Source organism: Somniosus microcephalus, chromosome 11 (genome assembly GCF_052327205.1).
Source record: "Somniosus microcephalus isolate GS21.2 chromosome 11, FLI_Smic_1.0, whole genome shotgun sequence".
Classification (NCBI taxonomy): domain Eukaryota; kingdom Metazoa; phylum Chordata; class Chondrichthyes; order Squaliformes; family Somniosidae; genus Somniosus; species Somniosus microcephalus.
In genome coordinates, this window is record NC_140997.1 from 79,647,131 (window position 1) to 79,935,488 (window position 288,358).

The following is a 288,358-nucleotide window of genomic DNA, read 5'->3' on the forward strand; positions in this document are numbered from 1 at the left end:
TCCCAATCTCTCTCTCTCTCACACTCCCAATCTCACTCTCTCTCACACTCCCAATCTCTCTCTCTCTCACACTCCCAATCTCTCGCTCTCTCACACTCCCAATCTCTCTCTCTCTCACACTCCCAATCTCTCTCTCTCTCTCACTCCCAGTCTCTCTCTCTCACACACCAATCTCTATCTCACACACTCCCAATCTCTCGCTCTCTCTCTCACTCCCAATCTCTCTCTCTCACACGCTCCCAATCTCTCTCTCTCTCAAACACTCCCAATCTCTCTCACTCTCTCACTCCCAATCTATCTCTCTCTCACACTCCCAATCTTTCTCTCTATCACACTCCCAATCTCTCTCTCTCACACACCAATCTCTATCTCACACACTCCCAATCTCTCGCTCTCTCTCACACTCCCAGTCTCTCTCTCTCTCACGCTCCCAGTCTCTCTCTCTCGCACTCCCAATCTCTCTCTCTCACACTCCCAATCTCTCTCTCCCTCACACTCCCAAGCTCTCTCTCTCTCACTCCCAATCTCTCTCTCTCTCACACTCCCAATCTCTCTCTCTCTTACACTCCCAGTCCCTCTCTCTCTCTCATACTCCCAATCTCTCTCTCACACTCCCAATCTCTCTCTCTCTCACTCCCAGTCTCTCTCTCTCACACTCCCAATCTCTCTCTCTCTCTCACACTCCCAATCTCACTCTCCCTCACATTCCCAATCTCTCTCTCTCACACTGCCAATCTCTCTCTCTCTCACACTCCCAATCTCTATCTGTCTCACTCCCAATCTCTCTCTCTCTCACACTTCCAATCTCACTCTCTCTCACATTCCCAATCTCTCTCTCTCACACTCCCAATCTCTCTCTCTCTCACTCCCAGGCTCTCTCTCTCACACTCCCAGTCTCTCTCCCTCTCCCTCCCAGTCTCTCTCTCTCACACTCCCAATCTCTCTCTCTCACACTCCCAATCTCTCTCTCTCTCTCACACTCCCAATCTCTCTCTCTCTCACACTCCCAATCTCTCTCTCTCTCACTCCCAATCTCTCTCTCTCTCACACTTCCAATCTCACTCTCGCTCACATTCCCAATCTCTCTCTCTCACACTCCCAATCTCTCTCTCTCTCACTCCCAGTCTCTCTCTCTCACACTCCCAATCTCTCTCTCTCACACTCCCAGTCTCTCTCTCTCACACTCCCAGTCTCTCTCTCTCTCTCATACTCCCAATCTCTCTCTCTCTCACACTCCCAGTCTCTCTCTCTCTCTCACACTCCCAGTCTCTCTCTCTCTCACACTCACAATCTCTCTCTCACACTCACAATCTCTCTCTCTCTCACACTCCCAATCTCTCTCTCTCTCACTCCCAGTCTCTCTCTCTCTCATACTCCCAATCTCTCTCTCACACTCCCAATCTCTCTCTCTCTCACTCCCAGTCTCTCTCTCTCTCACACTCCCAATCTCTCTCTCTCACACTCCCAATCTCTCTCTCTCTCTCACACTCCCAATCTCACTCTCTCTCACATTCCCAATCTCTCTCTCTCACACTCCCAATCTCTCTCTTTCTCACACTCCCAATCTCTATCTCTCTCACTCCCAATCTCTCTCTCTCTCACACTTCTAATCTCACTCTCTCTCACATTCCCAATCTCTCTCTCTCACACTCCCAATCTCTCTCTCTCTCACTCCCAGTCTCTCTCTCTCACACTCCCAATCTCTCTCTCTCACACTCCCAGTCTCTCTCTCTCACACTCCCAGTCTCTCTCTCTCTCACTCCCAGTCTCTCTCTCTCTCTGACACTCCCAATCTCTCTCTCTCTCTCACACTCCCAATATCTCTCTCTCTGACACTCCAGTCTCTCTCTCTCTCTCTGACATTCCCAATCTCCCTCTCTCTCTGACACTCCCAATCTCTCTCTCTCTCACTCCCAGTCTCTCTCTCTCACACACTCCCAGTCTCTCTCTCTCTCTCACACTCCCAGTCTCTCTCTCTCTCACACTCCCAATCGCTCTCTCTCATACTCTCAATCTCTCTCTCTCTCACTCCCAATCTCTCTCTCTCTCACTCCCAGTCTCTCTCTCTCACACTCCCAGTCTCTCTCTCTCTCACACTCCCAATCTCTCTCTCTCACACTCCCAATCTCTCTCTCTCTCTCTCTCACACTACCAGTCTCTCTCTCTCTCACTCCAATCTCTCTCTCTCACACTCCCAGTCTCTCTCTCTCTCACGCTCCCAGTCTCTCTCTCTCGCACTCCCAATCTCTCTCTCTCACACTCCCAATCTCTCTCTCCCTCACACTCCCAAGCTCTCTCTCTCTCACTCCCAATCTCTCTCTCTCTCACACTCCCAATCTCTCTCTCTCTTACACTCCCAGTCCCTCTCTCTCTCTCATACTCCCAATCTCTCTCTCACACTCCAATCTCTCTCTCTCTCACTCCCAGTCTCTCTCTCTCACACTCCCAATCTCTCTCTCTCTCTCACACTCCCAATCTCACTCTCCCTCACATTCCCAATCTCTCTCTCTCACACTGCCAATCTCTCTCTCTCTCACACTCCCAATCTCTATCTGTCTCACTCCAATCTCTCTCTCTCTCACACTTCCAATCTCACTCTCTCTCACATTCCCAATCTCTCTCTCTCACACTCCCAATCTCTCTCTCTCTCACTCCCAGGCTCTCTCTCTCACACTCCAGTCTCTCTCCCTCTCCCTCCCAGTCTCTCTCTCTCACACTCCAATCTCTCTCTCTCACACTCCCAATCTCTCTCTCTCTCTCACACTCCCAATCTCTCTCTCTCTCACACTCCCAATCTCTCTCTCTCTCACTCCCAATCTCTCTCTCTCTCACACTTCCAATCTCACTCTCTCTCACATTCCCAATCTCTCTCTCTCACACTCCCAATCTCTCTCTCTCTCACTCCCAGTCTCTCTCTCTCACACTCCCAATCTCTCTCTCTCACACTCCAGTCTCTCTCTCTCACACTCCCAGTCTCTCTCTCTCTCTCATACTCCCAATCTCTCTCTCTCTCACACTCCCAGTCTCTCTCTCTCTCTCACACTCCCAGTCTCTCTCTCTCTCACACTCACAATCTCTCTCTCACACTCACAATCTCTCTCTCTCTCACACTCCCAATCTCTCTCTCTCTCACTCCCAGTCTCTCTCTCTCTCATACTCCCAATCTCTCTCTCACACTCCCAATCTCTCTCTCTCTCACTCCAGTCTCTCTCTCTCTCACACTCCCAATCTCTCTCTCTCACACTCCCAATCTCTCTCTCTCTCTCACACTCCCAATCTCACTCTCTCTCACATTCCCAATCTCTCTCTCTCACACTCCCAATCTCTCTCTTTCTCACACTCCCAATCTCTATCTCTCTCACTCCCAATCTCTCTCTCTCTCACACTTCTAATCTCACTCTCTCTCACATTCCCAATCTCTCTCTCTCACACTCCCAATCTCTCTCTCTCTCACTCCAGTCTCTCTCTCTCACACTCCCAATCTCTCTCTCTCACACTCCCAGTCTCTCTCTCTCACACTCCCAGTCTCTCTCTCTCTCTCATACTCCCAATCTCTCTCTCTCTCACACTCCCAGTCTCTCTCTCTCTCTCACACTCCCAGTCTCTCTCTCTCTCACACTCACAATCTCTCTCTCACACTCACAATCTCTCTCTCTCTCACACTCCCAATCTCTCTCTCTCACACTCCAGTCTCTCTCTCTCACACTCCCAGTCTCTCTCTCTCTCTCTGACATTCCCAATCTCCCTCTCTCTCTGACACTCCAATCTCTCTCTCTCTCACTCCCAGTCTCTCTCTCTCACACACTCCCAGTCTCTCTCTCTCTCTCACACTCCCAGTCTCTCTCTCTCTCACACTCCAATCGCTCTCTCTCATACTCTCAATCTCTCTCTCTCTCACTCCCAATCTCTCTCTCTCTCACTCCCAGTCTCTCTCTCTCACACTCCCAGTCTCTCTCTCTCTCACACTCCCAATCTCTCTCTCTCACACTCCCAATCTCTCTCTCTCTCTCTCTCACACTACCAGTCTCTCTCTCTCTCACTCCCAATCTCTCTCTCTCACACTCCCAGTCTCTCTCTCTCTCACGCTCCCAGTCTCTCTCTCTCGCACTCCCAATCTCTCTCTCTCACACTCCCAATCTCTCTCTCCCTCACACTCCCAAGCTCTCTCTCTCTCACTCCCAATCTCTCTCTCTCTCACACTCCCAATCTCTCTCTCTCTTACACTCCCAGTCCCTCTCTCTCTCTCATACTCCCAATCTCTCTCTCACACTCCCAATCTCTCTCTCTCTCACTCCCAGTCTCTCTCTCTCACACTCCCAATCTCTCTCTCTCTCTCACACTCCAATCTCACTCTCCCTCACATTCCCAATCTCTCTCTCTCACACTGCCAATCTCTCTCTCTCTCACACTCCAATCTCTATCTGTCTCACTCCCAATCTCTCTCTCTCTCACACTTCCAATCTCACTCTCTCTCACATTCCAATCTCTCTCTCTCACACTCCCAATCTCTCTCTCTCTCACTCCCAGGCTCTCTCTCTCACACTCCCAGTCTCTCTCCCTCTCCCTCCAGTCTCTCTCTCTCACACTCCCAATCTCTCTCTCTCACACTCCCAATCTCTCTCTCTCTCTCACACTCCCAATCTCTCTCTCTCTCACACTCCCAATCTCTCTCTCTCTCACTCCCAATCTCTCTCTCTCTCACACTTCCAATCTCACTCTCTCTCACATTCCCAATCTCTCTCTCTCACACTCCCAATCTCTCTCTCTCTCACTCCCAGTCTCTCTCTCTCACACTCCCAATCTCTCTCTCTCACACTCCCAGTCTCTCTCTCTCACACTCCCAGTCTCTCTCTCTCTCTCATACTCCAATCTCTCTCTCTCTCACACTCCCAGTCTCTCTCTCTCTCTCACACTCCCAGTCTCTCTCTCTCTCACACTCACAATCTCTCTCTCACACTCACAATCTCTCTCTCTCTCACACTCCCAATCTCTCTCTCTCTCACTCCCAGTCTCTCTCTCTCTCATACTCCCAATCTCTCTCTCACACTCCCAATCTCTCTCTCTCTCACTCCCAGTCTCTCTCTCTCTCACACTCCCAATCTCTCTCTCTCACACTCCCAATCTCTCTCTCTCTCTCACACTCCCAATCTCACTCTCTCTCACATTCCCAATCTCTCTCTCTCACACTCCCAATCTCTCTCTTTCTCACACTCCCAATCTCTATCTCTCTCACTCCCAATCTCTCTCTCTCTCACACTTCTAATCTCACTCTCTCTCACATTCCCAATCTCTCTCTCTCACACTCCCAATCTCTCTCTCTCTCACTCCCAGTCTCTCTCTCTCACACTCCCAATCTCTCTCTCTCACACTCCCAGTCTCTCTCTCTCACACTCCCAGTCTCTCTCTCTCTCCCTCCCAGTCTCTCTCTCTCACACTCCCAATCTCTCTCTCTCAAACTCCCAATCTCTCTCTCTCACACTCCCAATCTCTCTCTCTCTCACACTCCCAATCTCTCTCTCTCTCACACTCCCAATCTCTTTCTCTCTCACACTCCCAATCTCTCTCTCTCTCACACTCCCAATCTCTCTCTCTCTCACACTCCCAATCTCTCACTCTGTCACTCTCCCAATCTCTCTCTCTCTCACACTCCCAATCTCTCTCTCTCTCTCACTCCCAGTCTCTCTCTCTCACATACCAATCTCTCTCTCACACACTCCCAGTCTCTCTCTCACACTCCCAATCTCTCTCTCTCCCACACTCCCAACCTCTCTCTCTCTCACACTCCCAATCTCTCTCTCTCTCACACTCCCAATCTCTCTCTCTCTCACACTCCAATCTCACTCTCTCTCACACTCCCAATCTCTCTCTCTCTCACACTCCCAATCTCTCGCTCTCTCACACTCCCAATCTCTCTCTCTCTCACACTCCCAATCTCTCTCTCTCTCTCACTCCCAGTCTCTCTCTCTCACACACCAATCTCTATCTCACACACTCCCAATCTCTCGCTCTCTCTCTCACTCCCAATCTCTCTCTCTCACACGCTCCCAATCTCTCTCTCTCTCAAACACTCCCAATCTCTCTCACTCTCTCACTCCCAATCTATCTCTCTCTCACACTCCCAATCTTTCTCTCTATCACACTCCAATCTCTCTCTCTCAAACTCCCAATCTCTCTCTCTCACTCCCAGTCTCTCTCTCTCACATACCAATCTCTCTCTCACACACTCCCAGTCTCTCTCTCTCACACTCCCAATCTCTCTCTCTCCCACACTCCCAATCTCTCTCTCTCACACTCCCAATCTCTCTCTCTCACACACCCAATCTCTCTCTCTCTCACACTCCCAATCTCTCTCTCTCTCACACTCCCAATCTCTCTCTCTCACACTCCCAATCTCTCTCTCTCTCACACTCCCAATCTCTCTCTCTCTCACACTCCCAGTCTCTCTCTCTCACACTCCCAGTCTCTCTGTCTCACACTCCCAAACTCTCTCTCTCTCACACTCCCAGTCTTTCTCTCTCTCACACTCCCAGTCTCTCTCTCTCTCACTCCAGTCTCTCTCTCTCTCTGACACTCCCAATCTCTCTCTCTCTCTCACACTCCCAATATCTCTCTCTCTGACACTCCCAGTCTCTCTCTCTCTCTCTGACATTCCCAATCTCCCTCTCTCTCTGACACTCCCAATCTCTCTCTCTCTCACTCCCAGTCTCTCTCTCTCACACACTCCAGTCTCTCTCTCTCTCTCACACTCCCAGTCTCTCTCTCTCTCACACTCCCAATCGCTCTCTCTCATACTCTCAATCTCTCTCTCTCTCACTCCCAATCTCTCTCTCTCTCACTCCCAGTCTCTCTCTCTCACACTCCCAGTCTCTCTCTCTCTCACACTCCCAATCTCTCTCTCTCACACTCCCAATCTCTCTCTCTCTCTCTCTCACACTACCAGTCTCTCTCTCTCTCACTCCCAATCTCTCTCTCTCACACTCCCAGTCTCTCTCTCTCTCACGCTCCCAGTCTCTCTCTCTCGCACTCCCAATCTCTCTCTCTCACACTCCCAATCTCTCTCTCCCTCACACTCCCAAGCTCTCTCTCTCTCACTCCCAATCTCTCTCTCTCTCACACTCCCAATCTCTCTCTCTCTTACACTCCCAGTCCCTCTCTCTCTCTCTCATGCTCCCAATCTCTCTCTCTCACACTCCCAATCTCTCTCTCTCTCACACTCCCAATCTCTCTCTCTCTCACACTCCCAATCTCTATCTCTCTCACACTCCCAATCTCTCTCTCTCTCACACTCCCAATCTCTCTCTCTCTCACACTCCCAATCTCTCTCTCTCTCTCACTCCCAGTCTCTCTCTCTCACACTCCCAATCTCTCTCCCACACACTCCCAGTCTCTCTCTCTCACACTCCCAATCTCTCTCTCTCTCACACTCCCAACCTCTCTCTCTCACACTCCCAATCTCTCTCTCTCACACTCCCAATCTCTCTCTCTCTCACACTCCCAATCTCTCTCTCTCTCACACTCCCAATCTCTCTCTCTCACACTCCCAAACTCTCTCTCTCTCACACTCCCAATCTTTCTCTCTCTCACACTCCCAGTCTCTCTCTCTCACTCCCAGTCTCTCTCTCTCTGACACTCCCAATTTCTCTCTCTCTCTCACACTCCCAATCTCTCTCTCTCTCACTCACAGTCTCTCCCTCTCACACTCCCAATCTCTCTCTCACACTCACAATCTCTCTCTCTCTCACACTCCCAATCTCTCTCTCTCTCACTCCCAGTCTCTCTCTCTCTCACACTCCCAATCTCTCTCTCTCACACTCCCAATCTCTCTCTCTCTCTCACACTCCCAATCTCACTCTCTCTCACATTCCCAATCTCTCTCTCTCACACTCCCAATCTCTCTCTCTCTCACACTCCCAATCTCTATCTCTCTCACTCCCAATCTCTCTCTCTCACACTTCCAATCTCACTCTCTCTCACATTCCCAATCTCTCTTTCTCACACTCCCAATCTCTCGCTCTCTCACTCCCAGTCTCTCTCTCTCACACTCCCAATCTCTCTCTCTCACACTCCCAGTCTCTCTCTCTCACACTCCCAGTCTCTCTCTCTCTCCCTCCCAGTCTCTCTCTCTCACACTCCCAATCTCTCTCTCTCACGCTCCCAATCAATTTTTTTTTTTTTTTTTTTTTTTACCAATTAAAATGCTTTATTGGCATGAAAGTTTACAGAGAACCATATTGCCAAAGCTTACATAGCAAAAAGGTACAGTTTTCCAACATTCTGTAGGTGTCAATCGATTTGACATTTGTTGGGTACATACAATATTACTTTTAAACAATATTAATTTTAAACAGTCTTTGTACTTCATTTGGTACGTTCAATATTAATTTTAAACAGTCTTAATTTTAAACAGTCCTCAGGTTGTGACATGTTGTTACATATTTGGCCCCAAGGTATGGTCTGTCTCCTTCTCCTAGGACTAATCTCAATTTTGACAGATCATCCAATTCCTTGAAATCTGGTGTTGTTTGGCTTAGCTTGTTGAATAATATGTTTCTTGATGTGTTGAATTTTTCGCATTTTAGGAGGAAATGCATTTCTGTTTCAACCTCGCCAGCCAGACATTGATCGCATATTCTATTCTCTCTAGGCTGCCAGGATTTCTTGTATCTGCCTTTTTCAATTTCCAGTTGGTGGTCGCTTAGTCTGTACCTGGTGAGGGTCTGTCTCTGTTTTGTGTCTCTGATGGTCGTGAGGTAGTCTGCCAGTTTATATTCTCTTTTTAGGGCCCGGTAACATTCTAATCTGCTTTGGCTTTCGGTTATTTTGTTCCAATGTTCCAGGTAGGTTTCTTTGCATTTTTTAATGATTTGGTTCACTCGGATTGGTGTTTGGGCGGCTGTGTTGGTCTGGGGCTGGTCAGGGTCCGGCTGAGTACTTAGTTTCCGTAGCAGCTGACTCAGGGGACTCTTTTCTGGGTTTAGCTCTTGGGTCTGAAAGGCTTTGAAATGAAGGGTGTCTGGGGAGCTAGATTTGAGGTGATTTAGGAAGTTTAGTGCTCGTTTTTGGATGTTTATTATCAGTGGGTATCTGCCTAGTTCGGCTCTGCATGCATTTGTTGGCGTTTTCCTTTGGGTGCGAAGGATGCTTCGGCAGAATTCTGCATGTAGGGCTTCTATTGTATGTTTTTCCCATTTAGTGTAGCTTTGGTGATTTAGCGGGCCCCATACTTCACTACCGTACAGTGCAATGGGCAGGATTATGCTGTCAAATATTTTGAGCCAGATTTTGATTGGGATTTGGATGTTGTAGAATTTTCTTTTTATTGCATATAGGGCTCTTCGGGCTTTTTCTTTTAGTGCATTCACTGCTATGCTGAAGCTCCCTGATGCTGTAATAGTTAGACCAAGGTAGGTGTAGCTCATAGTGTGTCCTATAGTGATATCACTGAGGGTAAACTGGTATTTGTTTTCCTGACATCTGGGCCTTTTTTGAAAAATCATGATGTTGGTTTTCTTTAGATTTACTGTTAGAGCCCAATTTTGGCAGTATTTGTCGAGTAGGTCTAGTTGTTGCTGTAATCCCTGTTCTGTGGGAGACAGCAGAACCAGGTCGTCCGCATAGAACAGGGATTTCACTTCTCCATCTAGGAGACGGAGACCGGGTGACTCGCTTTGCTCCAGCATGTCTGCTAATTCATTTATGTATATGTTGAACAGGGTCGGGCTCAAATTGCAGCCCTGCCGGACGCCTCTTCTCTGGGTGAAGAAATCGGTGCGTTTGTCTCCAATTTTGACCCCGCATTTGTTTTTCAGATACATTGATTTAATAAGGTCATAGACTTTGCCCCCTATTCCACATTGAAGAAGTTTATAATAGAGCCCTTCGTGCCATATAGAGTCAAAGGCTTTCTTGAAGTCGATGAAACAGGCGAATATTTTCCCATTTTTCCAATCTCTCTCTCTCTCTCACACTCCCAAACTCTCTCACTCTCACACTCCCAATCTCTCTCTCTCTCACTCCCAATCTCTCTCTCTCTCACACTTCCAATCTCACTCTCTCTCACATTCCCAATCTCTCTCTCTCACACTCCCAATCTCTCTCTCTCTCACTCCCAGTCTCTCTCTCTCTCACACTCCCAATCTCTCTCTCTCACACTCCCAGTCTCTCTCTCTCACACCCCCAGTCTCTCTCTCTCTCACACTCCCAATCTCTCTCTCTCTCACACTCCCAGTCTCTCTCTCTCTCTCACACTCCCAGTCTCTCTCTCTCTCACACACCCAATCTCTCTCTCAAACTCACAATCTCTCTCTCTCTCACACTCCCAATCTCTCTCTCTCTCACTCCCAGTCTCTCTCTCTCTCATACTCCCAATCTCTCTCTCACACACCCAATCGCTCTCTCTCTCACTCCCAATCTCTCTCTCTCTCACACCCCAATCTCTCTCTCTCACACTCCCAATCTCTCTCTCTCTCTCACACTCCCAATCTCACTCTCCCTCACATTCCCAATCTCTCTCTCTCACACTCCCAATCTCTCTCTATCTCACACTCCCAATCTCTATCTCTCTCACTCCCAATCTCTCTCTCTCTCACACTTCCAATCTCACTCTCTCTCACATTCCCAATCTCTCTCTCTCACACTCCAATCTCTCTCTCTCTCACTCCCAGTCTCTCTCTCTCACACTCCCAATCTCTCTCTCTCACACTCCCAGTCTCTCTCTCTCACACTCCCAGTCTCTCTCACTCTCCCTCCCAGTCTCTCTCTCTCACACTCCCAATTTCTCTCTCTCACACTCCCAATCTCTCTCTCTCTCTCACACTCCCAATCTCTCTCTCTCACACTCCCCATCTCTCTCTCTCTCACACTCCCAGTCTCTCTCTCTCACACTCCCAATCTCTCTCTCTCTCACACTCCCAATCTATCTTTCTCTCACACTCCCAATCACTCTCTCTCTCACACTCCCAATCTCTCTCTCTCTCACACTCCCAATCTCTCTCTTCTCACACTCCCAATCTCTCTCTCTCTCACACTCCCAATCTCTCTCTCTCTCACACTCCCAATCTCTCTCTCTCACACTCTCCCAATCTCTATCTCACACACTCCCAATCTCTCTCTCTCTCTCTCACTCCCAATCTCTCTCTCTCACACACTCCCAATCTCTCTCTCTCTCAAACACTCCCAATCTCTCTCTCTCTCTCACTCCCAATCTCTCTCTCTCACACTCCCAATCTTTCTCTCTCTCACACTCCCAATCTCTCTCTCTCACACTCCCAGTCTCTCTCTCTCTCACGCTCCCTCTCTCTCTCTCTCTCTCTCACGCCCTCCCAGTCTCTCTCTCTCTCTCTCTCTCTCTCACTCTCACACTCCCAGTCTCTCTCTCTCACACACTCTCTCTCTCTCACTCCCAGTCTCTCTCTCACTCCCAGTCTCTCTCTCTCTCTCTCACACTCCCACTCTCTCTCTCTCTCTCACACCCCCACTTTCTCTCTCACACGCTCACAGTCTCTCTCTCTCTCACTCCCAGTCTCTCTCTCTCACACTCCCAGGCTCTCTCTCTCACACTCCCAGTCTCTCTCTCTCTCACACACTCCCTCTCTCTCTCTCTCTCTCTCTCACTCACACACACTCCCACTCTCTCTCTCTCTCTCTCACACACACTCCCACCCTCTCTCTCTCTCTCTCACACTCCCAGTCTCTCTCTCTCTCACACACTCCCAGTCTCTCTCTCTCTCTCACACACTCCACTCTCTCTCTCTCTCTCACACACTCCCACTCTCTCTCTCTCTCTCTCTCTCTCTCTCTCTCTCACTCTCTCTCTCTCCTCTCTCCTCACCTCACTCTCTCTCTCTCTCTCTCTCACAGTCCCACTCTCTCATTCCCACTCTCTCTCTCTCTCTCTCCCACACTCCCACTCTCTCTCTCTCTCTCCACTCTCTCTCTCACACACACTTCCAGTCTCTCTCTCTCTCTCTCACACACATGTCCAGTCTCTCTCTCTCTCTCTCACTCCCAATCTCTCTCTCTCTCTCTCTTACTCCCAGTCTCTCTCTCTCACTGCCAGGTCTCTCTCTCTCTCGCACACTCGCAGTCTCTATCTCTCTCTCTCTCTCTCACCACTTCCCAGTCTCTCCTCTCTCTCTCTCTCTCTTTCTCTCACACACTCCCTCTCTCTCTCTCTCACACACACACTCCCACTTTCACTCTCTCACACACTCGCACTCTCTCTCTCTCTCTCTCTCTCACACTCCCACTCTCTCATTCCCACTCTCTCTCTCTCTCTCTCCCACACTCCCAATCTCTCTCTCTCTCTCCCACTCTCTCTCTCACACACACTTCCAGTCTCTCTCTCTCACTTCTCACACATTTCCAGTCTCTCTCTCTCTCTTTCACTCCCAATCTCTCTCTCTCTCTCTCTTACTCCCAGTCTCTCTCTCTCACTCCCAGTCTCTCTCTCTCTTCTCGCACACTCGCAGTCTCTATCTCTCTCTCTCTCTCTCACACTCCCAGTCTCTCTCTCTCTCTCTCTCACACATTTCCAGTCTCTCTCTCTCTCTCTCACTCCCAATCTCTCTCTCTCTCTCTCTTACTCCCAGTCTCTCTCTCTCACTCCCAGTCTCTCTCTCTCTCTCGCACACTCGCAGTCTCTATCTCTCTCTCTCTCTCTCACACTCCCAGTCTCTCTCTCTCTCTCTCTCTTTCTCTCACACACTCCCTCTCTCTCTCTCTCACACACACACTCCCACTTTCACTCTCTCACACACTCGCACTCTCTCTCTCTCTCTCTCACTCCCAGTCTCTCTCTCTCTCTCTCTCTCTCACTCCCAGTCTCTCTCTCTTCCCCCCAATCTCTCTCTCTTTCTCTTCTCCCCCAATTGCTCTCTCTCTCTTCTCCCCCAGTCTCTCTCTCTCTCTCCCCCAGTCTCTCTCTCTCTCCTTCCCTCTCTCTCTCCATCTCCTTCCCCCTCTCTCTCTCCTTCCCCCTCTCTCTCCTTCCCTCTCTCTCTTTCCCTCTCTCTCTCCTTTCCTCTCTCTCTCTCTCCTTCCATCTCTCTCTCTCTCCTTCCCTCTCTCTCTCTCTCCTTCCCTCTCTCTCTCTCTCTCTCTCCTTCCATCTCTCTCTCTCGCCTTCCCTCTCTCTCTCTCTCCTTCCCTCTCTCTCTCTCCTTCCATCTCTCTCTCTCTCCTTCCCTCTCTCTCTCTCTCCTTCCCTCTCTCTCTCTCCTTCCTTCTCTCTCTCTCTCTCATTCCCTCTCTCTCCTTCCCTCTCTCTCTCTCATTCCCTCTCTCTCTTCCCCCCAGTTGCTCCCTCTCTCTCTTCCAACAACAACATGCCCTCAAAAAAGCCTCGGCACCGCCGGGCACCCCTAGCTAGTATGTTTATAAAAGACTTTAATGTTCCCTTTTATGTTAGCTGCTAATCTTTTCTCATACATTCTCTTTGCCCCTCTTATTTCCTTTCTCAGTTCTCCTCTGCACTGTCTGTATTCTGCTTGATTCACGACCGTATTATGAATCAGACATTTAGCAATAACCCTTCTTTTTCTGTTCCATTTTAATCTCAAGGACCATGAATTCACGGTCGGCGCCATAGCTAAGGAGTATGCCGCCGACATCCGATCGAAACCCGCACTTGCCCCGTGCCAACTCCCCTTCAAGAAGTTGCTGTCAAACGCTGCAGGGTTGTGCGCAGCGTAGTGGCCCACGGATCCCGGGGCGCACCGTTGTGCGTTTGCGAACCTGGGATCACGTGGGGCGGTGCTCCTTTCACTTCCTGACTCTCAGCCAATCAGGAAACAGGAGATTGCTGATTTGCTCACAACTCATTTTAAATAATTTAGCAGCCAAAAATGCTATTTTATTAATAAATTACGATCATTGCAATAGTATTTCATACACAAACCAAGATTTCAACGTTAGTAGAATTTGATCAAACACTGAAAAGTCTTGAGATACTTTTTACTGAAGGTGTTCTTTAATCCATAAAACTCGATTAGGATGCTTTTTATACAAATCCCAAACTCTCAGGTAATTTCAAAGGCAATGTGATGGCATACTCTGTGAGTATACCTTTCATCCAGGGAGCTCTATCTTTGGTTGCTCTTTCTTTTCCCCTCATAGCAATGTGTCTAGTCTGTTTCTGAACTCTCTGTACTTTGAAGGCCTCCCATTGTTCATACCTGTAAGATTCGCAAAATTTGTGCATTTCCCCGAAGGTTATTATCGATAAAAGGGACCCTGCGTGGACATTTCTTTTGAAATTAAAAAGGGTAGCCAAGATGGCGTCCGTGCCTCGTGGCAGAAAGCCTGCAGGTCTCCAAAATGGATTCTGCAGCCCAAGCAGTTTGAGGGAAATCAAAACGAATGCTGCAGGTTTCCTGTGAAAAGAACTTTGTGATGTGGGACCCAGACAAACTGTGAATTATGTATTAGGCCAAATTAGAGGCAGATCTGAATTCAATGAGGCCTACAGTTAAAGCCATCAAACAGTCTGCATACATAATCGGAAACAGATTAAACACATCCATCGAGGCTGGACAAGCCCATCAAGGACTTTCAGGACAATATGAGTCAATTATCGGGCCGGTAGATGCAATTACCGGCCATCTAAAAACCCGTCAGTATAGATTGCTACCATTATTTTAACTAGCCCGCCAAAAATAAAACAAAGAACTAACCTGATTTGGCGGCAGATAAGGTTTTTCGAGGAAGGTATAATTGAAGGCCTCCAGGTAGCAAGGGAGGAAAGAGTTGTTGGAAGAAGAAGAAGACTGCTGCTTGGCTGCTGTCGGTATTGCCGCTCCCCGGTCCTTCAGCCCCTCGTGGCTGCCGTTCTTTCCACCGTACCACGCTTACCCCCTGGCCTTTGCCCGTGCCCCCTCCAACTCCATCTGGACTCGCCCCGACAACGGGTCGGGCGAACACGGGCAATTCAGACCAGGCGAAGCGAGACGCGATGAGGGGAGGAGGAAGGCCACCCGGGGAAGGCCAACTGAGGGTAGGCTTCGAATTATCGGGCCTTCAGCCTCAGCCGACCTGCGAGTATCTTCATGCAAACTCAAGCTGTCGGTGAAGAATCATCCCTGCAAGGTAAAGTACCCAAGCAGAGACTGTAACTTTGGGGTACTCGAACCTGGACAACGCCCTTGCAGCACCTGGAGCACACGTGATGACGGCAGGCTCCAGTGAGCACCAAGAGCGAACCCCGAACCCAACCGCTGTTTTGAGTCTAACAAACCCTTTTGATTGGTGATCATGAATTCTGACCCCTCATAGATTAACCTAGTTAGGTATAGGGGTGGGATAAGGATAAGGGGATTGTTAAGATAGTTGTTTTCCCTCGGTGTGCCGCGTGTTCCCCATTCCCTGTATATAAGTATATAATAGTATTTGTAGTGGCGCTTCGTAATTTCCAAACATGCAGCCACTGAGCTTTGAGGCATTAGCAACGAGTAGACGCGTGTCGAAATAAAACGTTCCAAACCATAACTTTATCTTTAAACTGTTTACTGTAACACCTTACAAATAGAATTACAAAGCAAAACACGTTTAAACGCACACGGTCAAAAATTGTATTGCTCCAGCCCTCAAAGCTTCTGCCTTCTCCAGCCTCGTGGTGCTTGAGCTGTAAAGTGGTTGGATACCATGTGACAAGCTTAAGGACTGTACCATTGTAGCAAAAATAAAGGGGGTCACTCAGCCTATACTATTGTAACAAGAAAAGAGGGGGTTTCTCAATACAATAAGTCAGTCAGGTAAATTAACTGTATTATACTATTTAACCAATATTTTAAAGTATTTTCTTTCTTAAACTTTCATGATTCTTACATTCCGGCCCCTAATTGACTAGGCACATGAAGCATATCAATTACTCAAACATTCTTAAGAGTCATAAACTAATGAGTTCAACATATTTACAATATAAATGTCCACTTTTTTTTGTTCAGGAACCTTTCACGCTGCTTCTTGTAGCAGGCAAAGCTTTGTGATCGGTCTTTCCAGGGTACTGGTCTTGGTTTGCAAACAAACGCGACGAACAACGCCTCTGGAGTCTGGCATGGTCTTAATTATTTTTCCCATCAACCAAGAATTTCTAGGGGCTGAATCATCCACGATTAAGACGATGTCTCCGACAATGAAGTTCCTCTTTACTTTGGACCATTTTTGACGCTCCTGTAGCAGAGGTAAGTATTCTCTTGTCCATCTGGTCCAGAAAAGGTCTGACATATACTAAACTTGCCTCCACTTCCGACGTGCATACAGATCTTCTTTTTTGAAGACTCCCAGGGGCATGACTGGCTGTGTTTTCAACAACAACAGGTGGTTTGGGGTCAGGGCTTCGAGGTCATTGGGATCATCTGATGTCTTAGTTATCGGTTGGTCATTAATGATGGCTTCAACCTCACACAGAACGGTTTGAAGTCCCTCGTCGTCAAGCACTTGCAGCTTCAGTACAGAACTGAGTAGTTTTCTTACAGTGCGTATCTGTCTTTCCCAGACACCTCCATGGTGGGATGCAGCCGGTGGATTGAAGATCCACTTAATTCCTGTTTGCATCATGGCTTCCTGTATTTTAAGCTGATTCCAACCTTCAATAGCTTCCCGTAGTTCTCTCTCTGCTCCAACAAAATTAGTGCCATTATCAGAACGCATAATGGACACCTGTCCTCTTCTACAGACAAAGCGCCGCAGGGCATTAATAAAGGAATCAGTGTCAAACATGTGTGCCACCTCAATATGAACTGCTCTGATGGTCAAACAAGTGAAAAGCACACCATATCTCTTGACAAGGCTCCGTCCTCGCTTTACCTCGAAAGGCCCGAAATAGTCCACCCCTACGTTTGTAAATGGGGGCTTGTCTGGTAACAAATGGTCTTCAGGCAGCTGTGCCATTTTCTGCTCCCCAGCTCTAGCGTGTAACCGTTTGCAAACAATGCATTCAGAGAGTATTTTTCTTATTACAGAATTAGCTCCTGGAATCCAGTATCTTTGTCTTAGCTTCGCAAGCACGTGGTTCCTCCCACTGTGTCCAATAATCTGGTGTATATGCTGAAGAATGAGAGTAGCAACCCGGAGGTCCTTAGAAAGGATAGCAGGATGCTTGGCCTCCTCTGGCATAGCAGATTTGTTTAGTCGCCCTCCCACCCTCAGTACTCCATCTTGCAGTGTAGGGTCCAGCTTGTAGGTATGACTACCTTTCTTGATTGGAGTATTTCACTGTAAAGCTTCGATTTCTTCTGGATATCTTTGTCTTTGACTGAACCAAACTATCTCCATCTCAGCCTTGGCCAAATCCTCCACGGTCAATGAATTCTTACCCAATGTGGTCTTGTGCTGGTGCATATATTGCTGTAGAAAGAAGCATTCTCTGCTTATCAGGGTTAATTTCAGACTGATGGATAGTGGCTCGATAATCTTTTCTCTTACCGCTCAGGTGTAGCAGCAACTCTTTCAACCTTAGAAACCATGCAACTGCTTTCCTCAACTGGTGCCATCCTGAGAAATGGTTAACAAGCTTGTTCACTGTGTCAAAGTTCTCTTTTGTAGTTATGAGATTTGCTGTGACCGGTCTCTTGACTTCGACGTCGTCATCAGCAATCTGACTTGGCATATCTGGTCTTTCTGGCCATGATCTCTCTGTTTCCAGCAGATAACTTGGGCCTTGTATCCAAGTTTCACTCCTCATGAAGTTTTCAGCCTTCAATTCCCGTGAGGCTAGATCTGCTGGGTTTAATGTGGTGTTTACATACCTCCATTGAGATGGTTGTGTAGCTTCTCTAATGGATGAGATTCTGTTTGCTACGAAGGTCTTGAAGCGTGTCTTCTCATTCTCTATATACTTCAGCACCGTCGTGCTATCCGTCCAGAAGACAGATTCTTCTAGTGGGAGCTGTAACTCTTTCCGCATCGCCTTGTCAACTTTAACTGCAACAACCGCTGCCGTCAACTCCAGTCTCGGGATGGTGGCCTGCTTCAGCGGAGCCACCCTGGATTTCCCCATGAGGAAGGAACAATGTTTCCAGCCCTTTTGATTTGTCAGCAAGAGGTAAGTAGCCGTGCCATAGCCGTCCTCACTGGCGTCCGAGAAATGATGTAGTTGAGCCGTCTTTGTAACTCCAAAACTCACAGGCCTGATGTATCTGCTGACATTGAAGCTAGAAAGTTGTTGCAAATCTGTCAACCATCCGAGCCATCTCTGAGCTTGACCTTCTGGGATATCTTCATCCCAACCTCTCTGCTCTCTACACAGCTCTCGTAGGATCAGCTTCACCGGCAGAATGAGTGGTGCCAGGAATCCAAGAGGGTCATAGATGGAACTGACCACGTAGAGAATCCCTCGTCTTGTGGATGGTCTTTCGTTCACCATTATTCTGAAGTTGAACATGTCTGACTCAATGCACCATTGTACACCAAGAGCTCTCTCAATAGGAAGGACATCGTGGCTCAGGTCCAGATCTTTGACTTCAGTGGCTCTTTCCTTTTCTGGGATAGAAGCTAGAACTGCTCTGCTGTTGCTTATCCACTTAGTCAGATGAAATCCTCCATTCAAACACAGAGTTCTAAGGTCTCTTGACAGTGCAATGGCATCGTCTTCTGTTGACACGGACTTCAGACAGTCATCGACATAAAAGTTTCTGAAGATTGTCTCCACAGCCTCTGATGGCGCTTTGCCTTTGCCATCTTCTGCAGTTTTTCTGAGAGCGTAGCTTGCACAGCTGGGAGATGGTGTGGCTCCGAACAAGTGTACAGCCATTCTACATTCCACCATAGCTTGACTAACGTCGCCATCTGGCCACCAATGGAAACGCAGAAGATCAGCATCTTCATCAGGGATTCTGACTTGGTAGAACATTGATTCTATATCTGCCATCATGGCAACGAGCTCTTGTCTAAACCTCGTCAAGACGCCAATGAGGGTATTAGTAAGATCAGGACCTTGAAGCAGCTGGTCATTCAGTGAAGTTCCTCTGAATGAGGTGGTGCAGTCAAACACTACACGGATCTTTTTCTTCTTTGGGTGATACACACCGTGATGAGGAATGTATCAGACCCTTCCATCATCTCTGTTTAACTGTTCCTCGGGCACTTTTACAGCATAGCCTTTCGCTATGATGTTTCTCATGAAGCCTTTGTAGTCTTCGTGAAAGTCGGGGTTCTTGTTCAGCTTTCTCTTTAGACTGATGGCGCGCTGCTCTGCTATGCAGCGATTGTTCGGCATCTTCGCGGTCTGTCTTCTCAGTGGCAAACCAATGTGATAGTGGCCATCAATGAACTGTGTAGACCTTGTCATCAAATCCATGAACTGATGGTCTTCTTGTGACATCTCTGTCTTTTCCTCACAGTTGCGTTCTGAAAAGTCTGCGTTGAACTGCTTTATCAACAGCTCTTCAATGCTTGCGATAGAGATACGATTAACTGTTACATTTTGTCGTTGCTCCTTGTTCGACTTGTTACCATCATCTCTGCTTACCGATCCATTGACTACCCATCCAAGGGCTGTCCTGACTGCGTAGGGTCCGTCATCCTTGCTGTTTATCACCTGCCATGGCTCCATAGTTTTGTAGGCATTGGTTCCAATTAATAGGCCAATTTCTGCTTCAATATATGGGAGACGCACCTTTTCCAGTTAAGGCCATCTCTCCACATCCTTCTGCAGGGCTAAGTTCCCTATTTTAACAGGAATCTCCCTCTGTGTGAAAACATTAGGCAGGTCTATGAAGTCCTTCATTTCAAGTCCACACACTTCTAAGTCTGACAGGATATAACTTTGCATTGACTTCTCATGACCCATGGTGCGTAATAGGATTTCTGTTCTTCTACCTCTAACTTTCAGCTGTTGCATGAGTGATTCTGTGCAGAACGTTGCTGAATTGCCTGGATCCATGAAGGCGTAAGTCTCCACAAACTTCTCACTCCTCTTAGACTTGATCTTTACAGGTACGATGGCAAGAATACAATCACTGTCACCGGCCCCAGTGAATCCACAAGTCTCTGGTTCTAGTGACACCAGAGCACTTGAAACAACCTTCTTGTTGGTATTCTTCACTCTTCTTAGAGACTTGTTCTTCTTTGTGGATATGCAGCACTCTCTGCATGTTGTTCTTTGCTTACAGTTTCTACTCAGGTGCCCCTGAGAGAGACATCCAAAACGTAGGCCATTGTACTTCAGAAATTCGATTCTGTCTTTATGTGGCTGTACTTTGATGTCACTGCAGAAATCCAATGTATGGTTCTTCTGGCAGAATAAATATGGCTTCTGAAAGGCATTAGCAGGCGTCACTGTGCTGCTCTTTTTGGGAGGTGAGTTCTGAGACTTTTCTTCCCCAGCCTGAGTGACGATAGTTGCAAACCTGCTTCCCCTGGAACCACCTTTCCTAAGAGTCTTTGATTCAGCAGGCTTGGCTTTCACTCTTCCATCAGTAGTTGGGCTGACATCCTGGATGTTTCCAAACAATGGGTCCCTAGCAATTTTAGCCTGTTTGTCTATGAAATTCACTAAGTCTGCAAACCTGGCTCTACTTTTCCGTCTCTCCATTATCTCAAAGGCTGTTCTTCTCCATTGTTCTCTCATCCTGTAAGGAAGCTTACAGATGATGATTCTCATAGTCATAGGATTGTCCATCTCTTCCATGAATTCAACATCCTCCATGGTGTTGCGACATCCTATGAGAAAAAGAACATATGTGTTCAATGCCTCCCCGTCCTCCGATCTGATCTGTGGCCACTTGATAGCCTTTTCAATATATGCAGTAGCTATCTTCAGCTCGTTACCATAGTGCTCCTGCAGCAACTTCCTGGCTTCTATGTATCCCCGGTCCGGTCTCATGTGTTCACAGCTTCTGACCAGGTCTTGTGGTTTACCACTGGTGTACTGTCCCAGGTAATACAACTTATCACTGCTGCTCTCTGTTTTGGAGTCAATGGCTTGTTCGAAGGATCTGATGAAGGGCTTATACTTGAGTGGGTCACCTTGGAACACTGGTATGTCTCTTTGAGGGAGTCGAAACAGATTCTGTTGTTTTACAAGCATCTCTGTAATTTCGTTCTGACGTTTCATCACTCGGTATAGGCTTCTCTCTGTGTCTTCAGGCCTCTGGTGGTCATCAGCAGGGTCTAGTCTAAACCGTCTGACGTCTGGGGTAGCATCACGTGCTTCTGTTAGTGGAGAGGCCTCTCTTCCACGCTGTAATGTCAGGAGATGGCCTTCAGGCTCTCTTTTAACTCTTGAAGGTGCCCTGGATCCAACTCTGTGTGACAACATTGACTGGCAGTATTCGTTCATGCCATCCTGTGAGCCTTCATAATCTTCATACACACTCAACTTGGCATCTGAGACCGCAATAGCTGTTTATAGCTCCAGCTGTTCTTTCTTTGGCTGCAGTTGGGCCTGTTGGGCCTGCAGTTGGGCCTGCAGTTGGGCCTCTTCCCGTTCAAGAGCTTGCTTCTCCACTAAAGATGCTGCGCGCGCCATCAACGCTGCCCATTCAACCTCCTCTCTCATGCGTCGCGACAAGCATGTGGTAGAAGCGACTGACCTGTGTCCAGAAACAGAGCTACCTTCTTTTTGATTTTTGCTCAGTCTGGCTGAAGTCTCTGAAATGCTATCATCTGGTCCGACTTCATCGTCATCTTTCTCTTTCTCTGCTGTATCAGCATCTTGACGAATCTTTAACATCCACTGTTCTGTGGCCTTGACATAGTCCTTAATGCTGGATGATTTAAGATCAAACCAGTTGTGCTGATCAGCGTTTCCCTCTTCTTCAGATAGAAGTGCTAATACATCTTCATTGAGTACATTAAATTCTTCATGCGACTTGGAGAAATCATAATGCATTATGTCTTCAACTTTCTTAATATTAGCATTATCTTCCTTGAGACAATCAATTATCTTCATTTTTCCAGTTATCTGAGCTAATTTAGCCCTTCTTGCACCTATGCTTCTATGTAACTTCTCTTCCATTGCCTTTGGGGTGAGCTTTACTTCCCTCTTTTGGCCAACAATCCTTCTGGCTGGGGGAAGCTCCTCACGGCTCCATAAGGCCTCGGCCATTTTACCCGCAGCTCTTATTTAGCTTCTCAATAGAATGAACAAGTCAAGTAACAGTCACTGTACCTTTGCTTTCTTATATTGTCGTCTGGCTCCGTGACCATTGATGTATATACGTTCGCCGACAATTCCGTCCTTTCCTTCTTAGGGAGCTAGTTTTTGACTAATGTAGTGGCGCTTCATAATTTCCAAACATGCAGCCACTGAGCTTTGAGGCTTTAGCAATGAGTAGACGCATGTCGAAATAAAACGTTCCAAACCATAACTTTATCTTTAAACTGTTTACTATAACACCTTACAAACAGAATTACAAAGCAAAACACGTTTAAACACACACGGTCAAAAACTGTATTGCTCCAGCCCTCAAAGCTTCTGCCTTCTCCAGCCTCGTGGTGCTTTTGCTGTAAAATGGCTGGATACCATGTGACAAGCTTAAGGACTGTACCATTGTAGCAAGAATAAAGGGGGTCACTCAGCCTATACTATTGTAACAAGAAAAGAGGGGGTTTCTCAATACAATAAGTCAGTCAGGTAAATTAACTGTATTATACTATTTAACCAATATTTTAAAGTATCTTCTTTCTTAAACTTTCATGACTCTTACAGTATTATTATGACTCTCTTGTAATTTTTGCCTGTAGAAGTGTTTTTCCTCTTCAATAAAATCTTGGTTTTGTTTGCATCCAACCACCTGTCTACTCGAGTTTTCTCTGTATCGTTGCCTGTATCGAAGTCCGGTGTCCAGAACCCAGGGGGCGAGTGATTCAAACCGCTCAAGGAAGGTAGTCAGAGGCAAAGCTGACTGACCCAAACACGCCAGTGCACAAACCCCCTACAGAAAATGGCGACCGCGACAACAAGGTTGCGATACTGTAGACAGCGGTTCGGATGAGCGAACTGTGATGGAGGAAAGGATTTCTGTTTTTGTGTTTAGCAAGGTGAATATCACTAAGAAGTGGATCACCACTCTGTTAACGGCTGGGCATCCGGTACATGCAGCAGCCAAGTGGACAGAGGGAAAGGAACACAAGAAGTCCTCAGAGAAAGCAGTTTGGCTGATGTGCTTTAAAAAGCAGATCCAGCTTCTGGACGGGCTCGTTGCCGCGCAGGCAATCGAGTTAAGGGAGTCAGTCCTGGAGATCCAGGATAAGGATCTCGCGGGGGAAAAGTTGTTAGTAGCCCTGTAGGCTTTGAACTAAGAAAGAGTACATCTAGTAAGGGAACACAAGGCCCAGTTGGAATACCTACAGTGTCAAGTCACCGAGGCCAAGGGAAATGAGTCAAGGTTGCAGGAGAAAAACACCCGCATGGCAAGGCAGGTTAGGGAACAGGAAGAGAAAGTACAGGAGGTAAAAGCCGCTTACAAGCTAACTAATGAACAGGGGTTCGAGGAGGCAGACCACCGCCCCTGCCAAGAGAAGATAGAAAATCTGAGCCGGGCCCTCTGGAAGGCAAAAGGCATGGTATGCCTCATAAGCCCAAAGGCAGGTCAGGCAGATTTTATGGGGAACGAGGGGAAAACAGTTCCAGTGTCACCGGTGGTGTCTAGGGATGACCCGGTTGAGAGAGAGGAGACCTTACGACCACCACCCATAGGGCCAAGTTTCAGTGAGGTTTGGCAGCAAGGGGGGGTGGAGCCCAGGGTGGAGCCAGAGGTGGAGGTGGAGGTAGAGCAACCCCCGCCTGAAAAGTCGGAACCGGAGCCGATGTGCCCAGCACGGCATCGGAGGTTTGGCCCACCCGCCAATGGCGAAGATGAGGGACCCCTCCAAAACCAGTTTGTATTACCCTTTAACACCCAACAGCTTAGGGTTATGGTCAACCATATCGCAAAGCTTTCCGCCAAGGGAGACCCCTCGATCCACTTCAGGGAAATAGAGCAGGCCGCCAGCGTCAACGACTGCGATGACGCTGAAAAGGCCAAGCTGCTACTATTCTCCCTGGAGAGTAATCTCCTCCAATCCCTCTCTGAAGAGTGTAAGAGGGGACAGAGTGGGTACGAGAAGCTTAGAGACGCGGTTCTGGAGACCATGGGGATGGATGAGGGAAGTCCTTTCTCCCGTGTGGAGAAGACGGTACAGCTCTCAGGGGAGACCCCCACAGACTTTTGCGGACCGGTTGTGGCCGGTATACTGGAAAGCCTGCCCGGGGACGTGGGACCGGGGATTCCTGAACGGGGATTCTCTGAAGCATTGGCTCCATTGTCTAGTGGCGAACAGCTTGCCACAGATCCGGGCCAAGGCAGATGCCTGGTTCGACCCCAAAGATCCCCAGACCACGGAGATCACGGTAATTAAACAGCTCACTCTGGCCTATAAAAACGGTAGGGGAGCCGATGCACACCCACCTAAGGGTAAGCTGCATGAGGTAAAACCCGGACCGGGTAGGAAAGAATGGCACCAGGAAGTGAGTAACCCCCCCAACACAAAGACCAATTGTTACGGGTGTGGGAAGGATAGTCACTGACGGAAGGAGTGTAAGAGCCCTTGGAAGGATAACAAGGGAAAGCATCCCACAGCACCAGCCCAAAAGGCAGGGTTAGGGGCCCCTTCCGCAGAGGTCGAGTCGCTTTTGGACGCCATGAGGTCCTTACTGACTGGCCAGGGGAGAGTAGCAGCCTCCACCGGTACTCTCACCCCGTCAGCCCCATCCAACCCACAACCGTGACTAGAGCCGGCGCAGCCTGTTTATCTGTGCTCGCTCCGATATGATGAGTGGAGGAGACTGTAGGGGGCTTTTTCCTGCTCTCTTGCCCGTTCTGGCCCCCTGCCAGGCTTCGTGCAAGAATTACCATTGAGTGGTTCGACCCACCCCCCCTACGGTTCTAGACCTTGGACTTAGATGCAGAGAACAGTAGTGCAGAGAAGAGGACTCAATAGACCAGGCTGAATAGCACGAAATGGATGCTTTTATTTTTGAACAGTTTGAAGCATTACAAAATACATGTCATAGGCACAGATTAAAGTAACTACAATCATGCACAAATTTATGAACTTGACTCTATGGAAATGGGGAACACACGGCACATCGTAAAAGGGGAAACACATTACGATTTCCCTTAACTCCCTCCCCTATACCTAAACTAAGTTTCGACCTGGGGAACTTGGGATCATGCTCACCACTCTCGAAATCGCGAAAAGGGGTTCGCAGCCTTTTTGGCACCGCTTCCCGTCGTCACGTGGATTGGAAGCTTCTGGCGCAGTCGATATTCTCTCCTCCCTCGAGGCGGTGGGGTAGACCCAGCCTCGATGAGCGCTCGTCAAGGTTGAGACCCACTAGGCCTGTCGTGGATTTTTGTTCGTGGAGTAGACCTAGATGCAGGTTATGCACATGGGAGAATCCTGTGGCATCGATCGCCGGTTCTCCAGAGGGTTTCTTCTCCGTCGGCCTGGGTCGTCGATGATCTCCCGACCCCAGTACCCGGGCCACCCTTGTCGTCTTCTCGTCGTGGCCGAGCCTTGTTTGACTGAACACCGGCCACGTTGTCCTTTTTCCGAAACCGTCCGTCTTTAAAAAGACGAAAACGTTTTCATCGATCTGCCGAAGTGGAAGAGGCGCCGATCCGGGCACCGTCCGCCCTTCGTTCGTTCCTCGTAGAAGAAAGTTCTTGAAGAAATGGAAGCCTGAAGTCGCCCAACAAGAAGCCGTAGCAGTGAAGAAGTAACTTAGATGGACTTTCAATCCATAGTTATACTCTTTTGGGACAGTCTTATCTCCCGCCAAATCATAGTCCTGTCTTTGTATTAATTTTGGCGGGCAGAGATCTCTGCAGGGGCGCTTTGTCTTGTAACGGAGCCGGTGATAACTTGAACTGGCCTTCCTGGCCGATAATGTCTGTTAATGTCCTTTGCATTGTCACCGCGGCTCGGTTCGCATATTGATCGGTCCGGACATTTTCCTTGATGGCTGCTAAACGGTTTTTCCTTTGTACAATAAATGGGTATAAGTGTTTTTACATTGTCCGCCCATATCTTGATGGGCCCCATCCTGTACTTATAATCCATTGAATATGTATGCTGTTGCTCTGAGTTTCGGTTCCCAGATACTGGCTTTCGCGGGTTTACTGTCTTCAATCCACAAGCCTGTCTAGCTTGCAGTAACAGAAATAAACTGGTTCAGAAACTGATCACGGGGCCTGGCGGCCATTTTGTATGCCCTTTTATCAAAGGTTTTTCTGTGCAAGCTTACTTTGGTCAATAAACAGTCTTATTTTATCCAGTTTTCTTGCGTGATTTTTGCTGAAAATTTTCGAATCTTACAAGACCCATGATGGAGATGGAGGTGGAAAAGGTAGTGGGGACCTATCTGTTGGACACGGGGGCATCATGCACCGTGATCTACTCAGCTAACCCCACCACCTCACCCCTCTCTAGCGGGGTCCCATACTCGGGGTTCACGGGCAAGGAACAGGCTGGCTCGGATTCCATCCCGCTCGCCATTCGGATAGGACCGCTCCGCTCCACGTGGACGTGCGTCCTGATGAATCGGGAAGTGGAGGGTGGAAGGGGGCTCCTGGGGGCCAATTTTATCGTTGGTCACGGGATCCTGGTGGATTTAAGGAATCACTGCCCCTGGGGGGCAGGAAAGGTAAAGAACGGTGAGATCGTAGTTATCCCGGGTAAGGAAGGGAAGGGGACCCTCTGCACCATGAAGCCCAAAGAGGATTATAACCTCGGGCTCATGGTCAGCAACACCCCACCAGAGTTCCAGGCATTTGTGCAGGCCCACCTGGCCGCATTTGCCACGTACAAACACGGCTGCGGGAGGGTCACAGGGTTTGAGGTCAGAGTAGACGGGGACCCCATGGCCCGACCACAGAAACAGTATAACTTCCCCAGGGAGGCAGAGCCGGACATGGAAGCAGCCATGTCCTCGTTAGTACGGCAGGGAGTTCTGAGGCTGATAGCCACCCATGTGAACTCTCCGTTGTGGCCGGTTAGAAAACCGGACAATTCCTGGAGGGCCACGGTGGACTATCGGGTGCTCAATAATAACATCCCAGTCCGTGCACCCACAGTGGCAGCAGTTGCCGACCTGATCGGGAGTATTCCAGCATCCGCGACCACTTTCACGGTGCTGGATATTTCCAATGGGTTTTGGTCCATCCCCGTAAGGAGGGAAGATCAGTACAAGTTTGCCTTTACGTTTAAAGGGCAACAGTACACGTGGAACTGCTTGCCTCAGGGCTTCCATAATAGCCCCAGCATCTTCCATCAGTGTTTGGCAGACAGTTTGAAGGACTTTAGCCAGCCTGGACAGTTGGTACAATATGTGGATGACCTGCTCCTGTTCACTGATTCGAAAGAGGAGCATGGCCCACTATTGGCCGAACTGCTGGAGCTGTTAGAACAGAAGGGGTTCAAAGTGAATCCCAAGAATGCGCAGATCGGCCAGCAGGAGGTGAAATTCCTCAGTCTGACTGTACGCGCTGGAGAAAGGGCCATAGATAGGGCTGGGGAAGGAGAATCCCGGGACCCCTATTGGGCAGGCCCAGAAACCGCAGTCCGGGACAAGGAAGGTACACGGGGGGTAGTTTTGGCCCCGGACCCGAAGCGGGTCCGGATCCAAGATCCCGTCTGCAAGACCGTCCCGGTGAAAAAGGAGAAAAGACATCCCCTAGAGGGTTCGCTCAAGGCAGCGAGTGAACCCTCAACACAGGTTCTAAAACAGGCCGCTGGTTACATCAACCAGTGCAAACTGTTTCAGCCTGAAAGGAGAAAACAGCCAGTCGGGGTAAGGTCTGAGGATAAAGATCCTAAGCCTGCAGCACGAGCGAGTTCACAGACCACACAGGCAGGCGCTGTGGCTTGCTTGAAGGGAGGGGCCATCCAGCCCATCGATTGGGACACGCCCCCACACTTCTGGGATCCAGACGAGAAGGAGGGACTTGAGGGCGAAAACCCCGCCCCTAACCCAGGTGTATAGAGGGAGGGACCTGAGTTCGAAAACCCCGCCCCGGACCCAGCCATGGGACCTGGGGGCGGAGACTCTCAGCTCGCAGCAGCAGGCTGCAAAAAGTTACCTACCCCCAGCCCAGGTTCGGGAGGGGTCAAGCCTGGAGGAGCAGCGGTTCGGGTAAAAGGCCCAGCGGCCAAGAAAGCCCCACCCGCCAAAGCCCCCAGAAAGTCCCCGCGGACGCCCCAGCCGAGAAAGCCATGGTCACCAGCCCTCCAGTTCCCAAGGGCTGCCCCTCGAGCCAGGGAGAGGTCCAAGGACAGAGGTCCTCAGCCAGCAGCCTCGGGCTGTGAGGGACCAACCGTGAAGGACGGTGCGGTCACGCCGGGGGTAGTGGCGAGCCGCAGTCCGACCAGGGATTAGCCTGGCCGCCCGGAAACGGGCGGCGGATGTATATAGTATAGTGTAAGTTTAAGTTTAAGTAGGTGTAATTATTAAACTTAAGTTTGGGTGTTTAGCTTAGGTGATGGGTAGTTTGAATAAGAAATCTGCCGAGAGTGTGTATATTTGGGTCGAGGTTGCGGGACCCGACCATGCCTCACCAAGCCAGAGAATCTCTTTGAGACCTGGCTGCATGTTTTTACATCTTTTTGCAGAAAGATGTTCAGGATGGACTGGATCGTGGTCCTATTCGCCCTGATCGGGATGAGCGAGGAGAGGAGGGGAGATGTCCAAGACTCCCACATCTATGGGTGTTCGGGAGACAAGGCGGCCCTGGCAATCGATGGGAGTGGCGAACGGGATGTGGAGGAGACCGCTGTCTACTTCCACGAGGGAAGGTGGCCAGGATGGTTGGGGTCCTATTCGTCTCAGTACTCCAGCCAAACCAGATTCACGTATGGGGAAGCCTCCCTCCTGTGCCCCCGAGTGCGAGCCGTTTCCACGAGGGTCAGTGTCACAGTTGGAAAGCGAATATGTTTAACATGCAAAGGACACATTCCACTGGACCGATGGTGGCGGCTCCAAAAGTTGAGCAAGGACATGAGGAATCCCGAAGTCGAAAGGGAACGCCTGGGGTATCACACCCATCGGACAATTACCGGGACTCATGGAGGACTGAGTGTGTGTTGGGACAAGTGGTGGGAACCAGACCAAGGGATTTACATCTGTATGTGGGGGTCAGAGACGGTCTGCCCCGCAGGCATATCCATTATGTTCCACCGGCAGTGGCACGACACCGGGAAGGGGAAAGGTGGGATGCCAGCCGGAAGGTGTGTGCGGTCCCATATTCCCAGATCCCAGTCAATGCCACTGAGCTGGTAACCCGCCCCCGTAAGCCCCCGCCCACGGCGCAGGCAGCGAGGTTATCCAGGGAAGATTGCCCCACCACCACCAAGGGACCAGGGAATGGATTGGTACTAGTCCCCACCGATCAGATGCTGTACCAGGGGATACACTACGTGGTAGCCTCCGTGATTTTAAATCTCACGGAGGTACATTTACCGGAGTGGTGCCCCAAAGAAACAGAGCAGCTATACCAGGCCCTATTAAAAGACATGTTCCGAAAGTTTTACAAGTTCGATTTTGCCCACGTGGACAAGACCGAACTCTACACCACACGCCGGGAATTTTTGGGTAACCCAGGGAGACAAAGAAGGGGTGTATGGAATTATGTTTTTACTGCGTTTAACACTGGGTCCTCTGTCATCAACAGCTTGGATGACAAAGAGCTGCAGATCCAGATAAACGGTTTAAAAACACAGTTATAAAGGATATTACTGGATGAGAACAAAGTAGTGGGCTCGGATTTGCATGAGGACCAGGCCATGACGGTCCATTTAAAAGAGATTATAGCCAAGTTGGAAAAGCACGCAAAGACGGTAAATGCTCTCATAAGGGAGGACAGAAATGCTTCTGACCAAGCTGCACAGAATGAGGTGTGCGTGTTATACGGGCCGTGGTTGTTGGGCGAGGGCCGCAGTTACCTGGAGGATTTAAAACAAGGTTTGGTCCCCTCCTGGATTAGCAACAAGCACCTCACGGCCCTCCACCCTTTTGAGAACACATTGAGCCTGTGCCAACTCCGGCTAGCCTCCGAAGCCTATCCATACCTCGTGGATTGTGGGCGGTCCAACCACACAATCATGGGAGTAGTAGTTAGGATGCCAGTCATGGGTAGGACAGCCCGACCCACCCCGGTATACAGGGTAGAGAACATTGGAGTCATTCAGGGGGGTGCACACATTCGGTTCACAGCGGTCCCGCCTTACGTCATTAAGTGGGAGCATGCTATGACAGGTACTGACCTCTCAGGGTGCCGGAGCCAGGGAGCACACATAATCCTGTGCCCCCAGCACTAGAATGCCTTCTCAAGACCACAGTGTGGGTTCAGAGCTGCTGACGCGAAGCCTATAAATTGCACCATGGAGGCAATGGCACAAGGCCATGTTCCCCCGCAGGTAGCATATATAGGGGGTGGGACATACTGTGTCACCACCGGCGCGTCCCACTACCAGCACGGACAGCACAGCTGGTGCCCGGTTAGTGACAGCAGTTTCTGTTTTAAACCCAAGGCAGATGTTCGAGTGGCCCAGGAGCAAATTGTCCCCATCCCTGAACCCTCCACTGTTCACCTCCCTGTGAAGGAGAATTTTACGAACTTGCAGAAGTATGTAGCGCACTTTGGCTATGAAATTCCCCCTCGCCCTGAACATTTGACCAAAATTCTAAAAGCCGTTATAGTTTCACAGAAACATTTCTACACTCTCGAGCAGAAAACAGTAGAGATAGGGACTAAGATATTGGATATTGTGACTCCACCCCGGTGGAACCTTTTCAATAATATAGTGGTCCCTTCGTGGGTCAGATTGGCTTCTCCCATCCTCGTGGTTTGCCAGTTAGGAATAGTGCTGTATTTAGTTTGCATCCAGTGTAAGGGAAAAGGTCGGTGGTCAGAATTCCGAAACCAGAGCTTTTGGAAAGAACATTATGTAAAGGTGGAGGAAGATACGCTGGTTTAAGTTTTCCCATATTTCAATTGAAGAATTGTTGTTTCTTTGTGTTTGTTTTTTTTAATTAAATGTTTTTCTTTTGTTGTTTTCTTTTGCGACGCGGTTTAATAAAGATATGTGTACCAAGTGGTGCAAGGGTGTAGGACCCCTCCATGCTTGGATGAGTGTGTAAAGCCTGTAATTTTACTCTTTGTATGCTGATGTACGCTACATTTTCACGGAATGGGAAGTACATGTGCCGTGGGTATATTAGATAGATAATTACAGGGGAAGGCTGACTATGGAGGGTCAGAAAAATTTTGCTCACTTTGGAAAAGTATGATACTTCAAGCAAGTATTAGTATCACAGGGGGGAATGTAAGATTTGCAAAATTTGTGCATTTCCCCGAAGGTTATTATCGATAAAAGGGACCCTGTGTGGACATTTCTTTTGAAATTAAAAAGGGTAGCCAAGATGGCGTCCGTGCCTCGTGGCAGAAAGCCTGCGGGTCTCCAAAATGGATTCTGCAGCCCAAGCAGTTTGAGGGAAATCGAAACTAATGCTGCTCTTTCCTGTGAAAAGAACTTTGTGATGTGGGACCCAGACAAACTGTGAATTATGTATTTGGCCGAATTAGAGGCAGATCTGAATTCAATGAGGCCTACAGTTAAAGCCATCAAACAGTCTGCATACATAATCGGAAACAGATTAAACACATCCATCGAGGCTGGACAAGCCCATCAAGGACTTTCAGGACAATATGAGTCAATTATCGGGCTGGTAGATGCAATTACCGGCCATCTAAAAACCCATCAGTATAGATTGCTACCATTATTTTAACTAGCCCGCCAAAAATAAAACAAAGAACTAACCTGATTTAGTGGGCAGATAAGGTTTTTCGACAAAGGTATAATTGAAGGCCCCCAGGTATCAAGGGAGGAAAGAGTCGTTGGAAGAAGAAGAAGAAGACTGCTGCTCAGCTGCTGTCGGTATTGCCGCTCCCCGGTCCTTCGGCCCCTCGCCCTCATGGCTGCCGCACTATCCCTCGTCCTGCGCTTACCCCCTGGCCTTTGCCCGTGCCCCCTACAACTTCATCTGCACCTTTGGAAGTGGTTTAGTGAGTTGCAGTGAATGGTGAGACATAACGGTACCCCCCGCAATGGCAGTGAGTGTGAAAGTAATGGCTTTGGCATTGTAGGGATACTTTATGGTGTTGGTGAGGAGTGGTGCCAACCTGGCGCATCATGTGTCAACCAGGGTGTACAGCGTCAAGTGAAATAAATCTGGCCATGGCGAGGCCATCCCTGGAGTTCTGGTCAGCAATGTGTCCTGTACAGCACCAGTTGATTGTGGAGAAGGTTAGTGTTGTTGTTGGTGCTGCTGGGGTGCCTGGTGCTGCTGGTGTTGGGGCTGATCGTGGTGGGATTCTGAGGACCAAGGTGAGATATTTTCAAGGACACCGATGCTGATGGAATAGATGGCAGGTGAGGTTGAGATGACAGAAGTGATTTGTCAATGTTGAGAGAGGTTGCTCCAATGAGATGACACTGGATAGAGAGTTTGCTCTGAACACTTGCAAACTGCATAAAGCTCAATCTGTCTTCCAAATGCAATAAGCAACAACTTATCACCTTGGAAAGTGAACATCTAGGGAATGGGAGCTTTTATAGACCATTTACAGCTGACAAGTTAAGAAATCATCCCATGCTGACGCAACACCCAATTTCCTTACCTGAAGTGATCCCTGAGCAGTCTTAAAATCTAAAGGTGAGCTTAAAATAGTTTTTAAGTGCCTGTTACCAAGCTCTTAATAAGCTAAATTGCCTCCCCCGCTGCTTGGTGTCGGGTCTGTTCAGCGATGACAGACCTGGCATCTGGGAGACTAGTGTGGAGGTGGTATGACAGCAGGTTCCTTACCTTACAATGCTTTCTCAATGTGTACATTTCATGACATCGTCTACAGGTAAGGGACAATCTTTAGTAAATTATCTGATGTCTTTATTTTACAAATGCTATACAATCTGTGAACAGATGGTTGAGCTCCTGGGACACAGTGCTGCAGGTACAGTCAGGATAGATGATGGAACACGACAGGACCATATTCAATATGTCCAGTCGTGTTACACAGGGCCATTTGGAAAACCTTCATGCTGGCATATTCCCTTTTATTTAACTCCTGCAGGCTCCTCTGAGCCGGAATCTTTACCTTGGAGTTGGGTTGCATGCGTGTGGGCTAGGCAGTGGGTCGGGAACCCAAAGATTTGAACAGCACGTTCTGCACTACGCCTTTATCTCAAAGGCCCCAATTAAAACAGTCTTGTGCATTTTCCAGCCCATTTAAATGGAATGGGTTTGATGACATCACCGATGACTCGTTTGCAGCGCAGTTATTTAAATCAGCCTTGCACACATCTCATTTGAAGGTTGATGTAGGAGCGCAGAAGGTGGTTTCCAGAGGTCTCAATAACGGAATAAAACTGACAAAACTGTGAGTCATGGAAACAAGACAGAGGGCAGCACCAAAATTCAACGATGCCTCCCTGGAAGTTCTGGCGCAGGCAGTAAGAGCACGCAGGGATGTCCTTTTCCATGGCAATCAATGAAATTGACCACCCAAAGACACAAAGAGGGCATGGCTAGGGATTGCAGAGGAGGTCAGCAGCAGGGACGTGGTTAGTAGGACATGGATCCAGTGCAGGAAAAGATTCAATGATCTCATGAGGTCAGGAAAAGTGAATGCAATGCCACACTCACCTACATCCCGATATGCCTGTCAACACATCACCATCACTTTGCCTTCCCAAATTTACTCCTACGCATCATTCCTCACACCAATCTTGCAGGTCCACCCATCCCTCTCTGTGTATGTACCTACTCATAGCCCCACCCGACTAACCACCACTGACACTCACCCTCACCCTAATGCAATCATAGCAAGTAACACCACAGAAGGAGGCCATTTGCCAATGTCATGCCATTCCCTCATAGTCACCCTCTACAGTTGTAGCCCATCCATTCCTTACACTCATTCCATCACTCTCACTCAAAGTTCTCTTCTTTCCCTCCTTGCAGGAGAAGAGAGTGCACAACAACAGGGAGAGACAAAGAACCGGAGGTAGCCCTCCAGTCTTCCGTAATTTGACTCCAGCAGAGGAGGAAGCCCTGGAGATCTTTGGAGCTCCAGAATTGTTGCCGATGTTCTGTTCCATGGAAAGGATGGCTACCTGCATGGAGCAGCAAATGCACCAGTCCAATGAGAACATGCTTGCTGTTGACAACAGATGGCAAAGGCTCATTGACCTCATCTCAAAGAGGGATATAAATGTAGACTTAGGCCTTCATCGCCCTACTGATGTGCAGCAAGGTGTTCTCCAGTTCCTTGCTAGCAAGGACGTGTGGGTAGTCCATGAGAGGGGTGATGTTGAGAGGTTACATGGAAATGGGGGCACTTCTCAAAGCACTCACACTTCTCCCCCATTGCCTCCCCCAAGTCAGAGCCCCATATGCTTCCTCAGATCCCGATGGCTGAGTCTGCCCCTGTACAGTTGCTGGAGGAGCAGTCTTTGGCGGGTCCATCACAGGCTCCAAAACCCAGAGGACATCTGCCAAAAGTTTCTAAGCAGTTGCAGCAGGGAAATGAGCAGCCCGCCTCTACCTCTGCTGAAGCCACAGGGGTTGCATCTCGTAGAAGCACGCGCAAAAGAAAAAAGACACAATCCTAGATGCACAAGAGTATGCACATGGCTGTATGAAAAATTGTTAGTGATACGTTTCAGTTATATTTATAACGCATATAAATGTATTTATTTGCACAACTTTCCGGTCTTGTCCATTTTTGCCTACTACTTTGGAAGTGGCTTTGTCACTTGGAGTGAATGGTGAGACATTACTTAACCTCGAGCAATGGGGGTTTGGGTGATAGGAATGGCTTGGTCATTGTAGGGATGCTTGATGGTGTTGTTGGGGGCGGGGGGGATCTCAGTATAGCATGTGGCAGCCATATGGGTGCATTGGAGCAAGTTAAGTAAACCTGGCCATTGTGAGGTCATCCCGAGCCTCCCAGGCAGCAACATGAGTTGCTGCTGGTGCCATCTCCACCTCAGGTTCCTCCTCCTCCTCATCTTCCACCTGTTCTTCCTCCTCCTCCTCTGAAGAGGCTGTGTGCTCTGCGCTTTGCTCTTGCCGCAGCTCCAATCCTCGCTGCTGCCCTATGTTGTGTAGCGCGCAGCAAACAACGATGATTCTGGAGACCCTGGCTGGTGCGCACTGAAGGGCTCCTCCAGATCTGTCAAGGTATCTGAAGCGCATCTTCAGCATGCCGATTGCTTACTCTATGACACATCTGGTGGACATGTGGCTGTCATTATAGCGCTCCTTGGCATCAGTGGCCTCTTCAAGGGTGTTATCAGCCATGTCTTCAGTGGGTAGCCCTTGTCTTCCAGCAGCAAGCCGATAAGTCTGTTTGGAGGAGTGAAGAGCTGAAGGAGGGTGGACTGGTGCAGCATGAAAGAGTCACGTCAGCTGCCAAGGAATCTGGTGCACACATGCTTGATGATCTTTTTATAGTTGCAGATGAGCTGCACATTGAGGGAGTGGAGGCACTTGCAGTTCACAAAAACACTCCTGGGTATTGTGGGGGTGCCTTGATGGCCACATGTGTGCGGTCAATGATGTCCTGCACCTGTGGGAAGCCAGTCAGAGCCACAATGCCGAGCGCCGGCTCAGTAACACTGGCTTCATCAGTGGCAAAGTTGATATAATTGGCTGATTTGTGAAACATGGCATCGGTCACCTGGGTGATGCATCTGTGGCGGCCCACTGCGAGATCCTGCAAATGTCTGCTCCAGATCCCTGGAAGGAGCCTGAGGTGAAGAAGTTGAGGGTGGTGATGACTTTGACAGCCACTGGTAAGGAGTGTCCACCAGCTCCTCTGGGCAGCAGGTCTTGTTCCAGTGAGCTACGAATGTCTGCGACGACCTGGCGCAATAGCCTGAGCCTCCTTTGGCACTGCTGCTCAGTCATGTCCAGGAAGCTCATCCTCTGCCTGTATTCCCTGTGTTGGGGGCATCGCCTCTGGCGCGCTGCAGCCCTGCGCTGTGCAGTAATTTTAACTTTTCTTGGTAGTGTAAAATGGGCGATATCAGATCATCCGCCCATTATACACTACTCCTGATTTTCAGTTCCACGTCTAGCCGATCCAATATCGTCTTGTTTACACTATTGTTCAAAGTTAAAATTACCCCGGCGTTTTTAAAATATGATAATGGAGAGCAATAGATAGCAATAGCTAGCAAAACTGGCCAACAAATACAGGGTAAAAACCAAAAGTAATGAAGGACCAAAACAGAATTAATTGAATCATAACAGCTTAAACTAAGTAGAAGAGAAAGATGAGTAATGCAATTAATTTGTTCTAACACAAAATAATTTTGCTGGTACACTGCAATTTTCACCCATCTTAAAAAAAATTGCATTGCTTTAGTTGTCCTGATAACTAATCCAGTCTGTTCCAGTCTACTGGTTTCTATTGATTTCCAAATCTTGTGCCTGTGTTTGTCTTCTGTGAAAGCGTAAGTATTCTGGTGGGACTGATTTTATCGACAACACATGAATGTGTGAAAAAGGTTGTATTTTTTTAAAGCACATTTTTAACCCGTGAAGAGCCATTTACATTTGATCTATTGGGAATATCATGTTTCATTTGAGGTCAAAATGGTCAAACTGTTGTAAATTTAAGTATCTAAATCCGACAGTTAGGGATGGATTTTGCCAGCCCTGGGGAGGCGGGTTTGGAGGTGGGACTGCCAAGAAAATGGCAGAATCTGGGGGCGGGTACCCATCCAAACCCCAACCCGCCTCCGTGCCATCTTCCCAGGAGGGGGGTAGCCGACCTGTGCCGGGTCCTATCTCCTGGAGGCGGGAAGGGGATTACAGCCACTTAACTGCCTGTTAACAGGTAATTAACAGGCAGTTAAGATGATTATCCCCATTTTACCACCAGAGGCACGGGCTTCCCAACGTCAGGTCACCCTGCCAGGGTCACCGCGGCGAGCAGTGGGTCTGCGGGAGTCGGAGAGGTGCAAAAGTGCACTGTGGAGGTAAGTGATGGGTGCAAGTGTGGAGAGGTAAGTGTGTGAGGTGAGTGAAAAGTGATAGAAAATGTTTACTTACCTTTGTTTCTTCCTGCAGGCTTCAACAGTTGGGGATGTGGAGACTCTTGCATTTCACCGGCAGAGATGGCAGATGGCTGCTGCATTCTCCAATCTGAGAATCAGCCATCTAATTTCTGCTCTCAAAAGAGGTTTGATGAGTCTTGAATACAAGGACTCATCAAACAACAGAGAATGTCAGTGTTTGACAGCTTCACAGAGCTGTCAAACGATGACAATTCATCTGTCAAAAAAAATTTGACAGATGGAACATCATACACTGACGTTCTCTGTAACTGGCTTCCCCTTAATTGGCCTGTTAAGGTCAATCAAGCGAAAATAGTGTGGGTTGGCCACAAGTCGATGGAGGCGGGACAACGACCCGGCAAGCTGCAGTCCCGCCTCCAACGCGTCCCCATTGGCAAAATCACCCCCTATGTTTATAGAACAGTGGTTTTGAAGCTAATTTCTTCTTTTCGAAACCCACAGTCCAGTAAGATGCATATACCTTTCAGTAATCTGATCAGGATAAGAACTTTCAGTGGATCTATTTGCTGTGCAGATTATAAACAGTAGACTTTTAGATTAATATTGCATTGTATCGATTTTATTTACACACTTGGGCGCTTGGAACCACACATCTTCCTCATGGGGCAAAAGCTCCGACAACGCTCTGGCTTATTCTGTATCTTTCTGTAGTTTAAGGTTAGGGTTGAGCAGAGTCTTTCATTTTTTGAATATGAAAGAGTTCAAAGAAATATTTTTGGAGGTTTTTGTTTAAAGCTACAATATATCTCCATTGTAGATTAATTTGTTGCAACATCTGAAGGTCTCTAGAAATTGCACTTCATCATCAACTAATTTACACTGATTAACCTTGATCTTTAAACACATAAAATTCTTCACTTTGTTATTAAACCCTCATAAAGCATTCATTATTATTTAAATTGCTTTAATGTCCTACAGCACACAGCAACAATTCTACAGCAAGTAAATATGAACCCACAGCAGGAGGTGATCTATGTTGCCTGTGAGGGGACTTTGGCATGATCACAGCTGCTACTTGAACGGAATCTTTACAACTGTGAGTTTCAGCTAGGTTGAGGGCATCATGGGTCAATTGTTCACTGTGTTAGCCTGACAATCACCCACCTCTGTCTTAGAATGGCGCTCATCCTTCCAATGTTACTCCATCTACGAGGTGACGACTGCAATTAGCATGCTCACAATCCTGGGCCTCTTCGAGGTGGGACTGCAAAATTAGTTGCCAAATTTGGAATGGTTTGTGCTGTTGGTTATACGCTGACAATGGTTGCTGTTGCTTTCAGATGTATAGTGGTATTTAGTTCCAAGGGTTTTTAAGAAGTCCGATAAGGCACAAATGGTATTCAATCATTACACTTCAGTACCATGTGCATAGCTGAGGCTACTTGACGGTACTTGCAAATTCCTTTGTATACACTAGACGTTCCGTGCGTAGAAAGCGCAAAGCAATATTCAATACTTTATGTGTGTTAACTGAATGAAATTGACCAGAAATGGAAGGCCTACATTGCAGAACATCTTAACCTTGAAATGAAAACCATTTGAAATTTGAATAACGATTTATCTATTGTATTGAAAATTGCTATAATGTGACAGGTAATTACAACTGTGCATTGGAAACAACTGATTTCTAAAAAGTATATTGTAAAACTTTGTTCATTTAACTGCAAAAGTATTTTAAATATATAAAAAGACAATTTGGAATGCAAAGTGAAAGTCACTTGCAACTTTGGATCTATCAGAAAGGTAAGCATTGAAACACGGCTTCCCTCTGTGTTTTTCATTCTTGTGCTGATCCAGAAAGCATACCAAGCTTCCTTACTAATCAGATGGCAGGTCTTGTATCCCAAGAGATCTGTTTTTTGGGTCTTTGTTGTCAGTATTGGCTTCTTCATTCCATTTCAGCTATCACAGTGTAGACAGTGATCGGGTAAACAATACTGTAATGTCACGTTTCTGTTTCCCATGTTTGACAGCAACAGATTTAACATTCAGATTACTCCAGAGGTGACCCATCTAATGCTATTGAAGCTATACACTTTCTGGAATTTTTATAACCACTTTGGATCAGCAAAACAGCATATTTCTTTCCAAATGACCATGATTCCATTTCTCTGGATAGGTATCAAATCCAAAATTGCAGAGGGAAGGAATAAAATATCATGGGGGTTAAACTGGGTAGAGTAGTGCCCACATTTTAGGTGCTACACGGCCACCTAAGGTATAAAATGATGATGGGAAGTGCGGAGGACACCATCTTGGTAAAGGGGTTTGTGTGTGCGCACCTACCGACCTACTGACCACCATCAACGCTCTTATCTCGCTCAGCAGAACATGATGTTAAATGGCATGAAGGACCACCTGCTATTTAATGGAATCAGGCAGTACTTACAGATTATTTCTTCTGGCTACTGGTCGACTTGTAGGAGTTTTTGGAGGATTTCTAGTGTTGTTCAAGCTTTCAGTAATCTAGAGGGAGTGGTCTGGCTGCTCTTGCTTGGTGCCTCTTGGAAAATACAGCACAAAGACATTGGCTCCACATATGGGTGGCATGGCAAGGTTTCCTCTCGGCGCAGAACATGGTTAGAAAAATGAAAAGAGGCCACACAGAGAAGGACAAGCTGCTAGAAGAGAGAGGGGTGGGGGCAGGGTAGGGCACTCAGCAGGAGGCCATATCCATGGAGGATCTTCAGAGAGCAATTCTCTTACATCAACTTCAGTGAGGAGCAGTGCATGAGGTGCCTTTACTTCACCAAGGAGGTAGTCACTGAAATAGGTCAGCTGCTGCAGCCACAACTGCAGCCTCAAAGCAGGGTAATTACAGCCCTGCCCATGGCTGTTAAGGTCACCATTGCTCTAAATTTTTAAGCTACTGGCTCATTTCACTGGCAAGTAGAGATATAAGTAGCATCTCATAGTCTGTAGTGCATTGCTGTATAAGGGAGGTCACTGAGGTGCTCTATACCATGAGGAATGCTTACATTTCATTCCCACTTGCCAGAGACAAGCAGAAGGAGAGAGCACCAGATTTTACAGGGTGCCATTGACTGCATGCACAATGCCTCTGTGTTCCTCATGTCAACTCTGCAATATTCATCAACAGAAAGGTATTCCACTCCATTAATGTTCAGCTGGTTTGTGACCACCGGCTGTGCATCATGCAGATGAATGACTGCTGCCTTGGCAGCAGTTTTGACTCTTTCATTCTGCCGCAGTCCTCTGTCCCACCTGTATTCCAACCAGCATGGCAAGTCAAAGACTCATACTAGGAGACAAGGGTTATCCCCTCAAATCATGGCTCATGACTCTGGTCAGGAACACGCGCACATGTGCACAGCAGGAGCACAATGAGAGCCATGCTGCCACCAGGAACATCATAGAGTAGACCATCGGCTTCATCAAACAACGCTTCCGCAGCCAGCTCCACTCTGGAGGAGCCCTCAGTACTCAGGTGAGCAGGTATCCAGATTTGTGGTCCTCTGCTGTATACTGCACAACTTGGTCAGGGCTCTATGTGATCAGCTGATTGAAGAGCAATTCCACTAGCCTCAACTGCACCTTGCCATTTACCAGCAGTCCCACACTCCTTACTTTTCCTCTCTCAATAAAAATTACACCATCCTCTTTCTGTGAACACTTATTGACTTATTGGCTCCTTCTTCAGTAGATCGCAGACATAAAAGCCAACACCAAATGAGAAATCAAACCAAAATTTATCAACTGATTCATTAAATAATACATATAAAATGAAACAAAACATCCTTATGCATTCTCTTAGTGCCTATCTTCTGTATGCCTTTGTCTATCCTTGTGCTCCTATGAGGTGCTTCCCCAGTGGTTGGAACTTGGGAGGTGGAAGGCTGCTGACCTTCAGTTGAGGAGAATGCCGATGGTCTTGGAGGATGACTTCGAGCAGCTCTGGGCTGAGAGGGCCTGGTTTCCAACTGCCCCATCTCAGCCTGGGCTGCAGCCGTCTGGGCCAGCTGGCTGACAGGCAAGGGCACTGACGAAGTGACATGGGTGTGACCAGGTGTACTGGCCTCCTGAGAGAGGACAACAGGTTCCTGTTCCATGGAGCCACTGCCAATCACTTGAGGTAGTGCCTAAGCAATCCTAGAGATCTGATGGAGAGCAGATTGCTGGACTACTGTGACACCTTGAAAGCCCCTTTCAACAGTGGCACCCAGAGCCACTATGGCAGCAGTCTGAGCTTCCATGGAAACACTTTGTGCTGTGATGGAGCTGTGACCTTGGTCATCAGATGCTGCATGATAGTGAGTTCCAGAGGTGTGCTGATGGGAGTGACCACCCACTTCATGTTGGAAAGGATGGACTCCAAGCGCTGTGCAAAGCCCTGTGCCAAGTTGGTGGTGGACTCCTCCATGCTCCTTGACATTGTGCGCAAGCTTTCGGGCAGGCTTCCCAGCGCACCAATCATTTGGTCATGTGTGCCTATGAGTCTTCTTCCATTGCCTGGCCCACTGAAGTCATCATCCGAATCCTTTGCAGCAGAACTAGTGTGCAACCTCACCCTCCAATGAACTAGCATCTGTAGTGTCCTTTCCCCCCACCATGTGCAGATCTCTCCTCTATCCTATCCTCTAATGTACACACAGTGTCACCCTCTGAGCTGGGAGCTGTGGGTGTATCATTGAGTGTATCTTCATCATCACTGTCTTCTTCTTTCTCCCCTGGCTGAGACATTTGCAGTTCTTGAGGAATGGACAAGCGTGGGTTGTGATGAGGGGAAAGGAGAGAGTAAGAAATGTGTGTTTACATCATCTACAGCTTGTGAGTAAGAAGAGATTGTGGGATGAGTGAGAAGGGAGAATTGGGAAGTGAAAAGGAGGATTAGGTATACCGAGACCCCTCCAGCACCGCCAGTGGTCACAGCCTCTGTGATACCTCTTCCCATGATTGCCAGGGTTGTCTTCTCCATATTGGTAAAATGTGGAGGGGCTTCTCCTCCTCTAGTTGCTTGGTACTGCCTCCTGTTATGCACCACCTTCTCCTGCAAGAAAGAGGGAAGTGTGTTAATGAGTGTGCTGCACTATATCTGGGTGATGTGGCTGTCATGGTTGAATGAGTGTGTGTGAGCTGTAAGTTTTTTGTGTGTGGCTTACAACAGTGCTGAGTGTGTGAGGGTGAGGCAAACCATATGAATTGAAGTGTTGAGCACTGATTGATAGAGATTGCAGGCAGCCGGGGGATGGGGGTGCTGTGAATTGAGAAGTTGATGAGGCTGGTCGTGCCAATGTTAGGATATGCCATTTGAAGATTGCTCTTACCTCGACTGCTCTTATCAGATCATTAAACTCCTTCTTGCACTGCATCCATATTCATGGATCTATATACTTGGCATTGATCTTGTCGGCTATTTCCTCCCACTGCCTCCTCATCATATGTCTTGAGGGTCTCCTGCCACCTGCAGATAGAGGATGTCCATCCTCCTCTCCACCTCCTGAGCCAAGATTTCCAGTGCATTATTGGAAAAACCTTGGTGCACGCTCTCCCCCAGGCTCAGCCATTCTTCAAAGTATTAGTGCACAGGTTCAGTTCACAAAGGACTCCCGCCACTTCTTGCAGCCACAATGCACCTCCCCTTTAAGAGGAGCAGGCTGTCTTTAAGTAGTGCTAGCCAGTCGTGATTTCAGGTCCCCCTATGGTTTTGTGCTGCCGATGAACAGCGTGGAGTAGTGCTGGCTGCATGCAGCAATCATTTAAATCAGCAGGCAGCACAAATTTATTGTCCTGCCTGTAACATTATGAATGGGCGCAAGTTAATTACACACCGCAATCCCCACACTCATTTTAAGGGTTATCCAACTTAAAAGAAGAAAGAAAGACATGCATTTATAGAGCGCCTTTGACAACCTCAGGACGGCAGCTAATTAAATACTTTTTGCAGTGTAGCCACTGTTGTCATGTAGGAAATGTGGCAGCCAATTTGCGCACAGCAAGGTCCCACAAACAGCAATGTGATAATGACCAGATAGTTTGTTTTAATGATGTTGATTGAGGGATAAATATTGGCCAGGACACTGGGGAGAACTCCCCTGCTTAACCCCCAATATTCCATATTCTAACACACGCATTGAGCTGATTCATTACTTTTATAAATGTATTGAATAATAGAGAATGGCAAGAATGAGTGAAGCAGTTTATATGATTAAAAATTAAGATTAGATTTCACACACTTAACCAACTCATTTATATCAACTTAATATTGAAATGATTAAGTAATCTTTGTGGTCTGACAGTAACAAATGAGAGTGGTGTAGGTTTAAAGTTGGTGATCATTCATTGGCTAAAGTATGAATTGGATTTAGCCTGGAGAGAGAATAAATCACACACGCTTGTAGAACCATTGATTGTGATTTTTCTTAAAAGACGTTGCAGATACCTCAGTAACATCTACATGACTTAATGGTCTCAGAAAGTGTTTATGGGGCATTACAAGTATTTAAATCTTAATTTATTAAAATACTTCAGTGGCTTTAAGGTATTAGGGGAAGAATTATATAGGGATTAGTCTCTTTATTTTTGTCAATCTGCCAGTCTGGCATTTAGCTCAAGAACTGCTGATTTGCCTCATCATAAAACCTATAAATAGAACTTCATAATTTTAAGGTAGAAAAATAAAATACTTATATAAAGATTGGTTGTATCTGTGAACAGGGCTTTCACAATTACTGGGATTGATACTCACTTTTTGACTATTTACAATAGCAAATCTATTTAGATGCCATAAGATCAACATATTCAAACTGTCCAGAGTGCATTTCCCATTTATCAAGTGATGAATGCTTTACTGAAGGAGTTATTTTTCTGTAATGAAGCTCCAGGTTAAAAATGTTTATGCAAGAACATAGAAATATCATCCGCTTGCTGAGTGTACAGGTGTTCGGCGGAAGGGGAATCTGCACCGTGGCAACAATTGCTGGGAAGTGTATCAGTGAGTGCCCTGCAATGTGTTTGGGTGATGTGGCTCACATGGTTGAATAGCTGGCAGTGTGTGCAAGGTGTGAGATGTGGGTGTGAGGCTTGCAGCCGTGCTAACTGTGTGAGGATGAGGGGAAGCTATGACTGTGAGGTCTGAGTGGTGATTGCTAGAGATTGTTGGTAGGTGAGTGATGGCGGTGTGGCGCATTGAGCAGTGAGTAAGGCTGGTGGTGCAGTTGGTGGGAGATGGCACCTGAAGATGCATTCACTCACCTTGACCACTCGTGTGAGGTCATTTAACTTCTTTCGGCACTGCACCCAGGTCATCGGGGCAACACAGCTGGCATTGACTACGTTGGCTATCTGCTCCCTTTGCCTTCGCAGTGTGTGTCTGGAGGGCCTCCTGGCCTCCTGAAAACAGAGGATGTGCCCCCTCTTTTCCACCTCCTGCACTAAAGCCTCTAGTGCTGTGTCCAAGAACCTTGGAGCTCTTTCTCTGGCCTCTAGAGCCATTATTCACTCTTCTTTTTTCTAACACTTGCCTCCATAAATAGGTTCAGCAGCTGCTGCAGGCAGAATGCACCTCCTCTGTAAGAGGTGCAGACTGCCTTCAAGAAGTGCAGGCCAGCTTTAATTGGTGCTGGCCTCATGCGAACTTGGACCCCCCCGGCTGAGCGTTCAGCCACTCAGCAGTGTGTTCAGTGCTGGGCTGAACACTACAACCATTATAATTAGCAGGCAGCAGGAAGGTCGGGTGCTGCCTGCATTCCCTTCAACGGGCGCAGGGTGAGCCCGCATCACAATTCCCGTGCCTGTTTTAGGGGCTAATCCAATTTTTAGCCCATAATCTGCCCTTATGGCCACTTCATTACCAAGTGAACACCTTACTTTTTCCTTTGTTTCCAATTTTTCCCTCAGAAGTTTGGGGATTTTTAGATTAGTTCCTTGGAGATTCTATTATTGGCTTTACTCTTTACTTTAGTTCCTCTCGGAATCTTTCCTAAGGTTTACCATCCTTTCCTAGAATAATTATATTATTTAGAACACCTCCTTCCGAGAGGTTTTTATTAGTCTTTTTAATTTCTTCACTCCGTTCTTGGGATGTACAATGCAATCCTTCCAGGATTCCTGGAGTGTTAATTAGGAATTTTGCTTTTTCTTGGGGTGAAGGTTTAGTCCTTTCTGCCATAGACCTACCTTGGTTACTCTTAACGAATTTTGAGCGCTCTCTTATCCCCTAGGTGGGTCTACTACTTTACTTGGGATAAGTCATTTTTTCTATTCCTCAAGTATTATAATTTTAACATTGTCTAATGGTTTAAATTTTGCTGAAGCTTCACGTTGGGCACCTCAAGACATGACGGGTTGGGTCAGCACCTGAGAACCTCTATCTCACGTGCCTCCCCACTGACAACTTTCTCTGGTGGACCAGACTGCAGTTCACCAGCCAGGGAGATAGGAGTCGTGCCTTTGGGTCGAGCACGGTAAACCACATCAATAAATAAAAACAGAAAATGCTGGGAATACTCAGCAGGTCGGGCAGCATCTGTGGAGTGAGAAACAAAGTTAACGTTTCAGGTTGATGACCTTTCGTCAGCACTGGAAAAAGTTGGAAATGTAACAGATTTTTAAGCAAGTGTAGGGGCAGGGAGTGGGGAGGGGAGGAAAGAACAAAAGGTTCTGTGATAGGATGGAAGGCAGGAGAGATTTAATGACAAAAGGGATGATGGGGCGAGGCAAAAGGAGATGGTAATGGGACAAGTAAAGAAACAAAAGATAAGTCTAGAGGAGCTGTAAATGGGAATAGTCACCAACAGCTGCAGTCCGAAAAAATGGGGGCAGAAGTTATGATCTGAAATTGTTGAACTCAGTGTTGAGTCCAGAAGGTTGTAAAGTGCCTAATCGAAAGATGAGGTGCTGTTCCACGAGCTTACATTGAGCTTCATGGAACAGTGTAGGAGGCCGAGGGTGGAGAGGTCAGAGTGGTAGTGGATCGGAGATTTAAAATGACAGGTTGTGGCGGAGCCACCAAAGCACTCAGATTGTTTGTACATAATTCCTTTAACAACATGTTAGCTACAGTCTGAGTCTGTATCTTTATTTATGCTGTTTAACTGTACAGAGTGTGGTTGCTTTAACAGCGCGGCTAAAACGTGATGACGTCACGCCGTTCATCACGTGATCCCCCACTGGCGGGAAAACGTGATGACGTCATGACGTCAGCCATAGGACTGCAGGGGCAGTCCTCGTGGAGCCTCCAAAGAGAGCAGACCTACATTCGATGTTATCCTGCAGTTTCTTGTTAAAGCCTGTTTGTTTCATTAAAGTTCATTTTGTTTGATCGCCTGAGTAGAACTCAGTCTTTTAGTTAGGAACCCACATTCCTACAAGGTGACCGAAAGCTCGGGGTCACACTTGCGGACTGAACGGTGGTGTACCGAAAAGCAGTCACCCAATCTGCGTTTGGTCTCCCCAATGTAGAGGAGACCACATTGTGAGCAGCGAATACAGTATACTAAATTGAAAGAAGTACAAGGAAATCGCTGTTTCACCTGGAAGGAGTGTTTGGGGCCCTGGACGGTGGGAAGGGAGGAAGTAAAAGGGCAGGTGTTGCATCTCCTGCGCTTGCACGGGAGGGTGCAGTGGGGAGGGGAGGGGTGTTGGGGGTGATTGAGGAGTGGACCAGGCTGTCGCAGTGGGAACTGTCCCTATGGAATGATGAAAGAGGAGGGGAGGGGAAGATGTGTTTGGTGGTGGGATCACGTTAGAGGTGGCAGAAATGGTGGAGGATGATCCATTGAGTGTGGAGGCTGGTGGGGTGAAAGGTGAGGACAAGGAGAACCCTATCATGGTTCTAGGAGGGAGGGGAAGGGGTGAGAACAGAAGTGCGGGAAGTGGAACGGACACGGTCGAGGGCCATGTCAACCATGGTAGATGGGAATCCTCGGTTGAGGAAAAAGGAAGACATATTGGAAGCACTAGTATGGAAGTTGGCATCGTCAGAACAGATATGACGGAGATGGAGAAACTGGGAAAATGGAATAGAGTCCTTATAGGAAGCGGGGTTAGAGGAAGTGTAGTCATGGTAGTGGTGGAAGTTAGTGGGCTAATAACGGATATTAGTCGATAACCTATCCCCAGAAATGGAGACAGAGAAGTCGAGAAAGGCAAGGGAAAAGTTGGAGATGGACCATGTGAAGGTGAATGAAGGGTGGAAATTGGAAGCGAAGCTGATGAAATTTTCCAGTTCGGGGCGAGAGCAGGAAACAGCAGTGATACAGTCATCAATGTACCAGAAAACCACTATGCAGCACGGTGGCATAGTGGTTAGCACTGTTGCCTCACAGCGCCAGGGACCCGGGTTCGAATCTGGCCTCGGGCGACTGTCTGTGTGGAGTTTGCACATTCTCCCCGTGTTTGCGTGGGTTTACTCCGGGTGCTCCGGTTTCCTCCCACAGTCCAAAGATGTGCAGGTTAGGTTGATTGGCTATGATAAATTGACCCTTAGTGTTAGGGGGATTAAATACAGGGGGTTACGGGGATGGGGTGGGATATGTGTTGGTGTAGGGGTTACGGGGATCGGGTGGGATATGTGTCGGTGCAGGCTCGATGGGCCGAAATGGCCTCTATCTGCACTGTGGGGTTTCTGTGATTCTGTGAAAAAGAGGTTGCCTGTCATTTTAATTCTCCACCCCACTCCCACTCTGACCTCTTTGTCCTCAGCCTCCTACACTGAAAGAAAAGAAAGACTTGCATTTCTATAGCGCCTTTCACAACCTCAGGTCATCCCAAAGTTCTTTACAGCCAATGAAGTACTTTTGAAGTGTCGTCACTGTTGTAATGTAGGAAAGGCGGCAGCCAATTTGTGCACAGCAAGCTCCCACAAATAGCACTGTGATAATGACTAGATAATCTGTTTTTTCTTTAGTGATGTTGATTGGGGGATAAATATTGTCCGGGACACTGGGGTTAACTCCCCAGCTTTTCTTTGAACTAGTGCCATAGGATCTTTTACGTCCACCTGAGAGAGCAGACGGGACCTCAGTTTAACTTCTCATCCGAAAGACGGCTGTTGAAATTATTTGGGAAACTGGCTGGGGATTGTAATTAAGGCTGACAGCATGAAGGAACTGAAATATCAAACAATTGAAGTTGAAACACCCTGGTTAGTAGTTGCATGGTGTTTTTTCAGCCTCTTCATACTGTTAATGCAACTTTTAAACAAAATGTCCTTGAAATTCCTGGGATCGATGACCTTAATCTAGGTAAGGGTTGGAGCTTTACAGATGGCCTCAAAGGGACTCACGTCAGTTCTGATCTGGCATGAGTTCCATTGGGACCTTTTAAATATCTACAACTTTCTCTACCGGGAAATGGCTGCACTGAAAAACAGGGTGGAATCCTGGCAAAATGGATCCACTCTGTCCACAGGCGTCCGATGACCTACTCTGTGCCCTTCATCGGGGCCAGAATTTGGAGCCAATTACTTTTTTTTCTCACTTTAAGCTCACAAATGCACTGCATCTTGTACATGCTCGCTCGCGCACATCACCGTTCCAAGCTGTAGAGGAAGCAAGCTTGTCCAAAATGGCCTATGTAACCATATTGTTCAATTTATAAATACCTGTCAAAGCATTGTCTGTCAAACTGAATGATCTGCCAATGCTGGGAGAAAAGTGTTAATGGCAGCTTCAGTACTGGCAAAGTCATCTTGATGTACATTGTATTCTGAGGGACTGTTTTGGCTACAAGTGTTCGGGTCGACGAGGCACTGTGGTAGATTTTCTTCTTTAATACCTGGCAATAAAGCAGTGCTTGGGCAGAGAGCAGAGGAAAATGAGGTGAGGAGTATCACACCCAGAAAAAGAGTCTGCCTGATTTTCCTTCCATTTAATTTAATTGCAAGGCAAATTAAGCAGGCTCTGTGATGAGCGTGCAATCCTCCTCGCCAATGTTCCTCTTTATACTCCATCCAGGTGATGCTATATGACCAGAATGTAATGATGAAACTCCATGCCACAGTGTTACTCTACCAAGACTGGGCAGTCTTGATGGAGTCAATGGAGGTAATTTTGACTTTGGACGATAAAAAGGATGATGTTGAATCAGCCGCCCTTTATACAGCTCTCCCGATTTTTATTTCCGTTTCTGCTGCTTTCCCACCGACTGCCATTTTAACTGTGCACTATTTATAGGTGGCCAAGGCACCTTTCAGAGACTGGTGGAACCCTCATGAACACATGCGTATCAGGGTCCCATGATGTCATGAGAAGCCTGGCACAATTTTAAGGCAAGATCACTGAAGTCCTGCCCAGGACCCTACCCGCTAATGAAACCTAGCAGGATGGGCTTCTCTTAGCCACTAAAAGTGCTATTTAAAGGGGCACTCAGCTGCAGGTAATACATCAGAGGGATATGTGTGCCATTCTGCCGTTTCAGTGTAGTTTCTAGCTTCCAGATTGCTTCTTTCCAAGATTTTTTTTTAGATCACTTCCCCTCATTAAGCTCTCAAAGCTTATCATTGGTGCCATTATTGTCAATTTGATTTGGATGGAGAAAAAGTTAGAGCAAGACAAGCAGAAACCTATGGGCCAGATTTTCCTGTCAAAATAACAGTGAGGCTAATAACCATTCTTTATGTGAAAATGATACAGCAACTTCAGGCAAGGAGCAGATGCGTGGTTAAACTCAAATATCTAAAATTTGCTGTCCATGTAGTGCCGCTCCGCCATTAGCTTGACAAAAACGGCATCTCGCTGCCTGCCTCACCGTTGAAATGCATTGAATGGTGTGAAGTTGCTGTATTTGTGCGGTAGATACAGACTATACTCACCGCAGAAAGTTAAGTTTTATCCATTCCAGTCTAAGTACCCTTTTAACTACATGATACGTGTTAATTACTATCAAACAACCTCCAGGTACTGAAAATGAACAATTACAAGTGTGGAGTCTCATTCCTTCAGGTTTTTATTATTGTTTTCAAAATGTAACATTTTAAATTATAACTTTTTTTAACTTTTTGTTTCTGTCTTTTTTTCTCTCTCTTAACCCAATCTTTCTTTTCCTCTTGTACTGTTAATTTAACAATGCTTCACTCGGATTGTTTAAGCAGATACAGAGTTGCTTTCCGAGTTCTCTCAGGTCCCAGATGCCCAGTTTCCCTCGCTGCGCCATTATCAGCTTGCACTTGCCACGCAAAATATTAAAAAACCGAAACTCGGAGGAGCAAGTCTAACTAATGGCAGGCACATTTCGATTCTTTCCTACAGCAACATCTGGCCCGCTATCTTTAAACTTGCATCTCAAGAGCGGAGGAGCGTAGTTGGTGTTATTGACAGGCCTGTTGACAAGTCAGATTGAGCAAGGAGTCAGATGCATAGCTTTTCCACTGACTGGAAACAAGGAAAAAAGGACAAAGGGACACATGGGAAAAGTCAGCCAGGAAGGCATGGGGAGGAAGCTTGTCCTAGTGAGGGGAAACGTGTTCATCTCAAGATGAATTTAACAGAACCAGGCAGAATTAAAAGGCTGACCAAGAAGTTAAATGAGCCGACTAATAGGATTGGTTGCATATTTTTATTATTTGTCTTGATCTCAAGGAGAGTTCTGTAATTAATTGAATCAAGGTGCGATTTGATTATATCTATTACTCTGCAGATTCTCTTGCTGTTGGTAAAATAAAGCAGCTTAAAGATTCGCATCTGGCTTTATCTCAATAATTGTTTCTCATTCTACCCTTGAAAAGATTAGAGAAGCGAACGCGCGAAAGGCATAGGCCTAGAAATGGCCCGTTCATTTTTCAGGGCTGAAATGGGCACCTAAGGGTCCAATATGTTGGGAGGCGCACAGGTGCCCGTCCTGCATTACAAGCGCACCGCCTGCCATATTGCATCGGGCACCCTGTAGGCGTCCAGGCCACGCCGGATGTATTCCAAAACCTAAGTGTAATATCAAAATAAGCGTCCTTTGCAGGTTGTAGCACTCTTTTATGAAATTGTTACGCCCTAGCACCTGACTCTTCACGTAATAAATTCACCCAGCACATCACGGTGTTAACAGTGAGCAAGGGCCTTACAGGAGCGTTAGTTAAAGGACTCATTTTCTCCGTACAGGTTATTTTCTGGTTCCTGCTTTTAATCTGCCGGCCAACATCTGGGCATTCTTTTGTCCGTTTTCTGCATTCTCCTGCTGGCTCATGAGTTCTGAGAACAATGTTTTACTGGTGCTGAACTTCTTGTTTGCCTGATTATAATCACTCAACAATTAGTGGCCATGCCTTCTGTTGCCTAGGCCGTAAGCTCTGGAATTCCGTCCCTAAACCTCTCTACCTCTCTTTCCTCCTTTAAGACGCTCCTTAAAACCTACCTCTTTGACCAAACTTTTGGTCATCTGCCCTAATTTCTCCTTATGTGGCTCGGTGTCAAATTTTTTGTCTTATAATACTCCTGTGAGGGCACTATATAAATACAAGTTGTTGTTGTTGCAACTATTTTATTTCAATCATGGGTGGTCTGGTATGTCTGCTTCGCAGGCTGGTGGTGGAGGGGAAGCAGCAAAGAAGACAGGAGCAAGCAGGTGTGGCTGGGAGAAGAGTGGGGGAGGAGAGCACTGCGTATCATAGAATCATAGAAACTTACAGCACAGAAATAGGCCATTCGGCCCATTGTGCCTGTGCTAGCTCTTTGAAAGAGCAGTCATGCTTAGTCACACACCCCCGCTTTCTGTCCGTAACCCTATAAGTTCCTCATCCTCAAGTATCTGTCCAACTCCCTTTTAAAATTATTTATGGAATCAGCTTCCACCACCTTTTCAGGTCGAGCGTTTCATATCCCGACAGCTCGCTGAGTGAAAAAAAATTTCCTCATCTCCCATCTAGATCTTTTGCCAATGGCCCAGAAATTTGGGTCGGGGGCTTCCCGCAGGTGCAAGCCCCCGATCTGCACTTACCTAGCGCGCCGGTCGTTGAGCTGTGGGCCCCCGTGGAATTCTGATCCGGGGCCTGGTCCAGCTGCCGGCACGCAGTGCTTGCGTATCCCAGGGGTGCAGTTAGTTCGATGGGATCACGTGGGCCATGGGGAGCCAATCGGAGCAGGGAATGCTCCATTCATAAGTCTGACAGGAAGTGCTGTCAAGACTTATAAATACTACGGCCCCAAAACAGCACTAAATCTTCAAATAAATTTTAAAAAACATCACATTTTTTAAATAAACTATAAATTACATGAAATAACTATTTTAAACAATAATTTAAATTTTTGAAAAAAATAATTTTATTTTCTAATGGGGCTAAAAATAAACTTACCTTGCATTAAATTATTTAAAAACAATAAACCTGTGGAAAAAATGTTTTAATTTTAATTAATTCACCACTTACCTTGTAAAAAGCAGGCCTTACGCCTGCTTTTTACATTTCTAACTTCTGGAGACTTACCCTCCCGAAAAACCTGTAAAAAAAAACAAAGTTCGATGCACACGCGCAGCCTCTCCTGCACACGCGTTCGACCTCTGAACCCCTTCGTTCAGAGGAATGAAAGTGCCGGTTTCCCGCGCATGCGCAGTGCATGCAGGAAACTGGCACTTCCTTTGGGCCTACGGGCGAGTACCCCGTGCGTACTCACCCGTGGTGACCCGAATTTCTGGGCCAATGATTTTGAATCTATGACCTCTGGTTATTGACCCACTCGCCAGAGGGAATAGTTTTTCTCTATTTACTCTATCAAAACCTCTCATCATCTTGAAAACTTCTATTAGGTCACCTCTTAACTTTCTCTGTTCCAAGTAGAACAGTCCTAACTTTTCCAACCTCTCCTCATCACTGAAATCCCTCATCCCTGGTAACATCCTGGTAAACCTCCTCTGTACCCTTTCTAAGGCCTTTACACCTTTCCTAAAGTGTGGTTCCCACAATACTCCAGCTGAGATCTAACCAGTGATTTATAAAGTTCTAGCAGGATCTCTTTGCTTTTATATTTATTTATAAACCCAAGTAACCCATATGCACTTGTTTAACCACCTTATCAACTTGTCCTGCCACCTTTAAGGATTTGTGTAAATGGACACCAAGATCTCTCGGCTCATCTACACTTTTCAAAATTGTGCCATTTATAGTATATTGTCTTTCTATATTAGTCCTCTCAAAGTACATCACTTCACATTTCTCTATATTGAACTCCATCTGCCATGCTTCTGTCCATTTCACCATCCTGTCCATGTCATCCTGAAGCCTATAACTATCCTCATCACTATCTATTACTTCGCCAAGTTTTATATCATCTGAAAACTTTATAATGCTGCTCCCTACACCCGAGTCTAGGTCGTTTATATAAAAATTGAAACAAATAATGGACACAGAACTGACCCTTGGGGAACACCACTGCAAACCACCTCCCAGTCTGAAAAACATCCATCCACCACCACCCTCCGCTTCCTGTCACTGAGCCAATTCCATATTCATACTGCTGGTTTTCACTTAATTCCATGGGCGTCCATCTTTTTAACAAGCCTCCTATGTGGCACTTTGTTATGGTGGGGACCTCAGGAGGAGGCCGAGATGGATCATCCGCTTGGAATTTCTGGCTGAAGATGGTTATGAAAGCTTCAGTCTTGTCTTGTGCAATCATGTGCTGGGCTCCACCATCATTGAGGATGGGGATATTCATGGAGCCTCCTCCTCCTGTTAGTTGTTTAATTGTCCACCACCATTCACAACTGGATGTGGCAGGACTGCAAAGCTTTGATCTGATCTGTTGGTTGTGGAATCGCTTAGCTTTGTTTATAGCATGCTGCTTCCGCTGTTTAGCATGCATGTAGTCCTGTGTTGTAGCTTCACCAGGTTGGCACCTCATTTTTAGGTATGACTGGTGCTGCTCCTGGCATGCTCTTCTACACACCTCATTGATCCAGGGTTGATCCCCAGCTTGATGGTAATAGTGAGGGATATGCCAGGCCATGAGGTTACAGATTGTGGTGGAATACAATTCTGTTGCTGCTGATGGCCCACAGTGCCTCATCAATGCCCAGTTTTGAGCTGCTAGATCTGTTCTGAATCTATCCCATTTAGCACGGTGGTAGTGCCGCACAACACGATGGAGGGTGTCCTCAGTGTGAAGGCGGGACTTTGTCTCCACAAGGACTGTGCGGTGGTCATTTCTCCAGTCACGCATTTACCTCCACTACCTTCCTGTTCTATATTCACTAGCATGTGGTACTGGAAGAAATCCTGAGATTACTACCTTCGAGGTCCCATTTTAAAATCTTTTTCCTAGTTCCTAAAACTCTGCCTTGAATGACCTCAACACGTTCTCTACCTATGTCATCGGCTCCAACATAAACCACAGCTTTTGGCTGTTCCCCTCCCCTTGTAGAATGTTTGAGGTTTCAGTAATGCCTGTCTATGCCCCTAACTATCGAATCCCCTATGACTGCTGCATTTCTAATCTTACCTTTTCCCCTGTGTGCAGTCAAATCTGCCGTGGTGCCGGGGGTTTGATTCTTACTGCATTCCTCCAAGGTTGTCACACTCCCCAGATGTCTACCTCAACAGAAAGGGATACCACTCCCTCAACATTGAGCACATTTGCAACCACAAGCAGCCATTATGCAGGTCTGTGCCTGGTTTCCTGGCAGCAGCCATGTTTCATTCATCCCACGTCCCTCCTCTATGCTGACTTTATTTCAACCAGGACATCTGGTCGCAGACTGGCTTCTTGACGACAAGGAATATATCCTCCAGACATGGCTCATGACTCCTGTCAGGACACAGACATGGTGCATTCCTACAATGAGAGCCATGCTGTCACCAGAAATATGAACATAGCAGGAGCAGCATTGTCCACTAGTGACATTAGCCGCCAGAGTTCTCAGAGATCAACTGAGAGAAGAACCATCCCTCCCCTCCCCAATACACCAACAGTTCTGCCATCCTTATAACCATTGTCCTCACGACCACCATTTGATTGCCTTCCTGAAGTCCACCCTTACAGGTGTTGCCCTCACTTCATTACAAATATTAACACCAACAGCAAGCACAGAAAGAAAAGCTTACTGCAAGCACTTACTTCATAGTCAACTTGCAGAAATAGGAATCACTCTTGTGCAACCCCTTAGTGTCTGTAAACTTGAGTTCATCTGAAACTCTGTTTGTACTTGATGGACTTCTTTAAAGGGAAATTTACAGCTGTCAGGTTGGTGATGATCTCCAATCCCGTTCACCCATCACCCCTGTAGGGGTCGCAAAATCACCTCAGCCTCCGAAGATCAGGAAATATTAATCCACATCGTGGACGAAGACTTGTGTGATTTAAATTGTCTCTGGGTTGGACAATGTTTTAAAAATACCCAGAACCGCAAAAGGCTGCGTTAAAAAGCTCGTAAGCTAGGCAGCACTTGGACACTGGAATCAAAGAACTTTGTGAAAATTGCACACTTTAAGATTGTACATTTTATTAAAAGATGTACTCTTGAGTTTTGGACTGTTTAAATTGCCCTGGGCATAAAAATGGCTGAACAGACCTCATGGAAACAGAATTTTAAAAGGCAGCAGAAAAGGACAGACAGGCTGTTAGTATATGAAAAGCTCAGCGCTGCCCTGTAGTAAGTTTGAATGGAGCCCGAGCTGTCAGTCACCCTGTGGTATTGGGCGGGTCCAGTAACCTACAAGCTGCGTGTTTACACTGGGGAGTAGCCCGTTTGAATCAGCCAATCATCGGACAGCATGCACAATGGGTTGTTTACACAAATCCATTCACTGAAATTGACTCTACTACATGATGTCTCCATGTATGAATGGAGGAAGTTAAAAGCCCTTCTCTTGTGTATTCAGACTTTTTGGTGTGAAATTGTGCATGGACCTTTTCAGTGCGAAAACAGCAGGGACTCCCGGGGTATAAAGATTAAGCCCAGGAAGTCCTCGGAGCTTTTTGTCTCTTTTACTCTTTGGACTGCAGGTGAGCAAGGCTTCTGACCCACTAGCAAGACAATCTAGTGAGAAGTAAAGGGGTGGTAATATAAGGGAAATGTTGCTAAGATTGTAAGATTAACATTGTCGCCATTTATCCCTCGTGTTTGCCGTCTGCCTTCCCCTGTTAAGCAATTTTACCGTGATTACTTTGATCGTGTGGTGTAGTTTCTTTAGTTTTAATAAAATTTGACTTTCTTGCATCCAGACCATTTGGCCGTTTTTAATGTATCATTAATTATAAGTTCCTCCAGTCAGAACTGGAGGGGGGGTTTAGCGATTCGAAACCGCTGATTGGAATTGGTCACAGTGCAGTGGCAAAGGCTGCCTGACCAGGTAAATTACCGTAAACCAGGTAAAGGATGCCCCCCTACAAATTGGCGACCGCGGCAGGACTGGAGGCATTTTTTGATATAATAAGTGGTCTGGATCTGGAGAAAGCATCAGCTCTTGCTTTTCTTGCTTTCAGTCTGAGGGTAGCCCTGCAGAAGTTAGCGGCAGTGTGTAAGCTGACCTATTATAGTATAGGTGGCTGGGTTAAGAAGGGTGAGATGAGGGTGCGGGAGGAGGTTACAGAGGCCAAGAATCGGGAGTCAGAGTTTGAAAAATGCCAGGCAGAGGTAGAACGCCTCATAAGAGAGGTGAATGAGGCCAGAGATAGTGGGATGAGGGTGTGGGAAGAAAATGCACGCCTCACACTAGAGGTCACAAAATGCCAGGCAGAGACAGAGCACCTTGTGCAGGAAGTCACAGAGGCTAGGGACAGTGAGATGAGGCTACAGGAGGAAAACGCACACCTCACCCAAGAAGCTAGCGAGGGCAAAAGCCACGCGAGGCACAAGATAGAGTTCCTAAAGTGCCAAATTACAGAAGCAAAGTGTAACGAGATGAGACTGTGGGAAGAGAATGCCCGCCTCACCTCAGAAGTAACAGAGCAGGAGGAAAAGGTTAGGGAGGTAAAGGCAGCTTATAAGCTGGCCTGCGACCAAAGGTTTAGTGGAGCAGATCATACCCCATGTAACAGAAAGATAGACAGTTTGGGTATGGAGTTACTAAGGACTAAAGGGATGGTATGTCTCATAAGTCGGAAGCGAAGTCCATCGGACAGTACCAGCAGCCCAAATCAAACCGCCCCACAGGCAGCACCCAGAACAGAGCTGGCTAGGGAATTAGAGATCCCAAGACCGCAGCCCACAGCTCCGAGTTTTGAGGAGCTCTGGCAGCAAGAAGGGTTGGACAATGGGATGGTTGGAGAACACCAGCAGGTCCCGCTAGGCCGGCGGGGACCAGGAGCAGTGTACACCCTCCGATAACGGAGGTACTGTCCGCCCATGAACGAAAATTACCCAGGGGCTGTTCAGCCTACCTATCTGGTAACCTATGATACCTAACAGCTCAGAGACCTGGTGAAACATATTCCCCTGCTCTCCGAAAAGGGAGACCCCTCAATGCACTTCCAAGAGATAGAACAGGCAGCCTGTGTTAACGGCTGTGATGATGAAGAGAAAGCCAAAATGTTGCTTTTCTCTGTAGGTAGTAAGCTCTATCAGACCCTTTCAGATGAGGCTAAGAGAGGGCAGAAGGGTTTTGAGGACCTAAAGGAGGAAATACTGGAAGCCATGGGTGCGAACAACGGCAGTCCGTTCGATCGCATAGGGAAAACACTGCAGAAGGAAGGGGAGACCCCACAGGCATTTGCAGACAGGCTGTGGCCAGTCTACAACAGCATGTGTACAACAGCAAGATAGGGCACACCTGAACCAGCAGCAGCAGACCCAATGGTTTCGTTGCCTGGTGTCCAATTGCCTGCCCCAGATAAAAGCAAAGGCTGATACTTGGTTTGACCACCGAGACCCGCTAGCAACCGAAGAGACTGTAATCCAGCAGCTCACAGTTGCATATAGGAACGGCAGGAATAGTGGGAACCCCCAGCAAAAGGGTAAGGTCCACGAGGTTAAACCTGGGGCTCAATACAGGAAAGAGTGGCGCTAGGAGGGGAGCCGTCCCTCCCAGAACAAGGCCACTTGTTACAGGTGCGGGGAGGATGGCCACTGGTGCAGGGATTGTGAAAAGCCTGGGAGAGACGATAAAGCCAGGATCCCCGCAGCCCCAACTCAGAAGGCAGAGACAGAAACTCCTCCTGATACAGTTGAGTCCGTCATGGAGTCAACAAAATCTTTCCTCAGGGCCAATCAGGGAAAGGTAGCAGCAATCAGTGGTGCTGCAGCCCTCTCGCCGACCTCTGCCTCCCCACAATGAATGGAGCCCACGCAGTCTGTCCATCTGTGTAATCTCCGGTACGATGAATGGAAGAGACCGCTCGTACAGATGGAGGTAGAGAAGGTTACAGGGACTTATCTATTGGATACGGGGGCATCATGCACCGTGATCCATACGGATAATCCCACCACCTCACCTCTGTCTAACGGGGTTCCATACATACTATCGGGATTCACCGGTCAGGAGCAGGCGGGGGTATACTCCAGACCCCTCTCAGTCCATCTGGGCACGCTCCAAACTAAGTGGACGTGCATCCTGGCAAAGTGGAATAAGGAGGAAGGAAAGTGAATCATAGGGGCCTACTTCATGGTGAGCCATGGGTTCCTCATGGATCTCCGCAACCATTGCCTTTGGGGGGCTAGCACAGACAGGGAAGAAGGTGTAGTGGTCATCCCGGGCAAGGAGGGTGGAGGGACCATGGCAGTCGATCCAGATCGACTATATAGGGCCCTTGCCCACCACCCAGGGAGGCTACAAATACTGCCTCGTCCTGGTGGATGTGTTTTCCAAGTGGGTGGAAGCCTTCCCCTGCAGGACGGCCACAGCAATGGGGACTGCAAAGATCTTGGTGAAGGAGGTGTTCTCGCGGTGGGGACTGTCCCAGTTCGTGGAGTCCGACCAGGGAAGCCACTTCACTGGCCAAGTCATGCAGAACACTCTCATGCTGCTCGGTGTCAAAGGGAAGTGGCACATAGCCTACAACCCGCGGTCCTCAGGGATTGTGGAGCGTATGAACCGTACCCTTAAAGAAAGATTGAGGAAAGAGGCCATGGGGTCGCCCCAAAAATGGGCAGAGACCCTACCTCTGATCCTCATGGGGATCCGAGCCAGCCATTCCAAGAGTACAGGGCATTCACCACATGAGCTCATGACCGGCAGAGTTATGAGGACCCCCACTCATGTCCTTGCCACAGTCCTCACTGAAGGACAACTGCAGGAAATAAACCGGGATAAATTCACCCGAACCCTCCTAGAACACCTCAAACAAATTTATGGGCAGGCAGCAGACAGCATGGGGAAGCAGCATCGGAATAATCGGCTGCTGCTCGAGCCTAGCAAGAGCCACCAGTGGGAGATAGGAGACTTAGTTATGGTAAGAAACTATGCCCAGGTGGAAAGTTTAGAGCCACTCTACATGGACCCTATAGTATAGTTGATAGGGCCAGCCCTATGGTGTATGCAGTAAAACTACCCTGGTGCACAAAGTGGTTCCACGCCAACCAATGTAAATTGTATAAATTTGACCATACAAGTTCAAGTTCACAGGCTGTAAAGACAGGCGCTGTGGCTTGTTTCAAGGGAAAAGTTGTCCGGCCCATCAATTGGGACACCTCCCCGCCCCAGTGGGACCTAAGTTTTGGCCATAGTTTAAATTTGAACCAGTTATTTAGTTCAGAAACAGAGAAACCGCAGCCTGAGAGTAGAAATCTGCAGGCTGCTGTGAGTTCATTCACAGAAAATCGCTTGGGGGGCTCCAGGGAGGAGCCGCCTTTTAAAGAGACTGCCCGCACATGCGTAGTCGCTGGTCTGGAGACAGGAATTCCCCAGTCTTTTGAACGGCCTGTTCGCGCAGGTGCAGTTCCCCAGCCCGTGACCACAACGGCTCCTCTTCAGTTTCCCTGCGCAGGCGCAGTCGCGCGCCTGAGGGGAGAGGTTTCCCAACACTGGGTTCGCGCAGGCACAGCCACCTGTTTGAATACAAAGGTTTCACAGCCTCTGCCGTGGGACTCCGGGGAGGAGGTTCACGCAGGCGCAGTCACCTGTTTAAAGGGACAAGCTTCCCAGCCCGCTTCTAGAGTGGTTCCCCCTATGGTGTGGGACTCTGGGGAGGAAGGGATAGCAATTCCTCTTGCAGGGGCCATATGGAAGGAGCTGGTACCAGGCTTTGGACCTGGAGAGGAAGATTTTCAGCCACCATCAGCGGGTGGTGAGGGGATACCTGCCCCCAGTACAGGAGTGGGTAGGGAAAAGGAGACACACCTGGATTACTGGCAGGCTGCCAGGTATATTAAACAGTGCAGGCTGTTTGCATCAGGGGGAGAAGGTTCCCAGCCAGCTAGGGCTGTGACCCAGGCTCAGGGTCCGTCAGCCAAAGTTTCCCCCACAGAGGCGCCCCTCAGAATGTCTCAGTGGGTCCGCAAGCCCAAGATAAGATGGTCACCAGAGTACCAGCCACAAAGAGCAATCTCCCGAGCCCGGGAGGAAACAGATCACAGACGTCCCCAACTAGCAGCCATAAGCTGCCAGGGACCGGAAGCAGGATGCAGTCCAGCTTCGCTGCAGGCAGCAGTTAACTGCGACAGTGACACCAGAGATTAGCCTGGCTATCCGGAGACGGGTGGCATTTGTATTATAGCTTTGTGTTAAGTCACCAATGTTTAAAGCTTGCTTTTAAGGTGTTTAAATTTTAAGCTTAGAATGTAACTAGTAGTTTTGAGTTTAATTTAAAGTTTAAGTTTGTAAGTGTGCCAAATGCTTGTATTTTGGTCTGAGGTCGAGGGACCCGACCATGTCTCCACCTAAGGCAGCAGGTCAGTGAGAGACCTGGCTGCATGTCCTTTTAAGTTCTTTTGAAGGAGAGTGGACAAAGGAGCAGCCCTGTTTGCCCAGCCTGAGCTGGGCATCGAATGAAGATATGGTTATACAGAATGTTGGGGATCACCTCGCCACTGGACAAATCCAGGAGGAGACCCTGCAGCGAACTTCGGGAGAAACCCGACAGGGTCCGGAGGAACCTGCCTACTCATCCTATGTGGAAGAGATGGCCCCAGCTGGGCCCCAACCCAGCACTATCCTGACTGAATTTCACTTGCGGGAGACCTTGCTATTGAGGAGTCATGGTGGGGAAGCACGGGCGCCTTGTCAGATAGGGATGCTTTCCCCGGGAGTGGGTGGTGATTGCCCGGGAAAGATTGTAAAGGGGAGGGGGAGACCCAAGAGTCGCGTGGGTGCGTTTGGTGAAGGGAGGAACTCACCCGGGGCCCACGGGCAAAGTTAGAGTGTAAGTGTGGCTGGGAAGGATGAGTGGGTGGCCGGATCTGGGATCCAAGTTTGAGTGTGGGGACAGTGAGAGCCGCCACACAGGCACCCTTCATTTTCTGCAGCCAGTCGAGGGAAGATGGGAGGGGGAGGGACTGGGAGTCACAATCCCATACTCCCCGGTCTCGGTCTGTGAAACATGAGGGGTACCCTGCCTCCACAAAGGGACAAGGGAATGGCTTGGGGCTGGCGGATCAGACTGTTCTGTAAAATCCATTCTGTATATTTTAAAAGTTTAAGACCATTAAAGGGGGGGGTGGAAGGAACATTCACTGCCAGGGTGGGAGGAGCAATACCCACTCGAATTTCGTGACCCATCATTGGCACGTGATGGTCGGGGTTTATTTCAGCATTTTGTTTCAAATGTTTAATGAAGATTTTTGTATTTTGTTTTACAGTTCCAAGTGGTGCAGAGGTGTAGGACCCTCTCCGTGCTTGGGATCATTTTGATTACATTGTATAACCAAGATTGCAACATTTTGTAATATGTTATAATGTAACAAGTGGTGCAGGGGTATGAGGCCCCCTTTTGTAACATTTTGTAATTGATGTATCTGTAGATGCCTACCGTACCATGGTTTTTCTCGGATTTGAGGGGAATAGACGGGTTGGGGAATCAGTGATAGGTAGCTATAGGTAAATACAGGGGATGATTGTTTGTGGGGGGTCAGAAAATTTTGCTCACTTCTTCAAGAGGATACTACAAGCAAGTTGGAAGTATCAAAGGGAGAAATGTAGGGGTCGCAAAATCCCCTCAGCCCCCGAAGATCGGGAAATATTAATCCACATCATGGACGAAGACTTGTGTGATTTAAATTATCTCTGGGTTGGACAATGTTTTAAAACATACCCAGAACCGCAAAAGGCTGTGTTAAAAAGCACATAAGCTAGGCAGCACTTGGACACTGGAATCAAAGAACTTTGTGAAAATTGCACACTTTAAGATTGTACATTTTATTAAAAGATGTACTCTTGAGTTTTGGACTGTTTAAATTGCCCTGGGCATAAAAATGGCTGAACAGACCTCATGGAAACAGAATTTTAAAAGGCAGCAGAAAAGGACAGACAGGCTGTTAGCATATGAAAAGCTCAGCGCTGCCCTGTAGTAAGTTTGAATGGAGCCTGAGCTGTCAGTCACCCTGTGGTATTGGGTGGGTCCGGTAACCTACAAGCTGCTTGTTTACACTGGGGAGTAGCCCGTTTGAATCAGCCAATCATCGGACAGCAAGCACAATGGGTTGTTTACAAACACCCATTCACTGAAATTGACTCTACTACGTGATGTCTCCATGTATGAATGGAGGAAGTTAAAAGCCCTTCTCTTGTGTATTTGGACTTTTCGGCGCGAAATTGCACACGGACCTTTTCAGCGCGAAAACAGCAGGGACTCCCAGGGTATAAAGATTAAGCCCAGGAAGTCCTCTGGGGCTTTTTGTCTCTTTTACTCTTTGGACTGCAGGTGAGCAAGGCTTCTGACCCACTAGCAAGACAATCTAGTGAGAAGTAAAGGGGTGGTAATTTAAGGGAAATGTTGCTAAGATTGTAAGATTAACATTGTAGCCATTTATCCCTCATGTTTGCCGTCTGCCTTTCCCTGTTAAGCAATTTTACCGTGATTACTTTGATCGTGTGGTGTAGTTTCTTTAGTTTAAATAAAATTTGACTTTCTTGCATCCAGACCATTTGGCCGTTTTAAATATATCATTAATTATAAGTTCCTCCAGTCAGAACTGGAGGGGGGGCAGTTTAACGATTCAAAACCGCTGATTGGAATTGGTCACAGTGCAGTGGCAAAGGCTGCCTGACCAGGTAAATTACCGTAAACCAGGTAAAGGATGCCCCTCTACACCCCTGTACTCGCTGACCTACATTGGCTTATAGTCCAGCAACGCCGTGATTAAAAAATTTTCAACCTTTTTTCAAATCCCTCCATGGCCTCGCCCCTCCTTATCTATGTAACCACCTCCAGCCCTACAGCGCTCCCAGATCTCTGTGCTCATCCAATTCTTGCCTCTTGAGCATCTGCGATTTTCATCATTCCACCATTGGTGGCCGTGCCTTCAGCTGCTGAGGCCTTAAGCTCTGGAATTCCCTCCTCAAACCTCTCCACCTCTCGACCTCTCTTTCCTCCTTTAGGATGATCCTTAACACCATCTCTTTGAACAAGCTTTTAGTCACCTGTCCCAATATCTCCTTATGTGGTTCGGTGTAAAAAAATGTTGATAACACGCCTGTGAAGCACCTGTGGATGTTTTACTATGTTGAAGGCGCTATATAAATGCAAATTGCTGTTATTGCCTTGTGTGCTCGTTTACCTATCCCAGTGCTCCTACCAAATATTTTCCTGTGGCTACAGCTTGGGTAGTGGAAGGCTGCTGAGCTTCCATTGAGGACATAGATGGCCGTGGGGTGCAACCTCAAGTAGCTCTGGGCCTTCAGGACCCAGCTGCAGACGGTAGCATCTCGCTGTGGGCCCACAGTCTGGCCCAGCTGGTTGTGTGGCACTGACAGAGGCACTGGCAGAGCGGGTAGCAGAGGGAGCTTGCATGCCGTAATCTTAGGAGAGCTTTTTATAAAAATCCTGAGAAATCCCCATTTCAAATTATCACTAACTAACATGGACTAAATGAAATAAGCATTATTAGCAATGGGTATCTGTTAGTCAATGCGCAGTGATTCTTGAATAATCCTGCTTTTAAACTAGTGTAATATGCCTTGGGTAGACCCAGTTAGATTTTAAAATGGAGGAAACGATGCTTTGGACAAGCTTGACCAAATTAAAAATGCAGACCTCAAAAAGTTTTGTTAGCGAAGCGACAGTCAGCCTGTGAGAAAAGCTGAAAGAATTAATGGAATTTCGGAGACTGAGATAAGAGGCAGGGACTGTAAGATTGTTCTGAATTATATTTTAGTTTTTTTTAATACTTGTTTTGATGTCTTAGAACCATTAATATCTTACAATCTTCAGTAATAGATCTATAATCGTGTGTAAGGATTAAATGTAGAAGGTTGTAATCATCAACTGCATGCAGGGATAACCTGAATTATGTGTAACATGTAACCCTTTCTCTTACGCTTAAAAGTCTGTGAGTAGGCTATAACCGGAGAACCTGGGGTGAGAAAGTGATCACCATGGTCGAATAGACGGCAGCTAGCCTGCAACAAACTTGTCAATAAATTTTCAAATGAGTGTCCAGTTTCTAAAATGTAACACCCACAAAGTTGAAAGCTGAAAAATGATGAATTTGAATGAAGCGTACGTATCAGCCCAGAGAGCAGGCCACTGAACTCATTATCGCTCATGTTCAAGCCAAACGCAAGCTCAAGTTAATTTTTTCATTTTTGTGGCTGAAATCGTGAAATATTGCTCACAAAATTAACGATTTGTTGTGATTTCACGCCATTTTAGATCAAACATTGAGTTAAAGGTGATTTTCTAATCAGAATAATTGCCTTTAAGGACAAGATTTAGTTGGTAAATTTTATTTAGTCTTAAGGTTGTGCTGATCTCCTTTGTGTTTGCACCTCGCCAGATAAGTTTCAGGAGTACAGTACCTGGATTTGTTAAAACAAAGTATTACCATAAGAGTGAAGAATGAATAAAAAATGAGCCAGAGCTCGATTCTGGAGTCTTCCAAGAAGTGTGTTTTCATATTTTAAATGGTCCTTCAGTGGAAATATATTTGAACTCCAGAATGACAGCCTGGGGAATAAGGAAAAGGTTTGTACTAGATGAGCTTCTTTAAAGAGCAATTTACAGCTGGCAGGTTTGTGATGATCTCCAGTTATCCAGAGATAGCACGGGTTTATTTATGTAACCAAAATAACACAACTCGACACTTGACAGTGTTTGTGCAGCTTTTTATTTGTTTCTTTAAAATATCATGAAACAAGGTTTGTGAAAAGCCTGCTGAGACATACTATTCGCTAACAAAGGCACGGCATCTGGGAATGTAGAAATCAGAAAAATATAGCAAATAAGGTTGGGTCATCAAACAGTTCTGAATCGGCTATTTAGTAGAATCTTATTCTAAATGTATCATTATAGCAGGAATATCCCACTGATGAGAACATACTGCTTACTGTAAAATTGCTGTGAACTTGATCAGTTTAGTTCTATATTTACCATTTCAAACAAGCTGCCCTACAAGTATCTCTATTTGTCAACAGTAGTTCTTGCTACAAGTAAGGATTGCCAGATGAGATGGAGCATTAAAGTGACCTGTCAAATTGATAACTTTTCTCTTGAAATAGCCAACACTGTTGAGTTACGTCCAGTTCATATAGCTGTATTGTTGTCCAAATGTCTCACAAGACAAGGGGTTAGAAATTCCTTCGCCTTCCGGCCATTTTTAGCATGCATATTCGGCACTGGACGTACAAATTCGGCAGTGGATGTACAAATTCGGCACTGGACGTACAAATTCGGCAGTGGACGTACAAATTCGGCACTGGACGTACAAATTCAGCACTGGATGTACAAATTCAGCACTGGACGTACAAATTCAGCACTGGATGTACAAATTCAGCACTGGACATAAAATTCGGCACTGGATGTACAAATTCGGCACTGGACGTACAAATTCGGCAGTGGATGTACAAATTCGGCACTGGATGTACAAATTCGGCACTGGATGTACAAATTCGGCACTGGATGTACAAATTCGGCAGTGGATGTACAAATTCGGCACTGGACGTACAAATTCGGCAGTGGACGTACAAATTCGGCACTGGACGTACAAATTCAGCACTGGATGTACAAATTCAGCACTGGACGTACAAATTCAGCACTGGATGTACAAATTCAGCACTGGACATAAAATTCGGCACTGGATGTACAAATTCGGCACTGGACGTACAAATTCGGCAGTGGATGTACAAATTCGGCACTGGATGTACAAATTCGGCACTGGATGTACAAATTTGGCAGTGGATGTACAAATTCGGCACTGGATGTACAAATTCGGCACTGGACGTACAAATTCGGCAGTGGATGTACAAATTCGGCAGTGGATGTACAAATTCGGCACTGGATGTACAAATTCGGCACTGGATGTACAAATTCGGCACTGGACACCCTGCGCAGAAGTCCGCACACAAAGTGGCCGTTGCCATATTGGCGGAGCATTAGGTGTCCCTGGAAGTCGCCTGAAACGAACACTGGCCTCATTAAAATATGTTAATAGAGGTCCAGCATTTGATTTAGGAAATTGGTGTCTGGAGGCCTTTCATTCGTGCTTTCTTGTTCCCACCCAGAAAAACATGGTGCCAGCACTTGGGAAGTTGCTAAAGCAGCATGATTTAAAGGGATCCCTGCGTCTATCAAGATAAGGCACTGGAAAGTCCTTGTTGGCTACTGGGGAGTTTTGGAGCCTTTTTTTGGGGCTATTTTGCATGAGTTTTGGTGCTATATCAATGTAAGTTTTGCTCTTTCTCTTTCTTTAACAGTGGCTCTCAACTTCAATGTCAAGACCCCATTCCAGGCTGCAACAGGTGACATCAGTAACTCCAGTCAGTTTGTTGTCCATACAGCCATCGAGCAAGTGACGGATGCCCTCTTTGCAGGCAGAGACCAATAAATCACCTTCCCCACAGAGGCTGCTGATCAGGAGCAGAGAAGTCCCAGATCTGCCCGTATCGCTGGATTTCCTCAGGCGCAGGGAATAATTGACCGCGCGCACATTGCCTTGTGTTCTCCCCATCACGAACCAGCTGTGTTTTATAACGGGAAGGGGTTCCACTCCCTGAACATGCTGCTGGCTTGTGACCACAGGCAGCTAGTAATGCAGGCCTGTGCCCCGTATCCTGGCAGTAGTCATGACACCTTTACATAGGATTACATAGGATATACAGCACAGAAACAGGCCATTCGGCCCAACCAGTCCATGCCGGCATTTACGCTCCACTCGAGCCTCCTCCTGTCTTTCCTCATCTAAATCTATCAGCTTAACTCTCTATTCCATTCTCCCTCATATGCTTGTCCAGCCTCCTCTTAAATCATCTATAATATTCGCTTCAATCACTCCCTGTGGTAGTGAGTTCCACAATCTCACCACTCTTTGGGTAAAGAAGTTTCTTCTGAATTCCCTATTGGATTTCTCGGTGACTATCTTATATTGATGGCCTCTAGTTATGCTCTTCCTCACAAGTGGAAACATTCTCTCTGTATCCACTCTATCAAAACCTTTCATAATTTTAAAGACCTCTATTAGGTCACCCCTCAGCCTTCTATTTTCAAGAGAAAAGAGACCCAGCCTGCTCATCCTTTCCTGATAGGTATACCCTCGCATTTCTGGTATCGTCCTTGTAAATCTTCTCTGCACCCTCTCCAGTGCCTCTATACCCTTTTTATAATATGGCGACTAGAACTGTACACAGTACTCTAAGTACGTTCTAACCAAGGTTCGATGCAGGTTTAGTATAACTTCCCTACTTTTCAATTCTATCCCTCTAGAAATAAACCCTAGTGCTTTGTTTGCTATTTTTTTTCATACTGCATCAGTCCTCTATCCTCCTGTCTTTGACCCAGACTAGCGTTAGGCTGGCTCCTTGGAGACAGATGGTATTCTCTCTGCACCCAGCTCATGCATCTTGTCAGACACGGAGCACCGAGACAATGAGAACCACACAAGAATAAGAGTTCTCATTGAGCAAACCATAGGCGTCCTCAAACAAATGTACCAGTGCCCAGACCGATCCGGTGGAGTCCTGTAGTATAGTCCCGAGCGAGTCAGTAGTGGTTTGTTGTATACTACACAACTATGCTATTCAGAGGGCCAAGACTTGCTGCTGCCACTGGAGGAAAATGTGCAGGTGCAAGATGAAGAAGGAGAGGAGGAAGAAGAAGATGATGAAGAAGATGCAGGCCGAGCATTGTTGTAAGGCAACAAATTATTGAAAGTAAACGCTCCCCCAGCACACCGACACTCCTAGTATTTGACCCACTCCTTCCAACTGCCTTCTGAATACCCCCCAACATCTTTGATCTTCCTCCTACATAACTATGATTATGAAGACTAACAGCAAAGCCAAGCAAATAAAAACTGTTTCCTCACATTATGTTCATTGTGTATTTTATAACTTTTCCCTCCTCTTCATATTGAGATTAAATCACCCGAGTGCAATCCCTTTGTGCCTGGTCTCTGTGCTCATTGGCCTATTCATAGAATGATACAGCACAGAAGGAGGCCATTCGGCCCATGGTGCCTGTGCCGGCTCTTTGAAAGAGCAGTCCAATTAGTCCCACTCCCCTGCGCTTCCCCCATAGCCCTGTAAATTTCTCCTTTACAAGTATATATCCAGTTCCATTTTGAAGGTTAGTATTGAATCTGCTTCCACCACCCTTTCAGGCAATGCATTCTCGTGCTTCAGCAAAGTGTTTTCCCTGTCACAGGAACCTGGGAGGTAGGAGACTGCTGACTATCCACTGTGGGCAATTGAGAGGACCGTGATGGGTAACCTCAAGCAGCTCTGGGCTTTGAGAACCCGGTTGCAGATTGCTGTGTCTCGGGTTGGCTGGGGCAGTCTGGGCCAGCTGGCTGCGTGGGTCCATTGTGTCAGAGGATGGCAGGGGAGCAGGCATGCTCTCATCCTGAGAGAGAGCATGAGCCTCTCCCATGGAGCCAATGCCACCATCATGGGCTGTGCTTCTACATTCACGCTGCTCTGTGTGAGAACAGGGTGAAGGAATGTAGTGATGCAATGGAAGCCCCTATCCATGATCTTCACATTCCTATCACAGAGTTGAGCACCTTTTCCATGATTGACTGCTTGACCTGAATGCCTTGCTGAACTCCTGCATGCTCTGTGCCATTGCGCGCAAGCTCTCTGGCAGGCTCCCCAGTGCACTTAAAAGGTCCTGGTGTACAGGAATCAGTCTGTGAATGCAGGCTGCACCTATGAGATCTTCATCTCTATCCTCTGCAGCACGGCTAGGATGCAAGGTATCCCTCCGGGTAGCTATTTCCTGGACTGTCCCACCCTCCCTGCCAATGTTCCTGTGCAGTAGTGCTCGGTGAGTCCCAGGCCAGACCCTACAGCACTTTTCTTTCCTCATTCTCTGTAGGCCATATACCTGCAATCAGATGGACGGGTAACTCTGTCTGAGACTTACGTCTGTAGGATTCGCAAAATTTCCACATTCTCCCAAGGTTATTAATAAAAGGGACCATATGGACAATTTAAAAAGGGTACCCAAAAGATGGCGTCCGCACCTCGTGACCAAAAGCCTGTACGATTTTAAAAGCCTGAACTCTGCAGCTCAGAACAAGCAGCTTTGGGAAATCGAAACTTAAAATGCATTTCTGTGAGAAGGACTTTTGTGTTTGGAGGGCCAGACAGCCAAGCAAACATTTGAATATGCATTCTCGCCAAATAGGAACAGATCAACCCAGTTAGGCCTAAACAGGAGGCCATAAGTTTGTCCACATAAATAATCAGAAACAGCTTAAGGAAGCCATCAAGGCTGGACAGGCCGATTAAAATGCATTAATGACAATACAGCCCGGACATCGGAGCCATTAGGTGCGAGAAACGGCCATCTAAAAACATTTATTTTAGATTGGTGCAATCATTTAAAACAGCCCACCAAAATTGAAACAATGGACTAAACTGATTTGGCGCGCAGATAAGGGGCCATCGAAAAGAGTATAAAACTGTAGGCCCTTAGTACCAATCGCTGTTGTGTCTTGTCTCTCGACTCTCGATGGGCCTTGGGCTACCACCGCTCGCACTCGAGCCCTGGCCTCGTGGCGGGTTCTCTTCTCGCTCCCCGCATTAAGTTGCAACCAAGGACATCCATACCAATAGCAGGGGAGGGGAATGAGACCCGAGTCCAAAGTCACCCAGGACACCCGGGCCACGAGAGAGGGCAGAGGAACCGAGGCGAGATGAACCGAGACGAAGAGTAAGGTAGACCCGACAAGAGCAGAGAAGGGCAGCAGAAGACGTATTAATTAAAAAACCCGAGCGCCGAGTTATAAGCTGACGCTCGGGGAAGAAAGTATCTGAGGACAGTGGGACTGAGTTGGTTGGGCGAACCCCGCAATTAAGCGGGCAAGCCCCTTGTTGAACACTGTAACGCAGGTGTCCATGCCACAACAAATATACTGGCGTTTGACGCTTGGGTAGTAAAATCTAAACAGTGAAGGCTGTTAATCGTCTCATTGACACAACGTTACCACCAACGACCGCCCGAGGGAGAAGAAGAAGAGAACCCATCATGACGAGACGATTATGGCAGTTGAGGAGAAGAAAGGTGTGTCACAGCAGCAGCTCCAGCACCGCGCCCTGAGACCACGTGACGACGGAGCACCCCAAAAGACAGCAGCCCAAAATCGCGATTGCTAAAACAACAATTTTGCTTTGGATTGGTGAGCATGAATTCCTGGCCCCTCATAGCTTAATCTAGTTAGGTATAGGGGTGGGATAAGGATAAGGGGATTGTTAAAATAATTGTTTTTTTTATCCCTCAATGTGCCGTGTGTTCCCCATTCCCTGTATAAGTATATAGTTGTAGTGTTATATGCCTGTAATTGTGTTCTCTACCAGTAATTTTCTCATAAGACTGTGTTTTCATTTCTGTTTTAATAAAATCTTGGTTTTCTTACACCGAACCACCTGTCTACTCGAGTCTTTCTGTATCGCTGTCTGTACCTAAGTCCGGTGCCTAGAACCCAGGGGCGTGGGAGTGATTCGAACCGCTCACCAACAGTCAGGGGCATAACTGACTGGGCGCACGCGCCACCTGCCACCCCCTACACTCAATGCAGCTCTGAACCACATAAACTAAATCAGAAACAGCATATGATTCTTCCCCCTTCCTCCTCTCCCCTGGAATCTGGCATGAGCAAAATCAGAATCCCAATGTAGTTTCAAATTGAACCATCACCCACCAGCACATGAAGACACATGTGGAACATCGAGAATCATAAGTCACACAATTGTGAATCCCAAGCTCATAAGTCATTTCTATGCTGAGGATTCTACTTTGGTGAATTTGGGCATCTATTACTTTATTGTACTTACATGCACATTCTTTACTTCAACATATCACAGTTGGATTTGGAAAATAACTTAGGTAAATGATTGACTATTGCATACTTATGTTGTTAGGTATGCATCAGTTATTTCAAAAACCAATACCCAGATTCAGCATTAGAATAAATATACCCATAGATTAACCTCAAAATGTAGGGCTTTCAGCAAATACTATAGGCAAGTCCTGATAAGAATAGCTGTGCTTTTACAAAGGGAAAGTTGATATAAACAGTCATGTGATCTTAGAAAAGTGAACCTTCTTGTGAACTTTGCTATGTAGCATCGTATCTTATGTACAAGCAAAATACATGTGCACTTTGGAACGGTGAAGCTCATCATTCCTCAAGGTATTCAGTTCTTTTGCTAGACGTTGTAATGCATTATCACAAGGTTTGTCACATGGTTTAGTATGAGCATGCTCAGTTCACTCTGGCCTAGTAAAACAAGCACATGGACTAGCAACTCACCATGTCTCCGTCCTTCATTTGTTCTACCCAAGTATGTAACATTTTGGTGACGAGGATGGGATCCCAAAGCCATTTTTAGGGATCATGGAAGGACACAGTGTTCAAACTTCGAGTGCACAAGTTTAAGGTGAATTTGTGACACAAAAACTGAATTTTTTACAATGTTTTACCGTTAATGCTCATGCAGAATCCTCTATACTTTGCCTTCGCATGTATGTATGCACAGCAACAGCAGCATTGATTCTCACAGGTACACAGGTAGTGTGCTGAGTCACTGTTCAACGGGATCGGGACAATCATGGCCGCGCCTACGGGATTCTTCGGAAGCCTCAGCATGTATGACCGAGTTCTTGCATTGAGCGGATGGAGATGTTTTTTAGGGCAAATACATTATTGAGACAGAAAGTACAGATGAAAATGTTCAAGCTCAAAATAAAGTAATTCGTGAACATAAATAAACAACTTTTCTACCGGAGATCAGGCCAGATGACTATGGAATGTTGACAAACCTACTCGCACCAGGGAAAGTGAAGGATGTGTCGTTTGAAGACATTTTCGAGAAACTCGAGGACAATTTCAACCCAAAGTCATTAGAAATACCAGAGAACTATAAATTTGGCACTAGAAACCAAAAACAAAGTGGAATCATCAGTGAGTACATTGTAGCTCTTAAGAATCTGTCTTTGCATTGTAACTTCGGCACATTTTTGGATTGTGCGTTACGAGATAAGTTAGTGTGTGGGCTGGTGTCTGAGCGCACACAGTCCAAGTTACTGAACACTCTGAACCTAACATTTGACATAGCATGCAAAATTGCCCTATCTATGGAGGTGGTGTCTAAAAATGCTAGGGTGCTCCGTCCAACTCAAGTAACAAGTGCAGCTGAGGTCTACAGTCACAAAGCCTCTGCCAAACCTAAAGTTGTAAGACCAAGTCAAAAGCATGTCGCTGAGAGCAGCTCAGTGAATTGTTATCACTGCAGTGGAAATCACTCACCACAGACCTGCCAATACAGAAATGCGAAGTCTTTTCACTGCCAGAAGCAAGGCCATATTTCAACAGCTTGCAGAGCTATATCAAAAGTAGGAAGTAAGAACCATTCTAGCGGCAATGCAAAGCAGTGACAACAGAAGAGAAGAGTTCACAATATTGAAGTGAAAACACCTGATGTTGAAGAACTAGGCATCTACAGTATCTATGACACTAACGGCAACACAAGCAATCGTGCGAAAGACTTCTGTACAAAAATTTTAATCAATGAGCAATATATTTATATTTGTATCGACATAGCGACGGATTGCCCTATCATGAGTAAGGACACATATGAGAGCAAGTTTAATCAAATACCACTTACAAAGAGTACCGTAGAGTTAAAAACCCACTCCGGGGAAATCCTAGAGACATGTGGACGAATGGAATGTACAGTTCAACACAATGGCCAGTCAGTAAAGCTGCCTATTATTGTAGTGAGCTACAACAACAGGCCAACCCTCATGGGCAGAGACTGGTTGAGAAAGTTAAAACTAGACGGGAAAAACATCTTCAGTGTAGATGCTTAAACGAAGTGACTCGACACAACGCTGAACAAGTATGAAAGCATGTTCATAGACAGTTATGAGGGCATCACTGGGTATGACGCGCATATCCACATCAAGTCCAACGTGAAGCCTGTCTATTGTAAGGCAAGGCCGGTCCCTTATGCATTGAAAATTCAGGTGGAGGAAGAGCTAGTGAAGCGGAGAGAGAACGGAGTGCTAGTAAAAACGGACAAAAGTGAATGGGCTACCCCGATTGTGGTAATGCCCAAAGCAGACAAAACTGTACACTTGTGTGGTGACTACAAAGTTACTATCAACCAAGCAGTTGACGATGAGCAGTACCCGTTACCTACATCACAAGATTTGTATGGAGCACTCTCTGGGTCAAAGGTGTTCTCCAAGCTTGACCAGTCGCACGTTTACGCTCAGCTGAATGTTGACAAAGAGAGTCAACAGTATCTCACCATCAACACACACAAGGGACTGTACTCATACACCAAGCTGCCGTATGGTGTAAAATCCTCCCCAAAAATCTTCCAGGCTACGATGGATAAGATTTTGCAAGGAGTTCCAAATTGCTTATGCAATCAAGATGATGTGCTAATCGCAACAAGCAATGAGGAAGAAAATCTAGAAGTGTTAGATTTAGTGCTTCAAAGGTTGAATTCCCACAATGTAAAATTGAAAAGGAGCAAATGTGCTTTTGTGCAGCCCGAGATTGTGTGCCTTGGTTTGAAAGTTGATGCAAATGGCTTGCAACCAGTGAAGGAAAAGGTTGATGCTGTCATCAATGCTCCAAAGCCACAGAATGTGTCTGAGTTAAGATCTTTCCTTGGAATGGTCCAGTGCAACACACACTTCTTCCCTGAGTTAGCGACCATGTTAGCTCCATTGCACGAGCTCCTCAAGAAGGATGGCCAGTGGAAGTGGACGAAAGCGCAACAGGAAGCTTACGATGTTTGTAAGAGAAGTCTCTCTAGCAATTCTCTACTTGTGCACTACGACACAGATTGTGAGCTTAAGTTATTGTGTGATGCTTCCAGTTATGGCGTGGGAGCTGTCATAAGCCACGTAATGGATGATGGCCAAGAGAAACCAATTGCTTTTCCATCGCGAACCCTCAGAAAGAGCGAAAGAAACTATGCACAAATTGAAAAGGAAGCACTCGCCATAATGTTTGGAATCAAGAAATTTCAACAGTTCCTGATCCGCAGAAAGTATCCCCTGATAACCTATCACAAGCCACTCTTAGCAATATTGGGGCCCAAATCTGCCATCCCTGCAACAGCCACATCAAGAATGCAACGTTGGGCATTGTTGATGTTGAAGGGATAATTACTAGTCCTAGCCCTTATCGGACTACCCCAGATCAGGTGTATTCCCCAGACGTTCACCTTCAACTAAAGTTAGAGATAGCCGAATTCTATAAGATGATTAATTGAGTCTAAAGATTCAGACTATCTCTCCTTAAAGAATAGGAACGACCTGAAGATATTACCGTCCTCCAGATAGCAGTTTTAATAAGTTTAACTAGACTGTAACCTTTTGGATATTATGAGGGTCCGGAAACCCCCCCCAGAATTCTGCAACTCCTCATAAAAGAGTGTACAGAAATTAAGTTCGCAAGTTTGATACAGAAATACTATTTGAGACAATTCTAAAAATATATAGATTTATTAAAGAACCGACTTGCAGTTAACAGCTGGTGAGTCAATCGCAACTTTAACAGCTCAAAATACAATTACCTTACATTTCTTATTCTCAGAGATCCTTATTCTCAAATCTTAACTTCATTACATTTTTACATTTCTTATTATTCATAATCCAGGATATCCACCAAAATCAAATAAGAATACCTCTTGATCCCCGAGACTCAAAGAGTTAAAAACTTACAGAGCCTGCCTCTGAAGTTGAGAATCACTTGCCCCTTCCAGCGACTTCTGACTTTCTATCTGAAAGCTCTATTTTTATACTCTTTTTTAGTGGTTTATCCTTTGAAGTTTTCTGCTGATGTAAGCTAATTATCTCTAGAGTCATCTTCTATTGAATTCTTTTCTATTCTTACTGTCAATTCAGCTGTTAACTTTCAGAATCCTGTCTGCTGTATAGGTGTTCAAAAACTTATCATAAAAAATGGTTATTACAGATTTATCTCTTTGATGCCATTGTTACGAAGTCTTCAATTCAATTCTTAATATCACCTTAATCGGTTATAATCAGACATTGTGTCTCCTAACTGTTCCATTTTCAATACAAAAACCATGTGATTGCTTGGTGTATCTATTGATATCATATTTTCAAAGTGTTCTGTTGGTATCTTTTACAACATCTAAATTAAAAACACTTCAACTAGGGTGTCTAAGCATTTCTTAGCTACTTCAATTGGTTGTATTACAGACTTCTGGACTCCTTGTTTCATTTGATGTTACTTTTACAAAGGCACATGGGCCTAGAAATTCAGTATAGCCACTTTTGGGGTGGAAAAGTCGGGCGGCCGCTAAAGTTTGCGCCCGGCACAAAGTCAAGGCAACTTCGCCGATATTCAGTAGCTTCGCCCTAAGAGTTTGCTCGAGCGCTAAAACTGACGTTACACAACTATCTTTAGGCGCAAAGCCGGCGGTGCTGAGCTAAACCGCCAAGGCCGGGCGCAGCGCAGGTGCGGTCATTTCTTGATTGACAGCAGACACCCTGGCGCCGGCCAGCTCTTAAAGGGGGAAGGGTCGAGTTCATCTGCTGCCACGCCCTGGACACTGCAGCCCTCCAGCTAGGCCTAAACACTGCTGCTGAAGAGAAATAGCGCCGGGAAAGATGCAGAAGGCCCGTGAACGAGCGCAGCGCTTCAGTGGCCATGATTTGAGGGTGCTGGTTAGGGCTTTGGAGAGGAGACGCAAACTCTTGTTCCCGGACAGTGGCAAGAAGCCTGCCACCAGCGTCTACAGGAAAGCCTGGAGGGAGGTCGCCCACAGGGTCACATCCAACAGCGAGGTCCCCAGGACCGGTGTCCAATGCCGGAAAAAGTTCAATGACCTCACAAGGATTGTCAGGGTGAGTCCCCTTTCCAGTGTCCTCCTCATCCTTGCATGTGCACCTCACATTATGGGCAAAGGGACCGAAAAGCCCTAATGGCCAGCCCTCATCCAGCAGCTATGGGACTGGCATGAACATCAATTGCACATTCTGCACTTTACACACTGGCCAAGCTATTCGACCATGGGAGGCAGTGCACACAAGATCTGGGCACCACACTGGCCAAGCTATTCTACCATGGAAGGCAGTGCACACAAGATCAGGGCACCACACTGGCCAAGCTATTCGACCATGGGAGGCAGTGCACACAAGATCAGGGCACCACACTGTACTTAGATGCCGTCCTTTCTCTTGCAGGCCAAGCTGGCACACAATCAGAAGAGCCGGACTGTGACCGGGGGAGGCCGTCCCCAGATCCAGCAGCTCAGTGACCTTGAAGAGCACGTGGGTAGCCTCATGGGTGCCCGGGTGATTGGCCCCGTTGCATCTGGAGATGCCGACCCTGTTCTGGGCACCAATGGTAAGGACATCACCTTTTGGACCTCTCTCGTCCCACTTGCGCTTCAGATCTACATCCTTTGCCACTGTCCGACCAATGCGCTGAATGCCACCACTCATGCCTCCCTCGCTGACGCCCTCTCCTCACTCTAAAGCTATTCTTGTGCCTTCCTGCTTTCAGATGGTGAGGAGGAGGTCCCTGAAGCTGCCAGTGACAGCCCCTCGGAAGAGGAGGAGGAGGAGGAGGAAGAGGAAGAGGAAGGCGGCCCATCAGGGGAACCCTCAGCCACGCCAGGGGATGCCAATGGAGGGGACACGTCTTCCCTGGAGGAGAGCCAGGGGGAAGTGTCGGAGGGGAGTGTAGCTCCTGTGCCCAGTGGCGTGCAGCAACGCGGGAAGGGTCGGGAAGCTCGGCGGCCTTCTTCCCAGAGGGGGGAAGGGTCGCAGGGGAGTGTAGTTGCTGGGCCCAGTGGCATCCAGCAACGCGGGAAGGGTCGGGCAGCTCGGCGGCCTTCTCCCCAGAGGGAGAGTCTGGCCTCCAGTCCGGAGACGGTCCTCGCCAAGGAGGTGCGCCTCCTTGATCAAATGTCCGTGGACTCGGATCGCCGGCACACCGAGTTCATGGGGGTTGTGGCATGGTTGCCTGAGGCCATCGAGTCCCTGGCTCATAGTGTGGCCGATTTCGGCGCCTCACAGGCCAGGAGTTTCGAGCAATTCGAAGCAGCACACGCCGCGAGTCGGTCCGAATTCGGGGCAGCACAGGCCGCGAGTCGGGCCGAATTCGGGGCAGAACAGACCACGAGTCGGGCCGAATTCGGGGCAGCACAGGCAGCGAGTTGGGCGGAATTCGGGGCAGCTCACGCAGCGAGTGGCCAGGTGATCAGTGGTGCCGTGCAGTCACTGGCTGGTCTGATGCGGGCACAGACCAGGGCAGTACAGGCACTCACTGCTGCCACACTCGCTGTGTCAGCCAGGCATCGCCAGGGCACCCGCCACGCTGCAGCAGCACAGCGGTCTGTCCTTCAGCAGATTGCTGCGCATGCTGCAGTGCTGGCCCGGGCGAGTGCCAGTGTCTCAGGCGAGCAGCGAGCGCCTGCCATCAGCCAGCTTGCCCCCATTCCTGCAGTCGCCACTGCCACTCCCCCAGTGGAGCTGCGACGAGCTGCTGGAGAGACTGCTGCTGCCCAGCCACAGCTGCAGCAGTCACCAGCCGGCCCCTCGAGGGCCAGAGTTCGTCTAGGCTGACCCCCAAGGGCATCTGCCGTCACGCCATGTGCCCCTCAGGAGCCTTCCCCCAGCCTTGCAGCAGCCACTGGGCACACTTTGAGGAGGAGCAGCAGGGCGGCCAGGGGCCGCAAAAGGCTGGTCAAGGAATCGCCCTCGCGGGCCACAAAGTGGAGGGTGTGGGCAAATGTGTTTTTATATGGGGATGGTTGTTTTTATATGGGGATGGTTGTTTTGTTTATGGGGATGGTTGTTTTTGTAAGGCCGAGGATGAAGGCCATTTTTGTGGAAATGTTTTGTTATTCCTCCCCAGGTTGTGGGAGTGAGTCATGTGTGTGACTGTTTTTTGGAGGTGTTGTCTGTTTTTGGGTTTCATGTGGGAAGGGCCCTGAGTTTGTTCAGTAAAGCATTTTATTTATTCAGCTTGTCCATGTTTGATGTTTGAAGTGGTTGTTGCCTTAACCGGCTGAGGGCTTGCGGAGCGGCTGCATTCAGGTCCCTTCATTGGCACAAGCCATTCCCTGACAGGGGGCCTAGAAGTGACATTCAATAAGCCGCCGACGGGCGGCCCTTGGACCTTGTGCCTCCCTCCTGGGCTGGTACTCCTCCTCCTCCTCCTCCTCCTCCTCATGCTCCTCCTGCTCCTCCTCCTGAGGTGGTGCTCCAGCATGAGGTGGCAGTGCCTGAGTCCTGCGGATAGCCAGGTTGTGCAGCATGCAGCAAACGACCACGACCTGGGAGACTCTCTCCGGCGAATACTGCAGAGATCCACCGGAACGATCCAGGCAGCGGAACCGTTGCTTGAGGACGCCAATCATTTGTTCTATGATGTCCTAGTGGCTTGATGGCTTTCGTTGTATGCCTCCTCAGCAGGGGTCCTGGGCGCGCGGAGCGGGGTCATGAGCCAGGTACACAAAGGATAGCCTTTGTCCCCGATAAGCCATCCTCTTGGGGGAGGCTGTGCCTGGAACATGTCAGCCACAGTAGTCTGTCGCAGGATAAATGCATCGTGGCTGCTGCCTGGAAAGCGGGCATTGACAGCTAGGATGCGCTGCCTGTGGTCACACACCAGCTGTACATTGAGGGAATGGTAGCCCTTCCGGTTGCGGTAATCCTCGGCATTGTCGATAGGTGCCCGCAAAGCCACATGCGTGCAGTCAATGGCGCCCTGCACTATGGGGAAGCCTGCTATTCTTGCAAATCCCACTGCACGCTGCTGCTGCTTCTCCAGGGTCATGGGGAAGAAGGTGAATTGGTGTCTCCTTCTGAAAAGGGCATTGGTCACCTGGCGGATGCAGCAATGTACGGCGAATTGGGATATGTTAGCAATGTCCCCAGCAGCGGCTTGTAAGGAGCCGCTTGCATAAAAGTTCAGAGCCACCGTGACCTTCACTTCCACCGACAGAGACGTCCTGCACCTCAGCTGTGGATGCAGATCTCTGTGAAGCAGCTGGCAGATCTCTGCAACCACCTCCCTTCTGAAGCGCAGCCTCCTAACACACTGAGCGGCAGGCATGGTGAGATAGGACACCTGCTGGCGGTATTTCCTGAGTGGGTAAGGCCTACGTTGCTGACGCCTGTTGCCCCCTCTGCGTCTAGCCAGGGCTGCCCCTCTCACACAGCGTCTGCGAGCCCTTCGCACATAATGCTGAAACTGAGGGTTGGCACCCCATGCAGCCCCCATAATATACTGGCAAACAATGACCTCACAATGAAGGCGAATTGCCAAGCTCTGGCCTGAAGCCAAAAATACCTCTCCTATGTTGGGCCAAAGCAGTAAGCTCTCTTCCTTGGTCTCTGTCCATAAATCCGTTGCACAAGAGTGATTGCTGCAAAATGGCTGGCCTTTATAGTTCAGGGTAAGTGCCCTTTAATTTGCGCTCCCCGCGGCCCGCATGGCCTCTGCTGCGTTCCACTTCACAGTTCTTAGGACCGCCACGCCCACATTGGGTGGGCGCGACTGAAGTTCTGGATTGGGGCGCACAAAGGGCGTTGCACGAGGAAATGACATCATAATCTGCGCGTGCAGCTGAGCGCGCGCAAACACTTTGCGCCGGCGCTAAATGTCTACTGAAGTTGGGCATAGGCGCAGATCGCGCTGCGCCCGGCCGCTAAGTGCCTAGTGCTCGAGATCTACTCCTCCTAAGGTGCTAACGGCTGGCGCACGCAACTGAATTTCTCGGCCCTGGTTTTTTAATGTTCTGTGTTTCTGTTCAAAGTGTCAGTTTTTAACACTTTAAACTGGGTATAGCTATTGTGTTGCTTCCAATGTTCAGACATAGAGGAATCTCCAACCCTTTGCTTCAATAGAGCCATTGTCTTAGTATTTACAACCAATACCCATTTCAAAAGCTTGTGTGGTGTTTACAATGTTTGTGTCAACACTTCATCTTATTTCAGAAGCCTGTATTCACAGCTTGTGTCATTGAGGCTTTTTAGATTTTAAACCCAGTATGTCATGTTTTAATAAAATCAGAAATCTGTTCATAGGAGGGTGTATCTTTCTGAAATATGGTTTTTCCTTTACATTGTCACAATATGACTACACGATTGAATATCGCACTTCAAAGCAAAACACAATCGCAGATGCCTTGACCAGGTTGCCACATGAAGACTCGTGTGTTAGGAGTGAAGGTGAGATTTTCACGCTAGATGCAGCTGACAAAGACTTTCCCGTGAATGCAACTGAGATTGCAAATGAGATTCAAAAGGACTCAGTACTGAAAAGAGTATATGAAAACACCTTGAATGGATGGACTGATCAGTGTCTGGACACAGAGTTGAAACCATTCCATAACATTGTACTAAATTGTCTTGTAAGCAAGTGGGGAAACAGAGTGGTGGTACCTATTTGTTGAGAGATAGACTTCTGGCCGAACTTCATAATGAACATCCAGGGATCGTCAGTATGAAATCAATTGCAAGAAGCTTTGTTTCCTGGCCTGGATTGGAGAGTGATTTTGAATCACTTGTCAGCAAATGCAGCATTTGCCAAAATTGCAGAAACAAACCACCCAAAACTCCACTACGACCCTGGTCATGGTCAAGGAGACCTTTTCAGAGAGTACATGTAGATGTCTGTAAGAAAGCAATTAGTTATTTCCTGGTACTTGTAGATAGTCACTCAAAGTGGATTGAAGTGAAACACATGGGTTCAAATACTACAACTGAATGTACCATAGATGAGTTGAGATTTATCTTCACATGTCATGGCTTACCTGAAGAGCTTGTTTCTGACAATGGCCCTCAGTTCCATTCTGCTCTATTCCAAGAGTTCATGAAACAGAACGGTATCAAACACACTCTCGTTCCACCATAACATCCAGCTTCAAACGGAACAGCCAAAAGGTCAATCAGAATAACAAAAGAAGCTCTTGTAGGAATCTCTAGTTCCTATCCAAAGACTGAGGTCCACTCAGGCGCTTAAACAAAATGAAGTTTAATGGAAACTAACAGGTTTAAACAAGTAACTGCAGGAGAACATCGAGTGTAGGTCTATTCAGTTTGGAGGCTCCACGAGGACTGCTCGCTGGTCCCATGGTTGATGTCATGACGTCATGACATCATGACGTTCTTCCCGCCAGTGGGGATCACGTGATGTACGGCGTGACGTCATCGCGTTTACCCGCGCTGTTAATGTAATCACGCTCTATACAAGTAAACAGTATAAATGAAGATACAGACTCAGGCTGTAGCTAACCTGTTGTTAAAGGGAATTATATACAAATGGTCTGAGTCCTTTAGTGGCTCCGCCACATGCGCCCCCCCAGAATTGTCTTTAACAGCAAAAGTGAGACGGCGAGGAGGCCTGACAAGCCTGTCTGAGCGACTTCTGTAACCCTGAAGTGGAAGCTGATGGCCGGTGGTCGAGCTGTTGGGCGGTTGTGGTGGAGCTGGCACAGCGACAGCGGGCAGTCGGCCCCGTTTTGGCGGTTGAGCGATTTCGACTGGGCTGTCCAGGTCTAGGTGCGCCGGCTTCAGCCGGTCAACCGATATATGGTCCGGTTTACCTCCGATATCGACCGAAAAGGACTTGTCTCCCGGCTCTATGACATGGAAGGGACCAGTGTAAGGATGCTTGAGCGGGTCCTGGTGAGTGTCGTGGCGGATAAACACGTACTTGTTAAGTCTGTGTGTTATAATGAGAATTACTACACAGGCCACAAGAGTAACTTTTAACAGGTCTTTACTAGTCGAAGGTCAGGGCGGAACTGCCCAATAAATCATTACACAGCACTTATATACCGGTGTGGTCACCGCCGGTATTACAGTATACAGCAGCCAAGATAAAGTAGTGCAACTCTTAAAATAGTTCTCTTAAAGGTGGACGGTTACTAAAATAGTTCTCTTAAAGGTGGAATGGTTACATACACTACAATCCTCCCTTTTTAGCTTAACAGTATATATATTCCCCATTAAACATAACATCATAACATATAGACACAACTTCATGTAAAAACAGTTCACAGATTCAGTCTCTGCGGAGGCGCCTCCTGCGCTTCCTGACTCGGTCCGGATAACGCCTCGGTGGTGTAGTAGTTCTCGGTGGTGTAGTAGGTTCTCGTTGCTGGGGTGACTCATCTAATAGTCCTTCACTGGACTTAACAGCTTGAACTTTCGTAACTTCAGAACCAGCATTGCTGACTTCTAAAGGCTCGAGTACCTTGGGAAGTTTTTCTACTTCCAGACTGATTTGGCTCAGTTCAGAGGGACCACGTGCGTGACCTGGTAGGGGTGATAATGGTTCAGATGAGTCATCATCTTCTGCTTCTTCTCTATTGTCTTCTGGTAGGGGTGATAATGGTTCAGATGACTCATCATCTTCTGCTTCTTCTCTATTGTCTTCTATTTACTCCATCACTTCAGCTTTTGCCTCTGCCACCAATCCCCTGAGTGACTTATTACTGCTGACACTGCTCACAAAAGGGTGCTCTTTCTTCTTAGCTTTCAATTGATCGATGAATTTGACATATTCCCTTTCTTGCTCAGCTTTGATTCGTTTGGCCTCATCGCGCAGACGGTTTGTGTGTTCCTGTTCCATTTTCTCAATCAGCTGCTTCTGCTGTCTTTCCAGAATCTCCCACTCTGTGTCAAAGAACTTTTTCATTGCATTCATCTCTTGCTCAAAACGGCGAATCATTTGATCTAATTGCTGTTGTAGTTTGAGATTTAGTTGAGTTCGAGCCCAGTGTTCCTCAGAAATGTGCATGTCTGTAGACTGGACAGACTCAGAATTCTCTATTAAACTATGTTGTTGTTGTTCAGTGGAATTCTGTTCTGATACTTTGTTCTCTTCTGCAGCATTTATGCACTCCTTCGTTTTTCCATCATTAGTCTGCAAGTCCATTTTAGGCTTGTCTTTTGCACATGGGCTGGTCTTGCCATCATCAGTTCCAGAGTCTGAGCTGATTGTCTTCACTGAGTTCTCACTCTCTGCTTTGTCACTGTCACTGCTGCATATGCCCTCATCCAATATTCTGGACAATCGTTCAGGTTTGACATCTTTCTTTTTCTTTCCGGAATCTACCGTTATTGCTTTTAGGGAGTGCCAGTCCATATTTATTTTCCTGATCCACTCCCTTCCCAGAAGTGGTGGACCTCCCTCAGGTAGTACATAGATGTCCATTCCTTGGTGTGCTTTGCCCTTGTGTACAACCTTGACTTTTATCTTTCCGATGGGGTATACTCTTTGCCCCGTGTATGTCTGCAATACTAGCTCCGTACCCCGTAGGGGAATATGTGTGAATAACTTTTTGCAATCTTGCTTATTCATGACCGTCAACGCCGATCCGGTGTCCAAATCCATCTTCACATGGACTCCTGCTATCTGCAGTGTGACCCAGATAGTTTGTCGGTCAGCTTCCTTACTCACATTGTGAATGCTCAGACTACCCAGTTCCTTGCTGTTGGAGTCTGAATCCGAATTCTGTTCATCCGAGCTCTTCTCAGCCACCTTATGTACCTTTCTGTACTTTTCCTGTGGTGACTTTTTGTTGCTGGTCTTCTTTCCTGACCGGCATACTTTAGCTATGTGACCAAGCTTGCCACATTTTCTACATTCCTGGTTTTTAAACCAGCATTGGTTCTGATCGTGTGTTGTCTGTCCACAATGATAACATTTCGTTGTACCCAAAGCCATTTGATCTACGCTGAGTACCGCTGCCTTCAGCTGCATTTCCGCAGTGCCTCTCGCTGCGGCTTCGTGCGATGCTGCAATAGTGACAGCCTTATCAAGTGTAAGATCATTCTCTTCAAGCAACCGCTTTTGTGTTCCTTCTTTCGACAATCCACACACGAATTTGTCTCTCAGTGCCTCTGTCAGTCTTTCCCCAAACTGACAGTATTTCGCTAGCTTACGCAGTTCAATTAAGTACTCCGTGTTGCTTTCCTCTTTCAGTTGCGTTCTCGCATAAAATTTAAACCGTTCCGCTAACATCAGCGGTGTGGGGTTCAAATGATTCTTCAGGACAGCAACAATATTAACAAAAGTCTGATCCGTCGGTTTAGCTGGTGATAGAAGATGCTTCAATAGCCCATATGTCTTCGCACCCATTGAGTTTAGTAAGGTTAGTGCTTTATCTTCATTTGATATTTTATTTGCCTTACAATATATCTCTATGCGTTCTACATACGTGGCCCAATCTTCAACATCAGGATCGAAATCGTTGATGTTACCACGCTTAGGCATCCTCGCAATCTTCTTGAGAGACAAAAAGAAATTTTTCTTTTCTTTTTTTTTCAAAATGGCGGTTTCCCGCGCTCGTCTTCTTCCCCCGCCTATGAAAATGGCGGCTTCCCACGCTCGTCTTCTTCCCCCGCCTATGAAAATGGCGGCTTCCCACATTTGCCTTTCTCCCCCGCTGGCTGTAATGGCGATTGCCGTATTGCTGCGTTCGCCCTCTCCAGCGGTTTTCAAATCGTGCCTCCCAGCCCCTCTTGCAGTCCGGTCCTTTCCCCACCGGCTGCGGCTGAGTTCTCCGTGGTTTTTTAAAATTTTCTCCCGCGCTTACGCTGTCCCGGTCGCTGCGCCTCGCGGCCTCGGTAGCTGCCCGGCCTTTTTCACCGGTCGTGGTCGAGCTCTCTCTCGACGCTGTTGTGTCTCCCAGCCCGCTATTTTCTCCCGTGCCTTACGCTGTCCCGGTCGCTGCGCCTCACGGCCTCGGTAGCTGCCCGGCCTTTTTCACCGGTCGCGGTCGAGCTCTCTCTCGACGCTGTTGCGTCTCCCAGCCCGCTTGTAGCCCGGTCTCTCACACCGGCTGCGTTCCCGCTTGTAGCCCGGTCTCTCACACCGGCTGCGTTTGCATTCACCGCGGCTTCCGTGCCTTACGCTGCCCCAGTCTCAGCGCCTCTGGCCCCGACTTCTGTCCGGCTCTTTTCCCCGGCCGTGGTCGAGTTCTCCGCCCTTATATCCTCCGTGTTTCCCTCCCCTACTTCACGGCCGACTTGCTGCTCGTCGCTGATCGGCTTACCCACCACCGTGATAGAAGGGATGATCACTGCCTGTTGTTGATGGAAGGCTTCGTGTCAGAATTCTTCCTTTGCTCTGCAGACCCGAGTCTTTTCTCAGCAGAATGATGAGGGCGGATGCCTCTTCTCGACGCCCGTTAAACTGCCTTGGATGTATCTCTGCCGCAGGGTAAGATCGTACTCGTCGCCACTGTTAAGTCTGTGTGTTATAATGAGAATTACTACACAGACCACAAGAGTAACTTTTAACAGGTCTTTACTAGTCGAAGGTCAGGGCGGAACTGCCCAATAAATCATTACACAGCACTTATATACCGGTGTGGTCACCGCCGGTATTACTGTATATAGCAGCCAAGATAAAGTAGTGCCACTCTTAAAATAGTTCTCTTAAAGGTGGACGGTTACTAAAATCGTTCTCTTAAAGGTGGAACGGTTACATACACTACAGTACTCGGCGCTTTTCAGCTCAGTTGGGATGTGGGAGCTCTGTAAGCCGTGATGCGATGTAGGCACTGGAGCGAAACATCTGGCCGCTTCCTGGTGGCTGACGAGTTGCTGGGATGCGGACCAGGGCTCTGTTGGAGGCGGGAGGAAATCCCCTGGTACTCGTAGTGGTTGGCCATATACGAGTTCCACCGAGGAGGATTGTAAATCTTCTTTGGGCATCGTATGAAGACCCAAAAGGACCCGGGGAAGTCTGTCCACCCATCCCGCGCCTTGAAGACTGGCCCGCAGAGCGGCTTTGAGCGACCTGTGGAATCGCTCGCACAGGCCGTTCACCTGTGGATGATAGGCGGTGGTGCGGTGTAGTTTGGTGCTGAGCCTCTGAGCCACAGCGTTCCAGAGCTCAGAGGAAAACTGCGGTCCACGATCGGAAGAGATGTCTGCCGGTACGCCGAAACGAGCAACCCAAGAAGAGATGAAAGCTCTGGCCACGTCTGCCGAGGTGGTGGAAACCAAAGGAACTGCCTCTGGCCATCTAGTGGTGCGGCCTACCATTGTGAGGATGTGTGTAAAACCTTGAGAAGGTGGAAGCGGCCCCACAAGGTCCACATTTACGTGGTTGAATCAACACTCCGGAACAGCGAAGGTGGCCAATGGAGCTTTTACATGACGCTGTACCTTGGCCTTTTGGCAGACCACGCAGGTGTTGGCCCAGTCTTGGACATCCAGGTGCATACCCCTCCAGACGAATTTTGATGACATCAGCCTTTGCGAGGCCCTCATGCCAGGGTGTGACAAACCGTGTATGGCGTCGAACACTTTTCAGCGCCAGGCAACTGGAACTATAGGGCAGGGAACTCCCATGGAGACGTCGCAAAGTAGCGTGGTGCCTACGGCACGGAATTTGACGTTGGCCGCTTGGAAGCTAGAGGGGCTGGTCCTGTATGCTTGGACCTCCGGGTCCGAGGCTTGATCTGCAGCCATGAGGGCATAATCGATTCCGAGTTGGACTGCGTGCACAGTCGCGCGGGAGAGACAATCCGCCACCAGGTTGTCTTTGCCGGACACATGCTGAATATCCGTGGTGAATTCTGAAATGAATGTCAGGTGACGTTGTTGCTGAGCTGACCACGGTTCGGCGGTCTTGGCCATAGCATACGTTAGTGGCTTGTGGTCCACATAAGCCGTGAATGGACGTCCCTCTAGTAAGAACCGGAAATGGCGGATGGCTAGAAAAAGGGCCAGCAACTCCCGGTCGAAAGTGCTGTACTTTCTTTTGTTTCGTCGTAGTTGACGGCTGAAAAACACAAGCAGTTGCCATGTCCCATTCACCCACTGCTCCTGCACTGCGCCGATTGCGTATTGCGTAGTCCGACGCGTTGGTGGTAAGGGCAATGGTGGCACCTGGAAGCGGGTGCGCCAGCATGGTTGCGTTGGCCAAGGTGCCTTTGGTGTCGACGAACGCCCGGTCCATCTCGGCCGTCCAGCTGATCGGATCCTTACCGGACTTGGCCTTGAGGGCCTCGTGCAAGGGCTGCATAAGCAGAGCCATCTTAGGGACGAACCGGTGATGAAAATTTACCATCCTGAGGAACTCCTGTAGGGCCTTGATGGTCTGCGGATGCGGGAAAGATGCAACCGTCTTGACCTTCGTCTGTAAGGGAATTGCGCCGTCTGAGGTAATGCGATGGCCCAAGAAATCAGTCCGCTGCAGGCCGAACTGGCACTTGGCCAGGTTGATAATCAAATCGTGTTGACTGAGGCATGTGAAGAGGGTACGTAAATGGCAGAAGTGTTCCTCTTTGCTAGGGCTGGTGATGAGGATGTCGTCGAGGTAGACGAAGAGGAATTTTAGGTCCCGAAGCACGGAGTCCATTAAGCGCTGGAAAGCCTGTGCAGTGTTCTTTAAGCCAAACGGCATTCACAGGAATTCTAACAGGCCGAATGGGGTGATGACTGCGGTTTTCGGGACGTCTTGCAGGTGCACAGGGACCTGGTGGTAGCCGCGGGCGAGGTTGACTTTCGAAAAAAAGGTATTTCCCGCCAAATGGGCCGAAAAATCTTGGATATGCAGGATCGGGTACCGATCAGGAGTAGTGGCGTCATTCAGGCGTCGGTAGTCGCCGCATGGCCGCCATCCGCCACTGGGTTTCGGAACAATGTGGAGAGGTGAAGACCAGGGACTATTCGACCGGCGAATAATCCCCAGCCGCTCCACCGTGTTGAACTCCGCTTTCGCAGCCGCAAGCTTGCCGGGTTCGAGTCGTCAGGCCCGTGCCTAAACCGGGGGGCCGGTGGTGGTGATGTGATGTACCACACCATGTTTAGTAGCCGAGGAGGAGAAAGTGGGCCTGGTCAGATCTGGGAACTCTCCGAGGAGCCGAGTGAAGTCGCCTGGAGGTGGGAACGCAGAGAAGACAGTGTGCGGCCCGGCGTTACCGCGGTGGCATGGGATGGAGTGGAACGTGGCTGCATTGATCAACCGGCAGTGCCTGACATCGACCAGGAGGCCGTTGGCGTGCAAAAAATCCGCCCCAAGGATGGCCTGCGTGACTTTGGCCGTGATGAATTCCCAGTGGAAACGCTAGCCACCGAAACACACCTGGACCCGTCGCCTTCCGAAGGTCCGAACGGCCGCGCCATTAACCGCCGCGAGGGCAGGGCCCTGGCCCCCAGCTAGTACATCGAGATTTGATGCAGGTAGGATGCTACACTGCGCCCCGGTGTCGCAAAGGAAACGTCGACCAGATAGTGAGTCGGTAATGAAGAGAAGCTTCCCTGAGTCTCCGATGGCCATCGCAGCCGCGGGGCACTCGTTAGACCCGGTCCTCTTTTGCCAGGGTGTCTGTAGATGTTCTTTTTTTTTGTGCGAAAAACTGCAGGGAGGGCGGCAGCATCTTGCTTTTGCGCCAAAACAGGCGTGGTAAAAGCACAACCCCGCTGATTGAGGAGCTGGAGCAGCGTCTGTGGGGGATGGGCGCCTCATGGCCACACAGTGCTGTTGTGTCACCGTGAAGCTCTGGTCCGCTTCGGCAGCAAGCTCCGCGCAGCCTGTGACTTCGGACCTGGCTAGGGCAGCCTGAATTTGCTCCAGGAGTAGGCTGAGGAATAGCTCCCTGAAAAGGAAGCATTCCAGCTCGGACCTGAGGAGCGAGAACATCTGGCTCATGAGCTCGGACGGCTTGGAGTCCCCGAGGCCGGGCATAGCGAGCAACCGGCGGGCGCGCTCTGACTTCGTGAGCCCGAAGACCTGCAGCAACCGCGCCTTTAAGGTGTCATACTTGCGATCAGTAGGCGGACTACCAAGTAGGCTGATGATCCGTGAGGCTGTGGCGCTGTCGAGGGCAGAGACCACGTAATAATAATGGGTCTGATCCGCAACGATGTCCCTGATGGCGAACTGGGCTTCAGCCTGGATGAATCACGTGGCTGGTTGTTGCTCCCAGAACTGCGGTAGCTTCAAGGTAACGGCGTTCGTTTCCATGTTGATTATCTTCTGCAAAAACCGTTCGCAACTCTGAAATCCACCATGGAGCGTGTGGCGAGCTCTATGGAAAGTGCAGCAGGTCACTCACGTGAGTCAATGCTTGCAGCCATTGGTCCAGCATGCCAATACCTCTCAACCTATACCCAACATTGTGCCTCCACTCCAGCTGAGCCAGACGAAAACCCCAAGGTTGTTGGCCACGAACAACTCATCGCACTGAGATAGGCGAACAGCAGCCTCCCACCATCTCTGCTGAAGCCACAGGGGCAGCATTAGGTAGAAGTGGCAGGCATAGAAATAGAAAGATCAAAGTGAGTTAACACATGGGTGTCACATGTTTTTTGTCTTGAACCATTGATTTGTTCACCACATTCAACATTTGTCACTCACACCATTCCCGTGTGTCCCACAATAGAATGCAGACTTCACAGTCAGGTTCTCATTTAATGGGTGTGGAAGGTGGAGAAATATTTTGAGCCTCATAAGCTGGGGAGTGTTGGACCAGGCATTGAGGGCCACATGACTGCTGGTGCAAGTGGGTATGGTTGGTAAGTCGACAATGGTGCAGTTGACAATGGTCTAACTAAATCTACGTGCAATGAAAGCATCTCTTGCATCATGGACAGCTATATTTTCCAGTGGCCGTATGTCTGAGCCCCCCAAGTTCTCCATTATCATAGTTCTCCTCATCTGGTGAAGTGTCAAGAGTGCCCTCTTCGTCCTGCAGTTCCAGATCTCTTTGTTGTGGTATGTTGTCTAGGACCCATCATGCCACAATGATCCATGACACTCTGGCTGGTGAATACTGTAGAGAACATTCAAACCTGTCCAGGCATTGAACTTTAACTTCAGTATTACTATAGCTTGCTCGATAACACATTCCATGGTGATGTGGCTAGTGTTGTACCTCTCCTGCTGTTGAGTAGAAGAATTCCTCAACGGTGTCATGAGCCATGGTTGAAAGGGAGTATCCCTTGTCCCCAAGCAGCCATCTTGTCAGGTATGTCCCAGGTAGAAACATTGAGGAGATATTCAATTGCCGCAGTATGAAGGCATCATGGCAGCTCCCAGCGAATCATGCACAGACCTGCATGAACCTCTTTTTATGATTGTTAGGTGTGCTGAACATTGATAGAGTGGAAGCCCTGGTGGCTGGGGGCTGCTCTGATTGGCCCGTGCATGCAATCTATGGTGCCCTGCACCTGTGGGAAGCTTGTCAGAGATGTGAACCCTAATGCTTGCTCCGTCTGGTTGTCTTCATCACACGGAAACATTATACATCTGCTGGCTCTGGAAAATAGTCCATCCATGAAAGCCTGATACATTTATGAGCTGCCGACTGCGACACCCTTGATATGTCTTCTGTCGCAGCATGGAAGGAGGTGGAAGCAAAGAAATTCAGGACGGTTGTTACTTTAACTACCACTGACATGGCATGGCTGCCTGGTCCAGCTGGCATAGGTCTTCCTCTAGGAGGCTGTGGAGGTCGGCGACCACCTGCCGTGTCACCTAGAGCCTCCTCAAGCCATGGTCCTCCGAGAGGTCAAGGAAATTGAGTCTTTGCCTGTACACCCTGTTGAGTGGGTATGGCCTTGTGTAAGCATGGGCTCTATGTTGCTGCCATCTCTGCTGTCCACCGGCAGCTCCCTCCTCAGCTCACTCTTGCTGTTTTTGCTCCTCTTCCTCCTCCTCTTCAGAGGTCCAAACACTGCAACAATGGCAGTACTCATAACGGACTTCTCCCTTGCCAACTCTAGAGTCTGGAGGAGTGCAGCTCCAACAACACTCAAGATGCTCGACACCATCCACGACAAAGCAGCCCGCTTGATTGGCACCCCATCCACCACCTTAAACTGGCACACCGTGGCTGCAGTGTGTACCATCTACAAGATGCACTGCAGCAACTCGCCGAGGCTTCTTCGACAGCATCTCCCAAACCCACGGCCTCTTTCACCTAGAAGGATAATGGCAGCAGGCGCATGGGAACACCACCACTTGCAAGTTCCCCTCCAAGTCACAAACCATCCTGACTTAGAAGTATATCGCCGATCTTTCACCACACAGACTGCAGTGGTTCAAGAAGGTAGCTCACTACAGGAAACTTTGTGCTATCCAGCACCGAAGGGACCGAGCTGTTGCCATCCCATCAAAACTGCCGGACAAACCAGCGCTAATGTTGAAACATACGGAGATTTTGAGCTCCGTATCTGGCAACAAACCCTGTTGCTTAGCAACAGCTTCTAAACAGTCAGCCGTACTTTGCAAGCATCTCTGTAGCTTAGCAACAGCTTCAGCGAGACCTTGCAGAGCCTGACTGGTGAAAAAAAAGCAACAAAAAGAAAAAAAACCTAACGAAACGGCTCCTGATTTTTGCCGGAGGCTCGAGCATTCCAGACAGTTAACCTCCGGATAAACCAAAGTTTCCTGTACCACCTTCTCAAGGGCAATTAGGAATGGGCAATAAATGCTGGCCTTGCCAGCGATGCCCACATCTCATAAACAAATAAAAAAACCTCACTTTCTGAAGCCATGCAATGTAACAAAGCCCAAGACCTGAGGAAGCCCCTGCAAGTGCAGAATCATTCACATGGGAACTCATAATTAAGCACCTAAATACTGTAAACATGTTGCCAACTCTCGGAAAACCCATGCTCCAGTAGTTAAAGTCAATTCAGGGTCATTGATTTAAATATGTCTCTGCATAGCGGGACACTCATCTGACCCGCTGATAGCCACAGAGTTAACATTTAAGGTCTGTGACCCTTCATCAGAGACCTGAAACGTTAACTCTGTTTCTCTCTCTACGGATGCTGCCTGGCCTGCTGACTGTTTCCATCATTTTCTGCTGTTATTTCAGATTTCCAGTGTCTGCAGTATTTTGCTATTGTGCTATATAAATTGTGGTGACCACGTTGGCATCGGGCTGGGGGAGGGTTGGATGATTTTCACATTTTAACCACCTGACCAACCCTCTCCCTCCTGTCAGAGTGATGGTGGGGGGTGTTAAGTCTGCGCGTTGTTTAGTTAATTAACACACAGACTAATGAGTAACAACAAAACAGGTCTTTACTGGTTGGAGGTAGGGACTATGCTGAATACAAGATTACTGCACAGTGCTTATATACCGGTGTGTTCACCCCCGGTATTACGTCTACAGCAGCCTGAGAAAGTAGTACATCTCTTAAGGTGGAACAGGCTTAAGCTCTCTTAAGGTGGAACAGGTTACATACACAACAGGGGGAGACGTGAATATAGACGCCATTATCTCTGACTGTCTCTCCACCAGTCACACTGGCACAAAAAACCTCTCCTCCCTCTGCTCCTATTCTTCCCTTTGATATTGTTTATAGGCTATCACTTAATACGCGGAAAGGAAATTATGTGAAACGAATTAGGCACAGACAATTCCTGACCGAGGGTCACAAAACAGAGATGGAAATTTTGTATTACTGAACTGGATCAAGGTCAAAAAGAAACAGCAATGGAGAAATATGGAATTCAGTGGGTTAATTGCAGACTGACAGAGTAATTTTACTGCAGATGATAACTCAACAATGTGCCGTATTGTGTACAAAAAACCCAATTTTATCTCAACTGATTTGAAAAGTATACATGACAAGTAATGGTTCAAGCTTTTTAAACGAAGAGACATTGGATGACTCCCTTCACTTACCAGGGAAAAGCTTAATTCTTGCTACAGCAAGCATTTCTGAGAACCTTTTTTCTTAATGCAGTCAATTATAGATGATGACACCAGGACAACGATAGGGGAAGGTTATTGTTCAGACTTCATTTTACTTTTGTAATTTGATATTCTCAAACTACGAACAGACAGCAGATTGCAGTAGTTTAACAGACTCAGGCGCTGACAGTCTGGTTAGATAGGGTATGTTACTAGGTTTGGAAGGAAGAAAATACCATTCCATATTATTAATTAGCCTGCCTGACATTAAAAGCCGCAAGGGTAAACTCTTTCATCGAAACTGTCTCTTATGGAAGGATGAAAGTAATGACACAGAAGTAAATTTCTACGGCCACATGGGTAAACTGCTGTAGAAGGTGCGTCTCTCCGAGAGGGATGGCGATAATGATACAGAAGAAAATTCATTTGTAAGTTCTTTTGTGAAGATTAATCATTTTTCAACACAAACAAATCAGCTTGAAAGGAAAAGATTTGCACCAGTTTTTTTAAATGGTCAGTGGCAAATATAGATAGACATCTGGGAGCACTGGGAAACTCACATCACAAAATTCAACCCACATTCACAGCAGTAAACACATATGCATATTTTTTCAAAACCTGAGAGCTCTGCAGATGCCGATGCCTTGCAGAAGCTTTCTTTGGGGCATCTACTAATCCCACCAGTATGCTTTTTAAATCATGCAAGCTGACCTCCTGTTCTCTCTTTAAGCCTTTGTGGATAGGCAGATTTTTCTCGATGAACAGTCTGCAGCAGTGCTTTTCATCTTTTTGCTAACTGTTAGCAAAGCTCCTCATAGACATCCAATAATTTTTAAAGAACAGATGGCATTATTCTGCAGCATGTGCAGCACCTGATGGAAAAAAAGTAATAAAAGAAAGAGCCAAATGATGAGATACTGCGATGATCTGCATAATTTGCACCAAGTCGGATTAATTTTATGACGTGCATTAAAGGGGACTATGTTATCAGGAATTTAATTATTTGCAATCCAGAAAATCTTGCATAATGAACACTGATAACTTGCTCATCATCAAGGAGGACAGCAATGTTCTGGACAATGCCAAGGACAATGCGGGGAGGTGGGGTTTAACTCTCCGCGCTGGGCAGGAATGGAGCAGGGGAGCAGCTGAAGTGAAGTGGCTCCATTTCCTGACCCCCTCCTCGATTTTGGCAGCGGATGAGTGAGTAACGCAGCAAGCTCACGCATAGATACTAATTGGGGTCCTATGACATCAGTAGGACCCCCGATCGCATTTTAACTGGGGCCTGAGCAGCGGGGCTAGTGCAACTACCCTGCCAGGCAGAAGCAGGTGGGCAGCTGGTGGGAAGGTTGAAGCGGCTCTCCGGGTAAGTGGAAAAGTTTCCGCTGTGGAGCCTCCCCCTGCCCCGTACTTACCATTTCACTCTGGTGAGATCCCACTGCCCGCAACTTACTTGCAAGCTGGAGGGAGGCCATCAGCCGCCCGATCTTGCACTGCCTATAATTGCTCTGTGGTTTCTTCCTGCCCGGAATGGGCCGAAAGTTGACCAGTGGCATTTAAGTTAAGCCCAGAAGTTTAAATACGCCAGGCCTGAAACTTAGGCCAGCCATCGCATTTCACACTTGCCCCCCGCCCCACCGCCAGCCTGAAACATGCTCAAGATAAAAATCAAGCCCATGACTGTATAAAAAGTAAAACAGTAGCTTTCAACTCATTCAAATATATTACAATTAAAGTTAATATTCATTCATAAGGACATAAGAAGTAGGAGCAGGAGTAGGCCATATGGCCCCTCGGGCCTGCTCCGCCATTCAATAGGATCATGGCTGATCCGAACTTAGTCTCACATCCACTTCCCTGCCCTCTCCCTGTAACCCCTTATTCCCTTATCAGCTAGGAAACTGTCTATCTCCGTTTTAAATTTATTTAATGTCGCAGCTTCCATAGCTCTCTGAGGTAGCAAATTCCATAGATTTACTACCCTCTGAGTGAAGAAGTTTCTCCTCATCTCAGTTTTGAAAGGGCAGCCCCTTATTCTAAGATTATGCCCCCTAGTTCTAGTCTCACCCATCAGTGGAAACATCCTCACCGCATCCACCCGATCAAGCCCCCTCACAATCTTATATGTTTCGATAAGATCACCTCTCATTCTTCTGAATTCCAATGAGTAGAGGCCCAACCTACTCAACCTTTCCTCATACGTCAACCCCCTCATCTCCGGAATCAACCGAGTGAACCTTCTCTGAACCGCCTCGAGAGCAAGTATATCTTTTCTTAAATATGGAAACCAAAACTGCACGCAGTATTCCAGGTGTGGCCTCACCAGTACCCTGTATAACTGCAGCAAGACTTCCCTGCTTTTATACTCCGTCCCTCTTGCAATAAAAGCCAAGATTCCATTGGCCTTCCTGATCACCTGCTGTACCTGCATACGAACCTTCTGTGTTTCATGCACCAGGACCCCCAGATCCCTTTGTACTGTAGCACTTTGCAGTTTCTCTCCATTTAGATAATAACTTGCTCTTTGATTTTTTCTGCCAAAGTGCATAACCTCACACTTTCCAACATTATATTCCATCTGCCAAATTTTTGCCTACTCACTTAGCCTGTCCATGTCCTTATGCAGGTTTTTTATGTCCTCCTCACTCACTGCTTTCCCTCCCAACTTTGTATCGTCGGCAAACTTGGATACCTTGCACTCGGTCCCTTCCTCCAAATCGTTAATATAGATTGTAAACAGTTGGGGTCCCAGCACTGACCCTTGCGGATCACCACTAGTTACTGATTGCCAACCCGAGAATGAACTATTTATCCCATGTAATGAAATCTGTTTGTCTTGATCCTGTATTCGTCTTGCACTCATGTATATTACCCTCCCCCACTGTGTATAGTTTCACTTCCTCTTTCCCGACTAACCTGGGAGGTTCCAGGTCTTGGCTCTTGGCTCCGCCCCTGACTTCTCTTACATAAAGATCCCAGGATCTGTATGACTCATTCCTGTGAACTAGTCGGCGTGTTGAGATGTTAGCTCTGATCTTAGTGATTAAAAGCCAACTTGTTTAATCTATAACTTCTAGTTTTGTGGTTATTGAAGGCCCATCAATTTTAATCACTAAAGAATACTAGGATGGATCGACTCCTAAAACCAGAGCATCTGGACTTGGATCCACATTCTGCTGAAGCATCAAATCAATTTGGACACTGGCTCAAATGCTTCGAACTCTTCGCGGGGGCCTCATCCGCTAGCGAGGTAGATAAACTGAGTCTACTGACTACTCACGTAAGTCATCGGATTTATTCGTTCATCCGGGACGCCACCTCTTACACGGAGGCCATCACTATCCTGAAGGCCCAATACCAGAGGCCGGTAATCGAAGTGTACGCCAGACATCTGCTGGCTACACGCAGGCAGCGACCAGAGGAATCAATGGACGATTTCTTACAGGGCCTAAAGGATATGGTCCGGGACTGTAACTGCAAGGCCGTGACGGCCAACGCGTACTCTGATGAATTGGTCCGTGATTCCTTCATCACGGGCCTCAAATCGAATTATATCCGGCAGAGACTGCTGGAGAAGGAGGTCCTGGTCTTACAAAAGGCAGTGGCCACTGCGCGATCGCTGGACGTGGCCCAGAGAAACTCTGACTCTTATTCTTTCGGCCATGCGGCCCTCACCGCCTCGTGCGCGCCGAGGGGGCCGCCATCTTGGAATCAGCCATCTTCCCCATCTAGGTCTCAGACCAGCTCTACGCCGCCGGAGTCCCCACACACAAGTTCACCCAGGAGTCCTACTACAGCGACAATGTCTTGAGGCCCGAAATGCTACTTCTGCGGCCAGGCCAAGCACCCCAGACAACGATGCCCAGCAAAGGACGCTACATGCTTCAAATGTAAGAAAAAAGGGCATTTTAGCAAAGTCTGCAGGGGGAATCAGATTTCCAACTCCGTCACCGCCTCGTGCGTGCTGTGCGGGCCGCCATCTTGGGATCCGCCATCTTTTCCTGACTCAATGGCCGCCCAGGGCCCAACAGTGGCTTCGATCACGGTGGATCAATCCAGGCCACACCCATTGACAAAATCCATGATGGACATATAGGTAAACGGGAATTTAACGAAATGTTTAATTGACTGTGGGAGTACCGAGAGTTTTATCCACCCTAGCCTGGTACGGCGGCACTCATTAACGGTAACCCCTACATGGAGCAGAATTGCTATGGCTGCTAAGCCCCACACTTCGGACATTTTGGGCTACTGTGTGGTAACACTGACTGTAAAAGGTACGGACTACAAGGATTTTAAACTCCTCGTGATGCCAGGACTCTGTGTTAATGTAATCTTGGGCCTGGACTTCCAGTGCCACCACGAAAGTGTCACGCTAGCATATGGCGGGTCCCAGCCGCCACTTAAAGTCTGTGGCCCATCAACCTTAAAAATCAGCCCGCCCTCTTTATTCGCTAATCTCACTCCGAACTGTAGGCCCATAGCGACCAAAAGTAGACGGTACAGTCTGGAAGACAGACACTTTATCAAGGCGGAAGTGGACAGACTCCTCCGGGAAGGCATTATTGAATGCAGTACCAGCCCGTGGTGTGCCCAAGTAGTCATAGTTAAAAATAACGAAAAGAAATGGATGGTAATTGACTACAGCCAGACTGTTAATATTTATACCCAGCTGGACGCCTACCCTTTACCCCGCATATCAGAAATGGTCAACCAGATTGCGCAATACCGAGTCTTCTCGACTATCGACCTGAAATCCGCGTATCACCAGCTCCCTATTAGAACAGAGGACCGCCCATACACCGCCTTCGAGGCGAACGAGCGCCTCTACCATTTTCTCAGAGTGCCCTTCGGGTTAACAAATGGGGTCTCGGTCTTCCAACGTGAGATGGACCACATGGTTGATGAGAATAAACTACAAGCTACCTACCCCTATCTGGACAATGTCACTATCTGCGGGCACCACCAGCAAGACCACGATCTAAATCTTGCGAGATTTTTAAAAACTGCCCTAAAGCTGAATCTAATCTACAACGAAGACAAATGTGTCTTCAACACAACCTCGGCTGTGTGGTGGAAGATGGGGTAATTGGACCGGACCCTGACCGATTACACCCCCTAAAGGAACTGCCCCTGCCACACAATCCCAAAGCTTTAAAAAGGTGCCTGGGATTTTTTTCGTATTATGCCCAATGGGTGCCCAATTACTCTGATAAGGCCCGACCCCTCATTAAATCGACGTCCTTCCCACTATCAGCTGAAGCTCGGGAGGCTTTCACCAGTATTAAACAGGACATTGAAAGGGCTGCAGTGTGTGCAGTGGATGAATGCATTCCCTTTCAAGTCGAAAGCGATGCGTCAGACTTTGCCTTAGCTGCGACCCTCAATCAGGTTGGGAGACCTGTGGCCTTCTTCTCCCGAACCCTTCAGGGACCTGAAATCAGGCACGCTTCTGTCGAGAAGGAGGCACAGGCTATAGTGGAGGCAGTGCGGCACTGGAGACACTACCTAGCCGGCAAACGTTTCACCCTGCTCATCGACCAGCGGTCGGTGGCTTTCATGTTTAATAACAAACAAAGGGGGAAAATCAAGAATGACAAAATACTCAGGTGGAGGATCGAACTATCCACATTCGACTATGATATTATGTACAGGCCGGGAGCCCTTAATGAACCCCCAGACGCCCTATCGCGGGGAATGTGTGCCAGCATTCATACGGACAAATTACAGGGTCTCCACAACGACCTCTGTCGCCCAGGGGTCACCCGACTATACCATTTTATAAAGTCCCGCAATCTGCCCCACTCCATCGAGGAGGTCAGGGCAATGACCAGAGCCTGCCGCATCTGTGCGGAATGCAAGCCTCGTTTCTACAGGCCCGACCGTGCACACCTTATCAAAGCCACACGGCCATTCGAGCGCCTAAGTCTGGACTTCAAGGGACCCCTTCCCTCTGCCGACCGTAACGTATACTTCCTCAATATCATTGATGATTATTCCCGCTTCCCCTTCGCCATTCCCTGCCCAGACATGACCAGTGCCACGGTCATCAAGTGTCTCTGTAATCTATTCTGCATGTTTGGCATGCCAAACTACATACACAGCGATAGGGGGACGTCATTCATGAGTGACGAGCTGCGCCAGTTCTTGCTCTCGAAGGGGATAGCCACTAGCAGAACCACTAGCTACAACCCCCGGGGTAATGGGCAAGTGGAAAGGGAGAATGCTACTGTTTGGAAGGCTGTCACGTTAGCCTTAAAGTCAAAAGGCCTTCCGACCTCCCCCTGGCAGGAAGTCCTCCCAGACGTGCTCCACTCCATAAGGTCTCTGTTATGTACTGCCACTAACGCTACCCCTCACGAAAAGATGTTCGTTTTCCCCCGGAAATCCACCTTGGGCATATCTCAACCCGCGTGGCTGATGTCTCCGGGGACAGTATTATTGCGGAAGCACGTGAGAGGCCATAAAATGGACCCCCTTGTGGAAAAGATACAGCTCCTCCATGCAAACCCTCAGTACGCCTATATCGAATACTCTGACGGGCGAGAGGACACTGTTTCCAAAAAAGACCTCGCTCCCTCGGGGAGCGGTGAGAACGATGGGAGACTACCCGATGAAGACCTACACTACAAAGAGACAGGACGCCCAGAGGTATCAATACCCAACTTTAACCTGGAGGACACTGCAGATAACCTGGAAGACACTGCGGAGGCCCGGACAGCGGAGGAACCAGAATCCACTCCCCTAGAGGCACCCCAACCGGCTTTGCGACGATCACTGAGAACTGCAAAACCTCCTGACAGACTCACTTATACCAACTTTTAAGAAACATCACCCCGATGGACTGAATCTATAGAAGGGGTGAATGTAATGAAATCTGTTTGTCTTGATCCTGTATTCGTTTTGCACTCATGTATATTACCCTCCCCCACTGTGTATAGTTTCACTTCCTCTTTCCCGACTAACCTGGGAGGTTCCAGGTTTTGGCTCTTGGCTCCGCCCCTGACTTCTCTTACATAAAGATCCCAGGATCTATATGACTCATTCCTGTGAACCAGTCAGCGTGTTGAGATGTTAGCTCTGATCTTCGTGATTAAAAGCCAACTTGTTTAAGTCTATAACTTCTAGTTTTGTGTTATTGAAGCCCATCATCCCAACTCTCTGTTTTCTGTTAGATAGCCAATCTTCCACCAATGGCAGTATATTGTCCCCAATCCTGTGATTTTTTATCTTGTGCAGTAATCTTTTGTGTGGCACCTTGTCAAATGCCTTTTGGAACTCCAAATACACCACATCCACTAGTTCCCCCTTATCCACCCTGTTTGTTACGTCCTCAAAGAATTCGAGCAAATTTGTCAAACATGACTTCCCCTTCGTAAAACCATGCTTACTCTGTCTGATTAAATTATGCTTATCCAAATGTCCTGTTCCTGCTTCCTTAATAATGGAATCCAACATTTTACCAACCACAGACGTTAGGCTAACTGGTCTATAGTTTCCAGCCTTTTGTCTGCCTCCCTTTTTAAATAAGGGCGTTACATTAGCAGTTTTCAAATCTGCTGTGACCTTTCCTGAATCCAGGGAGTTTTGGAAAATTACCAGCAATGCATCCACAATCCCTACCGTTACTTCTCTCAAGACCCTAGGATGTAAGCCATCAGGTCAAGGGGATTTATCCGCCTTTAGTCCCATTATCTTACCGAGTACCACCTCCTTAGTGATTTTAATCATGTTTAGCTCCTCCCCCCCTATAGCCCCCTGTTTGTCCAGTGTTGGGATATTTTTAGTATCCTCTACTGTAAAGACTGATACAAAATATTTGTTCACCGTTTTTGCCATCTCCATGTTCCCCACCACTAATTTCCCGGTCCCATCCTCTAAGAGACCAACATTCACTTTAGCCACCCTTTTTCTTTTTATATAACTGTAGAAACTCTTGCTATCTGTTTTTATATGTTTTGCTAGTTTACTTTCATAATCTATCTTCCCTTTCTTAATTAATCTTTTAGTTATTCTTTGCTGGCTTTTAAATGCTTCCCAATCTTCTATCCTCCCACTAGATTTGGCTGCTTTATATGCCCTTGTTTTCAGTTGGATGCTATCCTTTATTACTTTACTTAGCCACGGATGGCTGTCTTTTCTTTTACGCCCCTTTTTCCTCACTGGAATATAGTTTTCTTGAAAGTTGTGAAATATCTCCTTGAATGTACACCACTGCTCATGTACCGTCTGTAAGGTTTCGCAAGAATTATGACAATTTCTACAGCTCCAAAGGTTATTTTTTTGATTAAAGAAAACCTGGGTGGAATATACCTTAAAAATCCAGGGCATCAAAAAATGGCTGTCAGACCTCGTGGCAGGAGACAAAAGATAGCCTGCTTGTGTATCTGCAAAGGATTTGAAAAAAACCACCAGCCTGTGCGAAATGCATGAAATACTTTAAACTGTAAATCAACTGCAGTTTAGGAAGTTTCAAACCGCAGGACAAAGGGGTTGTTTGTTTACAGAACTCTCGACAATGTTGACACAAAGGCTTAAGTATTTAAAGCTGTCAATCAATTGCAGTTGGACTGACCACAGGACAATAGGTTTGTTTACAAACCATTTGAGTGCTGTTGACTGAAATTCAGTAAGACATTTAAACTGAGCGAATACCAGTCAAATGAATGGGGTAATACATTCAAACCCATTGCAGTCAATGGGGACAGTTCGACCCCTTTTGTATAGCCCAGATACATCCGGATTTGGGCGCGAAGATTATGGCTCCCAATGGGTATAAAATAACCTCTCGGGAAGCCATCGCTCTCTCTCTGCCGCCTCACCTCCGTGCTCTGCCTGCAAGAAGAACAACTCAATAGCCCGCCCAAAGAAGTGGAATACCAGCAGTTACTTTTAAATACTGGGGTAGCTCTACTTCGGGGCAGTGAAGAATAAGACCGCAGGAGCATGGAGCAGGTGTTCACTGCTAAGCATAGATTTTCTGGCCCATTACAAGGCAACCTAGATCGGTATGAGGGGTGGAAATTAAGGGGAATTTTTGTTAAATTGTAATTTTAGTCAATTTTCCCTTAATGTGTCCGTTTTCTCCTTCCCTATTAAGCAAAGGTGTGCTATATTAAGTAAAAGTGCTGTATTAAGTAAGAGTGCGGTACTAAGCAAAGGAGTGCTGTATTAAGCATGGGTGTGCTGTATTCATTATTTTCAATTTATTTCTTTTTATTTCAATAAATACTGGTCTTCTTTGCACCCAACCATGAGTCTCGTTTTGTCTACATCGCTACTGAATAAGTCCGGCGGTCAGAACCAGAAAAGGAGAGCGATTCGAAACCGCACGGGGCTCTGGAGCAGCTCAGATACTTCTGACTGGCCAGAGACAATAACCCCAAACCCCCCCATTCTACAAAATGGCAACCGCGGAAGGACTGTTGGCAATGGTATGTGATGTAGCAGATGGTTGTTTGCGTCTGGAGAGAGCAGCAGTTATTAGGTTTCTTTTTATCCCATTGGTCTGTTTGTGGTTAGGTGCCCGCATGCTTGGCGAAGTTACCCGCAGGCTTAGGGAATCTAGAGCAGAGAGTTGGGATAGGGAAAGGGAGGTTGAAGAATACCAGGCCAAGATAGAGCACCTGGTGGTCCAGTTCAGTGAGGGCAAAAGCCACATGAGGCACGAGTCAGAGAACCTGAAGTGCTTAGTTGCAGAGGCCAAGAGCAATGAGATGAGGGTGCGGGAGGAGAACGCCCGCCTCATGCAAGAAGTAAAAGAGCAGGAGGAAAAGGTTAGGGAGGTAAAGGCAGCATATAAGCTGGCTTGCGAGCAAAGGTTTGAGGAAGCAGATCATGGTCCCTGTAGGGAAGAGATAGAAAGCTTGAATATGGCTTTAAAGAGGGCAAAGGTGATGATATGTCTGATCAGCCTGAAAACAGGTCAGTCGGATTTTACCGGCAACCCAAATAAAACCGTCCCACAGGCAACACCCAGGAAAAGGTTGGTCAGGGAATCAGAGGTCCCACGACCACCACCCACAGCTCCGAGCTTTCAGGAGCTCTGGAAGCAAAGGTGGGTGGAGGATGAAATGGTAGAGGAAGCACAGCAGGCCCCGTTGGATAGGCCAGGACCAGTACCAGTGTACCCCCTCCGACAACGGAGGTACGGTCCGCCCATTGATGAAGATGACCCAGGGGCCACCCAGAATCAGTTTGTGGTGCCGTATGGCACCCACCAGCTCAGGGACATGGTTAGCCACATCCCCAAGCTCATTAAAAGGGAGACCCCTCTCTGCACTTCAGGGAGGTAGAGCAGGCAGCTTGTGTAAATGACTGCGATGATGCAGAACAAGCAAAAATGCTGCTGTTTTCCCTGGCAGGTGATCTCCCCCAGGCCCTATCTGGCGAGTGCAAAAGGGGGCAGAGGGATTATGAGGGTCTCAAGAATGAGATATTGGAGGCCATGGGACTCAATGATGGTAGTCCGTTCGCCCGGGTAGAAAGAACGGTGCAGCTCCCAGGGGAGTCCCCGCAGGCATTCGCAGACAGGCTGTGGCCAGTCTACCGGAGCGCATGCCCGGGAATGCCAGGGCGGGCAGCACTGGACCCAGTCCAATTGACCCACTGGCTCTGTTGTCTTATGACAAACAGCCTACCCCAGATCCAAGCCCAGGTCACGGCTTGGTTTGACCCCTGAAACCCCCAGACCACCGAAGAAGCAGTGATCCGCCGGCTCACAGTAGCCTTTAGAAACCTAAGGTGTATCGAGATGCCCCAACACAAGGGAATGGTCCATGAGGTTAAACCTGGGAACCAGAGTAAGAAAGAGTGGCACCAGGAGGGGAACCGTCCCTCCCAGGCTAAGTTAAATTGTTATGGGTGCAGGAAAGACGGTCACTGGAGGAAAGACTGTAAGAATCCCTGGAAGGATAACAAGGGAAAGGTTCCCACAGCCCCAGCCCAAAAGGCAGGGCCAGATATCTCTCCCGCAGTGATTGAGTCATTTTTACAGTCCCTACGATCTCTCCTCCTGGCCAGCCAGGGAAAAATAGCTGCCACCACCGGTGCTGTAGTTCCCTCGGCCCCCTCTGCCGCCCCACTATGACTAGAGCCTGCGCAGCCTGTCTAACTGTGTGACCTCCGGTATGACGGATGGAAGAGACCGCTTGTACAGATGGAGGTAGAGAGGGTTAAAGGGACCTATCTACTGGATATGGGAGCATCATGCACCATGATCCACGCGGCTAATCCCACCACCTCATCTCTGTCTAGCGGGGTTCCATACGCCTTATCGGGGTTCACCAGTATGGAACAGACGGGAGTATTTTCCAAACCGCTCTCAATCCGCCTGGGCACGATCCGGACCAAATGGACGTGCATCCTGGCAAGGTGGGAGGCGGAGAGAGGGAAGGGGATCCTAGGAGCCGACTTCCTGGTGGGCCACGGGATCCTCGTGGATCTCCGAAATCATTGCCTGTGGGGAGCCAACACGGGGGAAGAGGGAGGTGTAGTAATCATCCCAAGCAAGGAAGGGAAGGGGACCCTGTGTACTGTGAAGCCGAAAGAAGGTTACGACCTTGGGCTCATGGTCGATGGCGTCCCAGGGGAACTTCAGGCAGTCGTGCAGGCTAATCTAGCTGCGTTTGCCACCCATAAACACGACTGCGGGAGGGTCACAGGGTTTGAGGTCAGAGTGGACGGGGACCCCATGGCCCGGCCCCAGAAGCAGTATAATTTCCCCAAAGAAGCAGAACCTGACATGGAGGCAGCCATGTCCTCTTTAGTGCAGCAAGGAGCGTTGAGGCCCATAACCACCCATGTTAACTCTCCGCTTTGGCCGGTCAGAAAACCGGACAATACATGGAGAGCCACGGTGGACTATCGGGTGCTTAACAGCAATATCCCAGGCTGCGCACCCACAGTGGCAGCAGTTGCCGACCTGATAGGAAGTATTCCAGCATCCACGACCACTTTCACGTTGCTGGATATTTCTAATGGGTTTTGGTCCATCCCTTTAAGGAGGGAGGATCAGTACAAGTTTGCTTTTACCTTTAAGGGGCAACAGTACACGTGGAACTGCTTGCCACAAGGTTTTCATAACAGCCCCAGCATCTTCCACCAGTGTATGGCAGATAGTTTAAAAGATTTCAGCCAGCCCACACAGTTGGGGCAATACGTGGATGACCTGCTCCTGTTCACTGATTCAGGAGAGGAGCACGGCCCACTATTAGCCGAACTGCTGGAGCTGCTCGGGAAAAGGGGTTTCAAGGTAAACCCAAAGAAAGCGCAGATCGGCCAGCAGGAGGTCAAATTCCTGGGTCTGACCGTCCGCGCTGGAGGGAGGGCCATAGATAAGGCTAGGAGGGAAGCGGTACAAGAGTTACCAGTCCCTAACACAGTCAGGGGTGTGAGGTCATTTCTAGGGCTAACGGGGTACTGCAGAGACTTCATTGAGGACTATGCAGCCACAGCAGCCCCTCTGCTCTGACTCCTACATAAGGGAGTGGAGTAGCTTTGGGATGAGGGTTGCCAGGCAGCGTTTGTTACACTCAAGGGAGACTTGCAGACCGCACCAGCTCTAGGGGCCATAGATGGAGGGAAAGAGTTTTTCCTGGAGGTAGCGGCTAGCGGGGACAGCCTAAGTGCGGTGCTGCTCCAAGAGCGGCACGGCAGGCTGAGGCCGGTAGTCTACTCTTCCAGGGTACTCACGGATGTGGCGAGGAGCTACTCCAACTGTGAGCGGCACCTTTTGGCCACACATTGGGCTGTGAAAAGATCTTTGATTTTCACAGGCACCTCTCTCATCACCCTCCTCACACACCACACACCCACCCAGATGCTTCTGGATGGGAGGCACCCAGATGCTTCTGGATGGGAGGATTAAAGATGGGACAGTGAGCAGTGCCCGCATTGCATGCTGGACCCACCTCCTCTCGCAGATGGATCTAAGGGTGAGGGGCCTTTGTGAGCCAAAGCTCGCGGCCAATATGGTATATCCTGGAATAGCCCATCGGTGTTCCATAGAAGGGGTATGGGAGGTGAACATAGGTTTACGGGCCGGGATACATCCCTCAGGCCACGAGATCTATGTAGACGGTTCCAGCTGGCAAACGACTCACGGGTTGTGGAGTCTATGATCCAACGGCAAACATTGCCTTGGCAATCAAGCTCCCCAACACCATGAGCGCCCAACAGGCTGAACTGTCTGCGGTGATGCACGTGGTTACCCACCCCGAAATCTTACCCACCCAGTACACGATTTGCTCTGACAGCATGTTCACTTGCAACTCGTGTATGGAATACCTGGCCATCTGGTCCCATCGCGGGTATACCTCCGCCGACGGGAGGCCTTTAACAGTAAAGCCTTTGCTGGATAAAATCCTGGCAGCCGTGGGGGAGGAAGGTGAGGTCTTCATCCACAAAGTGAAGGCCCATTCCTCCACAGAACCCCGCAGCCAGGGTAACCAGCAAGCCAACATGCTGGCCAAGGAGGGTGCACACACAGGCACTTTCTGGGACCCATTTGAGCCCGGGCCCATGGCGGCAGTTAGAGGCAGGGATGGGACACAAGGGAGCTTAGGGGTAGTGTTAACCCCGGACCTTAAGACGGTCCAAGCCCAGGACCCAGTCCTGAAAGTCATCATGAGTGCAGTAATGGAGGGCAGGTAGTTAGAAGGCCCTTACGGCACAGCCCCCCTCTCCATAAGGGAAGGCATGCTGTTCAGAGAGAAACAGTGGGTAGTGCCCCAGCAACACCGGAGGGAGTTCCTTCAACTGGCCCATGAGGGTCCAGGAGCGGGACACCTCGGGCCTGAGACCACCTGGCAACGGGTGGAACAGGCGGGATGGTGGCCAGGACTCCGGGAGGATGTCCACGAGTTCTGTGCTAGCTGTCTCGTGTGTGCTGCAAATAACCCCGACCCCCACAGAAGGAAGGTACCCATGGGACACATTTGGAGGGTAGAGGGACCATGGCAGTCGATCCAGATCGATTGCATCGGGCCCCTGCCCACCACCCAGGGAGGCTACAAATACTGCCTCGTCTTGGTTGATGTGTTTTCCAAATGGGTGGAAGCCTTCCCCTGTAAAACAGCCACAGCATTGGGGACTGCAAGGATCTTGGTACAGGAGGTGTTCTCATGGTGGGGACACCCCCAGTTTGTGGAGTCCGACCAGGGAAGCCACTTCACCGGCCAGGTCATGCAGGACACCCTCACGCTGCTTGGTATTAAGGGGAAGTGGCACGTAGCCCACAACCTGCAGTCCTCAGGAATTGTGGAGCGCATGAACCGCACCATTAAGGAAAGGTTGAGGAAGGAGACAGTGGGGTCACCCCAAAAATGGGCAGAAGCCCTGCCTCTAGTCCTCATGGGGATCCGGGCCAGCCAGTCCAAGAGTACAGGGTATTCCCCGCACGAACTCATGACAAGTAGGGTTATGAGGACCCCCACCCATGTCCTAGCCCCAGTCCTTACTGAAGGGCAGCTTCGAGAAATAAATCGGGATAAATTCGCCCGAGAACTCCTCGAGCGCCTAAAACAAATTTATGGGCAGGCAGCAGGTAGAATGGGGAAGCAGCATCGGAATAATCAGTTGCTGCTCGAGCCTAACAAGAGCCATCAGTGGGAGATAGGGGACCAGATCATGTTTAGGAACTACGCCCGGGTGGAGAGTTTAGAGCCACTGTACATGGGACCCTATAGTATAGTCGATAAAGCCAGCCCCATGGTCTATGCAATAAAACTGCCCCGGCGCACAAAATGGTTCCATGTGAATCAATGCAAGTTATTTAAGCCAAAGGCAGGGAAACAGGCATCTGGGAATGAACCTGAGGTCAGAAATCCTCAGCCTGCAGCGGGTACAAGCTCACAGTCTGCACAGGAAGCGCTGTGGCTTGTGTTAGGGGAGGAGCCATTCATGACCAGTGTAAGTTGTTTAAGCAGGGAGACAGGGAAGGATAGTTCTGGGACCAAAAGCAGGTCCAAGACCAAGATGCCATCTTTAAGGCCGCCCTGGTAACGGAAAAGTATTGAGAACAGGATTACTGGCAGGCTGCCAGTTATATTAAACAATGCAGGTTGTTTAAGCCAGAGGCAGGGAAACGGGCAGCTGGGATTGAACCTGAGAACAGAAATCATCAGCCTGCAGCGCGTACACTCACACAGACTGCACACGCAGGCGCAGTCGCGTGCGTGAGATGAATAGTTCCCCAGCACTTGGCCCGAGTGATTCCCCCTCTCTTGTGGGACTCTGGAGAGGAGCCTGAACCAGGTTTCAGACCTGAAGGGGAAGGCTCTCAGCCACTGGCAGCCAGTGGCAAGGGATTGCCTGTCCCCAGCCCAGGTTTGGGAAGGGAGGGACCCGAGGGAGAAGGTCCCCTGCCAGCAAGGAGTGTGACCCGAGCTAAGGGTTGGCTCGCCAGGGTAGCCCCACCAGCGACACTCCCTAGGAGGTCTCTTCGGGTACCCCAGCCTAAGAAGGTATGGTCACCAGCTTTCCAGTGGAATAGGGTGGACTCCCGAGTCAGGGAGAAGCCAAAAGACAGAAGTCCCCAACCAGCAGCCATAAGCTGTGAAGGACAAGAAGTTGGAATCAGTCCAGCCACACCGCAGGGAGCAGCCTGTGGCAGCCCAAACAGGGATTAGGCTGGCCGCCTGGAGCTGGGCGGCGCTTGTATATAGCTTTGTTCAAGTAATGTGTACAAAGGGTTAAGTTAGAACGTGTTAATTTTAAATTTTATATATTTCAATTCGGTAGTTTTAATTATTAGAGTATAAGTTCCAGAGTTGTATTATGTGAGTCGAGGTCGCGGGACCTGATCACACTCCCCCGAGCCAGGGGACCTGACTAGATGTTTTTTTAAGTCTTTTTCAGAGTTCCGGAAGGTACAGAGGACCATCGTGTCTTTGGCTGCTCGAGGAAGGAAGTACCCCTAGCCCACGAAGGATGGTGCCATTTATTGAAGTGTCAGGCAATTGCATTTTTAAAAAAGGGAAGCTCATTTTCTTCCATTTGTATTTTTAACAGATATGTTTTGGCTTGGTGGTACTCCCATTGAAGATGTTGTATCGTGTTAAAACTATGTCACAAGTGGTGCAGGGGCATTGGACCCCTCCATGCTTGAATTATTGTAAGTACTCAGTGGTGCAGGGGCATTGGTCCCCCTCCATGTTTGAATTATTGTACTAATCATGTTTTTCTGTCGATAGATGCCTACCGTGTACTGCGATGCTCTCTGGGTAGTGGTGATGGAGGTGTCGGGGATCAAAGATAGATATAGATAAGTATAAGGGAAGGGTGTTTGTGGAGGGTCAGAAATTATTGCTCACTTTTGGACAGGATACTGCAAGCAAGTTTTAGTATCTGATGGGGGACTGTAAGGTTTCACAAGAATTTTGAAAATTTCTACAGCTCCGAAGATTATTTTTTTGATTAAAGAAAACCTGGGTGGAATATACCTTAAAAATCCAGGGCATCAAAAAATGGCTGTCAGACCTCGTGGCAGGAGACAAAAGACAGCCTGCTTGTGTATCTGCAAAGAATTTGAAAAAAACCACCAGCCTGTGCGAAATGCATGAAGTACTTGAAACTGTCAATCAACTGCAGTTTAGGAAGTTTCAAACCGCAGGACAAAGGGGTTGTTTGTTTACAGAACTCTCGACAATGTTGACACAAAGGCTTAAGTACTTAAAGCTGTCAATCAATTGCGGTTGGACTGACCACAGGACAATGGGTTTATTTACAAACCGTTTGAGTGCTGTTGACTGAAATTCAGTAAGAGATTTAAACTGAGTGAATACCAGTCAAATGAATGGGGTAATACATTCAAACCCATTGCAGTCAATGGGGACAGTTCGACACCTTTTGTATAGCCCAGATACATGCAGATTTGGGCGCGAAGATTTGGCTCCCAATGGGTATAAAATAGCCTCTCGGGAAGCCATCGCTCTCTCTCTGCCGCCTCGCCTCCGTGCTCTGCCTGCAAGAAGAACAACTCAATAGCCCGCCCAAAGAAGTGGAATACCAGCAGTTACTTTTAAATACTGGGGTATCTCTACTTCGGGGCTGTGAAGAATAAGACCGCAGGAGCACGGAGTAGGCGTTCACTGCTGAGCATAGATTTTCTGGCCCATTACAAGGCAACCTAGATAGGTATAAGGGGTGGGAATTAAGGGGAATTTTTGTTAAATTGTAATTTTAGTCAATTTTCCCTTAATGTGTCCCTTTTCTCCTACCCTATTAAGCAAAGGTGTGCTGTATTAAGTAAAAGTGCTGTATTAAGTAAGAGTGCGGTACTAAGCAAAGGAGTGCTGTATTAAGCATAGGTGTGCTGTATTCATTGTTTTCAATTTATTTCTTTTTATTTCAATAAATACTGGTCTTCTTTGCACCCAACCACGAGTCTCGTTTTGTCTACATCGCTAGTGAATAAGTCTGGCGGTCAGAACCAGAAAAGGGGAGTGATTCGAAACCACATGGGGCTCTGGAGCAGCTCAGATACTTCTGACTGGCCAGAGACAATAACCCCAATCCCCCCCCCCTTAATTTCTACACGTCTTACACTTTAATCTGCTTTCCCAGTCCACTTTAGTCAACTCTGCTCTCATACCTTCATAGTCTCCTTTATTTAAGCTTAGTACGCTGGTTTGAGATCCAACTCTCTCACCCTCCAACTGAATTCGGAATTCAACCATGTTATGATCACTCTTTCCAAGGGGATCCTTTACTAGGACATTTTTTATTAATCCTGTCTCATTACACAGGACCAGATATAAGATTGACTGCCCCCTGGTTGGTTCAGTTACATACTGCTCAAGGAACCCATCCCTAATACACTCTATGAACTCTTCCTCAAGGCTGCCATGCCCAATTTGATTAGTCCAGTCAATATGAAAGTTAAAATCCCCCATGATTATAGCTGTTCCCTTATTACAAGCCCCAACTATTTCCTGATTTATACTCCGATCAACAGAGTTGCAACTGTTAGGCCTATAGACTATGCCCACTAGTGACTTTTTCCCCTTATTATTCCTTATCTCCACCCAAACTTTTTCACTATCCTGATCGTTTGACCCAATATCATTTCTCAATATTGCAGTGATTCCATCGTTTATTAACATAGCCACCCCACCTCCCTTTCCTTACTGTCTGTCCTTCCTAATTGTCAAATACCCCTGGATGTTTAGTTCCCAGTCATGGTCACCTTGCAGCCATGTTTCTGTAATGGCCACCAGATCATACTCATGTGTAGTTATTTGTACCGTCAACTCGTCTATTTTGTTACGAATGCTGCGTGCATTCAGAAAAAGAACTTTTAAATATGTTTTGTGGCAATTTATTCCTGCTTTTACCCCCTTTACTACTCTACCTTTATCTTTATACATTCTGTCCCTTCCTGACACTCTCTGGTTTTTAATTCCCCCACTGCTACCTTGCTCTATTGCCTTCTCCGCTGACATTTTTATTTTTCACTCTCTTGAAACCTCCCCCCCACTAATTAGTTTCATATTCCTTTCCAGCTATTTATAAAAAGATTTTTTTCTGGCTGGCAGTCCAGAGCTTCCTAATAGCCTCCAACATTCAGTGTTATTAACTTTATTGGAAGAGAGTAAGTTAAACCAAAATCCAAAGCTGGCCTGTCACTGAACAGCTCCATCTTCCACTCCCTCGCCTTTAATCAGCATTACCCAGCTGGCGTTCGCTTTCTGCAAATGCCATTTTTGCAAGAATATATGGTCGGGATTTCCCAGTCCCGAGCGTGGGGGTTTGGGGGCGGGTCAGCAATAATAATCGTCGAAATTGCCAGTGCGTTGGGAACACGACGTCATCCCGCCGACCTTGCATTTAAATCAGGCGCGTTTCCCAGCGCACCACTGACCCGCTTGGGAGAGGCAGGTGACCTCATTGAAGTACTTAAATGCTTGTTGCGAGACCCTGGAGAGGCTTTTTAATAGCAGCTTTTGGCTTTAACACCTTGAGCACAGATGAAGCCAGTGTTACTGAGCGGGCGCTCGGTGTTGCGGCTCCGGCTGACTTCTCACAGGTGCAGGGCATCATCGACCGCACACATGTGGCCATCAAGGCACCCCATCATCACCCAGGAGTGTTTGTGAACCACAAGGGCTCCCACTCCCTCAATGTGCAGCTCGTCTGCAACCGTTAAAAGATCATCATGCATGTGTGCGCCAGCTTCCCTGGCAGCTGTCATGACACTTTCATGCTGCACCAGTCCATCCTCCCTCAGCTCTTTGCACCTCCAAACAGACTTACCAGCTGGCTGCTTGAAGACAAGGGCTATCCACTGAAGATGTGGCTGATAACACCCTTGAGGAGGCCACTGAGGTCAAGGAGCATTATAATGAAAGCCACATGTCCATCAGATGAGTCATAGAGCAAACAATCGGCATGCTGAAGATGTGCTTCAGATGCCTTGACAGATCTGGAGGAGCCCTTCAGTACGCACCAGCCAGGGTCTCCTGAATATTCATAATTTGCTGTGCACTGCACAACATAGCGCAGCAGCGAGGATTGGAGCTGCAGGAGGAGCAAGGCACAGAGTGCACAGCTTCTTCAGAGGAGGAGGAGAAGGAGGAACAGGTGGAACACGATGAGGAGGAGGAACCTGAGGTAGAGATGGCACCAGCAGTGGAGCACTTTGCTGCCCCTGGAGGCCCGGGATGGCCTCATCATGGCCAGATTTACTTAACTTGCTCCAATGCAGCCACGTGGCTGCCACATGCTGTACTGAGTTCCACCCACCCGCCAACAACACCATAAAGCATCCGTACAATGACCAAGCCATTCCTCTCACCCAAACCCCAAAGCTCGAGGTTAAGTAATGTCTCTCCATTCATTCCAAGTGACAAAGCATCTTCCAAGGTTTGAGGCAAAAATGGACAAGACCGGAATGTGGTGCAAACAAATACATTTATCTGTGTTATAAGTATAACTGAAACTTATCACTAACATTTGTTCATACACCCATGTGCATACCCTTGTGCATCTAGGACTGTGTCTTTTTCTGTTCTGAGTGCTTCTATGAGGTCCAACCTCTGTGGCTTCAGCAGCGGTAGAGGCAGGCGGCTGACTTCCCTGCTGAGACTGCTTAGAAACTTTTGGCGGATGTCCTCTGGGTTTTGGAGCCTGTGAGGGCCCTGCCAAAGTCTGCTCCTCCTGCAACTATGCAGGGGCAGACGTGGCCAACAGAATCCAAGGAAACAATGGGGCCCTGACTGTGGGGGAGGTAACCGGGGAGAAGTAGGGGTGCCTTGAGAAGTGAATCCATGGTGTAAGACGTGCGGAAATAGCTCCTCGCCCCAACCAACAGTTTCCAAAGTTCAAACCCTTCGAATAGACAACACAAATGCAATAAACCTGTGAAGAACTCATCTGTTGTCTTTGCCATTGTTTGCTCTGAATGGGTCTCTGTTCAGGCGCCCAAATCTGTAAGACGTGCGGAAATCGACCCAATGAATAAAACACAATCATGGGAAGGACAAAACACAACCCAGTTCACTTGCGCTAAACAAACCCCAGGACTGACAAATGGGCTAGTGGTAATCCCAACTTCATAAGAATATAAGAACATAAGAAGTAGGAGCAGGAGTAGGCCATACAGCCCCTCGGGCCAGCTCCGCCATTCAATAGGATCATGGCTGATCCGAAACTAGACTCACGTCCACTCCCTGCTCTCTCCCTGTAACCCCTAATTCCCTTATCTGCTAGGAAACTGTCTATCTCCATTTTAAATTTATTTAATTTTGCAGCTTCCGCAGCCCTCTGGGGTAGCAAATTCCATAGATTTACTACCCTCTGAGTGAAGAAGTTTCTCCTCATCTCAGTTTTGAAAGGGCAGCCCCTTATTCTTAGATTATGCCCCCTAGTTCTAGTCTCACCCATCAGTGGAAACAACCTCACCGCATCCACCCGATCAAGCCCCCTCACAATCTTATATGTTTCGATAAGATCGCCTCTCATTCTTCTGAACTCCAATTAGTAGAGTCCCAACCTACTCAACCTTTCCTCATACGTCAACCCCCTCATCTCCGGAATCAACCGAGTGAACCTTCTCTGAACCGCCTCAAGAGCAAGTATATCTTTTCTTAAATATGGAAACCAAAACTGCATGCAGTATTCCAGGTGTGGCCTCACCAATACCCTGTATAACTGCAGCAAGACTTCCCTGTTTTTATACTCCATCCACCTCGCAATAAAAGCCAAGGTTCCATTGGCCTTCCTGATCACCTGCTGCACCTGCATACTAACTTTTTGTGTTTCATGCACCAGGACCCCCAGATCCCTTTGTACTGTAGCACTTTGCAGTTTCTCTCCATTTAGATAATAACTTGCTCTGTGATTTTTTCTGCCAAAGTGCATAACCTCGCACTTTCCAACATTATATTGCATCTGCCAAATCTCTGCCCACTCACTTAGCCTGTCTATGTCCTTTTGCAGGTTTTTTATGTCCTCCTCACTCACTGCTTTCCCTCCCATCTTTGTATCATCGGCAAACTTGGATATGTTGCACTCGGTCCCTTCCTCCAAATCGTTAATATAGATTGTAAAGAGTTGGGGTCCCAGCACTGACCCCTGCGGAACACCACTAGTTACTGATTGCCAGCCCGAGAATGAACCATTTATCCCAACTCTTTGTTTTCTGTTAGATAGCCAATCTTCCACCCATGCCAGTATATTACCCCCAATCCTGTGATTTTTTATCTTGATCAGTAATCTTTTGTGTGGAACCTTGTCAAATGCCTTTTGGAAGTCCAAATACACTACATCCACTGGTACCCCTTTATCCACCCTGTATGTTACATCCTCAAAGAATTCGAGCAAATTTGTCAAACATGACTTCCCCTTCATAAAACCATGCTGACTCTGTCCTATTAAATTATGTTTATCCAAATGCTCTGTTACTGTTTCCTTAATAATGTACTCCAACATTTTGCCAACCACAGATGTTAGGCTAACTGGTCTATAGTTTCCAGCTTTTTGTCTACTTCCCTTCTTAAATAACGGTGTTATGTTAGCAGTTTTCCAATCTGCCGGGACCTTTCCTGAGTCCAGGGAGTTCTGGAAAATAATCACCAATGCATCCACAATCCCTACCGTCACTTCTCTCAAGACCCTAGGATGTAGGCCATCAGGTCCGGGGGATTTATCCGCCTTAAGTCCCATTATTTTACTGAATACCATCTCCTTCATGATTTTAATCGTGTTTAGCTCCTCCCCCCACATTGCCCCCTGTTTGTCCAGTGATGGGATATTTTTAGTGTCCTCTACTGTAAAGACTGATACAAAATATTTGTTCAGCGTCTTTGCCATCTCCATGTTCCCCACCACTAGTTTCCCGGTCCCATCCTCTAAGGGACCAACGTTCACTTTAGCCACCCTTTTTCTTTTTATATAGCTGTAGAAACTCTTGCTATCTGTTTTTATGTTTTTTGCTAGTTTACTTTCATAATCTATCTTCCCTTTCTTAATTAATCTTTTAGTTATTGTTTGCTGGCTTTTAAATGCTTCCCAATCTTCTATCCTCCCACTCGATTTGGCTACTTTATATGTCCTTGTTTTCAGTCGGACACTATCCTTTATTACTTTACTAAGCCACGGATAGTTGTCTTTTCTTTTATTCCCCTTTTTCCTCAGTGGAATATATTTATCTTGAAAGATGTGACATATCTCCTTGAATGTAGACCACTGCTCTTGCACCGTCTTACACTTTAATCTGTTTTCCCAGTCCACTTTAGTCAATTCTACTCTCATACCTTCATAGTCTCCTTTATTTAAGCTCAGTACGCTGGTTTGAGATCCAACTCTCTCATCCTCAAACTGAATTTGGAATTCAACCATATTATGGTCACTCATTCCAAGGGGATCCTTTACTAGGACATTTTTTATTAATCCTGTCTCATTACACAGGACCAGATCTAAGATTGCCTGCCCCCTGGTTGGTTCAGTTACATACTGCTCAAGGAACCCATCCCTAAGACACTCTATGAACTCTTCCTCAAGGCTGCCATGCCCAATTTGATTAGTCCAGTCAATATGAAAGTTAAAATCCCCCATGATTATAGCTGTTCCCTTATTAGAAGCCCCAACTATTTCCTGATTTATACTCCGACCAACAGAGTTGCAACTGTTAGGAGGCCTATAGACTACGCCCACGAGTGACTTTTTCCCCTTATTATTCCTTATCTCCACCCAAACTATTTCACTATCCAGATCCTTTGACCCAATATCATTTCTGACTATTGCAGTGATTCCATCCTTGATTAACATAGCAACCCCACCTCCCTTTCCTTCCTGTCTGTCCTTCCTAATTGTCAAATACCCTTGTATGTTTAGTTCCCAGTCATGATTATCTTGCAGCCATGTTTCCGTAATGGCCACCAGATCATACCCATGTGTAGTTATTTGTACCGTCAATTCGTCAATTTTGTTACGAATGCTGCGTGCATTCAGATAAAGAACTTTCAAATATTTTTTCTGATAATTTATTCCTGCTTTTACCCCTTTTACTACTTTACCTTTATCATTATATACATTCTGTCCCTTCCTGACACGCTCTGGGTTTTAATTCCCCCACTGCTACCTTGCTCTATTGCCTTCTCCGCTGTCATTTTTATTTTTCGCTCTCTTAAAACCTTCCCCCCCACTAATGAGTTTCAAGCCCTCTCCACAGCCCTAGTTATTCGATTCGCCAGGACTCTAGTCCCAGCACTGGCCAAGTAAAGTCCAGCCCAACAGAACAGCTCTCTGCTGTCCAAATACTGATGCCAGTGTCCCAGGAAGCAAAACCCATTTCTCCCACACCAGTCTTTGAGCCACGCATTTAACACTCTAATTTTATTTACCCTAGCCAAATTTGCACGTGGCTCAGGTAGTAATCCAGAGATTATTACCCTTGTGGTTCTGCTTTTTAATTTGGCCCCTAGCTGCTCAAACTCCCTCAGCAGAACCTCCTTCCTTGTCCTATCTATGTCGTTGGTACCAACATGGACCACGACAACTGGATCCTCCCCCTCCCACTCCAAGTTTCTCTCCAGCCCAGAGGAGATGTCCTTAACCCTGGCACTGGGCAGGCAACACAGCCTTCGGGTCTCTCGCTCTCGGCTGCAAAGAACCCTATCTATCCCCCTAACGATACTATCCCCTACCACTACAACATTTCTTTTATCTCCCCCCACTTGAATGGCCCCCCACTCCACGGTGCTGTGGCCGGGTTGCTCATCCTCCCCGCAGTCCCCGTTCCCATCCTCACAGGGAGTAAGAGCCTCAAACCTGTTGGACAAGAGCAAGGGCTGCGGCTCCTCCAACACTACCTCCTGGATCCCCGTACCTGCCTCACTTCAAGTCACACCATCCTGACCCTGGCCACGGACTACATCTGAATTAATTAATCTAATTGGTGTGACTACCTCCTGATACACAGAGTCCAGGTAACTCTCCCCCTCCCTGATGTGTCTCAGTGTTTGAAGCTCGGTCTCCAGCTCTTCAACACGGAGCCAGAATTCCTCGAGCAGCCAACACTTACTGCAAATGTGATCACCGTGAGCATCAATGGTGTCCACCAGCTCCCACATATTGCAGCAGCAACACATCACCTGATCTCCCATTCTATGTAATTAATTAAATTTATTAATATTATTCTTAAATACCCTCTGCCCTGATTCTAGATGATGAATATTGCACCTTAGAAACTATAAACCACAGAGTTTAAGCTTAAAAAAGAGAGAAATACTCACCAACCAATCACTTACCCGCTTTCTGGTGACATCACACTTGGATTACTTTTTACCTCTCTCCTTTCTTCTGAGGTCCGAGACTGGAGATTGGTACACCTTACCTGGGTCTTGGGAGCCTTAATACAGCCGCTCAGCCCGCGATTCCCGCCGATTCTCGCACTGAGGCCTTACCTGGGTCTCGGGACCCTTTATACAGCCGCTCAGCCTGCGATTCCCACCGATTCTCGCACTGAGGCCTTACCTGGGTCCCGGGAGCCTTTATACAGCCGCTCAGCCCGCGATTCCCGCCGATTCTCGCACTGAGGCCTTACCTGGGTCTCGGGAGCCTTTATACAGCCGCTCAGCCTGCGATTCCCGCCGATTCTCGCACTGAGGCCTTACCTGGGTCCCGGGAGCCCTTATACAGCCGCTCAGCCCGCGATTCCCACCGATTCTCGCACTGAGGCCTTACCTGGGTCTCGGGAGCCTTTATACAGCCGCTCAACCCGCGATTCCCGCCGATTCTCGCACTAAGGCCTTACCTGGGTCTCGGGAGCCTTTATACAGCCGCTCATCCCGCGATTCCCGCCGATTCTCGCACTGAGGCCTTACCTGGGTCTCGGGAGCCTTTATACAGCTGCTCAGCCCGTGATTCCCGCCGATTCTCACACTGAGGCCTTACCTGGGTCTCTGGAGCCTTTATACAGCTGCTCAGCCCGCGATTGCTGCCGATTCTCGCACAATGATATTGTATCATGATGTGCATCACGAGGCGGTGCCGGTAATATTGAATCTGACTGAAGTGGGACTGTCGAACTGGTGCAAGCCAGAGACAGCGCGGTTATATGGGAAGATGATGTGGGAATTAATAGAGGGATTTTGGGAGAGGGCCAGCACAACACTGGCGGAATCGGAATTAGAGCTGTTATATCACATGGGCCCGAAGGAGGGTAATGGATTTAACAATAACTTTGGGGAAAATAGTACTGAGATCAGTGAAGGAATCAATGCCGGTTACGGGATTAAAGGGGATCATATCAAAAGGCGACAGGAATTGATAAATGATACTGCAGTTGGGCAACCTGGTCTGTTGTCAGAAATCATATGTCCAGTCACTGCCGAATTGACCAATCACTGGTGTTAGTACATTTGTGGTATTTTTCTTATTATCACTTGAGCTGAAAATAAAGGGATAGCTCTGTTTATGCAAAAGTAGAATCGGGAATTGTTATACGTTACATAACTGTTGGATACTTATTTGTAATCTCTTGCTGATTTTTAAGTAAATGAAGTTTTTCACAGATTCATTGGGTTTTGTGTTGTCTGTTCTGATGGGACTGAACGTTGGAAACTGTTGAACGGGGCGAGGGGTGATTTTGACACATCTTAAAATGGTGCTGTTCCATGGAAAGGATGGCCACCTTCATGGAGCAGCAAATGCGCCATATCACTCCCATGTCACCTCTCACCACCATCCCTCTCATGGGCCACCCACCCGCACTTCCCTGCTAGGAAGGAACTGGAGAGCACCTTGCTGCACATTAGTGGGGCGATGAAGGCTCAAGTCTACATTTATATCCCTCCTCGAGATGAGTTCTATGAGCATCTGCCATCTGTTGTCCACAGCAAGCATGTTCTCATGTGCGTGGAGCATTTGCTGCTCCATGCAGGTGGCCATCCTTTCCATGGAACAGCACATCATCGCCATCGCCTGCGAGATGGTGGTGCTCATGTTGGAGATGGACTCCTCCATTCTCTGCACATTTCCAGACATTGCAGCTGCAAAAGCTGCCAGAGTCTCTTTCATTTGTTGCTGCCCCTCCAAGATCACCCTCTTTCATGATGACCCCCGAGATTCAGCATCTTGGAGTGTCCTGCATCCTCCAGCGAGGAGTCTCCACTGCTGTCCCTGTCAACACCATCTGCTCTTGCTCACTTGTGATGTGAGAGACACCAGGTGACAACACTACTCTATCTCACACAGGACCCACCGAGGTGTGCGTATCTGCGCTGGTGCTGGCTGCGCTTGGGTCTGCTGATGGTGAACCCTCAAAGGCTGGAGCTTCCTCTGAGGAGTCAGCTTCCTCCACCGGCTGGACAGTGGTGGGGGCACTTGATGTGGGAGAGTAAAGAGATGAGTTAGAAATGTTAGAATATGAATGGATGCACATGATGACATTTCACTGGCTGCTGACATCAGTCATCATATGGTTGACTGTTGTATGCCATGTGGCTGTATGAGATGTAATTCTGTCACCAGGTTGCTGGGATGTCCCCCTCTTTCCATCTCTCACCGCCAGCAGCTCTGCAACTCCAGAGATCTCCAGTGCCTCCTCCTCTGCTGGAGTCAATTGACTGAAAACGAGACTCCAGGAATGTGTGTTGCCTCCCTGGTGCAAGGGTCAAGGATGTCTCAGAGCGGCTGCAGAACATCTTGGAAGGGGAGGGTGAACAGCCAGTTGTCGTGGTGCATATAGGTACCAACGATAGAGGTAAAAAGCAGGATGAGGTCCTAAAAGCGGAATATAGGGAGTAAGGAGGTAAATTTAAAAATAGGACCTCAAAGGTAGTAATCTCAGGATTGCTACCAGTGCCACGTGCTAGTCAGAGTAGAAATAGAAGGATACTTCAGATGAATACGTGGCTAGAGGAATGGTGCAAAGGGGAGGGATTCAAATTCCTGGGATATTGGAACTGGTTCTGGGGGAGGTGGGACCAGTTCAAACTGGACGGTTTGCACCTGGGCAAGGCCGGGACCGATATCCTAGCGGGAGTGTTTGCTAGTGCTCTGGGGGAGGGTTTAAACTAAAATGGCAGGGGGTTGGGAACCTGAACAGGGGGACAGAGGAAAGGGAAACAAGGATAAAAGCAAAAGATAGGAAGGAGAAAAACAAAAGTGGCAGTCAGAGAAATCAACGGTTTAAATCAAACATGGCCACAGTAAATAATAATTCTAATAGGTCTAAGAGCATGAAAAAGCACAAGCCTGAAGGCTTTGTGTCTTAATGCGAGGAGCATTCGTAATAAGGTGGATGAATTAGCTGTGCAAATAGAGGTAAACAAATATGATTTGTTTGGGATTACGGAAACATGGCTCCAGGGTGGCCAAGGCTGGGAGCTCAACGTCCAGGGGTATTCAATATTCAGGAAATATAGGCAAAAAGGAAAGGGAGGTGGGGTATCATTGCTGGTTAAAGAAGGGATTAACACAATTGCAAGGAAGGATATTAGCTCTGATGATGTAGAATCTGTATGGGTAGAACTGAGAAATACCAAGGGGCAGAAAACGTTAGTGGGAGTGGTATATAGACCTCCAAACAGTAATGCGGAGGTTGGGGATGGCACTAAAAGGGAAATTAGAGAAGTGTGCAATAAGGGCACAGCAGTCATCTTGGGTGACTTTAATCTACATATAGATTGGGCTAACCAAATTAGTAACAATACTGTGGAGGAGGAATTCCTGGAGTGTTTATGGGATGGTTTCCTGGACCAATATGTCGAGCAACCAACCAGAGATCAGGCCATCTTAGACTGGGTATTATGTAATGAGAAAGGATTAATTAGCAATCTTGTTGTACGAGGCCCCTTGGGTCAGTGCGATCATAATATGATCGAATTCTTCATTAAGATGGAGAATGAAGTAGTCGACTCAGAGACTAGGGTCCTAAATTTAAATAAAGGAAACTACAACAGTCTGAGGTGCGAGTTGGGTAGGATTGATTGGGGAATTTCACTCAAAGGTTGACGGTGGATAGGCAATGGCAAACATTCAAAGACCGCATGGATGAACTACAGAATTTGTTCATCCCAGTTTGGCATAAAAATAAAACAGAAAAGGTGACTCAACCATGGCTAACAAGGGAAATTAGGGATAGCATAAGATCCAAGGAGAGGACATATAAATTGCCAGAAAAAGCAGTAAACCTGAGGATTGGGAGCAGTTTAGGATTCAACAAAGGAGGACAAAGGGATTAATTAAGAAAGGGAAAATAGAATATGAGAGTAAGCTTTCAGGGAACGTAAAAACTGACTGTAAAAGCTTTTATAGATATGTGAAGAGAAAAAGATTGCTGAAGTCAAGCGTAGGTCCCTTGCAGTCAGAATCAGGGGAATTTATAATGGGGAACAAAGAAATGGCAGACCAATTAAATACATATTTTGGTACTGTCTTCACAAAGTAGGACACAAATAACCTCCCAGAGATGTCGGGGAACATAGGGTCTGATGAAAGGGAGAAACTGAAAGAAATCAGTATTTGTAGGGATATGGTGTTAGGGAAATTGATTGGATTGAAGGCCGATAAATCCCCAGGGCCTGATAATCTACATCCTAGGATATTTAAGGAAGTGGCCCTAGAAATAGTTGATGCTTTGCTGATCATCTTCTAGCATTCGATGGAATCTGGAACAGTACCCATGGATTGGATGGTAGCTAATGTTACCCCACTATTCAAAAAAGGTGGTTGAGAGAAAACGGGGAATGACAGACCGGTAAGCCTGACATCGGTAGTGGGGAAAATGCTAGAGTCCATTATAAAAGATGTAATAGCAGAGCACTTGGAAAACAGTGACAGGATCGGACAAAGTAAACATGGATTTACAAAAGGTAAATCGTGCTTGACTAAACTACTGGAATTTTTTGAGGATGTAACTGGTAAAATAGATAAGGGAGAACCAGTGGATGTGGTGTATTTGGACTTTCAGAAGGCTTTCGATAAGGTCCCGCTTAAGAGGTTAGCGTGTAAAGTTAAGGCACATGGGATTGGGGGCACGGTATTGACTTGGATAGAGAACTGGTTGGCAGACAGAAAGCAAAGAGTTGGAATAAACGGGTCATTTTCCGAGTGGCAGGAAGTGACTAGTGGGGTACCGCAGTGATCGGTCCTTGGACCCCAGCTATTCACAATATATATTAATGATCTAGACAAGGGAACTGGACGTAATATCTCCAAATTTGCAGATGACACAAAGCTGGGTGGGCATGTGTGCTGTGAGGAGGATGCTGAGAAACTCCAGGATAATTTGTACAGGTTGGGCGATTGGGCAAAAGCATGGCAGATGCAATATAACGTGGATAAATGTGAGGTTATCCACTTTGGTGGCAAAAACAGGAAGGCAGATTATTATCTGAATGGCAATAGATTGGGAGAAGGGGAAGTGCAACGAGACCTGGGTGTCCTTGTGCACCAGTCGCTGAAGGTAAGCATGTAGGTGCAACAGGCGGTTAAGAAGGCAAATGGTATGTTGGCCTTCGTAGCAAGAGGGTTTGTGTGCAGGAACAAGGATGTCTTGCTGCAGTTGTACAGTGCCTTCTTGGGACCACATCTTGAGTATTGTGTGCAGTTTTTGTCGCCTTATCTGACGAAGGATGTTCTTGCCATGGAAGGAGTTCAGCGGAGATTCACCAGGCTGCTACCTGGGATGGCAGGAATGACGTATGAGGAGAGATTGGGACAATTGTGCTTGCACTCGCTGGAGTTTAGAAGAATGAGAGGGGATCTCATTGAAACTTATAAAATTCTGACAGGACTGGACAGACTAGATGCAAGAAGGATGTTCCCGATGGTCGGGGAGTCCATAACCAGGGGTCACAGTCTAAGGATAAGGGTAGGCCATTTAGGACAGAAATTAAGAGGAATTTCTTCACCCAGAGAGTGGTGAACCTGTGGAATTCTCTACCACAGAAGGCAGTAGAGGCCAATACATTAAATATATTCAAGAAGGAGTTGGTTATATTTCCTAAGGCTAAAGGGATCAAGGGGCATGGGGAGAAAGCAGGGACCGGGTACTGAATTTGGATGATCAGCCATGATTGCATTGAATGGCGGTGCAGGCTCGAGGTGCCGAATGGCCGACTCCTGTTCCTATCTTCTATGTTTCTATGTTTCTATAAAATTGGAGGGCCACCTCCAGTTCTCTGCCTCTCCCTATTGTTGTGGGCTCTCTTCTCCTGCAAGGAAGGAAAGAAGAGAACTTTGAGTGAGAGTGATGGAATGGATGGGCTACAACTGTAGAGGGTGAAAATGAGGGCGTGGTGTAACATTGCCAAATGGTCTCCTTCAATGGTTTTACTTGCTATGATTGCATTAGGATAAGGATGAGTGTCAGTGGTGGTGAGTCAGATGGCAATGTCAGTAGGTGCATAGACAGAGAGAGATGTTTGGACCTGCAAGGTAGGTTGGTGTGAGGAGTGATGTGCAGGAGTAGGCTTGGGAAGGCAGAATGATGGGGTTGTGGTGACAGGCACATCAGGGTGTAGCTGAGTGTGGCATTGCACTCTCCTTTCCTGACTTCATGAGATCATTGAATCTTTTCTGTCCTCTTGATCACATCCCTGTTGCTGACGTCCTCTGCAATCTCCAGCCATGCCCTTTTTGTGTCTTTGGGTGGTCATTTGTGTTGATCGCCAGGAAAGAGGACCTCCCTGCGTGCTCTTACTGCCTGAACCAGAACTTCCAGGGAGGCATCATTGAATCTTGGCACCGCCCTCTTCCTTGTCACCATAACCCACTGTTTTATCAGGTTTATCACGTTATTCAGACCTCTGGATACCATCTTATTCACTCCTACATCAAACTTCAAATGAGATGTGTGCAAGGCTGCTTTAAATTTCCGCGCTGGAAACGAGTCATCGATAACCTCATCAGGCCCGATCCATTTAATTGGGCCGGGAAACACTCATGACTGGTTTAATTGGGGTCATTAAGTAAAAGTCGCACTGCAGAACGCACAGTTCACATCTTCGTGTTCCCGACATAGAAACATAGAAGATAGGAGCAGGAGTAGGCCATTTGGCCCCTCGAGCCTGTTCCACCATTCAATGAGATCATGGCTGATCATCCAAATTCAGCACCCTGTTCCTGCCTTCTCTCCATATCCCTTGATCCCTTTAGCCTTAAGAAATATATCTAACTCCTTCTTGAATATATTTAATGAATTGGCCCCTACTGCCTTCTATGGTAGAGAATTCCACAGGTTCACCACTCTCTGGCTGAAGAAATTCCTCCTCATCTCTGTCCTAAATGGCTTACCGCTTATCCTTAGACTGTGACCCCTGGTTCTGGACTCCCCGGCCATCGGGAACACCCTTCCTGCATCTAGTCTGTTCAGTCCTGTCAGAATTTTATAAGTTTCAATGAGATCCCCTCTCATTCTTCTAAACTCAAGCGAGTATAAGCCCAATCGACCCAATCTCTCCTCATACATCATTCCTGCCATCCCAGGTATCAGCCTGGTGAATTTTCGCTGCACTCCCTCCATGGCAAGAACATCCTTCTTCAGATAAGGCGACCGAAACTGCACACAATGCTCCAGATGTGGTCTCACCAAGGCCCTGTACAACTGCAGCAAGACATCCTTGTTCCTGTACTCGAACCCTCTCGCTACGAAGGCCAACATACCATTTGCCTTCTTAACCGCCTGCTGCACCTGCATGTTTACCTTCAGCGACTGGTGCACAAGGACACCCAGGTCTCGTTGCACTTCCCCTTCTCCCAATCTATTGCCATTCAGATAATAATCTGCCTTCCTGTTTTTGACACCAAAGTTGAAAACCTCGCATTTATCCACGTTATATTGCATCTGCCATGCTTCTGCCCAAGCTTCTGCCCAATCACCCAACCTGCCCAAATCATTCTGGAGTTTCTCGGCATCCTCCTCACAGCACACACGCCCACCCAGCTTTGTGTCGTCTGCAAACTTGGAGATATTGGGGCAGTAATTCGGGTCGGTGGCTTGCCGCGCGTGCAAGCCCCCGATATGCACTTACCCAACGCGCCTGCCATTCACCTCCAGGGACGCCTGGAATTCCATTTTGAAACAGAAGAATCCCGGGCAGCGTTTGACGTCACGCCGCCCAGGAGTGCAGCCAGCGCGAAGCCTGGAGCGCGCTGTGCAAGTGAGACACGCCCCTTAAGGTCTCATTGTAGTAGGGCACGCCCCCAATCTCTCCAAGCAGCTGCAGAGGACTTTGTAGTTACACAGCTGCAGGGAAAGTAAGTTATCTGCTATTTTATGAATGTTTTGTGAACTTTTATAAAATTTTAAAAACGTTTACATTATTTTGAAGAATCTGAAGTAGTTTTAAACAGAATTAAAGCAATTTAAAGACTTTTAAAAGCCCTAAAAGAATTTTTTTTATTCCATTTATTTATTTAGCAATGTCGTCGTCATACGTGTCTTCACACTGTTCCCTTTGGGGAACTGTATGAAGTGGTGGAAGGATTTATGGCCGTGATTAACGCTCATTCCGTGACCGTAACCATCTTTGAACCAGCCATTATGGTGGTTAGTCCTATGGCGGGGGGGTTTTACGGGCTCCCACAAGCTATACAAGGAGGGGGGGGCCACCCACAACCACGGACGCAAATATCCCGCTGGATGTCAACCCAGAATTTAGAGCCGGAGCTCCGACTCCACTTGCTGGGACTGTGTGGAGCGGGGTTCGAAACCCTACCCCGTCTGGCCCAGCGGCGGGGATCCTACTGCTACGCCAAAGGCCCAATCCGATTAGCAACGTGAAATGGCTGGAATGAGCACAATTCACGGCATTAAAAGAACTCACAATTGAACTAATGATGGCCTCAGTAATCTCCTCAACGAGGTGGAGGCGCAGCGCCTGCTCATCATTGGTAATGAGAAGTCAAAGGCGCCCCAAAAAGGACAGATGATAGCTTGGTCTTTCAAGTGGCAGCATAGGGCTCCAGTCACGGGGAGGGAAAAGGCGCAGGAAACGTATGGGTGTCACCTTTTGCGCGGAGTGGGCCTTTTGCGTAGCGGTAAGCATCCCCGCCGCTGGGCCAGAAGGAGTAGGGTTTCGAACCCCGCTCCAGACAGTCCCGGCAAGTGGAGTCGGAGCTCCAACTATAAATTCTGGGTGGACATCCAGCGGGATACTTGTGTCCGCGGGTGTGGGTGGCCCCCCCCCTCAGATGGGTTGTGGGAGCCCGTAAAACCCTCACGCCATAGGACTAACCACCCTAATGGCTGGTATGAAGATGGTTATGGTCACGGAAGGAGTGTTAACGTGGCCAGAAATCCTTCCACCACTTCATACAGTTCCCGAAAGGGAACAGTGTGAGGATACGTACGACGATGACCTCTTGCGCAATGCACCTCCTTGGACCCTCAGTCGCAGATGCAAGGGGGCAAATCATGCAATTGTTAAATTTTTCATTTTATTGACATGTAAAATGTTGGCCCAGTAATTCCCTTCCAAACGCGCGAGTACGGTCGGGGTACTTACGCGTCTGGCCGGAGGAAATGCCGGTTTTCAGCATGCACAGCGCATGCGGGGAAAACCGGCATTTCCTGTCCTCTGAACGAAGGGGTTCAGAGGCAGAACGCGTGCGACTGTACAGGCAGCGCGTGCGCAGTAAAATTCGCCGCTTTCATTCATGCTTTCAGTGAGGTCAAGTCCTTACAACTTACACATGAAAAAAGCATGAGTACAGTTGCTCCAGAGGCTGCGGAGGAAGATATTTCTTATCGTGGAGCTTCTGAAAGGTATTTTAGTTTGGGAAAGGGAGGAAAGTTATTTTAAGGAATGCTGAGGTAAGTTTTAAAGTTTATTTTTGTTTTTTAAAACGGGTTTTCAGTACTGTAGGTAGAAGGATCAATTGTGGCTATGTGAATTGAATTTGCTGTGTTTATTAAATGTAAAAATGACTCCAACATTTTTAGGAAAGAAACTTTTCATCAGTAATATATTCTTTTAAGTAATTATGTATGTATGTCTGTATATATTCCTTTGCGTGTATGTATATATTCCTTTACTTATGTGTATGAATGTATGTATTAAATTATGACTTTCAGAGAAAGTTACTTATTGGAAAATCATAATTAAAATTATACATTCATACACATAAGTAAAGGAATATAAAACATACATACATATACGTAAAGGAATATATGCAGACATACATACATAATTACTTATTACTGATGAAAAGTTTCTTTCTTAAAAGTGTTGGAAATGTTACATTACTCATTTTAGAACACTCATTTTCACAATCAATTCACACAGCCACAATTGTTCCTTCTACCTACCGTACTGAAAACCCGTTTAAAAAAAAAAATTTAAACTTTAAAACTTACCTCATCATTTCTTAAAATAACTTTCCTCCCTTTCCCAAACAAAAATATTGCCTTTCAGAAGCTCAACGATAAAATATATCTTCCTCCGCAGCCTTGGAGCAACTTTACACATGCTTTTTTCAAGTGTAACTTGTAAGGACTTACCCTCACTGAATCCATGAATGAAATCGACGAAGTTCACTGCGCAAGCGCTGCCTGTGCAGTCGCACGCGCTGTGTCTCTGAACCCCTTCGTTCAGAGGACCAGAAATGCCGGTTTTCTCCGCATGCGCTGTGCATGCTGAACGCCGGCATTTCCTCCGGCCAGACGCGTGAGTACACCGACCGTACTCACGCGTTCAGAGGGGAATTACTGGGCCATTACATCTAGTTCCCTCGTCTAGACCATGTGGCTCGCACGCACGCAACCCGACTCCAAGGTAAAGATTCTGGCCTATGTTTCCTAGCCACCGACTCCATCCCCCTGCCTGGTCTTTGTCTGGGGCTGAACCATACTGTTCGCAACCTCACTGTACTATTTGACCCTGAGCTGAGCTTCTGACCCCATAAACTCTCCGTCACCAAGACCGCCTACTTCCACTTGGTTATATCTGCTGTCTCCGCCCCTGGCTCAGGTCATCTGCTGAGAAAAGCCTCATCTATGCCGTTGTTAGCTCCAGACTCGACCATTCCTGCAAAAATTGGAAAACGCGATTGTAGGGTAAAGCAGTAATGGAGCAATGGAGGTAATTCAGGGAAGAGAAAGTTCAGGTACAAACTAGGCATATTCCTTTGAAATGGGAGGGTAGAGCATGCAAAGCTAATGTGCTGTGGATGACAAAAGAAATAAAAGTTAAAATTAAATAGGGAAATGAGGCTTATGACTAAAAATGTTTGTTATAACTTTTTGGGCAATGGGCAGCCCCTTTAACGGACTGCACAGCCCATTCAAAATTCCGCACATGCACGGTTTTTCCAATTTAAAATCCAGCTCATAGAAACATTGAAACATAGAAGATAGGAGCAGAAGTAGGCCATTTGGCCCCTCGAGCCTGCTCTGCCATTCAATGCGATCATGGCTGATCATCCAAATTCAGTACCCTGTCCCTGCTTTCTCCCCATACCCCTTGATCCCTTTAGCCTTAAGAAATATATCCAACTCCTTCTTGAATATATTTAAGTAGCAGGGGAGCCCCGCGTTGCGAGGGCTTTTTTGGGGCTGGTCAATGTGTGGGCCGGGAGCCTGGGACTGGATTTGGGTTGTCAGCAGTTTCCAGGGCTTTTTTGGGCCTGGTGGATATGTGGGCCGGAAACCTAGGACTGGATTTGGGCTGTCGGCAGTTGGAGAAGCCTAGGCCCGTTTTGCACTGTTTTTTAACCTAAACATTTCTAGCTTTTAATACCTTCAAAGATGAAAGTTAAAGTACTTATAAAACATTTTTGGTAAATCTTTTTTTTAAAAAAGAAACTGACCTGGATTAGCAAAGTTTTGAGCTGCCCTGGCTGCTGTATAATGGCTGACAGATCCCTGAGATTAAAACGATTAGTCCTGCCCACACACAAACCGATTGGTCAACCATCAGGTGACTGAACTGTAGGATTGGTCAATCATCACTGCACAGGATTGGTCGACCTTGACGTCAGTCAATGCTAATGAGTGGATAATGAGTGGAATGTTGAAGGTTTTTTGTATAATGTGCGAACAATTTTTGTCCGACCAAAAAGTAAATACACCTACAAGAGTCCCCTAATGATGAGCTTTCTATTGATATAACATATGTGTAGTTACGCTCTATAACTTTTGATTGTATAGCCGGACAGAGAGACAGACAGAGAGACAGACAGAGAGACATATTTTTATATAGATATAGAACATGTATTGGCCTCTACTGCCTTCTGTGGTAGCGAATTCCACAGTTTCACTACTCTCTGGGTGAAGAAATTCCTCCTCATCTCTGTCCTAAATGGCTTACCCCTTATCTTTAGACTGTGACCCCTTGTTCTGGACTCCCCCACCATCGGGAACATCCTTCCTGCATCTAGTCTGTCCAGTCCTGTCAGAATTTTATAAGTTTCAATGAGATCCCCTCTCATTCTTCTAAACTCCAGCGAGTACAAGCCCAATCGACCCAATCTCTCCTCATACGTCATTCCTGCTATCCCAGGTATCAGCCTGGTGAATCTTCGCTGAACTCCTTCCATGGCAAGAACATCCTTCGTCAGATAAGGCGACCAAAACTGCACTCAATACTCAAGATGTGGTCTCACCAAGGCCCTGCACAACTGCAGCAAGACATCCTTGCTCCTGTACTCGAATCCTCTCGCTATAAAGGCCAGCATGCCATTTGCCTTCTTAACCGCCTGCTGCACCTGCATGCTTACCTTCAGCGACTGGTGTACAAGGACACCCAGGTCTCGTTGCACTTCCCCTTCTCCCAATCTATTGCCGATCAGATAATAATCTGCCTTCCTGTTTTTGCCACCAAAGTGGATAACCTCACATTTATCCACGTTATATTGCATCTGCCATGCTTTTGCCCAATCACCCAACCTGTCCAAATCATCCTGGAGTTTCTCAGCATCCTCCTCACAGCACACGCGCCCACCCAGCTTTGTGTCATCTGCAAATTTGGAGATATTACATCTAGTTCCCTTGTCTAGATCATTAATATATATTGTGAATAGCTGGGGTCCAAGGACCGATCCCTGCGGTTCCCCTCTAGTCACTGCCTGCCACTAGGAAAAAGACCCGTTTATTCCAACTCTTTGCTTTCTGTCTGCCAACCAGTTCTCTATCCAAGTCAATAGCTTGCCCCTCAATCCCATGTGCCTTAACTTTACATGCTAATCTCTTATGCGGGACCTTATCGAAAGCCTTCTGAAAGTCCAACTACACCACATCCACTTGTTCTCCCTTATCTATTTTACCAGTTACATCCTCAAAAAATTCCAGTAGGTTAGTCAGGCACGATTTACCTTTTGTAAATCCAGCTCACCAGCTGTACGGGAACCCTAAAGCGTTTAATGAGGCCTTAAAGGGAACATTGATAACAAATGACAGGAGCAAGCTTCAGTTAATAATCAGGAAGATTATGTAAAGTACAGGAGGGAATTGATAAACTTATTATGGGAGGCAAAGAGAGGTTAAGAGAAAAGTTTAACAGGCAACATTAAATTGAACCCCAAAACATTTTGGGCCTGAATTTGCGGTCGGCGGCGTAGCTAAGGAGTACACCGCTGACATCGCCAGGAAATCCGCACCTAGGTCGTGCAATCCACCCCGCGAGAACTTCTTTTCAAACGTTGCAGTGTTCGACGCAGCGCGCTCCCCCACAGAGCCCAGAAGCGCACCGCTGTGCCTTTGCGAGCCTGGGATCATGTGGGGCGGTGCTCCTTTTACTTCCTGATTCTTAGCCTATAGGCTACAGCTGGGCCCTTCAGTGCGAAATGACAAGAGGAAGGATTCACTCATATAGGGTAAAAGTGGAAATGAAACCACGAGATAACTGGAAGATTACTAATATTAAAAGTGGGCTCCTTTTCTTTCTCTACTTTCATTTTTTGCACGGAAATCCTCGCTTAATAAATAACAGTAACAAAAGACAAAATGAATATTTTAAGTTCCATCCTAATTTCAAGAGTTTTAAATTTTCTCATCTGAATTGCATTTAATTCCATTCATATTTAAGACAGTTTTGAAACTACTTTCAGCCCGTATCATTAAAAGCTGATTCATTATTTGGACGATTGAGCTGAGGGAAATGGCCGAGCCCTTTCAGATTACAGTTGATCAAATGTTTTAGGGGTATTTTACAAATTAAAACGAAATGGAACATATGCTGCTGTGCATTTCCAATATTTCCTGTTCTTTTTACATACAAGATTTCCAGCACTCTGTTGTAAAAAAAAGTCCGTTCCACTCCCCTTACACTGTGCAGCAGGCTTCCTGCGCCTGTTTTCACAAGATTTAAACATTTTCAGCGTGATTAATTTGGAGTAGCTGGGCAATTATCCCAACCTATCGCCAGCATGTTGATTCCCATCAGGAGGTGAAAGATGCAGCGAAGCCTCTGTGTAGTCGTAACTTACCAAATTGCAAGTTTGGAATTTAGTTCCCGAACCTGTGGTCAGTTTCAAAGGCGGTATGACAGTACGCCATCATACAAACTGCAAATTCAGATTCTTTCTAAACATATAGGCCTAGAAATTCAGTATAGCCACGTTCGGGGCGCTACAGTCGGGCGGCCGCTAAAGTTTGCGACCGGCGCAAGTTCGCGCCACCTTCGCCGATATTCAGTCGCATCGCCCCAAGAGGTTGCTGCTGCGCTAAAACAGGCGATGCACGACTATCTTTAGGCGCTAAGCCGGCGGTGCTGAGCGATACCCCTGAGGCCGGGCGCAGCGCAGGTGCGGCGAGTTGCTGATTGACGGCAGACACTCTGGCGCCGGTCAGCTCTTAAAGGGGGAGGGTGGATTTGTTTGCCTGCCACGCCCTGCACACTGCAGCCCTCAAGCTAGGCCTGACCACTTCTGCTTCATCTGCACAACGCCCAGGGCTATGGAGAAGGCCAGGGAGAGAGCGCAGCGCTTCAGCGACGGTGACCTGAGGGTGCTGGTTGGCGGAGTGGAGCGCAGGCGCCATGTTCTGTTCCCAGAAGGTGGCTGGAGGCCGTTGCCCAGTGCCTACCGGAAAGCCTGGAGGGAGGTCTCAAACAGGGTGACTTCCAACAGTGTGGTTGCCAGGACTCCTGTGCAATGCCGGAAAAAGTTCAACGACCTCACTCGGGTTGTCAGGGTGAGTACCCTTTCCAGTCTCCTCCTCATCCCTGCATGTGCACCTCAGTTTATGGGCAAAGGGACCTGAAAGCCCTAATGGCCAGCCCTCATCCAGCAGCTATGGGACTGTCATGAAAATCACTTGCACATTCAGCACTTTACACACTGTACAAGATATTCGACCATGGGAGGCAGTGCAGACAAGATCAGGGCTTCACACTGTCAGGGCCAGTCCACCATGGGAGGCAGTGCAGACAAGATCAGGGCTTCAAACTGTCAGGGCCAGTCCACCATGGGAGGCAGTGCAGACAAGATCAGGGCTTCACACTGTCAGGGCCAGTCCACCATGGGAGGCAGTGCAGACAAGATCAGGGCTTCACACTGTACTTAGAGGCCGTCCTTTCTCTTGCAGGCCAAGGTGGCGCACAACCGGAGGAAGCTACGTGAGACCGGGGGAGGCCGTCCTGACGTCAAAGAGCTCTCCGACCTCGACCAGCATGTGGAGCGCATTATGGCAGGGCGTCTGATTGGCCCCGTCGCCAGTGGAGATGCCGACCCTGTTCTGGGCACCAATGGTAAGGGCATCACCTTTTTGACCTCTCCCTTTCCACTTGCGCCTCAGATCAGCATCCTTTGCCACTGTCCGACCAATGCAGTGCATGGCAGCACTCATGCCTCCCTCGCTGCTGCCCTGTCCTCACTCTAAAGCTACTCTTGTGCCTCCCTGCTTTCAGATGGTGAATCGCCAGGTGAGGAGGTGAGCCCTCAAGCTGCCACTGTCAGCGATTCTGAATTCGAAGAGGAGGAAGAGGAAGCCAGCCCATCAGTGCCACCCTCAGCCGCGCCAGCCCATGGCGATGAAGGGGACACGTCTTCCCTGGAGGGGAGCCGGGGGGAAGGGTCGGAGGAGAGTGAAGCTCCGGGGCCCAGCGGCCTGCAGCAACGCGGGAGGGGTGGTGAAGCTCGGCGGACTTCTCCCCAGAGGGTGAGTGCGGCCTCCAGTCCTGCGACGGTGAGTGCAGAGGAGGTCCGGCTCCAGGAGGAAATGGCCGTCCAGGCTGAGCGCAGGCACACTGAGCTCATGGCTGCAGTGGCAAGGATGCCTGACTCCATTGAGTCTCTGTCAAGGAGTGTGCAGGAATTCGGAGCAGCACAGGCCAGGAGTCTGCAACAATTCAGTGCAGCACAGGCCAGGAGTCTGCAGGACTTCGCGGCAGCACAGGCGGCTTTGAGCCAAGTGTTCAGTCGTGCCGTTCATTCACTGGCTGGTGTCATGCGGACACAGACCAGGGCCACACGGGCACTAACTGCTGCCACCCTCGCTGGATCGGCCAGGCATCGCCAGGGCACTCGCCGCGCAGCAGCAGCCCAGCAGTCTGTTCTTCAGCTGTTTGCTGCGCATGCTGCAGTGCTGGCCCGTGCGAGTGCCAATGTATCAGGCGACAAGGAAGTACCTGCGATCTGTCAGGTTGGCACCATTCCTGCAGCCGACACTGCCACTCCGCCATTGCAGCTGCCACGCGCCGCTGGACAGACTGCTGCCACCCAAGCAGAGTTGGAGCAGTCAGCAGCCGGACCCTCCAGGGCCAGAGCTGGTGCAGGCCGACCCCCAAGGGCATCTGCCGTCTCGCCATCTGACCCTCAGCAGCCATCCCCCAGCCTTGCTGCAACCACTGGGGTCCCATTGAGGAGGAGCTGCAGGGCGGGCAGGGGCCAGTCACGGATGCGAAAGGCATCGCCCTCGCAGGGCAAAAAGTAGAGGTATGCACAAATGCTTTGTGTTTTTGTAAGGCCAAGACTGGTGTCTTTCTTTGTTTTTGTAAGGCCGAGACTGGTGTATTTCTTTGTTTTTGTAAGGCCGAGACTGGTGCCTTTCTTTGTTTTGTAAGGCCGAGACTGTTAGTTTTGTGTTTTTGGAGGGGGCTTCTCTCCAGGAGGTTGTAATGTGGGAAGGGCAGAGGTTTGCAATAAATTAATGTTCTTAAATCGCACTGTGCATGCTTTTATTTGCAAGTCCTGGTTGCCCTGCTCAGCTGAGGGCTTGTGGAGCGGCTACATTCATCTGGTGACATTGGCACAAGCCATTTCCTGAGAAGGGGCCTAGAACCGACGTTCAATAAGCCGGCGACGGGCGGCCCTTGCACTTTCTGCCTCCCTCCTGTGCTGGTCCTCCCTCCTGTGCTGGTCCTCCTCCTCCTCCTCCTCCTCCTCAGGTGGTCCTCCAATCTCTGGTGGCAGTGGCTGAGTCCTGCGGATAGCCAGGTTGTGCAGCATGCAGCACACGATCACGAAATGGGAGACTCGCTCCGGGGAATATTGTAGGGCTCCACCGGAACGATCTAGACAGTGGAACCGTTGCTTCAGGACACCGATTGTTTGCTCAATGATGTTCCTGGTCGCTTGATGGCTGTCGTTGTATCCCTCTTCAGCAGGGGTGCTGGGCGCATGGAGCGGGGTCATCAGCCAGGTACACAAAGGATAGCCTTTGTCCCCGAGAAGCCATCCTCGTGGGTGAGGCTGGGCCTGGAACATGTCACACAGAATCACAGAATCACAGAAACCCCACAATGCAGATAGAGGCCATTTCGGCCCATCGAGCCTGCACCGGCACATATCCCACCCGATCCCCGTAACCCCTACACCAACACATATCCCACCCTATCCCCGTAACCCCACGTATTTAATCCCCCTAACACTAAGGGTCAATTTATCATAGCCAATCAACCTAACCCGCACATCTTTGGACTGTGGGAGGAAACCGGAGCACCCGGAGGAAACCCACGCAAACACGGGGAGAATGTGCAAACTCCACACAGACAGTCACCCAAGGCTGGATTCGAACCCGGGTCCCTGGCGCTGTGAGGCAACAGTGCTAACCACTATGCCACCGTCTGCCACAGAAGTCTGGCGCAGGATGAAGGCATCGTGGCTGCTGCCTGGAAAGCGGGCATTGACAGCTAGGATGAGCTGCCTGTGGTCACACACCAGCTGAACATTGAGCGAATGGTAGCCCTTCCGGTTGCGGTAATCCTCGGCATTCTCCAGAGGTGCCTGCAAAGCCACATGCATGCAGTCAATGGCGCCCTGCACCATGGGGAAGCCCGCGAATGCTGCAAAGCCCATTGCACGCTGTTGCTGTTTGACAAGGGCCATGGAGAAGGAGATGAACTGACGTCTCCTTTTGAAAAGGGCATTGGTCACCTGGCGGATGCAGCAATGCACGGTGAACTGGGAGATGTTGGAAATGTCCCCAGTAGCGGATTGGAAGGAGCCGGTGGCATAGAAGTTGAGAGTCACTGCCACCGACAGAGACGTCCTGCTCCTCAGATGTGGCTGCAGATCACCGCCAAGCAGGTGGCAGATCTCAGTGACCACCTCCCTTCGGAATCGCAGCCTCCGAACACACTGCTCGTCAGACATGTTCAGATAGGAGAACTGCTGGCGGTATACCCTGGGTGGGTAAAGCCTCCTTTCCCGATGCCTGTTGCCCCCTCTCCATCTAGCCAGGACTGCCACTCTCTCACGGCGTCTGTGAGCCCTTTGGATGCAATGGAGAAAGCCAGCGTTTGCACCCATTGCAGCCCCCATTATATGTTAGCAAACAATGATATGTCACTGAAGGCAAAGACAAGTGGAAAGCTGTGGCCTGAATCCACAAGTACCTGTCCGAGTGTTGAGCCAAAGCAGAAAGCTCTCTACCTTGGTCTCTCTGCAAAGATCCATCTCTCAAAATGAAGGAGTGCTGCCAAATGGCAGCCTTTTCTACTGCAGGAGGTGTGCCCTTTAATTTGCGCCCCCCGCGCCCCGCTTCGACTGAGAACCGTTCCCCTCTACCAGTCGCTAGGGGCGCCAGGCGCACAATAGGGCGTCGCGACTGAATTTCCGGTTTGGGGCGCACAAAGGGCGTTGCACGAGGAAATGACATCAGGATCTGCGCGCGCAGCTGAGCGCGCGCAAAGACTTTGCGCCGCCGCTAAATCGTGAGTGAAGTTGGGGAGAGGTGCAGATCGCGCTGCACCCGGCCGCTAGCCGCCTAGCGCCCAACATCTCCTCCTCCTAAGGCGCTACCGGCTGGTGCAAGCAACTGAATTTCTAGACCATAAAGTATAAGAGGTTATCTAGGGAAAAAGTTGGGCCTAATAAGGACCCAAAGGGAAATCTTCATGTAGAGGCAAAGGACATGGCTAAAGTAGCAAACGAATACTTTGCATGTGTCTTCACAAAAGAAGCAGATGATGTGTAGGTTACTCTAAAAGAGGAGAGGGAAATATGGACAAGATAGCAATAGATCGAAAAGACGTACTAAAACGATTAGCATTACTGAAAGTTAGTAAGTCACCTGGTCCGGATGGAATGCATCCTAGGTTGCTGAAAGAGGCAAAGACAGAAATATCAGAGGCATTGGTCACAATCTTGCAATCCCCATTGGATAAAGGAGTAGTGCTGGAGATCTGGAAGATTGCTAATGTTATAACACTATTCAAGAAAGGGGAGAGAGATAAACTAGGAAACTACAGGCCAGTCAGCCTAACATCAGTGGTGGGGAAGGTATTGGAAACCATTAACAGGGACAAAATAAACTTTCATTTGGAAAGGCATGGGTTAATCAAGAAGAGCCAGCATGGATTTGTTAAAGGCAAATCATGTCTGACTAACTGATTGAATTAATTGATGAGGTAACAGAAAAGGTTGATCAAGGTAGTGCAATAGATGTTGTATATATGGACTTTCGGAAGGCATTCGACAAAGAGCCACTCAGGAGGCTTATTAAGAAGATGGAAGCCCATGGAATTAAGGGAAAAGTGATGGTATGGATACAAGATTGGCTCAGGGAAAGGAAGCGGAGGGTGGTGGTGGATGGATGTTTTTCAGACTGGAAGGTGGTTTGTAGTTGTGTTCCCCAAGGGTCAGTTTTGGGTCCACTACTCTGTGCAGTTTTGATAAATGACCTAGACTCGGGTGTAGGGAGCAGCATTATAAAGTTTGCAAATGATACGAAACGTAGGAGATAGTGATGAGGATAGTTGTAGACTTCAGGTTGACAGAGACAGGATGGAGAAATGGGCAGAAGCATGGCAGATGGAGTTCAATGCGGAGAAGTGTGAAGTGATGCACTTTGGGAGGACTAATATGGAAAGACAGTATACTATAAATGACACGATTTTGTAAAGAGTAGATGAGCCGAGAGATCTGGGTGTCCATTTATACAAATCCTTAAAGATGGCAGGGCAAGTTGATAAGGTGGTTAAAAAAGCATATGGGTTACTTGGGTTTATAAATAGAGGCATAGAATATAAAAGCAAAGAGCTCCTGCTAGAACTTTATAAGTCACTGGTTAGGCCTCAGCTGGAGTATTGTGGACAATTCTGGGCACCACACTTCAGGAAAGATTTAAAGGCTTTAGAAAGGGTCCAGAGGAGGTTTACCAGGATGTTACCAGGGATGAGGGACTTCAGTTATGAGGAGAGGTTGGAAAAGTTAGGGCTATTCTCCTTGGAACATAGAAGATTAAGAGGTGACCTAATAGAGGCTTTCAAGATGTTGAGAGATTTTGATAGAGTAGATAGAGAAAAACTATTCCCTTGGGCGAGTGGGTCATAGATTCAAACTCATTGGCAATAGATCTAGAGGGTGTAATGATCAATAACATGTCATTCTATAGTGGTACACTAGATGGAGCCGTAGAGCTGTATAGAGCTGCATATTTAGTTGTATGTGTTTAAGACTACACTACCCATGATGCACTAGGCTACCCAGAAGGCAGCAGTCAAGATGGCAGCCTGCACACAGAAGCACACATGCTGAATCTCTACAGATGCTGTACCTAGAGAACGTGTACTGAATAAATGACTAGCTAGAAGCTAGCTGTTAATAATAAGAATGTCTAGTTATTAATGAACATAACATGGTACCAGGATTGGTGAAGATCTGCTGAAAATTGTGAAAAGCGACATGGAGAATTTGAGGCCACCGGAGTTTTTGAATCTCACGGGAAATGTCGACTACAATTGGCAGAATTTCAAACAACAATTCGAACTTTACATTGCTGCCATCGGATTCGGTACGAAGCCAGATGCAAGAAAAATAGCGTTGCTGCTTACGGTTGCAGGCCCACAGGCGATAGAGGTACTTAATACATTTGTATTTAATCCAGAGGAGAACAGAAACAAATTAGATGATGTGCTAAAGAAATTTGATACACATTGTTCTCCCAAAAAGAATGAAACCTATGAGAGGTATGTGTTCTGTTCAAGGACACAGCAGCAAAATGAGACTTTTGATAGCTTTGTGACTGATCTGAAACTGAAAGCACAGACATGTAATTTCTCTGAGCTGAAAGCATCCATGATTCGTGACCAAATTGTGTTTGGTATTCATGATAAAAAGGTCAGGGAACGTCTGCTGAGAGAAACCGAACTGACATTGGAAAATGCTGTGAAAATATGCCAAGCCAGTGAGCTAGCTCGACAGCACGCAAAGACTTTCAGTGAAATCAATAATGATGCGATTGTAGTAAGTGCTCCTGTCAGTGCTGTGTCCTATAAGGGGAAGAAACATGGGCAGGACAGAAATGAAAAGCAATCGGAGGAAGGAAATTTTAACTGTAAATGCTGTGGTTACAAACCCCAGTTAAGACAATGCCCAGCATTTGGAAAAATGTGCACAAAATGTCATGGAAAGAATCACTTTGCCAAACAATGCTTTTCAAAAGTAACAACAAAGAAAGGGCAACAAGTCAATATGATTGAGGACACTGATTTAAGTGAGACATTTTTTGTATGAATGGTGTCATGTGACAATGTCAAAAATGATACAGAAAATGTGCAGCCCTCAGATATGGACAATGCTGAACATAAAATTAATGCAGTAAAAGAGGACAAATGGATGATCCCACTGCAGATAAATGGAGCATTAGTTACATTGAAACTGGACACTGGGGCAAAAGCAAACTTAATCAGTATGAGTGACATTAAAAACATGAAAGAAAAGCCCAAAATACAGAAAAAGTCAGTACTACTGAAGGACTATAATGGACAGAAAATAGATAGCTTAGGTTTATGCAGACTTAAAGTGACAGTCAAAGACAAAGTGCATCATCTCATGTTTTCTGTTGTGGCTGAAGGACTTGATTCACTACTGGGTGACAAAGCTTGTGAGGACGTAGAACTGGTCAAGAGAGTCTACCATATAAACTGTGCCATAAGCAGACCAGATGATTCGGTGGATTCTGTAGTAAATAATTTCCAGGATGTGTTCAAAGGATTTGGAGTTCTACCATTCACTTACAAGATCCAGCTAAAGGAGGATGCTTAGCCAGTGGTACATGCTCCATGAAGACCTCCAGCACCCCTGCGTGATTGGCTCAAGAATGAACTGGACAGAATGACCACACTAGGAGTCATCAGGAAAGTCGAAGAGCCAACAGACTGGGTTAACTCCATGGTATGTGTAAAGAAAAAGAACAATGATCTAAGAATATGCATGGATCCAAAGGACTTAAATGCAAACATAAAACGTGAACACTACCAGATTCCCAAGCGAGAAGAAATCACCAGTGAAATGTCAGGTGCCAGGTACTTTACAAAGCTCGATGCCTCACAAGGATTTTGGCAACTAAAACTGGATGAAGAGAGCTCCAAATACTGTACCTTCAACACACCATTTGGCAGGTATTGTTTTCTCAGAATGCCTTTCGGGATAATAGCTGCATCTGAAATCTTTCATAGAGCGATGGAACACATAATTGAAGGTCAGGAAGGAGTTCGGGTCTATGTTGATGACATCATCATCTGGGGCTCCACACTGAAAGAACACAATGAGAGACTGACTAAAGTGCTACAGAGCATACGCCGGAATGGACTGAAGCTCAACAAAGCCAAGTGTCAGTTTGGCATCCAGGAAGTCACTTTCCTAGGAGATAATCTATCTGGTAAAGGAATAGAGCCAGATATGGAAAAAGTAAATGCCATACTCAACATGCCCCGACCCACTGACAAAAAAGGAGTGCTACGCATCATGGGGATGATAAACTTCATTGGAAAGTTCATTCCTAACTTGTCAGCCAAGACAGCCTGTCTGCGAGACCTGTTACATAAAACAAATGAGTTCGCATGGACAGAAAGACATGAACAAGAGTGGATGAATCTCAAAAAAACGCTGACAACCACACCTGTAATCACTTTCTTTGACCCGACAAAGAGAATCAAAGTGTCAACGGATGCATCAAAGGATAGCCTAGGAGCGGTCTTGCTACAAGCAGAGGGTGAAGATTGGAAGCCTGTTGCCTATGCCTCCAGGTCTATGACTGATACTGAGTGTCGATACGCCCAGATTGAAAAGGAATGTCTAGGCTTGGTAGTTGGATTAGAAAAGTTCCATGGCTACATATATGGACTTCCCACCTTCACAGTTGAGACAGACCACAGCCCTCTGGTTGCTATCATAAAAAAAAATCTGAATGAGATGTCTCCAAGGATTCAACGACTCATGATGAAGCTGCAAAGATATGACTTTGAACTGATCTACACACCAGGCAAATACATAGTGTTAGCAGATGCACTATCCCGAGCACCCACAATGAGTCATGCGAGCTCTACTGAAGAAGACGTGGATGTTCATGTGAGTATGGTCACTGCTGCGATGCCCGTGTCAGACACAAAATCAAAGCAAATAGCAGAAGAAACAGTAAAAGATACAGTGTTACAAACAGTAATAGAGAACATTCATCATGGTTGGCCAAAAGGTTCCTGTCCAAAATATTTTCACATAAGGTCAGAATTGGGTGTCGCAAGTGGACTATTACTAAAACAGAACAGAATAGTCATTCCACAGGCTCTACATCAAGACATGCTCAAAAGGATTCATGAGGGACACCTTGGACTTGAAAATGCAAAAGGAGAGCAAGAGATACTGTTTATTGGCCTGGCATAAATAAGGACATTGAGAACATGATAGGCGAATGTGAGACATGTCAGAAACACCAAAACAAACAAGCAAAGGAACCAATCATAGAAGATCCACACATGAAGTAAAAAAGCCTGATAGACTTAATCTTTGAGTATAAAGTAAAGCTTTGAAAATGTTTATGTTTATAGAGCACTAGCAAAAGTGTTACTGATATCATCTTTATCGTTTTTCTTGAAAGTTGATTGATATTGATTGATGTTGATTTTGTTAACCTCAAAGAAAGGGGGATGTAATGATCAATAACATGTCATTCTAGAGTGGTACACTAGATGGAGCTGTAGAGCTGTATAGAACTGTATATTTAGTTGTATGTGTTTAAGACTACACTACCCACGATGCACTAGGCTACCCAGAAGGCAGTAGTCAAGATGGCTGCCTGCACACTGAAGCACACATGCTGAATCTCTACAGATGCTGTACCTAGAGAACGTGTACTGAATAAATGACTAGCTAGAAGCTAGCTGTTAATAATAAGAATGTCTAGTTATTAATGAACATAACAGAGGGGAGATGGGGAGAATTTTTTTCACTTAGAGTTGTCAGGATCTGGAACACTCGACCTGAAAAGGTGGTGGAAGCTGATTCCATAAATAATTTTAAAAGGGAGTTGGACAGGTACTTGAGTGTGAGGAACTTACAGGGTTACAGACAGAAAGCGGGGGTGTGGGACTATTCAAAAAAGGTGGTAGAGAGAAAACGGGGAATTACAGACCGGTAAGCCTGACATTGGTAGTGGGGAAAATGCTAGAGTCCATTATAAAAGATGTAATAGCAGAGCACTTGGAAAAAAGGGACAGGATCGGACAAAGTCAACATGGATTTACAAAAGGTAAATCGTGCTTGACTAATCTACTGGAATTTTTTGAGGATGTAACTGGTAAAATAGATAAGGGAGAACCAGTGGATGTGTTGTATTTGGACTTTCAGAAGGCTTTTGATAAGGTCCCGCATAAGAGATTAGCATGTAAAGTTAAGGCACATGGGATTGGGGGCAAGGTATTGACTTGGATAGAGAACTGGTTGGCAGACAGAAAGCAAAGAGTTGAAATAAACGGGACTTTTTCCGAGTGGCAGGCAGTGACTAGTGGGGTACCGCAGGGATCGGTCCTTGGACCCCAGCTGTTCACAATATATATTAATGACCAAGATAAGGGAACTAGATGTAATATCTCCAAATTTGCAGACGACACAAAGCTGGGTGGGCGTGTGTGCTGTGAGGAGGATGCTGAGAAACTCCAGGATGATTTGGACAGGTTGGGTGATTGGGCAAAAGCATGGCAGATGCAATATAACGTGGATAAATGCGAGGTTATCCACTTTGGTGGCAAAAACAGGAAGGCAGATTATTATCTGAATGGCAATAGATTGGGAGAAGGAGAAGTGCAACGAGACCTGGGTGTCCTTGTGCACCAGTCGCTGAAGGTAAGCATGCAGGTGCAGCAGACGGTTAAGAAGGCAAATGGTATGTTGGCCTTCGTGGCAAGAGGGTTTGAGTACAGGAACAAGGATGTCTTGCTGCAGTTGTACAGGGCCTTGGTGAGACCACATCTTGAGTATTGTGTGCAGTTTTGGTCGCCTTATCTGAGGAAGGATGTTCTTGCCATGGAAGGAGTTCAGTGAAGATTTACCAGGCTGATACCTGTGATGGCAGGAATGACATATGAGGAGAGATTGGGACGACTGGGCTTGTACTCGCTGGAGTTTAGAAGAATGAGAGGGGATCTCATTGAAATTTATAACATTCTGACAGGACTGGATAGACTAGATGTAGGAAGGATTTTCCCGATGGTCGGGGAGTCCAGAACCAGGGGTCACAGTCTAAGGGTAAGGGGTAGGCCATTTAGGACAGAAATGAGGAGGAATTTCTTCACCCAGAGAGTGGTGAACCTGTGGAATTCTCTACCACATAAAGCAGTAGAAGCCAATTCATTAAATATATTCAAGAAGGTGTTGGATATATTTCTTAAAGCTCAAGGGTATGGGGAGAAAGCAGAGACAGGGTACTGAAATTGGATGATCAGCCATGATCGCATTGAATGGCGGAGCAGGCTCAAGGGGCCGAATGGCCTACTCCTGCTCCTATCTTCTATGTTTCTAAGCACAACAGCTCTTTCAATGAGCTAGCACAGGCATGATGGGCTGAATGGCCTCCTTCTCTGCTGTAAGTTTCTATGATTCTATTCCAATGTTCTCCTGGCTGACCTCCTACCGTCCGTAAACTTGAGCTCATTCAAATCTCTGCTGCCCATTTCCCAACTCACACCAAGTCCCATTCACCCATCACCCCTGTGCTCGCTGACCTACACCGGCTCCCGATCCGGTAAAACCTCAGTTTTAAAATTCTCATCCTTGCTTTCAAATCCCTCCATGGCCTCGCCCCTCCCTATCTCTGGAACCTCCTCCAGCCCTACACCCTTCTGAGTTCTCCACACTCTCCCAATTCTGGCCTCTTGCGCATCCCCGATTTTCTTCGCTCCACCATTGGCGCCCTTGCCTTCAGCTGCTGAGGCCCTAAGCTCTGGAATACCCTCCCTAAATCTCTCCACCTCCCTACCTCTTTTTCCTCCTTTAAGTCGTTCCTTAAAACCTACCTCTTTTAACAACCTTTGGTCACATGCCCCAATATCTCCTTCTTTGGCTCCTTCTTTGTTTGATAACGCTCCTGTGAAGCACCTTGAGACATTTCTACTATGTTAAAGGCGCTATATAAAGGCAGGTTGTTGTTGTTGTTGCAGAAGTCCAGTGGCCTTATTCTCACACTCCTAGTTGGAGGTTTCATTTCTAACAGAGATTTACACACTGTTCGGTGTGGACACATTTGATAAGGGAAACTCTACATTTCATTATGAAGAAACTGAAAGGTCATTAATTGGGGACGAATACTCAAATGGACGCAAATCAAATACACGGCCTGAAAGATTGCAGAGTTTTGGCCGTAAGTGAATTACGTGCGTAAGTACAATGCGTCCAAATTTCCTCGATCTTTTATGATCATGTCTTGATACCCCGTCCAATCACAGCTCCACCCATATTAATGTCCTCACCTCCAAGTTTCAGAGCCTTATACCTGAATGTACTGCAGCTGTGCTTGCTCAGAGGCTCTCTTTAAATTACATCCAGATTTTTAGCTGCAGCAGAGAACAAAAAACATTTCCTGGTGTTCTTGTTGCAATTTTTTTTAATGTATCCCCATTGAGACCTGCACTTTATTTTCTGTTTCTTTTAATGCATTTTAATGGCATCAGTATAAGTCACATTAAAAATTCAGAAGCTTATCCGATTGCTGGTTCTTAAACATGCTGCACCTATTGTATAGAATGATGGTTAAATGAGTTGAAACTATCATTTTCATATTTAAAGAAGGAATATGTGGTGTGAATTTGGCGCTTTCCTCGGGCCCCAGTTATTCCCACCCATTTTACAGCTGGGTTTATTTTAATCAGATTGGCAGGTGAAAGGATTCGCAAATTTCATGTCCACACCGAGGATTTATTTTTGGTTTATTAAAGAAACTCTGGTTGGTCTGAGTTTAAAATCCAGGGCACAACAAGATGGCTGCGTTCAGCCTCATGGCCAAAGCCTGTAAGTTTCAGTTTGGACTGACAGCTTGTATTCTGATGACTGTGAGAAGGAACTTTCCAGAACTTGAATGCAGACAGACCTTCTGCATTTATGCATTAGAAGCAAACCCAGTGGCATTCGGGCCTCTGATTAAAAGCCATCAAGGTTGTTTGCACAAACAATCAAGAGCAGACAGGACCTATTGAATATGTAGTGGGACAAGCTCAGCTGCATTCAGGCCTTCGTTTAGAGAACGTCAACATTGTTTACCTAAGTACTTCAAAACGATCAACGGGGCATTCAGACTGGAGTGGCCCCATCACGAAACCAGTTGGACAAAGGGGAACACTGATGAGACCAGTAAAACTGATTACCGGCCATCCAGGTCGATGGGCCCAGATCGGTACCTTTTGTATGAGTTTCAATACATCCAGATTAGACAAAAGAAATGAGCTGATCTGGCAGGAGATAAGGGCTACCGGGAAGGGTATAATTAGTCCCTCGGGAGGCCATTTCTCTCTCTCTCTCCCGCCTCACCTCCGATGCCCTGCCTTACCATCAACCCAGCAAGAGGATCGTCAACAAAGAGCCCGTCCAGGGAAGTAGAATACCCGCAGTTACGTTTAAATTACTGGGGTATCTCTGCTTTGGGCGGTGAAAACCTAAGACATCGGCAGGCAACAGGGCACGGAGCAGGCATTTCAACATCCTAGACTGGTGAGCATCAATTTTCTGGCCCAGCACAAGATAATCTAGATAGGTGTAAATGGTGGGAATTAAGGGGAATTGCTAAAGTGTCATTTTAGTCATTTTCCCTCGATGTGTCCGTTTCTCCTCCCCCGTTAAGTGTAATTGTGCTGCATCCATAGTGATTTTCTCTGTATAGCAATTGTTCTCTATTTTAATAAACATTGGTTTTCTTTGCACCGAACCACCGAGTCATTTGTCTATATCGCTACTTGTAAATAAGTCCAGTGGTCAGAACCAAAGGGGAAGCGATTCGAACCGCACGAGCCTGGAGCAGCTCAGACACAGGACTGACCAGACACAAACCCCAAACCAAAACCCCCTACACAGGAGATTTGAGCATAACTTGACATCAGCAGAAGTGACGCGGAATGGGCACATTGTCAGGTCTAACTTCCAGGTTGCGCCCAAGTAGGGAACTTCAGGCCTCTGAATCCAAGGTTTAAATTTAAGGATAAATTTACTGTCCCTGCACTTCCATCAGGGAGCCCTGCTCAAAGAGAATGCAGGTTGGTGGATCAAAGCTACAAGCCCGATTTTCACTCAGGGTGCATTCAGGGTGTGTGGGGTGCAGAGCGGGCCGGAAACCCTCACAAGCCATTTTAACTCCCGGGCCTCATCATGGGATACAATATCATGGGATGCTCTCCTGATTGCCTGCAGAATCGAACAGAATGGGTATTAAGGGATATGGGCCAAAGGCAGATACATGGGGGTCGACTTTCAGTGTGCCGTGAGGCAGGCTTTTAGGCATGCGGGGGGGCTAAAATCCTGAATTCGGGGGTCCCGACACCATCCCACCCAAAACCCGCCTCCACGTAAGTTTCAAAGGAGGTGGGTACCCGGCCCGCACTGGGACCTGCCGACCCGAGGCGGGAAGGGATTAGTGCCAATTAACTGCCTGTTAACAGGCAGGCAGTTTTTAGCCTAATCCCTATTTTGAAGGGTGTTGTGTGGGATTCCCGATGGCTCCAAACCACGCCAGGTTAGAGGACTCGGGCCGTCGGGTTGCAGGAATTGGAGGGGTCGAGATGTCAGTGTTCAGGTGAGTGATGGGTGCATGGGTGCAAAGGTAAGTGTGTTTGGTGTGTCTAAAGTGTGTAAAGAAGTTTAAATTACCTGTACTTACCTTCACAGCCTTCCTTCCTCTAGGCTTCGGGAGTCCATCATTCAGCCGGCACTGAAAGCAGAATGGCCGCGAGCTGTCAAAAGTGACAGCCTGCAGCTTTCAGTGCCGGCTAGATTTCTAACTGAGTAGAAGGACTCAGGTTAGAAGTAAGACTGTCAGTGTTTGACAGCTTCAAACAGCTGTGAAACACTGATATTTCATCTGTCAACACATCTTGACAGATGAAATTTCAGTCTGTGACGTCACCTGTTGCCGGGTGGCCCTTAATTGGCCTGCTGAGTCTGCTGGGCGGGCTCAACAAGGTCAATCATGGGAAAATCGCGTGGATTGGCCAGACATCGATGGAGGCGGGACTAAAACCCAAAAGTTGTAGTCCCGCCTCCTTCCCGACTTCTGAATGAAAATCCAGCCCATGGAGTTAGGTCGCAGATCAGCCATGATCTCATCGAATGGCAGAACAGGCTCGAGGGGCTGAATGGCCTACTCCTGTTCCTATGTTCCGATGACAGCCCATTCCCATCCCCTCCAATTTTCAGGGCAACTCCCAACTCTTAAAGCATGGTTGGATTTCCCGCTTTCATTTTCTGAGTTCAAACTGCTTTTGAAGTGCTGTAAATGGTTGGAAAATGCTTTCTGGCAGCCAGGATGAGCAGAAAAGCTGGCCAACAATTCTATGATGCCTTGCTGGAGGTTTTAATTGAGGAAGTGAGGGGATGGAGGGAGCAACTTTTCTCCACAAGTCACAAGGGATTATCCAAGGACAGGATGAAGTAGGCGTGGATAGAGGTGGCTGAAAGAGTCAGTGCCCCAGCATCATCCCTAGGATCTGACTTCCTTGTAGGAAGAGGTTAATGGCCTCATGAGAGCAGCTAGGGTGAGTACATCCCTTAATTTCTCCATCTCTTTCAAGAACGTTTCACAACAATCTTTTTCAACAACCTCCTCCCCCACGACTCTCAACAATTCCCTCCCCTCAATCACAAGGGAACACCACAACACCTCACTGTTGCATTATAAGCCCACTCAGCTCATCCTTTCCCCTCCACACCACACACTGATACTACACTCTTAAGAACATAAGAATTAGGAGCAGGGGTAGGCCATACAGCCCCTCGTGCCTGCTCCACCATTCAATAAGATCATGGCTGATCTTCAACCTCAACTCCACTTTCCCATATCCCAAATACTACCACTTGCACAACCACCAACACCTCCCGCCACTCCTTTCTCATGTCACATTACACACACTTGGCTTTACATTCATCACCTCCCTTCCTCATTCCATTTTGCGTCTTCTCCACCTCTCAACATATACACTATATGCACAAGCCGCCAATGCTCCATGTACCTTTTTTTTACAGCCGCTCACTAATAGTATGCAGCACACAATGACGGTGTGGGAGACTCTTCGGTGAGCATATTGTAGGAACCCCCAGGCCCATCGAGACACTCAAACCATATCTTCAGCATCCCCGTAGTGTTCTAATTATCATCCTGGTGGCCCCATGACTTCTATCATATCGCTGTTGCTCGGGAGTGGTGGGGTTGTGGATGGGTGTCATGAACCATGTGTATAATGAGTATCCCTTATCCCCAGCAACCATCCTGCCATGTTCCTGGAAGGGTCAAATACTGGGAGGATGGTAGAGTGTCTCAGGATAAGCACATTGTGATAGTTGCCTGGGTACTTTGCAGTAACTTGCATGACCTTGTTTCTGTGATCAGTCACGAGCTACACATTGATGGAGTGGTATGCTCTTCTATTGATCAATACTGCTCGCTGGTGTTCTGGTGCCCTGAGGGCGACATGTGTGCAGTCAATGGCACCCTGCACAGGGGAAGCTGGCTGCAAATCCCCAAGAGCACTCCTGCTGCCTGCTGAGCTTGGTGGGGAATGTGATGTATGGGTTATCCGTGATGTATGGGTTATCCCTGATGAAGACGTGACCTGTTATTGCAGCTGAGGACTGCAGACCGGTAGATGTGGGTGATGTCCCCTGCAGCAGACTGGAAAGAGCCAGTGTTGAAAAAGTTGAGGATTGCGGTGACTTTGAGATCCACTTTACCCTTTAAAGACAGTTGGTATGTAAGCAAGGAAACAGTATGAGGAGCTTGGCTTCACCCATCACTGGTCTGCTTGAATCAGATACTTCACCACCACCACCACATATACTCGACTGTCAGGGTTCAAGAAACATACGCTTCAGATCCCCTAAGAGATCAATTGGTAAGTGCACTGACAAGTATGGTGTACACTAGGTTCCCAAGTGTGTTCAATTCACATTCTTTATTCTGTGCTGGATTAACTGATCTCAGTTAACTTGGGACTGATTGGTCTCAGCAGTTCTAGAGAGGGGGAAAAATCAACCAAGGTTCCCACATCTTTGACCAGCATCTGCTAACTCCATCTGCAAACTATGGATGTGTGGATGTGAGGTGTGCAGTACCATCCATAGTGCATGAGTCTGCCAACACTAACTGCCTAGGCTCATGCATAAAATATCACCACTTAGGCAACATACTAGAGGTTGGCTGTGGCCCAGAATGAACCAGCACCTTCGAAGTAAGAGAGGTTGAAAATTGGAGGGGAAACATTTTTTAAAAGTATATGCTTCAAGGGAGCATCAGGCAAAGCAGTTCCACTCGTTAAACAACTAAAGTCTGACAGAAAAGCTTCTAATTACATTTGAAATACATTTTTAGTCATCCCTACGTGCTTAAAAGTTTCATTAAAAACCTGGAAACAGTTGGCATGAGAGGATGACACAATAGAAACAGAAACATATCATTCTTTGTGTATCTGAGGGTTTTTTATACTCATCTTTTGTGTCCTTAGAGGTGAGGGATGTGAGTGCAATCAAATTAATTACTTTTCTAAAATAACAACAGAAAATGCTGGAAAAACTCAGCAGGTCAGGCAACATCCGTGGAGAGAAATTTGAGTTGACGTTTCGGGTTTGACCCTTCTTCAAAACTGGAGAGAAAAGGAACTAGATCGAAGGCAGGGCTGCGATCGGACAAAAGAATAAAAGAACCAAAAGAAGTAAAAGAGATTAGAAGCTAGACGAGATGGTAATAGGCTGGGATTAGGTGTAAAGTGTACTGGCAGGGCAAAAGATAGCTGCCAGGTGTGAGAGAGAAACAAAAGGAAAGGGGGGGGGAGGAAAGGAGTGGAAAAATATAAGTAAAAATGAAATAGGGGCCGAGGTTATGATCTGAAATTGTTGAACTCGATATTGAGACCGGAAGGCTGCAGAGTGCCCTTCCCCTTCGCCTGGCACCTTCCCGTGCAAGCGGAGGAGATGTAACACCTGCCCCTATACCTCCCCCCTCCCCACTGTCCAGGGCCCCAAACACCCCTTCCAGGTGAAACAGCGATTTACTTGTACTTCTCGCAATCTAGTATACTGTATTAGCTGCTCACGATGCGGTCTCCTCTACATTGGGGAGACCAAACGCAGATTGGGTGACCGCTTTGCGGAACACCTCCGTTCAGTCCGTAAGGGTGACCCCGAGCTTCCGGTCGCCTGTCATTTCAATTCACCGCTCCATTCCCACTCGGACCTCACCGTCCTTGGCCTCTTGTACTGTTCCACGGAAGCTCAACGTAAACTCGAGGAACAGCACCTCATCTTCCGATTAGGCACTCTGCAGCCTTCCGGTCTCAATATCGAGTTCAACAATTTCAGATCATAACCTCGGCCCCTATTTCATTTTTACTTATATTTTTCCACTCCTTTCCTCCCCCCCCCCTTTCCTTTTGTTTCTCTCTCACACCTGGCAGCTACCTTTTGCCCTGCCAGTACACTTTACACCTAATCCCAGCCTATTACCATCTCGTCTAGCTTCTAATCTCTTTTACTTCTTTTGGTTCTTTTATTCTTTTGTCCGATCGCAGCCCTGCCTTCGATCTAGTTCCTTTTCTCTCCAGTTTTGAAGAAGGGTCAAACCCGAAACGTCAACTCAAATTTCTCTCCACGGATGTTGCCTGACCTGCTGAGTTTTTCCAGCATTTTCTGTTGTTATTTCGGATTTCCAACATCTGCAGTATTTTGCTAATTACTTTTCTAGTTTTGGCTCCAAGTTTCAGCACCACTCATTCTGTGGTCATGTATTGATCTGGCCTGGATGAAGCATGAAGTAAAGCATAACTTTATCCCAACTGTATATAAACATTTTTTTTAAACTAGTATGATTGGTGTCAGTGGGCAGCAATCTTGCCTCTGAGTTAGGAGGCTGTGGGTTCACAGTCCTCACTCCAGAGTCTTGAGCACAAATTTTAGGCTGACACTCTAGTGCAGTGCTGAGGGAGCGCTGCACTGTCGGAGGTGCCTTCTTTCGGATGAGACATTAAACCGAGGCCCCCGTCTGCTCTCGTGTGTGGACATAAAAGATCCTACAGCACTATTTTGAAGAAGAGCAGGGAGTCCTGGCCAATATTTATCCCTCAACCAACATCACTAAAAACAGATTATCTGATCATAATCACATTGCTCGCTCTTTCTTTCTTTCTTTCTCTCTTTCTTTCTTTCTTTCTCTCTCTTTCCTTCTTTCTTTCTTGCTCTCTCTCTCTCTCTCTCTCGCTTTCTCCATCCTCATGGCCTGTATAAACGAGGCTGCCAATTTATTTTTATATTTGCCCTGAACTCAGAGGTTTTGTGTTATATTTCTGTAACTGGGTTAAGCCTGCCCAAAATCATTTGACTGGAATCTTCATTGAGTCAGTTGACTGGAGACTTTCACCCTGGGCAACAGAAAACATCATACGATAATTTGACAAGATCTGAGATAAACCAATATGTGAGCATAGAAGTTTGAAAGGAATGAGGAGTAGCTTAGACAATTCAACTGGGGTTGTATCCAAGAAAACTTCTGTTGAGGATATATGCAATATCTTTATGTGCATACAGGACAAATACATAACAAGAATTGAATTGGGAAATGTGTGTAATGGAGGACCTTAACTTCCCAGATATTCATTTGTCCCATAGTTAAAATCTAGGCTCATGGTAAAGCAAAACTAAACTGGCTCACTGTTCATGTCCAAAGACAAATTGGACAAAAACAGAAATATTTTTGATAGATTTACTGAAAATCAGGAGAACAGGAATAGGTACCATCTCAGCTGAAGGCATTGAATACTGCTATCAAAGCAGCCAGAAGGATGCAGGAGAAGAGAATTGTGGATAGGTGTCAGTGTGATAGCAAGGCTTTTTTTCAACGATGTAATCATGACCTTCTGATTCAGAAGTGAGATGCTATTACTGAGCCAAGACTGCCACATGAGGGTTGGGGAAAATACTGAAATCCCTTCACAATGCAAACCTGGCTGAAACTGAGGAAGAACTAAAAATAGTTAATGACCTTGACAGCCATAGGAAGCGCTATCCATGCCCTGGTGTGGAGCTGGAGTTGGTGCATGAAGCACTTCTCCGCAGTGAGATGTGACAGTCGATTTCTGAAGACCCATGTGTGTAGGGCCTCCTGTGGCCTCCCCTTCCTCCCTCCCTCTCACTCTTCTTGCAGCAGCTGCAGGTCTGCAGCCTCTGCCTTGCTGGTGCTGCTGCTTCTCATCCAGCAGGCCCAATGTAAGGCCCAACAGAACACCCGTGACTGCAGCAATGTGCAGAACTGTAAAGATAATAGAGCTACTGCACCTCTAAAAAGTAGATTAAAGACGTTTTAAAGCATTGCAATAGGAACCTAGGCCTATATTCTCTGGAGTTTAGAAGAATGAGAGGTGATCTCATTGAAACATACAAAATTCTTACAGGGCTTGACAGGGTAGATGCAGGGAGGATGTTCCCCCTGGCCGGGGAGTCTAGAACCAGGGGTCACAGTCTCAGAATAAGGGGTTGGACATTTAGGACTGAGATGAGGAGGAATTTCTTCACTCAGAGTTTGGTGAATCTTTGGAATTCTCTACCCCAGAGGGCTGCGGAGGCTCAGTCGTTGAGTATATTCAAGACAGAGATTTGGGATATTAAGGGAATCAAGGGATATAGGGATAGTGTGGGAAGGTGGAGATAAGGTAGAAGATCAGCCATGATCTGATTGAATGGCAGAGCAGGCTTGAGGGGTTGTGTGGTCTACTCCTGCTCCTATTTCTTATGTTCTTATATATTGCAGCCAAAACAAATTAAACAGCCCAATAAGTGATCTAGCATCCTGAGATGACTAATCGGAGACGTACCTTTAAATAACACTTTTGGAGCCTGTTTCCCGACTGCTCCTGGCCTGATTTACTGGGCGGACCTGAGGACTGGCAACCCAGGTACTGGTACAAACCAATTTCCCAAATGGGTCCTAAATCAGTGCAAGGACTGTCATTATAACGGGCCATAATCTGCTGTTAGTTAGACTTGACATTGTGGGGGAGAAATTCACTATCGTTCTGTTTTTGGCACGAATTTTTAAAAGTTTGAAAAGTTATTGACAGGCGCTAATGTTTCTAAACTTTTAAAAAGTTCAGTTTTGCACTCCAGCAAGGAAGGGGAACACTAAATCAAGTGCTCCACTTCCTTCTTGGAGCACAATCGGCAGCAGGCGGGGCGGAGATTCCAGCAGTGCTGCTCACTGGGCCGTGCAGCCCTGCCGCGTTCAAAGGCTCCTTCCCTCCCCCCTTAAAGGGAAGGACTATCGCAGCAGGTTCTGCAATAGAAAAAGTGCCAACCTGGACCACCAAGGCAGCTATCAGCACAGCACTCAAGCAGAGAGCCAGGCTGATCGATCGCGGGCAGGAACCTGCGGAAAAAACTGGATCAAGAAAGGTAAGTTGTTTTTTAACTTACCTCGGCCACCTCGCCTTTAATCATCGCCGCCTGCCCCCCCCCCCCCAGCCCCCTGCACGCCTCCTGCAGCTGTCGGTGTTTTCGACCGGCACTGCTGCAGAGGGCGGAAGTCAATTTTGGGTCCGGGGCGCAACCCGGGCAATGCGCACGGCGCTGACTCACGATCTCCGGGCGAAGGAGATCAGGGCGCAACTCCGTAGCGCCGCCGCAAAACTCCTGCTGAATTTACCCCTGGGGGCGCTAATGGGTGGCCAAAGGCACCCAATTTTGCCCCCTGTATGTTTAGGTTTTTTAATTTTTTGTATGGCAGATTGCTGAAAGTGCGAGCTGGCAACATTGTAGCGAGGGAAACAGGGCATCTGGGAGTGAACAGAGCAAACAACAGGGTAGCTCCTCAAACAGATTAAAGGATTGTGAAATAAATGGCTCAAAGAATAAGAAGGGAATGTAAATTAGAATGGGTGAATTCTATGTCAAAATCAGGTACAGGAAGAGAAATAAAGAGGGAAAGAAAGATTGGATTAATAGAGAGAGAAAAAGAGACAGAAAGGAAATTTTTTTTCAATTCAAATTTTACATTTTTAAAATCTTCAATAACAATTATAACCTGATGGGATGAGACTCCACACTTGTGATAGTTAATTTCAGTGCCAGAGAGGTTGACTGGCAGTAATTAATACTTATCATGTTGTTAAAAAGGTACTTATACCTGAAGTGAGTTGACAACTTTCAGTGATGAGTTTACTTCATATCTACCTCACAAATATGGCAACTCAAAGCTTTTGAATGATGAGGCAGACAGCACGATGCCGTTTTCACAAAGCTCGTGGTGGAGAGCACAGCTGGGACAGCAGCTTTGCATTTCCGTGTTCAACCTTGCGTCTGCCCTCACCTGAAGTTGCTGCAGCATTTACACATAAATAACAGTGAGCGCCATTAGCCCCGGAATTATTTTGACAGCAAATTATGAGCCAATATTGTAAGTGGCTCCGGGCTTAATTTATGTAGGCACCTGGGATGCCTAAGGATTTCCAGTTCATTTTGGTTGCATGGAATCTACGCTACTAATTAGTATGTTATGGATATGTTGGGTCAAGCGTGGTCCAATTTCGCCCCCACCTAAGTTTCTCTCCAGGTGGGTGGCAGTTGAAAATTGCCCACGTTATTTCTTTATGATTGCTGGTCTTATCCTGTGTGCTGCCCTTCAACCAGGTAGCAGAACATTCTCGGACACAGGCTTCCCCCATGCTCAGTACCACTGCAGCTCCATGTCCATGTACCTCCCTCTGAGATAAAGCCATCCAACTGCAGCATCATCTGTTATTCACAGGGCTCATTCATTGAGAAAAGTCAGGTTCTTATGTGAAAACTGGAAGACTTGGGCTTTCACAGGTCCAGTGTGCACTGGTCGAGTGTGCACTGGTCAAGTGTGCAATGCTTCTCCTCACCTGTATTTAGCGATTCTCGATGGGGGACTGTTCCAAAGGCAGTGGCTACTTTCTGGCACCAGCTGACCACTCTTCATGTTTGAGCTCACACAATGACTGTTCGCACAATATTCAAACACCATTAATCAAGCCTGATCTCACCTTGACATAGCATTGCAAACACAACACTTATAGCTGGAGTTACTAGACGGTGGAAGCATGGTCAATGTTTGCCCTTGACAGCAGTTGTATTACCCCAGTGCCACCCAAAGGGGTGTAGCTGTAAGGGGTTTTCTCTCTCCGAGGTCGCAGAGGTTTCTCTCGCCAGGGGCCTCTCTCTCTCTTTTGCACAGTAAAACCTTGAGTGGTTCGACCCACTCACCCCTTAGGTTCTAGACACTGGACTTAGGTGCAGGAACTACAATGCAGAGAATACTCTTATAGACCAAGTTTAATGAAACAAAATGAAATTTTATTGCATAAGGAAAAACAAATCAAATGCAAGCACATAAGAGGGTACATGGGAGGGAAAAACAAATCATACAATACAGTACTAGCTAAAATAGATACAGGCATATTATACTTTACAAAAGTCATCATGAAATGGGAAAACACACGGAACATCGAGGGACAACAACTCATGTTAATTATACCCAAAATGCCCGCCCCCTTAAACCTATCTAGATCCGATTATGAAGGGCCAGAAACATGCTCACCAATCCAGCTAGGAATTGTAAGGTTTCGAAACAGGTCTGCGTTTTGATCCTTTCAGGCATCCTGTCTCCTCGTGGTCAGCGCTGCGGGCTGCGAGCTGCAACACGCCTTCTCTTCCTCGAGGTGAAGGTCACGGACAGGCTGGATCTCAGCGGGCCTGGCGTCGATATGAAGGAAGGTCAACTGTTTGACCACTTTCAAGAGGTCTCTTCTAGCCAGTTACCATTTTCACATAGGTTTCCTCTGTAGGGCTGCTGCCCTCTTGTCTCGTCAACGGCCCGGGGTTTGTCGACGATTTCCCGATGGTTACCCCGGGGCAGGACGCAGGCTCGAATTGCCTTCTTGATGGCTGCTTCGTCTTCTTCAATGGTTAATCGCTGATCTCTCTGCTGATGGCTAATCGCTGCTGATGGCTACCCCGGGTTTTCCAAATATACTTCTCAGGAGAAGCCTTTATCTCCCGCCAAATCAAGGTTAGTCTTTGTTTAACTTTTGGTGGGCTTGTTGCACAGCGGGATAGTTATTATATTTAAACTGCTTTCGGGATGGCCAGTGATGGCCATCTCTGGTCTGGAAAGACCTGCATTGTTTCGAATGTCTTCTTAATGTCTTTAATGGGTCTTTGATGCTCCTCTTATGAATAAGAAACTGTTTCCCTTTGTCTGGGTAAACATTTAGATGGCCTTAGATGGTCTGGTGTTGTTTTCTAAGAAACGGCTTCCAGAACTTACTGTGGGTTGAATCCACAAAGGCTGTCTGGGGACTGCAGGAACCATTTTAAAATGTCCCAATAAGTCAGTCATGAGGTCTGGCAGCCATTTTATATGCCCCTTTTTCTGGGTTTCTTTTAAAAACAGTCTTTAAAACAGGGTCTCTTCTGCCAAAGGACCCTTATAGCACAATATTAATTTTGCGGATCTTACATAGCACACCATACATATATATTGGTAGAATTTACAAAGCTGTCAAGCAGCTATCTCTACAACATCGCTGGCCACTTGCACGTAGGTTATGTACTAACATACTAACATCAGATGAATATTTGATACGTAATTAAACAAAGGTTTTTAGAAACAAATACTTTAATTTGCCTGTGAATGCATTTTGCTCAGTGTTCATCGGTAAAAAAATAAGATTCAGACTCAGGCCAATTATTGGAAGCCACCTTGTACTGATTATTTATAAATTTCTGTATGTGTGTTCCCACATGTGTGGTTCATTGATACATGTAAATCTGTATCCTTTTTAACCTTTAGGCACATTCACTATCTGGGTGAGTGAGCCTGAGCCTCAGCCTGTCCCCTTTCTCATTGTCCAAAGATGCAGACCTGCAGCAAGGATCACTAGATTGTGATGGGGAGTGGATATAACGGGCAGTTTTCCCCTTTCCTTAGCCTGGAAATGATGAGGCCAACTGTAGCACCCTTACTGCCTCAATGGGTGCAATATACCAACACTGGTACAGACCAGGAATCAAACCGAGGATCTTGCTCCATTGTATGGCCCAGTATCTCAGTACCACAGCACAGGGGCCCAATGAACCAGATGTAACTCCCATGTAGACTCTCTCTTAGGTGCATCAAAATGTAATTGTGTATTCTGACTGTACAGTATTAATGTTTGTACAAGATTTATGTCTGAAATGTTTATTCCACTGCTTCACTGGCTCTAGGCAGAAACAAATATGTTTAAACATAGGCTTTTGCTTCTATTTTAGGGGAATAATAATATTCATTTATTCATTTCAATTATACAGTGTAATTGTTAATTATTTCACATTCATTCATAGTGATTCAAGGATTAAGAAAATTAAAATGGCAAGTATAGTGTGTAAAAAGAGGGCTAATAATTGTGTCACAGAATTACACAAGTCTTTCAATTTGTAACGACAATATAAAATTGGACCCCATTGCGCTGCAATTGCAAACCAGGATGTAAAGCAATAGTTGATTTTAATCCAAGTGGAAAAGTGTTAATTTTATATTGGATGCAATACAGAATCCCATTAAAGATTAATGTAAATGAGATTTAAATGTAACAAGTGCTTCTTTGGGCTACTTTGTTAGTCGTATTTGGCAACATGCAGCAGAGTAACCGTGCTTTCAGCAGTTCGTGGTCATTCATTCCTCTGTCTACAAGCCTTCTTACATGTCCCCAATGAAAAGAATATCTGTATCAAATCTCCAATTACATCATGCCACTACTTTTATGGCCAAGAATCCTTGTATTTTCCGAAATTTCAGAGACATGAAAATGATGTATGCATCACTGAGTGAAATGCCACACGGCAGCAGGTCTCATCTGTGTTGCTGCCATGCCTGAGAACATTGATGTAGTGCGCATAAAAGCAAGAGTTTTTAGTGCTGCCCTACTCCACCCTGCATCCTGCCAGCATGCCCCCCAGGACTCACTGCAAAATCAGAATGACACTGGTGCAGCTTCGAATCAACCATCCGAATATAACCCAAAGTTCACATCAAGTGTGACACCAGTGCCAGTTCTGGAAAATAAGACTTCATCTACCTTCAAGATAAAAGCAGCCACATTTCCAAGTTGGATTGCTACAAACACATCCTCCAATTACCTTGTCATCTGTAATTTGTTTATGATTTATATAGATCACTTAATCTTCATATGACAAGTAAATCCTAGCATTTCATTAAACATGAAATGAACATTACATTGAACTTGCTGCCAAGGGCTGTCTTTAGAGAGATGCATGAGAATAGAATTAGGCAGATGCTGAAAGAATCTGTTTACCTTTTTCAAATTGCTTACAATATTTTTCCCACGTTTAGTCTGATACCCTGCAATATTCCCTGGCTGTGAGAATAGTTAATCATTCACCAATAGCGTTCTGTAATCAGCTACTAGGAGTGCACATTTATCACTAATTCTCCTCACTCCTTGTAGGAAAGTCCTTAACCTCTGGTCAGCAGCTACTGAATCGAGGGAGGGAAAGCCTTGCCCTCCTAAATGCTGAGACACTAGCTGGGAGAGTGGGAGCACTACCACGATAAGCTTCAATGTGCCAAATGGACTTTTCTCGTCCTTGTCTCTCTTTATTTTATTGATATTATTACTATAGTAAGTACTACTCTGATTTATCTCCTTTTAAACTGAAAATATGGCATTCTGCATGCACTTTCATCCCCCTTCCTTCCTCACTCTCTTGGAACTAAAAATTATTACACTTCCTCGTGCTTCAACACATTCTTTCCCAGGACTGAAAGGCTGTGGCACTTTTTTCCTTAAGATTTCCCTTCCTCTAACAACTTCCAGTCTTTTAAAACTCAAGTCACTGCTTGCTGATTAACTTCATCTCTTATTGTTCTCAACCTTAGTAGTGTCCTGCACCAAGAATGATCAATTTAAAAAAAGGAACCTGCAGTATGTTAGTACGTCAATGATTAGGTTGCCTCAAATACCATGCTTTTACATGAAATCATTGCATCTTTATTAAAAAAAATGCTTTTAATTGTCAACTAATGTTGCAACATCCAAGTTTTCGTAAGATACGTTTGAAGTTGGAAAGATTTAAATGATAATGCAATATAGACCACAAACACTGATGTGTGCATTTGTTTTCATGTATATTTTCATTGCCATATTTGCAGAATCATGTGTTTATTTTGGCTGGTAAGAAGAGTAGGAAGATACTTTTGAAATGTATATTTGATTGTGGGCAAATATCCCAAACCATACAATTGTTGGAGTCATAAAGTTCTGTATGCAATAAAAAGTTCAATTATACTTTTAAATTGTATAAAACAAGATAACATTTGTAGGGCTGTGGCGGAGCCACTAAGGGACTCCAATCAATTGTATATAATTCCCTTTAATAATATGTTAGCTACAGCCTGAGTCTGTATCTTTGTTTTCACTGTTTACATGTACAGAGCGCGATCACTTTAATAGCGCAGGTAAACGCGATGACATCACGCCGTTCATCACGTGATCCCCCACCAGTGGGAAAAACATGATGATGTCATGACGTCAGTCACGGGACCGCCCAAGCAGTCCTCGTGGAGCCTCCGAACTGACTAGACCTATATTCGATGTTCTCCTGTAGTTATTCGTTAAACTCTGTTAATTTTCATTAAACCTCGTTATTTGATCACCTGAGTGGACCTCAGTCTTTTGGATAGGAACTAGACATTCCTACATTGGTGACCCCGACTTTTGCGAACGGTTTTCGCAGAAGTTACTGAAAATGGAATTGAACGCCGTTGCTTTGAAGCTACCACAGTTCTGGGAGCAACAGCCAGCCGCGTGGTTCGTCCAGGCTGAAGCCCAGTTCGCAATCAGGACCATCGTTGCAGATCAGACCTGTTACTATTACGTGTTCTCCGCCCTCGACAGCGCCACAGCCTCGCGGATCGTCAGCCTGCTTGGTAATCCACCAGATGATCGCAAGTATGAAACAATAAAGGCGCGGTTGTTACAGGTCTTCGGGCTCACGAAGTCGGAGCACGCCCAACGGCTGCTCGCTATGCCCGGCCTCGGGGACTCCAAGCCATCCGAGCTCATGAGCCAAATTCTCACGCTCCTGGGCTCCGAACCGGAATGCTTCCTCTTCAGGGAGCTATTCCTCAGCCAGCTACCGGAGCAAGTTCAGGCTGCCCTAGCCAGGTCGGAAGCCACAGACTGCGCAGAGCTGGCTGCTGAAGCGGACAAGATCTTCGCGGTGACACAGCAGTGCTGCGCTGCCACGAGGCGCCCATCCCCCACGGATGCTGCTCCAGCCCCTCAACCTGCGGGGTTGTGCTCCTACCATGCCCGTTTTGGCGCGAAAGCAAGATGCTGCCGCCCTCCCTGCAGCTTTTCGCTCAAAAAAAAACAGCAGCAACCCTGTCGAAAGAGGATCGGTTATAACGAGCGCCCCGCGGCTTCGATGGCAATCGGTAATTCAGAAAAACTCCTCTTCATCACCGACTCCCTATCTGGTCGACGTTTCCTTTGCGACACTGGGGCGCATTGTAGCATCCTACCCACGTCAAATCTTGATCTACAAGCCGGGGGGCACGGCCCCGCCCTCGAGGCGGCTAATGGCGTGGCCATTGGGACCTTCGGAAGACGGCGGGTCCAGGTGTGCTTCGGCAGCCAGCGGTTTTACTGGGATTTCATCACGGCCAAAGCCTCTCAAGCCATCCTCGGGGCGGATTTTTTGTGCGCCAACGGCCTCCTGGTGGATGTATGGCACCGCCAATTGATCAATGTGGCCACTTTTCACTCCATCCCGTGCCACCGCGGTAACACCGTGTCGCGCACTGTCTCCTGTGCGTTCCCACCTCCAGATGACTTCACTCGCCTCCTCGGAGATTTCCCAGACCTGACCAGACCCACTTTCTCTTCCACGGCCACGAAACATGGTGTCGAACATCACATCACCACTACTGGCTCCCCGGTCTACGCACGGGCCCGGCGCCTCGAACCTGGCAAGCTCGCGGCTGCGAAAGCGGAGTTCGACGCGATGGAGCGGCTAGGGATTATTCGCCGGTCGAATAGTCCCTGGTCTTCGCCTCTCCACATTGTTCCGAAACCTGGCAGCGGATGGCGGCCTTGCGGCAACTACCGATGACTGAACGACACCACTACTCCTGATCGGTACCCGATCCCTCATATTCAGGATTTCTCTGCCCAATTGGTGGGAAATACCATTTTTTCAAAAGTCGACCTTGTCCGTGGCTACCACAGATCCCCGGACACCCGCAAGACATCCCGAAAACTGCAGTCATCACCCCATTCGGCCTGTTTGAATTTCTGCGGATGCCATTTGGATTGAAGAACGCTGCACAGGCTTTCCAGCGCTTGATGGACTCCATGCTTCGGGACCTCAAGTTTCTATTCGTCTACCTCGACGACATCCTCATCACCAGCCCTAATAAAGAGGAGCACATCTGCCATTTGCGCACCCTCTTTAGCCGCCTCAGTCAACACAGCTTGATCACCATCCCGGCCAAGTGTCAGTTCGGCCTGCAGCAGATTGATTTCTTAGACCATCGCATCACATCGGACGGCGCAATTCCCCTGCAAATGAAGGTGGAGGCAGTTACTTCATTCCTGCGCCCGCAGACCGTCAAGGCCCTGCAGGAGTTCCTCGGGATGGTAAATTTTTATCACCGGTGCGTCCCTAATGCAGCTCTGCTCATGCAGCCCCTGTACGAGGCCTTCAAGGGCAAGTTCGGCAAGGATCCGATTAGCTGGACGGTCGACATGGACCGGGCGTTCGTCGACACAAAAGGCGCCTTAGCCAACGCAACCATGCTGGCACACCTGCTGCCAGGTGCCACCATCGCCCTTACCACCGATGCGTCAGACTACGCCATCGGCGCAGTGCAGGAACAGCGGGTGCATGGGATGTGGCAACTGCTGGCGTTTTTCAGCCGTCAACTACGGCGAAACGAACGGAAGTACAGCACGTTCGACCGGGAGTTGCTGGCCCTTATTCTGGCCATTTGCCATTTCCGGTTCTTGCTAGAGGGACGTCCATTCATGGCTTTTGTGGACCATAAGCCACTAACGTTCACTATGGCCAAGACCGCCGAACCGTGGTCAGCTCGGCAACAACGTCAGTTGACGTTTATCTCAGAATTCACCACTGACATTCAGCATGTGTCCGGTAAAAACAACCTGGTGATGGATTGCCTCTCCCGCGCGACCGTTCATGCAGTCCAGCTTGGCATCGTCTATGCCCTCATGGCTGCGGATCAAGCCTCGGATCTGGAAGTCCAATCTTACAGAACCAACCCCTCTAGCCTCCAAGCGGCCGACGTCAAATTCCATGCCGCGGGCACTACGCTACTCTGCGACGTCTCCATAGGAGATCCTCGCCCTATCATGCCGGTCACCTGGCGCTGAAAAGTTTTTGACGCCATACACGGGTTGTCGCACCCTGGCATGAAGGCCTCGCAACGGCTGACGTCGTCCAAATTCGTGTGGTGGGGCATGCACATGGATGTTCGTGACTGGGCCAACACCTGCATGGTCTGCCAAAAGGCCAAGGTGCAGCGTCACGTCAAGGCTCCATTGGCCACTTTCGCTGTTCCGGAACGTAGGTTTGATCATGTGCATGTGGACCTGGTGGGGCCACTTCCGCCTTCGCACGGGTTTACTCATCTTCTTACAATGGTGGACCGCACCACTCAATAGCCGGAGGCGGTTCCTTTGTCATCCACCACTTCCACAGACGTCATCAGGGCATTCATCTCCTCTTGGGTCGCTCGTTTTGGGGTACCGGCGGACATCTCGTCTGATCGCGGGCTGCAGTTTTCTTCTGAGCTCTGGAACGTTGTGGCGCAGGGGCTTGGCGTCAAGCTACATCGCACCACTGCCTACCATCCACAGGCGAACGGCCTGTGCGAACGATTCCACAGGTCGCTCAAAGCCGCACTGCGAGCCAGCCTTCAAGGCGCGGGCTGGGTGGACAGGCTTCCATGGGTCCTTTTGGGTCTTCGTACGGCGCCTGAAGAAGATCTTCAATCGTCCTCGGCGGAGCTCATATATGGCCAGCTGCTACGCGTACCAGGGGATTTCCTTCCGACTCCAACAGAGCCATGGTCCACATCCCAGCAGCTCATCAGCCACCAGGAGGCGGCCAGAAGTTTCGCTCCAGTGCCTACGTCACATCACGGCTTGCAGAGCTCCCACGCCCCAGCTGAGCTGAATAACGCCGACTGTGTGTTTATCTGCCACGACGTTCATCGGGGTCCGCTCAAACCCCCTTACACTGGTCCTTTCCACGTGATAGAGCCGGGAGACAAAACTTTTTCGGTCGATATCGGAGGTAAACTGGACCACATTTCGGTTGAATGGTTGAAGCCGCCCAGTCGAGATCGCACAACTGCCGAAACGTGGCCGACCGCCCACAGTCGCCATGCCAGATCAAACGCAACCGCCCGCCAGCTCGCCCGCTGTCCATCAGCTTCCACTTCAATGCTACAGAAGTCGATCTGACAGACTTGTCAGGCCTCCTCGCCGTTTTACTTTTGCTATTAAAGACAATTCTGAGGGGGCGCATGTGGCTGAGCCACTAAGGGACTCCGATCAATTTTATATAATTCCCTTTAATAATATGCTAGCTACAGCCTGAGTCTGTATCTTTGTTTTCACTGTTTACATGTACAGAGCGCGGTCACTTTAATAGCGCGGGTAAACGCGATGACATCACGCCGTTCATCACGTGATCCCCCACCGGTGGGAAAAACGTGATGACGTCATGACGTCAGCCACGGGACCGCCCAAGCAGTCCTCGTGGAGCCTCCGAACTGACTAGACCTATATTCGATGTTCTCCTGTAGTTATTCGTTAAATTCTGTTAGTTTTCATTAAACCTCATTTATTTGATCGCCTGAGTGGACCTCAGTCTTTTGGATAGGAACTAGACATTCCTACAGGGTAATAATAAACTGTAATGTGAAAAATAAAATTAATTTTACAAAGTGCAATTAATTTGTTTCTCTTTTTGAGAACAGCTTTAAAATCTTATGAAATGTTAAGATATGTTTGAAACTCTTTAAGCATCTCAGAAAGGTTCAGGATGAGTCTCAATACGTAACAATAGACCTGATTTTAACTATGAGCGCCTGGAACAATATGGCATCGCACGCAATTCCAGCGCTTTTCTGAGGCGTTATGTCACGCTCCTGAATTGGAATTCACGCCGCCCGTTCTGGACCCTGAAATGATGCATCACAATTTCTACCCCCTTATGTTTGACTGAGCATCCTGGAATTGGTGTCAATATTGCAATCCAACAACTGTATGAATGTTAGTCAGAGATTGTGTTAAAGTGTTTGTCAGTAGGAGGCTCTAATCTTTTATGAAGCATATCAAATATTGTTAATTATTGTTGATGTAATCTCATCATGTTTGGCTTCTGATCAGTTAGGTTTGTGAACGCTGATATTGTCAAAGCTTGACGAGAAGATAAAACAGCTGATGTTTTGCTACTGAGGGGAGTTAATTTCTAATCCGAACCAAGAAGGTAGTAGTCATCAACAAAGCGTTGTGAACAATGGACGGAGGGAAAAAGCAGCCTTCATCTGCAACTGTTTATCCAGGATCTTAGCATAGCAAAACTGTTGGGCCAGAATTTTCACATTGCAGAGCGTGCGGGTTTGGGGGCGGGTCGGCGGTTAAAAGCGCGGAAATTGACAGCGTGTTAGGAACCCGCCGTCATCCTGACGACTTCCGTCTTTAAGTCAGGCGCGTTTCGAGGCGCGCCATGGACCCGCTCGGGAGGCCTCATTGAGATTGTTAACTGTTTGTTTACAGACCCTTAACTGCCTTTTTAACATGAGGTTTGAACTTTAACTGGTTGCACACGGGATTCACGCACCTCGGGAACCTCACCTGTGAAGGGGAGGCGGAAGCTCGGTGACCATTGTGCTATTTCATTAAGTGACAGCTGGAAATACTCACACCTTACACCTGCTTCCTTGCCTAAGGGAAAGGCTCTTGCTGACACCATTTTGTGGAGAGATTTTCTTTCAGGAGTTTGCAGGTGATTTCTGCGACCTTGGAGGCCACTCTCACCACATTGCTAGTCACTCTCAGTACATTGGAGGATTGTGCCTCTGATCTCCACTTTATCTGGCATCTATTAGATCAGCATGGGTGTCGCTTATGCTGTCTCACCTTGGACCTCAGAATCGGACTAGGATGAGCCCCAGCACCAACAACACCAACAGCAGCAGCAACACCAGCATCCTTCTCCTCACCGACCTGAGGCTCCACAAGAGAGCGGGGGCACCACAGGGCTGCAGCGCACCGGAGGCGATACTCCCAACACAGGATATACAGGCAGAGGATGAGCTTCCTGGACATGACTGAGCAGCAGTGCTTCAGGAGGCTCAGGCTATCGCGCCAGGTCGTCGGAGACATTTGTAACTTGCTGGAACAAGATCTGCTGTTGAGAGGACCTGGTGGACACTCCTTACCAGTGACTGTCAAAGTTACCACCGCCCTCAACTTCTTCACCTCAGGCTCCTTCCAGGGATCTGCAGCAGACATTTGCAGGATCTCGCAGTCGGCCACCCACAGATGCATCACCCAGGTGACCGATGCCATGTTTGACAAGTCAGCCAATTATATAAACTCTGCCACTGATGAGGCCAGTGTTACTGAGCAGGCACTCGGCTTTGCGGCTCAGGCTGGCTTCCCACAGGTGCAGGGCATCATCGACTGCACACATGACCATCAAAGCACCTCCACATCACCCAGGAGTGTTTGTGAACCACAAAGGCTTCAACTCCCTCAATGTGCAGCTCGTCTGCAATCATAAAAAGATCATAATGCATGTCTGCGCCAGATTCCCTGACAGCTGTCATGACTTTTTCGTGCTGCACCAGTCCACCCTCCCAGAGCTCTTCGCACCTCCAAACAGACTTACCGGCTGGCTGCTTGAAGACAAGGGCTATCCACTGAAGACGTGGTTGATGACACCATTGAGGATGCCAAGCAATGAGGCCAAGGAGCGCTACAATGAGAGCCACATGGCCACCAGATGTGTCATAGAGCATGCAATAGGCATGCTGAAGATGCGCTTCAGATGCCTTGACAGATCTAGAGGAGCCCTTCAGAACGCACAAGCCAGGGTCTCCAGAATCATCATTGTTTGCTGCACGCTGCACAACATAGCGCAGCAGCGAGGGTTGGAGCTGTAGGAGGAGCAAGGCACAGTGCGCACAGCCTCTTCGGAGGAGGCGGAACAGGTAGTACATGAGGAGGATGATGAACTGAGGTGGAGATGGCACCAGCAGCGGTGCAAAGTGCTGCCCAGGAGGCCCGGGATGGCCTCATAATGGCCAGATTTACTTAACTTGCTCCAATGTACCCATATGGCTGCCAAATGCTGTACTAACTTCGCCCCCACCCCCCACCTGCAACAACACCACAAAGCAGTCCTACAATGACCAAACCATTCCTGTCACCCAAACCTCCATTGTGTGAAGTTAAGTAATGTCTCAAGTGATAAAGCCACTTCCCAGGTAGTAGGCAAAAATTGACAAGACGGGGAAAGTAGTGGAAAGAAATCAATTTATATGCGTCATAAATATAACTGAACCTCAACATTAGCATTTTGTCAAACACTCATGTGCATACCCTTGTGCATTTAGTTTTGTGTAATTTTTCTTTTCCAAGTGCTTCTATGAGGTGCTACCCCTATGGCTTCAGCAGAGGTAGAGGCAGGCTGCTCACTTCCCTGCTGCGACAGCTTAGACACTTTTGGCAGGTGTCCTCTGGGTTTTGGAACCTGTGAGGGCCCCGCCAAAGTCTGCTTCTCCTGCAACTGTGCAGGGGTAGACTCTGCCATCAGGATCCAAGGCAGAATGTGGGGCTCTGACTGAAGGAGAGGCAATGGGGGAGAAGTGGGTGTGCTTTGAGAAGAGCTCCCACTTCTACATCCTCTGTCACCATCATCCCTCTCATGGACCACCCACACTTCCCTGTTAGCAAGGAGCTGGAGAGCATCTTGCTGCACATCACAAGGGCAAAGACTGCCCAATTCTACGTTGGTATCCCTCCTCCAGATAAGGTCAATGAGTTTCTGGAATCTTGTTCACAGCGAGCATGTGCTCATGTGGCCAGCACATTTGCTGCTCCATGCAGGTGGCCATCCTTTCCATGGAACAGCACATCATCGCCATCGCCTGCGAAATGGTGATGCTCATGTTGGAGGTGGACTCCTCCATTCTCTGCACATTTCTAGACATCGCGGCTGCAAAAGCTGACAGAGCCTCATGCAATTGTTGTTGCCCCTCCAAGATCACCCTCTTTCTCAATCGCCCCCGAGGCTCAGCATCTGCATGCAGCTCTGCAGAGCTGGGAGTGTCCTGCGCCCTCCGGCGAGGAGTCTCCACTGCTGGCCCTGTCAACACCATCTCCTCGTGCTCACTTGTGATGTGTGAGACATCAGGTGACAACACTACTACTCCATGTCTTGCTGCACAAACCGATGTGTGCGTATCTGTGCTGGTGCTGGCTGCACTTGGGTCTGCTGATTCTGCACCCTCAGAGGTTGGAGCTTCCTCTGAGGAATCGCCTTCCTCCTCTGGCTGGACAGTGGGAGGTTGGGCGGGGGGGGGCGGCCTTGATGGACCTGTGGGAGAGTAATGACATGAATTAGGAGTGTTATGATAAGAATGTTTAATGTTACCATAATGCACATGGTAACATTTCAGTGGCTGCTGACATCAGTCACCATGAGTGACTGCTGTATGCCATGTGGCTGTATGAGATGTAATTCTGTCACCAAGTTGCTGGGAGGTCCCCCTCCCTCCATCTCCCACCGCCAGCAGCTCTGTAACTCCAGTGATTTGCAGCACCTCCTTCTCTGCTGGAGTCAAGTTGGTGAATATTGGAGGGCCACCTCCGGGTCGTTGCCTCTCCCTGTTGTTCTGGGCTCTCTTCTCCTGCAAGGAGGGAAAGAGAACTTTGAATGGGAATGATGGAATGAAGGTAAGGAAAGGATGGGCTACATCTGTAGAGGGTGACTATGAGGGAGTGGTGTGACATTGCCAAATAGCCTCCTTCTGTGATGTTACTTCCTATGATTGCATTAGGATGAGGGTGAGTGTCTGTGGTGGTTAGTCAGATGAGGATGTGAGTAGGTGCAGAGACAGTGAAGGATGGGTGGACCTTGCAAGGTAGTTTGGTGTGAGGAGTGATGTGCAGGAGTCAGCTTGGGAAGGCAGAGTGATGGGGTTGTGGTGACAGGCACATCATGATGTCATTTGAAGTGGCATTGCATTCGCCTTTCCTGACCTTATGAGATCATTAAATTTTTTCCGGCACTGGATCCAGGACTGCCTTATGACATCCCTGCTACTGACCTCCTCCGCAATCTCCAACCATTCCCTCTTGGTGTCTCTGGCTTCTCTTTTGCGCTCATCCCCAGGGAACAGGAGCTCCCTGCGTGCTCTGACACACTGGACCAGCACTTTCAGGGAGGCATCAGTAAATCTGGGTGCAGCCTTCTGTTGGTGTGACTCCATGGCCCACACAAATCTCTGTGATATCCAGCAATTTCCACCTCTCCCAACCACTTTTACCTCTCCTCCAACAACCTTCAAATGAGATGTGTAAAAGGCTGCTTTAAATATCTGAGTTGAAAACGAGTCATCGATGATGACAGCAGAGCTGGTCCGAAACCCGCATGGACTGTTTTAATTGATGTAATTGAGTTAAATGCACGGTGCATAATGCGCTGTTAAAAAGTTGGGATGGTGACCCACACGTACCCGCCCCAACACTCAGGTAAAGGTTCCGGCCTAGATCCTTGCTTTTTCCTCAAAAGATTTCAAAAGGGTAATTAACTCCTTGAAGAGAAAGCACAGGGGAGTGGGACTAACTGGAGAGCTCTTTCAGAGGGCTGGCACAGGCACCACGGGCCGACTGGCCTCCTTCTGTGCTGTATGATTCGATGACACAGTCACTCACGAGAACTGTTACGTTCTGAAATAGAAGCATTTCTAGCCAACATCTAGACATCAGATAAATGTGACTGTTTTTGTTCCTTTAGACTCTGTTTAAAAAAAACGTTCCGTGTGTGTGCCTGAACTTTGATTTTCACCGTGTTGCATAATGTGCCATGGTTTTCTGAAGCACTTGCTTCAAATGGATTATATAAACAAAATGGGATCAAGATGAATCAAAATGATTCATTTCGTGCCAGCTATTCAAAGTAAGCATACTTTTCCAGCAGTTGCTTTTGTATCATTTATTTTATTTAATCTGAGAAGCTAACCCAGAAAAAAATGGTTTTGTCACAAATAGGCTGAAGAGGTACTCAAAGGATTTAACTTTCTATTATTATTTAATATCATATGGGAGTTCCCAGAACTGCAAAATCGCATAAACAAGCAGACAGCTGACAGGGTGACATTCACACTGACAGATTTTGGCTCCAACAAGCTTTTTAATTCTCTTTGAGCTTTTTTCCTCCGGTTGAAGAAAAAAGTGAAAGCAAGAAATCAAATTAAAGGTTTTATTGACAAAGTGACATGTTTACAGCTCCCAGGATTAATTTGGCAATGCTCACCAGCGTTAAAGTGACTCATCCTCACCTACTTACTTCAGCTGACGTGTTATCAAAAGTACGGCTCTCCAACAGCCTCGAGACACAAGCATTCATTAATGGATATCTTCCTAATTAATCAGTTAACCAATTATCAAATACATGTGGGGCAAATTGTTATTAGATGATAAGTTGTACTGTAGATGTTATTTGCCTGGGTGGGATGTGGGCTTAGCACGGTTGGCAGCCATTTGGTAAGATCAGAGTTTGCCCTGTTTACACTGCAGGCGCAGCAAGCCAGTTCCGAGTTTGGAACTTGTCCGACTGTGGTATGTAAGAATGAAATGGAGAGAAAAAAGAAACTTTTGCAACGGACAAGATCTATTTCAGTTTGGCAACAGTGAGACTGTTGAGCTGCTGCTGTGGCTGTACTGGTAAAAAGGTGGTAGTGTGCAGATAATGGCATGCAAATGTGCCTCACGGACAGAGCATCTGCGCACTGTAGAGGCCCCGGGTTGTGTGAAATTGGTATTGATTTCCCAACAGGATAGTCCTTGCTACAGGAGTGGAGATGCTGCCCATAATAGCAGCTCTTTTTCTCTCCTTCGTGATTGATGTGCAGGCATTCACACTACCGCTCAGAGTTGTGTTACTTTGCAGTGTAAATAAGGTAAATGTGTATTTTGCAAAAGTAGCAAACAGATTGAAGAAGCCAATCTCATGTCAACTAAGTATGTAATGCCTTTGTTATCTGTCTGCACTGAATAACATCCTCTTAGTTGTGCTAGTCAGATTATATAGACTCGAACAATTAGGTGCTGCAGCTTCCTCTGGAACTGAAGCACCACTGCATCGGGTAGTGCTACACGTGCAGTGCTACTGAGTTTTGGAAGAAGATAAAGGCCTAGAAATTCGGCTGCGTAACGCCTGTTGTTTGGATGCTATGGGTGTCGAATTGGGACCAAAATGGCATCTGATCAGCGTGCGGACACTTCTGGTGCAGGCCGCGCCGGACGCCATCTAGGTGAGGGCGGTAGGGCAGCCGTTAGGACCGTGCGCTAGAAGTATGGTAAGCAGGCAGATCGTGATGTCAATCAGCATGTCACACTGATTTGATGCCACCGCTGCCATTTCCATCATCATCGCTGGAGCTAACACCCTCTCTTAACCTCGCACAGCTCAACATGCGTTCAGCAGCAGGAAGGACCCCCCACCACACTTTTTAAAGGGATCATCACCAACTTTCAGGTAACTTGCTTTTTGATTTCTATTGGCTCTATGTAAGTTTGTGGAAGTGTTTGGAGTTTTCTAGAGTTGTTTAAAGTTGGTGAGGTGACAGGGAGTGGTGCTGCAAGTGGAGACGGCTTTGGTTATGACTTCAAGGGTTCTGGTCAGACCACTTGCTCTCAGTCCTGGGTGCTCTAGTTGTCATCCCACTTGGCCTGCAGCATGACAGGGAGATGGAGCAGAGGCAACGAAGAAGAGGACAAGCTGCTCGCAAAGGGAGGAGGAGGAGGAGAAGGGCCCTCAGCAGGAGGTCTTACCCACCTAGGGTCTTCTGAGAGCAATTCTCTTATCTCAGCTTGAGCCAGGAGCAGTGTGCGAGGTGTCTGCGATTTACGCAGGAGGTGCTCACAGAGCTCTGCCACCTCTTGCAACCAGACCTGCAGCCTCACACCAGGGTAAGGACAGCACTGCTAATGGCTGTGAAGGTGACCGTGGCCCTGAATTTCTTCATGTTGGGATCCTTCCAGGCTGCAGCAGGTGATATCTGTAGCATCTCCCAGTTCACCGTCCACTGCTGCATAAGAGGTGACAGACACTCTTTATGCCATGAGAGGGAAGTTCATTGCCTTCTTTGACCAGAGAGAAGCAGGCGGAGCGTGGCTTTGCCAGGATGGAGGACATTCCCATGTTGCAGGGCCCCATCAACTGCATGGACGTGGCTTTGCGAATACTGCTTTTAAATGCTGAGATGTACCACAAACGCAAAGTTTTCTACTCACTGAATGTGCGATTGGTGTGCGACCAAGCTCAGCACATTATGACGGTCAATGCCCAGTATCCTGGCAGCAGTCATGATGCTTTTATTCCGTGCCAACCTGCTGTTCCCTCAGTCTTTGAGCACCAAGACAACCCAGTGGGTGGCTGCTGGGTGATAAGGGCTATCCGCTGACCACCTGTCTTATGACTCTGCCCCACAACCCAACCACACGTGGCCAGCATGCGTACAACGAGAGCCATGCTAGCACACAAAACAGCTCAAGCAATGGTTCCACAGCCTGGACCACTCTGGAGGATCCCTGCAGTACTCACAGGAGCATGTGTCCCGACTCATCAGGGTTTGCTGTATCCTCCACAACCTGGCCATCCTGAGGGCACAGCCCTTGTCACCAGGTTTACGGCCACTGCTCAGGAGCAGGTGGAGGACGAAGCGGAGGAGGAGACAGAAGAGGAAGAAGCGGAAGAGGCGAAGGTGGCAGGAGAGGAGGAAGCGGAAGAGGAGAAGGTGGCGGGAGAGGAGGAAGCGGAAGCGGAAGGAAGGATACCCGGGATCGAAACTTCCGCCTGCGGTACGAGCAAACGCAACCCCAATTCCCTATTCGACATTAGCCCCACACCTTACCTTCCCTCTGTTACTGACCATCACAGCATCATCTTGGCCACAATGCTGAATTTAAAGCCACCACAAAACAAACATTCCAATCAAATTTTATCTATCTATACATCAAATATTCCATCAAAAATTCAACTAATCTCTTCTGTGCATTCCCTTAGTGACTGCCTTGTGTGTGCCCTTCCACACTGGAAAGAAGGGGCTCCAAGCTCTGCCATGCCAACTGTGCACCAAGCATTTCATTGTGCATACCCATCAGCCTTCTTCTGTAGGCCGCCCCATCAAGGTCTTCATCTGAGTCCTGTGCAACAGAACTTGAGTGCGACCTCGCTCTCCGGGGAGCTGGCACCTGCGCTACCCTTTCCTTCTGCCCTGGCTGCAGGCCACTCATGCCTGGTGTCTCAACATGTGCAGATCCCCCGTCTAACTTATCCTCTAAAGTATGCGGAGTGTCAGTATAGTAATCTCGGATGTAATGCTTAAGTTATCCACTAGATGGAGACAAATGCTAAGGGTTCATTTACCAGTGTTTTAAGGTAAGCCCTGCTACACCAGTATTTAGGTAATGTGGCATTATGGGTAGAATGACATCATAGCATCCTCCATGTTTTGCTCGTGCAGTAGAATTAGAGTGCATGCCTGTAGCTGTACGAGCTCTGTTCTCTCCTTATTCTGTGTAATTAAAAGTAAAGTTTTGAGTTCCTGAAGTCTCACTTATCGTAGTTATTGGACCTTACTACTCGGTTATAACAGTCAGTATCTGAGCTGGTGGCTGGGAGCGTGAAATCAAGTGACGGTGTTTCTTCTTCTTCACTCTCCTCTCCCTCTTGTTGTTCGACCACTGGCTGGGCAGGCTGGATTTTAGTCTGAAATGAGAAAGGCACATGGGTAGGGTTGTGGTGAGGGGTGGTGGGGGTGGGGGAAGCAAGAGCTGCAGGCTTACACAATGTGCCGATTGTAAATCAGAAGAGATTGTGGGATGAGGACGAAGTGGGATGTGAGAAGGAGAGTAACCTATGAGGATACCGGCATCTTGTATTCCCTCAGCCCCACCACTGGCCATGGGCTCAGTCATGTCCCTGCCAAGAATGGCCAGCACTGTCTCCTCCAAAGGGGTGAGGTGAAATTGTCCCTCGCCAGTTAAGGTCTGCTGGTGTCTGTTATGCACCACCTTTTCCTGCAAGAGAAAGGTAAGTGTGTCAGTGAGTGTGGTGCAATGTGTTTGGGTGATGTGCTTGCCATGGTTGAATAGCTGACAGCGTGTTCCATCTGTGAGATGTGAGTGTGAGGCTTGCAGCAGTGGTAGGTGTCTCCGGGGAGGTGAAGTTATGAATGTGAGGTGTGAGTGGTGATTGCTAGAGATTGTTGGTGGGTGAGTGATGGGAGTGTGGTGCATTGAGCAGTGTGTGAGGTTTGTGGTGCGGATGGTGGGATATGGCATTTGATGATGAATTCATTGACTTTGGCCACTCGTGTGAGGTCATTAAACTTCTTCCTGCATTGAGTCCAGATCCTCGGGGCTCTACTGCTGGCATTGACCACATTGGCTATCTGCTCCCACTGCAGTCTTATCTGAACGCCAGGGGCCTAGCACCCAGGACATGGCCGTAATGCCGGAAGAACATCAATGATCTCACTAGAGCTGTCAAGGTAAAACTATTGAACTTTTACTGTCTCTTTACACTTCCACAACCTACAGCCTCACTAATCACAAGACTCACAGTACTTACAAAACTCCCCTCCCCCTCTCCACCTTCACTGCTACAATCACTGTGTGGTGTATGTGCCTTTAAGAGCCCAGGTGTGCTGTAATACCGGTAATTGCCACTCGGGCTATATAAGCCTGTATATTGTGTATATCGGCTGGAACCCCCCCGGACTTTGCTTAGTAAATACCTATGAACCAACTCCTGTCTTCAGTGTCTTTATCAACACACGGGCACTACAGTGGCGACGAAGTGGAAACGGACTTACCTGCAATTCGGCAGCACCTCAAGGACATCGATTCCTCAGGCGTCCAGAAGACTCAAGGAAGTGAGAGAAGCTGTGGTTTCACCAGCTGGCTAAGCTGGTGGCAGGTACTGCGCTAATCCTTCCTGGGCGTCAGGCTGGGGCTCCAGCAGCTGGCTCTACAGCTGAGACAGGCAGCGAAATCGGAGGCAAGCAATAACGGACTGGGAGGGAGCACTCAGGAGACGGCCGGCGCGGCAAGCAGGTCAGCGTTCAGACCTCCGGCGGGAACGAGTCTCCAACAGTAAGTTTAAAAAAAAAAGAGAACGGAAACCGCAGTAAACAGCGTTGTTATCGGCAGCAGCGGCGGGAAAGCACGGGAAGCGCCATATCTTTGCTACAGAAAAGAAAAAAAAGCACGGGAAGCGCCATAACTTTTCTGAAATGCCTAAGTCTGGTAATATTGATGCTTTTGATAGTGAAATAGAGGATTGGACTACATACGTGGAAAGAGTAGAGGTATATTGCACTGCAAATGGAATAGAAGATGAAAAAAAAGCTTCAGTACTTCTGAACTTAATGGGCGCAAAGACATACGGGCTGTTACGAAATTTAATCACTCCAGCCAAACCAAAGGATAAGAATTTTAAAGAAATTGTTGATACCCTGCAGGAGCACTTAAACCCAACACCGCTGCTGATAGTGGAACGATTCAAGTTCTTCAAGAGAAATCAACACAAGAAGGAAAGTAACGCTGATTACCTAACCGAATTAAGAAAGCTATCAAAGTACTGCCAATTCGGGGCAGGACTATCAGATTATCTTCGAGACAAATTCGTTTGCGGTCTCTTAAGTGAAGGAACACAAAAAAGACTGCTTTCTGAAAAAGATTTTACATTGGACAAAGCTTTCAGTATGGCTGTATCATACGAAGCAGCAGCAAAAGGAGCTGCAGAGATACAACAAAAGACACAGGACTTCGGCACCCATGAAATGACACAGGGTTTCGAAAGATGTTATCGCTGCGGCAGATCCACCCATAACCAGAGGGACTGCTGGTTCAAGGACAAAGCATGCAGGCAATGCGGAAAGATTGGACACATTGCACGGGTATGCCGATCTGGACAAAATAAATCCACTGACAGAAAAAAAAAATCAATAAAGAAAAGTACAGGAAGGTACAAATGATGACGGACAGTAGCTCCGAAGACCAAAAGAGCGATAGCGACTTCGAAAACAAGAGACTAAGCTGTCTCAAATTACATAATGTACTTGCCAAAGATGATTACCAAACCATTTGGGTTACCCTCACAATAGCAGGGTCCCCAGTTAAAATGGAGCTAGATACAGGATCAGCTCTAACCGTAATAAATCGACGGGATTAAGAGAGGCTATTTTCGCATATACCTCTAAAAGACACATCCATTATCTTAAAAACATATACGGGGCAGAAAGTATACACCAAAGGAAAAATAAGGGTGCCTGTTGTAAACAACGGCAAAGAAATACAAAAGTTGTATTTATACATTCTACAAGATGGTGGTCCACCGTTGTTGGGACGTGAATGGATCAGGAAGATACGTTTAGACTGGCACTCCATTCAGGCACTGACGGTGACCAGTAAGGAAAAAAACAATGATGACATCATACCTGAACGATTAAAAGACATCTTGGCCAACGCCAAAGAAGTGTTTCAAGAGAAACTAGGAACCTTGAAAGGCATCAACGCCTCAATAAAAGTGGAAGATGCAGCAATTCCCAAATTTTTTAAGGCAAGACCGGTGCCATACGCAATACGTCCAGCAGTCGAGGCAGAGCTGGAGAATTTGGAAAATGCAGGCGTATTATCCAAAATAGATTGGAGCGAATGGGCAACACCCATCGTTCCAGTCATGAAAAAAAGCATTGAATGAAGAAAAATCTGAAGAACATAGAAAAATTCGCATCTGTGGTGACTTCAAGGTGACTGTAAACCCGGTCCTTCACACAGTACAGTATCCTCTTCTGAGGATAGAAGATATTTTCGCCTCACTATCCGGAGGGAAACGTTTCACCAAAATTGACTTGGCACAGGCATATCTACAGATGGAGATTGAGGAGGCCTCTAAAAAGTATCTCACGATAAACACACACAAAGGCCTGTACCAGTACAATCGACTGGTTTTTGGAGTAGCATCAGCTCCAGCTATCTGGCAAAGAGCTATGGAGCAAGTCCTGCAAGGGATTCCGGGGACGCAATGCTACGTAGACGACATCCTTATAACAGGAGAAAACGACAACGAGCACCTTGCCTATTTGGAGCAGGTGCTCACTAGGCTGAAAGAACGGGGCCTACGAGCGAATCACCCCAAGTGCGAATTTTTCCAAAATCAGATATCATATTGTGGCCACATAATTAATAATGAAGGGTTGCATAAGTCACCTGAAAAAATTGAAGCGGTTATAAAAGCCCCAGCACCTGAAAATGTTTCACAATTAAGGTCGTTCCTGGGATTAATAAATTACTATCATAAATTTTTACCGAACTTATCAACTCTTCTACACCCTCTTAATGAACTTCTACAAACAGGAGTGATTTGGAAATGGAACGAAGACTGTAAACGTGCCTTCCATAAATGCAAAGACTTAATCACATCCGAAGAAGTATTGGCTCATTACAACCCATCACTGCCAATCAGACTGGCGTGTGATGCATCCCCTTACGGCATAGGAGTAGTATTATCCCATAAATTCCCTGATGGCTCAGAACAGCCGATAGCTTTTGCGTCACGCTCATTAAGCTCAGCTGAGCGTAACTATGCCCAAATCGACAGGGAAGCACTCAGCCTGGTATGGGGAGTGAAGAAATTCAACCATTACCTACACGGACAAAAATTTACCTTGTTGACTGACCATCAACCCCTCATCTCCATATTCAACCCTAAGAAAGGTGTTCCCATTATGACAGCGCAAAGGCTACAGAGGTAGTCCCTTTTTCTAGGGGCACACCAATACAACATAGAATACAAAGGGTCAAAACAGCATGGGAATGCTGACGGTTTATCGCGCCTACCTTTGCCAACGGTAGAAGAGGCACCTACAGTAGACCCAGTAGAGATGTTCCACTCTACCATAGTGGAATGTCTACCAGTGACAAATTCTGCCATTGAAAGGGAGACGAGAAATGACCCGACTCTCTCACGGGTCTACGATTTAACAGTGAAGGGATGGCCAGCACATGGCGAACCACTGTGGCCAGCATTCTTGCAAAGAAGAGAACAGCTGTCAGTGTGCCGAGGAACCTTGATGTGTGGATCCAGAGTGGGGATTCCACCCAAACTCCAGGATAAAGTGCTAAAGGAGCTTCACGAGGGGCATCTGGGTGGAGTGAAAATGAAGAACCTAGCTAGGGCGTTTGTATGGTGGCCAGGTATCGATGGAGACATCGAAGAAATGACCAAGAGCTGCCTAGGATGCCAGAAGGTCCAAAACGCTCCACCACAAGCCCCTCTACATCCATGGGAGTGGCCCTCATCTCCCTGGCAAAGGGTGCACATCGACTTTGCTGGTCCATTTATGGACTCAATGTTCTTAATCGCGGTTGATGCACACTCCAAGTGGCCGGAGGTAATAAAGATGTCCTCCACCACCACGGAAAAAACCATCACAGTATTAAGGACCATATTTGCCAGGAATGGGCTGCCGGAACAGATATGTTCTGATAATGGACCGCAATTTGTGTCCGAAGAATTCAGAAAGTTCTTAAAAAAACAATGGGGTTAAGCACTACACGTCCGCCCCATACCATCCCGCCACCAATGGATTGGCTGAAAGGTTTGTCCAGACCTTCAAGAAGGCCATAAAGGCCATGGGTAATGAAGACATAAAACTTCAGCACAAGGTGGATAACTTCTTATTCGCATACAGGAATGCAACACATATGGTTACCAACCAAACTCCCGCCATGATGTTCTTCAATAGAAACCTAAGATGCCGGCTGGATTTGGTCAAGCCCAACATCAGAAGGGACGTGGAGAACCGGCAGTTTCAAGGCATGAATGAAAGGCCAACTAGAACCTTCCAGATAGGTCAACAAGTTTTGGCCCGGGACTACCGTACCGAGAAATGGCAGCCTGGAACTATCTGCACACGACTAGGACCACTGATGTATACCGTGGACATCGGAGAAAGCATAATAAGGCGCCATGCTGACCAAATCATAAAGTCATCCGAAAAGGGACAACCTACACCACAACTCTATACATCTAACGATGAAGTAGAGTTACCCATATCTACCTCCGATCCGGTGATACTGGAACCCGATGAACCCGACACTGGCATTCAAGCCGAATCAGCCTTGCCAGAAGATCCTACTACACCACCAGAAACTACTACACCCCCGAGGCGTTATCCGGACCGAGTCAGGAAGCCTCCTGAGAGACTAACTTATAATTAATTAACTACAGCAATGTATATTATTTTGCTTATAAAATGTAATTAATAATTACTTAAAATATGATGTACTAGTTAGCTAAAAGGGGAGGAATTGTGGTGTATGTGCCTTTAAGAGCCCAGGTGTGCTGTAATACCGGTAATTGCCACTCGGGCTATATAAGCCTGTATATTGTGTATATCCGTTAGAACCCCCCCCAGACTTTGCTTAGTAAATACCTATGAACTAACTCCTGTCTTCAGTGTCTTTATCAACACACGGACACTAGACACTGCATCACACTTCACTACACCTTCTCCTAATACGCACACACTCACCACTATTACATCCCTCACACCCACAACTCACATCTCACATAATGACTCTGCTATTCCACCATGACAGGCACATTCACTAAACACCTCACAAGACTCTCACTAACACATTCCCTTCTTTCTTGGAAGCTTGGCCTGTTCCTCCACTGGCAAAGAGGCTTCCACTTTCTTTCTTGCAGGAGAAGATGGCACACTACTCTAGGCAGCATACTGGCACTGGGGGAGGAAGTGCTCGGCCCCACCTTGAAGAAAGCACGCTGGCCGTCATGAGCAGAGGCAGAGTCAAAGCCGTGGTGACTGGCAATGTTGGAGGAAAATTTGTGCAGGGATTCTTCATATCTAATCCTCTTTGTCCCTTCTGACTTCTACCTCACCCCACACGCTCTGCATGACAAGCCGCAGATACTTTCACTACCCACTCCTCTCTCTCTCTCTCTCTGCTCCCATTCACAAGCTAACCCTTTGTCCCTCTCTTTCAGGTGCTAAGAATGTGGATGCCCCATTTCCAGTGGAGGAAGAGGAGGCCAGTCTTCCAGAAGATGAACTGTCACTTGATCTGACCCTTGCAAGCACCAGCTCAGAGACTGGCGCTACTCGGGAGACAAGTGCTAGCTCGCCGGAGGGTCTAGTTCTGCCGCAGAGGACTCAGATGCTGACGTTAAGGGCCCAAGCTACTGAAAAAGACTGCTGGGCATCTGCCATCCTTTCCCAATATGGCGGGCAGAACACTTCTTGCTCTCTATATTCGCGGCTTAGTACGTCGAGTTTATAGGCCTCTGTTCTTGTTCGCTAATAATGCTAACAATTATTTTTGAGCTTATTTATATTATTTGCTACTTAGATTATCCCCTGTTAGATTTATTCACAACACCACTGTTGTTCACAATTTATATCACCAAACCAAGTTTGGTCTTTACTATTCCCAATATTTAACTTCAATCGATGCTTATGTAGGCAGACAGTAAACTGTAGGGCAATATAAAGATCAATTGAATAGTGCTTCTCCAAAGTATATTTGGATACCATATTGCCGATGATTCAAAATGAAGCTGATGAGGAAAATGTGCTCTTCTGTCACTCATTAAAGAACAGGAATTCGATATGCAATTAAATGAGTGCAACAATTAACACAGAAATTCATAGAAATGTTGGTGCAGAGGAGAGTATTTCACCTATTATGTCTCAGCCGGTGCTTGCTCTCTTATCAAAGATAGCTCTACTATTGGAGCTTTCGACCCTAATCCCTTTTTTTTATTAATTCCTGGGATGTGAGCGTCGCTGGCAAGACCAGCATTTATTGCCCATCCCTAATTGCCCTTGAGAAGCCACCTTCTTGAACCGCTGCAGTCCATGTGGTGAAGGTACTCCCACAGTGCTGTGAGTGAAGGAGTTCCAGGATTTTGACCCAGCGACGATGAAGGAACGGCAGTATATTTCCAAGTCAGGATGGTGTGTAACTTGGGGAACTTGGAGGTGGTGGTGTTCCCAAGTGCCTGCTGCCCTTGTCCTTCTAGGTGGTAGAGGTCGCGGGTTTGGGAGGTGCTGCCGAAGAAGTCTTGGCGAGTTGCTGCAGTGCATCTTGTAGATGGTACACACTGCAGCCACGGTATGCCGGTGGTGGAGGGAGTGAGTGTTTAAGGTGGTGGATGGGGTGCCAATCAAGCGGGCTGCTTTGCCCTGGATGGTGTTGAGCTTCTTGAGTGTTGTTGGAGCTGCACTCATCCAGGCAAGTGGAAAGTATTCCATCACACTCCTTACTTGTGCCTTGTAGATGGTGGAAAGGCTTTGGGGAGTCAGGAGGTGTGACACTCGCCGCAGAATAACTAGCCTCTGACCTGCTCTTGTTGCCACAGTATTTATGTGGCTGGTCCAGTTAAGTTTCTGGTCAATGGTCACTCCCCAGAGAAAGTAATTGCCTGGCACTTGTGTGGTGGGAATGTTGCTTACCAGTTATCAGCCCAAGCCTGAATGTCGTCCCGGTCTTGCTGCATGCGGGCATGGACTGTTTCATTATCTGAGGAGTTGCGAATGGAACTGAACACAATGCAAACATCCGCACTTCTGACCTTATGATGGAGGGAAGAACTAGCAGCTGAAGATAGTTGGGCCTAGAACACTGCCCTGAGGAACTCCTGCACCGATGTCCTGGGGCTGAGATGATTGACCTCCAACAACTACAACCACCTTCCTTTGTGCTAGGTATGACTCCAGCCAGTGGAAAGTTTTCCCCCTGATTCCCATTGACTTCAATTTTACAAGGGCTCCTTGATGCCACACTCGGTCAAATGCTGGCTTGATGTCAAGCACAGTCACTCTCACCTCACTGCTGGAATTCAGCTCTTTTGTCCATGTTTGGATGAAGACTCTAATGAGGTCTGGAGCTGAGTGATCCTGGCAGGACCCAAACTGAGCATCGGTGAGCACGGTATTGGTGAGTAAGTGCTGCTTGATAGCACTGTCGACGACACCTTCCATCACTTTGCTGATGATTGAGAGTAGACTGAAGGGACGGTAATTGGCCAGATTGGATATGTTCTGCTTTTTGTGGACAAGGCATATCTGGGCAGTTTTCCACATTGTCGGGGAAATGCCAGTGATGTAGTTGTACTGGAACAGCTTGGCTAGAGATGCGGCTAGTTCTGGAGTACAAGTCTTCAGCACAACAGCCGGGATGTTGTCAGGACCCATTGCCTTTGCTGTATCCAGTGTGCTGAGCCGTTTCTTGTGGAGTGAACTGAATTGGCTGAAGACTGGCTTCTGTGATGGTGGGGACTCAGGTGGAGGCCGATATGGATCATCCACTCGGTACTTCTGGTGGAAGGTGGTTGCAAACGCTTCAGCCTGGTCTTTTGCACTCACGTGCTGGGCTCCGCCATCATTGAGGATGGGGATGCTCACGGAGCCTCCTCTTCCCATTAGTTGTTTAATTGTCCACCACCATTCACGACTGGATGTGGCAGGACTGCAGAGCTTTGATCTGATCCATTGATTGTGGGATCGCTTAGCTCTGTCTATAGCTTGCTGCTTCCACTGTTTAGCATGCATGTAGTCCATGTTACAGCTTCCCCAGGTTGGCACCTCATTTGTAGGTACGCCTGGTGTTGCTCCTGGCATGCTCTTCTACACTCCTCATTGAACCAGGGTTGGCCCCCTGGCTTGATGGTAATGAGGGATAGGTCGGGCCATGAGTTTACAGATTGTGGTGGAATACAATTCTGCTGCTGCTGATGGCCCATACCGCCTCATGGATGCCCAGTTTTGAGCTGCTAGATCTGTTCTGAATCTATCTCATTTAGCACGGTGGTAGTGTCACACAACACGATGGAGGGTGTTCCTCAGTGTGAAGACGGGACTTTGTCTCCACAAGGACTGTGCGGTGGTCGCTGCTACCAATGCTGTCATGGACAGATGCATCTGCGACAGGTAGATTGGTGAGGACGAGGTCAAGTAGGTTTCTCCCTCGTGTTGGTTCTCTCACCACCTGCTGCAAGCCCAGTCTGGCAGCTATGTCCTTCAGGACTCGGCCAGCTTGGTCAGTAGTGGTGCTACCGAGCCACTCTTGGTGATGGACATTGATTGAAGTCCCCACCAGAGTACATTCTGTGCCCTTGCTACTCTCAGTGCTTCTTCCAAATGGTATTGAACATGGAGGAGTACTGAGGGAGGGCAGTAATCAGCAGGAGATTTCCTTGCCCATGCTTGACCTGAAGCCATGAGACTTCATGGGGTCCGGCGTCAATGTTGAGGACTCCCAGGGCCACTCCTTCCCGACTGTATACCACTGTGCCACCACCCCTGGTGGTTCTATCCTGCCTATGGGACAGGACATATCCAGGGATGGTGATGGAGGAGTTTGGGACATTGGCTGAAAGGTATGATTCAGTGAGTATGACTGTTAAGCTGTTGCTTGACTAGTCTGTGGGACAGCTCTCCCAATTTTGGCACAAGTCCCCAGATGTTAGTGAGGAGGGATTTGCAGGGTCGACTGGGCTGGGTGTGCCGTTGTCGTGTCTGAAGCCAGTGCCTAGGTCAATGCTGGATGGTCCATCTGGTTTTATTCTTTTTATTGTTTCTCGTAGCAGTCGTGTACAGCTGAGTGGCTTGTTAGGCCATTTCAGAGGGCAGTTAAGAGTCAACCACATTGCTGTGGGTCTGGAGTCACTTATGCGCCAGGCCAGGTAAGGACAGCAGATTTCCTTCCCTAAAGGGCATTACTGAACCAGATGGGTTCAATAGTTTCCTGGTTACCATTACTGATACTAGCTTTTTATTCCAGATTTATTTAATTAACTGAATTGAAATTCCCCAGTTGCCATGGTGGGAGTTGAACTCACATCTCACAGACCATCAGTCCTGGTCTGGATTACTAGCCCTGGTCTGGATTACTAGCCCTGGTCTGGATTACTAGCCCAGTGACATTACCACTATGCTACCGTTCCTGTGTTTCCTAATTTTACCCTAATATTTTCCTCTAAGTGTTTATCCAGCTCTCTCTTAAATGATTGGCTCAGCTTCAATTGTTATTTGTGGTAAAGCATTCCATATCCTAATAACCCTTTTTGCAAAATTTCTTCTAACCTCCCTTATGTATTTTTAGAACTGAGCTTATACCCTATGTTACTGATTCACTGGAAATTATATTTCACCATTTACTCTCAAATTCTTCCCGTCATGTTTTTCGGTTTTTACACAAGATATAGGGGGAAAAATTCTTGGAGCCCCACTTGGGCCGCTAATGTTGCCGGGGCGCTACGTCTTTGCAGGCCTCCCTCCCCTGATTAGGGGCCTAGCACTGCGCGCACTGGGGCCCTGCTGGACCACCAGGGAGTGGGGTGCCTGGAAAACAGCCCGACACTCGAGAATTTCTGAACTTTTAACCACCCACCCGCTCCCAAACCCACGCGCTCTTGCAAGTGAAAATTTCCCCCATTGTTGCAGAAAACCATCCTGAACACGCTCAAGAAATTGACTAATTGGATAATTGGAGGTGTAAAGCCGGCATAAATAAGTATGCCAGCCTCTCCTACCCTTTTAGATCAAATATTTGATGTTCTAAAGTTCCAGTTCATCAGTCCCAGCTACGAAATGGAAAACTCACCCAAGAGTTGATGTCTTTGCATGTAACTAATTAATGCCGGCTTTATACCGAAACATCGCTACGTGTGATTTCCACCATCCAGTGTGCAGCTTCCGTGATACGACCGCCAACATTTTCCATCGCTCGTGTAAATAGCCCCACCCCCATGCAAAATACCCTCCCGCGAGTTTCCTTGATTTATGCGAACAACGTACTCGCCAAACGTGTAGACGCAGCACTGCCCGTGTCACCTGACATCAGCATCACTGTGATCTCTGGAGCTTGATAACAATTTGTCATTTGCCATTTTCTTTTCATTTGCCTCACTGAGTCCAGCGCTATTCTTAACCAAGTCAGTCTTGGTGCTCCTGAAATTTTTCAGATCCCTCCCGCCCCCGCCCCCCCATCCCCCCACCCCGCCCCCGGCGCCACTCGTTCAAAAGAGCCAAGCAGCTGGAATAGGCATACCCCTCTTCCACATAATCATTGGGGAGGAAGAGGAGCTGCAGAGGTGAGAAGCTTTGAGAGTGAGGTGCAATGGCAGAGTGCAAGCGGTCTGATATATTGCCCGAATAGGTGGCGTTGTATTCATACTTGTTTGCCTCCAGTTTGTACATTCAAGTGCAGGCAAACGGGCTGCACAGGAAATTTGGATGTAAGTTCCCATTGACAAGATTGGTATAGAAACTGGCAAAGATTATAATGTCATTTTATTACCTCCAACTTGTCTATACTTAACCAATTACTTAGACTTTGCCTTTCTTCCATCCCTACATTCTATTGCCTCTGAAATCACCAGCCATTTGAAAGTGGCATTCGTTTCCTGGGTGACATGATTAGCGCTGGATCTATTTTTTTTTAATTTAAACTGTGGCTGCCTGTGGAAGACTACTTCCGTTGCTAGTAATACCAGATTTCAGCATAGATTAAATGAAATTAATATGCTATATGTCAAATAAGAGATAATGGCCTAGAAATTCAGTGGCCTGCGCCACCCGTTAGCGCCCTAAGAGGACACTTAGTGGGTTTTGCGCCACTGGCCATGCCTCTCGCTAAATTTAGCGGGATGCTAATGGCGGCGCTAGCCGTTAGCGCTGCGCTGCTACCGATGACATCATCGGTGTGCACAGCGCCCCGCTACCGCCCCGATCGCAAAATTTAGTAGCGCCCCCTGCTTAAATGCCAGCCGCAATTTGTGACCAGTTCAGGGGGGCCTACCTGCGGCGGTAGAGGTGCTGAGGTACGGGGTGGCCATTTTTTTAAAGAAGGGGAGGAAGGCCTGCATGTGGCGCTGCGGCACGTTGCGCTGCAATTTTCAGTTGCAGCGCCCCAAGAGGGATGCGGGGCGCCTCGAGTAGCGCCGCGCTTCCAACTGGGGCGATGAAACTGAATTTGTAGCGGGCGGCTGCGACTCCTTCCGGGGCGGTACTTTCGGCACCCTGGTGTGGCTGGCATGGGGCGCCAGCGAATTTCTAGGCCAATGTCTCTCCAGTAAGTGCTCAGTTTTGATTGCATAACACAGGCATTGCCAACATTTACGTTGTGCAACAAGCACAAATTTGTGTGTTGGGACATTCTCAAACATTTCTAGCTGCATGCGATATTATAGTGAATCAGGATATGTATCTGGTGTTCTGAATTAAAGCAGGTTTCAGTAAATTGTTTGGAGGAGCCTTCAAATAAGGTTAAGGTGTACACGGCCAAATCGAACGTTCTGACAGTGCTCTCAATCAAAGGGGTCCTTCAAAGAAACACTTCAATTGCATTGAAAATGACAAATCTATATTTGGAGAGAGCAAAATGGTTCAGTTTAGATCTACAGTACTACCTTTTCATTTTCTTTACAAGCTATGCCAAGATAGGTTCAGATCTACTCATTGCACGTCAACAGTGCTCTCACTAAAGGCCTTGGTGGGAAAATTGGTCAATGTCAGTAACACAAATCAGGCTGGTAACGAATTGGCTGCCTTTGGTGCACCAAATAGATTTTCTTTCCGCGGACTGCCTAAGAAGAAGATTTTCTTTTCCAGTCGCTTCAATTTTGCGTTACTGCCAATGACCAGCTTTGCCCCATTATGTTGGAAATTTCGAATTTGCAAAACAGAAATTGCTATATTCATACACAAGCACATACATAATTGTACACACATCATACATATATATTGTATATGTCTATAGTCTGGGGGCCGAAAGGCCGCAATCCCTACAGTTATGCAGGAATACGCACACATAGGTCGGAATTTTCCGGGGTGGTAGCGGGCGCGATCGAAACGGGTCGGGTGGGAAAGTTGTTATTTTTTGGCAGCGGGTCGGGAGCCCTCTGTCATCTCGCTCCCATGCGCCTTTTCCCCAGGCACGCCTGTCATTGCGGAGCTGACCCGACCGGCAGCGGCGGGCGACCCAATTGAGATAGTTATCAGATAGTTTACAGGCACTTAAGCGCTTTTTTTCACTTACTTTTTAAATTTCCCTGCATGGCCACAGGATTCAGACACCTCAGAAACCGCATCTGTCAACCTGAGGCGGGAGTTCTGTGGCAATTGCTCCAGCTGATTAGTTGACAGCATCAAATGCACAGTGAAAGCTCCGGCCTGACAGATGATCACGTTCCTCAGGCAGAAGCTGTTGCACAGTCCATTTCCAGCACAGATTCTGCAGGCTGCAAGTGTTTCCAGTTGGTATGATTGCACTAGGATGAGGGTGAGTGTGACGGGTGGCTCGTGAGATGGGGATGCGATAATATAATGTAGATAGAGAGGGATGGGTGGAGGTGCAAGGTATGTTGGTGTGAGTAAGAATGTGCAGGGGTAGGGTAAGGAAGGCAGAGTGATCTGGATGTGATGAGAGGCACAGGAGGATGAGGTTGAGTGTGGCTTTGTACTAAAGTTTCATGATTTAATGAGATCATTGAAACATTTGCGGCATTGCACCCAGGTACTCCTGATGCCATCCCTGCTTGTGTCCTCCTCTGCAATCTGCAACCAGGTTGTCTTGGTCTCCTGGGGAGACCATATGGAGGGAGTCATCGGAGAACCTGGGTTCAGTCCTCTGCCTCTGTGCTGTCATTGTCAGTGTTTGCAGCACTCCAATACTGTAGTACACTGACAGCACTGTGTTAGATTAAACTTTAAATCTAATGTGGCCATGGTCCCTTTAAAGATCCTGGCTGAAAATGCGTTATGAATGATGTCACCAGGCCCACGCCATCTCATTGGGCCAGGTAACACGCTGGGCGGGCTTAATAGGCACCATTAAGGTAAGTTCATTTTCAACAATGGGATGGAGCCAGCAGCGGGGTCGGGACCCGACATGGGGACCGGTTGCACCAGACCAGCCAAGGAAAGAAAATTCCGGCCATAGATACACATTCATAAAATTACATAGAATTACATCAAATATACAGCACAGAAACAGGCCATTCGGTCCAACTAGTCTGTGCTAGTGTTAATACTCCACACGAGTCTCCTCCCATTCCATCTGTCTCATCTCAGCCTTTCAGCATATCTTTCTATTCCCTTTTTTCTCATGTACTCATCTCGTTTCCTTTTGAAAGCATTTAAGTTATTGGCCTCAATCACTTCCTGTGGTAGCGAGTTCCACATTCTAACCACACTCCAAGTGAAGAAATTTCTCCTAATTTCCCTCTTGGATTTATTAGTAATTATCATGTATTTATGGTTCAGACTTTTGGATTCTCCCACAAGTGGAAACATTCTCTCCACATCTACAAAAGCAAAATTCTGGGGATGCTGGAAATCTGAAATAAAAGCAGAGAATGCTGGAAATACTCAGCAGGTCAGCAGCATCTGTGCAGAGAAACAAAGTTAACATTTCAGGTCAATGATCATTCTCTCCGCATCTACCCTGTTAACCCATTCATAATTTTAAAGATCTCAATCAGGTCACCTCTAAGTCATCTCTTTTTAAAGTTCCAACCTGTTCAATCTTTCCCGATAGCTGTAATCTCTCAGTTCTGGGACTGTCCTTCTAAATCTTTTTTGCACTTTCTCCAATGCTTCTATGTTCTTTTTATAGGATGGAGACCAGAACTGTGCACAGTTTTTTTGTATTCATTCAATAACAAATTGGCAAGGCCAGCATTTATTGCCCATCCCTAATTGCCCTTGAGAAGGTGGTGGTGAGCCACCTTTTTGAACTGCTGTAGTTCTTAGCCTTTCGAAATCCATTCTCACTATTTTTATTATATTTTCTGGCTCTGGATGCTCTTCTCTCACTTTTAGTATAGATTCCAGTATCTTTCCTATCACTGGCCTTAAGCTGACTGGTCTATAGTTCCCAGGTTTTGTTCTATCTCCCTTTTTATATATAAGTGCAGCATTAGCTGTCCACCAGTCCTCTGGCACTCTCCCCTCTTCTATGGAACATTCATATATAGAAACTAATGCCTCTGCTATCTCCTCCCTAGTCTCCTTGAGTATGTGTGGGTACATACCATCTGGACCTGGGGTTTTATCCTCTTTCAGTTTAGCTAGTTTGTCCATTATTTCCTCACTTTCTATCCCAACTGTATTAATATTCTTTTTTAGCTCATCCTCTGGTGAAGTGTTTATTTCATTATCTTCTTTAGTAAAAGCTGAGGCGAAGTAGTTATTCAATACTTCTGCCATTCCTCTGCCGTTACCTGCGAGTTTATTTTGTTCATCCTTTAGTGGCCCTATCCCAACTTTAATTCTCCTTTTGTTATTTATGCATCTATAGAACATTTTATTATTTCTTTTTATGTTCCTTGATAATTTGATTTAATAATTTCTCTTTGCGTTCCTGATTTTTTTTTAAACTTCTCTCCCAAGTTCCTCATATCCTCCTCATCTTTAGTAGCTAAGTATTTTTAATATGCCTTTTTCTTTAGATTTAATTTTCCCTTTGGTTTTTTTATGTCACTCTCGATCCTAATCTTGAACCTTACTAAGTTGTGATCACTACTACCAAGATGCTCTCCTACTCTTACTTCTCTTAGCTGTTCTGGTCTATTACCCATTGCAAGATCCAGCAGTGATTCTTTTTTCTTGTTGGACTTCTTGTGTACATGGAAGTAAATGCAGAGAAAAGGGCTTTCAATTTCCTGGGCTGTTCATGTCAGACTCGTGCAAAAATCTGAAAACAGCAGAATGGCTTGGAAAAAGACTGAAACCCAGATATGCCGGGTCCCATCCTCAGATGGGAAATCCTTGTAAGTAGCGGAGTCTCCAACCACTGTTAAGAGGCCAGCTACAATAGAGGGGGAGCAGGGCCTGGGGCAGATACTCCCTGTACTGGGAGCTACTGTTGCCCCAGCCCATGAGGGAGCTGGTATAAGAGCGGAGGCAAGTACATCAAGTCGGATGAGGCTTATTGACCTCTGGTAATGTGGAAGTACGCCTCACCAGGGAGCGGCAGGCTTAGAAAGCAGACTGGGCCCCCAAATGGTGACGTTTAAAACAATATAGTATTGTCCTCTTGAACAGAGGCCCAAGGGAGGCAGAAGGCAGAGTATCTGAGAGGCGGGAGGGGGGTGCAGGGGGGGAGGGGAGGGGTGGTCTGGGCTCCTCACTGGATAGTAAGTGGGTGCCAGAGCAGCCTGTGGCATGGGGCAGGTGGGTGGGTGCCCCGTAATGGTGCAAGTGCCCACTGGCCCCGCAAACACCAGCAAGGTCGGAGCTGAAGAGCAGTGGTGGGCACAATTCCTGCATAACTGTCGGGATTGCAGCCTTTCGGCCACAAGACTATACATATGTGTATATATATATATATACCTACACACACATTCATATAAAGCACACCATTTCACCACGCCTGTTATACCTTGGTATCTTTCTCCTTCTATGCTGATTTCTTAGACTCAAACCATTCAAATTATTGTAATACAAAAACTGCTGATAGTCAAATGCTGCCGGTTAATTTAATTGAGCTCAATGCAAATGTCACAGCTGACTGGCTGATATTTATTAACTGTGGCTGGAATATATTGTAATTCGGTCAAATGCAAATTTCTTTGCAAGGGAACTAATTAAATCGTTCAAACAAATTTTCCCGAAAAAAAATATGCTTCCATCATGTTAGCCCTCAGTTAAAGGAGTCCAGACCTAAAGTAATATTTGCAACATAATACGAACACAAAAAAATGACATAGTGCATAATAACATGATTGAACAAATATAACATTCTCTTTTATGCCTCAGGCACCTTTATTACTACGTTCACTCTAGGGTCTCAGCTTGCATCATTTGCTCCAGCACTGTGAAGGGAGATGGCACAGTTTTGAGCAATATACAGAATTTCCCAAGATGCAGCCATTAGATTTTGTAAGCCTGACGAGAAGAATGTTTCTCTTCTCTTGTAATATTATATATCCTTTTGCTTGTTTTTCGCAAATTATCTGAACTAAAGTGAAAGGAGGAATTTCAAAAGCTTTATTCAGGTCATGTTTGGGGGTCAATTTTAACCCTGAGCAAATTTTGAGCAGGTTTGCGGGGGTGCAGTGAGTGTGAGACACCTTTGCTGTTCTAAGTTTCAGGGCCCCGGGGCCTTTCAACTCCTGGGCCTTATTTAAATGTTGGCAGTTCACTTCCTGCCGGGCAGCGAGAGAGGGCAGAGCCGCTTATAGCAGAGGAAGATATGGCCCTCTGTCAGTTTACTTCTTAGGCAGTCCCTCGAAACCGAGGATGACTTGCTTCCACACTAAAAATTAGTTTGCAGGTGACTGATGAGTCCAGTGCGGGACCTACAGTATCTGCCACAGGTGGGTCAGACGGTGCTTGAAGGGGCGGGTGGATGGGAAGCTTGGGTTGACGTGCGCTACTTGCGCTTGGCTTCCGCTTGCTCCCGGCGCAGAGACTTGAGGTGTTCACTGCCTTCCCGGATGCTTCTCCTCCACTTTGTGCGGTCTTGGGCCAGGGATTCCCAGGTGTCGGTGGGGATGTTGCACTTTTTCAAGGAGGCTTTGAGGGTGTCCTTGAAGTGGTTCCTCTGCCCACCTGGGGCTCTCTTGCCGTGCCGGAGCTCCGAGTGGAGCGCTTGTTTTGGGAGTCTCGTATTGGGCATGCAGACGATGTGGCCCGTCCATCAGAGCTGATCGAGCGTGGTCAAAGCTTCGATGCTGGGGATGTTGGCCTGAGCGAGACCACTGACGTTGGTGCGCCTATCCTGCCAATGGATTTGCAGGATCTTGCGGAGGCAGCGTTGGTGGTACCTCTCCAGTGCTTTGAGGTGCCTGTTGTACATGGTCCATGTCTCTGAGGCATACAGGGGGGCGGGTATCACTGCTGTTCTGTAGACCATGGGGACAGGTTTAGGGAGGGATTCACAAGAGGGAAGGCCGGGGGTCCGGAGCAGGGAAGGCGGTAACTTTCCTTGCGGGACCCGTAGAGGAACAGTCCTGGGCCTAAAAGAGCAAATTTATTTTCACTTAACTGGAGGACATCTTCTTCCTTCCCACCAGCTGCCGACTTTCCTCAGCCAGCCAGGGAAGTTTCAGGGGCTGCTTCGCTCAGGCTGCAGTTAAAATGCCTTTGGAGTTCTATTGATATCATAAGATGCCCAATAACCTTTATGCATGAGGCTGCTGCCCGAGTCCGGTGGGCATCTCATTCTCCGCCAAAACCAGTAACGTTGAAATCGGAGATCGGCAAGAATGGAGATGCTCCATTTTAGCAGCTCACCGGCTCCGTGCTTACCGAGTGAAGAGTGTTAAAATTCCCCCCGAGATTTTTTCTACTGCAGAGGGTTTGTCAGAGAAGGAAAGAGGAAAATCAGGCAGACATGACAGGTGCTGACTGCACACCTGGGCTTCATCTTCAAATTCCAAATCAATATTTGATCTTTCTCCTGGGAAATGTTGGCTTGTGTCTGCGTATACAAGAGGATTTCAGATTAAAGAGCTCAAGGATTCAAAGAAATTCTATTGGGCCCAATCCTGCAGAATAACAGTGTGTTAATGATGCTCACTGTTGCTACCGTGACGATCAGCCAACACATTCAGAGCATTAAGAGGTGCGCCACGAGTTGCGAATCTCCAGAACCTGCTGGTCGATTTACGCCGCTCTGCCACGTGCTTCACACAAACAACATCTCGTCCTCAGCCTCCCCATTAATTTTAACACCTTGCTGAATTTGCACATTAATTGCTCATTAAACTTGCCACAGGAAGTTAGGGCCGGATCTTAACAACGTAGGTACCTTTTTAACAACGTGATAATTGTTAATACAATGCCAATCAAGGCACAAGTCAGGAGTGTGATGGAATACACTCCACTTGCCTGGATGAGTGCAGCTCCAATAACACTCAAGAAGCTCGACACCATCCAGGACAAAGCAGCCCGTTTGATTGGCACCCCATCCACCACCTTAAACATTCACTTCCTCTACCACCGGCATACCGTGGCTGCAGTGTGTACCATCTACAAGATGCGCTGCAGCAACTTGCCAAGGCTTCTTCGGCAGCACCTCCCAAACCAGCGAACTCATCCACCTAGAATGACAAAGGCAGCAGGCGCATGGGAACACCACCACCTCCAAGTTCCCCTTCAAGTCACACACCATCCTGACTTAGAAGTATATCACCAATCCTTCATCATCGCTGGGTCAAAATACCAGAACTCCCTACCTAACAGCACTGTGGGAGTACCTTCACTACACGGACTGCAGGCGGTTCAAGAAGGCGGCTCACCACCAACTTCTCAAGGGCAGTTAGGGATGAGCAATAAATGCTGGCCTTGCCAGTGATGCCCACATCCCATAAGCAAATAAAAAAAACTCCTCTCTAGCCCAGAAAAGGAACAATTTAAACAGTTGAGTCTCATTTCTGTATGTAGTAAATTGTTGTTAGAGATTTACAAAATGTCAAATTTAGATATTTAATGTTTTTTGTTACTTTTCCTTTTTGTCGCTTCTTCGTCTCTCTCTTAATCCAAACTTTCTTTCCCTCTCTTTGACCTCGATATTCACTGGGGCGGGGTTTCGGAGCAGCTGGGAGGAGTTATAGTTGGGAAACTGGAAGTCTGGGTTTCCCCGAATGGCGTGGCATTTTAACTATATGACGCGTGTTTTTATTTAACAGGTTCTGATTGACAGTCTTGGAAATCCCACGGCACAAGGCCACAGCCCAAGAGCAGGCAGGTTTGGTGGTTGTTGGGTGTAGAGATTGCGGGTGGGTAGAGCATGGTTGGGAGGGATGGGGTGATAGCAGGATGGTTGAAGAATGAAGGAGGGGTCGGAGATGGGAGAGAGAGATGAGGGGGTCAGGGGGAGAGCCAGAGATTGCAGGGGAGAGCGGGGGGAGTGTCGGAGATCGAGGTGGAGATCGGGGTGGAGATCGGAGGGTTGTTGATGGGGGTTGGCAGAGGGAGAGATGGGGGTGTCGGAAGAGTTGGAGATTGAGGGGGGTCTGTGTTGAGGGTTGTGGGGAGATAGGGGTTTCGGTGATGGGGGTTGGGGGAGATCGTAGAGTTGGGGATCAGAGATTGAGGGAAAGATGGGGGTTCGGGGGAGAGTCGGAGACCCAGGAGGTGCTGTGATGGGAGTTGGGGGGAGATTGGGGTGTTCTGTGATTGTGGAGGAGTCAGGGGGAGATCGCCTCTTTTTACCTGCCATGTTTCCCGCAGCCTGGGAAACCCAGCCCACAGTGGTAAAAAATAGAAACCCAGTTAAAATGGAGGCACGCAGCCTCCTTAAAAGGTTTCAACGACCGACCCGCTTCCTGAGAGTGGAATGGTCACCTGCCCCCATCCCACCTCTGTTAAAGGCGGGTTTGAGGCGAGTTGGGGTCATATTTTAGATTTTTTAAATTTCACCTCTGACTCGACCAAAACCCACCCATTTTTGGGGGATAAAATTACCCTCTTTATTTCTCTTTCTGTACCTGATTTGACTCTAATTCACCCTTCTTCTCTGTCGTCCTTGTCTCTTTCTCAATCCTTAAATCTCATTGGTTAAACTGTTGCTCCTGCTGTTCACTCAGGTCCCAGATGCCCTGTTGCCCTCGCCACACCATTAGCAGCTCACACTTCCAGCAAGTTACAGCGCAAGAATGTTTGAGCTGAAGGCTGCTGAGAAATGGTCCAACTAACAATACTCCAGCAAGATCCGGCCAATTAACATTTTTGTTCAGAAAGTAATGCAAGGTGAAAGAGAGACAGTGTTTTCTGTATTGTTTACATTTACAATTCCAAGACAAATCGCTGTTTGCAGGAGATTGCTCCCATGTCTGTGTAGTGGGTGAGCAGAACATTAATTATTTGTTGATGAGTAGCAAAGCCCAAATGCAGGCGAGGTAATTCATTTAAATATATTAAGCAGCTGATAATATGAATCATTTTATTGGGTTTTTGCAGAAAAATAATTCTAATTTCTTTCTTTGTGAAACAATGTTTTCAGAAGTGTTTATGATTAACCGGACTTCCAGTCTCAGAGGAGTGCCGGGCTGACCGATCGAGGCCGGCACCCCGCAGGAGGAGGCGAGAGGGGGCAGGTGCTGGCAAGCAGCCCAAAAAAAATGGCTGCCAGGCACCTGCCCTTTAATTATCACTGCCCTGGCCACAAAAACGCCATCCTGACCCTGTCGGACATGACGTCCGGTGGTAGGTCAGGGGGCGCGAGCCAAGTTTGCAGCCGGGGCGCGAGCGGGGCGCTGTGTACGGCTGAATTTCGTGGGAGGCGTTAGCGTCGCCGCGCTCAGTTGCTAGTTGCTTTGCGCCCCGTTAGCGCCCCTAAGTTCCTTATACCCAAGTTCAAATCATTTAGATATACACCGAGAATGACGAAGGGTCATCCACCTGAAACGTTAACTCTGTTTCTCTCTCCATAGATGCTGCCTGACCTGCTGAGTATTTCCAGCATTTTCTGTTTTTATTTCAGATTTCCAGCATCCGCAGTATTTTGCTTTTGTATTAGCATGCAAATATTAATCGATGTGCTGGTGCAGAACAAATAGTTGTTGGCAACATTCAGTTAAAAATATTCGCTCTGTTGCAGATGCATTCCTGGTACATTCTAACAAAAATCTATCGAAATAGTTGAAGCCGAAGTCATAGCAGGAGCCTTAAGCAGCATTAACTGAGCCATTGATTAGCACAAGCAGATGTAACTACTTTAAACAAATGAAGTATAGCTAATGATTCTTTGAGTGGATTTTGCATAACTTTATGCTAATGACATACATTAGATATTGTCTGGAAGAATTCAATTGACTGGTTTTACACCCTCTCATCACAGAATGAAAACCTATTAGAGATGGGGTAATGACACCACTTGTTGGCACTGAGTGGGCCAAGCAAGAACAGTAAACATACTTTAATGGTATTTGTTTAATAGAAGTGGCTGAATAATTGTTTTGCCTGCTGCCATGGCTTTTCCATTTTAGGCTTTATTTTTATGGCACAAGACAACTAATAGACAATACCTCAATGACAAACAAGTCATTTTATTCATCCAATAGAGTCTATTTAGTGATCATTACAAATGTAAGTACTGATTGGATCTTTGGGGGCCTCTGGAGGCAACAGTGGAGGGCCAAGAAGAGGAGCCATTGCTGGAGATGCTCTGGCTACAATCAGACAAGTTAAGAGTGGAAGTGAATGAGGGCAATCCAACTGAAGCAGACAATGGCGGAGAGCTGTTGGAGGAGGGTGGCGTGGTCGACCTTGTCAAAAGCTCCAGAGGATTCAAGAAGAATGAGGATCAATAATGCACCATGGTCACAGCCACAGAGGGTGGCAATTGTGACTTTGATTCGAGTTGTTTCAGTGCTGCGGCAGCGGCAGAAACCGGATTGGAGAAATTCAAACATGGAGTTGTGGGAAGGTTGGGCACGGACTTGGGAGAGGACAACATATTAAAGGGCTTTGTAAAGGGAAGTGAGATAAGAGATGGGGTGGTAGTTTGCAGGGACAGAGGGGGTTAAGGGTGGGTCATTAGACGAGGGGGTGTTGACTGTGGTTTTGAAAGGCAGGGGGACAGTACCTGAGGAGAAGGACCCATTTACAATATCAGTTAGTATGGGGGTCGGAAAGAGATGTTGGATGGTCAGCATTTTGTGGAAATGGAATCCAAGGAGCAGGTGGTGGCTCTCATGGACAATATGAGCTTGGAGAGGGAATAAGGGGAGAAATTAGAGAACAACATGGATTCAGGTCTGGGCTAAGGGGTATCTGGGGGAGGTTTGGCTCGGTGGGGAAGGGGCGAGTCAGCAGAGGCAGCTGAATGGATGGTCTCAACATTAGTGACAAAGAAGTCCATGAGATCCTTTCACTTGTTGGAGGTGAGGATGGAGGAGGCAGAGGAGAAAAGTCTATGGAGGTAGTTGGTCACGGAGAAAAGAAGCCTGTGGTTATCTTTGTTCACCAGGATAATTCTGGAGTAATGGCTGATTTTGGCAGAGGAAAGTGAGGCCCAATAGCACTTGATGTGCTCCAGCCAGATTGGACGATAGATGGCTAGGCCAGTTGTGCACCAGGTATGCTAAAATCAGGGCACCTTAGACTTGACAGAGCGAAGATGGAGACCGTATCAGGGGAATGACCAGGTAGAGAGCGAGTAAAGGTTTTTCTGGGAACAAGAGCATCAAAGCAACAGCTGCTGAAGTGTCTTGGTGCATTCATGTATTCATGTATTTACCCAGCACTGAGGGAGGGAAGAATTCGCACATCACTTCTACTCTGCTAACACCGTGCTTTGGCCTGGCCTGGCCTGGCCTGGCTATCTTCTTTCTTCCCATTGCCAATATTTAATTTTGAATGAAAAATGCTTGCAAAAGAATTTAATATGTCAAATATAGGATTATTATCACGTACCCATAAACTGAAATATCCTTCTGCTCACATGCAAAATCCAGGCCTTTACATTTAAAAATCACCACAAGTAATGTATCTGAGCAGTGCGACCTTTTCATTTTATTCACATTAAGATTGAATTCTGACTATTGTTACTCTCAGTTACAAAATGATGTTCTGTGTAGCTGCGAGTCATCACAAACCTCATTAATAAAAATGCTACAAAATTTATGAAATATGAAACAGACTAGCAGGTCATAAAGGATTCATCGGAGTTTTCTGATATTCACTCAGGAATGCAGCTATTAACTACATAATTTATCATGCCAATCTCAGTTTACATTTGACAGCTTTACAACCCGCTTGTCAATCTGTCTAAATTGCCAGCAATACAAAATGTTGTCTGCAATAATATTTTTGTTAAGCTCTACAAAGTCCCTTAATAAATACTATGTAAAATATCGCTTCTTGTTTGGGCTTTAACAAACAGCCTCTCTTTTGAATTACCCATGGCTGTGACAATCCCGTGCACAAACAATACAGGGTGTGGAGGTTAGCCAAGCACTTACACACAATCTGGAGGTACAGATGTAACTGGTCGATACTAAAGTCTGGGCTGACTAGGAATAGTTGTTCTGTAACATTATTATATAATGTGATGTGCAAAACTGCCTCAAACACACTCACGAACAAAATAGTTAAAGATTGAATATCCCAATCCCAATGAATAGCTCATTGGATTGCGTTTCTGCCATTCAGGTAGGAATTATGCCTCATTGTTTGTAGAAATAAAACACACAGAACGCTGGGAAGTAAATACAAGAAATGAGTCGAGCACTGAAGCTGACCTTCACTGTGAAAATTTCAATTATCGTTTTAATTGATGCTGCGAGCAAGAACATTTTAATTGGAGCCCTTTCTCAACTCCTCCCTAAATGTGGGGGAGGGAAAGCTGTAATAACGAATACATTGCAGCTTTATGAGAGCAGGGTGTATTGAGGCCATTAACGATTCCTAAATAACTGGGTTTCTTTCATTGAATCCATTCTTCACTGCATAATATTCCTTATAATTTGATGAATGCAATATTTGAATAGTTAGTTTCCTCAACTATTGTGTCGTGTCTTTCATTTAAATAGTTTGATTTACCTGAAGTAGATTCTAAAAGACGTTGTACAATGTACTTTAGGATGACAAACATCACTTCATTGTTTCAATTTTTGTGAGTTTACAAACTGTTTTCAAAGTTGCTTTCTCTTCCCAAGTCAGAGGTGAACTGCAGCATTCACCAATGCTGTTTTGAGCCTGCCACTCTCGAAAATTCACTCCAATTTTCTTTTGCAGAAGTATCTGGCATTTGCTTGACACTTTGCTGCAGTGATAGAAGGAGAACATTACAGCACAGCAGATGTGGCCTATCACACTTCTGCTGACTCTCTGACCGAGCTGTCCACTTAGTGCCGTTCCCATGCCCTTTCCCCATAGCTCTTTAATTGAAAAAAAATATTTATTTGTTTCCCTTTTGTCAGCTGTAGCTCAGTGGGTAGCACTCTTGCCTCTGAGTCACAAGGTTGTGGGTTCAAGTCCCACTCCAGAGACTTGAGCACAATATTCTAAACTGACACACCAGTGCAGCACTGAGGGAGTGCTGCACTGTCGGAGGTGCCGTCTTTCAGGTGAGATATTAAACTGAGGCCCCGCCTGCCCTCTCAGGTAGATGTAAAAGATCCCACGGCACTATTTTGAAGAGCAAGGGAGTTCTCCCCAGTGTTCTAGCCAATATTTATCCCCCAATCAACAACACTAAAACAGATTATCTGGTCATTATCATATTGCTGTTTGTGGGAGCTTGCTGTGTGCAAATTGGCTGTCGCGTTTCCTACATTACAACAGTGACTACACTTCAAAAAGTACTTCATTGGCTGTAAAGCGCATTGGGATGTCCAGTGGTCGTGAAAGGTGGTATATAAATGCAAGGCCTAGAAATTCACTGGCGCCCCGGAAGTACCGCCCCGGAAGGAGTTGCGGCCGCCCGCCACAAATTCAGTTTCAGCACCCCAGACGGAAGCGCGGCGTTACTCAAGGCGCCCCGCATCCCTCTTGGGGCGCTGCAACTGAAAATCGCAGCGCAACATGCCGCTGCGCCACACGCTGTGGCACGGCGCGCTGCAGTACTGCAGGCCTTCCTCCCCTTCTTAAAGGGGAGGGGCCTGCTGCAGCGCGCTCAAAGAGCGCGAGTGCTGGCAAAAGAGCCCGGCACCGAGGAGAAGTGCCGGACTCTTGGGACACAGCCGGCACTCCGCGGGGGGGGGTGCTCAGGAGGCCGGGAACAGCGGCGCGGAGAGGTGATGGCAGGCGGCCTGCAAAAAAAATGGCCGCTCAGCGCCTCTACCGCCGCAGGTAGGCCTTCCTGAACCGGTCGCAAATTGCATCCGGCGTTAAGTCAGGGGACGCTACTAAATTTCGCGATCGGGGTGGTAGCGGGGCGCTGCGCACACCGATGACATCATCGGTAGCAGCGCAGCGCAAACGGCTAGCGCCGCCATTAGCATCCCGCTAAATTTAGCAGGAGGCGTGGCCAGTGGTGCAAAACCCACTAAGTGCCTTCTTAGGGCACTAACGGGTGGTGCAGGCCACTGAATTTCTGGGCCCAAATCTTTCTTTTAATTTAAAAGCAATTATGGCCCCGATTTTAATTTTGAGGTGTGCTGGAAACGGGGCGGGGTGTGGCGGGGGGGGCGTGGGTGGTGGTCGGGGCGGTGATAGTGTGTAGGAAACCTGGAAGTAAGTTCTGTAGGGTTCTCAAAATTCTCACATTCCCCAGAGTTATTAATAAAAGGACCCTGAAGGATGAAGTTATAAGGGAACCCTAAACAAAATGGCTTCTGGGCCTCGTGGCAGAAGCCTGCAAGATTGAAGAAGAGCAGGGTCCTGCAAAAATGGCAGTTCAGATGACATGCCTGGGTCTGTGAGGGACTTGTTATTTCTGAAGCCAGACATTAGATAATGCAGAATACGCATTCTTCATTTTGAAACCAATCAACTCAGGAAAGATTTAATCTTCAACCCATCAAACCTTTTGTATAAATAATCGGTTACAGTTCGAAATAGCCACCAAGCCAGGAAAACGCCGCTTAACATTATGAATAACAAACACCGAGACATTAAGGAACATTTAACAATGGGGCAACCGCCCAAAAAGCAGTTAAAGTGAACGACTATAATCACTTTAATGAGCCTGCCAAATTTAGACAAAGACCTAACCCTGATTTGGCGCGCAGATAACGAACCTCCGAAATAGTATAATTGTAGGCCCACCAGTAACCAAAGGGAAGGGGACTCGAGACAGGACTTGAAACACACAGCACACATGGGGCAGCAATCGGGCAGGCGAGACGAGATGAACGGCAAGGCCGATAAGCAGAGAAGGGCAGCGTAGAGAAGCGTTGGGGACGAGCAGGCACACACCCCGGTCCAGGCATAAGCTGACATTCAAAGCAGGGGTAGAAGAAGAAGCCGATGACCATGAGCACCGCGGTAACAAAAGGGCCGGGTAAACTATACCTTCGGATCATTACCACTGCACAGGTAACGATCTAGGCCACCGCGACCAAGCCAACACCGAACCCCAACCGCAACAAAACTTCGACGACCAGACCACCACCAGAAGAACAAAACCCAAAGTTTCCATTCTGCAAGGTAAAGTACCCAACAAAGACTTTACGCCCTATCTCTAACAGAGGAAAAGAGGGTACTTTACTCAGACGACTCCACCGCCGTGCCCTGGGACTACGTGATGATGGCAGGCCCCAAAGGACACCAAGAGCGAACCCCAAAACCGCGACCGGCCCAATCAACAGGATTCGACCTGTTCAGAAACCGTTATTGGTGAGCATGATCCCTGGCCCCTCACAGCACAATTAGTTAGATATTGGGTGTGAGTGGATTAATACTGTGATTTTTCCCTCGATGTGCCGTGTGTTCCCCATTCCTAATTAAGTGTACTCGTGTAAGCCTGTAACTATTCCAGTAATTGCCAGTGTTTTAATTTTATTGTGCATTTTAATAAAAATACGGTTTTCCTGTTTCAAACCAGTTGTCTAATCCAATTCTGTATCGCCACCTGTACCTAAGTCCGGTGATGGAACCCAGGGGTGTGGGAGCGATTCGAACCTCTCGGGAACCCAATCAGAGGCGAGCTGACTGCACACACGCCACCCCCTACAGAAATGGCAACCGTGGCAGGACTCCGGCAACAGGGGTGCGATATAGTAGACACTGATTTGGGAGAGCAAACCGTAATGGAAGAGAGGATTTCTGACTATGTATTCAGTAAAGAGAATATCACTAAAAAGGGGATCACTAATCTGTTAAAGGCTGGGCATCCGGTAGATGCTGCAGCTAAATGGACAGAAGGGAAGGATCATAGGAAATCCATAGAAAAGGCAGTCTGGCTGATGTGCTTCGAGAAACAGATCCAGCTTCTGGACAGGCTCGTTGAAGCACAGGCAGCCGAGATACGGGAGTCAGCTCTGGAAGTCCAAGACAGGACTCTAGCAGGGGAGAAGTTACTGGTAGCATTGCAGGCCCTGAATCAGGAAAGGGTACAGTTAATGGGGGAGCATAAGGCCAGGCTGAAATATCTACAGTGCCAGGTTACCGAAGCTAAGAGCAATGAGCTGAGGTTGCGGGAGAAGAATGCTCACCTCGCGAGACAAGTAAGAGAGCAGGAGGAGCAAGTAAAAGACATAAAGGCAGCCTATAAGTTAGCGAGCGAACAGGGGTTTGAGATGCAGATCATGGTACTGCAAGGAACAGATAGAGAATCTGAGGCTTGCCCTAAGGAAGGTGTGCCTCATAAGCCCGAAGGCAGCCCAGGCGGATTTCACAGGGAATGAGGGGAGAACGGTTCAGACACCAGTGGTAGTGCCAAGGGACAACCCGGTTGAGGAACAGGAGGTCCCACGACCACCACTCATAGCGCCAGGTTTTAGCGAGGTCTGGCAGCAAGGGGGTGTGGAGTTAGGTAGAAGTGGAGGTGGAACAACCCCTGCAAGAGAGGCTGGAACCGGGGCCGATGTGCCCGCCCCGGCAGCGGAGGTTTGGCCCACCCACTCGTGACGGGGAAGAGGGACCCATCCAAAACCAGTTCGTAGTTCCCTACGGCACCCAACAGCTTAGAGCTATGGTAAGCCACATACCAAAGCTCACAGAGAAAGGGGACCCCTCTGTCCACTTCAGGGAGGTGGAGCAGGCGGCCAGCATCAATGAGTGCGATGATGCTGAGCATGCTAAAATGCTGCTGTTATCCCTGGAGGGTAAGCTCCTCCAGTCCCTTTCTGACCAGTGTAAGAAGGGACAGTGTGAGTACGGGGAACTTAAGGAGGAAGTACTTGAGGCCATGGGGATGAATGAGGGAAGTCCTTTCTCCCAAGTGGAGAAGACAGTGCAGATCGCAGGGGAAACCCCGCAGGCTTTCGCGGACCGGTTGTGGCCGATGTATAGGAGTGCCTGCACAGGGGCACCTAACCGGGCGTTCCTGGACCAGGATCAGCTGGCCCACTGGCTCCTTTGCCTGGTGGAAAACAGCTTGCCACAGGTCAGGGCCAAGGCAGAAGTCTGGTTTGACCCGAAGAATCCCCTGACCACCGAACTTACGGTGATCAGACAGTTGACCCTAGCCTACAGGAATGGTAGGGGAACCGATGCACACCCACCTAAGGGGAAGGTGCATGAAGTAAAACCTGGACAGGGTAGGAAGGAGTGGCATCAGGAAGGGAATAACCCTTCCAGCATGAAGCTTAATTGTTACAGGTGTGGGAAGGATGGACACTGGAGGAAGGAGTGCAAAAATCGTTGGAAGGGTAACAAGGGAAAGAATTCCTCAGCCCCAGCCCAAAAGACAGAATTAGGGATCCCTCCCGCCACGGTCGAGTCCTTTTTGGATGCGATGAGGACCCTATTGATGGGCCCAGGGAGGGTAGCGGCCACTTCAGATGCGCTGACCCCATCAGCCCCATCCAACCCACAGGCCTGACTAGAGCCAGCGCAGCCTGTTTACCTGTGTTCCCTGCAGTACGACTTATGCAAGAGACCCCTCGTTGAGATGGAGGTAGAAAAGGTAAAGGGGACCTATCTGTTGGATACGGGGGCATCATGCACCGTGATCCATTCAGATAACCCCACCACCTCACCCCTATCTAGTGGGGTCCCATACAGTCTGTTGGGATTCACTGGTAGGGAACAGGCAGGCTCATTTTCCATCCCGCTGTCCATTCATTTAGGAAAACTCCGCTCCAAGTGGACCTGTATCCTACTGAAGTGGGAAGTGGAGGGTGGAAAAGGGATCCTGGGAGCCGACTTTATTGTAGGCCACGGGATCCTGGTGGATTTAAGGAATCATTGCCTATGGGGGGCAAACACAGGAAAGGAAGGCGGAGTAGTAGTCATCCCAGGGTAAGAGGGGAAGGGGACCCTGTGCACCGTGAAGCCTAAAGAGGGTTACAACCTCGAGCTCATGGTCAGTAATACCCCAAATGAGTTTCAGGCATTTGTGCGAGCCCACCTAGCCACATTTGCCACGCACAAGCACGACTGTGGGAGGGTCAACGGGTTCGAGGTCAGCGTAGACAGAGACCCTATGGCCCGACCACAAAAACAGTATAACTTCCCCAGGGAAGCAGAGCCAGACATGAAAGCAGCCATGTCCTCTTTGGTACAACAGGGGGTCCTGAGACTGATAGCCACCCACGTAAACTCTCCACTGTGGCCGGTTAGAAAGCCGGACAACTCCTGGAGGGCCACGGTGGACTATCGGGTGCTCAACAGTAACATCCCAGCCTGTGCACCCACGGTAGCAGCAGTTGCCGACCTGATAGGAAGTATCCTAGCATCCGCGACCACTTTCACGGTGCTGGATATTTCCAACGGGTTTTGGTCCATCCCTTTAAGGAGGGAGGATCAGTACAAGTTTGCCTTTACCTTTAAAAGGCAACAGTACACCTGGAAATGTTTGCCTCAGGGCTTCCACAACAGCCCCAGCATTTTCCATCAATGCATGGCAAACACTTTAAAGGATTTCAGCCAGCCCAGGCAGCTGGTACAGTATGTGGATGACCTGCTCCTATTCACGGATTCGAGAGAGGAGCATGGCCCACTACTGGCCGAACTGCTGGAGTTGCTCAGGCAGGAGGGTTTTAAGGTAAACCCAAAGAAAGCGCAAATCGGCCAGCAGGAGGTGAAATTCCTGGGCCTGACCGTACGCGCTGGGGAAAGGGCCATAGACAAGGCTAGAAGGGAAGCGGTACAGGAGTTACCAGTCCCCAACAGAGTTACGGGAGTGCGATCTTTTCTAGGGCTAAACGGGTACTGCAGAGACTTCATTGAGGACTATGCAGCCACAGCAGCCCCTCTGCTCCGACTCTTACACAAGGGAGTGGAGTGGGCTTGGGATCGCTGATCTTCACAGGCATCTCTCCCATCACCCTCCTCACCCATCACACGCCCACCCAGATGCTCCTGGACGGGAGAATCAAGGATGGGACAGTGAGCAGTGCCTGCATTGCTCGCTGGACCCTGCTTCTCTCACAGATGGACCTAAAGGTGAAAGGTCTCTGCGAGCCAAAGCTCACAGCCAACCTGGTATATCCTGGAACAGTCCACCGGTGTTCCATAGAAGGGGTTTGGGAAGTGGACATAGGTTTGCGGGCCAGGATACACCCCACAGGCCGCAAAACCTATGTGGATGGCTGCAGCATGGTATCTGCTGGTGAGCGGCTCACAGAGTGTGGAGTTTATGACCCAGCGGCAAACATTGCCCTGGCAATTAAGCTCCCCAGCACCATGAGCGCCCAGCAGGCTGAACTGTCCGTGGCAGTGTACATCGTTACACACCCCGAAATCTTCCCCACCCCATACACGATTTGCTCGGATAGCATGTTCACGTGCAATTCGTATACGGAGTACCTGGCCATCTGGTCCCGCCGCGGATACACATCCGCTGACGGGAGACCCCTCATGGTGAAACCCCTGCTGGAGAAAATCTTAGCAGCAGTGGGGCTGGAAGGGGAGGTTTTCATCCATAACGTAAAAGCCCATTCCTCCGCGGAACCCCGTAGTCAGGGCAGCCAGCAGGCTGACGTGCTAGCTAAGGAGGGTGCCCGCACAGGCACTTTCTGGGACCCATATGGGTCCAGTCCTGATGTGCCTCAATAATTCCGAGACTCAAAGGTAGCAGAACAAAACAAGGCTTTTATTAACTTAGAAGGAAACACGTAAGCGAGAGATGTCGTCCTTCTGGAGACTGGGGCTAGACTGAAGCTAGCTTACAAACGGGGCCAGGTATGGGCGGAGCCCTACACACAGCACATTCCAGCACATTCCAGTATACAATACAGCACATTCCAGTACACAATACAATGAGGTCTGGGGGAAGGGAAATGACACTGAAACCGATCTCAGTCACAGGCAGTGATGAATGGAAATATTTCATCACATTCACCCCTTCTATAGATTTAGTCTGTTCGGGGGTTTGATAGTCCTCTGCGACCGACGTGGCTGTTGCGGTGCCGTGGGTGTCGGCTGGGTGTCCCCGGTAGCCTCCTGGGTCTCTGCCGGGGGTGCCGCCAGGGTTGTTGAAGGGGTAGTTGGTGGGGGTGCCGTTGGTCGGTGTTCTTCCGGGGGTGATGAAAGAGTAGTGGGTGGGTAGGAGTTGCTGTGATCGTCGTTGCCGCTATTGCCGTGGTTGTTGTCGATGCCGGCTGGGGCGACGTCTTTTATGGACACGGTGTCCTCCCTTCCGTCGGCGTGCCAGACATATGCGTATTGGGGGTTGGCGTGGAGTAGGTGTACTGGCTCCACGAGAGGGTCCGTCTTGTGGCCCCTCACATGCCTTCGCACGAGTACCGGACCTGGGGTGGAGAGCCATGACGGCATGGATACGCCTGAGGTGGATTTCCGGGGAAAGACAAACATTCGTTCATGAGGCGTGGTATTAGTGGCCGTACACAATAGCGACCGTATCGAATGGAGCACATCCGAGAGGACTTCCTGCCAGCGGGAGATAGGGAGGCCCTTGGTCCTTAGAGCTAGAGTGACTGCTTTCCATACTGTCCCGTTCTCTCGCTCCACTTGGCCGTTACCCCGGGGGTTGTAGCTGGTGGTACGGCTCGTGGCGATCCCCCTGGACAGCGTGTACTGGCGTAGCTCTTCACTCATGAAGGACGCCCCCCTATCCGTATGGATGTAGCTCGGCATACCGAACAGGCAGAACAGGCTGTTGAGGCATTTAATGACCGTGGCGCTGGTCATGTCTGGGCAGGGGAAGGCGAATGGGAACCGGGAGTATTCGTCCACAATGTTCAGGAAGTAAACATTGCGGTCGACGGATGGGAGGGGGCCCTTGAAATCTAAGCTGAGCCGCTCAAAGGGCCGTGTAGCTTTGATTAAGTGGGCTCTATCTGGGCGGTAGAACCGAGGCTTGCACTCAGCGCAAGTGCGGCAGTTCCTGGTCAGGGACCGAACTTCCTCAATCGAGTAGGGTAAGTTACGAGACTTTATGAAGTGGAACAGCCGCGTGACCCCTGGGTGGCAGAGGTCGTTGTGGAGGGTCTGTAGCCAATCCCCGGTGGCGCTGGCACACATCCCTCGTGAGAGGGCGTCAGGGGATTCGTTAAGGGCCCCTGGCCGGTAAATGATGTCGTACTCGAAGGTGGAGAGCTCGATCCGCCACCTAAGAATCTTATCATTTTTAATCTTCCCCCTCTGTTTATTATTGAACATAAACGCTACCGACCGCTGGTCGGTAAGTAGGGTGAAGCGTTTGCCGGCTAGGTAGTGGCGCCAGTGGCGCACTGCCTCCACGATGGCTTGGGCCTCCTTTTCCACGGAGGAGTGTCTGATCTCGGGCCCTTGGAGGGTCCTCGAGAAGAAAGCTACGGGCCGCCCCGCCTGGTTGAGGGTGGCCGCCAAGGCGAAGTCAGACGCATCACTTTCCACTTGAAATGGAGTGTTCTCGTCCACTGCCTGTAGCGTGGCCCGCTCAATATCCTGCTTAATGCTTTTGAAGGCGGCGTGGGCCTCAGCAGAGAGCGGGAAAGAGGATGCTTTCAAGAGGGGGCGGGCTTTGTCGGAGTAGTTGGGGACCCATTGGGAATAATAAGAAAATAACCCCAGGCATCTTTTCAGGGCTTTGGGAGTGTTGGGCAGGGGCAGCTCCCGTAGGGGGCGCAATCGGTCGGGGTCTGGTCCGATTTCCCCATTCTCCACCACGCTGCCTAGTATGCAGAGGCGCGTGGTGTTGTAAACGCACTTGTCCTCGTTGTAGGTGAGGTTGAGTTTTTGTGCGGTTTTCAGGAACCTCTCGAGGTTCGAGTCGTGATCCTGCTGGTTGTGACCGCAGATGGTGACGTTGTCGAGGTAGGGGAAGGTTGCCTGCAAGTGGTGGTCATCGACCATGCGGTCCATCTCCCTCTGGAAGACCGAGACCCCATTCGTCACCCCAAAGGGGACTCTGAGGAATTGGTAGAGGCGTCCGTTCGCCTCGAAGGCGGTGTACGGGCGGTCCTCTGGTCTGATAGGGAGCTGGTGGTACGCTGACTTGAGGTCGATGGTGGAGAACACCCGGTATTGGGCGATTTGGTTCACCATTTCTGATATGCGGGGTAGTGGGTAGGCGTCTAGTAGGGTGTACCTGTTGATCATTTGACTATAGTCGATCACCATCCGTTTCTTCTCGCTACCCCTTACCACTACCACTTGGGCGCGCCACGGGCTGTTGCTGCGTTCAATAATGCGCTCTTTCAGGAGCCTGTCTACCTCGGTCGCGATAAACCGCCTGTCCTCCCAGCTGTACCTCCTGCTTTTGGTCGCTATTGGCCGGCAGTTAGGGGTAAGGTTCGCGAGTAGCGAAGGCGGCTTTACCTTCAGGGTAGCCAGACCGCACACTGTGAGGGGCGGCTGGGACCCACCGTACTTGAGCGTGATGCTTTGGTGGTTGCACTGGAAATCCAGGCCCAAGATCACGCTCGCACATAGGTTCTTCATGATTAATACTTTAAAATTATCATATACAGTTCCGTTAACGCACAATTGTACCGTGCAGTAACCCAGAATGGTCGATGTCTGGGTTTTGTCAGCCATAGAGATGGTACCCTGAGTAGGGACCACCTTTAGGGAGAGTTGTTGTGCCAGTTCTGGGTGGATAAAGCTCTCCGTGCTTCCACTGTCAATTAAGCATTTAACCCGGCACCCGTTTACCTCGATGTCCACCATTGATCTGGATAGCTGGTGCGGCCTGGTCTGGTCCACTGTGACCGATGCCACTGTAGGGCCCTGATCGAGACAAGATGGCGTCCACGCTGTCTGCTCACAAGATGGCGGACCCCACGAGGTCGGGCAAGATGGCGTCCAAGATGGCCGCTCCCACGGCGCACACGCGGCGGTGGCGGGTTTTCCGGCGTTTGGTTTTCCGGCGGGGTTCCCTCTGCACACCTTCCCGAAGTGCCCCTTCTTACCGCACTTAAAGCAGGTGGTGCCTTTCGCCGGGCACAGGTTTCTGGTGTGCTTTGGCTGCCCGCAGAAGTAGCAGTTGGGTCCCTGACGCGTCGCGGCTGTCGTAGGGCTTCTGGGGGGAGAGCGGGGCCCAGCCGGTGTCGGGCTGTCCGGCGGGGAAGATGCCTTCCAAGATGGCGGCGCCCTCGGTGCACACGTGGCGGCGTGGACGGCGCGGGCTGAAGAGTAGGCGTCCGAGTTTCTCTGGGCCACATCCAGGGATCGCGTGGTGTCCGCAGCCTGTTTCAGGTCCAACCCCGTTTTTTCCAGCAGTCTTTGCCGGATGTAAGTGGAGCTGAGGCCTGTGATGAAGGCATCGCGAACAAGCTCGTCAGTGTACACTGCGGCTTTTACATCTCGGCAGTTGCAGTCTTTGCCAAGCATTTTCAGGGTGCTTAGGAACTCCTCCACCGATTCCCCAGGTCGCTGTGCGCGGGTGGCGAGCAGGTGCCTAGCATACACCTCATTCGTAGGCTGCTGATAATGCGCCTTTAAGATGTCGCAGGCGGCCAGGTACATCTCGGTGTCTTGGATGAGGGGGTAAACCCGGTGGCTTACCCAATTCCGCAGAATTCCGAGTCTCATCCTTGCAGCGTCCGTAGCATCTTTGACGGCTGCGGAATTGTCCAGGAAGAATTCCATACACTCAAACCAGTGTCCGAAGTGTGCTGATGCGTCCGGAGCATGTTGATCCAAATCCAAACGTTCGGGTTTCAGGAGTTGATCCATAGTGTTGAAAAATAAGTTAATAAAATTGATGTGCCTCAATAATTCCGAGACTCGAAGGTAGCAGAACAAAACAAGGCTTTTATTAACTTAGAATGAAACACGTAAGCGAGAGAGATGTCATCCTTCTGGAGACTGGGGCTAGACTGAAGCTAGCTTACAAACGGGGCCAGGTATGGGCGGAGCCCTACACACAACACATTCCAGCACATTCCAGTATACAATACAGCACATTCCAGTACACAATACAATGAGGTCTGGGGGAAGGGAAATGACACTGAAACCGATCTCAGTCACAGGCAGTGATGAATGGAAATATTTCATCACAAGTCCTATAGCAGCAGTCAGGGGTAGGAATGGGGCACAAGGGAGTGCAGGGGTAGCTTTAGCCCCGGACCTTAAGATGGTCCAAACCCAAGACTCCGTCCTCAAGGCAGTCCTCAGTGCAGTGATTGAGTGAAAAAGGGTAGAGGGCCCTTACGGCACAGCAGCCCTCTCCGTCAAGGAAGGCATGCTGTTTAGGGGAAAACAATGGGTGGTACCACAGCAGCACCTGAGGGAATTCCTTCAACTGGCCCATGAGGGTCCAGGAGCGGGGCATCCCGGGCCTGAGACCACCTGGCAGCGGGTGGAACAGGCGGGATGGTAGCCAGGAATCAGGGAAGATGTCCGCGAGTTCTGCGCCAGCTGTCTGGTGTGTGCTGCTAACAACCCTGACCCCCACAAAAGGAAGGTACCTATGGGACACATCAGGAGGGTAGAGGGACCATGGCAGTCGATCCAGGTCGACTACATCGGGCCCCTACCCACCGCCCAGGGAGGCTATACGTGCTGCCTAGTCCTGGTGGATGTGTTCACAAAATGGGTAGAAGCTTTCCCCTGCAGAACAGCCACAGCTCTGGGTACAGCCAGGATCCTGGTCAGGGAGGTGTCTTCTCGCGATGGGGGCTCCCACAGTATGTGGAGTCCGACCAAGGGAGTCACTTTACCGGGCAGGTCATGCAGAATACCCTTATGGTGCTCGGCATTGAGGGGAAGTGGCACGTGGCCCACAACCCACAGTCCTCAGGGATTGTGGAGAGGATGAACAGGACCTTGAAGGAAAGGTTGAGGAAAGAGACGGTGGACTCACCTAGAAAATGGCCAGAGGTCCTACCGTTGGTCCTGATGGGGATCCGAGCCAGCCAGTCAAAAAGCACGGGGTACTCCCCGCACGAGCTGATGACTGGCAGAGTTATGCGGACCCCCACCCATGTACTAGCCCCGGTGTTCACAGATTGTCAGCTCAGGGAGATGAACCAGGACAGGTTCAGCAGAAACCTCTTTGAGCACCTTAAACAGGTCCATGAGCAGACGGCTGGGAACATGGGAAGGCAGCATCGGAGTAACCGATTGCTGTTAGAACCCCGAAAACACCACGAGTGGGAGGTAGGGGATCAGGTTATGGTTAGGAATTTTGCTCGGGTAGGGAGTCTAGAACCGTTATACATGGGACCCTACAGCATTGTAGACAAGGCAAGCCCCAAGGTATACGCCTTAAAGATGCCTCGGCGCATCAAATGGTTCCATATTAATCAATGCAAATTGTTTAAGCCCGAGAAAAGGGAACAGCCAGTTGGGGCAAGGTCTGAGGATAGAAATCCTCAGTCTGCATCAGGAGCAAGTTCACAGACTGCACAGACAGGTGCAGTGGCTTGTTTTAGGGGAGGAGCCATCCCGCCCACCGTCTGGGACACTCCCCCACTCCTCTGGGAATTAGAGGAGGTGGGACCTGAGGGCGAAGACCCTGCCCCGGACCCAGATTTTGGAACTGAGGGCGAGGACCCTCAGCATGCAGCACCAGGCTGCAGAGTTACCTGCCCCTAGCACAGGTTTAGGAGAGTTAAAGGCTGAGGATGAAGATCCCCAGCCAGTGGCAGTGGAGAGCCCACAGACCGCACCGGAGGGGGCAGTGGCTCGTGTTAAAGAACCACCAGCCAGAAAAACCCCACCAGCCAAAGTCCCTAGAAGGTCCCCACGAACGCCATGGCCAAGGAAACCGTGGTCACCAGCTCCCCAGTTTAAACGGGCAGCCTCTAAAGTCAGGGATTGGTCTGAGGACAGAGGTTCCCAACCAGCAGCCGCAGGCTGCGAGGGACCAAAGGAACAGCCACACCGAAGGGAGTGGTGTGCTGCAGCCCGAACAGGGATTAGCCTAGCCACCCGGAGACAGGGGGCAGATGTACATAGTTTCTGTAATGTAATTTTAGTTATTGTTAAGTTTGGGTGTTTTAGTTAAATTTTATACGAGGTGTTTGGTAGTTTAAGTGATATTGTTAAAGAATGTTTGTATTGGGTCGAGGTCGCAAGACTCGACTATGTTTTACCCAAGCCAGAGAATCTTTTTGGGACCTGGCTATATGCTCTTGTGTCTCTTTACAGAAGGGATTTCGAGATGAAGGGGGGCATACACCTACTCGCCCTGATAGGAATGAGCTCTGGGAGGCGAGGTGACGTGGAGGACTCCCACATCTATGGGCGCTCAGGAGAAAGAGCACCGGTTGTGACTGCTGGGGGTGACGAACGAGGCGTGGAGGAGCTCGCCATCTATTCCCATGAGGGAAGATGGCCAGGGTGGCTGGGATCTAACTCCACCCAGTACTCCAGCCAAACCGGGTTCACCTACGGGGAAGCCTCCCTCCCCTGTCCCAGCATACAGGTTGTGGCCTCACGGGTCGGGGTCACTGAGGGGAAACGCGTGTGCCTGACCTGCAGAGGACAGATTCCCCTGGGAAGGTGGTGGTGGCTCAGAAAGCTGAGCGGAGACATGGGGGACCGTACAGCTGACTGGGAACGAATGGGGAACGACACCTACCAGACGGTCACAGGGACCCAAGGGGGAACTAGTGTGTGCTGGGTTAAGTGGTGGGAGTCGGAATAGGGAATTTATGTCTGCATGTCGGGGTCGCAAAGGGCCTGTCCCACAGGCATATCAATCATCTTCTCCGCATCATGGCAGGATAAGGGGAAGGGGATGGAATGGGACTCCCACCTATACACTTGCATAGTCCCATGCTACCCAGCCCCAGTCAAAGCCACTGAACTAGTGGCACGTGCCCGAAAGCCCCTGCCCATGACTCAGGCAGCAAGGACACACAGAGAGGGGTGCCCTGCCACCACCAAGGGACCAGGGAATGGGCTGGTACTAGTGCCGACGGAAAAGGTGCTATACCAGGGGATACACTACGGGGTAGCTTCCATGATCCTAAACATTACCGAGGTACACTTACCTGAGTGGTGCCCCAAAGAGACAGAACAGCTATACCAGGCCCTGTCAAAGGAAATGTTTAGGAAATTCTACGAGTTCGATTTTGCCAATGTAGACAAGACAGAACTGTACACTACACACACGGAGTATTTTGGTAATGTGGGGAGACAAAGAAGGGGAGCCTGGAGTGATGTTTTCACAGTGTTTAACATTGGATCCTTTGTCATCAACAGCCTGGATGACATAGAATTGCAGACACAGATAAATGGTTTGAAAACACAATTGCGAAAAATCTTAACGGATGAAAATACAGTAGTAGGCTCAGAGTTACACGAGGACCAGGCTATGATGGTCCATTTAAAAGAGATCATTGCTGAGCTGGAGAGGCACGCAAAGACTGTAAATGCCCTTATAAGAGAGGACAGGAATTCTTCAGATCAGGCTGCACAGAACGAGGTGTGTGTACTGTACGGGGCATGGTTGCTAGGCGAGGGCCGCAATAACCTGGAGGATTTAAAACAGGGTTTAGTCCCCTCCTGGATCAGCAACAAGCACCTCGCAGCCCTCCATCCATCCATTTGAGAATGAATTGAGCCCATGTCAACTCTGGCTAGCTTCTGAGGCCTACCCTGTCCCAGTAGATTGTGGACGGTCCAACCACACTATCATGGGGATAGTAGTGAGGATGCCGGTCATGGGTGGGACAGCCTGACCCCCACCGATATACAGGGTAGAGAACATTGGAGTCATTCAAGGGGGTGCACACATCCGTTTCACAGCGGTCCTACCTTATGTCATAAAGTGGGAGCACGCTATGACAGGTGCTGACCTCTCGGGGTGCCGGAGCCGGGGAGCACACGTGTCCCCAGCACTTGAACGCCTATTCAAAACCACAGTGCGGGTTTAAAGCTGCTGGCGCAAAACCTATAAACTGTACCATGGAGGTAATGGCACAAGACCATGTTCCCCCACAGGTAGCATATATAGGAGGTGGGACATATTGTGTCACCACAGGTGCGCCCCACTACCAGCATGGACAGCATAGCTGGTGTCCGGTAAGTGACAGCAGTTTCTGCTTTAAACCCGAGGCAGAAGTTCAAGTGGCCCACTGTAAAAGAAAATTTTACCAACCTGCAAAAATACGTAGCACATTTCGGCTATGAAATCCCCCCTCTACCAGAACATCTGACCAAGATACTAAAAGCAGTAATCGTCTCACAGAAACATTTCTACACGTTAGAGCAGAAGACAGTAGAGATAGGGGCCAAGATATTGGATATTGTAGTTCCACCCTGGTGGGACATTTTTGAAAAATCCCTTGATGGGTTAGAGTGGCTTCCCACATCCTCGTGGTTTGCCAGCTGGGAATAGTATTGTACCTAGTGTGCACTCAGTGCAAGGGAAAAGGCCAAATACTAGAATTCTGAAACCAAAGGACGAGAAAAGAGCATTATGTTAAGGTGGAGGGAGATACACCTGTTTGAATCTTTTATTTTGTATTTTTGAATAAAGATTGTCGTTTTTTTGTGTTTTTGTTATTTTTTAATAAAGGTTTTGACGCGTTATTTTTAATAAAGATGTGTATGTACCAAATGGTGCAGGGGTGTGGGACCCCTCCATGCTTGGATGTGTGTAAATAATTGTAGTTTTTGCCTATGTATGCTTATGTACACTACATTTTCGAAGAATGGGAAATGCGTGTGTCATGGGATTATAGATAGGCAATTACGGGGAAGATTGGCTGTGGAGGGTCGGAATTTTGCTCACCTTCATAGGTATGATACTTGAAGTGAGTTTAGTATCAACAGGCGGAATGTAGGGTTCTCAAAATTCCCACATTCCCCAGAGTTATTAATAAAGGGACACTGAAGGATGAAGTTATAAGGGAACCCTAAACAAAATGGCTTCTGGACCTCGTGGCAGAAGCCTGCAAGATTGAAGAAGAGCAGGGCCCTGCAAAAACGGCAGGTCAGATGACATGCCTGGGTCTGTGAGGGACTTGTTATTTCTGAAGCCAGACATTAGATAATGCAGAATACGCATTCTTCATTTTGAAACCAATCAACTCAGGTCAGGAAAGACTTAGGCCCCGATTTTTGGGCAGCTGTCGGGCGGCTTTTCATGTGGCCGTGGTCCGAAAATCGCGGAAAAAGCGGCTCGGGACCCCCCCCCCCCGCCTGATTCCCCGCCCCGTCCGACTTTCGGACCGCCGTTTTCAAGCGCCCCGCTTCAGTCCCGCCCGCCGCTGGCGGGACTGGTTGTCGGAGCACTAACTAGCAATTATCTGCTTGTTGAAGTGGATTTTCCCGTGCCGTTGCGACTTTGGGGCTTTCCCCACCTGAAACCCGCCTGCGGGGAACCCCGCCGATGAGAGCTGGCGTGAAAACAGCTGGCTTGCTTGCTTGCAGCAGCAGGTCGCTGAGGGCTGAAGATATTTAAAGAGGCAGCATTTGCAGGCTGCAGGACCTTGTTGATCAAGGCTTGGGGGAACTATTTGAAGCCTTAGGAGCAGCTGCAGAAAGTTGGAGCCTCACACACTTCTTCAGTGTGAGCTCCTGGGAAGCCCCTCTCACCACCCTAACTCAGGACCTCCTCAACCGAGGCATCTGCTAGAAGCATGGGAGACCTTTGGCACCTTCCCTTCCTGGCATTAGTGGATCTCCAACAGCAGAGGTGGCAGCGGCAGAACTAGGAACAGCAGGATGATTACCAGGAGCACCAGGCTGCTGCTCACTCACCTGAAGCTGCACAAGCCAGAAGGGGCCAGCGCTTGGAGGTGGCTTGAGAGCACCTTGCTGCGCTTTAGGGGGCCAGTGGGACCCGTTTCTGCACTGGCAGTCCTACTCAGAAGGACTTCCATGAAGATCTGGTTTCTCTGTTCAACAGATGGCCAACGCTCCTCAAGAGATGTCATTCTCTTATGAGCACTCACCATGTTTTCCGTATGCTGGCGAGTTATCTCCTCCATGGAGGTTGCCAACCTTTCCATGGTGCTGCGTTCATGCACCAATGACTCCACAAAGGCTCTGCTCATGGTCGCTATGGACTCCTCCATTCACTCCACACTCGCAGCGACCCTGGAGACAAAACCTGCCAGAGACTCCTGCATCTGTGCATGGAGATCCATCACCTCTTCTCTTGCGGATGGACCCAGAGGCAGAGGGTCGAGATGCAGCGCAGCTGAGCTGAGCTGGCAGAGCCCTGCGCCCTCCGACGAGGACTCTGCACTGCTGTCCCTGTCTCCAGAATCTGCTGAGGCTCACTTGTCAGCTGTGAAACACCAGGTGACAACACTACTCTATGTCCCAAAGGTCCCCCCGAGGTGTGAGTGTCTGCGCTGGTGCTGGGTGCGCTTACTTCTGCTGTCGCTGCACCCTCAGAGGTTGGAGCTTCCTCTGAGGAGTCTGGCTGCACAGCCTCTTCCTCCTCCACAGTGAGGACGGGGGCTCTGGATGGTACTGTGGGGGAGTAAAGGAAGGAGTTAGAGATATAATGCCAAGGTTCCTCTGGTGACTCCCAGCGAGTTGGCATCTGCTGACACCTGCATCCATGCAGCTTTGGTCTCAGTGGGAGGCCTCTTCCTCCCTGACCTAGGGAAGAGGACCTCCCTGTGGGCCCTAACCCCATCCAATAATGCCTGCAGTGAAGCCTCGTCGAATTTGAAGGCAGCTCGGGGTCTGGCACTGGCCACAGCTGCTGCAGGCTCCTTATGCCATCCTGTATGGTTCATTTGGAAGCCTTCAGAGGATGCAGTGCTTGCCATGGACCTTGAAAGCACCACGAATGATGACATCATACTGTGGGGATTCCTGACTCGATTTAGACAATTAGCAAGGCTTCCCACATGCTGGGAATTAATTGGCCAATTGAGGGAAAATTGCGTGGGGCTGGCTGACACTTTTTTATGTGCGTCAGAAACCCCACATTCGGGGAAATCCGAACATTTCCCACACAAGCCGAAAATCGGGCCCTTAATCTTCAACCCATCAAACCTTTTGCATAAATAATCAGTTACAGTTCGAAGTAGCCACCAAGCCAGGAAAACGCCGATTAACATTATGAATAACAAACACCGAGACATTAAGGAACATTTAACAATGGGGCAACCACCCAAAAAGCAGTTAAAGTGAACGACTATAATCACTTTAACGAGCCCGCCAAAATGAGACAAAGAACTTACCCTGATTTGGCGCGCCGATAACGAACCTCCGAAATAGTATAATTGTAGGCCCACCGGTAACCAAAGGGAAGGGGACTCGAGACAAGACTCGAAACACACAGGACACACAGGGCAGCAATCGGGCAGGCAAGACAAGGCGAACGGCAAGGCTGATAAGCAGAGAAGGGCAGCGTAGAGAAGCGTTGGGGATGAGCGGGCACACACCCCGGTCCAGGCATAAGCTGACGTTCGAAGCAGGTGTAGAAGAAGCCGACGACCACGAGCACCGCTGTAGCAAAAGGGCCGGGTAAACTATACCTTCAGATCATTACCGCTGCACAGGTAATGATCTAGGCCATCGCGACCAAGCCAACACCGAACCCCAACTGCAACAAAACTTCGACGACCAGACCACCACCAGAAGAACAAAACCCGAAGTTTCCATTCTGCAAGGTAAAGTACCCAACAAAGACTTTACTCCCTATCTCTAATGGAGGAAAAGAGGGTACTTTACTCAGACGACTCCACCGCCGCATCTGGGACCACGTGACGACGGCAGGCCCCAAAGGACACCAAGAGCGAACCCCAAAACCGCGACCGACCCAATCGACAGGATTCGACCTGTTCAGAAACCGTTATTGGTGAGCATGATCCCTGGCCCCTCACAGCACAATTAGTTAGATATTGGGGTTGGGACAAGGTTAAGGTGATTTTTCCCTCGATGTGCCATGTGTTCCCCATTCCTAATTAAGTGTACTCTTGTAAGCCTGTAACTATTCCAGTAATTTTATTGTGCCTTTTAATAAAAATACGGTTTTCCTGTACCAAACCAGTTGTCTACTCCAATTCCATATCGCTGCCTGTACCTAAGTCTTGTGTCTAGAACCCAGGGGTGTGGGAACGATTCGAACCGCTCGGGAACCCAGTCAGAGGCGAGCTGACTGCACACACGCCACCCCATACATTCAGTACGTCAGTTGGTGGCTTTGTAAATCAGCCACCTCATTATCATTTTACTTTCAGATTCCTGTCCAATCACTGGCAGTGGGCGTGGTGACGACACGCATGACATGATCTCAACTCCAGTATTTAAAGGGGCAAGTTGAAGGAGTTGGAATTGGCTGTCAGAGAACTGGAAGTGTCAGAATGGAGTCCAGATGGGCAAACACGGCGCCCTGTTTAACTGATACCTCCCTGGGTGTGTTACTGGGGGCTGTGAGGAGTAGGAGAGAGATACTCTTCCCTAGCAAAAGGAGGAAGAAGCCTGCAGCTGAGACCAAGAAGGCGTGGTTGGAGGTTGCGGAGGAGGTCAGCAGCAGGAGCATAGTGCCACGCCGTTGGATTCAGTGCAGGAAGCACTTCAATGACCTCACCAGGTCAGGAAAGGTGAGTACAGTTGCACATTCAGCAATATCCTGTTGTGTGCATCATTCCACCCCTCACTCTGCCTTCTCAAGCCTACTCCATGACATCACACCTCACACCCACTTACCTTGCAGGTGCCCCCATCCATTTCTTTCTGTGCACTGCCTCACATCCCCATCTATCCAGTCTCCACTCCCACTCACCCTCATCCTTAAGCAATGTCATGCCTCTCCCTCATAGTTGCCCTTACAAATCCACTCCATCTATCAGGTGAGCACATGCCATTACACTCAGTCATAGGTCTGTTCTTTCCCTCCTTGCAGGAGAAGAGAGTACAGAATGCCAGGGAGAGGGAGAGGACCGGAGTGTGACCTCACAGATGACAATGCAGAGGAGGAGGAAATAAGTGTAGTTATGATGTCCCTGACTGTCGGAGGTGGGGAGTGGGGAAGCTTCCAATTACCTGGTGACACAATGAAATAAAAGGCTCCACATGTCATACGGCACTCAGTCATGCTGACTTGGTTTCAACAATGAGTGAAATATTATCATAGAAACAGAAATATAGAAAAATAGGAGCAGGAGTAGGCCATTCGGCCCTTCGAGCCTGCTCCACCATTCGATATGATCATGGGTGATCCTCTATCTGAATACCATATTCCTGCTCTCTCCCCATACCTCTTGAGGCCTTTTGTGTCTAGAAATCTATCTATCTCCTTTTTAAATATATTCAGTGACTTGGCCTCCAAAACTGTCTGTGGTAGAGAATTCCACAGGTTCACCACCTTCTGAGTGAAGAAATTTCACCTCATCTCAGTCCTAAATGTCCTACCCCTTATCATGAGACTGTGATCCCTCGTTTGGGTTCTAACAGGACCACTCGGCTTCAGACCTCATTACAGCCTTGGTCCAAACATGGACAAAAGAGCTGAATTCCAGAGGTGAGGGGAGAGTGAGTGCCCTTAACATCAAGGCAGTATTTGATAGAGTGTGGCATTGAGGAGCCCTACTAAAACTGAAGTCAATGGGAATCAGGTGGAAAACTCTCCACTGGCTGGAGTCATACTTAGCACAAAGGAAGATGGTTGTGGTGGTTGGAGGTCAATCATCACAGCGCAGGACATCGCTGCAGGAGTTCCTCAAGGCAGTGTCCTAGGCCCAACCATTTTCAGCTGCTTCATCAATTACCTTCCTTCCATCATAAGGTCAGAAATGGGGATGTTCGCTGATGATTGTACAGTGTTCAGTGCCATTCGCAACTCCTCAGATAATGAAGCATTCCATGCCCGCGTGCAGCAAGAACAAGATGACATTTAGGCTTGGGCTGATAAGTGGCAGGTAACATTCATGCCACAGAAGTGCCAGGCAATGACTATCTCCAAAAAAAAGTGAGCGTCTAACCACAGCCCCTTGACATTCATCGGCATTACCATCGCCGAATCCCCCACCATCAATATCCTGGGGGTCAACATTGACCAGAAACTTAACTGGGCCAGCCACATAAATATTGTGACAACAAGAGCAGGTTAGAAGCTGGGTAATCTGTAAAGAGTGTCTCATCTCCTGACACCTCAAAGCCTTTCTACCATCTACAAGGCACATGTCAGGAGTGTGATGGAATACTCTCCACTTGCCTGGATGAGTGCAGCTCCAACAACACTCAAGAAGCTTGTCACCATCCAAGACAAAGCAGCCTGCTTGATTGGCACCCCATCCGCCACCTTAAACATTCACTCTCTCCACCACCGGCGTACCATGGCTGCAGTGTGTACCATCTACAAGATGCACTGCAGCAACCCGACAAGGCTTCTTCGACAGCATCTCCCAAACCTGCGACCTCTACCACCTAGAAGGACAAGGGCAGCAGATGCATGGGAACACCATCACCTTCAAGTTCCCCTCCAAGTCACACACCATCCTGACTTGGAAGTATATCCTCATTCCTTCATCCGTCACTGGGTCAAAACCCTAGAGCTCCCTCCCTACCTGCACTGTGGGAGTACCTTCACCACATGGACTGCAGCGGTTCAAGAAGGCGGCTCACCACCACCTTCTCAAGGGCAACTAGAGATGGGCAATAAATGCTGGCCTTGCCAGCGACACCCACATCCCAAGAACGAATTTAAAAAAGACAATGTGCGATGCACTTACAGGCCTTCAAAGTAGACTCATCACAATTGCAGAGAAATTGGAGGAGTCCACCTCAAGCATGTGGGAGGTGATGTCGCAGGCCTTTGAAATGATATCTTTTCCATGGATAGACTGGTCAGCACAATGGACTGTCAAATGCTCCAATCAAACGAATCCATGCACGCCTTCAACACTACCGTGTAGACTCTTGATGCCAACATGTCTACCACCTTAAAGAGGTTGACAGATACTTCAGCCTTGGCCTTACAGGGCCGCAATGATCTGCACCAATGTGTTCTCCAGCACAGTGGTAGCAGTGAAGTGGGGCTGGGCCATGAGAGGGATGATGGCGAAAGGGGTCATGGAAGTGGGGTCTCCATTCAATGTGCTTCCACTTCTCACCCGTTGCTCCCCCCTCAGTCAATACCCAACATGCTGCCTCATCTCCCAATGGTCGAGTCTGCCCCTGCACAGGTGCAGGTGGAGCAGTCTCTGGCGAGGCCCTCATGGACACCAAAACCCAGAGGACATTGGCCAAGAGCATTTCAGCATCTCAGAGTAGGGATCTGAGCAGCCTGCCTCTACCTCTGCTGAACCTACACAGATTGCACCATGTAGGAGTAGCAGAAAAAGGAAGAGCAAGGCTTTGTAGTTGCACAAGGGTTTATGCATAGGTGTCTGAGAATTTTGTTTTGATAAGCTTATGTTCTTTGTTTACATCACATAAATGTTATTCTTTTTCACCACTTTCCTGTCTAGTCCATTCTTGTGTGGTAAGTGGCCTTGTAGGTTGTTTGATGATGAATGTTAGGACATGAGTTGATGGTGATCAATGGAGGATTGTTTAAGAGATGGTTGGTTGCAAGACTGCTTTGTGACTGTGGCAGTGTTGAAGGGGGGAGCAGGAAGAGTGGTGCTTACGTTTCCTTGTGACATGGGTCCACTGGTGCAGTCAAAGTGAACCTTGAATTAATAAAAGCATCCCTGGCATCAATGTGAGCAGCTGGGGGTGCATTGCCCTCATCACCCTCCTCCTCCTCCTCCTCTTCTTCCTCCTCCCTCTCTGAATCATCTGAGGATGATCTGAGCTCTTCACTTTGTTCCTCATGCAGATCCAAGCATTGCTGCTGCACAATGTTGTGCAGAGCACAGCAAACCACGACCATTCTGGCGACCCTAGCTAGTGCATACTCCAGATCTGCCCGGGCATCTGAAGAGCATCTTCAGCATGCCGATGGCCTGTTCAATCACACATCTGGTGGTGATATGGCATTCATTGTGGCACTGTCGGGCTTCAATGTTGGGGTTTCTGATGGGTGTTGGGCCAAGTTTGCAGTGGGTATCCCTTGTCACCTAACAGCCACTCCTTAAGTCTGCTTCCAGGTCTGAAGAGATCAGGAAGCTTGGACTGCTGCAGGATGTAAACATCATGGCAGCTTCCGGGAATCTTGTGCACACCTGCATAAAGAACTTTTCATGGTTGCACACCAGTTGCACATTGATGGAGTGGAAGTCCTTGCAGTTGATGAATAATCCTGTTTGTTATGGGGGTGTTCAGATTGCCATGTATGTGCAGTCAATGGCGCCCTGCACTTGTGGGAAGCCAGCCAGAGCTGCAAAGCTGAGCGCCTGCTCAGTCTGACTGGCATCATCGCAGGCACAGTAGACAAAATTACTGGCCCTGGCAAACAAGCCATCGGTCACTTGTCTTATGCATTTGTGGGCGGCCAACTGGGAGATCCTGGAGATTTCTGTGGCAGAGCCCTGGAAGAATCTGGAGGCAACAAAGTTCAGTGTGGTGGTGACTTTGAGAGCCACTGGTAATGTGTGGCCACCAGGTCCAGGGGAGCAGGTCTTCTTCCAAGAGGCTGCAGATGTCCACCACCAACTGACATGACATCCTGAGCCTCCTGAGGCACTGGTGTTCAGACATGTCAAGAAAATTCAGCTTCTGCCTCTAGACTCTGTTTTGTGGATATTGCCTCCTGCAAGCTGCACCTCGCTGCTGCTCCCCACCCTCCTTTTCCCATCCCTGCTGGTCCCCTCCCTGCTAGTCCCCTCCCAGCTAGACCCCTCCCTGCTGGTCCCCTCCCTGCTAGTCCACTCTCTCCTGCTCCCCTCTCTGCTGGTCCCCTCCCTGCTGGTCCCCTCTCTCCTGCTCCCCTCTCTGCTGGTCCCCTGCCTGTTGATCTCCTCTCTGCTTCTCCCCTCCCTCCTGTTCCGCTCTCTGCTGGTCCCCTGCTGGCTGATCCCCTCTCTGCTTCTCCCATCCCTGCTGCTCCCCTCCCTGCTGGTCCTCTCCCTCCTTCTCCCCTCCCTGCTGATCCTCTCCCTCCTGCTACCCTCTCTGCTGTGGAACTACAGGTCTGTAACCAGCTGGCTGCTGGTGCTGTTGCTGTTGCTCTTCCTGGTCACCTTGGTCCTCATCTGAGGTCCAATCTAAGGCAGCATAAGTGGCACCCATCCTGATGTGAGAGAGCAAACCTCCAAAGTACAGACAGTAACCTCAGGGCAAAAGTACCGTGAACAAAGCCTTTCCGACAAGCAGGTAAGAAAGCAACTGTGTTTATTGGCATATTTCCCTGAGATTGATTCAGCCCCCTCAATTGCTGCTGTGTTCTTGCCTTATTTTCACTGGTGAGATTCAGGAAGCCTGGGAAACCCGTGGGCCTGATGTTTAAGTCAAAAGTGTGTGTTAATAACGATCTAATTGAGCGATTAACATATGGTAATTAGCGACCCGCCTCTCCCGGAGAAGCTCCCTGACGGGCTGACATTTTTCCCAGTTTTAACACCCCCACCCCCTCCGCACGCATACCCACGCGCTCCTCCATGTTAAAATTCAGCCGTATGTCTCTGTTTATAAAGCAAAGGATCCCGTATGCTTTTCTAACAGCCTTCTCAACTTGTCCTGCCACTTTGAAAAATTTGTCTAAACACATCCACAGGCCTCTCTGTTCCTGTGTAAGAATTCGCAATAATTTACAGTTCTGAAGATTCATTTTTTTGATTAAAGAATCCCTGGGCATTGTGCTTTTAAATTTCCAGGGATAAAAATGGCTGTCGCACCACATGGCCAAAGACAAAGAGGCTTGGAATGCAGCTTTCTGTGTCTGGAAGTAAGATTCAATGAAGACAAAGGACAATGCTTTGTTTACAAAGCAATCGAATGCTATTAGCATTTGTTTGTATATCGAGTGGATACATCTAAACTGCAGAAGAGACTTTTTGTATCTTGAATGGGAAATGTTAAGATTTGAATGGGTTTTAAATCACCCAGTACTGGACAATAGAGCAGTTGTATCTCCCTTTTGTTTCAGCCCAGGGAGCTCCGAAAATCACATTAACTCAGTCTAACCACTTTGAGTTAGCCTATCACAGCTTTCCCTTGTGTATTGGACCCTTTTGGGTGGGGAATTTTGCACACAGCCCTTGCAAGGCAGAACGGGAGGGGCTCACCAGGTATAAAGATAGGGCTGAGAAGCCAGCCCTGTCTCTTGACTTCCTGGGACCATAGGTGAGCTCTCTCTCTCTCTCTCGCTCTCTTCACTGGACCACAGGTGAGCAGAGTTTCTGACTCCTCAACAAGGCAACCTAGCAGGAGTTAAGGGGGGGGATGGTGATTTAAGGGAATTGCTAAGATTGTTTAAATAACATTGTAGCCATTGTATCCCTCGTTTTCGCCGTCTGCAACCCCCCTGTTGTATAGTTTTACAATTTCACTGTGTTCGTGTGGGATAGTTTGATATTTTGATTATAGTTTCTTTTACTTAATAAAGCTTGATTTTTTTTCTCTCATCCAAACTACGTGTCTGTTTTAATATCAATAATTATAAGCCCTGCAGTCAGAACTGGAAGGTGGGGTAGCAATTTGAAACCGTTGTTTTAAAATTGGTTTTATTGGAATTGGTCTGATGTGCAGGCAAAGGCTGCAAGACCAGGAAAATTACTTTAAACCAGTTTAAAGAAGCCCCAAATCTTTACAATGGCGACCGTGGGCAGGACTGCAGGTCGTTTTTGATATGATAAGTGGTCTGGATCTAGAGAAAGCATCAGTTATTGTCTTTCTTGCTTTCAGTCTGTGGGCAGCCCTGCGGAAGGTAGTGGCAGTGTGTAAGCTGACCTATCGGGGTATATAGGTGGCTGGGCAAGGAAGGGTGAGATGAGAGAGCAGGAGGAGTTTAAAGAGGCCAAGAATCGGGAGTCCCAGCTTGAAAAATGCCAGGCGGAGGTAGAACGCCTCAGAGAGGTGTATGAGGCCAGAGCTAGTGGTATGAGGGTGCGGGAAGAGAATGCACGCCTCACACTAGAGGTCACGAAATGCCAGGCATTTATAGAGCGCCTTGTGCAGGAAGTCACAGAGGCGAGGGACAGAGAGATGAGGCTACAAGAGGAGAATGCACACCTCACCCAAAAAGCTAGCGAGAGAGAGAGCCATGCGAGAAACGAGATAGAATTCCTAAAGTACCAAATCACTGAGGCCAGGGAAAATGAGATGAGACTGCGGGAAGAGAATGTCAGGTTTGGTGAAGCAGATCATGGCCCCTGTAGGGCAGAGATAGAAAGCCTTAACATGGCTTTAAAGGCATCAAAGGGAATGACTTGCATGATCAGCCCGAAGGCAGGTCAGCTGGATTTTACTGGCAGCCCAAATCAAACCGCCCCACAGGCAACACCCAGGGAAAGGATGGCTAGGGAATTAGAGATCCCAAGACAGCAGCCCACAGCTCCGGGTTTTGAGGAGCTCTGGCAGCAAGGAGGGGTGGACAATGGGGTGGTAGGAGAACACCAGCAGATCCCGCTAGGCAGGCGGGGACCAGGACCAGTGTACCCCCTCCAACAACGGAGGTACGGTCCGCCCGTGAGGAGTGAGCCTGAAAATAGGAATCCTCAGCCCACAGCATGTTCGAGTTCACAGGCAAGCACTGTGGCTTGTGTGGGGGGAGGAGCCATTCATATTCAGAGTAAGCTGTTTAAGCCAGGGAACAGGAAAGGAGAGTTCTGGGACCCCTGTAGAGCAGATCCAGTAGCAGAAATCCGAGACAAGGGAGGCACACAGGGGATATTTTTGGCCCCAGACAAAAGGCAGGTCCAAAATTCCCCAGTTAAAGCCACCTGGGTGAGGGAACATGAGTTTGCTGTCCATGCAAGTTCAAGTTCACAGCCTACAAAAATAGGAACTGTGACTTGTTTCCAGGGAAGAGCAGACAAACCCAGAGAGAGATTTGCACCGGCAGGCTGCCAGGTACATTATACAGTGCGGGCTATTTGGACGTGGGGGAGAAGGTTCCCAGCCAGCTGGGGCTGTGACCCAAGCTCAGGGTCCGCCAGCCAAAGTTTCCCCCATAGAGACACCCCTCAGAATGTCTCAGCGGGTGCCCCAGCCTAAGAAAGCATGGTCACCCACTTTACAGTGGAGTAGGGCGGACTTCTGAGCCGGGGAGAAGCCAGAGAACAGAGGCCCCCACTCAACAGCCATAAGCTGCGAGGGACCAGAGACAGGAGGCAGTCCAGCTTCGTTGCAGCCAGCAGCAATCTGCGACAGTGCCAGCGATTAGACTGGCCGTCCGGAGACGGGCGACATTTGTATTATAGCTATGTGTGTGAATAATTTTTTAAGGTGGATTTTAAGTTTTGTTGATTTAACTAGTTTCAAGTTAAAGTGCAAAGAGTTTAAGTTTACATGTGTGCCGAATGTTTGTTTTTTGGTCCGAGGTCGAGGGACCCGACCATGTATCCACCTAAGGCAGCAGGTCAGTGAGACCTGGCTGCATGTCCTTTTAAGTTTTTGCAGGAGATTGGAAAATGAAGCAGCCATGTTCGCCCAGCCCGAGCTGGACATCGAATGAAGATACGGAATGTTGGGGATCACCTCGCCACTGGACGAATCCAGGAGACCCCGCAGCGGTCTTCGGGAAAAACCGGACAGAGTCCGGAGGAACTTGCCTACTCCTCCTACAGGGAGGAGATGGCTCCAGCTGGGTGGGGCACGGCCCCCAACCCAGCACTATCCTGACCGAAGTTCACTTGCGGGAGACCTCGCTGTCGAGGAGTCACGATGGGGAAGCGCGGGCGCCTTGTGATAGGGACGCGTTCACCGGGGGTGGGTGGTGATGGCCCAGGAAGATTGTACAGAGGAGGTGGAGACCCAAGAGTCACGTGGGTGTGGTCAGGGGAGGGAGGTACTCACCTGGGGGCCCACGGGCAAAGAGGATAAGTGTGGCTGGGAAGGATGAGTGGGTGGCCGGATCAGTGTGGGGCCAGGGAGTGCCGCCACACAGGCACCCATCATTTTCTGCAGCCAGTCGAGGGAAGATGGGAGGGGGAGGGACTGGGAGTCATGAGATCCCATACTCCCCGGTCTCGGTCTGTGCCAAGGTGATTTTAAACGTGAGGGGTACCCCGCCTCCACAAAGGGACAAGGGAACGGTTCGGGGCTGGCGGAGCAGGCTGGTCGCTAAATCCATTCTGCCTGTTTTAAAGTTTAAGACGATCAAAGGGGGGTGGAAGGTACATTTACTGCCCGAGTGGGAGGAGCAATACCCACTCGAATTTCACGACCCATCATCGGCATGTGATGATCGGGGTTCATTTAAGCACGTTGTTTAATGATTTTTTGTATTTTGTGTTACAGCCCAAGTTGAGCATAGGCGTAAGATCCTCTCCGTGCTTGGGACCAGTTTGTGACAACTCCAAGTTGAGCAGAGGCGTAGGACCCTCTCCGTGCTTGGGATAATTTGAGTACATTGTGTAACTAAGATTGCAACATTTTGTAATAACTTATGATGTAAAAAAAAAGGTGATTGTAAATTTGGTTTACACTGTATAATTTTACAAGCGTGTAGGGGTATGAGACCCCTTATTGAAAACTGAAGTATCTGCAAGATGCCTACCGTACCATGGTTTTTAAGGGGAATAGACGGGATGGGGATCAGTGGCAGATAGCTATTAGGTAAATACAGGGGATGGTTGTTTGTGGGGGGTCAGAAATCATTGCTCATTTCTTCAAGAGGATACTACAAGCAAGCTGGAAGTATCCAAGGGCGGACTGTAAGAATTCGCAATAATTGACAGTTCTGAAGATTCATTTTTTTGATTAAAGAATCCCTGGGCGTTGTGCTTTTAAATTTCCAGGGATAAAAATGGCTGTCGCACCACATGGCCAAAGACAAAGAGGCTTGGAATGCAGCTTTCTGTGTCTGGAAGTAAGGTTTGATGAAGACAAAGGACAATGCTTTGTTTACAAAGCAATCGAATGCTATTAGCATTTGTTTGTATATCGAGTGGATACATCTAAACTGCAGAAGAGACTTTTTGTATCTTGAATGGGAAACGTTAAGATTTGAATGGGTTTTAAATCACCCAGTACTGGACAATAGAGCAGTTGTATCTCCCTTTTGTTTCAGCCCAGGGAGCTCCGAAAATCACATTAACTCAGTCTAACCACTTTGAGTTAGCCTATCACAGCTTTCCCTTGTGTATTGGACCCTTTTGGGTGGGGAATTTTGCACACAGCCCTTGCAAGGCAGAACGGGAGGGGCTCACCAGGTATAAAGATAGGGCTGAGAAGCCAGCCCTCTCTCTTGACTTCCTGGGACCATAGGTGAGCTCTCTCTCTCTCTCTCTCTCTCTCTCTTACTTCGCTGGACCACAGGTGAGCAGAGTTTCTGACTCCTCAGCATAGCAACCTAGTTAAGGAGTTTGGGGGATGGTGATTTAAGGGAATTGCTAAGATTGTTTAAATAACATTGTAGCCATTGTATCCCTCGTTTTTGCCGTCTGCAACCCCTGTTATGCAATTTTACTGTAATTACTGTGTTCGTGTGGGACAGTTTGATATTTTGATTATAGTTTCTTTTAGTTAATAAAACTTGATTTTTTTCTCTCATCCAAACTACGTGTCTGTTTTAATATCAATAATTATAAGCCCTGCAGTCAGAACTGGAAGGTGGGGTAGTGATTCGAAACCGCTGTTTTAAAATTGGTTTTATTTTAAAATTGGTCTGAGTGCAGGCAAAGGCTGCAAGACCAGGAAAATTACTTTAAACCAGTTTAAAGAAGCCCCAAATCCTTACACCTGCACCCTCTTTAAAATTGTACCATTTAGTTTATATCGCCTCCCCTCATTCTTCCTACCAAAATGCATCACTTCAAACTTCTCTATGTTAAATTGCATCTGCCCTGTGTCTGCCCATTTAACCATCCTGTCCATGTCTCCTGAACTCTGTTACTATACTCTTCACTATTTACATTTCCAAGGCCTGTAGTTTTAATAAATGGTTTTCATTGTTCCTGTGAATGCTAAGATTCCCCCCGTCTTTACATTGACAACCTCGCTTTTACTGAAGGACAATGTGGTGAGGTGATTAGTGTACAGCTGATCCACTGGTGCTGAAAGTTCAAATCTACCCTATCTGTGTTCAGCAGAAATCTGTGGATAAATTAAAATGATTCAGTTTTTAATAGTTAATTTACTTTAGCTTTAAAAATAAATGTTTCTTTATTTTAGTCTCCAACAACAACAACTTGCATTTATATAGCGCCTTTAACATATTAAAGCGTCCCAAGCCACTTCGCAGGAGCGTTATCACACAAAATTTGACACCGAGCCACATAAGAAAATATTTGGACAGATGATCAAAAGTTTGGTCAAAGGGGTAAGTTTTAAGGAACGTCTTAAAGGAGGAAAGAGAGGCAGGGAGGTTTGGGGAGGGAATTCCAGAGCTTCGGCTCTCGGCAGCTGAAGGCACGGCCAACAATGGTAGAGCAATTAAAATTGGGGAGGTGCAAGAGGCCAGAATTGGAGAAGTGCAGAGATTTTGGAGGGTTGTGGTGCTGGAGGAGGTTACAGAGATAGGGAGGGGCGAGGCCATGGAGGGATTTGAAAACATGTTGGTCAACGAGCAGAGTGGGGAAAGGTGAACGGGACTTGGTATGAGTTAGGACATGGGCAGCAGAGTTTCGATGAGCTCAAGTTTCTGGAGGGTGGAAGATGGGAAACCGGCAGGAGAGCATTGAAAGAGTCAAGTCTAGAGGCAGCAAAGGCAAGGGTGAGGGTTTCAGCAGTAGATGAGCTGAGGAGGCAGGGGTGGAGGCAGGCGATGTTACAGAGGTGGATGTAGGTGGTCTTGGTAATGGAGCAAATATGTGGTCAGCAGCTCATTTCGGGGTCAAATATGACACCAAGGATGCGAACAGTCTGGTTCAACCTCAGAACATTGCAGGGAGAGGGATGGAGTTGATGGCTAGGAAATGGGGTTTGTGGCAGGGACTGAAGGCAATGGGCTGGATTTTGTCAGTGTGGGCGGGCTGGGGTGTGTCAGGTGGAAATCGTGTCAGGGCCCCGACTCCTAAGTGAAGTGTTGAAAAAGTGTGATTTTCCCCTAATTGGTCAATTGATTTCCTGCGTGTTGGAACCACTGGCCCAATTAGTCTTTTCATACAGAAAGTCACCTCCGATGACATCATCAATGCTGTTGGATTTAAGGCCTGCAAGCAGCCTTGATTTTTCTGGAGACTGCAAAGGCTCTGCAATTTATATGAAGGGGTTGAATTGTGGAAAATGTCAATGATCAAGCAAAAATGTGCTCCTCGGTTTGATGAGCCCTCCCTCCAAGCTCTGGTGTACAGAGCCAGCTCCAGCTGTAATAAGGAGGTGCTATTCCCTTCCTCAGGGAGAAAAAAGCCACCCCAGCAGACTAAAGCTGTGTGGCTGCAAGTGGCCCAGGTTGTCAACTCCATTTCAATGAGCCGCAGAACCTGGCTGCAATGCAGGAAGAGGTTTCATGACCTTCTCCACACCAGAAAAGTGAGTATGGCTTTCCCATCACCCTCAATCTGATCCCCATCGCCTCTCCTCACCAGCACTCTGCTTTGCCAACCTCTTCCTCCACATCCCACTTGACACTTTTATCCCTGCACCCTTACCCATTCCCTCTCTCTCTATGGTCACATTCACTTAACTATTCGACCATGCAGCCCTCACATTTCCTGTCACTCTGATGCCATGACAACAACAACTTACAACACACAGGGTGGGTCCTTTGTATCCTTCTAAGCATTTATGCTATGAATTCACTACACTCACTCCTTCCATGGTCCATGGAGGAACTTAGTCGCAAGGGTATTGAAAACATGGTCATTGTTCAGAATAGAATGACATCTCTTGAGGAGCGATGGTCAGCTATTAGGCAAACAAAGCAGACCTTCATGCAAGTCCTCTGGAGTAGGACTTCCAGTGCAGAAATGGGTCCTCATGGTCCCCCTGCAGTGCAGCAAGGTGCTGTCAAGCCACTTGCTACCTCTGAAGTGGGGCTGACCCATGAGAGGGATGTTGGTGGCAGACAACAAGGAAGTGGAGGCTCCTCTCCAAGCGCTCACACGACCATGCCACAGCAAAGTGCTCAGTCAGAGCCCCACCAGCGTCCTCACCCAAATGAGATTGGCGTTTCAACCCCTGCACAGCCGTAGGAGCAGCAGACTGTTGGTGAGCCTGCACAGGTTCGCAACCCCAGAGGACGCCCGCCAAAGGCGTCGAGACAGGAGCAGCAAGAGAGTGAGCAAGGGGCTTCCACATCTGCTGAAGCCACAGGGGAAGCACCACGTAGGAGCACGTGTAAGAGGAAGATAAAGCATAAGTAGTCACAAGGGTAGTCACTTGCGTGCTGTGTTGTTTTGTTTTTGGACCAGCCATCATTGTGATTGTATTATAAAGTGTTTTGATGCAAACTGTTGAAGTTTGTGGCCTGTGTCATTTCGCAAATGGGACTCTCACATTGAGGGCTTAGGGCGCCTTGCGATTATCAGAATGGTGGACAGAGTGATAGGATTCCGTAGGTTCTTCTCCATTGTTGATGATCTGGTAAGAAGGAGTGAGACTAAAGTGTTTGATTGTGCAGGCTAAGCAAATCTGGCCAGAACGAGTGCGTCCCTTGCATCCCAGGCAGCAATATGGTGGCGCTCTGGCATCTTCTGGCCTGTGCATCTTCAGGTGGGTAACTAGCAGCTTGGCGCTCCTGTTGATGTTCCTGCGGTTGGTGCTGCTGTTGCTCATTGTTCTGCTGCTGCCGTGGCTGGTCTTCATCCGAATCTGATGTCCAGGAGGAAAGGAATGAAATGGTCGCCATGCTTCTGGTATATGCCTCAGTTGAGGAAGTGCTTAGTCAAGGTGGGGAGAGGGGTTTCCAAGGAAGTCACACTGGAGATGGGTGTCAGGCTACAAACTTCCACAACACTGAGTATGCCTGCTAAAAGTTCCCCCAGACCTGAAACAACAAAGTTCTGCCATCTGCAAATGATCATCCCTCTTGGAGGTGGGATGGAAAGCGTGTCAGAAAACATGTACTTGGGAAAATTGCTCGGAGACGGGATGGAGGCAGGAACAGGCCCGCCTGCCAGTTTGGTGATTTTAACAACTCGCACGCCTCCAAACCCGCCTCCTCGGGGCTGGGAAAATCAAGCCCAATGGCTTCGGTCTTCCCAATATTTTGTTGGAGGAAATTTCTGCTCATTCATTACTGGAAGTTGGACAAGCAGCTTGACAAATCAGGGACAGTGGAGGGGTCGAGAGGGGTGGTGGCGAGGTAGAGCTGGGTGTCGTCAGTCTACGTGTGGAAACTGATGTGTTTTCGGATGATGTCGCCAAGGGGTTGCATGTAGATTAGAAATAGGAGGAAGCAAAGGCCATTGCAGGTGATTCTCTGGCTATAACTGGATAGGTAACAATGGAACCAGACGAATATAGTCCCACCCAGCTGGACAACAGAGGTTCTGCAGTCGGGCTTCCCCTCCACCCGTCTGCTGCTACTCCCGGCGGTTATCAGCCACCTTTGCCTGTAAGAGAAAGGGAAGTGTGTCAGTGAGTGTGGTGCAATGTGTTTGGGTGATGTGCCTGCCATGCTTAAATAGCTGGCAGTGTGTGCAAGCTGTGAGATGGGGTGTGAGTCTTGTAGCAATGGTATGTGTGTGAGGGTGAAGTGAAGCTATGATTGTGAAGTATGAGTGGTGATTGCTTGAGATTGTTGGTGGTTGAGTGATGGGAGTGTGGTGCATTGAGCAGTGTTTGAGGCTGGTGGTGCAAGTGGTGGGATATGGCATTTGAAGATGCATTCACTGACCTTCACCACTGGTGTGAAGTCATTAAATTTCTTGCGGCACTGGATCCAGGTCCTGGAGACAACACTCGTTACACTGACGGTTTCAGCTATCTCCTCCCTCAGCCTTCTGCTGTTCTGCCTGGAAGGCCTCCTGCTCCCCTGTGGGTAGTGGACCTGATGGTGTCTTTGAACCCCCAGGACCAAGGCCTCCAGTGCCACATCAGAAATTCTCCTCGCCCTCTCTCTTGGCTGTTGGGCCATGGCTTTCTCTACACTGACAATGAGGAGCTTCTGCAACAAAGCATCTTCCCTTTAAGTAGTACAGGGAGCCTGGGCCAAACATGGTTGGCCAGTAGACTGACCGGATACTGGGCCCCCTGTTCAGCACTAAACCAATCAGCAGCGCGGTTAGCACTGAGATCAACGCTGCAATCATTATAATGAGCAGGCAGCACAAATGTTGCGTTCTACCTGCACCACCTTGATCGAGCGCGGGCAGGTCGTGCTTCGTGATCCCGGAGCCTGCTTTCAGGCCTTATCTAATTTCACAGCCATTTTTTCTATACTTTTCTGCTTTCTCTATTGTACAGCAGCAAAGTAACTTAATGCTAAAGCTACTTGGAGAAAATTGAAAAGATATTGCCCAGAAATTCGGGTCGGGGGCTTCCCGCTGGTGCAAGCCCCCGACCTGCACTTACCTTGCGCGCCGGCCGTTGAGCTGTGGGCCCCCGTGGAATTCCGATCCTGGGCCTCCTCCAACTGCTGGCGCAGTGCTTGCATATCCCAGGGGCGCAGTTAGCTCGATGCGTCCCCTGGGATCACGTGGGCCACGGGGAGCCAATCGGAGCAGGGAATGCTTCATTCATAAGTTTGACAGGAAGGGCTGTCAAACTTATAAATACTATAAGCCCCAAAACATCACTAAATCTTCAAATAAATTATAAAAAACATCACATTTTTTAAATAAACTATAAATTACATGAAATAACTATTTTAAACAATAATTTAAATTTTTGAAAAAAATAATTTTATTTTCTAACATGGCTAAAAATAAACTTACCTTTCTTTAAAGTATTTAAAAATAATGGCCCAGAACTTGGTGTCGGGGGCTTGCCGCACGTGCAAGCCCCCGATGTGCACTTACCCGGCGCGCCGACATCTGAAACCTGGCCCGCAGTGGATTTCCTGTCAGTGGCCCGGTTCTGATGTCGGCGCGCTGTGCTAACCTGACCCAGCGGCGTAGTTAGTGCAATGTGCCGGCTGGGATCAGGTGAGCACTGTTCAGCCAATCAGGGGAGGGGAAACTTCATTCATAAGTTTGAGAGTAAGAACTGTCAAACTCATGAGAAGTACTGCACCCCAAAACACTACTTAAACTTTAAATAAAATTAAAAAAAACATCCCAATCATTAAATTAAGTATAAATAAGTTTTAAAAAGTAATTTAAACAATAATTTTTTTTTTGAAAAAAATAAATTTTTAATAAAAAGGGTCTAAAACTAAACTTACCTTATTGTAGATTCTTTAAAATAATAAACCTGTGGAAAAAAAAATTCTAAATTGCACTAAAATACCACTTACCTGTAAAAATAAATACTTGTGTGTGCTTTTTACAAGCGTAAAGACCGGAGGCCTTTACACATGCGCAAATCCCCCAAAACAGAGGAAATCCAAGATGCACGCGCTGCCCCCTACAGCGCATGCGCTAGCCTCTTCACCTCTTGGGTTAGAGGAGAAGAAATGCCGGTTTTCAGCGCATGCGCTGTGCATGCTGAAAACTGGCATTTTCTCCGGCCAGACGCGTGAGTACCCCTTCCGTACTCATGCGTTTGGGGAGGAATTACTGCCCCATTAAACCTGTGGAAAAAATGTTTTAATTTTAATTAATTCACCACTTACCTTGTAAAAAGCAGGCCTTACGACTGCTTTTTATATGTGTAACATCGGGAGACTTACCCTCCCGGGAAAACCTGCAAAAACAACGTAAGTTCGATGCGCACGTGCAGCCTCTCCTGCGCATGCGTTCGACCTCTGAACCCCTTCTTTCAGGGGAATGGAAGTGCCGGTTTCCCGCACATGCACAGTGCATGCAGGGAACCGGCACTTCCATTGGGCTTATGGGTGAGTACCCCATGCGTACTCACCCGTAGAGACCCGAATTTCTGGGCCATTCATTCCAATGTCCAACATTCCCATTAGGCTCCTTAACAAGCAGCAAAACAAAAATTTACAACCCTGTTTTTTGTAATTCTCAATAAAGAATTCACCTTAGTAACCGATTCATGTTGTAACTGCTCTGGAAGAAGCTGGATTCCATGGCCCCGTGGCATTAAAGCAAAGCAAGTCTAAATGTTGTATCCATCCATTTCTTCCTACTGAAATTAAAATAATATGGCTTGACAGTACAGCGCTCTCTGGGACCATCGAGCAGCTCTCCTATACATGAAATGGTAACAAAAACGTCAATTATGTTGCTACTGCCAGACAAATTGCTGGTATTCTAATAGAATCCAACCACAATAATTAAATAATGGGGACTATGAAATTGGCCCAGTGACAGCGCTGCTGAGAAAATGTAATCATCTGCAGCAGTCCTCATGCATTAACGTGGTTTTTCTTTAGCTATCAATTTAGGAGAATTGAAAACTTTGCACAATGCAGGTTGTAGTGGGCTTTTCTTACTGCAAGTGTTGACACGACTGTACTAAAAAAGGGAAACAAAAAGACACATCAGACTTATGAAAGCGAAACTTTGGAATTTCTCAAAAGGACATAAATAGCAGGACTTGCGATATAATGGCTTCTCACTATTATATTCGAATTATATTTGAAAATTTCTGATGTGTGGATTTTTTTTCTGCCAGAACCATGCTCGATTCCAAGTTGGGGTCTCCTTTCTTTCCAGTTAGCTTTGCTCAATCTTCATCACAACATTGCTAGAACACCAGGTCACCACACAACTCATCCACCCTCAGAAAAATCCAATCCTATTCATCGTTCCCGTATTATAACATGCACTGGTGACTTCAGTTTTCTGACAACAGTTCCACTGTCAATGTTTTTTTCCTTTCCTCCCTTGTTACATGTCTATGTTCGTTTTTCACCCCAATTCAAACATTTTATTCAAATCATTTTCCGTGGTCCCTAATTCAGGATACGTACTGAAATAAACTGCTTGCATATTTTTAGTCTGTTCAACTCCTTGGGGGACAAATTCGGAATCGACCATTTTGGGGTGCTAACTTTAGCGCCCCAAGAGGGAAGTGGAGCGCTAAATCAAGTGGTGCACACTTCTCTTAGTGCGCTAATGACGGGGAGCGGGGCGCTACCACAGCGCGCTACTCAAGTTCAGGTGCTGTCAATTACAAATACTCAGACAGACTGGTGCCTTCCAGTTCTTAAAGGGGAGGTTCAACCATGTTGCACAGCCTCACTCTGATCATTGCTGCTTGTGACCTGAGCCTGCAAGGAGGTGCAGTCCATCAACCACAAATCTCATGGCTGATCAGAGGCCCAGGGAGAGAGCTCGCCAGTTCAGCAATCAGGCCTTGGAGGCTCTGGTTGCAGCTGTGGAACTCCGACGGGCAGTGCTGTTCCCAGACACTGGCAGGAGGCCATAGCCGCTGGAGATCAGGAGGATGTGGAGGGAGGTGGCCCAGTATGTCTCGGCCAGAAGCGTCGTCCAAAGGACTCACACCCAGTGCCGCAAGAAATTTAATGACTTCACTCGGGTGGTCAGGGTGAGTACATACTTAAAAACCTCTACATCCCACCATCTCAATTTCACTCTGTGTACAGATGGTATAAACCGCCAAATCCCCAACACTCACCCACCAACTATGCCCATCTACTAAAAGTCACATCCACATCTCATGCCTTACATACATTATCAGCTGTTCAACTATGGTAGGCACATCTGCCAAACACATGGCTGCACACTCCCTCACACGCTGTCCTTTTTCTTGCAGGCCAAGATTGCTCATAACAGGAGGGAGCAGCAATGCAGAGAAGTAGGTCAGGTGGTGCGGCACCCCCTTACAGACCTGGAGGAGTGAGTGCCCAGCATCATCGCGGCCCAGATCATGGGCGCTGTGGCAGTTGGAGAGGTCAACCCCCCTTCGGGACAACAGCAGTATGTTCATCACCTCTGCCTCTTCTCTCATTCCACTTCCCCCTCACAACACAAGCCCTTCCCACTTTCCATCTAAGTGTACTGTCTCTGTTCCTTGTTCCCTTCCTGCCCCCCTCCCCTGTTGTTAAACCCACTCTTGTGCTTTTATGCTTTCAGATAATCAGCCACCATCTGACCAGCCTGTCCGTCAGCCTCCCAGTGGCAGCAACGCGGGAGAGGAGGAGGAACACCAAGCTGGAGCCTCACTGCCTGTGTCTCCCGAGGGCAAGACATCCAATAATGGGGCCACGTGGTCGCTGGAAGGGAGCAGAGAAATTGGCTCTGATGTGGGTGAAGCTCCGGGACCCAGTGGACTGCAGCAACGCCATGTGGAAAGTGAAGCTCAGGGGCCATCTCTCCAGAGGGTGAGTGCACGCACGAGTTCTGCTGCACAGGACTCAGATGAGGACCTCGATGTCGAGGCGATGACCACACAGGCGATGAGCATGCATACTGAGCTCATGGGTGCAATGGCAACGGTGCCCGAGAGCATGGATACACTGGCTACGAGTGTGGAGGAGTCTGCCTCCAGCATTGCTCTCATCTCTGTGCAAACCATCGAGCCCATCCTTGGCACTTTGCAGAGGATGGTTGACTTGCAGAGAGACCGTGGGGACCCAGACCTCATGGTGCGTGTCATGGGTGAGGTGGCAGCAGCTATTGCAGCACAGGCCGAGGCAACGCAATGGCTTAGTGCTGTAATGGAGTCAGTGGTTGGTGACATCCAATCTCGGACTGCTCTCATGCAGCCTCAGATTGATGCCACGCAAGCGCTGACTGCTGCCATCATCGCTGGGTCACCTACAGGTCACTAGGGAAGTCACGGTGCGGCAGCAGGCCAGCAATCTGTGCTCAAGCAGATTGCTCCGGATGCTGAGGTTCTGCCCCAAGGGAGTGGCAGTGTGTCGGTCGAGCAGGAAGGTGCTGTCCTCTCTCAGAATGACAGCATTCCTGCTCCCACCACTGCCACTCTGGCATTGCACTTGCCGCAGCCTGTAACCCAGCCATCCCAGACTGCTGCCGCCCATGCAGAGTTGGTGCAGTCTGCAGCCGGGCCTTCCAGACCCAGAGCTGGTCAAAGGCATCCTGTAAGGCTATCTGCAGTCTCTGGCTCCTGTATTGATTTGTATGTGGGTTCAATGACGACACATTCATGAAAGAGATGTCTTTTTAACTAAAGTATGTTCAACTCAGTTAACAGCATTACAGGAGACACCATCTTAGAGATCCATCTAAAACGAAACTAAAACTAAACTAAGCTGCCCCTCTCACATGCCCTCTGCTGGTCAGGCATAAATAATCAAGCAGGCAAATATGCTGGTAAGGCATCATAATCAAACTGGCAAATACCATCACTATTTGCTGATATCATTACATCTCCCTTTCTTAAAACAAAAGTAATTTACTTTTATCTAACTACATGTTTTCTTTGTATTACTCTGCATTTTAACTGTAACACTTAATGAACTTACATTATCATTATCATTATCAAGGTTTTTTAACCTTGTTTTGTGTGTTCACATGAAATATGTAAATACACTAAAACTTGAAGAAAGAATAAGATAACATTACTTCCTTCTATAACAAGAGTCCTTAAATTTGCTCAATGAGTCTCTCAGGAGGCTTCACGCGTCTTGAGGATTTTCTGATTGATTGTCCTTGAATCTGAGTTGTTGCCTCAGATGATGGTTTCTCAGCTGTGTGATCAGGTTGTTCAACAGTATCAGTCTTTTGACCTGCTGTGTGATCAGGTTGTTCAACAGTATCAGTCTTTTGACTTGCTGTGGCTGGTCCCATGAGAAGATCCCGACGATTTCTTCGCAGAACAGCACCCTCATCTGTCTGGATGGTGTATGATCTTGGTTGAACTTCACTCAGGACAGTTCCCTTCTGAGTCCATATGTTTGTTTTGTCTTTCAACCTTGCTTGGTCACCAGTGTGGAGTTCAGTTAGGTTTTGTGTTCCTTTATCATAGTAGTACTTTTGCTTTTCTTTCTGTTGTTCTTTGAACTTCCTCACTTTCTCCCTCTCTTTTGTTTTCAGGAGGTTCTCCGGGATGGGTAGGTTTGACCTTAGCAGACGTCCCATAAGGAGTTGGGCTGGTGACATACCACACTCGAGCGGCGATGTGCGGTATACAAGCATGCTCTGGTAGAAGTCAGTTCCACTGTCTTTTGCCTTGTACATCAGTCTTTTCACTGTCTGGACCGATTTTTCCACTAGTCCATTGGACTGTGGAAAGTGAGGACTTGACGTTGTGTGGACAAAGTCCCACTCTTTGGCAAAGTGTCGGAAACTTGCATTGTAAAACTGGGGTCCGTTGTCTGTGAAGACCTCGCTTGCCACGCCATGTCTGGAGAATATGGCTTTCATACATGTTATCACAGCATCTGCAGTGGTGGTGTACAGTCTACAAACCTCTGGATACAGGGAGTAATAGTCTGTGACTACAAGATAGTCCTTCCCTTGACATACGAATAGGTCAGCGCCTACCTTCTGGTAAGGTCTGTCTGGCACTGGGTGTGGCTTTAGTGGTTCTACCGGATTGCTTGCTCGATATTTCAGGTATATTGTGCAGTTTGACACCTCATTTGTCACATCTTGGTTGATTCGTGGCTAGTAAATCACCTCTCGTGCTCTTTTCTTACACTTTTCGATTCCCAGATGTCCTGCATAGATCCTTTTTAGCATCTCTTCTCTCAGACTCTTTGGGATAACTATTTTACTTACTTTGTAGATGATGTCTTCGACCACTGATAGTTCCGCCCTGCAGTTCCAGTACTCTGCCATGTCAGGTGAGCAGTCTTGCTTCATGTTGGGCCATCCATCCAAGATGCTTTTCCTCAGCCGTCTCATTGTTTCATCTTTGTTTGTCTCAGTCTTTATGAGCTCCATTTTTGCATCTGCTATGGGCAGTGCACTTGTGATCATGTCCACGTAGGCGTTCACTTTTTCATCCATTTTGGTGTTTGCGGGCTCACTTGGGTCAACAGCTCTGGACAACGTGTCTGCTGTATACATCAGCTTACCCGGTGTGTACGCAACATTCAGTGTATAGCGTTGCAGCCTGATCATCATTCTTTGTATTCTAAGCGGACAGCTATTTAGTGGCTTTTGGAACAATGCAATCAAGGGCTTATGGTCAGTCTCTACACTGATTGCTTGTCCTGCCACAAACTGGTGAAATCTTTCACAGGCGTATGTGATGCTGAGCAGCTCCTTTTCTATTTGAGCATATCGCGTCTCCGCGTCTGTCATTGAGCGCGATGCATATGCAATAGGTTGCCAGTAGTCATATTTTTGCAGAAGAACGGCACCGAGCCCACTCTGTGATGCATCTGATGATATCTTGATGGGTCTCGCTGGGTCATAAAACCTCAGAACTGGTTCCTCTGTGAGCAGTTTCTTTAGATCGCTCCATGGCTTCTCATGCTCATGATTCCATTCCCATTCTATGTTCTTTTCAGTTAGTCTTCTCAGTGGCGCCATCTTTTCTGAGAGGTTGGATATGAATTTACCCATATAGTTGATCATTCCATTAAACCTCTGCACGTCCTTTTTGCATTGTGGCTTTGGCATATTCTCAATGGCGGACACCTTTCTGGGATCTGGTCTGATGCCCTTACTGCTAAGGATATCTCCCACAAATGTCAGTTCTGTCACCCCGAGCTGGCATTTCTCTCTATTCAGCTTCAGGTTTGTTTTCCTTGTTCCTTCCAGCACTTTTTTCAGTCTCTCGTCATGCTCAGTTCTCGTGGTTCCCCATACTATGATGTCATCCATTGATGTATCAACTCCCTCCAGGTGCTCATAGATCATATGGATAGTTTTGTGATATACTTCAGGAGCTAAGGCAATGCCAAATGGTAACCTTAGGAATCTGTATCTGCCAAATGGACTGTTGAACGTGCACAGTCTTGAACTTGCCTCATCCAGTTTCATCTGCCAAAATCCTGATGATGCATCTAACTTGCTGAAATACTTTGCATTTGCAAACTGTGACATGATTTCCTCACGTGTAGGAAGCTTGAAGTGCTCTCTCTTTATTGCTCTGTTTAGATCTCTTGGATCCAGGCAAATTCTGAGCTTTCCATTCTTTTTGTCCACAACGACGAGGGAACTCACCCACTCAGTTGGCTCATCTATCTTCTGAATCACGTTCAGGCTTTCCATCCTGTCTAACTCTGCCTTCAGTTGCTTTTGAAGAGCAAACGGAACTTTTCTGCATGGATGTATGACCGTTGGCATACTTTTATCTACTCTGATCGTGTGTTCTCCTGGAAGGCAGCCTAGACCCTGAAATAGGTCGTTGTACTCTTTCATGAGTTCATCATAGACTGTCTCTCCTTCGCTTTCCACAACGAGGACTCTCTTTACCAAGTTGAGTCTCTCACAGGCTATTAAACCTAGTATGGCCTGCACATCCTTTGGCACCACGATTAATGCTAGCGTGTGCTCTCTGTCCTTGTGTGTCACTTTGACAATGCATTTTCCTTTCACTGGTATATCAGTACCTGAGTATCCTGTCACTTTCACTTTTATTCCATGTATCTTTGTTCTGGGTCTAATTTTCTTAAAATCAGTCTCTGATATCACATTAACTTGTGCTCCAGTATCCAATTTAAATGGAATATGTATGTCATTCACTTTTAGTGTCAACATCCAGTCTCTTTTTTCTTTTTTGTTTTCAGACACAACATCTACATAGAACTCCTCTATCTTGCTTTCATCTACTGCGTGGACCTTGCTTTGTTGCGCTTGGTTCTTACAGCAACGGGCATAATGGTTGTTTTTGTTGCAACTATTGCATGTTTTACCATATGCTGGACACTTTTTTGGTGTATGCTGTGTACCACATTGACTACATGACTTTCGATTGCCCCTTTCATTTTTGTTCGCTGGCCACGCCTCTTTTTTCACATTGGCGCTCTTTTTGTTAAACGGTTTGTGTCCGTTCTTACTCACTGCATTCACGTTGCAGCTATTGTCACTGAACAGCTCCTTTGCCTGCGACTTCACAGTCTCTGTAGCCCTACACAGTGCTATGGCTTTTCCCAGGTCTAGATCTTGCTCTCTTAGCAGTCTTTCCCTTAGACCATTATCTGGAATACCATACACCAGTCTGTCTTTTATCAGCGAGTCTGTCAGTCCCCCAAATTCACATGTTTTGCTTCGGTTTCTCAGTTCAGTCACATACTGATCAATAGTCTCTCCCGTTTTCTGTACACATGTGAAAAATCTGTGCCTCTCAAGCGTCACGTTACGTTTAGGTATGCAGTCGGCCTCAAACTGTTCCATTATTTTATCCAACTTCATTTTGTCTCCATCAGCAGCGAATGTGAAATTATTATACACCTCCAGCGTTTCATCACCCACAACATGTAAGAACACTGACGCTTTCATTTTATCACTTTTCTCGTCAGCTCCGATTGCCGCTAAATACAACTCCAAACGTTGTTTGAACCTCCTCCAATTTTCAGCCACATTACCTGTCAACTGAAGCTTCGCCAGTGGGTGTAATCCTATCATTTTTTTACTTCGTTAGCTATTCTCCAATGGTAAGTAATGATGTTCTCTTTTGGCTTGCTAATATGTGGAGAGCTGATTTAACTTCAGATTTTTCCTCTTCATCTCTTTCAATCACATCTGACACCATGTATTGATTTGTATGTGGGTTCAATGACGACACATTCATGAAAGAGATGTCTTTTTATCTAAAGTATGTTCAACTCAGTTAACAGCATTACAGGAGACACCATCTTAGAGATCCATCTAAAACGAAACTAAAACTAAACTAAACTGCCCCTCTCACATGCCCTCTGCTGGTCAGGCATAAATAATCAAGCAGGCAAATATGCTGGTAAGGCATCATAATCAAACAGGCAAATGCCATCACTATTTGCTGATATCATTACAGCTCCCAGACTCAGCAGCCTTCCACCTGCCTTGCTGCAGCCTCTGGGGCCACATTATGGAGGAGCAGTAGGGTTGGGAGGGGGGAATGGGAGGGAAATCATTGAGGAAGGCCCATTAAATAATACGGTATTAGGAAATGGGGGGAAGTGTGTGTACAAAAGCTGATGTGGTTGTAAATATATTGTTCAGTTTGCTAAGAAATAGTTTCGTTTGTTAAGAACCAGTTGTGATTGTTGATAAATTGTGTTTGTTTGTTACTGGCTGTGTTTGATAAGAGAGAGTTGTGCAGAATAATAAATGTGTAATTTGACATAGCAAATTTTGTGATGTTTCTCATTTGAGCTTTGCCCGGTCATAGGGGCTGCGAGCTGGCTGTAATGATGTGGTTGTTCTGTGCAAAGCCCATATGCTATCTCATTTATTGGAAGCGCTGTCTAATGAGACGTTCACGAATGGCCCTTGCAGAAGCAACATTGCGTGGCTCCCTCCTATGTTGGTGCTGCTCCTCCTCCTCCTCCTCCACCTCCTCCTCCTCCTCCTGTACCTCTTCCTCCTCCTGCGGTGGACCTGCAATTCCTGGTAGCAATGGCTGGGCCCTCAGTATGGCCAGGTTGTGCAGCATGCAGCACACAGCAATGAAAATGGAGACTCAATCAGGGGAGTACTGCAGGGCTCTTCCTGAGCGGTCAAGGCAGTGGAACCATTGCTTTAGCACGCCGATAGTCTGTTCCATCAGGTTCCTGGTGGCGCTATGACTCTCATTGTATGCATGCTGAGCAGGAGTGTTGGGGTTGCGGAGGGGTGTCATCAGCCAGGTGGCGAGTGGATAACCCTTGTCTCCGAGCAGCCAGCCGCGAGCTTCATGTGGTGGGTGGAACAGTGCTGGAACTCCGGTCTCACGCAGGAAGAATGCATTGTGGCTGCTGCCAGGATTGCGGGCATTGACTGGGAGGATGTGCTGTCTGTGGTCGCACACCAGCTGCACATTCAGAGAGTGGTAGCCTTTGTGGTTATGGAACACCTCTGCATTGTGATGAGGTGCCCTCAATGCCCTGGGGGTGCAGTCAATGGCACCCTGAACCATGGGGAAGCCCGCTATCCTTGGAAAGCCACATGAGTGTTCATCTTGTTTCTCCCTGGTCATGGGGAATGAGATGTACTCCCTTCTTCTTCTGTACAGAGCGTCTATCACCTCCCGGATGCAGCAATGGACAGCAAACTGCGAAATGTTTTCAATATCCCCTGATGAAGCCTGGAAGGAGACGCTGGCGTAGAAATTGAGAGTGACTGTGACCTTCACTGTCACTGAGAGAGACGTCCTGGTCCTGATCTGAGGTTGGAGCTCTGGCTGCAGGAGGTGGCAAAGCTCTGTGACCAGCTCCTTGCTGAAGGGCAGCCTTCTATGGCACTGCTCCTAGAGATGAATGTCTGGGAGGACTACCCTGGGAGGGTAAAGTCTCCTGTTGCGAGCCTTGTTGGCCCTCCTCCCTCTGGCCACGTTTTCCACTCTCTCTCTCTGCCTCTGCTGCCTCCGACGGTGAAGCTGGAGGACGAGGTCCCATTCCAGTACAGCCCCAATTAAGTATTGGAATTGTTGCAGTATCAAGTGTAACCCCAATGAAAGTGATACATTTTTCTCAGGAGCAAAACTCCTTCAAGTAGAAAAAGCTCAAATTGGTGAAAACGCCTGTCTGCTTCTGTCAAACTGTCAAGGCAGCATCGTTTGCTGACTAAAAAAAACCCGGAAGTTCCCGCCTTTAACTAGTGCTCCTCCAGCTCTCAGCCGACTGCAAACCGCCTCCTCTACCTGTCGTTGCTAACGGCAGGTGCTGAGGCAGGGGGGCAAGAATGAATTTCCAGTTGGGGCGCTACTGGGGCGACGCGCAGCCGGTTGACATCATGATCTCCGGCCGCAGGCAGGCGTGGTGATAGTGGTTATAGTGGACAGTGACGCTGCAAACCGCCATGTGAATTTCGCCGGCAGCGCTAACATCACCGCGCCCGGGCGGTAAGTCGATAGCGCCCCCCCTCGGGGGCGCTAACGGGAGGCACTAAGGTACCCAATTTCTAGCCCCTTGTTCGTAGAAGGTTAGTTTTCTGTCGAGTTGTATCATAGAATTATACAGCAGAGAAGGGGGTCATTTGGTCCACCGTGCTTGTGCTGGCTCTCTTGTATGTTGATGCCTGAATTGCTTCCCTTTGTTCTGTTCTTGCAGCCCCCCCTTTCCCATTTTCCCCTGACTCTCTACTTGCTTTAAAGCTGTTCATCTTTAACATTTACCAGTTCTGACGAAGGTCATCAACCTGAAACATTAACTCTCTTTCTCTCTCCACAGATGCTGTCTGACCTGCTGAGTATTTCCAGCATTTCCTGCTTTTATTTCAGATTTACAGCATCCGCAGTATTTTGCTTTATTTTATTGTTTAATTCACTTTCAGGAAATCGCATTTGAAGAAGTTCTGCTCTTCGCTCCAACAACATTTATGTTTATCACTTTTACCCTGTTCACCTTCATTATCATCTTCCTTCTCCTGTTTGTTTGATGTGTTTGCTAAGACTTGCAACAGCAACTGTTTTCAGATCTGACTCATTCCACATGGATTCCAAATTAAATTCCAGCCTTCGTGTTGTATTATTCCACCCATGACCACAGATATTTCCATGATATTCAGTTTTCTTCTAACTGGTGCTCTCGCTGCATCCTGAGAGCCACACTCAACGCCATGCATGCTCTTGACCTCTCTGCAGGAAGCAGATTTAATATTAACTTTCAAAAGGGATTTGGATAAATACTTCAAAATGAAAAATTTGCAGGGCTATGGGGAAAGAGCAGGAGAGTGGGATTAATTGGAGAACTCTTTCAAACAGGCGCGATGGGCCAAATGGCCTCTTTTGGTGCTGTACTATTCTACGATTCTATGTGTCTATGATCCCATCCCGCCTTCCAATCTCACTCTTTGTCAAGTTTTCACTGTCCCCCCTGACCTAAGCTACTCTGACCCCGAACGATCTGTCTTCAAGGAAGGCCTCAACTTCATTCCCTTACGCATCCCACCTGAATGGATTTTGGGCTCTTCATCCACCGCCTTCACCTCCCTGGCCAACTTCTTTTGACTAGGAGGCTTCACCTTGCTCAGCGAATTCTTTCTCCTGCCTTAAGAATTATCATTCCACCAGGACCACCCCCCACCCCCCGCAACAAATCTGACCTCCTACCCCCTCATGATCTTTTCATTGGGAACTACCTGTGTGACATTGGCCTGCTCAATTCCTCCACTCCCCTCACTCACTCTAATCTATCTCCCTCTGAACTTACAGCACTCTGTTCTCTCAGGTCCAAACATGGCACTGTCATTGAACCTGCTGACAAGTGCGGCGCTGTTGTTGTTTGGTGAAAAGATCTCTACCTTGCGGAGACTGAACGGCAGGTCTCTGACTTTTCCTCTTATCTCCTCCTGGACCATGAGCCCATCACTGAACATCAAGGCATCGTTTCCCAGAATGTCCCTGACATCATCTCCTCTGGAGATCATCTTCCCATGACCACCAACCTTATAGACCCCCAACCTCACACAGCCCACTTCTACCTCCTTCCCACGATCCACAAATAGGATTGCAGCATGAAACCCATTGTTTCGGCCTGTTCCTGCCACGTGGAACTCATTTCTTCTTATCTCGACTCTATTTTATCTCCCCTTGTCTAGTCTCTTCCGACCTACAGCCACGAATTAACAGACACCCTCCGCCACTTTAACCATTTCCAGTTTCCCGCCCCTAACTGTCTCCTTTTCACCATGGACATTCAGTCCCTCTATATCTCCATTCCCCACCAGGGCAGCCTGAGGGCCCTCTGCTTCATCCGTGAATGGCAACTCAACCAGCCCCCAGCCACCACTACCTGCCTGGCCAAACTTGTTCTCACATTGAACAACTTTTCATCCACTACATCAATAATGCCTTTTTATTTCTTTAAGCAAAAAGATTCACAGATTCACAGAAACCCCACAGTGCAGATAGAGGCCATTTTGGCCCATCGAGCCTGCACCGACACATATCCCACCCAATCCCCGTAATCCCTACACCAACACATATCCCACCCTATCCCCGTAACCCCACGTATTTAATCCCCCTAGCACTAAGGGTCAATTTTTATCATAGCCAATCAACCTAACCCGCACATCTTTGGACTGTGGAAGTGTACTAAGCATTCTAAACAAATCATTCTTCTAATATATTAATTTCATATTGGTAATTAATTCTCAAGAGTGCAACATGAAAAGCACTATTTACTTTGTTTCCTTTATCTTCTGCTTACACCCACAATTTTCCATCTGTGGCCATGCACCAACCAGTCTTTCCCCAAGGGGACATGTGGGGTGCCATTTCCTGAGACTCTGCCACTCAACGGTGATATTGGTTGACTCAACATGTTATTTTCCATTCATCATGGAAGTATTTTTCATGTACTCACTGCCTTGTCCAGCAATTCCCAGGCAAAATAAGCAACTCAATGGTGTATGAGGAATTGCAATTGTAAAACCAATTTTCTACCACTGGAGCACCAGACCACCAAAATAACCCATCATGTCACCAAGGATAGTAACATACAGTATTTAACTTATCATAAATTAAAATTCCTCTTCTTGATGTGTAGAACACCCATATATAATAAAAGGTATTCAAACTTGAAAGCTTTCATTTCTTAAAGGCTAATTTGTCGATATATTTTCCTATTTAAAAAACAAGCTTTAATATTGTGACCTGAAGCACAATGGCTATTTGATCTATCTATCTATCTATCTATCTATCTATCTATCTATCTATCTATCTATCTATCTATCTCCTCATAATTAACCAGCATACTTTGATATCTAACAAGTCAAACCTATCTATCTCCTCCTCATAATTAACCAGCATACTTTGATATCTAACAAGTCAAACCTATCTATCTCCTCCTCATAATTAACCAGCATACTTTGATATCTAATAAGTCAAACAGATGGGTAACATCTCATCTGGAACAGAACATTTCAAGTATTGTAATTGGGCATTGTAGTAACAACCTAAACCATTTGGCTTCAGGTCCTAAATCTCTCCTAGTTAGATCAGAAAAGCCAGTTACGATTCTATGTAAGAAACAGTCTGAATTTTATAAATGAAATAGCCCTGTTAACAAAATTTTGAAGTTTACCATGAATATTAACTTTGTTGCAGCATAACAGTCAGACTTTGATGAACTTATTTATTGGCTTTTCCTCGGACTGCCTTAGTGTATACTAAACCCAGTGAAGCAGTGGCCAATGGGCGGACTGCCTTAGTGTATACTAAACCCAGTGAAGCAGTGGCCAATGGGCGGACTGCCTTAGTGTATACTAAACCCAGTGAAGCAGTGGCCAATGGGCGGACTGCCTTAGTGTATACTAAACCCAGTGAAGCAGTGGCCAATGGGCGGACTGCCTTAGTGTATACTAAACCCAGTGAAGCAGTGGCCAATGGGTGGACTGCCTCAGTATATACTAAACCCAGAGAAGCAGTGGCCAATGGGCAGACTGCCTTAGTGTATACTAAACCCAGTGAAGCAGTGGCCAATGGGTGGACTGCCTCAGTATATACTAAACCCAGAGAAGCAGTGGCCAATGGGCAGACTGCCTTAGTGTATACTAAACCCAGTGAAGCAGTGGCCAATGGGCAGTCTGCCTTAGTGTATACTAAACCCAGTGAAGCAGTGGCCAATGGGTGGACTGCCTTAGTATATACTAAACCCAGTGAAGCAGTGGCTAATGGGCGGTTTCTGATAAGGTTTGCTGCTTCACTTGAGAACAGATGTTTAAATGCTGATATGATCAGTACAATTAATTCAAAGTTTAAACTGATAACCACTGGTGGCATAGCTGTTTAGTTGGAATTCAAGGTTTTGTGTGAGAATTCAACTCTTGCAACTACAGAATGGTATTAAAAGGCAAGATCTTGGAGATGCTAACTCAGATTAGGTTTTCTTTCCATGCGATCTCAGGTTCCTGTTGGCCACCTTGGAGAGTTAAGGGTTAATAATCAAACTTTCTTGTACCTTGGAACAACAGGCTTTCCAAGATAAACAGGATAGCAGCAGTGTGCCACTGAAGAAAGCATGGCTTATCTTCTGCTTCAAATGTCTGAGTATTATCTGCAAGAAATGCTTGTGCAAGAAAATAAGTGACTGGGACGACATTGACCATGGGTGATTAAAGTATAACTTTAGTGGCCAGTGTAATAAACATAGGCAAAGGGATTAATTAACTATAGTATAGAAAGGATGTTTAGGAAGATAAGCTCCTAATAAAACTACCTCAAAGCATTCGCCATCCTTCACATACCAGCATCACTATTCTAATTTGACATGCTCATCCTCAAAGCACCTAGGCTATCACTAGGATGAGCATATCAAATTAGACCTTCTTTCTTGCAGGAGAAGCTCACAAGCAATAACTAAGAGCAGGCGAGGAGAGGAGGGGGAAAGCCTCCATTACCCATGTTGAGGAGGAAGTCATGGAGATTGTGGGGCTATGTCATGTGGTGCTGCTGGAGGATGCATCCTGCAGGGTTTTTGGCTATCTTACCCTCTCTCCCTTCTCACTGAAATCTTACCCTCGCACACTATGCATGGTAAAGTGCAGCTGCTTTTGGCAGCCCCTCAACTGTCTCTGCTTACCTTTCACACTAAATGCTAACCTTTGTCCAGTTCTTCTCTTTCAGGTGCAGCACATGAAGAGCTGGAAGAGCTGGAAGAGGGCAGCACCCATGAAATCACATCACCACTCGACCTTAACATAACAAGCACCAGCTCAGAGACTGGCACCCTGCGTAGTGTAGAAGATAGGCTAGATGGGTCGCACATAGAGACTCACCCAGTACCAATACACAGGAACATGGGCAGAGGGAGTAGATCAGCCCAAGAAGCAGCTCATCAGAGAGAAAGCTCACATCCTTGCCTTGCTGCAGAGGGCACACATGAAGACTTAGGGACGCAGCCTACAGAAGTTGACTGATGGCTGTACGCCAGGACCTTCTAAATTCACTGGCTGAAACTTGTTGAAATGTTCCATCCATTCTTCACTAACAGTGTCACAAAGGAGTCCAACTCAAACTTGTGCAGGGTCATTGCACAGGGCATCAAGACCATGCAGTCAACCATGGAGTGAGTGGTCAACTGTATGATACTGCAATGGAGCCCAAAATGATGAAGCCTCTTATATCATCTCAGACAACTTTGCTGGGAGCTCAGACTGCTGCCATTGTGGCTCTGAGGTCTAGTATCTCCTCAGGCTTTCAAACCATAAAGGAGAATATGGATAGGGGCTTCCAGTACATCACGACACTCCTATAACCGTTCTCACACCGAGCAGAGGGAGTCTTGAAGCATCATGATAGTCCCATGATAGTGGCAGTGACTCCATGGCTGACTGTTACTGTCTTTCCCTGCACCTGTGAAAACTCTATGTTGCATGGTAGCTGCACGTGCCCCTTCAGCAGATGGCAGAGCTTTTCACATCTGCTCCTCTGCTGATCCAGATCCTGAGAGGCAGATTGGCACAATCATTCCCAGGCGGGTTTGCCAGAATCCACAAAATTGGTCACTGGCACCATAGCAAGTTCAGCCATGCTAGATCGTAACATAGTATTACACAATATTTACAGCACTGAAACTGGCTATTCGGTCCAACTGGTCTATGTCGGTGTTTATGCTCCACATTAGCCTCCTCCCACCCTACTTCATCTCACCTATCAACATATCCTTCCATTACTTTCTCCCTCATGTACCTATCTAGCTTCCCCTCTGAGTAAAGAAATTTCTCCTGAATTCCCCATTGGACTTATTACTGACCATTTTATATTTATGGCTCTTAGTTTTGGACTTCCTCAGAAGCGGAAACATCTTCCCTACATCCACCATATTAAACCACTTCATAATTTTAAAGACCTCTATCAGGTCACCTTTCAGTCTTCTCTTTTCTGGAGAAAAGAGGCCCAGCCTGTTCAATCTTTCCATATTGTTATAACCCTTCAGGTCTGGTGTCCTCCTTATTTGTTTGTTGTAGTTATAATACTGGCACAAAAGTGGCAGCATAACTCTGGAGTCAGGTCCCAATCTGGCTCTGTTACATTAAAGCCAAACAGTGCAAAACCACCTTGGGACAACCAGCTCTTGGTGCTTGGGGTGGACATTGTATGGAATACAACTCTAGCGCAGTCTGAAGCCAATCATAAAAAGTGCCCCGCAAGTCTGTTTTACCCCCTGAACGCTTTCACTGTAGAGTTCTCCTTCCCACATTGTCATAACGTTAACAAGTTACTGTTAAGTATGTGTATTGTATTGAACAATTAACACAAAGACTTAAATGTATAACTCAAACAGGTCTTTACTGGTTGGAGGTAGGGACTATATGTAGGTCTTTACTTCATGCCCACAGGCGGGAACTGAGGGGAGATCAGTACCCACAGTACTATTTATACCCCTATGGCCAGGAGTGGTACTGCGTATCACTACGCCCTACAAGTAGTGCAGTCCTGTCCATAGGTTCAAAGTAGCACACATATTACATACACAACATTTACCATCTGGGGTGTGGTACTCTGTACATGTGTATCTGCAATTCCAGTCTGCAAACAAGAGGGCTTGCACTCTATAGCTCTTGGTACTCAACCAGTAAAGTGCCCCATTATCATGCTAACATCATTCCTTTAATTTTTGACAACAGCAATTAAGAGCCAGACCATGTACAGATAACCAACCCCTGCATTCATTTCTGTATCACTAATTCCTCCCTGGGAGCCATGTTCTGCTCTATAAACATCCGTTTTCTCTTGTAGTCTAATGTTGTGCATATTATTTGCATATATTTTGCGACTCATTAATTAAACATTTGACTTCTGAATTTCCCTGATGACCATCAAAGTATGGGATTAACCTTATTTATATAACATTTATAAAACTGTTATGAAGGAGTGATTTGAATGGAGTGAACATATGGAGCTATAGGCGTGGAAATCTGTTGAGGCCGTGCCCATTTTACAGGCATAAAATAGGTGTCGAAATGTCCAACATGGTGGGGCTCAGGTTCTGCGCCGGAAGTACATGCTCTCCTGGTGAAGGCTCCAGTATAGGCCTTTAGGGCCCGCACCTGAAACAGGTGTTAGGTCCTTTGCATACGTTAGTCGGGCCTAATGCCTATTTTGGCCACATTCCCGAAATTGGGAGGCTCTGAAAGCAACCAGCAGAGGCCTGTTGCGTTCAGGATAAAAATGTCTACATGGAGCCTAACCAGCAATCCTTAAAGGTCAAAGTACTTACCTAACTGTGGAGCCAGGAGGCGCAGGAGTGTTCCCCCTTGGCTTCACAGCAGTCCCAAACCAGTTGTCGGCCCCCCCGCACGTGATCACTTCCTCCCCACCTGATCGCGCTCCTCCCCTCCCGACTGCCCCGTTGCCTCCCGATCGCTTCCCCCTTCCCAGGAACCACTTGAGGGCTGATGCTGGGGAAGCAGCTGGCCTTACTTCGACTATGTGGATCCGGTGAGCTGTCTCTGATTGCCTGATCAGTGTTGGCAGCTCGCTGCCATTATTCTGACGAGGCCCGAGGCTCAATTCCAGGTGGGCCTCGGGCCTCTGGCTCCTTGCACGAGCTTCCAGCCCGCCACCGATTCCATGCCCAAAAACAGGCCCAAACAAATTTCCACCCCATTGAGTGCTGAATGTCCATGTTATTTGAAATGAATATGTAAAGTATTTATTTCTATAACTGAAATACTGACATAGTGCTCAGCGATAATGACCAAATTCATAAACCAGCTGTTTCAAAACAAGTTAACAGAATATTAAGATGACAGAATGAGCTGATCACTTGGACTGTATGGGGGGGATTTTAACCTAAAAAAACAGGTGGGTTTAGAGCACGGGAGCAGTTAAATTGTTAAAAATGGGATTCCCAACCCGATCCCGCCTCCAGCCTGCCCACTTCCAGTTTTAATGGAGGCAGGACGGGGGCGGGGCAGTGGACAGGCGACCAACCCGCTCCCAGGAGGCGGGAAGTCAATTTAAATATTACAATGAGGCTGGAAGCCGCTTTATTAACCCCCATTTTGTTTTTAAATGCATGTGGAAGGGTTATACACAATTCAAGAAACCTGGCAGTTTCAGCAAGGCAGGGACTCATGGATCCAGGAGGTCAGTGCCTGTATACCTACCTCCTGGAGCCAGCGTCCCTGCCCAACCCACCCCCCCCACGATCAGAGAACCCCCGCGTAACCTCCAATCCCCCTGCCCACACCCCCAGGCCTCTGCCCCACTCCTCCAGTCTTCCCCCAGCTCCTCCCGACCCCCGATCGCCTGTGCTGCTGCGGCCGCTTCCCGGCCCGTGCTAGTCCTCACAAGCCCACCCATTGCTGTCCCGGCCGACCCTCGGCCCGTGCTCGTCCTCGGACCCCCCTCTGTGCTACTGCGGCCGATCCCCGGCCCTCACACAATCCCTCCCCCACTCCCTCTCTCTGGCCTAGTGTTGCAGGCCTCTCAATCTGGCTGGCTGCGGACGTGAAACTGAGGCTGATACGCTTATCAATTACTTCATAAAAGGTGATGAGTCGAAGAAGAGATGATGAGTCGAAAGAAGAGATGAATAAGGCTTTTATTAGCTAAGAAGAGACCATGCTTCTTCGTGAGTGACTGAACAAGTCTGAACGAAACCCACACAGTGGTGGGTGGAGTCAGCTGAGGCATGCCTCCATACACAGCGCCACCCAGAGGTGGCAATATACAATACAGTGGTTTACCACATTCACCCCTTGTTTAATGTGAAGTCCGGCGGGGTGAAGGGTACTACAAGTTAAGTCTATCAGGAGGCCTTGTCTGACGTCCTGATCGTCGTGGTGGCGGCGGTGGTGTTGCAGCATCCGACGTCGGGTCTGGTGTCTGGGTGGTTGGCGAAGATTCCTGGGGCTTTGGCATGCCGTCTGCAGGGGTTGGGTTGGGAGGGGTGGTGGGGGATAACAGTGCTAAGGGGGATAACGGTGGTAAGGGGGATAACGGTGGTAATTCAGGGGTACCCGAGGGTGCGAGATCTCGTATGGAGACCGTGTCCTCCCGCCCGTCTGGGTATGTCACCCAGGCATACTGGGGGTTGGCGTGTAGGAGGTGCACCCGCTCGACCAGGGGGTCCGTTTTATGCGTCCTCACGTGCCTCCGCAGTAGGACGGGCCCAGGAGAAGTCAACCATGCCGGTAGCGAGGTTCCCGATGTAGACTTCCGGGGGAAAACGAACATTTTCTCATGAGGGGTCGCATTAGTGGCAGTACAAAGCAGTGACCGAATGGAGTGAAGCGCTGCAGGGAGGACCTCCTGCCAGCGGGAGGTCGGAAGGCCCTTAGATTTTAGTGCTAAGAGGACTGCCTTCCAAACCGTCGCGTTCTCCCTTTCCACCTGGCCGTTCCCCCGGGGGTTGTAACTGGTGGTCCTGCTCGTGGCGATACCTCTTGTTAGCAGGTACTGCCGAAGTTCGTCGCTCATGAACGATGAGCCCCTGTCGCTATGTATATAGCTGGGGAACCCGAACAGAGCGAAGATGTCATTCAGACACTTGATGACCGTGGTACTGGTCATGTCTGGGCAAGGGATGGCAAAGGGGAAACGGGAGTACTCATCAACTATGTTGAGGAAGTACACATTGCGGTCAGCGGAGAGGAGGGGCCCTTTAAAATCGACGCTCAGGCGTTCGAAGGGGCGGGTGGCCTTGATCAGGCTTGCTCTGTCCGGCCTATAGAAGTGCGGTTTGCACTCGGCGCAGATTTGGCAGCTCTTGGTCATGGTCCTGACCTCCTCGATGGAGTAGGGCAGGTTACGGGATTTGATAAAATGGAAAAACCTGGTGACCCCCGGGTGGCAGAGGTCATTGTGGAGGGACTGCAGCCTATCACTCTGCGCGTTGGCGCATGTACCACGTGATAGGGCATCTGGGGGCTCATTGAGTTTCCCTGGCCGATACAAGATATCATAATTGTAGGTGGAGAGTTCGATTCTCCACCTCAAGATCTTGTCGTTCTTGATTTTACCCCTCTGCTTATTATTAAACATAAAAGCTACTGAACGCTGGTCAGTGAGCAGGGTAAATCGTTTCCCGGCCAGGTAATGCCTCCAGTGACGCACCGCTTCTACAATAGCCTGGGCCTCCTTTTCGATGGAGGAGTGTCTCGTCTCGGGGCCCTGGAGGGTCCTTGAGAAAAAGGCCACGGGTCTGCCCGCCTGGTTAAGGGTCGCGGCTAGGGCGAAGTCGGAGGCATCACTCTCCACTTGGAAGGGGATGGACTCATCCACCGCGTGCATTGCGGCCTTCGCGATATCGTTCTTGATAAGAGTGAAGGCTGCACACGCCTCTGGTGTCAGGGGGAAGGAGGTGGCTTTGATGAGGGGCCTGGCTTTGTCTGCATAGAGGGGCACCCACTGGGCGTAGTAGGAGAAAAACCCCAGGCATCTCTTCAGTGCTTTTTGGCAGTGGGGAAGGGGTAGCTCCATTAGGGGGCGCATTCTGTCGGGGTCGGGCCCGATGACTCCGTTCTCCACCACGCAGCCGAGGATGGCCAGGCGCTTGGTGTGAAACATACATTTTTCCTTATTGTACGTTAGGTTCAGCCGTTGGGCCGTACGGAGGAAATTTGCTAGATTAACGTCGTGGTCCTGCTGGTCGTGGCCGCAGATGGTGACGTTATCCAAATAGGGGAAGGTTGCCCGCAGCGCGTTCTGGTCAACCATTCGGTCCATCTCCCTTTGGAAGACCGAAACCCCGTTGGTGACGCCGAAGGGGACCCTAAGGAAGTGGTAGAGGCGGCCGTTTGCCTCGAAGGCAGTATACTGGCGGTCCTCATGGCGGATGGGCAGCTGGTGGTACGCTGACTTAAGGTCGATGGTGGAGAATACTTTGTATTGCGCAATCTGATTGACCATATCAGATATGCGAGGGAGGGGGTACGCGTCCAGCTGGGTGTACCGGTTTATGGTTTGGCTGTAGTCGATTACCATGCGGCGTTTTGCAGTGGTTTTAACGACTACAACCTGGGCTCGCCAGGGGCTAGTGCTACCTTCGATAATGCCCTCCTTCAAGAGCCGCTCCACCTCAGAGCTGATAAAAGCTCTGTCCCCGGCACTGTACCGCCTGCTTTTGGTAGCGATGGGTTTACAGTCGCGGGTGAGGTTAGCGAACAGGGGAGGGGGGGGGACTTTTAATGTGGAAAGGCTGCAGGTGGTTTGCAGCGGGCGATTTAAAAGTTGTTGGTTGCAGACTGTGAGTGGGGGGAGGGGTCCACCGTATGCTAGTGTGACACTCTTAAGGTGGCACTGAAAATCCAACCCTAGCAGGACGGCAGCGCAAAGACGGGGCAGGACTAGCAGTTTAAATTTTTGATATTCAGTGCCCCCTACTGACAGGGTCACCACACAGTAGCCGCTGATGTCCATTGACTGGGACTTGGACGCCATAGAAATGCGATGGTGCGTTGGCAGAATCGTGAGGGAGTGGCTACGTACCGTGTCGGGGTGGACGAAACTCTCTGTGCTCCCGCTGTCGATCAGGCAACTGGTGGCGCGGCCGTTTACCGCGATATCCATCATGGAGCTGGATAGATGGTGAGGGTGGCCTTGATCCAGCGTCACGGAGGCCAGTATGTGGCTTAGTGAGTCACTATAGTCATCCGCCGAGACGGTGGTCGGTTCCGGTGACGAAATGGCGGTTGAGTGCGTTGGATACGATGGCGGCGGATGCCATGCGGCCGGGGGTACACAAAATGGCGGATAAGATGGCTGCTCCCACGGCCCGCACGCTGCGCTGCTGGCTGGCTTCCCCTTGCAGGCGTTAGCGTAATGGCCTTTCTTCCCGCAGCCCGAGCAGGTAGCTGTCTTAGCTGGGCAGTGCGCTCTGGGATGTTTTAACTGGCCACAGAAATAGCATTTTTGGGCCTGGTTACTGGGCATCGAAGCAGTTCTTACCGGAGGCTGCTGTCTCGGTTGGGTCGCTGCAGCGGTTGGTGCCGGGGGCGGCGGTCCCGTGTCCCACGGTTTCGATTGCCATGTCTCGGCGCCGTTACGGGGGTATGCCTTGAGGTTTCGGTGGGCCTCCTCTAACGAGAGCGCAAGGGCAATGGCCGTCTTCAGGTCGGGTTCCTTGCTTTCTAGCAGTCTCTGCCGGGTGTGGTCTGACTGGAGGCCCCTGACGAAGGCATCACAGGCGAGTCCCTGCGCGTGCTCCACAGCTGTTACCGCTTTACAATCGCAGTCTCTGCAGAGTGCCAGTAGCGCCCGTGCAAATGCCCCTACCGATTCTCCCGGTTGCTGCCTGCGGGATCCCAAGAGGTGTCGGGCGTAAATTGTGTTCACTGGGCGCGTATATTGCCCTTTTAGTAGCTCGAGGGCCGCCACGTACGTATTAGAGTCCCGGATTAGCATATATACTTGATGGCTCACCTGGGCGGTCAAAATTTTCAGTTTGTGATCCTCCTCTGTAACCTGTGAGATTGCGAGGAAGGATTCAAAGCAGCTCAGCCAGTGTTCAAACTTGGCTGATGCACCCACATCTTGAGGGTCGAGGTCCAGGCGTGGTGGTCTGAGGGCTCTCAGCAATGTCTGCTGTATCCGTTGCTGTTGTTGCTCCTCAGGTGTCGCCATTTAACTTTTAGCTAATAAAATTGATACGCTTATCAATTACTTCATAAAAGGTGATGAGTCGAAGAAGAGATGATGAGTCGAAAGAAGAGATGAATAAGGCTTTTATTAGCTAAGAAGAGACCATGCTTCTTCGTGAGTGACTGAACAAGTCTGAACGAAACCCACACAGTGGTGGGTGGAGTCAGCTGAGGCATGCCTCCATACACAGCGCCACCCAGAGGTGGCAATATACAATACAGTGGTTTACCACAGAGGCATCGCATGCAAATCAGGCCCTGCCGTTAAAGTCGTCCTACTGGGTTTCCTGACTGCCTCGGAGCGTCCCCCTCCAACCACCTCCCCCGACCCCCAACCCGCCCTCCTCCTTAAAATCCAGCCCTATCTTTCATTATGGCAATGGGATTTCTTCTGTAGACAGTACCAATAAAGTTTGTTTTATGTGTAATCTTTTAATTTATCCCAGTCTGTTGGCTAATCCGTCCCTAGTCTCCCTGTGCTCAGAGGCAGTCTGAGTCCACTGATGAGCCTCATAGGCATAAAAAGAATCACAGCCATGAGCCCATACCAACCCAATCTGCTGGACAACAGGTGAAATGTGAAGCTTCACTAGATCAGCCCTACTTTTTGAGTTGGAATTACTATTCTTACAGACTGCGCTTTTCAAAAGCATTGGCTGCAAAGTGTTTACCGTTATGTTCCAAATTTTGGATGAGTTAACAGGAGTGAAAAGGCAATTTCAAATGAGAACAAGATCTCTTTTGTACAAGTAAACTTGCGCTTAATGCTGTCAAAGTCACTTCCTGTGACATGTTGGCTAAGCACTTTTTCAGGTTGACTTTTCTCCGTGTAGCATTGTCAAACCTGTCTTCAACTTGGATGAAGATGTTCTATTAATGATTTTTAGTTAATTGACACTTTTTGATAAATTTTACGTGCAATAAGGTGCGGGTTGTCTGCACTGGCAAATAGACATAGGCGTTTTAACCTGAGGTGCACACTGACGGTTGGCAGGCAGAGAGGAAAATCAGCTGCTTCCCGTGCTGAGGCGACCACAGGTCAGGCCTGGGAGGGGGAGATGAATCTGAGAGCGGTCCTTGTATGGGCTGCAATTGGCCCTACAAATTAATAGTTAAAAAGAAATTTCAAAACTTTTCTGAATAGCCTCTAGCGATACCTTGCCTCTCTGCCTCTCTATCCTTCTTTAAAACCTACCTCTTTGACCAAGCTTTTGGTCACCTGCCCTAATTTCTCCTTATGTGGCTCGGTGTCAATTTTTTTGTCTTATAATACTCCTGTGCAGCGCCTTGGGACGTTTTACTAAGTTAAAGGTGCTATATAAATACAAGTTGTTGTTGTTAAGGCCGCTCAACACTTAGTACAAATGGGTGGAGTCTGCACCTCGGACGCTCTGCCCATTTGTCCCCCAAAATTGCAATTAGGATCCTATGTAAGTCATAGAACCTCAATTTGCATATTACAATTGGCCTTCCACCTAAAACAGGCAGGGTCTTCAGCCACCCATGTCAGGACCCTACCCAAAAAGGTGACAGCAAAGTGCCAGCATAAACGGGGGTGGTAAATGACTCAATGTCATCTTCAGGCCATTACCACCCCTTTACGCCAGACAGGGATCTTTAAAATTCCCCCTCATTTTCCACTTTGGGTCCTAGTGTAAGTATGCAACATTTGCAAGTCAGATGTAGCATGGTCTGGATATTGAATGAAACGTTCTTTGTTGTGGCCCAAACACAGGAGAAGATTTACTCTAGTTACTATGTATAGCAACATCATAAACACATTTATAAAGAACATTTGCAATGTCTGTACATGTAGCAACCAAAGCAATTTTCTCTGCTCCCCTTCCAAGGCCTTTATTTTCAGATAAGCACCTTCTACAGGTAGACTATCCTTTATCCGCACTTCCGAAAACCGAAAACCGATAAAAACCGAAAGTTTTTTCGTGGAGCGTAAGTCGTGTGCACGACATGACCCGAGTGGTGCCAAACATGACAGGAGTGGTCCGGGAGCTCTGCCTTTCCCTGTGAGCAGGGCAGAGGGTCACAGAGTTCCCTCCTGGGTAGGAGATTGCAGGCTGAGCCGGGCAGTGTGAAGGAGGTACCGGGAGAGTGAACCCAACAATACAGCGGCCCGTCCGATAGCTACAGCGGCCCGTCCGATAGTCTTTTCTTCCCCCCCCCCCGACCTGATTTGCGGGCCAGCTTAGTGTAGGAGTCAGCCGATATCCGGCTTTCCCACAACTGGCGGTGGCAGTCGAGCCCCAGACCCCCGCTAAGTCAAGGAATTCAGATACGGAGCAGGGGAAGCCGGAAACCTCGATCTAACGGCAGAAATCAGCAGCCGTTTTGTTCGGTTTTTTTTCTTCCCCTAGCATTTTTTTCTTCCCCTAGCATTTTTTTAAACAGTCAGGCTGTGGAAAGAGCCTCTGTAGCTTAGCAACAGCTTCAGAGATGCTTCCAAGGCAGGGCCCGAGTGTTTACAAGCTGTTGCTAAGCAACAGTGTTTGTTGTCAGATACGGAGATGAAAACCTTCTGAAATCCAAAAAATTCCGAAAACCGAAACACAGCTGGTCCCAAGGTTTTCGGATAAAGGATAGTCTACCTGTGTTGTATCGATGTGAATTTGTCCATTTCCAGATATCTCTATCTGCATGACCTCTTTGATTCAGATTCCCAATTTACTGCCAATTATTGAATGTTATGGGCAAGTTTTATGCTGTAGATCCATGCCTACAAAGAACTAATTTGAGACTGCCCAAATATATTTTACAACAGATCTAACAAATGGTGACAAAAAAAGATTTTCATCTCATCAATCAGGGCTGGATTCTAACCCAGGTCAACTTGGTGCATTCAAATAGCTTTTTTAATGCATGTAAAACATCTCAAGATGCATTACAGAGGTGGAAATAGATGCTGAGCAGTAATCATCAGGGTGCAACGGGGAGTATTCTTAAGCACACTGAATATAGCCACTCTTTATTTTTAGAGGCAAGAGTGTTTTTTGACAGCATGTAATCATGAAGGATGAGCATGAGCCTCGAGTATGCCAATGAGAAGCTGGTGGAAAGAAAGTCTGAGGTGAACCTGCAGGCCTTCTTGTATTTTTGTTCCATCTGGCCCTTAAACTTTCATGAGCTTTTGTGTCAGTTATTGTTTATTTATTTTTGCCCCAAATTCCCTTTATTGCCACCAGAAAACCTCTGAGCTGAAGTGTTCAGAGGAAAAGGGGAGCAGTAGAGAGATGCTAGGCAGTTCAGGCTACACAAGAGGTGCTCTGTGTCCTCCCACAAACACACACTCCTCACGGCTGCAGAGAGAGGTAGCGCATTTCACTTTGGCAGGGACTGGTTGATGTTCCTTTTCCCAAAGATGGCTGCACCAGAAGACCCCCTTGTAGCATCACAATGAGATGTGAATGTTCATCCAACCATTGTGCAGGAAGATTCTCCAGAAGCGTCCCAATCACAGCTTGTCACCATTTGCATGAAAGAAGGTATGTCAGGTGATCAAAACTTGCAGAATGGGTGTATAATGGCAAATGAACTTCAATATAGATGAGTGTGAGGTGGTGTCTTTTGGTAGGAGGAATAATGAGGCCACATACTCCTTGTAAAATAGAGTCTAAATGGGGTAGAGGAGCAAAGGGATCTAGGGTACAGATTCACAAATGTAGCAACACTGGCCAACAAAGCCATGAAAAATGCAAATACAGCACTGGGGTGAATTTCTACAGGAATACAATTCAAAAGCAGAATATCTGTTAAACTGATATAGAATCTTGATTAGACCATACTTAGAGTATTGTGTACAATTCTGGTCTCCATATTACAAAAAGGATACAGAGGCACGGGCGAAGGTGCAAAAAAGATTTACAAGGATGATACCAGAACTGAGAGGTTATAGCTGTCAGGAAAGATTGAACAGGCTGGGGTTCTTTTTCTCTAGAAAAGAGAGGACTGTACGGTGACTTGATAGAGGTCTTTAAAGGGGTTAGAAAGGGTAGACATAGAGTCATAGAGTTATACAGCACAGAAAGAGGCCCTTCAGCCCATCATGTCTGCACCGGCCATCAAGCCTTGTCTATTCTAATCCCATTTTCAAGCACTTGGTCCGTAGCCTTGTATGCTATGGCATTTCAAGTGCTCATCTAAATGTTGAATGTTGTGAGGGTTCCTGCCTCTACCACCCTTTCAGGCAGTGAGTTCCAGATTCCAACCACCCTCTGGGTGAAAAAGTTTTTCCTCAAATCCCCTCTAAACCTCCTGCCCCTTACCTTGAAACTATGCCCCCTGGTTATAATCATAATCATAATCAACTTTATTGTCATTTTTAGTGCACAAGTGCAGTACAACGAAATGTAGGCTTGCGGCTCCCGAGAGTGTACATTTAGATTAAGACCCCTCTACTAAAGGGAAAAGTTCCTTTCTATCTACCCTATCTATGCCCCTCATAATTTTGTACACCTCAATCAGGTCCTCCCTCAGCCTTCTGTGCTCTAAGGAAAACAACCCCAGCCTGTCTGGTCTCTCTTCATAGCTGAAGCACTCCAGCCCAGGTAACATCCTGGTGAATCTCCTCTGCAGCGAAGATGTTTCAACTTCTGGGGAAGTCCAAAACTAGGGGCCATAAATATAAGAAAGTCAGTAACAAATCCAATGAGGAATTCTGGAGAAATGTCTTTACTCAGAGAGTGGTTAGAATGTAGAACTTGCTACCACAGGGAGCGGTTGAGGCGATTAACATAGATGCATTTGAGGGGAAGCCAGATAAACACATGAGGGAGAAAGGAATAGAAGGATATGTTACATTAATAGGGTGAGATGAAGTAAAGTGGGAGGAGGCTCGTGTGCAGCATAAACATTAGCATGGACCTGTTGGGCCGAATGTCCTGTTTCTGTGCTGTAAATACTATGTAATAATGTGGATGTAACTTGCATCTTTGTAGATGGATTTTCAGAAAGTTTTAAAAGGTGGAGGGAAAAGTGGAAAGCTTTAAGTATGAACTTCCAGAGAGTTGGGCTGTGGTGGTTGAAAATTCTGCCACAAATAGCAGGTGAAGGAAAGGGGTTGGATAAAGGGTTGAGGGAGATGATATAAGGCTGAATGAGGTTGCAAAGACAGGGTGGGATGACATCATGGGAGGGATTTGAATACGAGGAAAAGGATTTTAAATTTAATATTTTGGGAGGAACTTTGACACACTGCAGACCAGTGAGGATGGAGATGATGGACGAGCAGGATGTAGTGCAGGACAGGATATGGACAGCTGTGTTTTGGAACAGCTGGACTTTATGGAGGGTGGAGAATAGATGGCTAGTGAGGAGGACATTAGAGAAGTCAAGTCTGGAGGTAATAAAACTGTGGGTAAGTGCTTCAGTGGCAGAGGGACTGAGGTAGGGAGGTGAGCAATGTTGTGGAAGTGGAAATATATAGAAATAGGATGCGAGGGTTGAAGCTCAGCTTTGGGTTGAAATGTATACCAAGGTTTAGCACAGTCTGGTTGAGTCTGAGCAACCCTTAGATTTAGACAAGGCTATTCAAATTCAAAGACTTCAACGTGCTGCGATGTCCAACATAGTCGCTCGGCAACATTTTTTGGTGACGATTGTTCCTGTTTTCAAGAGAAACGCCAGCCTGGCACCATTGCCCCTTTAATTGAACTAATTTATCAGTGTAAAGTATATTTTAGTTGTCTAAAATGATACAGCTAAATTGCAAAAATTAATATGACATTTGTTCGTAGAAATGGGGGGAAAAATTCGGTTGCTTTGCACCTCCCGTTAGCACTCTAAGAGGGCGCTAATGGGGCACAAAACAACTAGCGCCCGGGCGCGGCGATGTTTGCGTTGCTCGTGAAATTGACCAGACATTTTGCGACGGCGCTAAACACTACTGCCACGATCTCCTGCGCCTGCAGATTGTGACGTCAGTCGAGCGTGCAACTCCCCGGTAGCGCCCCGGACCGGATATTGAGTGGCGCCCCCTGCCTTACTGCCTGCCGCTAGCAACGACAGGTTGAGGGGAGCATTTTGTAGTCAGGAAGGGACTGAGGGAGCGCTATTTAAAGGCGACCACTTACTGCCTTTTTGTGTCTGTGACATTTTTGCACCACATATTCCGAGAGAGAGAGAAAGAGACTTCTGGAGAGATTCAATGCTGTGTGAAGGAGTTTTGGGTACTGAGCAGCACTTTGCAGGTTCATTTTGATTTGCCCTTCCTTGCATTGATTTAGAAGAGACTATGGGGGCTGCACTCTGAGCTCTTTCCCTGGGCCTCTCCATTGTTCTTTCCAGCAGATTTGATGTACAGGCCTCTCCAGGCCGAGATTCAAGGCTGCAATGAGTAGGGTGTGGATGGAGAGCAAGATCAACCCTCCCCTTTAAGAACTGGCCGGCGCCAGTGTGTCTGTGTTCCATTGATGACTAACATCACATGAGCTTCACCAGCGCTCTGAGGTAGCGCCTCACTCCTCAGCTTTAGCACCTTAAGAGAGGTGTGTAGCGCCTGATTTAGCGTTCAAATCACCTTCGGGGGCGATAAAAGCCGATAATTGTGCCCCAAACGGGGCGATACCGAATTTCTCTCCCATGATCTCTACCATTTAGTTCAAGAATCATATCAATCACATAAGCTTCCTTGCAAGAACAAACCTGAGCAGCGATCATTGAGGTAGTGCTAAACTGGTTTCAATTATTGCTTCTTAGATAGTGTATCCATCAGTATTCACTGAGAAATAAGCCACATACATGTACTAGATAAGATTAAGTCAGCAGTTGCCATGTATAAAGATCAAATTGCCAGTACTACAATTCACTCTAATGCGATGTCCTTATTCCAGCCAGTATGAAGTAGTGACCAGGAAAGGGACAGATAAAGGTCACAATGGGGTGCTCAATACTGCAATTGAGGGGATAGTTTGCAAGGCTCAAAATGTTTTATAGCAAGGTCGCTAATTTAAAATACTGTTTAAATTTTCAGTAGCTTAAAATTTGGGATTTTAAGGCCTGAACAGGTCATCAGCTTTATGTTTCTCCTCTTGCTGACTGGTCCAATGTCAACTTGCTCACGTCAGGAACATTATTCAATCCTGGAATTTGTGTAAAGGGTGAAGCAAGACCATGATTTGAAGTAAAGATTCAGGATTTTGAATCAAAGCCCCAATTTTAACCCAGCCCACTCAATGCAAACTGAACTGAGCAAGCGGGTAGTTCAAATGGGGAGTTTACACCGCATTCTGGAAGCATTCCCGCCCGACCGCATTCAGACTGTGCAGAAAGCCTGCTAGTGAGGACCGCCTGTTCCAGGCAGGTAGGGCTCTACTTGTCCCATAAAAGTTATGGCCCAAGAAGATTTTAACTTGCACAAACAGGAAGCAAGCCCAGCTTGAAAATTGCTAGTAAAACTTAGCGGGATTGTAGCCTCATTTATGCTGCATAAAAGGGGTACACAGCAGCAGCAGAGTGGGTCAATGGATCTTCACTGTCTGACTTGCCAGGAGAGTCTCCAGCATCCAGATGGCTTCTCTCACACCTTTCTGCCTTGCTTTACCTCAGAAGTCTTTCTCTCATCATCACGGCTGCTATTATTTCCAGTCTTTTCTGGATGGAGGAACAGTCGGAGAAGAGGGATCTCAGGGGGTCTCCTCAGGGATCTCAGGGTTTCATCAGGGGCTTCAGGGGGCGGCACCCCCTCAGAAGGCACAAGGCGAGGAGGGCTGATTGTAGGAGGCCATACCCAGCCCACAGGGTGTACAGTCCCAGGGTAACTTTTCAGGACCTGACTGAAGAGCAGTGTCTCTGGAGGCTTCGCTTCACCAGGCAGGCTGTCTCTGATATCTGCAACCTGCTGTAAGGGGACCTGCTGGACCAGTGGTCTATGCTTTGTCGGTGGATCTCAAAGTCACCACAGCCGTCAAGTTCTTCGCCACTGGCTCTTTCCAGTCTGCCGCAGTCTGCAGTCCTCAGCTGCATTAAGCAGGTCTCCGCTGCACTCTTTGCCAGGGCTAACCAAAACATCACCTTCCCCACTAGCCTCGGTGACCTCCATGATACATCGGTACAGCAAACTGGGAGATGTGGCTAATGTCATCTGTTGAAACCTGAAAGGGGCCCATCGAATAAAATCTAAGAGCGACAGTGATCTTTACAGCTACAGGAAGTGCTGTCCATGCCCTGGTTTGAGACTGCAGCAGCTGACGTGGCTCAGTGACAACCTCCTTGATAAAGCAAAGGCCTCTCATGCATTGCTTTTCACTGAAGTTGTGGTAGGAGATGTAGTCCCAGAAGAGTCTTTGTGGATATGGACTCCTGCTGAGTGCCATGCACCTCATCCTCTTCCTCTCTTTTCTGGCAGCTTAATTTGCTCTGTTGTATCTTCTTTCATGCTCTATTCCAAGAGGTAGCCCTATCAGGCCACCCATGTCTGGGGACAGATCAAAAGCAACTGAAGGCAGAGTTGGACAGGATGGAAAGCCTGAACGTGATTCGGAAGATAGATGAGCCAACTGAGTGGGTGAGTTCCCTCGTTGTTGTGGACAAAAAGAATGGAAAACTCAGAATTTGCCTGGATCCAAGAGATCTAAACAGAGCAATAAAGAGAGAGCACTTCAAGCTTCCTACACGTGAGGAAATCATGGCACAGTTTGCAAATACAAAGTATTTCAGCAAGTTAGATGCATCATCACGATTTTGGCAGATGAAACTGGACGAGGCAAGTTCAAGACTGTGCACGTTCAACAGTCCATTTGGCAGATACAGATTCCTAAGGTTACCATTTGGCATTGCCTCAGCTCCTGAAGTATATCACAAAACTATCCATATGATCTATGAGCACCTGGAGGGAGTTGATACATCAATGGATGACATCATAGTATGGGGAACCACGAGAACTGAGCATGACGAGAGACTGAAAAAAGTGCTGGAAGCAACAAGGAAAACAAACCTGAAGCTGAATAGAGAGAAATGCCAGCTCGGGGTGACAGAACTGACATTCGTGGGAGATATCCTTAGCAGTGAGGGCATCAGACCAGATCCCAGAAAGGTGTCCGCCATTGAGAATATGCCAAAGCCACAATGCAAAAAGGATGTGCAGAGGTTTAATGGAATGATCAACTACATGGGTAAATTCATATCCAACCTCTCAGAAAAGATGGCGCCACTGAGAAGACTAACTGAAAAGAACATAGAATGGGAATGGAATCATGAGCATGAGAAGTCATGGAGCAATCTAAAGAAACTGCTCACAGAGGAACCAGTTCTGAGGTTTTATGACCCAGCGAGAACCATCAAGATATCATCAGATGCATCACAGAGTGGGCTCGGTGCCGTTCTTCTGCAAAAATATGACTACTGGCAACCTATTGCATATGCATCGCGCTCAATGACAGACGCGGAGACGCGATATGCTCAAATAGAAAAGGAGCTGCTCAGCATCACATACGCCTGTGAAAGATTTCACCAGTTTGTGGCAGGACAATCAATCAGTGTAGAGACTGACCATAAGCCCTTGATTGCATTGTTCCAAAAGCCACTAAATAGCTGTCCGCTTAGAATACAAAGAATGATGATCAGGCTGCAACGCGATACACTGAATGTTGCGTACACACCGGGTAAGCTGATGTATACAGCAGACACGTTGTCCAGAGCTGTTGACCCAAGTGAGCCCGCAAACACCAAAATGGATGAAAAAGTAAACGCCTACGTGGACATGATCACAAGTGCACTGCCCATAGCAGATGCAAAAATGGAGCTCATAAAGACTGAGACAAACAAAGATGAAACAATGAGACGACTGAGGAAAAGCATCTTGGATGGATGGCCCAACATGAAGCAAGACTGCTCACCTGACATAGCAGAGTACTGGAACTGCAGGGCGGAACTATCACTGGTCGAAGACATCATCTACAAAGGAAGTAAAATAGTTATCCCAAAGAGTCTGAGAAAAAAGATGCTAAAAAGGATCCATGGAGGACATCTGGGAATCGAAAAGTGTAAGAAAAGAGCACGAGAGATGATGTACTGGCCACGAATCAACCAAGATGTGACAAATGAGGTGTCAAACTGCACAATATGCCTGAAATATCGAGCAAGCAATCCGGTAGAACCACTAAAGCCACACCCAGTGCCAGACAGACCTTACCAGAAGTTAGGCGCTGACCTATTCGTATGTCAAGGGAAGGACTATCTTGTAGTAACAGACTAACTAACTAACAGACTAACTAACTAACTAACTAACTCCCTGTATCCAGAGGTTTGTAGACTGTGCACCACCACTGCAGATGCTGTGATAACATGTATGAAAGCCATATTCTCCAGACATGGCGTGGCAAGCGAGGTCTTCACAGACAACAGACCTCAGTTTTACAATGCAAGTTTCCGACACTTTGCCAAAGAGTGGGACTTTGTCCACACAGCGTCAAGTCCTCACTATCCACAGTCCAATGGACTAGTGGAAAAATCGGTCCAGACAGTGAAAAGGCTGATGTACAAGGCAAAAGACAGTGGAACTGACTTCTACCAAAGCATGCTTGTATACCGCACAACGCCGCTCGAGTGTGGTAAGTCACCAGCCCAACTCCTGATGGGACGTCGGCTAAGGTCAAACCTACCCATCCCGGAGAACCTCCTGAAAACAAAAGAGGGGGAGAAAGTGAGGAAGTTCAAAGAACAACAGAAAGAAAAGCAAAAGTACTACTATGACAGAGGAACACAAAACCTACCTGAACTCCACACTGGTGACCAAGTAAGGTTCAAAGACAAAACAAACACATGGACTCAGAAGGGAACTGTCCTGAGTGAAGTTCAACCAAGATCATACACCATTCAGACAGATGAGGGTGCTGTTCTGAGAAGAAATCGTCGAGATCTTCTCATGGGACCAGCCATAGCAGGTCAAGGGACTGATACTGTTGAACAACCTGATCACACAGCTGAGAACACATCAACTGAGGCAACAACTCAGATTCAAGGACAATCAATCAGAAAATCCTCAAGACACGTGAAGCCTCCTGAGAGACTCATTGAGCAAATTTAAGGACTATTGTTATAGAAGGAAGTAATGTTATCTTATTCTTTCTTCAAGTTCTAGTGTATTGACATATTTCATGTGAACACACAAAGCAAGGTTAAAAAACCTTGATCATGATAATGATAATGTAAGTTCATTAAGTATTACAGTTAAAATGCAGATTAATACAAAGAAAACATGTTGTTAGTTAAAAGTAAAATACTTTTGTTTTAAGAAAAGGAGATGTAATGACATCAGCAAATAGAGATGGTATTTGCCTGTTTGATTATGATGCCTTACCAGCATGTTTGCATGTATTGATTACTTATGCCTGACCAGCAGAGGGCATGTGACAGAGACAAGCAGTTCAAGTTTGGTTTCAGTTTCGTTCTAGATGCATCACTAGCATGATGTCTCCTGTAAATGCTGTATAAAGAGTTGAACAGACTTTAGATTAAAAGACATTCTCTTTCATAAATGTCTCGTCATTGAACCCACAAAGAAATCAATACAAATGGCACTCTCCTCTCTCCCCAACACAAGTTATGCCCTTTCCTTCTCTCCTTTATTACCGTCTATTCCCTCTTCCCTTTATCATTATCCATTTGCCTCCCTCTGCATTGCCATCGATTTCTACCCTCACTGCTATCCATTCTCCCCTCACTTTCCCACTGCCATCCATTCCTCTTGCCTTTACCATCTGTTGCTCTCCACCTCTGCTCCTATTATGGCCAGTGTTAATGTATCTGATCTCAGTGCACACCCAGCACCAATGGCTGGAATTACCATGACTATCTACTGCAAGCTGGAACTTTGGTAAGTGTTCCTGCCTACAGTATACAGAAACGGCAATTGTAGCCATTGGTGGTGGAAGTGCTTGGAGACTAGAGCAGGACATGATCACCTGATTCAGTAGGAGTGGGACTTGGGGCAGAGGGAATCCCAGATATGCTAATTTTCTATCAACAAATGCTGACATTTGTAATTAAGAACTTCTGTCAACATACAGTGGGTATATTTAAACCACACATACATACTCCTTCTTGAAAGTTGGTTGTTATATTGGCATGCTGGGTCCAACTAGAAACCTAGGGGGAGAAATTCATTATAGCCCAGGAATGGGCGCTAACTTCTGAAAAGTTTGAAATTTAGCGCCAGGCGCCAATGAATCTCACTGCACGCAAAATGAAGTGTCATCGCTCAAAGAAAGGACTGGAGCACTAAATCAAGTGCTAATGACCTAGCTCAGTGGCGTTAGACTCAAAGCACTAACTAATATCACCTGCAGTCCAATCACAAGTCTTCATTGTCACAGGCTCCTTCCAGTTCTTAAAGGGAAGGTTCAATCATGCTGCAGAACCTCATTCTCAGCATTGCTGGTTCTGCAGCTGACTCAGCAAACAGCAGAAGTCCAAGGAGAAGGAACGGACCACTGAGGAGGTGTCATTATGGCAGATCTAGTCAAGCAATAGCCTGACATAGTCATACTCACAGAATCATATCTTTCAGCCAATGTCCCAGATTCCTCCATCACCATCCCTGGCTATGTTCTATCCCATTCGGCCCATTGTTCCTGTGCTAGCTCTTTGAAGGAGCAGTCGTGCTTAGTCCCACACCCCAGCTTTCTGTCCGTAACCCTGTAAGTTCCTCATCCTCAAGTACCTGTCCAATTCCCTTTTAAAATTATTTATGGAATCAGCTTCCACCACCTTGCCAGGGAGAGAGTTCCAGGTCCCAACAACTTTTTGAGTGAAAAAATTCTCCTCATCTCCGCTCTAGATCTTTTGCCAATGATTTTGAATCTATGACCTCTGGTTATTGACCCACTCACCAGAGGGAATAGTTTTTCTCTCTCTACTCTATCAAAACCTCTCATAATTTTGAAAACCTCCATTAGGTCACCTCTTAACCTTCTCTGTTCCAAGAAAAACACTCCTGACTTTGCCAACCTCTCTTCATAACTGAAGTCCCTCATCCCTGGTAACAGCCTGGTAAACCTCCTCTGTACACTTTCTAAGGTCTTTACGTCTTTCCTGAAGTGTGGTGCCTATAATTGTCCACAATACTCCAGCTCAGGCCTAACCAGTGATTTATAAAGTTCTAGCAGGAGCTCTTTGCTTTTATATTCTATTCCTCTATTGATAAACCCAAGCTACCCATATGCTTCTTTAACCACCTTCTCAACTTATCCTGCCATCTTTAAGGATTTGTGGAAATGAACACCAAGGTCTCTTGAGGTGCAGATCAACTGTGATCTAAATTTCTTTTATTCCTTCATGGGATGTTGAGGTCGCTGGGAACGCCAACATTTATTGCCCATCCGTAGTTGCCCTTGAGAAGGTGGTGGTGAGCCACCTTCTTGAACCGCTCCAGTCCATAACAACATAAGAAATAGGAGCAGGAGTAGGCCATACAGCCCCTCGGGCCTGCTCCGCCATTCAATAGGATCATGGCTGATCCGAATCTAGACTCACGTCCACTTCCCTGCCCTCTCCCCGTAACCCCTAATTCCCTTATCTGCTAGGAAACTGTCTATCTCCATTTTAAATTTATTTAATGTTGCAGCTTCCACAGCTCTCTGGGGTAGCAAATTCCATAGATTTACTACCCTCTGAGTGAAGAAGTTTCTCCTCATCTCAGTTTTGAAAGGGCAGCCCCTTATTCTAAGATTATGCCCCCTAGTTCTAGTCTCACCCATCAGTGGAAACATCCTCCCCACATCCACCCGATCAAGCCCCCTCACAATCTTATATGTTTCGATAAGATCGCCTCTCATTCTTCTGAACTCCAATGAGTAGAGTCCCAACCTACTCAACCTTTCCTCATACGTCAACCCCCTCATCTCCGGAATCAACCGAGTGAACCTTCTCTGAACCGCCTCGAGAGCAAGTATATCTTTTCTTAAATATGGAAACCAAAACTGCACGCAGTATTCCAGGTGTGGCCTCACCAATACCCTGTATAACTGAAGCAAGACTTCCCTGTTTTTATACTCCATCCCCCTTGCAATAAAAGCCAAGATTCCATTGGCCTTCCTGATCACCTGCTGCACCTGCATACAAACCTTCTGTGTTTCATGCACCAGGACCCCCAGATCCCTTTGTACTGTAGCACTTTGCAGTTTCTCTCCATTTAGATAATAACTTGCTCTTTGATTTTTTCTGCCAAAGTGCATAACCTCACACTTTCCAACATTATATTGCATCTGCCAAATCTCTGCCCACTCACTTAGCCTGCCTATATCCTTTTGCAGGTTTTTTATGTCCTCCTCACTCACTGCTTTCCCTCCCATCTTTGTATTGTCGGCAAACTTGGATATGTTGCACTCGGTCCCTTCCTCCAAATCGTTAATATAGATTGTAAAGAGTTGGGGTCCCAGCACTGACCCCTGCGGAACACCACTGGTTACTGATTGCCAGCCCGAGAATGAACCATTTATCCCAACTCTTTGTTTTCTGTTAGATAGCCAATCTTTCACCCATGCCAGTATATTACCCCCAATCCCGTGATTTTTTATCTTGATCAGTAATCTTTTGTGTGGAACCTTGTCAAATGCCTTTTGGAAGTCCAAATACACTACATCCACTGGTTCCCCTTTATCCACCCTGTATGTTACGTCCTCAAAGAATTCGAGCAAATTTGTCAAACATGACTTCCCCTTCATAAAACCATGCTGACTCTGTCCAATTAAATTATGTTTATCCAAATGCTCTGTTACTGTTTCCTTAATAATGGACTCCAACATTTTGCCAACCACAGATGTTAGGCTAACTGGTCTATAGTTTCCGGCTTTTTGTCTACTACCCTTCTTAAATAACGGTGTTACATTAGCAGTTTTCCAATCTGCCGGGACCGTTCCTGAGTCCAGGGAGTTTTGGAAAATAATCACCAATGCATCCACAATCCCTACCGCCACTTCTCTCAAGACCCTAGGCTGTAGGCCATCAGGTCCGGGGGATTTATCCGCCTTAAGTCCCATTATTTTACTGAGTACCATCTCCTTAGTGATTTTAATCGTGTTTAGTTCCTCCCCCCCTCCATTGCCCCCTGTTTCTCCAGTGTTGGAATATTTTAAGTGTCCTCTACTGTTAAGACTGATACAAAATATTTGTTCAGCATCTTTGCCATCTCCATGTTCCCCACCACTAGTTTCCCAGTCCCATCCTCTAAGGGACCAACGTTCACTTTAGCCACCCTTTTTCTTTTCATATAACTGCAGAAACTCTTGCTACCTGTTTTTATATTTTTTGCTAGTTTACTTTCATAATCTATCTTCCCTTTCTTAATTAATCTTTTAGTTATTGTTTGCTGGCTTTTAAATGCTTCCCAATCTTCTATCCTACCACTAGATTTGGCTACTTTAAATGTCCTTGTTTTCAGTCGGATACCATCCTTTATTACTTTACTAAGCCACGGATGGCTGTCTTTCCTTTTACTCCCCTTTTTCCTCAGTGGAATATATTTATCTTGAAAGATGTGAAATATCTCCGTGAATGTAGACCACTGCTCTTGCACCATCTTACACTTAAATCTGTTTTCCCAGTCCACTTTAGTCAATTCTACTCTCATACCTTCATAGTCTCCTTTATTTAAGCTCAGTACGCTGGTTTGAGATCCAACTCTCTCACCCTCAAACTGAATTTGGAATTCAACCATTTTATGGTCACTCATTCCAAGGGGATCCTTTACTAGGGCACTTTTTATTAATCCTGTCTCATTACACAGGACCAGATCTAAGATTGCCTGTCTCCTGGTTGGTTCAGTTACATACTGCTCAAGGAACCCATCCCTAATGCACTCTATGAACTCTTCCTCAAGGCTGCCATGCCCAATTTGATTAGTCCAGTCAATATGAAAGTTAAAATCCCCCATGATTATAGCTGTTCCCTTGTTACAAGCCCCAACTATTTCCTGATTTATACACCGACCAACAGAGTTGCAACTGTTAGGAGGCCTATAGTCTATGCCCACTAGTGACTTTTTCCCCTTATTATTCCTTATCTCCACCCAAACTGTTTCACTATCCAGGTCCTTTGACCCAATATCATTTCTGACTATTGCAGTGATTCCATCCTTGATTAACATAGCAACCCCACCTCCCTTTCCTTCCTGTCTGTCCTTCCTAATTGTCAAATATCCTTGTATGTTTAGTTCCCAGTCATGATCATCTTGCAGCCATGTTTCCGTAATGGCCACCAAATCATACCCATGTGTAGTTATTTGAACCGTCAACTCGTCTATTTTGTTACAAATGCTGCTTGCATTCAGATAAAGAACTTTCAAATATGTTTTCTGACAATTTATTCCTGCTTTTACCCCCTTTACTACTTTACCATTATACACTCTGTCCCTTCCTGACACGCTCTGGTTTTTAATTCCCCCACTGCTACCTTGCTCTATTGCCTTCTCCGCTGTCATTTTTATTTTTCGCTCTCTTAAAACCTCCCCCCCACTAATTAGTTTAAAGCCCTCTCTACAGCCCTAGTTATTCAATTCGCCAGGACTCTAGTCCCAGCACTGGCCAAGTGAAGTCCGTCCCAACGGAACAGCTCTCTCTTGTCCCAGTACTGATGCCAGTGTCCCAAGAAGCATAACCCATTTCTCCCACACCAGTCTTTGAGCCACGCATTTAACTCTCCAATTTTATTTACCCTAGCCATATTTGCACGTGGCTCAGGTAGTAATCCAGAGATTATAACCCTTGTGCTTCTGCTTTTTAATTTGGTCCCTAGCTGCTCAAACTCCCTCAGCAGAACCTCTTTCCTTGTCCTATCTATGTCATTGGTACCAACATGGACCATGACAACTGGATCCTCCCCCTCCCACTCCAAGTTTCTCTCCAGCCCAGAGGAGATATCCTTAACCCTGGCACCGGGCAGGCAACACAGCCTTCGGGACTCTTGCTCTCGGCTGCAAAGAACCCTATCTATCCCCCTAACGATACTATCCCCTACCACTACAACATTTCTTCTAACTCCCCCCACTTGAATGGCCCCCCACTCCACGGTGCTGTGGCCAGGTTGCTCATCCTACCCGCAGTCCCCGTTCCCATCCTCACAGGGAGTAAGAGCCTCAAACCTGTTGGACAAGAGCAAGGGGTGCGGCTCCTCCAACACTACCTCCTGGATCCCCGTACCTGCCTCACTTCTAGTCACACCATCCTGACCCTGGCCACGGACTACATCTGAAACACAGAGTCCAGGTAACTCTCCCCCTCCCTGATGTGTCTCAGTGTTTGAAGCTCAGACTCCAGCTCATCAACACGGAGCCGGAATTCCTCGAGCAGCCAACACCTACTGCAAATGTGATCACCGTGAGCATCAATGGTGTCCACCAGCTCCCACATATTGCAGCAGCAACACATCACCTGATCTCCCATTCTATGTGTGGTGAATGTACGCCCACAGTGTTGTTAGGGAGGGAGTTCCAGGATTTTGACCCAGCGACGATGAATGAACGGCAATATATTTCCAGGTCAGGATGGTGTGTAACTTGGAGGGGAACTTGGAGGTGGTGATGTTCCCAAGTGCCTGCTGCCCTTGTCCTTCTAGATGGTAGAGGTCGCGGGTTTGGGAGGTGCTGCCAAAGAAGCCTTGGTGAGTTGCTGCAGTGCATCTTGTAGATGGTACACACTGCAGCCAGGGTGTGCCGTTGGTGCAGGGAGTGAATATTTAAGGTGGTGGATGGGGTGCCAATCAAGCAGGCTGCTTTGTCCTGGATGGTGTCGAGCTTCTTGAGTGTTGTTGGAGCTGCACTCATCCAGGCAAGTGGAGAGTATGTAGGATTCACAAAATTGGACTTTGTATTAATAAGGGTCAAATGGCAGAAGAGGCCATGATTTTAAAGACTGTTTTAAAAGAACCCCAGAAAAAGGGGCATACAAAATGGCCGCCATACCATGTGACCAGCTTATTGGGACACTTTAAAATGGTTCCTGCGCAACCTCAGACAGCTTTGTGGATTCAACCCACAGCAAGTTCTGGAAGCCGTTTCTGAGAGAACGAAACCAGACCCACACGTATGCATATGGATTAGATGCAGATCGAGTCAAGATCGGCCTGGAGACAGAGGCCATCTAAATGTTGACCCAGACAAAAGGGGACAATTTCATATTCATGAGAACAGCACCCAGGACTAGATAACGAGATCAGCAGGGCATTAAAAACAATGAAGGTCATTCCAGACCAGAGATGGGCCTTTACCGGCCGTTTAAGACATTTTAAAATATAATAACTACCCCGCTGTGCTCCCAGCCTGCCAAAAGTAAAACAAAGACTAACCTGATTTTGGGCGGGAGACAGAAGTTTCTGGGAGAAAGGTATATCTGGAGAGACTTTTCGGCAGTTGGGGCAAGCTGGAACACAGGCAAGCTTGGAGAGTTACTGAGTTGAAAAGAAGCTTGGAGACAGAGAGAGCTGGAGAGAACGAGAGCTTGAGTCGCAGCCAGAAGAAGAAGCAGGCACTCGCAGGAGGAAGAAGAAAGCCAACACCGAGAAGGCCGTCTCGAAGCCGGCGTCCCGCCCCGGGAAAAACACATCGGGAGATCATCGACCATCCCCGGGCTGTTGCCGGAATGACAGGCCATCGACCCAACTTGGGAGAAGAGACAAAAAAATAAAAAACCCCAAGAGGAGAAACCTTCCCGCCACCCTGGCTTGGGAGAAGAGAGAAAAGGAAACTGAAGAAGCGATGGGAGCCAGCCCAAGGCTCCTCTAACCAGGGTCGAGCCGATGATCCTCGACCCCGCCAACATCCAGGCCCGCCGGTGTCCAGCCGCCCCCGACCCCCACCTCAGGAGAGAGGTGTGGCGCAGCTCGCAGGGGCTCCACGATCCACGTGGAGACGAAACGCCTGAAAGGACCAAACACATACTCGATTTCAAAACCTTGCACTTCCTAGTGGGATTGGTGAGCATGTTTCTTGCCCTTCACAATCAGATCTAGATAGGTTTAATAAGGGGGTGGATTTAAGGGTAAAATTAACATGAGTTGTTGTCCCTCGATGTTCCGTGTGTTTCCTTATTTCATGATGATCTTTGTAGAGTATAAGATGCCTGTATTTGCCTTAGTTAGTACTGTGTCGTTATGATTTGTTTGTGTGTTTTTCCCCCCCATGTACTCTCTTATCTGCTTGCATTTGATTTGATATTTTTCCTTATGCAATAAAATTTCATTTTGTTTCATCAAACTTGGTCTACAAGAGTTTTCTCTACATTGTAGTTCCTGCACCTAAGTCCAGAGTATAGAATCTAAGGGGCGAGTGGGTCAAACCACTCAAGGTTTTACTGTGCAAGAGAGAGAGGCCTCTAGAGAGAGAAACCTCAGGGAAATCTCTCAAGGAAAACCCCTTACAGAAAATGGCTACCGCGGGAGGACTCTGGCAGCAGGATTGCAACGTAGTAGATCCAAGTTTGAATGGTCGAAATGCAATGGATGAGAGGATAGCAGATTACATTTTTGGCAAGATAAATCTCACTAAACAGTGGATTTCCAATCTCTTACTGGATGGGCATCCGGTGGACGCAGCCATCAGGTGGACAGAGATCAAAGAGCATAAGAAGTCAGTGGCGAAGGCAGTGTGGCTGATGTGTTACAAGAAGCAGGTCCAGATCTTGGGCCGGGTCGTTGCAGCACAGGCAGCCAGGATCACAACCCAGGCAGCAGAGATAGAGGAAAAGGCCATGGGTGGGGAAAAACTCATCACAGCGCTTCACGCGCTGAATCAGGAACGCCAAGTGGTAGCTAGTCAGCATCAGGCAAGGATAGAGTACCTGGAGCGCCAGATTACTGAGGCAAAGATTAATGAAACGAGGATACGGGAGAAAAGCGCCCGCCTCGCACAACAGCTAAGAGCGCAGGAGGAGAGAATAGTGGAGGTTAAGGCAGCTTACAAGCTAGCCCTCGAGCACGGGTTTGAGAGCACAGACCACGGCCCCTGCCAAAAGACCATAGAGGTCCGAAGTATGGCCCTGGTTAAGGCAAGAGGCATGGTGTGTCTCGTCAGCCCGAAAGCTAGTCACATGGACTTTTTAAAGGAATCAAAACAGCCGATTCCAGCTGAGGTAATTGTGGTACCAGCCACCGAGCCCTCAGCACCGCCGAGCTATAGTGAGACTTGGCCGGAAAAGGAGGGGGTAGTGAAAGAAGAGGTAGCCGAGGTGGAGTTTGAGGAAGAACCACTGGTAGCAAAGCCGGGACCGGCACCAATGTGTCCCACTCGGCACCAGAGGTTCGGTCCCAACGCTGCCGATGGCAGTATTGGATCCCACCAGAACCAGCTTGTGGTGCCCTACGCTGGCCCGCAATTAAGGTCCATGGTGAGCCACCTTACATGACTCACAGTGAAGGGAGATCCCTCAATTCATTTCAGGGAGATAGAGGAAACAGCAGCCATTAATGACTGTGATGTTCAGGAACAGGTGAAACTGTTGCTTTTCTCCCTGGATTCCACAATCCTTCAGTGCCTCTCAGAGGGTTGTAAGAGGGGACGGAAAGGGTATGCGAATCTCAGGGAGGAAGTTTTAGAAGTAATGGGAGTGGACGATGGTAGTCCGTTCGATCGTGTAGAAGGGACCGTGCAGCTATCTGGAGAACCCCCCACGGGTTTTCGCAGAAAGGCTATGGCCAGTGTATCGACGCACCTGTCCGGGTATGCCTGAACAGGCTCTAATGAGCAACGAACAGCGGGTTCATTGGCTCCGTTGTTTGGTTACCAACAGTTTGCCAGAGATACGGGCCCTAGCCAGATCTTGGTTTTATCCCCAAGGTCCCGGTGTCATGGAGGAGACGGTACTCCGTCAGCTAAATGTAGCGTACAAGAATTGTAGAGGTCAGGAAACACCTCCCCAGAAAGTAAAGGTGCATGAGGCAAAACCCGCAGCCCCAAGCCAGAAGGAGTGGCGTCAGGAGGGGAATCACCCTGTCCAAGCCAAGCTCAATTGCTACGGGTGTGGGAAGGATGGACATTGGCGCAAGACTGTAGAAATCCGTGGAAGGATAATAAAGGGAGATTTCCCGCAGCCCAAGCCCAGACCGCTGCCCCAGCACCAGCCCAAACCCAAGCCTTAGCTCCTGCCCCAGCACAAGGAGCTGGTGCGGTTATGAATCCCGCTGCGATTGAATCAATCATAGAGACAATGCGGTCTCTGATGACTTCGCAGGGGAAAATAGCTGTCACCACCGGCCTTGTCGCTCCCGAAACCCCGATCGCTGTACCCAAGTGACTAGAGTCGGCGCAGCCCGTCTACCTGTGTGCGCTGCGATATGATATATGGAGGCGACCTCTCGTGGAGATGGAGGTGGAGGAGGTGAAGGGAACCTATCTGTTGGATACGGGAGCATCGTGCACCGTAATCCACGCAGATAACCCCACCGCCTCGCCTCTGTCCACCAGGGTCCCATACCTTCTGTCGGGCTTCACGGGCGAAGAACAGGCTGGCGCACATTCCCTTCCCCTCTCCATTCGTTTAGGACCACTCTGCACCACATGGAAGTGTACCCTAATGAAGTGGGAGGTGGAAGGTGGAACGGGAGTCCTGGGGTCTGATTTCTTGGTAGCCCACGGGATCCACGTGGACCTAAGAAATCATTGTCTCTGGGGAGCGGGTATGAGTGTGAAGGAAATAGAGAGTGTTAAGGAAACCCCCACGAAGGCGCGGGTTGGCCGGCGAGAAGTAAAATTCTTGGGTCTAACCCTATGCGCTGGCGAGAGAGCCGTAGACCAGGAGGAGAGGCCGGAATCGGTGGAAAATCCACCGGTCTACGCCACTCGCACAGTGGAGGTGTCCCGACGCAACAAGTGGTTTCGCATGAAGTGGTGCAAACTGTTTGAACCAGGTGCGAGAACATCAGCAACCGAAGCCAGGTCTGAGGGTAAAGATCCTCAGCCTGAGGCGTGTGATGAGTCACAGACCACACAAGCTGGCGTTGCAGCCTGCTTGGAAGGAGAAGCTGTCCCGCCCACCTGGGGGGAGGTTTCTCCGATGGCCTGGGACTCGGACGAGGAGGGGCCTGAACAACAAGGTCCCGCCCTCGACACAATTCTGGAGGAGGTGGAGTCGAAGGACGGAGATCCCGCCCTCGACTCGAGCGTGGGGGAGGTAGAAATTGGGGGCAGAGATTCTCCACCTGTAGGGACAGGTGAGGAGGAGCCGTCTGCCACAGGCCCAATTCCCGAAGGTGCGGAGCCTGAGGGGAGGGAGCCGAAGCCCACAGTCGTGGAAGAGCCACGGGCTGTGAGAGCTGAAGTCCCACCCGAAGGTCCACTCGCCAAGGGAGCCTGTCCAAATACCAAAGGGGCAGAGCCTGAGGGCAGGGAGCCAAAGCCCACAATCGTGGAAGAGCCACGGGCTGTGAGAGCTAAGGTCCCACCCAAAGGTCCACTCGCTAACGGAGCCACGCCCAAAGTACCTTTTCGCAGGTCGACTCGTACGCCTCAGCCAGTAAAACCTTGGCCCGATTTCCCCCGCTCCCAGCAAACGCCGACTTCAGAAATCCATGAAAAAACACAGTCCCCGATTAACAGCCAAAGGCTGCGGGGAACCCGAGCCGCAGGTCACTGCAGCCCCGCCACAGGGAGCGGCGAGCTGCAGTCCAATCAGGGATTAGGCAAGCCGCCCGGGGACGGGCGGCGCTGTACATAAGTTTAGGTTTAAGTTTAAGGTGTATATATTAAGGGGATTAGAGTTTAAGTAGTTTTAAATCTGCCCAGTATGTGTGTGTTTTTGGATCGAGGTCGAAAGATCCGATCATGCCGTCACCTAAGCCAGAATCTCTCGGGAGCCTGGCTATATTGTGTGATTTGTTGCAGGAACCAGGAGAAAGATGAGAGGGATCCTCGTCGCGTTCGTGACGATCGGGTGGAGCTGGGCCTATCGGGGCCGCACTAAGGACTCTACCACCTATGGGTGCTCTGGGGACAGAGGCCCCATCGCGACTGACGGAACTGGCTCACGGGACGCTGAAGAGACTGCTGCCTACTTCCATGAAGGAAGATGGCCAGGCTGGCTGGGGTCGAACTCTACTGAATACTCCAGCCAGACGGGGTTTGCATACAGAGAAACGTCTCTGATGTGCCCCAGGGTGAGGGTCATCGCACCCAGGATCAGCGTCATCGCGGGCAAGAAGATTTGCCTTGTTTGCCATGGACATGTACCTTTGGACCGTTGGTGGTGGCTGCGCAAGCTGAGCAGCACCATGAAGAATTCCACTGTGGAATGGGAGAGATTGGGTAATAACACCCATCGGACAATAACGGGAACTCACGGGGGGTTGAGTGTCTGTTGGGACAAATGGTGGAAACCAGATGAGGGGATCTACATCTGTATGTGGGGTTCAGAGCGCGCTTGCCCCACAGGCGTCTCCATCTTTTTCCAAAGACAGTGGCAGGATGCTGGACAAGGAATGAGGTGGGACGTCAGCACACGGGCGTGCAGAGTCCCATACTCTCAGATCCCAGTAAACGCCACTGAGCTCATCACCCGACCCCGCAAGCCCCTGCCCACAGTTCCGGTAGCTAAAGCCCTCAAGGAAGGGTGCCCCACCACGACAAAGGGACCCGGGAATGGATTGGTATTGTTACCCACAGGTCAGGTACTGTACCAAGGGGTCCACTACGTGGTGGCTTCGGTGATTTTAAACCTCACCGAGGTACAATTGCCAGCGTGGTGCCCCAGGGAAACGGAGCAATTATACCAGGTCCTGTTAACAAACACGTTTAAACAGTTTTACGAATTCGACTTTGCCGATGTCGACAGAGCTGAATTATACACCACATGAGGTCTTGGACAGAGTAGGGAGACAAAGAAGGGCAGTAAATGATATTTTCACAGCTTTTAACACAGGAACTTCCGTCATCAACACACTGGATGACGTGGAGCTGCAAACCCAGATTAATGGTTTAAAAACACAGCTAAGAAAAATACTGACTGATGAGAATAAGGTAGTGGGTTCTGAGTTACATGAGGACCAGGCCATGACACTACACTTAAAAGAGATAATAGCTGAGCTGGAGAAACAAGCCAGAACGGTAAATGCTCTCATCAGGGAGGATCGGAATGCGTCCGATCAGGCTGCGCAGAACGAAGCTTGCGTGCTATACGGGGCGTGGTTACTGGGCGACGGCCGCAGTAATCTGGAGGATTTAAAGCAAGGTTTAGCCCCCTCCTGGATCAGCAACAAGCACCTCGCAGCCCTCCACCCTTTTGAGAATGCATTGAGGCCGTGCCAGCTCAGACTAGCTTCAGAGGCCTACCCAGTCCCAGTGGACTGTGGATGGTCTAATCACACCATTATGGGTATAGTGGTAAGAATGCCGGTGATGGGAAAGACAGCAAAACCCGCCCCGGTATACAGGGTGGAGAACATTGGAGTCATTCAGGGGGGTGCACACATTCGCTACACAGGGGTCCCACCTTACGTCATTCGATGGGAGCATGCAATGATGGGTACCGACCTCTCGGGGTGCCGGAGCCGGGGAGCACACATCATCCTGTGTCCCCAGCACTTGAATGCCTATTCGAAACCACAGTGCGGGTTCAGAACTGCTGGCGTGAAGCCTATAAATTGCACCATGGAGGCAATGGCACAAGGCCATGTGCCCCCGCAGGTGGCATATATAGGAGGTGGGACATACTGTGTCACCACTGCAGTGCCCCACTACCAACATGGACAGCATGGTTGGTGTCCGGTAAGTGACAGCAGTTTCTGCTTCAAGCCCAGGGCAGAAGTTCAAGTGGCCCAAGAGCGAATTGTCCCCATTCCTGAACCTTCCACTGTTCACATCACTGTGAAAGAGAATTTCACTGATCTGCAGCGATTCCTTGCACATTTTGGATATATCATTCCCCCTCTCCCTGAACACCTCACCAAGATATTAAAAGCTGTTGTTGTTTCACAGAGACACTTCTACACACTGGAGCAGAAGACTTTAGAGATAGGGGCAGACATATTGGACCTAGTGACCCCACCGTGGTGGGACCTGTTCACTAATATAGAAGTCCTTTCCTGGATTAGGATAGCCTCCCACATTCTTGTAGGGTGCCAGGTTGTCATTGTAGTTTATTTACTGTTTGTACACTGTAAAAAGGTCAAACATTCGCTAAAGTACGAGAATAGAGGGGAACGGAGGGAGCATTATGTGCGGGTAGAAGAAGAGACACCCGTTTAGATTTTGCTACTTTGTATAAAGTTAAAGTTTTCCCTCCCTCCTCTGTATTATTTTGATATGTATTCATGTGTATTTTTGGATTTTTCGTGTATGTACTTTATTTTATTATTGAAGTCTTATTAGATGTGATGTTATTATAAGAAAGTAACGTGTATGCACTAGATGATGTAGGGGTATAAGGCCCCCCTCCACGCCTGGAAGTAAGTTGTTGGATTTTAACCCCAAGGTATTGCCATTTATAGATGCTTAATGTACACTGGATTTTTCTGAAATGGGAAATGCATGTGTCGTGGGGTCATAGATAGGTAAATACTGGGGATGGTTAGATTGTGGAAAGTCAGAAAATTTTGCTCAACCAGAATTATGACACTTCAAGCAAGTTACAGTATCATCAGGGGGGAGTGTAGGATTTGCAAAATTGGACTTTGTCTTATTAAGGGTCAAATGGCAGAAGAGGCCATGATTTTAAATACTGTTTTAAAAGAAACCCAGAAAAAGGGGCATACAAAATGGCCACCATACCATGTGACCAGCTTATTGGGTCACTTTAAAATGGTTCCTGCGCAACCTCAGACAGCTTTGTGGATTCAACCCACAGCAAGTTCTGGAAGCCGTTTCTAAGAGAACGAAATCAGACCCACACGTATGCATATGGATTAGATGCAGATCCAGTCAAGATCGGCCTGGAGACAGAGGCCATCTAAATGTTGACCCAGACAAAAGGGGACAATTTCATATTCATGAGAACAGCACCCAGGACTAGATAACGAGAGCAGCAGGACATTTAAAACTGTAGTAACCTGGGAGGTTATGAGTAACCTGATCCACCAGGTGGTGCTGTGGCAATTGCTCTCCTGAGTTAAGTCTGATCTGTACTGTTGTACTCTTTGTTTATGCTGCCTCATGGCAGAAGCTTTTATGTGCAAGGGTTGATTAAACCATGTTAAGGAGTTAACCTGTGTCTGTCTCCATCTATGGCCAGCTCAAGATACCACATATGGCGATGAGAATAAAGGACGGAAGAGTTTTGGAGTATTCGGAAGAGGTGCTCGGGTTGGTTAGCAAACTAGTCGGAAAAGCACGAGGCTAGGCCGCGGGAGTCGAAACGGAGTTTGATTTTTTGGCTGAAGTGACCGGACTCCAAGGATGGCAGGAACGGTAGGCTCCGTGGTACCTTTTGACAGCAAGTCGCAGTCTTGGGAGGAGTATATTGAAATACTGAGCCATTTCTTTATGGCAAACGAGGTGGACAGTGCTGAAAAGAAAAGAGCCATTTTACTGAGTTGTGTGGGAGCGCAAACTTATACACAGATGAGGAATCTGCTGAGCCCGGAGCGACCAGGAGAAAAATCTTTTGACGAGTTGGTGAGTCTACTAAAGAATCATTTCAATCTGAAACCTAATGAAATAGTACAGAGATGGAAATTCAATTTGAGGATTAGGAGGCCGGAAGAAAGCGTTACCAAGTGTGTGGGGGAGCTTCGGAAGCTCGCACAGGACTGTAATTTTGGAAATGCGCTCACAGTCATGTTAAGGGACAGACTAGTATGCGGAGTTAACGACGACAGTATACAGCAAAGGTTGCTGTCAGAAGAAGGATTAACGTTTGAGACGGCACTTAAAAAAGCACAAGCCATGGAGACAGCTAACATGGACATTAAGGACTTAAACAGTATGAGCAAGGAGAAATGGAGTAAACCAGGGGGAGGAGCTGTTTTCAAGATGGAAGCTGGTGCGAAAAGTCCACCAGTCGGGGTTGGGGATTGCTACCGATGTGGCGGGATGAGCCATTATGCAAAGGACTGCAAGTTTGCAAAGGCAAAGTGCCACAATTGTGGAAAAATAGGGCACTTAAAGAAAGTCTGTAAAAGGGCAGTGAGTGAGAGAAGCAGTGCTAAAGGGGCAAAGCATGCAAAAGGGGGGAGGGAGAAGTACACAAAGCGGGCAAATTACATACAAGAGGAGGAAGAGTCTAGTGAGTCTAGTGAGGAGGTTTTCACTGTATACAGTATAGACACTTCAAGGCCCAACGTACCCCCTCTCACTCAGTATTTGATAGTGAACGGAGGTCAAGTAAAGTTTGAGATTGACACCGGATGTAGTGTAACCATAATGTCGCAGACTGAGTACGCCAAGCTATGGGGGGAAGCAAAAGTACCAGAGCTAGGTACATGCCCCATTAGTCTCAAAACGTACACAGGACAGAAGGTGGACATTTTGGGGGCGGCCGAAGTAGAAGTGGAACACAAAGGAGTCACCAAAGAGCTTACGGTGGTAGTGGTAGCAGGGTCAGGGCCAAACCTGTTAGGGCGAGGGTGGATCAGTGAGTTGAGTGTGTACTGGCAGGCAATGAATAAAATGGAGGACAGTACAGAGGCACTGCAAGAAGTGCTGATGAAGCATGAGTTAGTGTTCAAGGACGAACTGGGCACCTTAAGGGGAGCCACAGCCAAGATTCATGTAGCCAGTGATGCCACGCCTCGTTTCTTTAAACCAAGGTCGGTACCTTTTGCAATGAAAACCAAGGTTGAGGCGGAACTAGATCGCCTGCTAAGGGACAAAGTAATAGAACCAGTGAAATTTTCAGACTGGGCGGCACCAATGGTCCCGGTATTGAAGCCCGACGGTAATGTAAGGGTGTGTGGTGACTATAAGTTAACAGTGAACAGAGTATCATCACTGGAACAGTACCCCATTCCGAGAATGGAGGACATGTTAACATCGCTCGCTGGGGGAGAAAGATTCAGCAAACTGGACATGAGTCATGCGTATCAGCAGATATTGCTGGATGAAGAATCAAAAAAGTTTGTCACAGTGAACACGCACAAGGGGCTGTTCACGTATGCCAGGTTACCATTTGGTGTCAGTTCTAGCCCAGCAATATTCCAACGGACTATGGAGGGCATTCCGCAGGGCATTCCAAAGGTGGCCGTGTACTTAGGTGATATTCTGCTAACAGGAAGTGATGATCAGGATCACTTAAAAACACTGGACAAAGTGCTACAGCGGCTGGAAGAGGCAGGGCTACCCCTGAAATGGAGTAAGTGTAGTTTCATGGAGAAGGAAGTTACATTCCTGTGACATCGGGTGGATGCCACAGGCCTCCATCCATTACCAGGGAAAGTGCGGGCAGTGCAGGATGCACCTGCACCCACCTCAGGGACTGAACTGAAAGCCTATCTAGGGCTCCTGAATTATTATAACCGGTTTCTTCCAAACTTATCGATGCTGCTGGCACCCCTGCACAAACTGCTGAGAAAGGAGGAGCCATGGCGTTGGGGGCCAGAGCAAGCGAAAGCGTTTCAGCAGTCAAAGGAGCTACTTCAGTCCAGCAGGGTGTTGGTGTATTACGACGAGAAGAAGGAGCTGATAATGTCCTGCGATGCATCACCCTATGGAGTGGGGGCAGTGTTGGCCCACCGCATGCCAGATGGAGCAGAAAGGCCCATCGGGTTTGTTTCACGCACGCTCACAGCTGCGGAAAAGAACTATTCACAGCTTGATAAAGAGGGGTTGGCCATTATATTTGGAGTAAAGAAATTCCATAAGTACATATATGGGAGGAAGTTTGTAATCAGTACTGACCACAAGCCTCTTATTAGCTTACTGAATGAGATGAAAGTGGTGCCTCAAATGGCATCACAGAGAATAATGAGATGGGCAGTAATACTAAGAGCCTATGAATATGTGATCACGTACAGAGCCGGCAAGGAAAACGGGAACGCGGATGCTCTCAGCCGCCTGCCCCTCTCAAAATCTCCTCGCAGTACTTCCCCTGAGGAGCACATCCTGATGCTGGATCAGGAGATCAGTCCCCTGATGACTTCAGCGCAAATCCAGGGCTGGACAGCCAAGGACCCCGTTCTGTCAAGGGTCCGTGAGTATGTGTTGAAAGGCTGGCCAGATCACCGTGAGGGACCGGAGTTCGCGCCGTACAGACAGAGACAGCACGAGCTCAGTGTCCAAGATGGATGTGTGTTATGGGGAGCACGCATCATAGTCCCAGAGTGGGGACGCTCTACTTTGATGGAACAGTTGCATCAATCGCACCCAGGACTGGCTAGGAGCTACCTGTGGTGGCCTAACTTGGATGCTGAAATTGAGTCAAAGGTAAAGTCATGCACTATATGTCAGGAACAGAGGAAAGCACCTGCCAGGGCACCACTCCATCCCTGGGAGTGGCCCAGCAAACCCTGGAGGAGAATTCACATAGACTATGCGGGACCTTTTATGGGCAAAATGTTTTTGGTGCTGGTTGACGCTCACTCAAAGTGGATCGACGTTTATCCAGTGAGCTCTGCAATGACTGATGCCACACTGAATTGTCTCAGGAACAGCTTCAGCACGCATGGTATTCCAGAAATGATTGTATCCGACAATGCACAGTGTTTTGTTAGTGAAGGGAGCAAAGAATTCATGGTAAGGAATGGAATCACACATGTCACCTCGGCTCCATATCACCCAGCCTCAAATGGGTTAGCCGAGCGAGCTGTGCAGACTTTTAAGGAGCTCATGAGGAAGAGCTCAGGTGACACCCTGGAGACCAAGCTCAATAGAGCCTTGTTTAGTTATCGTATAACACCCCAAGCTACCACGGGGATTTCTCCGGCTGAGTTGATGATGGGGAGGAAGTTGCGGTGCACGTTAGACCTGATACACCCAGATCTCAAAAGCAAGGTTGAGACAAAACAAACAAACCAAAAAGCGTACCATGACAAACATACTAATGCTCGCCATTTCGCCATAGGGGACTCTGTGTACACCCGGAACTTCGGTTATGGACCTAAATGGATACCAGGACTAATCCAGGACATTACAGGACCTGTGTCGTACTCCGTGTTACTAGGGGATGGTCGAGGGGTTTGTCGGCATGTGGATCAGCTTTTCAGCCGGCAGCAGGGGGAACTGCCTCAGATGGAACAAAGGGCAGTAGAGGAGGCTGTTCTTGGACCCAGCATGGCTTATAAGGTGCCAGTGGACACTGGTACTGCCAGGCCACAGTGGGACAGAGTAAAACCAACATCAGAGACTACTCCAATCTCAAGTGCGAATGAATCTGAGAATCCACCACAAGTGGAATTAAGACATTCACAAAGGATTCGCAAGCAACCAGAAAGACTTATACAAACCTGTTAAATTAGTCAGGGGTTAACCATGGTTAGAGCATACTGGTTAATTAAAACGTAGTACCTAGTAAGGGTTATTGTTTAAGAATTGCATACGGCAATCTTAAGGGGGGAGGAGTGTAGTAACCTGGGAGGTTATGAGTAACCTGATCCACCAGGTGGTGCTGTGGCAATTGCTCTCCTGAGTTAAGTCTGATCTGTACTGTTGTACTCTTTGTTTATGCTGCCTCATGGCAGAAGCTTTTATGTGCAAGGGTTGATTAAACCATGTTAAGGAGTTAACCTGTGTCTGTCTCCATCTATGGCCAGCTCAAGATACCACAAAAACAATGAAGGTAATTCCAGACCAGAGATGGGCCTTTACCAGCCGTTTAAGACATTTTAAAATATAATAATTACCCTGCTGTGCTCCCAGCCCGCCAAAAGTAAAACAAAGACTAACCTGATTTTGGGCAGGAGACGGAAGTTTCTGGGAGAAAGGTATATCTGGAGAGACTTTTCGGCAGTTGGGGCAAGCTGGAACACAGGCAAGCTTGGAGAGTTATTGAGTTGAAAAGAAGCTTGGAGACAGAGAGAGCTGGAGAGAACGAGAGTTTGAATCGCAGCCAGAAGAAGAAGCAGGCACTCGCAGGAGGAAGAAGAAAGCCAACATCGAGAAGGCTGTCTCGAAGCCGGCGTCCCGCACCGGGGAAAACACATCGGGAGATCATCGACCAT